Source organism: Drosophila persimilis, unplaced genomic scaffold, assembly GCF_003286085.1.
Source record: "Drosophila persimilis strain 14011-0111.01,24,50 unplaced genomic scaffold, DperRS2 tig00000520-arrow-pilon, whole genome shotgun sequence".
Lineage (NCBI taxonomy): Eukaryota > Metazoa > Arthropoda > Insecta > Diptera > Drosophilidae > Drosophila > Drosophila persimilis.
The window spans coordinates 2,774,951-3,028,260 of NW_020825317.1; the positions used below are offsets into that span (position 1 = coordinate 2,774,951).

General features: G+C 42.4%; 12 protein-coding genes across 14 annotated transcripts; 6 read left to right on the forward strand and 6 right to left on the reverse strand.

The window, feature by feature from the left end:
• Positions 1-23,726: 23,726 nt before the first annotated feature.
• On the reverse strand, positions 23,727-28,196 carry LOC6602584 (obscurin). The gene is made up of 3 exons (XM_002027572.1): positions 28,173-28,196; positions 23,989-24,181; positions 23,727-23,929 (listed from the first exon to the last, which is right to left on the reverse strand). Exons 1-3 carry the CDS (start codon positions 28,194-28,196, stop codon positions 23,727-23,729), a joined length of 420 nt encoding a protein of 139 aa, XP_002027608.1.
• An 890-nt stretch (positions 28,197-29,086) lies between these two features.
• LOC6602583 (protein YIPF1) lies at positions 29,087-30,772 on the reverse strand. Its single transcript, XM_002027571.2, has 4 exons — positions 30,198-30,772; positions 29,916-30,122; positions 29,746-29,838; positions 29,087-29,680 (listed from the first exon to the last, which is right to left on the reverse strand). The coding sequence occupies exons 1-4, from the start codon at positions 30,693-30,695 to the stop codon at positions 29,390-29,392; spliced, it is 1,089 nt and encodes a 362-aa protein (XP_002027607.2). The 5' UTR covers positions 30,696-30,772; the 3' UTR covers positions 29,087-29,389.
• Positions 30,773-31,333: 561 nt separating this feature from the next.
• Positions 31,334-32,758, forward strand: LOC6602581 (breast cancer metastasis-suppressor 1 homolog). The gene is made up of 3 exons (XM_002027569.2): positions 31,334-31,586; positions 31,668-31,912; positions 31,977-32,758. The coding sequence occupies exons 1-3, from the start codon at positions 31,397-31,399 to the stop codon at positions 32,358-32,360; spliced, it is 819 nt and encodes a 272-aa protein (XP_002027605.1). The 5' UTR covers positions 31,334-31,396; the 3' UTR covers positions 32,361-32,758.
• A 108-nt stretch (positions 32,759-32,866) lies between these two features.
• On the reverse strand, positions 32,867-33,536 carry LOC6602570 (probable 39S ribosomal protein L49, mitochondrial). Of its 2 annotated transcripts, none has more exons than XM_002027568.2 (2): positions 33,449-33,536; positions 32,867-33,383 (listed from the first exon to the last, which is right to left on the reverse strand). In XM_002027568.2, exons 1-2 carry the CDS (start codon positions 33,503-33,505, stop codon positions 32,901-32,903), a joined length of 540 nt encoding a protein of 179 aa, XP_002027604.1. In that variant the 5' UTR covers positions 33,506-33,536; the 3' UTR covers positions 32,867-32,900. The 2 variants fall into 2 exon arrangements, with proteins under 2 accessions (XP_002027604.1, XP_026845887.1); XM_026990086.1 differs by having other exon boundaries at positions 33,443-33,534.
• A 721-nt stretch (positions 33,537-34,257) lies between these two features.
• On the forward strand, positions 34,258-36,044 carry LOC6602569. The gene is made up of 2 exons (XM_002027567.2): positions 34,258-34,604; positions 35,009-36,044. The coding sequence occupies exons 1-2, from the start codon at positions 34,451-34,453 to the stop codon at positions 35,878-35,880; spliced, it is 1,026 nt and encodes a 341-aa protein (XP_002027603.2). The 5' UTR covers positions 34,258-34,450; the 3' UTR covers positions 35,881-36,044.
• Positions 36,045-38,745: 2,701 nt separating this feature from the next.
• On the forward strand, positions 38,746-40,113 carry LOC6602568 (FAD synthase). Its single transcript, XM_002027566.2, has 3 exons — positions 38,746-38,763; positions 38,882-39,574; positions 39,643-40,113. Exons 2-3 carry the CDS (start codon positions 38,939-38,941, stop codon positions 39,922-39,924), a joined length of 918 nt encoding a protein of 305 aa, XP_002027602.2. The 5' UTR covers positions 38,746-38,763; positions 38,882-38,938; the 3' UTR covers positions 39,925-40,113.
• A 338-nt stretch (positions 40,114-40,451) lies between these two features.
• On the forward strand, positions 40,452-42,799 carry LOC6602567 (atypical kinase COQ8B, mitochondrial). Its single transcript, XM_002027565.2, has 2 exons — positions 40,452-42,081; positions 42,143-42,799. Exons 1-2 carry the CDS (start codon positions 40,649-40,651, stop codon positions 42,693-42,695), a joined length of 1,986 nt encoding a protein of 661 aa, XP_002027601.1. The 5' UTR covers positions 40,452-40,648; the 3' UTR covers positions 42,696-42,799.
• Positions 42,800-45,181: 2,382 nt separating this feature from the next.
• LOC6602603 (high affinity cGMP-specific 3',5'-cyclic phosphodiesterase 9A) lies at positions 45,182-197,743 on the forward strand. The gene is made up of 10 exons (XM_026990237.1): positions 45,182-45,326; positions 56,788-56,827; positions 145,945-148,673; positions 177,162-177,487; positions 183,893-184,044; positions 184,141-184,248; positions 195,360-195,486; positions 195,560-195,855; positions 195,926-196,295; positions 196,399-197,743. Exons 3-10 carry the CDS (start codon positions 146,714-146,716, stop codon positions 197,734-197,736), a joined length of 4,677 nt encoding a protein of 1,558 aa, XP_026846038.1. The 5' UTR covers positions 45,182-45,326; positions 56,788-56,827; positions 145,945-146,713; the 3' UTR covers positions 197,737-197,743.
• On the reverse strand, positions 66,689-68,167 carry LOC6602601. Its single transcript, XM_002027564.2, has 2 exons — positions 67,574-68,167; positions 66,689-67,514 (listed from the first exon to the last, which is right to left on the reverse strand). Exons 1-2 carry the CDS (start codon positions 68,092-68,094, stop codon positions 66,965-66,967), a joined length of 1,071 nt encoding a protein of 356 aa, XP_002027600.1. The 5' UTR covers positions 68,095-68,167; the 3' UTR covers positions 66,689-66,964.
• On the reverse strand, positions 186,714-188,865 carry LOC6602602 (neprilysin-11). The gene has a single exon (XM_002027560.2). The coding sequence runs from the start codon at positions 188,829-188,831 to the stop codon at positions 186,801-186,803; it is 2,031 nt and encodes a 676-aa protein (XP_002027596.1). The 5' UTR covers positions 188,832-188,865; the 3' UTR covers positions 186,714-186,800.
• Positions 197,744-205,876: 8,133 nt separating the features above from the next.
• On the forward strand, positions 205,877-217,790 carry LOC6602580. Of its 2 annotated transcripts, none has more exons than XM_002027558.2 (5): positions 205,877-206,152; positions 207,256-207,740; positions 215,850-215,998; positions 216,064-216,144; positions 216,206-217,790. In XM_002027558.2, exons 2-5 carry the CDS (start codon positions 207,350-207,352, stop codon positions 216,329-216,331), a joined length of 747 nt encoding a protein of 248 aa, XP_002027594.1. In that variant the 5' UTR covers positions 205,877-206,152; positions 207,256-207,349; the 3' UTR covers positions 216,332-217,790. The 2 variants fall into 2 exon arrangements, with proteins under 2 accessions (XP_002027594.1, XP_026845879.1); XM_026990078.1 differs by having other exon boundaries at positions 205,877-206,137.
• Positions 217,791-221,747: 3,957 nt separating this feature from the next.
• Positions 221,748-227,721, reverse strand: LOC6603207 (polyhomeotic-proximal chromatin protein). Its single transcript, XM_026990145.1, has 6 exons — positions 227,687-227,721; positions 225,991-227,588; positions 225,819-225,910; positions 225,343-225,722; positions 223,438-225,272; positions 221,748-223,369 (listed from the first exon to the last, which is right to left on the reverse strand). Exons 1-6 carry the CDS (start codon positions 227,719-227,721, stop codon positions 222,468-222,470), a joined length of 4,842 nt encoding a protein of 1,613 aa, XP_026845946.1. The 3' UTR covers positions 221,748-222,467.
• Positions 227,722-253,310: the final 25,589 nt, after the last annotated feature.

The following is a 253,310-nucleotide window of genomic DNA, read 5'->3' on the forward strand; positions in this document are numbered from 1 at the left end:
TCAAAACCGAACGAAAGCAACGAACGAGCACGTACGACTGAACCGACTCAAAGGCAGACACACAGCCAGGACTCGAAGGACGGCCGGCCAGCAAGCACAGCCATCAGGAGCAGAACCAAACGTTAAACGACAGAGGGCTGGCGCCTCCTCGTTCATCCTTTACGTAGCGCCCCAAACAGGGCAGTGGCGCAACAGAGACAGGACGACAGAGAGATAGAGAGAGAGAGAAAAAGCAGCCACCACCAGCACTGCACTGCGCCCTGCTATACTGCAGGACCTCCTTTTCGCTCTCTGAACGACCCGGCCGGCAGTACACACCCTTTTTGGGCAATGGAGCGAGCAAGAGAGCGCCTGAGCGACCAAAGCACAGAGAAAAAGTGAGAGAAAGATAGGTGGCTAGAAAAAGAGGAGAATAAGTATGAGGTTTAGGAAGATGAGATTTGGAAGGAGGTCTACGAGAACTTGACTCTTTGAAAATGATGCAGATTCACTTTATTTTGCTACACTTAGGGAGCGCAGAGTCAGCGTAGTTTAGATATATTCATTGAACACAAAGGAGGATCCTGGAAACCGTAAGTTGAAAGTATGTTAGCATCAAAATTTCACTCAGGAGGAAATAATTCATAGCTTGTAGAAACCAATCCTATTGAATAGGATTCAAAGAACAAATGTTATTAGTTCTTAAGTTTTCGAAATTATTTTGGCTATTTTGGCTATTACATATATATTTATATGTATATGTATATAGATTTACATCAAAAATCAAATATTTCAATTTCTGCCAAAATATGCTTAAATCTAATAAAGAGACCGAGAGATATTTGAGATATGAATTGCCAGAAAAGGGGATATGCCGGACACCGGTTGTCTCTCAATTTGCTCGGGTTGGGGTTGAGAGAGAGAGAGAGCGCATCAGCAGGAAAGCTCTCAGCGAGAGCGAGAGCACCTTGCTGGCAAGGAGTAATAATCGAGCATGCACACAATCATAAGCTTGCCCCTCACACAAATACTGAATCTCCCTCACACACATACTATTAAGTTCTCTCTCAAACACATACACACTTATAAGCATTCTCTTTCTATCTCTCAGACACCCACAGCTTCCGTGTTATAAATGATGAAAGTTCTACGCTTCGCTTGACAACACCATGGGATTGAGGAGGACGGGTTCTGGCAAGGCCCTGAGGCGCCGGAAAATGCTGGTGGTGGTGGATGCTTGGGTGTTTGGCATGCTGGGGGATGGATAAGCGTCATGTGCATATCCCTCGAGTGGCAACCGTTTGCTTCATTCCTTTTTTAAGAACTCTCCGTTTCTTGTTTTTTTTTTTTTTTTGTTGCCACTCTGCTTCTTGTGACTCGGTTTCTCTCGATTTCTTTTCGCTCATGTTCTTTCCTACTCGTTTTTTACCATAGGCTCTTTAAGATAATTCCGTTTATCCTTTGACCCAATTCATTTAATTTTGTGTTTCTGTTGTTTATTTATGCTGCTTTTACATTGAGCGCTGCCCTTCTTTCCGTGCTAAAGAGAGAGCTAAACGCTTTCTGAGTAGTGTGAGTGGAAAACGAACGGGGAAAGCGCTTGAGTGGGGAAGTTAGGGCGTGGCTGTGGCTTATCCCTCTTGGATTTCCAGAGCAAACGTTCCCAGCGATCAAACGAAACGAACCCTTGCCGATCGGAACCCTTTGTATTCTTTGTTGTACAAAATTTAGCCATATGTCTTAATTTTCGGGAAACATTTCTTATTTTCAAATACGAGTCCCCCCGTCTTCGGACGGACATGTGTCAAAATGTTTTAAAACTTTGCGACAGGCCCCGAAGCACAACCCAGACTGACGAACCCGTTTTCCAAAAGAGAAAGCTAACCCTTTCTCTGTGCAAAAACAGAAACACAAACACAAACAGAAGCAAAACCAGAACCAATCGATTTGCATTTCTCTTTTTTTTTTGGGCATCAAGTTATGTAACACTTTCCCCCGTGGAAAGAGCGCGGAGGGAGATCTAACCACCATACCAGCTTTCCACCACCAGAGGATCGGACCCAGGAGATGCAGCTGTCGCTGCCGCCTGAGGATGGGGAATCTTAAGCTTCAGTTCGGTTCGATTTATGTAACTGGCGACTTAGTGACATTTTTGCAGCACGTAGAACGTCTGTCAGTGGTTTTCCACATCTAGAATTTCGGTCATCATGCAATGAATTTGTCCGTTTTTTTTTCGCACACACAATGAGGTACAGTGGTGTAGCTCGAGGGGGGTTGTTAGTCCCAGAATGCCAATAAGCCAATAAAACGATTTTCAGCGCGATGGGTGTCTGTTAAACTGTTAAACTGAGAATTTTCCTTAAAATAATGCCTGCATTGGGATAACAGCCATCCTTTTGTTAAATACGCAAGAAGGGCTGTCTTCCAGGGCAAAAATGATTAAACTACCCTTAAAGATAAATCATTCATATTGGTTCAGCTATGAAGAAACTTCAGATTCTTTAGATTGGCTTCGAATAACTTCAGAAACAGATATTTTTCCCACCAATTTCGACAATATATGTAGTTATTTTGTCTTGGCATTTCGGAATTATATATTGCATTTAGATAAGGCAAAACCTTCGAGCATATGAGACTATACCATTTTGATGCTGATTAAGAATACATATACATATGTACTTTATGCATCAATCCTTACATTAACCTCTGCAGATGTTGTCTTAATGTATTTAACTATGCTGCTGCAAATAAAGGGGATGGGCCGCCCCTGGGTAATGCGCCGTTCTGAGGTTCGATAGCCAGACGATTAATTTGCACCCCGATTGTGTTCGTTAAGCGAATTCGCTACAAATGATCAGCATTGTGTTGCATGCCTCCTTGTTAGTTGCCCCTGGGTTCAATGCACCCTGCTCGTACGGCGATTCAGATTCGAATTCAGATTCAGATTGCATCTCCCTCAGATAGAGGTAGAGTTTGATACGATTCCCGGCTCTGGCGCTGGCTGTTGTCTTGGGTTTCCTTGCTTTAGACTCCAACTCCAACCATCGAAAACCCTTGACAACCTCGCCTGCGTCATTAGCGTGCCACATGTGCCGGTGCTTGTGCCAGGTATACGGTGTCCCTAAGAGTTGCCGGTAAATGAGACGTTACCAACAACAAACACACCAGTTTTGGCGTTGGCCTGACCGAGCGACAAAACTCTGCTCTGGCCTGCTCATAATTGGGAAAATGTCCTGCCTCTGGTTAATTAAAGCATCTAACGAACTGAAATAAATGGGTTGTCCCCAACCCAAATGTTGTCGATCCGTACACATTCACCTAAGCCCATGATCAAGTTTTTTCTTATTGAACAAGAGTTCACATTGATGTACATACATATGTATATACGCAGGAATTACAAGATTACATCATTATATGTTAAAGAATCTATTGGGCGTGGAATTTTGTACAAAAATATGTATGTTCTGTCTTAAAGATCATTTGATGATAGTCAAATTCTAAATAGGCAATTCTAATGTTAATGTAAAGAAATCTACACATGCAAATGGGCGATAAATGAATAAGACCCAATTGCATTCTAAGGTATGATAGATAAAATATATATAAGACACAAAATTAAATTTACATATATATATTTCATTTTATTTCAATAGATTGATTTAAAGCTGATGTAACTGATGTAGCAACTGATTCTCTTCCCATCGTTGAGCTTGTTCTTTATATTAAGTCTAGTATTTCATAAAGTGAACTTTCATTCGTAACCCGATCTGTTATGTATACTCGTGCATATATGTACATATGTATGTACGAATACGAACTTGTATATACTCGAAGACAGGTCTAAATATGTGTGCTGTACATAGAGACTCTGTCGGTGGACCGGTGGTGTCACCTGACCAAAAAATTATAAAGGAAAAGCGCAGCAGGACCACCAACCACCACCACCACCAGCACCACCGCCACCCACCATCTCTAATGCCAAATGCAGCTCTCTCTTTTTCACTCACTCACTGTAAGTGTGGGTACGTCTGTGTAGGATGTTGAACTCTGACACAATGCTATATACACGCACGATTCATATATACTAGGGAGAGCGCTGCCATAGCTGCCGGCCGGTGGCCAAGTTGTATACAAGGGTCTCACACCTCGTAGTATCCTCTTCCTAGTACCCCACTACTCAGCTCCATATTCTCCCAAAACTCCAAGCTCTCTCCCTTTCGTTGCTCTCGTTTTCTCTCTGTTTCTCTGTTTTCTTGTGTCTGTATTTGTGGGGCGTTGTTTTGATTTTCATAGATTGCGCAATTTTCGCCCAAAAACCAACACCAGGAAGGAAATGCAAATCGTAAGAGAGCCAGTACTCTCTACTGCGCATGCATATCTAGCTGTGTATGTGTATGTATGTGGTGGGGGGAGAGGGCGGTTAGGAGGTGGTGGCTGGTGGAGAGCTGTGTCCTGCGCACAATGGAAATTGTGAGCGGAAATTGATTTTGCGGCAAAACTCTAAAAGAAAAAAAAATAAGGACGAAAGAAGAACTATCTCGATGATCGAAAGAGGTGATACCCTAGCCCTAAGAGTAAATATCTTAAACTGGTATAGTCTAAAAATCAGAGATATGTAACTTTTCAAACGATTCTTCATTATTTTTGAAGAAGGAACAAGCTAAATTGCCATGGTAATGGTGTCAAATTTATGTTTATGCATCAATAAGTATGTTAAGTCGTCTATTTTGCTCCTTTAGCAATTAAGGTTCGTTTTGTTGTATAAAAATTCATTTACTTTCATATCGTCGAGGAAAATGTTTTCGTATTGCACACGAAGAAATCTTCCGGAATGGGAAAACCAATTTATGTGATTTCAAATGTAAATCGAACGAGGGGGAACGTTGTGAGTTGCTGCGGACACCGCAACTCTACGGTTATACCCGATACTAAGTCAGTATGGCTCTCCTCCGGCAGACGCCGCTAATATTTAACGACACGACAAAGAGTGCGTGCGAGAGAGACAGAAAATCAGTCTGAGCGTGACGTCGGGCGCTGCGTAGCCACTGCAAATTGATTTGTTCCTTTTGGCTATAAAAATGATTTGATCTGATCCAGATTCAGCAATCTAATAGATATGGTCATTATCTATGATTCTGCGTTTTTAGTTTTCTCAAATCTGCAATATTGTGGATGCAACAGATTTTCGTCCTTTGTGGGGGCGGATGGGGGTGGGGCGAAATTCTGAGATATACGTTTTATAGTGACATCTTAAAGGAGTGTGTGTACCAAATTTGGTTACTCTAGCCTTAATAGTCTCTGAGATTTGTGGTTGCCTCAGATTTTCGTCCTTTGCGGGGGCGGAAGGGGGTGTGGCGAAATTTGGACACGAAACGGTCAAGGTCCGATATCACAGGAGTGTGGATACCAAATTTGGTTGCTCTGGCTTTTATAGGTTCTGAGATCCTTGAACTCATATTTTGCAATTGGCAAAACCGACCATGAAACCTGTGTGTTAGAGTGAGACAGAGCGAGAAAGAGTGAAATTGTTTTCGTGATTCTGGCTGTAATAATTATACGATCTGGTTCAGATTTTGCACTCTAGAAGATATAGTCATCTTCTACGATTCTGCGTTTTTAGTTTTCTCGTATCGTCGAAATTGTGGATGCCACAGATTTTCGCCCTTTGTGGGGGCGGAAGTGGGCGGGGCAAAGTTTTGAAATATTTTTGGAGCAGTGACATATCACAGAAGTCTGGATCCAAAACATCGTTGCTCTAGCTCTTATAGTCTTTGAGCATTAGGCGCTGAAGGGGACGGACAGACGGACGGACGGACAGACAGACAGGGCTCAATCGACTCGGCTATTGATGCTGATCAAGAATATATATACTTTATAGGGTCGGAAACGATTCCTTCTGGACGTTACACACATCCACTTTTACCACAAATCTAATATACCCCAATACTCATTTTGAGTATCGGGTATAAAAATTGTTGTGAAAGTGAAAACCGGGCTGTCTAATCAAAATCACAACACCCAGTCTCTGCAGAGTACAAAAAATTTCTTTATGTCCTTTGATATGTTGCCGGGTGGTGTAAACGTGTGCGAGTGCTTGTGTGACCTCTCTAATGTGTATGTGTTTGTGTGTGTGTGCGGGTCGAAAACATAACGACCGTCACACAGTGGGACATCATCCGAAAAGGGGTGGCAAAAGTCAAAGAATACAAAAATATCTAGTAATACAAAACTGGCTAAAAGGGCTGTCGCAAGTATAAACTCCGTATAAAATCATATTTTGATAATTTTTCGTGCGAGGTTGTGGATCTTTAAAATTGTGGATACCGCAGATTTTCGTTCTATGTGGGGCCGGAAGGGAGTGGGGCGTTTTTTGTTTTCTCGTATCTTTAAAATTATGAATGCCAGAGTTTTTTGTCCTTTGTGGGGCCGAAACGGCCGAAATACACTTTTAACAGTGACATATTACAGATGTCTGGATACAAAATTTCCTTGCTCTAGCCCTATAGTCACTGAGCACAAGGCGCTCATAGGGACGCACGGACAGACATGGCTCAATCGACTCGGCTAAATGAAAATATACAAAAATGAAATATACCTTTATACTCGTTTTGAGTATCGGGTATACAAAATCTCGGAAAATTTAAGCTAGATATTTGTGTTTGAGTCAAACTTGACAATTAACTAAAAAATTGTATCCATGTATTAATACATCCATATCTTTCATGCATTAGACGAGTGAGATAACAAAATAAATCGAAAAATAATTATTATTTTCTAGAAAAATGCATTTTTTTTTTAGGTTTTACTTCCAATGTGGATTCTATTACGAACTTCCATACAAAAAAATGTTCTATAAAACGAATATATTTCCAAAACACTGCAATTCGATATTCTGCAAAAAAAGAATTCCATATTAAAAAATTATCCGTAAAACGAGTTTTTCTTATGATTGGCTGTATGGAAATTCAGCTATATATATGTATGTACAGATATACATATATATCGATTGAATATAAAATTATTTTGTATGGCGTTCTTAATTGATCCAAACAAAATTGTTATAGGCACACATGCACCGGAACAAAGTTAAATCTTGACAGCTTATTGTGAAGCTTGTAGACATTAATTTTTCAAATGGAGGTTTTTTCGTGGAGATCTGATTTTGTGCAGAAGTTATTAATTTAGCAAGCTGAAATTGCCGTATGTCCCACTGTGCGACGTTTGCTATTTATACCCGATACTCAAAATGAGTATTGGGGTATATTAGATTTGTGGTAAAAGTGGATGTGTGTAACGTACAGAAGGAATCGTTTCCGACCCAATAAAGTATATATATTCTTGATCAGCATCAATAGCCGAGTTGATTGAGCTATGTCTGTCTGTCCGTCTGTCCGTTTGTCCGTACGTCCGTATGTCTGTCCCTATCAGCGCCTAGTGCTCAAAGACTATAAGAGCTAGAGCAACGATGTTTTATATCCAGACTTCTGTGATATGTAACTGTTACAAGAATATTTCAGAACTTTGCCCCGCCCACTTCCGCCCCCACAAAGGGCGAAAATCTGTGGCATCCAAAATTTCGACGATACGATAAAACAAACGCAGAATCTTAGAAGATGACTATATCTTCTAGAGTGCAAAATCTGAAAAAGATATTATAATTATTATAGCCAGAATCAAGAAAACAATTTCATTCTTTCTCGCTCTGTCTCTCTCTAACACACAGGTTTCATGGTCGGTTTTGCCAATTGCAAAATATGAGTTCAAGGACCTCAGAACCTATAAGAGCCAGAGCAACCAAATTTGGTATCCACACTCCTGTTATATCGGACCTTGACCATTTTCTGTCAAAATTTCGCCACACCCCTTTCCGCCTTCGCAAAAGACGAAAATCTGTTGCATCCACAATATTGCAGATTCGAGAAAACTAAAAACGCACAATCATAGAGAATTACCATATCTATCAGGTTGCTGAATTTTTATAGCCAATAGGAACAAATCTATTTGCATTGGCTACGCAGCGCCCGACGTCACGCTCAGACTGATTTTCTGTCTCTCTCGCACGCACTCTTTGTCGTGCCGTTTAATATTCGCGGCGTCTGCCGGAAGAGAGCCATACTGACTAAGTATCGGGTATAACTGTAGAGTTGCGGTGTCCGCAGCAACTCACAATGTTCCCCCTCGTTTTTTCTTCTTTCTGCTTACTTTTATTTTTTTATGTTTTTTCTCATATTTTCTCATAAATTGCAACAGATAAGTATGTGTGCGTGCGTGTGAGTATCTGTGTCGGGGATTGTGTGGGTCCACATACCATAACAAATGGCATTAGTGAGTATGTTTCCATGTACAATACCTGACATCATGGGAGGATAACACAGGGAACAGGCAATAACAGAAACCAGAAAAATAAAATCAGCAGAAAGTAGGCGAAAAAAATTATTTAATTGTCCACGTAGACATAAACTGGAAAATGAGTAGAGGGGGAAATGAGAGAAAGACACGATATATAGATAGAAGGATTTAGAGGATGCCAAATGACCTGGCATCTATGTAAAAAAGCAAGCGAAATTAAAGCTTAATTTACATAATTGAGACTGATAATGAGTCACCCTGCTTTGCACCCATAGGTGAGTGGGTACAGAATATAATATATATACAGAATCGACACAGAATATACCCTTTGCAAGTACATACCCGTACATACGTATGCATGTGCACCTCAGAATGTTTCCCTATGCCTTTTCTGTCTTTGAGCTACATTTTTAAGTACATTTTTTCCAGTTCAGATATTCTGGTATAGAATATAAGCTTACATATAAGTACCTGGTATACTCATGAGTATAAACAAGTTTTCTGAGGCTATAAATAATCTCTGAACATTATAACATGGCTAAAGTTTCCACCAGCGATCATGATAAGTTGCATCCCTGGTGTTACAGCCCGTAAATTGATGTCTAAACCAATTGTAATCAAATTCTGTAGAGGGGGCGTGTTAAACCAGAGTACTTCGGCCAAAGATTTTCAACTGATTATCAAGTACTTTGACTAGGACCTACAATTTGAATTTAATCGTACCACTGTTTCAAAAAGAATACGATACACTTTCCTCCAGCACCCTCTCAAACCCAAGCAAGTTTTTATATGGGATGAATGATGCTTGGCAACTTTAAAATTGGTTTTCAACTCGAAGCCGGACAGAACGAAAGAAACAAACTTTTCTAATTAATTGTTTAGCACTTCATCTGTTTGGGAAACTCATTTCACTACGGTTCCTACGGATCGTGGTGCAAGCATCAGCGCAAAGCTCTTTTTGTTAAGGTTCTTACCGAGTCTATGGGTTGGTGAGTCGACTGTGATGAAAACTCAGATGAAAGCAGTGATGGATAGATGAACAAATGGCAGAGGATTTGCTCGAAATGGAATTTTATCCCGAGCAATGCAGTTAACTTTTTGTATTTTTTTTACCATTTCGCTGTTTTTCATGCAACACCACAAAGGCAGCGGAAGAACGGGTCCCGACAGTGTACAAAGCGTCTGATGTTCAGTTCCATGGCATACGCCCTTCCATCGACTCGTACCGCCGCTATGTAATCCTACCCCGTTGTTGCAGCCGAATGCTGTCCATTTCAATAATCGTACGGCGGACCCTCTGAAGTGGTGCTTGAATTTTGAATTTTTACATCCATTGAAAAAACTCTTTTGTCGCTATGGCCGTTGCTGTTGTCAGTGTGTATATTTTTGATGTTCCGCGAAGCATCAACATCAGCATTAGCATCAGACCTGGGTTTTGCCCTCTAATTGATGCTCTTCCCAAAAAAAGGCAAGGAATAACCCCTCGCTAATGTATTTCGACCACCTTTCTCTACCAGGCCTATTAAAGTCCTTATAAGATACATACAATGTATATATGCAAATCAATTTTCAGTGTGTGAGAATGACAGAATATAAGCCAGAATATAGGCCATGAGCCTTTCGTAGCCACTGGAAATGGATTTGTTCCTTCTGGCTATAATAATAATTTGATCTGATCCAGATTCACTGGTCTGCTCTTCGCGTATCTTCAAATTTGCGGATTCCACAGTTTTTCGTTCTTTGTGAGGGCGGAAAGGGGCGTGGCAAAATTTTGAAAGAAACTTTATTCAGTGTGATACCACAAGAGTCTGGATACAAAACTTCTTTGCTCTAGCTCTTATAGTCTCTGAAAGCTAGGTGTCAAACAAGACGGACGGAATATATATATACTTTATACTTTTCCCCACAAATCCCCTACTCATTTTGAATATTGGCTGAGCTATTTTTCCAGATTTCAGATGTATTTAATCTTTAAGTAAGCAGTACGAGTAAATGACGCTCGAAAACATTTTTTCCATGGGCACCACTGACACCTCTAGCTCTTATCCTGCCTGCGAAAGAAGTGTTCAAACAGTGCTACGAGTGTGTGGTCATTTGTCTATTCACAGTATCAGTAGCGCATTGGTGGAAGCCTTACTGGCCGAAGCTTTGGTGGATTTGAAATATTTGTTTATGGATTTCCATGTGGTCGCTGTGGAGCGGTTTTTTTACAATTTTTTTTGGTGGTCTGGTGGTTGTTGGACGTACTCTGATGATGCTGCCGCTGCACTTTAGCTAGCCGCGAGGCCGTCGCTGGTCAGCGGTGGTGGTGGTGGTGTATATGGGGATGGTGGTGCTCTTTCGGTGGTGGAAACTCTGCATTCGGATGGCGCGAGCTGAGAGAGCGGGCCAAAGTGCACTTCAATTGCATTAATTAAAGAAAAGCAAAAACGTCTGGCAAATAAACTTTATCCCTTTGCATACTTCTTGGGGTCGGGGATATTTATGATGTACATGTACACACATATATCGTATGTATATTCTTTGCGTGTTGGACAACCGTTTTCGGGCATTTATTTTTCTCTTTAGCTTAAACATCTAACAAGTTACATAACACTGAACTTCAGAGATAATTTGCCTTTTGAATTCAAAAACAATATCTTTTAAAATTAATGATTTTGGATAAACATACGCTACTTTTTCCTGATATACAGTCGTACAGATTTCCTTTCTTATTTCCTGCACTCCAACCTTATGACACTACACTGATTTGAGGAAGCTGTGAGCTCCACCTTAGAATTGTCGAACTCCAATACTGTAATTCTTATTTGATTTCTCCAAGTAGAATTCCTTCCATTCTTCTTTTTCGGAACAATCAATGCTGTCCATATATATTTCCATTCATCTGTACCATACTTTTTTTGCAATTATCCTGGCGCTGTAATAACCATGTGGATAAAAAACGAGGGGGAACGTTGTGAGTTGCTGCGGACACCGCAACTCTACAGTTATACCCGATACTAAGTCAGTATGGCTCTCCTCCGGCAGACGCCGCTAATATTAAACGACACGACAAAGAATGCGTGCGAGAGAGACAGAAAATCAGTCTGAGCGTGACGTCGGGCGCTGCGTAGCCAATGCAAATTGATTTGTTCCTTTTGATTGATGATTCTATGATTCTGCGTTTTTAGTTTTCTTGAATCTGCAATATTGTGGATGCAACAGATTTTCGTCCTTTGTGGGGGCGGATGGGGGTGGGACGAAATTCTGAGATATACGTTTTATAGTGACATCTTAAAGGAGTGTGTGTACCAAATTTGGTTACTCTAGCCTTAATAGTCTCTGAGATTTGTGGTTGCCTCAGATTTTCGTCCTTTGCGGGGGCGGAAGGGGGTGTGGCGAAATTTTGACACAAAACGGTCAAGGTCCGATATCACAGGAGTGTGGATACCAAATTTGGTTGCTCTAGCTCTTATGGGTTCTGAGATCCTTGAACTCATATTTTGCAATTGGCAAAACCGACTATGAAACCTGTGTGTTAGAGTGAGACAGAGCGAGAAAGAATGAAATTGTTTTCGTGATTCTGGCTGTAATAATTATACGATCTGGTTCAGATTTTGCACTCTGTAAGATATAGTCATCTTCTACGATTCTGCGTTTTTAGTTTTCTCGTATCGTCGAAATTGTGGATGCCACAGATTTTGGCCCTTTGTGGGGGCGGAAGTGGGCGGGGCAAAGTTTTGAAATATTTTTGGAGCAGTGACATATCACAGAAGTCTGGGTCCAAAACATCGTTACTCTAGCTCTTATAGTCTTTGAGCATTAGGCGCTGAAGGGGACGGACAGACGGACGGACGGACAGACGGACAGACAGACATGGCTCAATCGACTCGGCTATTGATGCTGATCAAGAATATATGTACTTTATGGGGTCGGAAACGATTCCTTCTGGACGTTACACACATACACTTTTACCACAAATCTAATATACCCCAATACTCATTTTGAGTATCGGGTATAAAAAGGCTTTAGAGATAATCATTCTCTCGGTTTTCCTCGAGAGGATATAACACCTCCTGGTGTATTACATACGTATACTTTGTACATATTTAAGCTGTGTCATTTACTGAGAATGCACTACTCTTTTCCCAGAATTTTCCAGCCAATTTCAATACTTTTTGTGTGGGAAAGTTGGGTGAGGGATTGGGAGCCCGAACGATGAAAAAGCAGCGCATGCGTCATATTGATTTTACCGATGCCGATTGCCGCATCCGGCTCAAAACTTCAAAGGGAAGCCTCCAATTTGCAAAAATGCAATAACCGAGCTAACTTTCTCCCCACCGGCCCCCCGCTTCCCACCCACTATGTCTCTCACCCATTCGCTCACTCTGCTTGAGTGTGTCGCCCCCTCTCTCACGCTCTCTCTCGTGTGTGCCTCTGTGTGGACAGGATATTTTGTTGTAATTTCCTTTAACTTTTTACTGGGCCAAATCGTCTATGAAATTAAATGTGGTCAGTGCGAAGGATATGGCCGATACGGTTCGTGGAACAACAGCAAATCAAATTACACCCCCAGTACCTAGAAGCCAGACCCAACGACCAACCCAAAGCCCAAACGAAGACATATACCCAAACACACAACTTAATTACCGAACAAGTGTATGTGTTTGTTTGCATCAATCCCCATTCAAATGGCATTGAGAATTAGACAATAATTCAGCTAAATATTTTCCATTCAACAGGAAACAAAAGCTTTTAGAGCGCCTGCTTAGTCTATAAGCCAGGATCCCATTCGATCCCATTCTATTTCATTCTATGCAAGTTGCAATTTTATTTGGCTAGGAATATGTATTCAAATCGGGTTGAGGGAAACCACTTGACGAGAAGTAAGCCCTTGAGCAGGAGCTCAGGAAATCGAATCGTCAGAATGGATGGAAAACTTCAGACGGTAAGGGCCAGAAACGGAGGAAAAAGCACAGAGTGAGAGCAAGGGATGGCTAAGGAAGGAATAAATCCATCGTCAAAGTGAAAAAGCCGGAGAATAACTCTTTGTAAAATTAAATTCGTGCTGAAAGCTTTAATTTTATTTGCTCGCATCCGCCCTCAGCTGCCTCTCTTCATGAAATGAGTTTCGAAGCAAAAACTTACTAATAGAATTCCACTTTTCAGCCATAGAAAAGCGAAGCGCGCCCCCGAGTGGGGACTGGGCGTGGCCCTGGAAACGCGTTTTAATTTGCAGAATCCACAAAAGCAAACGGCACGGAAAGCAAAAGATGGAAGCTGAAAGGAAAAACTCGACTCAAGATTTCCCGGCTCCCTTCAGCGGCCAAGTATGAAAACGAGCGCTGAATGGAAATCCCATGGGTATCTGAGACATTGTGTGGGATTTTCCATCAGATAGAGAGAAGGCTGAACGTCAGTTCCCATTACAACTAACTTGTATCTGTGAATCTGTTGCTATGCAGCTGCTTTATATCCAAAGGATACTTTGAAAGCAAGCAAGTTCAGAAAGCAAGCAGCTCGCTTCTCAGATAAGAATTATATGAAGACGTCTCATCAGGCTATAAATTCTTAGACACGTTTCATTTAAATCTTGAATGAATGGCTAAGATCTTAAATCTATGCTTTATGAAATAAAAATATTTAGTATTATACGATTCCGTGGAGGAGTCTGATCTTCCAATCGATATAAGGGAGATGCAAGCAAAAATATTACAGAATGCGAAGAAATAATCTATTTCTTTTATCTGATCTCTGCCGGACATCGAGGTCCAGCCCAGGTGTACCAAAGACTCTCACCGGATCCTCAGGAGCCTACCAAGCTCAAGCTATTGGAACAACTATTGATAATAAAATCCTTTAACGAATTTATAAAATCCCATCATGTTAAATGGCTTAAATAATTAGATATAAGTAGTACATAGATAAGATTCTTTAAAATTCAAACTGTATACTGAACAATTTACAGTTTACAGAACAGTAGAGATCGAGTCGCATATGATGTCATGGCCCAGGTGTACTGTCTGCGTCAGCCGATGAAACGTGCTGGTGATGCCTCTGGACTGGGTGTCCTGGACTGGTGAGTGGTGGCAGCTGATGGGCAGTCAGGTCTTTTCAAGGAGAATACGAAGCATTGTGCCGAAAGTTCTGATTGAAAGTGCTACTCAGAAGAAGAGGTAGAGAGAGAGAGAGAGATATAGATTGTGCAAGAGACAGATACAGAAAGAGACAGCAGAAAGCTGAGACAAGAGGGAGAGTAAGGCTGCATTTTCAATTATACGATTATATAGATTATGTATAGCATATAGACATTGCATGCATGCATGTACCAGTACTTGTCGTACTTACTGCTGGTGATTGCATAATAATCTGGCTCTGGCTCTGTCCCCCACCCTACAGGTCTGTTCAAAAATCTCTCTCTCTCTCTCTATGATTTATCATGTCTGTCTGTTTGTTTTTCTGCCTGTCTCTTTCGCTGGCTGTACGTTTGTCTCTTTCACTGGTTTGTAAGTGTAGTTGGCATCGAGTTCTGAACATGTTTTGCAAATGTTACATTTAAATAATTGATTTTCTGTATTCGGCTGGCTAACATTGGCGGTAATACGCTCCGCTAGAACGTTTATTTTGATATATAGTATATATACAACTGAAATGAGTATAAATTGCATTTCACTTAACATCTCCTCCTTACCCTCTCACTGTCTCTCCCCCACCTCCGTTGCCTGCTTTAGGGCTGTAATCGATATACATATGTATTTGTGGACGTGCAGGGTGGTAGGGCTTACCATACCGTGTTTCATATATAGATTAAATTATTGAATTATACAATTACAATTACAGTTTGAATGATCATTTGTCTTGTTAGGATATATGGTATTGGAAATTTCCATAAGCGAAATAACAATAATAATGGCTATATGATCTGTGAAGCACTCCAACTTATCAATAAAGTACTTCTGAAACCCAAAGGACAGCCATACTAAAATCATATTAAATACGAAAATGTATATACATAGATGTAACACTGAATTCATGACCGCTGAAGCTCCCCCATTTTGTGAGAGATATATTTACTTATATAGAGCCGAGGAATGATCTTTTGAATCAGAAGTTTCCTTTTTCTACCCGATATCGCTAAAAATGTGCGCATAGATCTCAAAGACTATAAGAGCTAAAGCAACCAAATTTGGTTTCCACACACCTGTTAGATTTCACTATTACAAGTGCATTACAAAATTGTAGCCCACCCCCACAAAGGACGAAAATCTGTGGCATCTACAATTTTGAAGATACCAGAAAATTAGGTGCACAATCATAGAGAATGACCGAATCTACCAGATTGCCGAATCTAGATTAAATCGGATCAGTATTTTAACCAAAAGTAGCAAATCAATTTACAGTGATTACGCAGTGCCCGACGACAGGTTCTGACCGATTTTCTGTCTCTCTTGCACTCCCTGTTTGTCGTTCAATGTTAGCGCCGCACAGTGGGACATTCGACCGTTTCAGCTTGCTAAATTAAAACCTTCTGAACGAATCTTGAATTGTGAAAGATATCTTCATGAAACAAACTGCATTTGAATGAAAAATCGTTATGCTACAATGTCCAAAAGCATCACAATAACGTTGTTGCCGGTGCATGTTTTCTTATGTAAAATGCTCAATTGTTATTTTTTTAGGTCGATAAATTATTATTTTGTATTTTATTTTCAACTAAAATTGTTGCTGTTGTCAAAAGATTCTCCCTCTCGCGGATTGGTACATGCAAATTTTAAAATGAACTCTATAAATCTAATTCTTGCATGCAAAACCTGGTCAAAAAGAAAGGTAACGGTACAACCATATATTATTTCATATGGGATTTAAGAACTGTGATAGCCGTTTTTGTGGCAGGTAAATAGGTATAGAAGCTAAACGGCTCCGAAGCGCAGAAAGAGCTATTACCTTATTTTGAAAATTTGATTTTTAAGAGCTCTGGAAAATGTTCTATTAGATGCGTAAATCTTCGACTTTTGCCACCTCTTTTCGTCTAAGTCGCCACTGTGCGCCGTCTGCCGGAGGAGAGCCATACTGCCTCCTCGTTTTAGAATAAATGTGTTGTAATATAAATTGTATAGATCAAAACCTATTGACCTTCCTATTGAAATCATATCAAACAACCCCAGAATACTGTATAAGCTGTTAATATTCAATCACTACGTTCACAGTTTTTGGATGTATTGATTACTTGATAAGCTAAATCTTTTTAATTTCTCAAGACTATCATCGTTTATTTGTGTGTAAGAATGGAAATCATGTTTTCATAAGCTACAAGTATAGACACTAATACACGCAAGGAATCCACTGTTTTCGTTAAATTATTCGCAGCGACTGTTTGTATAACAGCTAGAAATTTGACATGGCTTTACTATCAATTTCCAGGCAATATGGCGCCATTAAATGAGCAATTCTAATTTGTAACAGCCTGTGATTAGATTTTCTTTGATTTGATTATATCATTCCTAGACAATTTGCGAGGGATTCATATTTGGTCGTTCTCACAATGGATATTCTCGATTAATTTGTGCCAATTTAAAAATCGATGAAATTGTTGTGAAATCGTTGCACAGGAGAGCGTAGGAGGAGTGCAAGAGTCCAATTTGCATTTGATTTTGGATGAGTGGGAGTGCGCAGGTTGGCACTGCCGCCATCATGCAGCAGACAATGCAATGGGAAGCGAATCTGAATGGTAGGAGTTATAGGGAGAGTAGATTGCTTGTGGGTGTTGCTCTATGACTGTGTGTGGGTCTGTGCTGGGGCCACAACAATGCAATCAACGAACACAATTAATGCACAAATTGCCAGTCGAAGCGTTCGATTGGAACAATCCGGAACGGGGAAGCGGATAGCAGACAGAAAGACAAACAATAAACAGTTGAAAATTTTAATTGAAAACTCCTGATATTTTCATTATATACATTAATTAATTTTTTTGAAATGGTCGTTTATTGAGTGTTTTAATTGGAAAGAGAAATTCTGATTTTTAAATGGCCCATTATAACACACACAAAAAACAAATTTCTTTAAAATTTTGTTTGGTTGAAATAGTACCTTTTCATATATATTCTACCATAAGCACTTACTTTATATGTCGTTGTCCTTAACTGATATTTCGTAGGTTTTATAAAATATCACTTTACAGCGGATCTCTCGCTCTATCCTTCTCCTTTACTGACTGCTCTTACTCTTTCACGCTTTCTCGGACTGGCTTTGAAAATGGTTTCTGTTTCAGTACAAATTCTTGTAGCCCAACGTCGAGCTTTTTTTATTCATTAAATTGGCAAATATTTTGTTAACCGAATTTCGTGCTCTTTATCATAGTTTAATTTCGAGGGGAGCCTCTGCTCTAAAATATATTTCGTTTCGTCGTTATTCGAGATCGTTGGAAGTCCGTTTTTCTTGTTGTTGTTGTGGTTGTTATACGCTTTTTCTTGTATACATATTTATTTCTTTAAGAAATTCAAGTCTTTTTTATTGGGGTTTTTCCTTCTCTTTTTTGTAAATACGTATAATTTTGAATATTTAAAAAAATTTGCTTTTGTTATTTATATTACATTTACATTTTTTTATTATTGTTGTGGTTGATTTATTTTGGTTTTTTTTTTAATTTTGTTTGTGATTTTGGGAGCATTAGATGCGCACTGCGCCCTTTCGCAAAATCCTTTAAATTCGGTATAAAACCTTGTGGTTCATATTTGCTATATGTAGATTGATTGGCTAGACACTCACTAATGATGAAAATTAACTATATTTCTAGCTAGACGCACTTTTACGCAAAGAAATATGTATGACAAATTTATCTATTTCGAACTATTCATTTAGTTTTTATTTACTATTATTATATATATTTTATTTTTGAATTTTTGTAGTTGAATTGCTTTTCTTTAGCGGAATGTTATCTTTTTCGCAGTCAATAACAAAAACATATGGAACAGTGAAAAAGTCTGATGAAGATCGTATTTAATTTGTATTGTTAATTATTTTAATTTCATTTCCTTTGCAAACTTTTCAATTATTTGTGGCTTAAAGTCGATTGCTATCAGCAGACTTTTGTGTTAAGACACGCGTTCCGAACCGGCTGGAACGAGCTAAAATAGAAATGGGGGAAAGTGCATAAGATATTTCTGATCAGATCGTAAAACACAGTGGAAGAACCATCCCACAGAAAATAAAGGGAAGTATGTCTTAAGGTGGGGTTACTTTAATTAGGTCGATGGGCCACGCCCATTCATAAGTACATAAGTATTTGGGTATATCTCTCTATACCCCCGAAGATCGCTCTCTCACTCACTCGAACACGTGTACAAAAATTTGGAAAAAAAAAATTCTATTGGTCGAAACACAGAGCTCCACAAAGCCGCGGGGAGCTGGAACTACATAGCTCCGCAATCGGTAGGACGTTAAATCTCTGCGGGACTCGATTCCTTAGTGGTTGTGGCTGTGGATGTTGCTGCCTTTCCTTTGCAATTTCTGTGGAATGGCTAGCCGATTCGATTCGATTGGCTGTTCAACTAGTAGTTATAGTTGCCTGTGTACTACGGAAACAAGGAGGAAATCATATAGCGACGCAAATGATAAATTATATGAGTAGAATAATACAAAACGCGCTTAAAAAAGAACCGCGTTTGCTGGATACGCCGAAGACTGCTTGACTCGTACTGAACCCGGAGTGAGAGGACCCGTAGACCGCCGGCTCTGGCCTGCCATCACCATCAATGGCGAGAGCGGCAGCGACAGCAGCAGCAAACTTTCAACCAGAACAGGAACAAAAACGAGTCACAACTAATAGATACCTATTGGAAAAGTATCTTCAAGGAATTCGTTAAAAAATATAGCTTCCCAAGCCAAAGTTGGACCAAGAAATTTGTGAATATGTTTTCCTTATTCTGATGATAACCATAACTATATTATAAAATAATATATAACTATATAAAAATATATAAATATATTATAAAATAAAATAAAATAACTATATAAAATATCATATTGTTAAAACACTCACAAAGAAATTTAAAAAGTTGGCCGTAATCTATAGCCAATCAGAAATGCAGACGGATATTTATTTGTACAGCTCTTCTAATAAAAGCCAAATGTCATTCGAATTGTGGACACGAAACAAATTGTGCATCTCAGATTTGTAGATACTCCATTTGACTTAGAAACCTCAAAAGAAAACCGCCTTTGCTAACACAGCATACACCCCGCGCCCAAATATACAGGGTAGGAAACCCGAGCGACGGCACCTACATGCAGTGGAAAACCCGGTAGGAAGAGGCTTTCGGGACAGCTTTCGGTTCGGTTTGACTCGGCTACAACTCTACACGCGGCAAACTCTCCAACGAGCTCTGTGCCATACGAATGAGAAAATGGTGAATGAGATGCGAGGGGAGGTACAGGTACATACGATACCCGCTGTTCGAAATCATTTGGAAATGCATTTACAGGACTTAATGCTGCGGGGGTGGGCGTGAGAGTGGCAGTGGCAAAGGCAAAGGGAATGTATGCCACGAGCATGTCGCGTTATCCCCATGTAATCTTAGTAGCTTCTGCGGCACCCAACTCTCGAAAAAAGCATCCACAATACGAAAGAGAAACCAAAAGCGATTTGAAATTTGTGCAAATGTTTGCTCAGGGCTTCTGTGCATTCTCATTTGAAATTAATTGGAATGTCTTTGTCTCGACTGCAAAGACGATGCGGGTGCAAAAGTATTTGCATACATATTGAAGGGTACTTTGGTCGGAACATTATCAAATGTTGTATATGTATATATATCTTAGAAATTCCTCTTTTAGCTCATCTCATATTTTGTACTGCTCCCAAAAATCAAATTTTAGAGTAAACTTTTAAATACTAGTAGATTCTATTCATTCTGTTCAGTGCATACAAAATACATACATAGTACATATGTTTTCCATCTACCTATGCATGTACATATGTATGTATGTATGTGTACCTATCTGTCCCATAATTAAAGTGCTTTACTGTTTAAAGCTGTCACTTTCAACGAGTGACCGTTTTACCAATACTCTATTCTTACGAGTAATTTGTGGATTATACAATACTAGAGCTTTCAAATTTTGTACATATACTTGTTTACTTGTACTTGTAACCACCCCCCACCGCTATGGTCCAGAAATCGTTTCTTTTTCGTAAGCTCGGAAATTTAAATTACTTTCTTCAAATTTAATACTTCTTTGGAAAGGGGCTTTTTCTTGTTTTTCCTTTCCCTCTCCTTTAAACAGGCACTTTTTGAATCGTAGGGGACATTGGGTACCACGGATAGGTTTACATATATAAGCAAAAAGTTATCTCACGAAATAACGAAATTTGTCCGAATTTATAGAATAGTTACACGAAACTGCGATTAAGATTATGTGAAAAATATTTAAAAGGGCTTCGCTAAAGATAGTTATGGATGATAATAGCTCACGAGTATTGTTCGCAAAAGCTCTTCTTGCCGAATTCCCATCATTGCTATTGCCGTTGCCATTCTGCTTTGGCATGCTTATATGCAGACCCATACCTTTCAAACCTTGTATATTTGTATATTTTCATCAACAATAATTGTTATTTTAGAAGCCATCCATTAAGCATGGTTGGTCATAAACCGTTCCATCATTTTGTTGCACTTCAGAAGGTTTAATTTAATGAAGGATTCAAAATTACTGATTATTTTTATCAATTTTTTTTTCATTTTTCAAATGGTTGTTATTGATTTTACTGTAAATCCAATGTGGGACAGATTTTTTTTATTGTTGTTGCGCCAAATATCGATGAGATCGGTATGCAAAAACTCTAACTTTCCTGAATACTAAAAAATTTAAAGAAAAGGGGCCAAAACGGGCTAAAGTTATTAATTTCCAATCAATTCCAACATTTGTAGGTACAAACTCACGTAGCTAGTTTTTCTCAGAAGAACTCAGTTCATTAGTTATATTCTACAAAACACAGGGACGCAGTTAAATTTTCTACAAAAATACACGTAATTTGGTCATTACACAACACTTAAATCTTGGGACTACACATAAAATAGCTATATACATTAAATACTACATTCATTCACATATATACATACCATTATATTCATTTTCCATTTTTACCTGAATTTATTTGAGTAAATTTACTCAATCGCCACGTAAAAATGTAAGCAAATAATTTGGCGCCAATTTTTTTCTCACAATCGGCTGATCGATTGTTCAATTTCAAAGGCTCGCAAAAAGCTTTAGGGAAGCTTACTAATTTTTTTTTTTAATTTTTAATATGTGTGATAAATTTACTTTGAGAATTTGTAAGAAAAAACGTAATCCATTCATATAAAAATTTCGACTTTATGCGAAAAAAAACGAATTCTGGACCATAGTGCACTCTGTCGTTTATCGATAATGAGAGCTCCTTGCATCAATCTTCAAGGCAATCAATTTGCAGCACAGATTAAGTAGGATACTCGGATAGGGTGCAAGCATTTAAGCTTGAGTCCTACACATCCATCCATTGCCCTACTTGACCCCTCCTCGATCCGAAGGGAGAGCGAGAGCTCGTGCTGAAAGCTGCCTGGGAGTCAATTGCAATTAGTGAGCTTACTCAACATTCGGGTCAACAGGAGGCGTCGTCAATGGCGCTGCCTCCATTTCATTAATTAAAATAAATAATGCAATTATGTGTACGGTACAGCAACCCAACCCACAGCAACCACTGAACCACTCAAGCATGAACGAACCCAGAGCAACCCACGCCCGAACATAACAGAACCCACGCTATGTCCCTAATCCAATCCCAGTGCCAGTGCCAGAGTCAGTGCCGCCCCCATTCAAATGTTTGCATTATCCAAGCGAAATCCTGAACTGGGTACATAATGCCCCCCTGCAGTACTGTGCTGCATTATATAGGAAGAAATACGAGTAGGATACGAGAGGATACCCTTCTTCGAGGGATGCGAATGCAGTTGCGCAAGGCTCAGTGATGAAAGCTCTGACGCGCCTTTAAAGCTCTCAGCGGCTTAGGGGCGCTGGCTGCTCCATGGAGACTTGGAAGCAGCCTACAGTGTAGCCCTCCGTGTAGAGTTGGCCAGAGTGGGGAAAACGGGTTTCTTTTTCGGTTGCTTGGGCCGCACCATCCGAAATTGTGTCAAGATGGGTGCGGTACATGTACCCCGAAAGCACAGGACACCGAAGCCACCGATAGAGACATCCACATCGACGGCAAATAGACAAACATTAGAAGGCGATGGTTGTTTTCGTTAAAGCCATTTCAGGCTAGAGATGGCAGGGCAGGGGCTGTGGCACGATGGCACTTGCAACATCCAGTCACGTATTCGAGTAGTACTAGTCGTACGCAAAAATGTATGCCAAATTCCCGATTGGAGTCAACATTGGAACCTACGTAATTGAGTGCAGGATTGGGAGGCGGTATGGATGCGCGTGGGCGGGTTGCGTGGCAAGAGCTGCACCGCGGATCCCGCTGGGTTGGATGCGCGTGTGTGGTTACGCATAAGCCTCAAGCTTTGAAATGCACAATGAGTCACGCAGATCAGGCAAATGGGCCGAAAAACCGAAGCCGCCCACGATAAGAGTATTTATATAAAGCTAAACACAGCCGGTGATAGCCATAAATCCATAAAATCAACTCATTTTTATACGCCATACTCAAAAAGTACCCATCTTTTCGATTTTTGCGGAAAACAGATTTGTGTAACGCCCAGAAGGAAACGTTTCCGTCTACATAAAGTATATATATTCTTGATCAGCATCAATAGCCGAGTCGATTGAGCCCTGTCTGTCTGTCCGTCCCTATCAGCGCCTAGTGCTCAAAGACTATAAGAGCTAGAGCAACGACATTTTAAAACCGGACTTCTGTGATATGTCACTGTTACAAGATTGTTTCAAAACTTTGCCCCGCCCACTTCCGCCCCCACAATGAGCGAAAATCTGTGATACGAAGATACGAAAAAACTGAAAATGCAGAATCGTAGAGGATGACTATATCTTTTAGAGTGCAAAGCCTGAAACAGGTCGTATAATTATTATAGCCAGAATCAAGAAAACAATTTCAATAAGAGCTATAATAATAATACGATCCAATTCAGATTCTGCAGTCTAAAAGATATGGTCATTCTCTACGATTCTGCGTTTTTAGTTTTCTCGTAGCAATGACATATCACAGAAGTCTGGATCTAAAACATCGTTGCTCTAGCTATTATAGTCTTTGAGCACAAGGCGCTAATAGGGACGGACAGACGGACGGACGGACAGACAGACAGGGATCAATCGACTCGGCTATTGATGCTGATCAAGAATATATACATACTTCATGGGGTCGGAAACGATTCCTTCTGGACGTCACACACATCCACTTTTACCACAAATCTAATATAACCCAAAACTCATTTTGAGTATTGGTTATAAAAGGAATTGGATCCTGTCAGCTGGTAAACATCACCAGGCTTCAATTCATGGCCATCCTTGAACCATTTGAGCACTGGCGTTGGGAAGCCCACCACTTTACACTCAAAGGAGACAAGACCCTCTTCAGTTAGAACGGCACGAAGGCTCTCCATGAACCGAGGCTTGCGATAGTTTCTGGGAACTGTAAAGGAATTTATCAAAATTAATTTCGTAAAGAATCTCTCGTTAATCTTCACTCACTGTCCATGTTAACTGCACAGGTGGAGATGCCCACACATCCCTCAAAGCTGGTGACCGCACATTTCCATTCCCCGGCATCGCAGGACTCCGATGGCTTAATCTCGATCATGTAGACGCCCAGGCCATCTTCAATCAGTTTATATCGCTCGGCGGTCTCCACACGTCCATCGGTGTTGTACCAACTGGCCACAGACTATATTTTTGTTTAAAATGTTGCAAACAAAATTGTAAAGATTAATCAATTTTCGGTCACTTTCTAGCTAAATCTGTTGAGTGTTAAAAAGAGTGGAAAAATTGTATGATGATCCTACGAAAACATATGTTACCCTTAAAGGCTGGCCGAATATCGAAAGGATTTTTATTTTTATAATACAAATTATGAATAATAATTCATATTTGTGATAAAAATAAAATGTATTGGACATAATGAGGATTAAACAAGTACATAATAACAAGAAAAAAAAAATAGTTGTAAAACAATTCGTTTAAATGAATTGGTAATAAGAGTTTATCCTATTCCAGGATACCTCTGGAAAAAATAGTCTGCCTTTATTTTTTCATACACCTATTTTACTTTTTTCAACTTTCATTTTATTAAACTCATATTATTTGTCATCCCTGCTTCAATTAAAGTAAATTAATAGTTTTCTTCGGCTGGATTATTTTAAAGATAGATAAACTCTGTTTGCTTTCTCAAAAATTTGTTCAAAATACTCAAAGTACTCGTTTCTTTTCGAATGGGAATCAATTGGGTGGCACCAGAGGGAGTCAAGGTCTGTCTTTGACAGGGTCGTGACATCGACCATCAACAGGTGCTTGTTCAGCCGTGGTTGGGCCAATTAGCATATGCATTTCCCCCATGCAGAGTCGCATGACCTGCCAGTATCCAGACCACTCCATCAGCCATCATTCCATTGCGGAGCCCTTATGCAGCTCCTTGTCAGGGCGAAACATCCTCACTAAAGAGGCATTTTAACGCTTCAAATACATTACGAGAACGGTTCGAAAGGGTTAAAAAACACATATGCGAGAACAGGAGGCTCGAAGGGTTGAAAGGGCAGGGTTAGGGCAGTGTAATTGCTTTAAGAGGCAACAAAAAGGAATCACACAAGTGGCTGAACATCGGCTAATTCCATTTCTCCAAAACGAGAGGAAACGAGGGGGAACGTTGTGAGTTGCTGCGGACACCGCAACTCTACAGTTATACCCGATACTAAGTCAGTATGGCTCTCCTCCGGCAGACGCCGCTAATATTAAACGACACGACAAAGAGTGCTTGCGAGAGAGACAGAAAATCAGTCTGAGCGTGACGTCGGGCGCTGCGTAGACAATGCAAATTGATTTGTTCCTTTTGGCTACAAAAATTATCTGATCTGATCCAAATTCAGCAACCTGATAGATATAGTTATTCTCTATGATTCTGCGTTTTTAGTTTTCTCGAATCTGCAATATTGTGGATGCAACAGATTTTCGTCCTTTGTGGGGGCGGATGGGGGTGGGGCGAAATTCTGAGATATACGTTTTATAGTGACATCTTAAAGGAGTGTGTGTACCAAATTTGGTTACTCTAGCCTTAATAGTCTCTGAGATTTGTGGTTGCCTCAGATTTTCGTACTTTGCGGGGGCGGAAGGGGGTGTGGCGAAATTTTGACACAAAACGGTCAAGGTCCGATATCACAGGAGTGTGGATACCAAATTTGGTTGCTCTAGCTCTTATGGGTTCTGAGATCCTTGAACTCATATTTTGCAATTGGCAAAACCGACTATGAAACCTGTGTGTTAGAGTGAGACAGAGCGAGAAAGAGTGAAATTGTTTTCGTGATATTATCTGATGATTATACGATCTGGTTCAGATTTTGCACTCTAGAAGATATAGTCATCTTCTACGATTCTACGTTTTTAGTTTTCTCGTATCGTCGAAATTGTGGATGCCACAGATTTTCGCCCTTTGTGGGGGCGGAAGTGGGCGGGGCAAAGTTTTGAAATATTTTTGGAGCAGTGACATATCACAGAAGTCTGGATCCAAAACATCGTTGCTCTAGCTCTTATAGTCTTTGAGCATTAGGCGCTGAAGGGGACGGACAGACGGACAGACGGACGGACGGACAGACGGACAGACGGACGGACGGACAGACAGACATGGCTCAATCGACTCGGCTATTGATGCTGATCAAGAATATATATACTTTATGGGGTCGGAAACGATTCCTTCTGGTCGTTACACACATACACTTTTACCACAAATCTAATATATCCCAATACTCATTTTGAGTATCGGGTATAAAAAGAAAAGAGAGCCACAGAAGCCACAGTTCCATCGAGGAACTTCCGCTTCCGGTTCCCGGCCCACGCCGCGCAGACTCTCCTCCACTTACTTCAATGTTAATCAGCTGAATGGAAAATCAGTTAATCCATATTCCTCCCTGCAACAAATCGGTTCCGTATGTGGATATATGTACATAGGAGTATATAAAAACAAATACTGGTTGTATCTTCACATTAAGTGATTCATAAGTATTAAAGATAAGCAAATGCAAAGAATCGTCCAATCTGAAAATCCAAACTATTAGCCAGAATCGATGAATTTTTTAATAAAATTAATAGTAATAGATAGCCTTGTTAAACTGCCCCTCGTTTACTATTTATATCGAATTAGACGAAATGGTGCAGAGTAGGCGCTTACACAGCCATACGCTGCTTATTGCTTAATAAGAATAGATTGATGTGCATAATGACGAAGAATTCACCCGAGGTTCACTGATCAATCAATATAATTATGCAAAGCAACAGGAAACAAGATGGATGCTTAATGCTCATTTTTAGTTATTATTTCCAGTCATTTCTTTTGACTTTCCTCACACCGTGAACACCATCGATGTTTTCCTCCCATATATCCAGCAGTGTTTTTTTGTGGTCTCAGGGGTTCACAAAAATGTGTTATCTAAAGACACAATTAGTTTAAATTAAAATTACAGATTCAATTTATTAATTATGATTAACTCTTTTTCACCACTAGGTCGCTGATTATCCTATGTTAACCAAACTACATATGTCTCCGGCAAGACGCATGACACAGCCCTAGTGTAAACAAGATATTAAACTCAAAAATTGATTTCAAAAATATAGAATCATCGAACGCGATCATGCGAAATCATAGTTTATCGATCACTTGACGATTTTTTATCGTGATGTATCCTATATTGAAAAGGGAAAACATTGACAATTTTGAACTTCTGAAAATTGTTCCACATTGAATGAAAATTAAAGCAAATCGGAATTATTCATAATGAATGTTTATTTTAGACTAGACTAGACTTATAGTCATGCTAAGCACTTTATGCATGAATTTATATGTTTTTTTTACTTTTCCAAAGTATTCGAGTATTTTACACATCTGCAACCCCCGAAATTCAGGTGGAAATACATATAATTATTGTCCTGATGCTGATATGATGTATACGCAAACTATGCAGCATGCCCCAAACAAATCCACATACACCTAGAATAACACACACACCCACGGAGATTGAAGTACATACATATGTATGTATATGTTTATACATAAATTTATTTTACATAGAAAACACACGCATATATTCCCACAGCGAGAGGACTGCAGATGTGCAGCTTTTGTAGAGAAAATCAACATAAGCAAAATTTCTCTCTATCGTTCTCTCTCGCTTGCCCACTTTATACCCATCTCATTCGCACTGTTGGTGTGGGTGTGGCTGTGGGAGTGGCTGGGGTACGCATAAAAGACATATATACATATATCTGTATAAAAGAACAAATCTAACGATGCGTTATGGGCATATTTGCATTCGAAATTGAGAAATGTTCTCTCTATAAATGTGCGTGAGTGCAGGGCCCTCTATATATACATATATATAGATATGTAAATACATACATAGATAAATTGTGGTATTGTATATAACAGTCCTATGTATTTATGTACGTGGATCACCAGCCAATCGGAATGTACAGGGTGATCAATCACATCAGAAAGCGGCAAGTGAAAGTGATTAAAAGTGATTGCATCCTTAAGCCAAAAACCGAAAGTTCATCCTTCGTTGATCATCATATCACTTATCAATATACATATAGATATACCAATAAATCTTTCCCAAGATCAAGCTTTTGGTCTCATCCTTCATTGACCATCTCTCATTTGCTGAAATACTTACCAAAATATCACCCTGTGACAGCATGTCTGACGTGGTACGGCCCTATACAAATAATTCTCACATTGCTCGAATAAATAAGCCAAGCGCATGAAATTCGGTAAAAGCATGCTGGAAACAACAACGCAAGAGAGGCACTGAGAATGGGAAAGAAAACAACAGAAAACGAGAAGCCCTCGAGGCATCCAAAATGTTCGTTCAATGTACATAGTACATACAAGGATACATGTACATACATACATATGTATGTCTGTGTGTGTCGACACTACCACCAAAAAACGCATGACTAAAAATTCATTCAGCCAGCCAAGCGTACAACCACCCAACCCAACCAAAACCCACACCCAAAAAACAACAGAAAACCCACCTACAGCCAAAACGAATCATCAGCTTTCACCTTGTCGTCTTCCCCACTCTGGAGGCACTGGCAGTCTCCATATGGATATTGGGATGTCTGGGAGATTTGGGAAGTAGGATGTGAAGAAATTTGCTTAAAGAAATATAAATGCACAAGAACCATATGAAATGAGCGCAGGAATGGGGAGAGTCAACAACCCCGATCCCTCCTATGACTTCCTCAAGCGTTTAAGGACTTATACCAGACAGAGCTACTAATGTTAATATAGTATTCCTATCCATCAGTCATATTTAGTTCTATTATCCCTTAAACTCAGTTAATTTTCTTTGAGAAATGTCTCGATTTAGAGTTGTACAAGGGTCAGATCTAATTCCTCTGTAACAAATGATTCTTATCCTTTCTTATGCCGGATCTTTAAAATAACTTTAATATGGGTAATATTTTCCACGAAATCTAGTTCAACTTTTGAAACGTCAAGATGCTTGCGAATTTGTCGAGCGTGACAAAATTTTTTAATAAACTTCTTCGAATTTTTTTTTCTTGGTATGACACATACACGTACATACTTCTAAATATCTCTAATTTATTATCAATATACAGTCGCCAAATGTTAAAGAAGTCAATACAGAGCCCATAACGAAAGTCTTCAAGACCCAGATGCTGCCTGTCCATCATGGAATGATTATCAAGGATTGGAGAACAACATTTGTACTACATTCTCAATGAATCCTGGAAGCTCACGCCTGAGGGGAGAGAGAGAGAGCAGTCGGGCCTGATCCAGATATTTCAGCTAGTACAACGTCCAATATGGCAGACAACTTAGTTTAAAACAAACGACTTTTTTGATTTCGTGGAATGAATTTTAACGGGTTCGGTTACCCGGCAGTACGGCCTTTGCAGCCTGGGTGACGGCCTTGAGGACAGATGGAGCCGGTGCCGCTGTGGGCACGGGCATGGTCACTGGCGAGTCGGGGGGATTGTAAAAGAAGTACAGCATAAATCCAGCAGCCAACACGATGTGGGCACTGAGGATCCCAATGATGAGAAACAGTGAGAACTGGGAGTTGCGCAGGGCTGGTGTCAGCACGGCAATTAGAACGGTGCCCGACAGCAGGGCTGCGGTGATGACTAGCAGCCACTGGAGCAGGGAGATCTGCAATCAAAAAGAATCAAGAATGAAAAACAATCCTTTCCAGTGGATAAGTGGCAAGCACTTACATTAATCACCCAGAGGATGGAGACGGGTATGTAGATGGCCAAGCTGTAGCCGTAAATGCACATCAGGGATAGCAGGGTGGGCGTGTAGGTGGCCTGCCTCAGGAAGCGCCAGAAAGAAAGAGATGGATGCACACGTATGAATGTGAACTAGAGCGGGATAGAGCACTTACGCTATCCGTTTCAACAGCATCGGCATCATCGATCGGCTTCAGGCTGTACTTGAAGAGGGCCCAGAGTATAACCGGCAAGATGTTGGCATAAAGAAAGATGCACGTGGCCGCGTACGAGACCAGGTGGAAGTTGTAGTGCCAGTGGTACCCATCGCTGGCATGATGCAAGTAGCTAGCTATGTTGCCGCTGATGGCAATCGAGAAGATCTGCGGGTTGAACATATATGGTTTTCATATAGTATGGTCAACTGGCTCGGCTCACATGGCTGCTGCGACACTCACCAGCGTGACTGTTATCCAGAAGGGACCATAGAGGTCGGGATTCTCGCCAATGTTCATGCGTAGATAATTGCCAGCCGCCCGCTTGGGTATCATCGAGTTGGCAATGCGCTCCAATACCATGTAGGTGTCCACGTTGAAGAATTGCTGATAGTACTCGATGGTCAGGAAGGATAGGCGTGCGCCAGAGCCGCCGCCACTACCAGCACCTCCAGATCCATCGATGGGGGCGTTCTGGAGATTGGTGGCTCCACCGCCAGCCATGGCATGTGCGGAAGTGCTCATATCGTAGATAAGATCGGCCAGAGGATCACCGCGCTGACGTTGTGCACTGCTACTGCCGCCAGCTCCAACGAATCCACTACCAATGCCACTACCCCCGCCGCCTGATGCGTGTGTTGGCGAGTTAACATTGATTTGCGCTGGTGTGCCGCTGTTAGTTGCGCTTGTGGCGCTATAGTCGCGAAACTGTAGCAAATCGTCTGCAGTCGGTGTCTCCATATCGCTGGATGCACTACGAAATCGGGGTTTCGGTAAATATTACACGTATTTTCCACTGCGCTGTTGTCCAAAGGCTATCTGTCCCAGGTATCGATAATTTTCGCAAGTTGGCAGTCGACTGTGAGTGTTGGCAGCCCTATCAGCTGCTGGTTATTAGTGATGATAATTTGGCTAGATTCCTATAAGATGTTTTTACAGTTACAGTATATACAGTGCATACATAAAACAAAAACATATTATCTAAAAACTTTATATACATATAACATAAAATAGGAAAATGGCTTGTTCTTTTGCACTTGAATTTATAATTTTTTATTATATAATACTATTTAGTTCAATGATAGATAAATATGTTGATAAATTTTATATTCCATACTCATATAATCAACTACATGTTTTCTTAACTCTAAATCAAAATATATCGTTTCGGGATATTTTCTGCTAGTCACGTAATACTTTTGTCATTTTATCGCAGTAATTGTTGGCATCACTGAGATAGCAATATGATGCTGCACAGTACTGGGGCCATAACTTAACGTTATCCAACACTTTTTTGCTTCTGCACAATAATCGCAGAAGTTTCCATCAGATTTACCGAAATTGTTTACTAATTTTAGTATTTCAGCGGAAAAACAGAAATAGTGCACGCTACGATCGCAAGTTCTGATCGTACTCCCAAAACACTCCAAGCAAACAGGAAAATGCCAGTGAAAAATGGTGATTCCGATGGAGAAGGGGACGTCTCTGGGGCGGAGTCGGAGCGCTCCAACTCCAGCCAGGGCCGTGACTCCTCCGACGAAGAGGAGAACAACGAAATCGACTCCGATGACTCCTCCGAGATGGATTCCAGTGATATTGAGCGCATCCGAGCCGAACACATTGAGGATATGCGTAAGAATCATGTCCCCCAGTAGAGCCCATCCATCCTCTATCATTCCCTGCTAACAAAGCCCTCTCATTCGCTATCCACAGTGAGTCTAGAGCGGCAGTTCAATACGCTTCGTGAGCAATATTACTTTGAACGCATCACCTGGATCGAAAGCCAACTAGCTGAGGTCCGTTCCGGCCGTTCCGAGGAGTTTGTGCATCCCCAGAGAGACCTCGACAAGGTCTACCGAACACGCATCGAGGTTGCCGATGTGCTTCGAAGATTTCGTCTGCAGAATATCGAACACAAGTTCCTGTCCGAGGAGCAGGCATGCGTCCAGCACTTGGAGGTAATTCGATACCATATTTTCCCGCCAAAAATCCTCTATCTAGATCTCTCCTATTCCGATGTAGAGCGAGAAGCACATGGCGGGAGACAACCTGCGAGAAGAACTTCTTGAGCGGATACGCCGCCTGGAAGAGGATCGTCATAATGTGGACATCTCCTGGGCCGACTGGGGCACGGACAAGCGACAGAGCAAGGTGCGGGGGCCAGGGCGCAAGAAGGCCGTCACAGTCACAGGTCCCTATGTGGTCTATATGCTGCGCGAGGAGGACATCATGGAGGACTGGACGATCATCAGGAAAGCGCTCAAGCGCACCTCTACCACCACTTCATCGGGTCCGGTAGCACCCACGTCGGGGACAAGTGTACTAGGGGGTGGTGGACCCACTGTGGGCATGGGTCTCTCTGCTCTCAGTGGCGGTGTCCCGGCAATGGCCGGTGCCAGTGGATAGCGGTGGGGGACTGCTGCTTGCGCCCCCATGCGTACCTGACGGTGGCAGAGGCAGCAGCAGCTGCAACGGCAGAAGCAACAACAGAGCTTCTCCCTATCGACTCCACCATCAACGCCGCCCCTCTCCTCGACCCGCTATCCCGCCTTCTCCCACTGCGGTGATCCATGACGGGAGACGCTAGACTGGAGTCGTGTCGTTCCACGTGCTAAGTCCCCAGTCACAGCACGTGCCCCCCACATCATCTCCTAACTAGCTAGATGTAGTTTAAGGCACAGTTCGCACTCTCAATGTAAATTTCCACTGCAACAAGCCGATCCCTTGATGTAATTTATGCTAAACGTTTAAGCAAATAAATTATCTGCAGTTATTGTGTGTATGGTACTGCAGATTTTCTATAAGTCGCAATGCCTTTCGATTCATAAAGGGTAAAATGTGTAGCACCTACGATCCCATCATTTTCATTTGCATGTGCAACACCTTTAAATATCCATATAAAAAAGCATTGGTTTGTTTCTATAGTATTAAAAAAAAGCAGTTTAATCAGAAGCCCTTGGCCTTGAGGTGCTCACGCAAGATATCCACATAGTCGCCGTGAATGTGTATCTGGCCGCTGAGCTCGTTGACGCGTGAGGCGCAGAGTTTTCCATTGCGCGCCTGCTCCACCACGGAACGAAGATCTTTCTCTAGGGCCCAAATGTCGCCCTGGACGCGACGCACCACCGTGATGCGACGTTGGCCACGGAAACAGGTATGTAAGTATACGGGCACCATGTGATTCTTGGTGCGGGCCACAAAATAACTGCTGTCCGAGCCATCCGACTTCTGTGGCTGCCACCCGGATGGGTAATCCGCCTTAGCCACCGGCCGGGGAACAGTAGGGGGCGGCAGCAGGCGTTCCACAAACTTCCAGGCAGCCGCGTTCTCAATGGGCTCCACCTCGAGGTACTGTTCTAGGCTCTGAACCTCCTTGGACGAGCGAAAGCTGGACAAGAGTGCGGGGTGCGTGTGCATGGAGCGTGTAAGCTGGAGAAGAGGTGGATGGCAATGAATTCTCGGGATTCATCGACATGGTAGGCACTTACCCTCACCTTGCCCAGCTTATGGCAGAGAACACTGCCCAGCAAGAGTTTCGTGGTAGCTGACATGGTTTTTATGCACTTTAAAGCGAAAAATAACAAAATTTTGGTTACATATGCGGTTCCACAGCAGTGTTGGAAGGCGCAGAACTCACTCACTTATCGATACATCGATAGGAGGTGCAACTGGATCGTAAAACAAAAATTCGTTAACATACAAATTGAATTGAATAAACATTTTTCCAGCTAACCGCCAACGCAAACACTAACTTCTACCAGCTTTTTTACGTTTATTAAGACGTTTGAATTGCAAAAAGTAGATGCAATCGGTGCAAGAAATGAGTTCTCATGGATTTTTGGTGCACTGACAACACATATTACTGATTGAGCTGTGATTAGCTCGCCGCACAGTCCGACAGCACATGGCAGCGCATCAATAATGATTAAAATGATCTATCTCTCTTATTTTCTCTGTTTACATAGCATGCAACAAATGCAGCCTGTGACGTCATCACCGAAGCTTTTATCGCTTTTTGTCAACACCAACACCACTGCCCACTTTCCTCGTTACTCACGTTACACACACAACGTTGCAACTGACGCCCGTAGCTGCGTTTGATTTTCGCCACTCTACACAGCCCCTTCCCCACTTCCCCCTCCACACCGCTTATACAATTTTTATTGCATTGCAGCTGTTGGCTCATTGTTGCTTTTGCAAAAACACACAGCATAAAATGTGTGCACTGCAGCTTTTGTTTCCGCCCCCCTCCCCCACAATCAGCTTTTCACGCTCAGTTTTCGTTGCGCTTTCGGTGCGACCAGTTGTCGCCTCGCCTCATACGCTGCTTCTTTGCCCACCATTTTGCCGATTGTCGCGAATATTGCAGATTGCAATTTGGCGCGCGCGAAACTCTGTCCGTTATACTGTGAGTTCCACTGTGTGTGCGTGGTTATGAAGTGATGTGCTTGACCGCGAGAGATAACGGTGTCACGACAGTGCTGTAAAGCTGCAGAATGGCCCGTAAGGACGATCCCGTATTCAATGTGAAATTCGTTCAGCTCGTGGAGAGCCAGTCCTGTCTGTGGAACTACACGCATCCCGGCTACAGCAAGAAGGAGGAGGTGCAGCGCGCTTGGCAGCATGTGGCCAACGAAATCAAGGACACGGGTACTGGCCACCACCACCTGATAATTGCTGATCATTCATTTCAACTATAATCAAATTTCATTTTCATTTTTGCGTTTTTTTTTTGTTGGTTTCAATTGCGTGCTCATTTGCCTCTTGCTGGTGTGTGTCCGTTTGTGTGTGTGCGATGCAAGCTTTTTGCTGCTTCGGTGTGAGTGCGCTGCGATTTCAATGCGGCTTGTGTGTAGGTGTGTCACTGTGTCGCACAGCGTTTGCATGCAATTAGTTGTTGCTTTGCCGCGGGGTCCGCCGACAATTGGGTTTTCAGCAATTGCTGCACAAGTCGCATACCCTACAGCACAACAGCCATCGCTGATCAATAGCCACTGGGAGTGCAAGTAGTAACTGTTCTTTTGTTCATGTTATTTTCTTCCTCTTTCCCGCAGTACGCAACTGCCGCGAGCGCTGGCGCACCATTCGGAGCAGCTTCCTGCGCTCCCTGAAGCTAGCCCGCACTCAGACGGGACGCGGCAAGCGTAAATACTACCTGTCCAAGTACCTTCAATTTTTGATACCTTACACAAAGTCGCGTTCCGGGCACAAGCAGGTGGCAGTGGCGGCAGGCCCGGCCACAGCGGGGATGGTGCTGCGCAAGCCCAGCACATCGACAGCGGCCACCTTTCTGGCCGGAGTGGGTCACCTGCGAATGGTGGGGCAGGTTACGGAGGAGGAGGAAACCAAAGAGAGCGGCGAGAGCGGGGGTGAGGGTGAGGGCCACCTCCCGCTTGATGTTCAGGTTTCGGAGGAGGAGGACAAGCACCATGTCACGCACTCGCCCACATCCTGCTTGCCCCTGCGATTGCAGTCGATCAAGGTGGAGCAGCAGCAGCATCCGCACACCCAGCCACAAACCCAACAACAGAGCGACAAAATTGTGGCCCACCAGTCGTTGGTGACGCTGCCGGCCACAATGGCTGCCGCTTTAAGGCACCACAATATGAACAACTGGACGGAGCTAGCTCACTGGCTCAAGGGCAGTAGTCATCATCACAGCAACGACAACGGGCTGCTGGCCCACCAAAAACTGTCGACGCCACCGCCACAACCCCCCCGGGTGGCCACCCCGGCACCGGCCATGCCTACACCGCCCCCAGCAACAGGACAAGGCCCATCAGCGGCACCAGGACCCGATGCGGACTACTCCTTTTTGATTAGCCTGCACCCCTACCTGAAGGAGATGAGCGGCAAGCAGAATCGGCGCTTTCGCCAGAAGGTTGTCGGCCTCATCGACAATGTCCTGGACAATGTCGACGTATGATGGAGTTGGGACTTGGAGCAACACCAATAGTGCCCATTTGTTATGTGTCTGTGTATAGCTAGCGTGTATTTGCATTGTCTTTTTTTCTGTTGAATGTTATCACGCAGAACGTAAGCAACCATTTGTTATATGTGAAATAAAGCCTGTAATTCATGCATATAAAATTATTTTTGAACACCTCATTTGAATGCGCGGGTACAGATGTGATCACAATGAGAGCTGATAGCGCGAAGCGAGTATCGATGACTATCGATTACCGGAATCATCTTTTAGTTTTTGAAGACTGACCATTTTCTGTTACAATTTAATTTCTTCCTAGTCGAGTCATACTAGGCAACAAAAGTTCAATAACTTTTGTAATTCTGAAAAGCTGATATATGCTGCTAAAAACGCTTTGTAGCTTCAGCTTACCATCTGGAAAATATTAAGCTTTCAAATTATAAATTGATCATTTTTTCCTGTTAATTTTTGCCTAAATTTTGACTTTTAAAACTCAAGAAGAATATAAAGCATTATTTCCAGTGCTTTCATATTTTTATACCCGATACTCAAAATGAGTATAGGGGTAGATTTCTGGTGAAAATGGATGTGTGTAACGTCCAGAAGGAATCGTTTCCGACCCCATAAAGTATATACATATATTCTTGATCAGCATCAATAGCCGAATCGATTGAGCCGTGTCTGTCTGTCCGTCCCTATGAGCGCCTAGTGCTCAGAGACTATAAGAGCTAGAGCAACGACATTTTGTACAAGTTACAATCTGTGGCATCCACAATTTTAAAGATGCGAGAAAACAAAAAACACACACGTTTCATGGGCTTTTTTACATATCGCAAAAAGTGAGCGGCAAAATTTGGTATCCGCACTCATGTCACCCCCTTTCGCCCCCACAAAAGACGAAAATCTGTGGCATCAACAATATTGAAGATACGAGAAAACTAAAAACGCACAATCATAAAGAATGACCATATCTACCAGATTGCCGAATCTGGATCAGACCGCACCATTATTATAGTCAAAAGTAACAAATCAATTTGTAGTGGCTAAGCAGCGCCCGACGACATTTTCCGACACGGTTTCTGTCTCTCCCGCACGCACACATAGTCGCTTAATGTAGCCATACTGACTACATATGTATGTATCGGGTATAAATGTAGAGTTGCGGTGTCCGCAGCAACTCACAACGTTCCCCCTCGTTTTTACATAGGTACATTAATTAGGCTTCGTTAAAGGTATCGTTTGTAAACATTTTTGGATAAACGCCTGAGGCGCAGCCGTTTGACCAAACCGAATAGTGCAGCAATTTACCGTTAAATTTCGTTGCTCGAAATACACCCTTTTTTACAAAATCAAATATTCAAATTGTTCGAAACAAAAAAGAAAGCAAAATAATCCAGAAATAATATAAAATGGAAAGAGCAAAAATTTGCGGTACTAAGTGTAATTAATCTACATATGTGCATACATATGTATGTCGGTATGTATTTGTTTTGCTTATGATTACTATTTTGCATCTATTAAATAAAAAAAAAATACACGCATGTTGAAGTAGACTGCTGAGGTGGAAAATCTCGCTATACACATGTGCCATGATAATACTCAAAATTTTTTCGGGGGTCCCGGAAGCTCTAGTATTTTGTTATTGTTATAGGACGATCACCAGGAAACCAAGCGAGAGAAACTCCAGCATATTGTATGCAGCCAAGGCCAAATCAAATTCCAAACAGAGCTGCTGAAATTTTTATGGGTTTGGTACATGCATTTTTTTATTATAGTCAATAAAATAGCCAATTTACACTAACCATACAATATATAGATGTGACAGTTCAATATACGAATGTAATGAACGGATATATTTATGTACATATGTATGGATGTACATAAGATATTTCATAATATAATTATGTAGAATAATTTTAAGAATTGTTCATGAGAGTATTAAAGGTGCGACACGCATCTAAATTTTTTCTTTGCAGATTCCCATCGAAAAGCGCTAGTTAACAATTTCATATAAGCCCCCTTTTCCGAAATTTTTGAAAAAATTTAGATCAGGAATTCGATGCTGGTCACGAATAAGTATTCGATGTGGCTTGGGACATGGCTCTAAGGGGCATTTCTACACGGTTTCTACATTGGTGCATTGGACAAGAGGGTGAGTTCATGAGTCCATCTTAAAAGATACTGGAAAATACTGGAAAAAAATTATGAAAAGTATAAAAATTGCGTGTGTGAGCTAGACGTGGTGGTACCAAAATGTACCGTCTCATTTTAAAAGTATATCGTAAATATACTGACGAATTCATTTTCTTTTATACATGATCCTCGTTTTTGATATTCCATCGAATATTACTAGCTAGATAGATCTCTCAGCCCTGCCCACATAATTTAATACGACTAATGAATCAACTGGGTTATTATTTTAAGCACTTGCTTATTAGTTATTGAGTTAACTCAACTATCGTTACCTATCGATGTCACGTCAGTATTTCAATTCAGTAAGAGCAATTAGATAGAGGTTGTCCAGCACTGGCAAAAATCAATTCTTTTAATAGAAAATATCGTACATGCTATTTCTCTCTTACAGCTGTCCCTCTGTGGACGTTTAGCTTATTACACTTATTTATTACTCACAACCATTAACAACATCAGCAATGGTTGTAGACGTGTAGACCCGGTCAACAACGGAAGCCTCAGCGAGTTAAATGTGTATGTAACTATTCATACACGCACGTGTATCTACGAGTGAGCGTGCGTGTGTGTGCGCTTGGTCGGTTCCAGGCTGCGAATGTGATGTAATTTGGCTTGAAGATAACGCAAAACAATTGTGATTGGGGTTTGTGTTTTGTGAGACACTTGTCTGATTATTTACACACAATAAATTATGTAAGGCACGACCGCACACTTCGGCACACACACACTTGCAGCACTCGCTCACTGTACCGCGAAGGGTGCGGGGAGAAAGTTGGAGCTGATATGCATAATAATTGATTTCCAATTTCAGATTGTCAGCAGACGGCCACAATCCATACCACCACCGGACAGATCGCTCAGCGAGTGGATGCTACGCCGAACAGCCTGTCTGAGACACCTCAATCGACGAACCGCCGTATACGGAAGCCGTACGGTACAGAGCTCCTTCGTCATGAGTAAATGCTGCTGCACCGCCACCACGACGATCACAACACCCGTTCTGAATTCATCGCCCCCGCGCCACAACAGTGTACTGACCCTAAACGGCGGCAAGAGTATGGCAACCGGCCATACTCCCGCGGCGCCGTCGCCCCACATCGTGGTCACTCCTGAGACTCGCGCGCGGATCGAACAGCGGCAGCAGACGGCCTTTGACTTCTTTGACGAGACCCTGCAGCTGTACGGGGTGGAGGAGCTGATCTTCTGCTTCAACGGCGGCAAGGACTGCACCGTGCTGCTGGATTTGCTGATGCGCTATTGCCGCCAGCAGGGAATTAGCAGTCGCGAAATCCCCATGCTGTACATCAAGTCGGATGACGCTTTTGCGGAGATCGACGAGTTTGTGGCCCGCTGCGTGGAGCACTACAACGTCCAGTTGATTGAGTACGAAGAGTCGTTAAAGGAGGCCCTCACCCACATGTCAGCGGACATGCCGCGTATCAAGGCCGTATTTGTAGGCAGCCGAAACACTGATCCATACTGCGAGCACCTGTCCCCCATGCAGGTTGGTCCCTCTCGTTCCATTCACCTGTTGTTTGCGTTGCTAAAACTCTTGCTCCCTTTCGACTGCAGCCCACGGACAATGGCTGGCCGCCGATGATGCGGCTGAACCCGCTTCTGGAGTGGTCTTACCACGACGTCTGGCACTACATTCATATGAACTGCGTGGCGTACTGCCCGCTGTACAACAAGGGGTACACCTCCATTGGCTACAGGTCCAACACGGTGCCCAATCCGCATTTGAAACGCCTCGACTTGACCAGCCCCTGCAGCGGGGCGGAGGGTGACTATAGACCTGCATGGGAGCTGGCTGATCCCACTCAGGAGCGTGATGGGCGCCTGCAGAGGAAGTAGGTGGTCTGCAGAGGGACAGTACCGTTGAAAGTGCATCAGCGAGTCGGTGGTGTAGAGCATACCTGCATACCTTTTAAATTAGTTAGTCACAAATTGTATATATATATATATATATTGCGTATGGGTGTTTAGACGCATCGGCTTTTGACGATCTACAAATATACATCAAGTTTTTTTTATACCCACTAATTGTAAATGTATGGTGTCAAAAGCTATAGTGTAGTGCTGTAAAGTGTCAGCGAAGGTGCCAACATCTTCATTAATTTCACAATATTTTGAGTCACTTCAATAGGCTCTTCGCGGTCAGAACGCGATCACTTGTTACTACATCAAGCAACAAGCATTTTAATAAATTCTAACATAGTTAAATGTGTATTTAAAAAGAAAACATATATATCGATATATATGCATATCAATGCATATCGGTTCAACGGTGCTGCCAACCTGCGCTAGACCCCAACAGCTGTTTTTCAATCTGATTCCGCGTTCGTTTTTTGAACTTATTTTGGTTCCGCTTTTGTTGTTTATGTAACTTCCAAGATAGAAGAGGCGCAAAAAAACGACCAAACCTTGCTGAAGGCGGGAACCACCAGCAGCAGAAGCAACAAAACCTCAAGCATCGCCCACATATCGCCTCCGCAACCGCATATTCGACGACAGCGACCACAGTGTCGTCATCTGGGGGTAAACCGGAATAGTGATAGTCGAAAAAGTGGGAGCTGGGATGTCGCGGCGCTCCCAAGATCTCATCGGGGTGCTGCGGGGCCTGCAGCTGGTGGCGGAGGCGTGCAGCCGCGAGCACCTGGCGCTGTCGAAGCATCTGTGGAGCAATTCGAGCGTGCGCGAGCTACTGGCAGAGAACGTGAGTCAGACGAGACAGACCGTACGCCAAGTAGGGCAGCAGCCGGCCGACGAGCTCAAGAAAGTGCAACAGGTGCTGCTAGAGACGACCGAACGTAGCTACGTGGTGGTTAAGGGAATCTGCTCGCTGTTGGAAACCAAACTCTCGATGATGCCCCAACTGCCGGGCGTGGCCTCTGGTCGGAGCCAGGAGCGGCGGCCGCCGACAGCTGATCAAACGCCGACGAGCGCACAATCTGATCTCGATGCCGCCAACCTGGACATATCCTCCATCACCCTCGAGGAGTTCGAGGACATCCTCTCCAAGCGCAACAAAAACCGCCAGGTGAGCCTTCGGACGCCCACCACCCAGAGCAAGCAGGTGCCCCTCGCGCAAGTAGCAGGAGTATCGCCGACGGCCGAGGGTGTATTCGCCAGAGACACCCAGTACGTGGACAACGTGCTGCGCTTTGTAGCGAGTCCCTCGCCCGTACCCCCCGAAACAGCATCCCGGACCGGGGGAAGCATTGATGTGCCCGAACTGAGCAAGGTGGCCAAGCAGCGGCGCGTGCCGGCCTCGCGCTTGGGAAGGATGGCCTCTTTTGGTGGTCTCTTTGCCGGCCTGGGCATTGGCACCCTCAACGAGCTGACCAAGGGCGCCCTAGGCATGGGCGGCTCTAAAACGATGCGAGAGGCCTTGCTCAGTCCGGCGAATGCTGAGCGCATCGTAGACACTCTGTGCAAGGTGCGTGGAGCGGCATTAAAGATCGGCCAGATCCTGAGCATCCAGGACTCGAGCGTGGTGTCGCCGCAGCTGGCCAAGGCTTTTGAGCGTGTGCGCCAGGCGGCCGACTACATGCCCGACTGGCAGGTGGAGCGCGTGATGAACACGCAGCTGGGGCCCGGCTGGCGCCAGCGGCTGAGGAGCTTCGAAGACAAACCATTCGCGGCAGCCTCCATCGGACAGGTGCATCGCGCCACGCTGAACGATGGGATGCAGGTGGCCATCAAGATCCAGTACCCGGGCGTTGCGCAGAGTATCGAGAGCGACATCGACAATCTGGTGGGCATGCTTAAGGTGTGGGACGTCTTTCCGCAAGGCTTCTTCATCGACAATGTGGTGCGCGTGGCAAAACGGGAGCTGCAGTGGGAGGTCGACTATGATCGCGAGGCGGAGTATACGGAGAAGTTCCGCCAGATGATCGCCCCCTATCCGGAGTACTATGTGCCCCGGGTAGTGCGCGATCTGACCACATCCAGTGTCCTTACCACCGAACTGATACCCGGCGTGCCCCTCGACAAGTGCTTCGATCTGAGGTGAGTGCCGAGTGCTTCCTTCTGAAGAACATCCCCTCTAATCCTTGCGATTCCTTCGCAGCTATGAGCATCGTGCCCACATTGCTGCCTCCGTGCTGAAGCTGTGCCTGCGCGAGCTCTTCGAAATCGAGTGCATGCAAACGGACCCGAACTGGTCGAACTTCTTGTACGACGCACCCAGTCGGCGGCTGATGCTCATTGATTTTGGATCGACGCGCTTTTACAAGCACGAGTTCATCCGGAACTACCGTCAGGTGATCATCAGTGCCGCACAGAACAACCGCCAGGGCGTCCTCGAGATGTCACGTGAGATGGGCTTCCTCACCGGCTATGAGACGAAACAGATGGAACAGGCCCACGTCGATGCTGTGATGATACTCGGCGAGATCTTTCGCTACGACGGCGACTTTGACTTTGGCAAGCAGAACACCACCGAGCGGCTGGCCGCCCTTGTGCCCACCATGGTTGCCCATCGGCTCTGTCCGCCGCCCGAGGAGATCTACTCCATTCACCGGAAGCTCTCGGGCATCTTCCTCCTCTGCGCCCGCCTCAATGTCCGCATGAACTGTCTACCCTTCTACCGGGAGATCATTCTCGGGAAATTCAAGGACTAAGCGTGGTCACATAAGTTCGGTATTCCGTTTTTGGTTTTCGTTAATTGTTTTATTTCCAGTACTAACTGCTCATAATCCCAATATATAGACTTTGCTTATCTCAATTCGACAAGTGTTTTGTAATTCTTGGGTGCATGTGGATTTCCTATACAAAGAGATTTCTTATCTCTATCTCATCCTGCATCAGCAAAAAACATAACAATAAAAATGTCAAAATTCGAAAGCGATATCTGGTTCAAGTGTGAACCAAAAGAGGTTTGAGTAGCTTCCTTAAATCGCTCTTCAAATCACTGACAGTCAACGGTGACATACATATGTATAAGAGATATTTTTTAAGGAAAGGAAAAATTTTCTTTGCAAAAGTCGAAATTCGTTCTATGATAATATACAAAATTCATCGCAAAGGAATGTAGCATTTTTAAGCCCAATATAACTTTATATATGTACATATGTTTTTTTTTTAAATATCATCCCTATCCCTGTGAATGTTTATGTAAAAGCTATTAAAATCTCAGTTTTTCGAGAATTTGAAATAAACCCATTGTTTTCTCCACTTTAGTGGTTTGGTTGCCATCAAATATTTATTTTTTAATTGATTGCTGTATAGCTTTGGTATTGATACAACAAATAAGAGGAGTTTTCTTCAATTAGTTTTGAAGTATCGATTGCAGCTCGAACGAAATACGATTTGAAGAAAGAAAATTTTAAATTGAAAATCTGTTTTTTATTGAAGAATGATAAAACAGATTGAAAACCGATTTTCTTTGATAAATTCTGTACGTACCTACGAAACTCAAGCGATCTTCAGCCAAAGACAAAGGCCAAACGATTTGAGGTAAAATCTTTATATACTCTTGCAAATCCATCAAATTTATATATAGTTTAATTAAAATATGGTGAAATATAAATGTAATGTATGTACATATATAACACATATTGTCGACATTTAATTCGGATGGGATCTTATATTAATAGTTAATGGAGTCGGATATTAATTTATCAGCTTTTTGAATATTCCATAACAGACGTAATACTTAAAGAATGGGTTTTAAAAATCGAGCAGTACGTGTAGAAACAGGCAGTGTATCGCAGAATAAAGGCCCCCGATCAAAATCGATATGAATATTTACGAGAACACAAACTATCAGCTTATAATATTTTCAAAAATATATATATAGTACTGCAAAGCTACATATGAACATATCAATATACCGATATTCAACATCGGAGCAACGCAAAATTGAGTATTATACTCTCCTATCTCTCTTCTTTGCTTGATCGAGAGAGCGAATCAAGGTATGTGAACTAGGTAAGGTGATGTTCGTATTATGCATTGTAATGTAGCTGGGCATTTGTCCTCGTTGTCCACACCTTTTTTTACTTTTTTTTAAATTTCTAGTCAGCAATATGTAGTTACCGTGTAGTTACCATGTACAACAAATTTATTTTGTGGACATTTTTGTTGACTTTTTTAGTTTAAAGTATATTTTATTAACAATCCTATTGAAGGGAGAACTTAGCCAATCTTATAGAAAATTTATTAATTTGTCGGATAAGCAAAACTAAAATAATTTACTAAAATCAGAGCACAGGTTGATTTAATTTAAAAAACAAAGTAAAAATTCAGGAAAATGAATTCCACAGAATCTACATTCATATTGTTAATTCCGCCAAAAAAATCAAAAAATATACACATACTATGTGTACATATGTACATATGGTATGTATATCAATATTGGATAGATCAATATGTACATATATTAACATCCCCTTAACGTAGGCCGAAGCAGCGATCGGGCGTTCGTTGGTGGGTGTTATGGGTGGTTGGTGGTATTGAAATGTTCAATCTTTCTCGGGCCGCGGACAACGAAACAACAGGTTTCAGCTGTTGGCGGTTGGCGCGCGTTTTTAACCGCATTCAGAATAGTAGTTCCGTTATATCCGTATTGATCCAACAAAATATCATCTAAAAATATATCTATCTACATATATATCGATATATCAGTACATATTAAAAAATCTCTACGGTACAGTAAAAGATTCTAAAAATTTTCGTCGGGTGCATTCGATTTGATTCGAGAATTTATCTATTCCGTATCGTATTCTATATAACAGTATTACACCACAGTGGGGAGCAGCAGCAGCGGTAGTGGTAGAGCAGTAAAAAAAAAAACTTTTGTTTGTTGAATTTAATTGAAATTGCTCCAACTCGGAATTTCTTTGCAAGCACCTGTTGCTACGTGCATTTCTCAAGCGTTTTCTGTGCGTCTTTTGTGCGTTTTGGGTGGATCCTGCGCGGCTTCTGAGCAGGCTAACGAGCGTTTTCTGTGCGTTTATTACTGTGGGGGATTCGCGCGCGGGCAATTCTACATCGACGCGACTGCATCAAGCGGATGTCTGCATCTTTGCTTGGATCTAATGCATTTTTGTTTAATTTTGTTTTTTTTTTATTTTCGTGAGAGTGCAGAGTGCAACAACAAATACCAACCAACAACAAAATAAAGTGAGTGGTTGAGAGTTCATTTTTAATAAAAGTTAATTTAAACAACAAAAGCAGCTACAAGAAAATCAAAGCAGTGGAAGAGGAAAAGCAGAGGATAGTTAGATATCATCTATGATAATTGACGAAAAGTAAGTATGAAACTGAGTTGCATTTTCATGAATAAAGAGAGACAGAGGGACAGAGCGTGTCCTGCGCGTTTGGTGAGCTGTTATTTCTGCGATGCGATATTAAAAATATTCAAAAGGATCATCTGAGCAGTAGCCCCAAAATGACTATTAGTGAGTCATTAAAGGAAAAGAAGAAGTAAAAGAGAGAGAGAGAGAGTATCAGATGTAGAACCTGCAGTGGAATCTGAGGAATTGTTTTTACTTATACTACTATATCAAAGGAAGCAGTAAAATCAGTGGATCAGAATTATCATTAAAATCACATTTTTTTTTACATTTTATTGTTAGAAGAGAATCCGAAGTAGTGGATATCATCTTTCAGGGCCCAGAGTCCTTTTCGGAATATATTCACCTCGAAGGGAAATAGCTGCTTCCACATTATATTGCTGCACAATCTTGCAGAACGTTCTTCCTTCAATTCACAGAACCCATCAGGGTTCAGTTCCCTGTAAGCCTGCGAATATCTTGATATTTATTCAGCTCGAATGATTGTCTTTTTTGTATGTTTTTTCGAAAATCAGCTAAGAAATAAACAGTCATATATGTATGTACGTAGCAGTGGAATAGTTTTTCGCTTTTCAATGAAAGAGTGAGACAATAAATGATCTGCCAACTCTGCAGCACTTATAATCCCAGAAATCACTATACATACATATACATATGTACATATGTAGGTCGGAACACTCAAGAATGGATAACCATATATGAGAGGAAACGATAGGAAAAAATTTCCTTGCTGAGAACTGACTTGTATCTAAAAGATTTTATAAAAACCCGACAAAAAATTTGATTGAAATGAGATGACTATATCGTATACATAGTAGCTGTTATGGGAACAAACCGAATGGTATTTGTTGAAATGTTTTTGTTTTTTGTTCTGCTTTTGATATTCGTTTTTTACGTGTACTATCGGAGCACGTTGGAAAAGTCTTAATAATACTACAACAATATACTGTATGCACGAGTATGCATGAGTATGAATAAAACTGTTCCAAATTCATATGTATAAATCGTACCGATACAGATACAGATACAGATACTTTACATATACATACATACGTTGAGAAATGCCTCAGACGCTGCCACACTGTCGCCGCTGCCAGCTGGTGCCACTGCCTCTCCGTGTCGCCCCGTGCCCCTTCAGTCGCAGTCGCAGTCGCAGTTGAAGAAACCTTTTGATAATCATATCACGGAGTCCTACTGATAATTCGCATTGTATTTGCTCGCTCTCTTTCTCTCTCTCTCGCCGAAACGCTGCTTTATCAGCGCACGCCAAACGCCACACGCTCTCTTCTGTTCCGTCGCGCACTCTCTTTAGACTCTTTGGACAGCTCTTTTTGAACTCAAAAGTGTGCGATCATTGGCTCTTTCTGAACAAAATATGAATAATAATTGTTTATTAAATTAAGCATACAGTGGAACCTCTCATCCGACTGTCTTTCGTTCAGTTTTCCAAAGGTTTTAATTATCTTAAGACCTAGGAGAAAGTACTGTAATCAGTACTATGTGTAACAATTATTCTCTATATGTACACATCCATGTGCTTTAGTATCTCTAAAGAATCCCCATCCACTCCTCTGCACATTCCGTCGATGATGAAGAAAAATGAAATGAAAATTAAACGTTGCTCTAGCTAATCATTCGACTAGGGCATACCCATTCGGCGGGCATTTAAATCTACAGAAAGAAGATGATTTTTCTGCCAATCAAAGACATATAGCCGGAAAACAAAGCCATGGGTTTTGTTTTATTTTGGATCTGTAATCCTGTCGAGAAGCATCTACCCTGTAATCTGTACGAAACAGTGGGTACAAAAATGATTCGAAACTATTGTGTAATTTACATTAACGAGCGGATGTTGTTGGCTTCTACTATATAATGAACCAATTACCCAGTTTGTCTCTTGATTCGATTGCTCTGCAGGCAACGGCAACGGCAACATCAACGGCAATGGCAACGAGTACCAGTAGCACTGTCCACTGTCGCAGAAGCAGTCGCAGATACATCCATCCATCTTTGTATGTAGATACGTTTGTATCTGCTGTTGAACGAGATTTTGCTGTTGTTGTTGCGGCTGCTGCTGCGGCCACTGTGATTGTTGCTCTTCCGATTCCAAATTCCACTTCCAATTCCATTTCATTCATGCTGAAAGACACCCACTTGTATGATTATGAGGCACTGTGGCACTGCACAGATGTGCCTCTCGCCATAAGATACACAAGCACACAGATGCATACATACATATTTGGCCATCATCAAGTGCCACTTCCGCCTCTGCCGGTTGGTCGTTCGGTCACCCACGTGCCAAACGTTTCAAATATTTCACATTTTGTATGCCCCTCTCTGAAAGAGAAATAAAAGATAGATTTCTCAGCCAGAAACTATGCAAATTGTCATCACATTATCACAAAGAGTACTAGTAAGTATTTATCGATAAGGATAAGTAATGATCGAAAAGCATCGCTAAACTAAATTAAAATTGAACAAACTGGATGGCAATCGTTGGCTGGATATCCAAAACATACAGCAAAGGCAAAGAGTGCTCAGAGACTGTATCATTTATGTACAGATCATCAAAAGATGTCATTACTAAACATGAAGAAACCAAGGGCTTTGCTATTATCTGGAAGGCTTTTTCAGCAAAATGGAAAGAGGGATTTGTGTACAGTTCATCATTAAAATCGATCGATAAAGTTTCTATGAATATCCACACATCAATGAAAGGCTCCAGTTCCATCCACAAATCGATTTGCTATGTTTCTAAAAATTGGGCAGGCCCTTAAAAACTTTTCCACTCCGTCCAAACTGCTGACCTATGGGAATAATAATTGGAGCATCGACAAATGAAATGTTCACTTCAGGCGCTCGGCCCAACCCAATTCTTTGTTTATTCTCGTTTTCAAGTCGATTCGGAAATACTACTCGTAAATCCTTCATCGATTATTTGTGGCGTTGATATCTGTAATTTGAGGATCTCTTGGGGACTCATATCACTGTCTTTTGGGTGGTCAATTTTCAATTGAAATCTCGCCCTCTGGCACACTCTTTTTGCAGCGAGGTTGCGAGTTTAGCTTATGATTGAAACAACTATCACAGTAATTTTCTTTTTGTTGAGGCAGTCTTGGTTTTCTTCTGCGTATTCATGGGGCTGCTACCATCTATCCATGCATCAGGCGAGCATCAGGCAGGCAGTCCACTGCGATCTACTTTGTTGTCGATCTTTGTAATTTTTTAATTACGCTTACCAAACGCCTTGGACTTGGCATGTAAATTGTTGATAAATTATGTTTTTAATAGCCACTTGATGCCGTTGTAGCTGTTTGTAGTTGTTGTTGCGGTCGGATAACTGGCGGCAGAGATACGAAAACAAATATATACTATCTATCTGAATGACAAAATGAATACGCGTCGGATACCTCATAAAACGGGAGAACGGGTTGCTTTAAAGTTTTATTGAAATGCTGGACCTTCGCTCTTCGATTGATATTTATAGATGAATAGATTCACAGAATCCTATGTATGGAATACAATCTTAACGTTTTATTAAAGAGTACATGAATAACGGACTTTAAAACCATACAACTCTTTTGGGTTAGAGATTCGTTTGATTCATAAAAAATCATTGATTTATTAATTATTATTGTAGATTCTTTGCTGACATGATAATTGATTGCCTAATTGTTTTTTAGATCGTATGCCTGTGAGTTAATTGTTCTTAAAGATTTGATGTGTGAACTAATAGAATCATATTTAAGTCAGGGACTAATAGGTTCCGATGGATATTCAATGGTGCTTCAATCAATAAAAAGAAGAACAAGTTCTTAAAACTCGAATCAATGGCTACGAAAATGGAATCCCATTCTAGGTTTTTGTACGTCGATGAACCCTGGAACATGAGGCACCTCCCAAAATCCCTTAAACCATTAGAAAGCTCTTCGATAGATAGACAGGGCTTTTCCACCTTGATAATTTGATACCCTTACCCCCACACATTCTTCTACCTTTACCTGTGTATGTACTTTATACATATATATATACATATATACATATTTGCCAATGTGTGCTGATAAATGGTAAATAAAAATGCATGTTCTGTTTGTATTTGCCCGAACAAAGCAAAAGCAAAGGAAAACAAACAAAAGAAAAGGCAATAAGCAACAGCTAAAAACTAAAAACCAACAAAAGAGTACTTTTCTTAAAAATATTACTTAGTAATAAGTACTAATAACGATATATTTTTGTGTTTTATTTTGTGGATCCAACCGATTCGTTGAGTTTTCGCTTTCGTAGATACCTTTCCCTTCAATATTTGTTTTGTTTTGTTTTTTTTGTTTTTTTTTTTTTATTATTTTTTTGTAAATTTCAAAAGCTGTACGCCCATAAAAACAGTGGAAACACTCAAGTTTTTAATCTTTTTTGAAATATTATTCGGAATACTACGAGTACTAGTATGCTTAAAAATTGGCCGGAGATATTTCCTGGATGAAAGAGAAGGAGCTATGGAACCAAAAGATTGCCGATTAAATTATGATATCTTAGAGGGTTGATTGATTTCTGGAAACCAGAAAATGTGTCTCATATTCCTCTTAATTAAATAGAAAAATTTGTTATTTTTCAAACGATCGTTGTTTTGATGTTATGGTTTCCTTATTAGATGCAAATTCAGGTTACCATTTTTAAAACGATCTAAAGAAATGTTTCTAGCTAAAAGACGGCTTTCAAAGCGAACATGAGATGTTCTTAAAGCTTTTATTTTTATTCGATGGGAACAGATTATAATAATCCTTTTTTTAAAAGATTCAGATACAACTTTTGGATAAGCACTCATTGTTCAAGAATATGTATTTCTTTGGTTGCAGCGAAACGATCTTTGAAAATGAAAATCCTCCTAGGAATCCGAATCCGAAAATCGAAAACCTGATTGCTACTCGTACTCTCTCGTACTATAATTGACTGGCATTAACCTGTGTGTGCACAGATGCACATATGTGGCTGGCAGTATGCAGTCCACATACCATGGACTGGTCTGGTCCTCCTCTTCGCTCCAAGGAGAGGGAACGTGAACTTGAGCGCATTGCGATGCGCTCATATATTCGAGCGAAAATGGGAGAAACTCGTTTTTGCATTGCAGAGCTCCGGAGGCTCTCCGGCTCGGACTCTTGCTCGGACTCTGGCTCTCGAAATGGAGACGGAGCTGAAAGGTTTGCGCATTCTTGGTTGGTCCGGCGTCATCGATGATTATGATGATGATGACGCTGCATGGCATAGGCCAGGCTCGTCTCGATGATGATCAAGAAATTGCCTTGGAATAACGCAATGCCTGAAGCTGTTGTGCCGGTTGTGTGTGATGTTGCTGTTTCTGATATCACCTCACACAGTCACAGCCCCAGTCGGTTGTTGTCTCTGGGTTCCGTTCTACAGACGACCTTAAGCGGGGCAGGCGGTAAGCAGGCGGAAGGCAGGGAGACCGAACCGGGCATCGGCCAAGTTGGGGGACTGGAGCAAACCACTTTTTATTTTGTTTTTCAGCAGCTCAATATTGTGGTGTGGAAGTGGACTTGGATGTGGATGTGGACCTGTTGCCGCATAGTTTTCGGTTGCTATACGTACATACATATATTTATTTTCCTTTTGCCCCCACACACACGAGTTTTACAACCGGTTCGTCGGTCTGTTGCTATTTTTGTGTGAGCTCTGCATGCTGCCGCTAAAGTGTCTCTCTGTCTCTCTCTCTCTCTCTTTCTAGTGCAGTAGGAGCAGCAGCAGGCAGCCTTCTCTCCGGTTGAAACACAGTTTATATAAAATGAAAATGAATTAATTTGTACACACAGCCCAAGCACACAGTCTCAAATATTTGTCATGAATTTCTGGAATTCTGGATGGGATGGAAATGGAATTGTCGCAGTGGTTTGTGTGGTGGTGTGCGGCGGCTGTGACTCTTGTGATTACCGCCTTCGGTCGGCCTCCGTATCCGTATCAGTACTACGTAATGAAAAATAACACAGAGACACACACATACAGCAACACAATAAGAATCCAAGAAAACCGTACAATATTGATAAGCCCTCAAAACAGCTACGATTCCAATGTAGTATAATCTAAGAGAGACAGATAGAGCGAGAGAGAGAGCGGGAGCGAAAGAGAGAGAGAGAGAGAGAGAGAGAGAGAGAGAGGGGCAGTGAGAGGGAGGGGGAGTGGGAGAGGACTATGTAGTGGGGAAACTTAAGAGAACTTATGTTCTTGAAATACTAAGCCAGTCAGTCACATTAAGTCCTCCCTGCTTCCATACGAGATCGCTGGATGATCGATGAGGAAAACACTACACAATCACTAAGTCATGATCAAAAGTATCGTTCAATCATGACCTTGGATGAGCATAAGAGTTCACGTGCCTGAAGATCATTGAATAAATGGAGTTCATGAAAAAGTCTGTTACACCATTAAGGAAGACCATCAAGAGGATTACTCCTTCTGGTAATTCTGCTCACTGATCCAGTAATATCCACCGTTTTTGTTTTCCTATCATCAGAATGTTTGATCTTTCAGTAAGAACATCCTATTCGATCGCTCAACCTCAGTTTCAACCATGAGCACATGATCCTTTGCTGTACGTAGGTTCTGGTAAAGCCAAGAATATCGCTGTAATCGCCCTTTTCTAGTTTCCCGTTTTAGTGTGATAAGAGTAACCTAGTGTCCCAAGTAATTATGTAATTTTTGGATAAGCTCATTTATTTATTGGTAGAACAAGCCACGATATCACGGATGAACTTTGGCATCATTCGCTGGACTTTACTCGGAACGCCTTCTGCTGCGTATGCGAATGCGACAAACAAGTCTCGACTCTGGCGAAAGAGCATTCCAAAGAGAGAGAGAGAGAGAGAGAGGAAGAGAATAGTGAAAGTGCAATTTGCACGTGCTGCAAAGTGTGTTATAGAGAGAGTAAGAGAGACAGAGAGAGAAACTATATACATAGAGAGGAATATAAGCACATATTCAGCAAAAGGAACTCCTTGGCCCTATATTGTTTCCCCCGATGGTGGCTCAAACCGTCGGAAAGTGGCCCACACAAGGGAGCTTACGGCCCAGAAAAAAAATAGAGAAAAAAGAGTTATACACATCGTACGAATATTATCAACGTAACGCTTCGATGGACTGTCAAAAGTTCTTTCTAAATTTAGACTTTTGTCCCCTTTCCACCATTCGCGGCTTCTCCCCGGCTCTAACAGAGCCCACCAAATGTCATAGACCTCCCAATGCCCGATAAGAGAGACTAAGAGAAAAAGAGAGCTAACGGAGCAGCTATCGTTTTATCAAACAACAAAAACAGAACTTGGTCTAGTATTTGCGAATCAAATTTGAGCCAGATATCATTTGAGTCTATAATAAATAGATCTGCGTCGTACTCGTACGACCAGTGTGGCAGCAAGTTAACTTCAAGTTATCTCTGCTTAAGTGTCACTTATCTTGGGATATCTCTAGTTTATAATATCAGTATGGATATATATAAATTACGTTTCCAAAGAAGACAATAAAGAAGTTCTGATTATACGATCAACGAATTACCAAGATCTCTACACAAATTGTTTGTAAAGTGATTCAGGGCATCATTTTCACGCCTAAATTTATACACATGTCATTATGTCCGTCGAATAATTTTTCCATTTGATGTTTTTGGTTTCATATATTAAAGAATTACATGTGAAACGAGAACTTCCTCTTAAATGCTGGAGTCGATTTATGTTTCCGTTCATTCTTGGAATGTACTTGGATAGAAAATGCGATTAAGATATACATTTGTATATCACCAATGCATTGGTACCGGTACCCCCACAGGGAATAGCAAATGAGCGTGCAAATATTTGCTAAGTGTCACGAATCATTGGGATTGAGATAGATGGCTCTGTGTGTTGTGCTTTTTTTTTTGTTTTTGTTTTTTGCCTGAGAGCAGCCGACAATGAAAACTGCAGAAAACTAGTAGACTATACGGAAAGGAACTCTACTAGATTTCTGATCGCATTCCAAGGATCTGTCGTTAGTCACTCAATTACAATTTGTAAACTATTTAATCAAGTTCCAGCGAATTATAACTTAATTTGTGAACACTAATGTTTGGCATTTCCATTTTCCACAAGAAGATGGAGATCTCCTACGGCCATGATCGAATATCGGCATCGAATATTTAACTAAAAGCGATTTAACAACCAATTAGCGCTCCATAAATCCATCAGACATAACGATGTTGACGCCAGGCGGAACCCAGTGCAAGCTATGAGATGGATCACGTTATGTCGATCATTAAGAGTGCATGGAGCAACAGGGAACAGGGTGAACAACGGGGTGAAGCATTGTAGATGGGAGGGGGGGGGGGGGGGGGGGGGGGGGGAGAGAGGCGGGGGGCGTCTAACACCTTTACGGCGGCTTAATCATTTCGGGCAATGTTTTGTCAACGAAGAGGAGAAGAGAAGTGAAACAGAAACCGGAATAAATTAAATAAATAAACGTTCCGTCGCTACATGACTGGCATTTTAGCCGAATTCTTGTCTGCTTTTGTTTTTTTTTCCTGCTTTTTTTGTTCAGACGCAGGGGCATAGTCGCGAGTCGCAAGTCGCGTGCCGCATCCCGCAAATGGAAGCGGTGTGTGGAGCAGCGCCGCAGTAGAGCCCGAAGGGTGAGCCGAGGCTTTAAAATGCGCGACTTGATGCCCGCGCCAAGTGCCTTGGCATTAATTTATCAAAAGCAAATGAAATAGAAATCGGAGTACGATTGCTATTGATCAGAAGATAGAAAACAAAACAAATTTGGAATGCATACACCTCTATGTATCAGTTTAGGGGGTTATGTTATTCCCTCATTCTGATGAAGTGAAACCCACTCCTATCTAAAAAGAAACACACACCAACGTTGTGTCCGAGTGGCTCAAAATACGGAGGAGTTCCTTTTATTAAGTAGAACAGTGGTCGAAACCGGCAGAGTGCTGGTTGGGGGGCAACCAGCAACCAATCGCAAAGGTCAATCAAGTACCTAGTCCTCATGGACACCCGCCTGTCCTTCAAAGAGCACCAGGAGTAGGTCCACAGCAAGTCCGCTTCTAAACACTAGATGCCGAAACAGGCAACGAGGAAGCTGCTGACGAGCGTCGTGACATCGCAGATACTCTACGCGGCGCCAGTGTGGGCTAAAGACGCGAAGGTGAAGAGCTACATGCGAAGGGTGAAGTCACCATGCAGATTGTGCGCTATCAGGATCGCGTGCTCGTTCCGAACCATCTCGGACGCCACGCAGGATAGTGTTACGCAAGTAGACACCAAAGCCGAGTTATAGGGACGCCGCCAGAAGGAACAGCAATCACTGATTGCAGACCTGGTGGGACAACTAACCCAAAGGGCGATGGACCCACACCCTCATCCCACGGATAGCATGCTGGGTTGAAAGGAAAAAGGGAATAGATGTCAACGCGCTTGCGAAGCAATGCTTTTCGCCAGTAATGCAGTGCGCGGGTCCCCTAGTCCCAAAAGTACTCCTGTATAGTTTATAGTAGTTCTTAAGTATATCACAGAGATAAATAAATGAATATAAAAAAAAACATACACAAACACAAGTCCAAGTATCACTGTCAGCTCCTGTGCAGGTCATGCCTCTTCCACATTGAATGCTGCCAATAATTTAGTTTTCTCCCCCATTCGAATGCAGCCCAACTTCTGAGAACGACAGCTTTATTAAACAGAATTGGAATAATCCTGTGCAGCTTTTTCCAAACTTTGAAAGGAAAAATACAGCAGATACACAGACCCTAACCAGGGATAACGCAATCTATGGTAACCGTCTCGTTCTCCTACGCTTATCTTAAGTTCTTTTAAACGTACTTTCTATTGCCTAACCTTAGGTAATCTTTTCTAATCTATATTCCCCTTTTTCCTGTCATTCAAAGTTCACTTTTTTCGGCCACATAAAAATACATACATACAATATTAAGGAATGATATGTATCTCTCAGGCAAACTATCTTATCATCGAGTATGCGATTAAACTTGTTTTAATATCAGTTAATTCATTATATGATATAAAAGCCAAGAGTAAAGATCTCAAATCCGTTTCTTTACAGATCTTACATTTCACTCCTGTTTAAGGGGATTCCTTTGTACAGTGCGGCCCAGTGTATATGGCCATGTGTTTACTCGTACACACATAAATTTATGTAGATATAGATACATTACCTGTCTGTACATACGCATAGTATTAGTAGAACCCCAGAGCCACAACAATTAACAATTGAAAATGGAAATACTCGCAGATAAGAAATTTTTAATTACGCCCCGGCATCGATGCCGCACTGCCCCTTATCCCCTCATCGTACGCCCCGTTGCCGTTGCCATTGCCATTGCCATTGCCATTGCCATTGCTTTTGCTGCTGTTGCCTCATTATATTCACCGAACGAATGGCCACAATTCCAAATGGTTTTTTGCATTTTTATTTCCCTCACATCTATTTCTCCTCGTAGAGAGTCTATAGAGTCTATAGAGAACATGTACAGTCCTAAAATTTTAGTATTTACATTCCAATAGATTTGCACCGAGTGTGGAAAATATAAAAAGCTAAAGTTTTCACTTAAATTTTGATACATACTTCATATTTAAAATAAATAGTTTTCGTATTTAAATTAAATATTTGTATACTTAGATTAAAAATATTTCCTTGAAATTTTGTATACTATTTTTATTTTATAGTGTTATATATTTAGATTAAATATGGGTCTTATTAAAACGACTCTTTAACACATTCTTGTTTAAATCAATTTAAAACCCGAATATTTAATTTAAATATGTCGCATCCACAATTTAAAAATACAAAATATTGATATTTGTATTTGTATATAATATTATAATTTATAGATCCATCGGAATGGGATAGCAAGCCGATCAAGGAAACGTCTGCCTTCTCTAAAAACAGTTTTCCCCATTAGATAGGTCGCAATGAAACCTGTGTAATGGGTATCCTCTAGTCGGTAGTAACTACTTTTTTTGTTTCATTCTCATTTGGGGTTTAGTTGCTTTTCTCTGTTTTTGTGTCGTTTTATCTATGGCCGGCTGTGGGGGTACACAGTGCTCAAATGTTGGTCTACTTACTGACTCATACGCATACGAGTAGTCGAATAATCGAAGTATCGTACTACTTACTCGGAATTACACATAGAGGCCCGCACAAGGTTCGCCCACCAACATCCCCCCGAAACCGAACTGGCGCCGGCACCGTCACCGTCACCGACAGCTCCCATATCGATGTGCGATAATAAAGTTGTTAACATATTGTTTACACTCTCGATTTGATTTAACAGTTAATCAAATAGAATTGATTATATTTGAACCCTCTCTTCGTTGTTCTCTCTTCGTAATTGTTGTAATGAGAAAATCCGTTTTTATTTCAGATATTGTGTGGACTTTAATACCCAATATATCGTAAATAAGGTAAGTCCTTTCAAATTTAAATAAAAATCGGATTAGAAGAATGGTTACAAAGAGATCTTAAAGATTAAAAATACAGCTGATACAGTTTTACCAGTTATACCAGAATGGTATATCATATTATATATTTTATCTTTTATCTCGTTTTGTGGGTGGTCTATTCATAATTCCCATTATCTCAACTCACTCTGCACTCATCTCTCACTGTCACAGAGGGCGCGGGACTTATTCAAAACACAAAAAACGTCGGTAAGGCTCTTAAGACAATGCCATTGATCAATGGGCATATCAGGGTGCATTAGCACTCACCACACCAGAGCTCTCAGTCTGTATGTGGTTTCGTGTCAAACAGTTGGACTTAGTTACTTACCATATGGATTAGGCCAGAACTTAATTAATTACTATGTCAGCAGGCGATTATGGGAACAGTTCCAATCTCTGTCTGGGCAAGAGGTAGTATTTTTCTTACAGATTGTCTTCTGATTCATTTAACAAATTCTTTAACTTAAGAAAAACCTTGATGCTGGGACTTACAAAAAAAAGATAAATGTGAAAGCGCGGAGATCCTCTGATAAACAATAAACTTAAACATATTTTACCCAATGGACGCTGTGGGCTTGCTGGATAATGCTGGGTCCATAGCACTGGCACATGACATCCTAGAGCCATTTTGACCGTCCCCAAAAGGCATCATGGCAACCGTGGAAATGGTTAGGAGGCAGGTCCACCCATCAACACAAGTGGAGAGATTTGACTGGTTAGGGCAATGCTGAAAATGCGAATGGATGCATAAATGATCGGCAGAAAGGACGGGAATGAGAGAATGAAGACCACATCTCGTTGGTTTGCAACGACATTCTGAAGCCATTCAAGACCGATTTGGAGAAGCAGAAGATTTTGAATGATTGTTTAACCCTGGCCCGTCTGGTCCATCTGGCCCGTCTACTTGTTGGCTACGAAGCAACGATTCGCCACGCGTGCCGCCCTCAAGGATGCCGCCGGTTAGGTCTTTTCCCTGATATTCAGTCGTTCTCCGAGCCAAAGATATTGCATTACACAATATTTTTTGGCTGCACTTTAATTATAAAATTATCGAAAGATTATCGATAAATCGATTGTTGCACTATCTCGATTTTGATAAAAAAGCTAGTTTGTATGGCCTGCAGTCATTGTTAAATGGGAAACTTGTTGGTTGTCCAACGGGGTAAGGAAAATCCTTTTAATGTTTGTTTCTTTTGCTTTTGCTAGAGGGAAAACTGGGAAAACTCTTGAAACTTTCTTTTTGTTTGGTTTTTAATCATTTGTCATCGCATTGCACTGAAGTTTTGCTATTGTTGTTGTCGTTGTCCTCTGTGCCCTGTCTGTTGCATTGTGGCCATTGTGGTGGGGTTGCGTGTTCATTGACGTCAGACACCTGAAGGGAGGGGCGGGCCGGCAAGCAGGCAAGCTTGTTGCATGTTGCACGCACACACACTCATAGAGAAAAACCCCCCGTATTTTGTGTCCAGCACTCAAGTAAGCAGGTCAGGCCGCAGTTCGCCAAGCGAGCGGTTCTTGCGGTTTAACTCACTTCGAAAGCAACAAACCACCCACCCCCCGAGCAGCAGTAGTACCTCCCACAAACCCACCAGCAACAGCAGCAGCACCACCACCACCCAAACCCATCCAGCAAACCCCCAAAAACTCGGTCAGCCTGCGGTTTCCTTCAAGTTTCCTCTGCGTCACCATAGTCTCTGTTATCGAGAAACGAACGACCTTCCGACCGACCGACCGTTGCATAATGCGCACATTTGTCGTTAGTTGAAAATTGAAATTGATTTTTATGAGAGTTCTGCTCTGCTCCACTCCAGTCTACTCTGCTCTGCTCTGCTCTCCTCGGTTCTACTCAATTCAGGTGATGGCCACAACGAGGAGACATCCATATACGAGGGCTGCCCCTTAAGTAGCTGATATCTTGCCCCTAAACGAAGAATGTGCCGCTTCATTGGTGGCAGACACAACAGAGAATATTGGATACAACACCCTTAGCTACTCAGGATCAGGATCAGGATTTGGCGTATGGTAATTGTTAGATTCATAAATATATTCAGTGTCTACTTCGCAATAACTATTTTAATCAGAAAGGGATTACATCTCTGCAAGGATTCCCATTCGATTCCATTACATCTCTATAAATGGGTCGCAGTAACAAGTATTCCTTAGTAAATATATCGTTTATATCTCTCCCCATATCTTCTCCTTAAAAATCTCGCCTTGTATCTTTTTTTTGGTGGTTGCTCATATTACATCCGAGAATCAAACAATTGGGGATTTCATTTTCGTACCCCTTGCCCCTCGCGCCTCATCATCCACAGAGACCGCGTCTCGCCTCTCCTGCCGCTTATTGATATTAAAAGGGCTGGTCGTCGCGACGACCCACCAGTGTGGTGTGGTGTGGCTTGGTTGCTTCTTGACTTGCTCCACTAATAATTATTGTTATAATTGCAAAGACCGCGCGAGGAAAGGCAAACAAATTTACAAAACTGCCAGCCCCCAAGTCGGTCCATCCATCCATCCATTCGTCTGGCTGGCTGTCCATTCGCCAGCCTACCCCTCCTCCACCCACTGTCCACCCGCAGTGGGAAAGTCTGTCAGTTAGCGCCTCAGTCGACGGCACCAGGAAAAGTCACGTTTTGCATTTTGGTTTCGGTTTTGTTCAGAACCTGAACGGTCGCGTCGCTTCTTCCTCCGCTAAATCTTACTTTCTTGCTTGTCCCTCGATGCGCTGTAAATGACATTTGATGATGAGCCGGGAATATAAGTTGGCAAATATATCAAACACAATGTCCTTATTTCGTTCTTGAGGTGATTCTCGAATAAAGGTGTCGATTTATGGTACGATGAAATAAAACGTCTGAAATAAGAGACGAAACAGAAATCAAACAGTTTATTTGGTTATACATATAGTATTCATAAATATGAATTTCGGATAACCTTATTTTTGTAGGAATATATCGAATGGAATATATCTTATATGCAAGAGCCACTTCCTTCAAACTTCAAATATATCTAGAAAATAAAGAAGGAAGGGAATTAAATACGGATTTTTTCAGATCTCGATTCGAAGTACTCATATTATCTGCACTCAAAGAAAAATGGAATTTTGAAAAGAGACATACCGATATTAAAATTAAATGTTCGGTTTTTAAATAGAAAAAAATACTGAAAGTCAGTTTAATACCATATAATCAGGCAGGCTCCGTTTTTCATTTACTCTTGCGGAAACGTTGCGTTTCGTTTTCGTTTTGAGGTTCTCCAGTTTTCACATTTTTTTGCTGTTTGCACCAAAACGAAAATTTTTGTTGCCCTGGCCAATTTTTTCCGAGCCAAATTTGAGATTGGGTTAAAATAAAATTATTTATAAAGAAAGCAAAAGTTAAATTACCCTGATATATGTAGGTGTCAAGTTTATGTTAATGCACCAATAAGTCATTTATTTTTTTCCTTTTGCACGGAAATGTATTCGTTGTGAAAACGGAAGCCCCAATTTATGTGTATTCAAAAGTAAAGTAAAAGTAAACATTCACTTTAGTGAATGTGAAAAACGGAGCCTGGCTGAATATGTATGTATATTCAATTTGTAGGGAATATAATTAATTGAAATATATCTATTTTAAATATGAGGGCCCATTTCTTTGGGTGTAACTTTGAATTACAGAATTATCATGAATTACTCATATTTTATTTCATTTTTGTTATTTCTCTAACCATCTAGGGTATTCCAATGGTATTTACCAAATACCAAGGGTATTTGTACTTCCTGCTCTTTTCCTCTCTTTTACTTTCTTTATCACTTTGTTTATTTTTGTGAGCTGTTTGGCGCACAAGAAATTTTTTCGTGTTGATTTTGTAAAATACTTGTTATTTTTTTGTGTGTGGGCGGCTGCCACATGAGAGTAGAAGAGTGTTCATCACGGAACAATTGATATTTATGCCATATGATAATAGTGGCCCTTGTAAGAGGCCCTGCCTCTTCTTCTGAAAACATTGCGTATGCACAATTTCTACACCACAGGAGATGATTTTTGATTGCGACATTTGCTGCAAAGGATTGAGGCACCGAGGGGATGTACTCAAAATGTTTTGACTTTTGTGTGCTCCCATCCAACGCAACCTGTGACACTCGAGTGTCCACTTGCACTTGCACGCACTTGCAACCAATAGTCCCATCAGGTTTTCCGTATCCAAAAACTATAATAAGTCAGACGTCAAAGAGCGTTCATTGGAATTTCCCCCTTCCATACACCCATACGAGGCAGCCCTTTGCAAGGGAACGTACGTTCTTTTGAATTTTGAATGTCAGTTCTCACGAAAGCAAACAGGTACTTGCATTCGCATTCTCCTATTCCTGTTCAATATACGGACTAATGAACAGTTCCGGCGAAATTTGGTAAAGGCTTTTCAGCAGAGATATTTATGCATGGGCGTTTACTAGATTTTCTGTTGTCTGCAAACGACAATTTTAAATTTTGTTTGATTTATTTGCTTATTTTACTATTCAATTCGATTACTTATTTTTATTTTTTTTTGACTCTTTGTCTCTCGTGCAATGGAATAGTTTTTTAAATAATGCACCCCGATAAAAGTAAACTGCCTGTTTTTTGCATGCCTGTACCCGGTACTCGTAGCGTTTAGTTATACATATATTAGTTTTGTTTTGTTTTGGATGTGTGTAACACAAAGGGAAGCGTTTCCGACTGTCTAAAGTCCTTTCTGATCAGCATCGATAGCCGAGTGTGTCCGTCCTTTTTTCATCGGCTCCGATACAAATTTAGGCGCTTTCGTGCACTTGCGCATAAAATATATTGTATAGGTTACATAAATCATAAGCTCACATAATTACTGACTGAGTGCCGGCTATAGTACATAGACTAATAGCGAATGGTTTTTTCTTTGAAATTGATAAGACGATTGATTGCAATTTCTTAGAAAAGCCAATATTAACATGGAAAATTTATTGTCAGCCTGCGTAATCAGACTCGAGATTCTATCAAATCTGTAACTTTCCTCTCCTTCTTTAATTTACATTTTATTCACTTTCTACGAGTTTCTGAGCTAGGTATTTTTTGTGTATGAGTGAGTTTATCTATAAGCATTCTACTAAAGAAATATCCATGTTTAAAGGATAATTTCTAATTAGCTCCACAAAAAGGATATCCGAAAGTCCTAATAATATTCCCCTTGAACAGCCCTGCAACCAGTGTCACCTGCCGCTTTGCTTTATCATTCTTTTTGTAGAAAATTACTTACACAGCCCCAAAAAAAAGAATAACAGTGTCTATTGGGAGAAGTTGACAGTCCTCATCCGATGCTGAGGTCAATATCCAATGATGATTCCTTATTAAAATTCTTGTAGCGTATAAAAAAGTTAGGTGGAACTTTTGAGTGAAATGCCATTTAATTTGAAAGGCAATACAAGAATGGTACTAAAACTGCAAAAAGTGTGACTGGAGTTGGGCCAAAACAGTGACTGAGACAAAAGGTGATTACAGGCAATGGCTGTTAAGTAATCTGCGTACACCCACTGTATCCACATCCAACGGAAGGGGGAGTCGCCCTTGCAGACACACACACACACACTTAAATGTATTCGAAACCAATTTTGGGAGTTTATTTGAATGCAGAGTGCAAAATGTTGGCTCACGAAAGCGGCTGCCTGATGAAATATTATGCCAACAACAATGACAGCATTAATTGCCGACACAATTTAGGCCATACCACACACAGATGCACATACACAGATACACTTCCACATGCAGATACATAGATACGGGAGTCTACATATATCTGAACTAATTCAGTCACATTCAAGAAACAGAGCTGTGACGCAATGCTTGATGCTTGTCACAGGACATGCAAAAATGTATTTTAATACATGTCAATGTTTCCAGGAAATGGTGGGTAGGGGGAGGGGCGAAAATATAGTACGAGTATATATTTTCCCTCTGTGTATAAGTGTGTTCTGGTCCATGTTTGTTAATTGAGTTTCTGCCATCAAAGATTGGCTTTGTTGTGGTTCTGACAGTGAATACTTTGAATCCTTTTCCCCCAACCCCCTCAAAAAAAAAAACACCAATTGTTCAAACATACCCTAAAACATTTCTCTCTCCCTCTCTCACACAAATAGTTGAATTCTCTTTGCCCCAAAAGTGCTGCTTTTGTGTGGAATGAAAATGAAAACGAGGGGGAACGTTGTGAGACGCGGCAAAGGCCGCGGCTGTACTTCTATATTCTGTACTCATTCAGTATACATGCATGTGAGCTTATTTATATAAAATATTTTATATGCCGTTTTGTATCACTGTTCGCAATAGGGAAAATGGACTTTTTGCTAAAAAAAAAAATATAAAAATCGGTCGAGCCGGTAAAATTTGAATACATTAGATTTGATCTGTTTCCATTTGTCCTAACATTTTTTATTTACACCTGTCTCTTTATCTCATGAGAGCGCGCAACCTGGATGAGGAAAAGTGTGGAAGGCTTTGCGTGGCCACTAAAATTTGATTTATTCCTTCTGGCTATAATAATGATACGATCTGTTCTAATCGGTTTTCTTGTATCTTTAAAATTGTGGATGCCACAGATTTTCGTTATTTGTGGGGGCGGAAAGCGGCGAGGCGAAATTTTTAAATTTCACAGGAGTCCAGATTCAAAATTTGGTTGATTTAGCTTTTGTAAACTCTGAGATCTAGACACTCAGACAGACAGACAAGGCTTTATGCGTTCGGAAAAGCGTCCTTCTGGGGGTTACATACATCCACTTTCACCACAAATCGAACATGTACTCTTCGATTACCGGACTTCATGAAAACTTGTAGGTGAATCATTTTAATTGTTTCACTGGTATATCCCAGAGTGGGATATAAAAAGTTGCACTTTTTTCAGGTTGTTTTATGCAACACACTGCCCCCTGCCGCACGAGTGTTCGAATGTGTGAATGGAGTTAAGTAGAATGCAATTCCTGTCGTGTGTGTGTGTGCCGATTAATTTTTTAATTTGAAAACTAAATTTAAGCATTTGATGCACAATTTTGTGACTGGGACTGGTTTCTAATGAATCTAGAGAAATCGTGTGGCTTGCTGAAGTCCATGGTTACGACAAGCTGAGAATCTCAATAGATATAATCTTTCTAGGGCAGAGCTGAGGCCAGGTGACACGTGGATTCTGTAGAGCCGATGACAGCACAAAGCATTTTATAATCTGTTTCCGAATGAAGGTATTGGCTCAAAATACAGCCAACTGGTTCTCTTAAAACACTGTGTCTTTAAATTTTGCCATCGTATAGAAATTGCGAAAAAAACGCCATTTAAAATGACTCCTGTAAGAGCAGCTTTTGACATTTCAATTAGATTTTGTCTGATCCTTGCAAACTGTCCAGCAAACTGTTGCCATCTTAACAGCATTCCCTTCTTTTGTTCTTAAACATAGTTTGTTCATAATGAATATTATGTTTTTTCTTTGTTTTCAGTCGGGTTTTGACATGGGTAAACATTCGGCCAAGTCAAACATTTGCTGGAGTTTAATGTTCATTGTGACCCGTGCCCCACATGCCGCGAGAAAACCCTTTTTATTTGAAACGACCCGCCCCGCCACGGCCCCTGGAAGGAAGACACACACAGAAACTGGCCTTGTTTTCCATTTCCTTTTCTTTTTTAAGTTTTTTTTGGCTGGGACTGCCTTTGGCTCACTTTCACTTTATTGCCCTGTGAGCCATATATTGCATCAATCTAAGCCAGTCCAAAGCCCAAGCAGGCACCCATCTACCTTCTACTCGGTGGAAACACTCACACGTAATGCATTTTTAAATTTGCATGGTCCCCACCTTTCCCGTACCTCGAAACCCGTAACCCGGTCGCCTTTAACAATGGCAGCTGTTAGTGTCTAACTAGTTAGTTAGTGCCACATTGAAGATGGTTGCCGCACGCGACTCGCCTGCCAAACCGTGTACTACCGACCGCGCAAATCCACTGGATAGTAGGATACATGCCCACATCCTACATCCTATATTCTCCATTCTCCATCTATAATGAGCAGCATCCTCTTGGCTCTTCTTGTGGGCGACAGCTCTCGGGTTCAAGTCAATGCCAACGGGGAAACTCTTTCGGGAAGCGACATTATGCATATCAAAAAGAGAGACATAGCGCTGAATGCCACAACGATGGGGTGGATGGAGACAGGATGGAGACAGGATGGAGGAACCTTTGCCTTTGTCTGCTTCTTTATGCATCTGCTGTCAGTTGCATCCACTATGTGAATGGTATGTGTTGGGCGAGTTTTTGTTGCACTGCGGGGAAGCTTTAGAAAAGGAATCATGAAGATACTTTTTTCATACATTTGCATTATATTTTATTGGTCATCTAGTTATTTAAGTTAGTTATCCATTTTATTTTTCATTCCCTAGTCGAACGTTCCAATCAGGTACCGTAACTGCAGTTTCCCAGTATCCAGATTTCCAAATTTTTGTTTAAAAAATCAAAAATAACACTTTTTTTTTGGTTTTTTTTAATATAAATTAGATGCACCACTTTTATATTTGTATTATTTCAATAAAAATAAAAATAAGACTTATATTTAATTTTTATTTTAAAAGCTACAAATAAGAGTTATAAAAGTTAAATTAAATATCCCTTTTTGAACCAAGTGGTTTATTACCACACATATTAAAATATTCTTGATTTATGACTCAATACTTTTCGAATATTGAATATTAAGGATCCTACACCACATGGTGTATTTCATTTAACTTTTATTTTTGATTTTAAACTAAAATTTACGAAACAACTCTTATTTGTAGCTTAAAAAAAAATGAAATGATTCTTTTTTTTTACTTTTAGTGAAATAATAAAAAAAGTGTTATTTCTCATTTTTATTGACAAAAAATCATAACAATTTTTTGGAAAATATGTTTTTTCTGTAATCGCTAGATAGTTAAACATATGAATTTTAGTGTATTCCATGTTGCCGTAAAATATTTCCTTTTAACATATTTAACGTTTAATCCCAGCTTTCCTCAGCTTTTCCCTAATTTCCCTACATTTCCCACTTAACTGACCGATCTTTGATTGTTTTTTTTTCAGTGTGGTTTGCCCTCGGGGTGGTTTTGGGATGGTTCTTTTTGGTGCCAGCGATTGCATTTGTTGCAGGCGACGGTTGGAGGTGCGGGGGCAGGGCGGAGCGAAGAGCAACAACATTGCACTTTGACTATAACGCTGTTGCATTTTACTAGGTCAAAAGTAACGTCACCGCGTACCAAAGGTTGTTTCCCTCTCCCTTCCTACCACATCTCTTTCTAGCTTTTCTAGCCATCTCTTTCCGTCGTTTTGTATGTGTTTTGTGTGGTGTCAAACATAAATATGGCGCAAAGGTGAAACTGTTGCTGCCAAGTGCCTTCTCTGGCTACGGTTACTGGCTTCTGGCTTCTGCCTCCAGGCTCCTTGCTAACTGCCAGACATAAATCGGTGTCTTTGTGTGCGTGTGGCGTGCTAAATTTCTTACACGCAAAAAGACAGGGGTGGCAAGTGGCCACCAAATAGCTAACTATTTCTAATTGGAGGTCGTTGTGGGGCTTGTCCTCGCTGCTGCGGCGCTGGCTGTGACTGTATTCTGGTCGCCGCCGCTCTCTCCCATAATCATAGCGTTAAGACTCCAATTTTCAACGGAATACTGAAGGATTTTGGAAAAGGTATTGCGAAAAGGTATAAAAGGTATTGCAATCTGCTAAAGAGACTGATCAGACTCAGACGGAAATATGCTCAGAGCTTTCTTTTAAGCCGGAATTCTCCTACAGCTTTGTAGAGACTTTATATGGTTATAATATAAATAATATATCATATAAATAATTTAAATTTATTTAACAATTTTATAGAATTTTGCAAGCCAAGCTCTGTGGTGTTTAATGGAGTTGTTGTTCTGCTGTATACACTTATAAGACTGACTCTCTTAATGACGCCGAAACACAAAACTAGATTAATTTCATAAAGCTTTCGTAGGGTATATGTACTGTTTAGTATGGTGTAGGTATAGTTTAGGGGATTCTTAATACTACTAGTCAGATACCGAAAAAATTTTTTTTGGGACGATGCGTGTAGCTAGCTATCAACTTTACTTATATTTGGTAGAGTTGATGTATAAGTTGGGCTTGGAGTAGACGCGTATCTCCTCATCTACGATAGCCAGCTCCTTGTCGATTTCTGCCTTGCGGCTGCGCACCCGCATAGTCTGTGAGGTGATGGGCATGTGATTTAGCTCACTGATGAGATCATCATAGCGCTTCTGTGCGCTGTTCAAGTGCCCAACACGATCCTGATTCGCGTGCAGACTAAGACCGGCAAGCTCCTTGGTCGCAGCCTTTTCGCGCTTCTCCTTCTCCAGCTTGAGCTCGCGGCGTTGGGATGTCATGGACGTAGTGCTAGCATTTGATGAAAAACGGCTGCGGCCACTGAGCACAGACTCCTCATCCGAAGCGACTTCAGTTTTCAAATCAATTTGCAACTCATTCATGTTGAAGCGACTGTGCTGTTGTTGTTTGCCATTTGTGCGAGGTGACAGCAGATCCTCGTCTTCGTTTTTATCGTACCGACTGGACTGTTTGTAGTTGTTTTCGTATTTATTGGTCAGCTCACTCAGCATAGGTCCACCATCAAAACTGCATCTAAAAGATAAAAAAAATGGTAAATTGAGAAATGTGTTTCTTCTGCTTTCTCTTCTTACTTTTGCAGGGCTTTTGTAAGAAAGCGTTCATCGGTGATATCCTCTGTCTGTATGCCGATGCTTGTGGAGCTGTGTTGGATGCCGCAAGAATTGCAGCGCTCTGTATAATTGTCCGGCGAATGTACCACATCTTTCTGTGGGTTATAAACCACAGGATTGCGCTTTTCAAAGCCGCCATAGCGTTGACCAGACTCTGGAGCGCCCACACCCAATTGGTAATGCGAGCGAGAGTTGTTGCGGTTGCGTGTCATACTGGTTTCCCGGGTGCTTTGTCTGGATACCGATACTGGAGGGGGTTTTCCTCCTTTCGATTCCCGTACCTCGGGATCCGAGCGACGCATAGGTGTCGGCATCCATGCCGGACGCACCGGCTCCTTCGCTGCTAGTTTTTTACTCGTTGATTTTTCCAGGGTGCTCAAGCTCACCTTATTCTCATTGAGAAAATTGCGGCCCCGAGAAGATCGCGGCACTGATGAAATGCTTTTCATCGTGGGTGTCGGGCGTTTTGATATGTTTGACATTATCCGACGACTGTATAAGTACCACTAAGTACAGTACGGAAATATGTATGGTACTAGGAAAAATGTAATATTTTGTTTGTAGTTAGTCGAGCTGCGTTGTTGAATGCTTTGAGTTTTTCTTGTTTACTGACAACTATCGAAAGCACACTTGTTTTTTAATAACGTAACGTCAGGTAAGTTTTTTGGTGTTTATCTTTCAAATCGTATGTTCAATTGTTGTCATTTTTTGACTAAATATAGTGCTACCTAATACAATATATTCAGGCATCAAAATTAATCTCTTTACTTTACTTTTTCCTTTTATTACTTTATACACTGCCGGTTTTTTAACAAAATAATAAACTTTCTTACCAGCCTACTGGTTCTTTAGTCGGTGTTCGGCAAGTCCGTAAAGTCCCAAGCTATCACTGCCATTCCGAACCCAACAGTAAATAGAAGACCACCAGATACTGCCATCGCAGGTACCAGGCCTGTGGTGCCAAAAACAACTGGTGGGGTCCCACCAATGCGCCATGGTTTTATCTCACGGCTTGCCCGGACCTCACATCTAATGATATAGCTGATTTTATACAGAGAAAAATAAAAGCCATCGCGACCGCTTAAGTGTGGAGAAATTTGACTTCTTTCATGTTAGGGAGATAGCTTAAGACAACCGTCTCCCAAAGTGCCATCCTCATCTTCCCGTCCTCTTGCCACCCGTCCATAAAACCAACTTTTGTAACCTATCAGAGGCTTACGTAGTAAGCTCAGCACTCCTTTTCGGGATAGTGTCGCATTTTCGTCCCACGCTATTGTGTTTACCGAGACTTACCGGACATTCTTAGTTCTAAAGTGTTGTCAGGTCGGCGTGCAGGAGGGGTTCTGATTACAATGCTCTCAAACTCTCAACTTCACGTCGGAGCAGTTCACAGTCCACGTTCAAGAAGAACTGTAGTTCCAGTGTGTAAAACTGATTCTTTCCGCCAATGCTATCTTTATTACTTGCTCCTATATTCCACCTTTTTCTGATAGTTCAATTTACGAGCATCACCTGTCCGCTTTAAAAACTGTTTCTTCCTCGCTATCAGATAAAGATCATATGACAGTTCTTGGGCCTTCTTGGCCTTAACTTGTCATGTACTATTTGGTCTTCGGTAAATGGGTCTCACTCCAAGGCCTTCCGCTCAGTATACCTGAAGAAGCCTAACATCCTACTTTCGAAGTGTCGCTCGATATAGGACTAACTGTATTGCATCGGTCGGGTAGGCTATCTGAACCGCTTCTTTCGTAAAGCAGAGCTTGCGAAGCTTAATAACCTCACTAGGCACACACACTTTTTACAATGTACTTTACCTATTTTATAATTCCTGTGTCCCGCTTTCTTGTCCAATTAGATCTCAGCCTCCTCACCAAAGAGTTATCCAGTCTAAAAGACTTAAAATCAGGACTTGTATAACAAATTTCAAGAAGTTGGTTCTCCTTATTCTCTTTCTCACTAGGTAATAGCTCGGTCAAATTTCTCCCTTTCTAAGCAGTTTTACAGCTTCGTAAACAGTAAGCGTGGAACAGCCGCACACCTATCCTCGGAATACGTGTAGGGGTCATGAGTCGACTTTGTAAGTGTTGGAAGGTGCCTTGCCGATCAGCTGCCTGGACAGCTGACCGCAGGATTGACAATTATCGAAATCAACCGAGGTCAGGGTTGCTTAATTTTGAAAACCTAGAGGGCGTAACCTCCCCATGCAAGAGTGCATGCAAATGTCAAGTGGCCAGAGCAGGTTTCCGGCTTCGATCTTTCCTGTACGACAATCAAGCCGACGAGACGGGTTTTTTTCAAACAGTGAAAAGTTTGCCATCCGCGCCGAATTCCACTAAATAAAGTCGAAAGTGTGTACAGTGCCGGAAGGTCTATAAGTGTAGCCGTTTTCTGCGGGAGCAACCTCTTCTGTTGGCGTTCAAAACCAGAGAACCGCCAGAGGCTGGATTAATCTGTACATCCACGGATATCGCTGCCACTGCGGTAAGATAAATGTCGATCCCCATTCTCCGGACGAATATCTAATAGAGGTAGCTCGTATTTTTGCGCAGCAAAAGATTTCCTGCGGAAATTGCCGACCAGCTCCTCGGGAAGACGCCGCCTTACGCGCCCCAGCCTAGCGCGACCCGTGCTAAGGCGCCGTAAGGCACCCCACGTTTGCGGCACCAAAGAGTGACCAGCAAAGTGGAGTTCTTCGACCCGCCTGGAAATCGCAGGCGTCAGCACACTGGCTCATCGCTTTTCCCGGATCCGCCGAGAGGCTCCGTAGATTCCACGTGCCGCATCAACAAGCGATTCTCGTTGGCCGCTCCCCGTCCCCAACCGGCGCCCATGTCGCCCGGCGAGGAGTGTGTGCTGACAAAACCAGGCGCATTCGAGCCTTGCAACGCTAAACGTTTTTATAAACTTTTAAAGAAAATACAATCTACCGTTCCCGCTTCCATAGAGCCCTGTATTGATAGAGTTTCGTCGACGTATAATCCAGATCTCAGTCCGTGTTTAGAAAAGGCTCATTAAAGCCGGTGTTAAAGAAAATTATAGCCCGAGAGCAGCCCTGCAGAATTAAAATTGATAAATACGCTCTTCGGACACCGGATATCAGTTTCCAAACTATCAGTTCCAAAACAAACAAATGAAGTTCCTAAGATTTAGCTTTAAATATTAGTTGTGCCCGTTCGAATTAAGAATTTATATAAAATATTGAAAATAGATAGAGGAAATTGTGAGAAACCTAAGAAGTACCAAAACAGAAAAAAAAAAACAGAAATTTATTGGTTTTAGGACTAACCACGCATGAGGGAAACCAAGGGTCGCGAAAACACTAATGTAAACGAACGAAAGGATAACGTTCTATTTCAGCAGTCGCCGGAAGATCGATCTTTCGCCGATGTAGAAGCATGACTGCGTGAGTAAAATCCTGCGACTTTCGTTTGATTCTAGTGGGTGCGCCCGATCCTAAGCTCTCAAAAAAAAAAAAGATAATAAGACTCGAATATACGATAAAATCGCTAAGGAATAGCTACAATCTTACACTTTCCTCACTATATCACATATTGCCAGTTGTATACAAGCAACCGAATTAAAAGAAAATAGAAATGAATTTGTGCCAGGAATACCCTGTTAACCATAAGATAAACCTTAATTATTAACTCCACCTCACCTCACTTTATATTCGCCTCAGAATCCTCATATACATATACTCGCTATAAATCACTAGAATTAGAAAAATATGCCATCAAAGATTATATTAGTTTTAACCGTTTCTCGAACAAATATATAATGGAATGGAATAATGGAATAAAGATACGAAAGAATGAACTCTGTGCCGGCGTGTGTGTAACCGCGATCTAGCTAAAGGGGCCATCTGAAACTTCCAGTTTTGAGGAAGATGGTCATAGGTTGGGTGGGCAAAATGAGCTACCACACTGACATCCGTGGGATAGCAACCGATATCTCCTCCTCTTTCTCTCACTCTTCACTCTCTTTCTCCTTTCTCTCTCTCCCTTCTCTCTCGCTCTCTCTCCCTCTCGCTCTCTCTCCCTCTTTCTCTCTCTCTCTCTCATCTTCTCCTCCCTTCTCTACCGCTCTCTTCACTATTCTTTTCGAAGCGTTTTCTTTTATCTTTTTTGTCGTTCTACCGGTAGTTCTAGCACCGTATAGTCGCAGCACGCTCAATTCTTAGGAAAAAAAATCCTTAAAATTATCGCGTGATAGTGTTGCAAAATGGAGACGATCTGCACGCGCAAAACCACCACCCCCAAAGCCGACGAGCTAGAGCCGGAACATTTAAAGCGTGCCCCGCCTTTGCAGATCGCCCCTCCTCTCCGTCTAGCTTAGACGAGCGTTACACGTTACATACGTCGGAAAAAAATGATCAGGCAATAGCCGATCTAAAATCTAAAAGCTACTCTGGCCAGCCGTACCCATACGATTTACCAAGGTCGACCTGCATTTTCAGCCCTCTGCTTCATGATCTTCGAATAGTTAGGCCAGTGTTTTTCTCGGGACCAGAGCGAGTTCCCGGCTCTGTACTCAGGTACTGCTCCGAGGATCTGTGTGGACCCTTGGTTAAACTATTCGCCCGTTCCATTCTTCTTGATTACCGCCGATCTAGAAGAAATCGTTTATAATTCCTCTCCCTAAGAAAGGTAGCAAGTCTGACGCATTCCGCACGTGCAACTTCTCTGCAAATCACTTATATCTTCAGCTCAGTATGGATTTATAGGGCGGCAATCAACTACCACAAATTAATTAGAGTTGGCCCCCTTCATCGTTAACGGCTTTCAAGGAAACTTATATTCGGATGTTATTTACACCGACTTTAGTAAAGCATTTTACTCTGTAAAACTTGACCTTTTAGGGTTTCCGCCCAACCTTCTGAGATGGATTTCTAGCTATCTTTGTTCCAGGTCTCAAAGAGTCCTCTTCAAAAACTCCCTTTCCTCACCAGTGAAGGTGTTTTCGGCAGTACCACAGAGAATTATTAGATCTAGAGTTATAATATAAGCTAAACATTTCTGAACACATTTCTACCATGGTAAATAAGGACATGGGCGTGCTTGATTTTATAAAGAGGTAGTCAAAGGAATTTGATAGCCCTTATATAACAATGACCCTCTTTATCTCGCTAGTCCGTCCGATTTTTTAATATGGCTCTTGTGTATGGTCCCGCAGTAAAAAGTACTTAATTTTGTCCCAAATAGTGCCTCAGTTCTTCGACTGATAGTGTGGTGGATGTGGAATAGTGTAACACCCAGAAGGAACAGTTTCTGTGATATGTATCACACTGAATCAATTTGATTCAAAATTTTGGCACGCCACCACAATTTTGGGTGCACTCTCCTTAATACGCGCTTAATATCCTTCTGCTCTCTCTGACAAACAATCTTCCCCGTGTAGTGTGTGCCCCGTTCGGAGGGGGAGAGATATAACGGCTGTTGTTGCTGTGAGAAGGGAGAGAGTGTTGTAGCGAGATGTAGCGAAATACAAAACACTACACCTTGAGCAAGACATCCAAATTTTTGACAAGCTCCTTTTGATTTAAATTTCTGAGGTCATATATTTTTTTTACTTATTTCTTTTGTTTCTTTAATTTCTCCGTGCTCCATGCTGCTGTTGCTAAAATATCAAGATCAAAACAGTGGAAGCATTTCTATTGATATACATCCAAATGTTGAGGGGCGATTTTTAGAAAAATTCAGCCTAATTTAAATGAAAATACGCGCAGAAGTAACGGTCGCTAGGGGCCGCAGTTAATTTAATTTGAATTATTTAATATAAACGATTAAAATTATTTTAACATAGTATGTACATAAGTAGCACAAGATGGCACGAAAAAAGTTTTGCACCACAATTAACAAGTTAAGTTTTGTCCAATTTCGGAAGGCACCAGATCAATACGCACAAGAAACAAACTAACAAAATTTGAAAAAAACTATTTTTATAGACATTCTAAAAACCCCAGAATTTCTGATCGATGTTTTACATTCACTTTTTCTTTAAATTTACAACATCGATAGCAAACAAACTCAAGAAAAAGTTTCCCGACAATTTAAAATCAACTCGTAGCAAACCTTTCTGGCCTGTATTAAAATCAACTAAATATACCAGCAGCTTTCCTGACCAGGTTATATGATAACGTATCATTCAAAACAGATTTAGATTCCATGACATTTTTGAATTTTTGCCAGAATATCGTCCGTTTGGCCCAATAAGCACTAGTGGAACGAGGGGGAACGTTGTGAGTTGCTGCGGACACCGCAACTCTACGGTTATACCCGATACTAAGTCAGTATGGCTCTCCTCCGGCAGACGCCGCTAATATTTAACGACACGACAAAGAGTGCGTGCGAGAGAGACAGAAAATCAGTCTGAGCGTGACGTCGGGCGCTGCGTAGCCACTGCAAATTGATTTGTTCCTTTTGGCTAAAAAAATGGTCTGATCTGATCCAGATTCAGCAATCTAATAGATATGGTCATTATCTATGATTCTGCGTTTTTAGTTTTCTCAAATCTGCAATATTGTGGATGCAACAGATTTTCGTCCTTTGTGGGGGCGGATGGGGGTGGGGCGAAATTCTGAGATATACGTTTTATAGTGACATCTTAAAGGAGTGTGTGCACCAAATTTGGTTACTCTAGCCTTAATAGTCTCTGAGAATTGTGGTTGCCTCAGATTTTCGTCCTTTGCGGGGGCGGAAGGGGGTGTGGCGAAATTTGGGCAGGAAACGGTCAAGGTCCGATATCACAGGAGTGTGGATACCAAATTTGGTTGCTCTGGCTTTTATAGGTTCTGAGATCCTTGAACTCATATTTTGCAATTGGCAAAACCGACCATGAAACCTGTGTGTTAGAGTGAGACAGAGCGAGAAAGAGTGAAATTGTTTTCGTGATTCTGGCTGTAATAATTATACGATCTGGTTCAGATTTTGCACTCTAGAAGATATAGTCATCTTCTACGATTCTTAGTTTATTATTAGTTTTCTCGTATCGTCGAAATTGTGGATGCCACAGATTTTCGCCCTTTGTGGGGGCGGAAGTGGGCGGGGCAAAGTTTTGAAATATTTTTGGAGCAGTGACATATCACAGAAGTCTGGATCCAAAACATCGTTGCTCTAGCTCTTATAGTCTTTGAGCATTAGGCGCTGAAGGGGACGGACAGACGGACAGACGGACGGACGGACAGACAGACATGGCTCAATCGACTCGGCTATTGATGCTGATCAAGAATATATATACTTTATGGGGTCGGAAACGATTCCTTCTGGACGTTACACACATCCACTTTTACCACAAATCTAATATACCCCAATACTCATTTTGAGTATCGGGTATAAAAATGGAAACAAGTGCTCCTGACAAGAGCTATCAAAGCTGAGGCCACAACGGGATCACTATATTACCGCTTGTTTTATTAAGTACCTTGTGAAATTTATTTTTGAAATTGCAGGCATATTATGAACTATTTTTTAATCGTAAAAAACTTACGAATTGCAAAACCGGAGCATGACTGTATTAAGAGTCTGAAGCAATCATATAATTTCATTCGTGATTTGGTAAAACTAGTATTTGCTAAAAAGAATCCCCAGAAACTTGCAAGAAAATTAGCGAAAATATGCGCCAAACCATTTTCTGAAACTGTTCAACTGAAATCCATATGAAAGACTATTAAGCCTTGAAGCAAAAGCCACATATTCGTACATAGGGCTCGACCTAATTGGCCAATTGGAGTGCAGATACTCGTGTTTCGTACCTTTTGACTACTCAGCTCGAGCCAAAATCTCTTCATTGGCCCGTGCAAAAATGAAGTGCATAATAAGGATGGTGTTCCGCCTACAGGATGTGCAGAATACGCATAATAAGCAATATTGAAGGCTTCTGCTGGTCCATAGATTTTGTGTGGCTGGGGAAAATGGGCAGGAGCAACAAGCTGCCTATTCATTCAGTGCACACGAGCTATGATTTTTTTCCCCAATTGGTATTCTATGGCATTTCAGCAGATTTTGAGGCAGCTGTTGTTCTTTCCCAAAATACCAATGCCTACAATCCACAGGTAGAGGCCAAAACCTGTTGCACGGCTTGTGGTTGCGCTGCCAGGGGCAAGGGCTTATCTCTGATTGCGGCCCCAAGGCCCTATGGAGGTAAATGTTGAAGATGGTTAGCAGTCCCCCGAGGCATTTGCGGTTGGTCATTTGGCATTTGGCATTTGGCATTGACATTGGCATTGAAAATTTACTTAGCCGTCACTCAATTATTGGAACTCTATGTTTTTTGCTGTTGTTGTTGCGGTTGACGCTTTTTTGTATGTTATTTCCGGCACGGCCTCCCCTCCAATTAATTGAATCGAAAATGCACTCATAGGAAATTCAACAATTTTCACCGGCTAACTTAATTAGACCGCCATTAAAGTTGCAGGAGATGCCATAGACAAGCGCCATGGACCAGGACCACGACCAAGGCCATTGTCACGGCATTCGTGTCCATCGATAACGAGTGAAAGTCAAAGGCCAAAAAAAAATATACAGAGAGAGATGTGGCGAGGTAGAGAGGTGTCCCGGATGACGTATGGAGGATGCACTTAGCCTTGCCAATAGCCAGATTTCACTCTTCCCACTGCCAAAAGGTCAAAAGGGAAATGCGAAAAGCAGACTGCAGGATGCCCGCTTATTAAATTTGCCTAATGGAAAAGATACACAGGACACGACACTCTTAGCAATGAAGTTGGAACTAAAGCGAACGAAATAATGTTTGATAAATGTGTAGATTTGTAGCGTATACTCGTCCAATATATCCTGGCATGATTCTGGTGGATCCAGGATAACCCAAGGTCACGCAGCCCAATATTCCCAATATGTCATATATTATAGCTAGTGGTGCTGCAGTAAAGTAAATCACTATAATTGTTTGTTGTGTGCACTGCCCACTGTACCACACTGTAACACATATATGTATGTACATGCATACATACATGTAACATACATATGCTCCCTTACGGCAGCAGCCTATGCAGCGTCTCGCGTCTTCTTCATTTCTTTCTTTCGCCTTCTCTACCGCTCTCTCAATCTGTCGCGCTCTTGTCGAAGCCTCACTTGCATTAGGGTAGGGGCAATTCGGCCGGCTGCCGTTGAATTAAGCCTTGATTCAGCACTCACTTCTCGCACTTGGCATAATTGATCTTTAGCTGACACAGTCTTGAACCGACCACTCGCGTCTTCAATCAACACCATCTTGAATCGGTCTAATCCTCTATCGCTATCAAATCCGCACACCTTTCGCCTAACAATCTTCGCCTTTGAAATAAATTGATCGCAACATACGCTGATGAAGAAGTTCAGTAGCTCAGGTATCAAAGAGCACAAGATTTGAATTCAATCAAAGAATTCCAATTGAAGCCACTTTTTAAATGGGTTTTAATGGAATTTTAATTTGGAAATTGATGTCCAGATATGTAGCAAGTCCTCTTGACTATATACATATGTATATCATATGGTTATGGATCCAGCATCATGGGATTACTCCGATAAAATCACTCGAGATCAATAAGGGCAGAGGTGTTCGCTCTTTGGTCTTATGTGACTAATCTGATTCTGGCTTAAATCTGCCACTGGAATGGTTGATGTTTGTCGTGGCACAACGGGGCGAGGGCACCATGAGAGAGAAAGCTGAGAGACGATGTGTCAGCCATCATTTGTCATATATACGAGTATGTGTGTGCGCTGAAAGGATGGCATGATAAAATGGCCGCTTAGCCACTGTCAACAGCCCAGTACAGTAGCACGCCTCCTGCATGTGTGTTATACGTTTGTATCTGTGTGTTGTACTGACTGACAATTGAAACAGTGACGAGCAGCAAGTCTGTCATGTAAATGTTGGCTTTTTATACCCGATACTCAAAATGAGTATTGGGGTATATTAGATTTGTGGTAAAAGTGGATGTGTGTAACGTCCAGAAGGAATCGTTTCCGACCCCATAAAGTATATATATTCTTGATCAGCATCAATAGCCGAGTCGATTGAGCCATGTCTGTCTGTCCGTCTGTCCGTCCCCTTCAGCGCCTAATGCTCAAAGACTATAAGAGCTAGAGCAACGATGTTTTGGATCCAGACTTCTGTGATATGTCACTGCTACAAAAATATTTCAGAACTTTGCCCCGCCCACTTCCGCCCCCACAAAGGGCGAAAATCTGTGCCATCCACAATTTTAAAGATACGAGAAAACCAAAAACGCAAAATCGTAGAGAATGACCATATCTTTTAGACTGCGGAATCTGAATTGGATCGTATTATTATTATAGCCAGCATCAAGAAAACAATTTCATTTTTTCTCGCCCTGTCTCTCTCTAACACACACGTAGCATAGGCGGCTTTGCTTAGAGTAAAACATTAGCGCCTAGATATCAGAGACTATAAAAGCTAGAGCAACCAAATTTGGTATCCACACTCCTAATATAGCGGACCGAGACGAGTTTGTTTCAAAATTTCGCCACACCCCCTTCCGCCCCCGCAAAGGATGCCAATCTGGGGATATTCACAAATCTCAGAGACTATTAAAGCTAGAATAACCAAATTTGGTATCCGCACTTCTGTTAGATCTCACTATAAAACCTTTATCTCAAAATTTCGCCCCACCCCCTTCCGCCCACACAAAGGACGAAAATCTGTTGCATCCACAATATTGCAGATTCGAGAAAACTAAAAACGCAGAATCATAAATAATGACCATATCTATCAGGTTGCTGAATCTGGATCAGATCAGATCATTTTTATAGCCAAAAGGAACAAATCAATTTGAAGTGGCTATGCAGCGCCCGACGTCACGCTCAGACTGATTTTCTGTCTCTCTCGCACGCACTCTTTGTCGTGTCGGAGGAGAGCCATACTGACTTAGTATCGGGTATAACTGTAGAGTTGCGGTGTCCGCAGCAACTCACAACGTTCCCCCTCGTTTCGGCTTTAAATTGGCATGTTAATAGTAGAGTTGAAGGCAGAGTAGTGCCCAGAGTTCAGGATAGAGTTGAATGTAACTCGAGGGTTCAGAGTTTGTTCAGCGTTGGGTCCAAATTTCTAGCCATCGATGGTACTCCCGATATTCCTGACCTCTTTCCCATATCGATGTCCATCAATTATATGCAAATAAACGATAGAATCCAGATTGTCGCTTTGACATTTGAGCAACAGAAACAGAGACAGAGAAATAGCTATAGAAAGAGAGAGAGAAATAGAGATTGTTATTTTTACATACATATGTACTTTAAACGTTTTGTGTGTTGAATCAACATTCAGTCAATCAATTGACTTGTTAATTGTTTGGCATTGCCATCAATTTCATTTACAAACTTAGATTGTAAATTAATTAGATTGCATCAAACTCTGTGCTTGTGGGTTGCGTGCTGTGGTTGTGTTTGCGTTTGTTTGGTCGCCTCTCAATAATTTAAATGACCTTTGATAAATATTGTATCCCACAACATACATCAAAATGTTCCAATTTTGTATTTATATGTTATTATGTAGTATATTTATATGAAGTATATGTAGTACAATAGTTACAATGGAGCTTAGAAATATCATAGAACTAGAAGTAGTTCTATACAACAGCGTTCCTTTCTAAATATTCTCTCAACGACTAGACACGATCGACTCCAGCTCACAACCGCGCTCAGAACAGGTATCGATATATGGGTTTCGACTGGTGATCAGAAGCTTGGTATATATAACTTGTACAGCTTCTAGTGTGCCCCTTTTGTTGCCCGCCAAATTCAAATCCCATATACACATGCATGCATAGTTGGGTGTCGAAAATGTCCATTTTAGTAGTACTTTGTTTTTGGAAAATACTCATGATAAAGCTAGACGGTGAGATAAATATAGTAGGTTCTCGTTTGGCGATCCCTGGAATTATTTCGAAACTAAAGTCCTGTATTTCCTTCTGGTGAAGATTCCAAATGCCATGGCATAGTCTCCAAAGAATGGAACGATCGACTGTTCTTCCAGGACCTCTTTGAGAACACGGGTCAGCACAAAATTTTCCCCTCCCAACGCAGACATATTAATCGAGCTTTCTGGTCTTTCAACCAATTACTTTCAGAAGGCGTTCGAAAAAGAAAATGTTACCTTCATATGGATGGTGAACTTTCGTTTTAATACAAAAAGACTTGTAGTCAAAATTCTGCAATAGAATATCTCTCATTCTCATTACGAGCCTCATTACGTTCATTGTCGTTAAAAAAGCCTTATAATTTACATTAATTTCTGAATCATCTCCTCTGAAAATGTATGAACATAATTTTATAATATGAAATATTTAATAAAGAAAACTCGTAAGCAAATTAAAATAGTATGAGATCAAAAAGATGAATATCTTCAATTCTGCATAGTTCATTTTGTTTTTATACCCGATACTCAAAATGAGTATATATGTATATGGGTATGGTTATGGGTATATTGGATTTGTGGTGAAAATGGATGTGTGTAACGTCCAAAAGGACGTCTGTCCGTCTGTCTGCCTGCTCGTCCCTATCAGCGCCTAGGGCTCAAAGACTATAAGAGCTAGAGCAACGACATTTTATATCCGGACTTCTATGATATGTCACTGTTACAAGAATATTTCAAAACTACGCCCCGCCCACTTCCGCCCCAACGAAGGGCGAAACGCAGAATCGTAGAGGACGACTATATCTTCTAGAGTGTAAAATCTTAACCAGATCGTACAATTATTATAGCCAGAATCAAGAAAACAATTTTATCCTCTCCCGCTCTGTCTCTCTCTAACATTATATGGTCGGCTTTGCCTATTGCATAATGTGAGTTCAAGGATCACAGAGACTATAAGAGCTAGGGCAACCAAATTTTGGTATCCAAACTCCTGTGATATCGGACCTTGGCCGTTTTTCTTTAAAATCTCGCCACACCCCCTTCAACCCCCGCAAAAGACGAAAATCTGTGGCATGCATAATATTGACGATTTGAGAACACTAGAAACGCACAATCATAGAAAGACCATATTTATCAGATTGCTGAATCTGGAGTAGATCGGATCATTTGTATAGCCAAAAGGAACAGATCAATTTGCAGTGGCTAAGCAGCGTCCGACGACACGCTCGGACTGATTTTGTGTGTCATGTCTGTGTCATGTCGTTTAATATGAGCGGCGTCTGCCGGAGGAGAGCCACACTGACTAAGTTCGGGCATAAATGTAGAGTTGCGGTGTCCGCAGCAACTCACAACGTTCCCCCCGTTTTGAATGGAGTTAAGTATCGATCGCGAACGGACGTTTTTCATAATTCATAATAATTCTTCAACAAACAAATAAATTGGCTTTTTAGAGAGATCTTAAGGAAAAACTTGAATCAAGAATCATCTGTTTTATAGATAAAAATTGTAAAGGAAAACATGACGATAAAAATACCAAAAAATATCGAAAAAGTTAACTTTTGCTTATTTTATTATGTTTTTAGATCAAAGTTATTAAAATTACATTTGGTTAAATTAGTTAGGTTTCATTCAATTTAGAAAATAGTATCGAGACAGAAGTATATGGAAATGGGTTTAAATTATATTTTAGTTATTTGGTCTCTGTGGACTTTTCCACGGAAATGAGAATATACGATGAAGAAAATTAATAAGCTCAATCAATTTTGAGTGACCTCTTTCTAAAGTAATTTAAATTGTCATGCTTTTTCTTGATTTTTTTACATTTTCTTCGTATTCCGTAACGTATATTTCATATTTTGTAATACAGTTTAGGCCCGCTACTCAATACTGGTCGGAGTTTTACTCTCCTTATTTTCCCCATAGTCAGTCGTTCCGTCAACTTGAATTTAATTATTATTTGCAATTATTGACTTTGATTTGATTCGATTTGATTTGATTGATTTATCGCTGGTGCACAGTCACAGTCGTACAGTTACAGCAGGTTACCCTTAGCCGATAAGATACCTCTCGGAGACCGGAGTGTGCCTTAAGTTTTGTATTTTCTTCGCTTTTTCGATTCGATTGCAGTTGGCGATAAGCCGATTCACAATTGACGTGATTGACACACTCCACTCTGTTCGTCTCTGTCGTCGCTTCGGTATCTGTTTTCCTAAATTTTTGTAGTGTGTTTTTTCGCCACTTTTCAGTAATGTCGATGTGTGTGCTGCTACCGTTTCGATAATGGAATTGATGGAGTGCCCGTCCATCCAGACATTTATTGATGACACAACTAAGATACTTGTAGCTACTTGTTCGCAACAATATAATAACTTACCGGAATTTGAATCTGTATCTAAATCTGCCACAGAATCACATTTAAAATGGGTGTTTCCTGCAATTTGAAGTTTAAATTTCGCTAACAAAAGTGAAACTTGAGTTAATTGCTGGCTCATTTAATAACCCCGCTCCCAGCCATTATATCCGTCTATCCGTCTATGCGCCTCCCTTTTTCCCCTTCATAGCATCCATTCTCCACTCATTTGCTTCCTCTGGTACTTCCGTTTTCACTTTATTGACATTTCTAGAGCTAATATTTGGAATGAGACGGCAAGGTGTCGACCGCAAGACACTTGGTCTACTACGTTAGGCCGCTTAGACTCGATTGATACCTATTGACACCTATTAAAGATTCGCAAAGTCAAACCACTTACAATATATATCTGATCTTCTTCTATCTACATTCAAAGATGACAAATACAAATTATCTGGTTTTAGATAACCAAAGAAGTCAAAAATCGAAATGAGGATAATGGAAATGCAACAAATATTTAGCTATCATCATTTGCTACCAAGTGATGAATCTATCACTATGGATCTATCACTAATCTACCACTGGCTATCCTTTAGGCAAGGCATATGACAAAGAACAAAGTGTGGCCTTATTTGAATGTTTTAAGTATTTGCCAAATCCACACGCAGCTTCACTCACGCGGGCACACACACATTTTCTAGGTGTAGGAGCAGATACATACATATATATACATATATCCAGGAGCAGGAACGACCCCACTCAATGGAGATTAAAGGGGTTCTCTTTTACGGTTTCATAATCCGAGCGGAAAACGCTTGAAGTTGTAACTAGACCGCGATATTTCATGGAACCCAGCACCACCAGCACCCCCTGGACCACTGCAGTGCACTGCCCCCTGCATAGTTGTGTGGATACTTCTCCTTTTTTAGGGAGATACAGGATACTACGTTGGAGAAGGGGCTCCATCGGCTTGTCGCCTTCGGCGGAAATGCCATTTGACATTTTTGCCGCTAACTTCTCCCTTTCGCTCACACTCTCCTCTGCTTTGAGTGTGCTGTGTGATGGTGCTGTGATTTGGCATTTTGTCACATTAAATCTTGTTTATGACGCTTAAGAACTTTATTTCCGCTCGATTAAATTACCATAATGGCAGCCTGCGAATGTGCTTCTCTATCTTTCTCCATTCTCCTTTATTTTATTTACATTTTTTTTAAATATTTTTTTTACTTTTGAATTGTTTTCAGTTTTTTTTTTTGTTTTTGGAATGTCACCTCTTCGGTCGGAAAAAAGTACGAATACGAGGTGAAAATAAAGGAGTAAAAGGACTAAGTCGACTAAAGAACGACTCAGATACTCGAATTCTTTTATTGTTTATGCTACAGGGCATTCAAATAACCCTTTAAAAACACCATATATCCAGGGGAAACAAAAATCCATCTAGAAGTTGCATTAACTTCGATTGACTGTAATGAGAATCGATAATCAGATGGGGGCTGTTATCCATTCGACAACTGGTCCTGGTGGTACTCTGGATCCAGACTGGTATTGCTCTATTGGCTGCAAATCATCCATACAGTTTTTATGTGTATTTTTCAGTGGCCTTTTGCTCTACCTGAAAAATGCACATTGAACAATGTCATTTTCTCACCGAAAAATTCACTCACCATGAAATGTTCAATGCATTCAATGTGAAACATATCAAATGTGTTTGATGTCCGTATTCAATCTTGTTACTGTTCCGCCTGCTTCTGTCTATATGTGCCTCTTAGAATGGTGCTTTAGCTCCTGGATGACTCTTGAATGCATCGATTTCTATTCTTATGTCGTTGCTTCCATTCCACCTCAATCATAATCATTGGGAGGAGGCAAAGTATGGTCATGTTTTAATTAAACGAAATTGCTTGTATGCCATTGATGGCTTAATACGGTCCACATGTCCTCACCGCCTATCAATAAGCGCTCTGGCATGTGTGCGACTGATGTATTCACTTAAACGAACAGGAGAACTCGAAGAACGCCGAAGGAGAAGTCCAATTAATTTGGCTAAAATAAGCACAGGACTCAATCAAATTACCAAACTGCAAAAACCATCCGACACGACACTAAACGCACGCAGAGACATACTCAACACTCCAACCGCGTCCATTATAATCGTGCTCCAGTTTTTTTTTCAAAATTTTGTTTTTGAAAACTCAGGAAAATTTGAAAAAGATAATTTCTTGATCTTTTTTTGTTTCTCTATAGGTATATTAATGTATAAATCTATGGATAAACGGCTAAAGTGCAGCCGTTTGACCAAGCCTTCTAATGCCGCATTTAACAGTTTCGATACCTTAAACGTCCTTCGATACAGCCAGATTTAAGATAACTAAGTTATGTGAAAAAACAAGCGCAACCTCTGAAGAAAATATTTAAAAAACAACCAGTTTTTACAGTTTTTTTGTAAAAGCACCATAAAAAAGAAACTATGCGTCATTCAATTATTTTTATGGCCCCAAATCTATTAGACAAAGTCGGTTTGGTTCGATTAATAAATAGTTAAATTTTGTTGCCTAGTGTCATTAAAAACAAAAGGCAAACAAATTTATTATTCAAAGTATCTTTAGTGCAAAAATGATCAGGACCACCTTGAAAGCGTGAAGAACAATGCACTCTGGTTCTGCTCGTACACTGAATGGCAAAATGTATATTTATACCAAAGCCAAAGTTCAAAACGAAATTATCTAATTGGAACACACACACGAAATTGAACTAATGGATATAAAAATGTACCCATAAGAGTGTCACACTAATTTCTATGCGAAATGCAATATCTAGAGATACATTTATGTACGTTCTGACATACAATTGAATTTATTTTCTTGGAAATGCAAAATTGTACTAATTGAGTGAGAAATGTATAAGCTAGTCGAAAATGAGTATCTAAAGACAAAAAGATCCTTACATGTACAGAAAATGCGCTAAGGAAACCTGGAAAGAGATATTTGAATTGTAGTATTTAATTTTGAAAAAATAATGTTGCAAAAGAATCACATATTGCAGAAAATACAATGAATTTCCTATGCCCAAAGGGGCTGAAACATTTTCTCAGATTCTATTTGAACTATTACCGTAAATAAATGTTAGAACAACAGGCGGGATTTCATGTCGCTTTCTTCTGTGATTAGTTTCGATTGCTGGTTTGGAATACTATTTAAAATTATTAACTGTTCTGCTGTTTCTCTTTAGAGGTGTATCAGCGCATACACCAAAACTGTTCTCATCGTCATTAAGCTGTATGCAAAAAAAAAATGCTATGTACTGTAATTTTATAATTCATAATTTATTCAGACAAAGAGGACCGATAAGATGAACTCCCGCCTGATACGGGAGCTCTCTTGTTGTTTGTGTGTACTGGGTGCTCGAGCATTGTTGTAATGCCATAAGAATAAAGCAAAATTACGCTAAATGACACGCTCATTACGGGCCACTGGTACTTGCCCAGGGAGTGGTTGGTCGACGGTGGCTGCTGGTGCCTCGAATTCGGGAAGCAACAAAGCAAAAATCATTGCCTACTTATGAGCGCCTCCATGAAAATGGAAAGAAAGATGGAGCGAGAGGGCGGGGCGTCGCGTCGTGCGCCCATTTATTATTTAAATAAATACATACAAATAAGCGCTTGAAAACGCTTTATAACACTTTTTCGCACACGCACACAGCTGCAGCTACCAGAAGGATGAGTATTTGCATATAAAAATGTTCATTATGCTGTCAAATGAACAATAAATGTCAATGCTTTTTCTCAGATTCCAGTTTCAGCTTTGGTTTCAGCTTCATATTCATCTTCAGAAGCAGCAGCTCTTTGCTTTTGTTAAGCTGGGAGGAAAAAAGCAGAGTAGAGTAGAGCATCAAAAACGAATGTGAAGGAAAATGTTTGCAAAAAGAGAAGAAAGAAAATCTGTCACAAGGCCTTAAACGTTTTATTGGCTTTTCAAAATTGGCTAAAGGCCAAAGGAATATTCGTGTACATGAAGCGTGGAACGGAGCTACGCTTCATCCAGCAAAATTTATATATTACGGAAAATATGCCATGGACGAACTGGACCGGGCGGACGGACAGGACCAACTTTGATTTTGACCAGAAGCTTTTGAAGTTTTTTCTCACCAAACTGCTTTGACTACGGCTCTGGCTCCTAGGTCCTAGCTTCTTATCCCAGTGCTGTAGCCCGTTCTTGATTCAGCTCGTCCACAGTTCTGCTAGAAAAAGTGAAAGTAAAGTGTAATTAGGTTTGTTTTACTTGGCTGTCTGCAAATGAAATGCCTGCCCCACTCTCTTTTGGATAACTCCTAGTAGCAGGACAGGACCAGAGTCGAGCGGATGATGTTGATTATTATTGGGTCAGCTACTAGAACAGCTCTCCTCTCTCTCCCTCTCTCCCTATCCCTATGATTTACAATTCTCCCTCAAATTTAAATCAAACAGTACCAAAAGTGTTGAATAATTAAGTAAAAACAGCGCAGAAAGGAAGTTGTCAAAGGAAAGTACTAAATATCAATTTCACTTTAATAAAAGAGTAAAATAAAGAGTTTATAGAGGTTGAAGTGGGATATATTATTATGTATTATATAATAATATATTATATTATATTATATTATATTATATATTATATTATTATATTATGTAATAATTAGATAACAGAAATATATATATATTCGTAGTATTTAATATGATGTTATTCAATCGAAAGATCATTCAAATTTTAGAAACATCTTGCTCTCGATGCAGATGTAGATATCGTAAGTACATATATGTCTGGGTTTCTTCCCCTTCCCTTAAGACCTACTTTTTCGCTCTAGAGTTTGCTGAAAGTTCTATACCAAAATCAAGCATTCCCTAAGATCCAAAAATCCGTAGTGAATCATCGGTGAATGTCATTTGATTGAACCCCATAAACCAATTGTGTTGAAACAAAGACATAAACAGATATTGACCGGGCGCTCCATGGTCTGTCTGTTTGTCTGGTGACTTGTCGACTGTTATCAGACATAAATAAGCGGCCCAAAGTGTTTAGCACTCATTGCGTAGCCCGATACCATCAAATGGTATTAAGCCCTAAAGGCAATGAAAAAATGCCGCCCAACCAAACCAATTCAAAGGGTGAGGAGGCGACGAAGCCTTGGCTTCCATTCAATTACAAGTATCATTCTGTTCGTCAGTCAGTCTATCCGTCAGTCAGTCCGTTCGTCAGTTAATATTTAGTGAGAGTATAATCTGTTAATAAGTATTTTATATACCAAAATAATTTTATTTGCATGCTGGGGCTCTACCACTGGGAAGCTTAAAATTTTCCGTCGTTAAGCGCCATCAAAGGAAGGGATGAAAGGATGGATGGATGGTGTCGGAGTTCCATGTAATTAACACGGAGACCGAATTTATGGCATGGATTACAATTTTCTTATACTCTTGTACGTATAAATTTGTGTGTGTGTGCCTGTCGTGGGAGATTCTAAGCCCAAACTCTATTACCAGGTGATATAATTTGCATGATTAATATAGAGATTAAACGAAACAAGAAGATTTCTAAGCATCGTCTAATAATCATGAACAAATAATAAAGAAGACGAGTCTAAATTGATTTTGCTGAGATTTTATGGAATTCTCCTTAAAACAAGTCTTGCGGAAACTCCTTAAAGCAAATTATCTTAACCATTCCGATTCCCCTTCCTACACAAAAGGATGGACAGAAGTGCTGCCCAGGGTTGCCATGCGATACAGGACTTGAGCTAATTTATTAACCAGGAATTGGAATTGATGGAATGGCCGCCAGCCCACGACCACAGGACAAAGGACTCTAGACATTCGTGCGGGGCACTGGCACTGTGCTCTGGGCTCTGCTATTTCCGAATGAAAGCTGTTTTATTTTAAAGTTAAGCCTACCCCAAACCAAATGCCGCAGCCACCAGCCAGGATTGTCATCTGCATGATGACCCAAAGTACGGGCTCAGCACTACCTTTCTGAGCGATGGGACTGACTGACTGAGTAACTGACAGACTGAATGAATGACTGACCGAGTGAGTGACTAGCTCAGGGACTGAACTGGATACTTAAGCCAATGGCCAACATTAGCATAAAGCTGGGCTATCATTTCTAAGTGCGTCGGACGAATGCTCGTAAGGCGCTTCCTTCAGTGGATCGCCTCCGTTGTGGTTGTTCCTCTCTAGTGTTTCTCTGGGTTTTCCTTATCTTTCTCATAAGTTTTCCCTATGCTTTTCTATCAGCTGGAAAGAGAACGTGGTGGCGAATCGTCCTCGCCAAATCACAGGTGTGCAACCATGGCCCAGCAACAACGCGTGAAGACATACGAAAACTTTCCCCACACTTTCTTTCAAGCGCAGGCGCTGAGAGAAGGACAGCTTTTGCGTTTTCTCTCTACTAAAGCGAAGTCTTGTGTTATTTTTTCTTGATTTTGTTATCCAGCAGTTCATTTTTTTGTTTGTATGCATGCAATTTCTTTGTGTATAAAGCACAGAAGAGCTTCGGCCAAAGCCGAAGCTTTCTCTCACCATCATCGCTCCTTTGGTGCTTACGTTTAGTGTTCTCGGACCTCGCTCACTGTTATACCCCTGCATTTGTGAGTTTTCAAAACCCTTGGTTCGGTCAGTTGTTGCTTCACTTCAGTTCTGCTCAGTTCATTCCCTTTTGGGGGCTGTTTAGAGCGGTTGGTGTGACAGAGTTCTCTTTCAGAAAAGTGTTTTCGAAGTGGCTCAAAGGACTTGTTGCCTCCTCTGCGTGTGTTGGCATGTGTGTGTAAATTGCGTGCGTTCTTTTTTTTGGTCATTTTATTTAAAGAAAACTCATAGGTATTGGATTTTTAAATCCCGATTTACTTTGTTGTAAAAACAAATGTATATTTAATTTTTGTGAATAAATTTAAATCAAAATATTCTTTTCTAAGAAAAATTCTCAATAATATTCAATATATTTTTTAAATGATGATATTTTCGAATGATGTATTTGTATATATGCAACTTTAACGTGTTGAAAACTGTTATAAAGTGGTTATAACAGTGGCAGTCGTCCTTTAAAGTGCAACTTTATGGCCCAAGCAAAACTGGTGTGCCAATGCCAACACTTTTTTCCATTTTGTGAAAATTTAGTTATTTTCAGTATTTTCAGATACTTCCAATATTTTGAAATGCGAACAGTTTTTGGGAAAACCGTTAAGCTCACGATTCAGAGCTTTTTAGCACAGATTCTCTCAATTAGGACACTCTTGCCAGCCACTCGGCATTTTAGGTTGGGGTGTTCGGGGGCTTTTGGGTGCTTCGGCTAGTGGCTCGGCTACTATTCGGCTCTGGGGCAGCCTTTTTTGGGGTATGACAACTCACTTTAGCTTCTGGACTCGTTCAGTTAAATTTTACCAGCGGATTTGTGCGGATTACAGCAACTATTCACCCACACGCCCATCTATCGCAGAGGGAATCGCTTACGCACACACATTCACACTCGGTCACATGCACCAGCAAACACCCTCACAAGCATAAACACCCCACACAACAAATATATATATATATATATATGTCTATATATATATATATAGAGAGAGAAAGAGAGAGAGTAGGGAAGTGGCATAAATAAATCGAAAGCAAACAAAACAAATCGTCGGCAAAAAAAAGTTCTAAAAATGATGGACATAAATGAATAAGAATCTAATGCGGGTGAAATCCGTGAGACAATAAACCGACTCAAAATATTTGAGTTTGTTAATTTTTTTGAATATTATTTTCTGGTGCAACCACAGTGCGTATGTGTAATATCCGATAGAGATACCAAAGCGAGAACCACAGATAAATCAGTGCCTAAAGAGCCACGCAAATATCATTTCAGTTCCGGCAAAACCAATCGGCATTATCAGGCGCGGCGCCCAAGGAGGGTGAGCTCAAGGACCACAGAAACCAGGCGAAAACCAGGCAAGTGATTGGAGTGTGTGTACTTTATGTAGATCCTGGCTTATTTATATTTCTGAATACGTCTCTATCCATGCGTATGTGTCGCTCAAAAATAGATTTTTTCTTTCATGTTGTATCCTTACAGAATGAATTTCCGATATTTATAAGGTTATATGTATATTCCTGATCGGCATCCACAGACGACTCTCTGTAGTCTGTCTATCTTTTGAATTGTTTACGAAACTATATTCCTATCAGGAAAAGGGCATCATGGCCTCGACCCCCGAATCTATATTCTCATTTCAACATTTTTTTTCAGTTTTTGTTTTTCCTTGCTTTGTGGCCTCCCCCTTTGTTTGGGGGTCAAAGGCAAACAAAAGAAATTAACAAGACAGTGGGGTTGAGGGAAAGGAATGGAGGAAGGGAGGCGCATTTCAGGAGCGAACGAGAACGAGAACCGGTCAAGTGCTGCGGCAGCTTAGCCCTGTGTGCTGTAACTAGTTCTACAAGGAGATCAGGGATATACTGAAGGTTTCAAAAGGAAGGACGAAGGTTACGACAGAGAAACGGGCCAGAAAAATATCTGCCATATTTCCTTGATTTCATACTATTTAATTCGATTATGGAGTGCCTGACTTTTGTTTTGCAGAGTAAAATTTGAGGCTCGGAGAGTCCCAAGAAGCGTAATCTCCGTACATTCATTAATAATAAATCTGAAAAGTAGATTTCCATTTAACATCCCTCGACGCACTTGCTGGCACCCGATCCGACGGTCTTCAAAACTTTTCTATAATATTTTTAATAGATTTTCCATTTTCATTGATGCACTGATGGTGACAGCTCGGACAAATTGAACATTTTTCACGAAAAATTTATTCAATGAGAGAAAATGTCTGCCCTCATCGGCATGCCGGCGCCCCTTGGCAACTGTACTGCATGGGTATGTAGGAAGGAGTGCCATGCATGGAATAAAAGAAAGGCTGTGATTAAGTTCTTCAATCCATGGTGTCCGGGGTACTGCCCCAAGCGAAGGGACTTACATATGTATGAATGAATGTATGTATGTATACCTTGAAGTACGCAACAAGACGTGGTGCTTGGTGTATGTGTGGCACGTGTGTTATTAAAGCTCTCAAATTGTGTATTAAAATACACATCATCATTATACACGTTTTCGCTTACAAGCATACTCTATAATCGTAGGGCATATGAGATGATGTAAATATATGTATGTCTCTATTTGGTACTCTACTTAGGCTCATCTATTGATTTTAATCAGTTGACTTTTACAGGTTAAATAAAGCAAATGATGCTTTTAATTAGTTAATTGTTTTCTAATGTCTGAATATTGGGTATCTCCACTCTAGATTTTTCTACTGTTCTGCTTGCTTTGGTGTCAACGGTGGCGGTGGAGAGAAGCTCTCCGCTTGACCACCAAATAATCAGAGCAGACCCATGTGCACATTTCCTACATCCTCCGAACCCTCTTCCAATCCCCTTCAGGGGTCTCGGAGGTGTTGGGGCCAGCGACAATCCTTTGACAGGCATGTCATTTAATGTGCGCCTAAGTGTAGGCTACACATTTTTAATATGCATTTTAACGCATTTCAAGTTATGATTTTCTCTGCCACTGTAGTGGCACGTCGCCTACACCCTCACACAGGCACAGATACAAACAGGGATCTACTGGAACACACACAAACACTAGTGCATACAAATTTCATTTGTGCAATGAAAACGAGGGGGAACGTTGTGAGTTGCTGCGGACACCGCAACTCTACGGTTATACCCGATACTAAGTCAGTATGGCTCTCCTCCGGCAGACGCCGCTAATATTTAACGACACGACAAAGAGTGCGTGCGAGAGAGACAGAAAATCAGTCTGAGCGTGACGTCGGGCGCTGCATAGCCACTTCAAATTGATTTGTTCCTTTTGGCTAAAAAGTTTGGTCTGATCTGATCCAGATTCAGCAATCTAATAGATATGGTCATTATCTATGATTCTGCGTTTTTAGTTTTCTCAAATCTGCAATATTGTGGATGCAACAGATTTTCGTCCTTTGTGGGGGCGGATGGGGGTGGGGCGAAATTCTGAGATATACGTTTTATAGTGACATCTTAAAGGAGTGTGTGCACCAAATTTGGTTACTCTAGCCTTAATAGTCTCTGAGATTTGTGGTTGCCTCAGATTTTCCTCCTTTGCGGGGGCGGAAGGGGGTGTGGCGAAATTTTGACACAAAACGGTCAAGGTCCGATATCACAGGAGTGTGGATACCAAATTTGGTTGCTCTGGCTTTTATAGGTTCTGAGATCCTTGAACTCATATTTTGCAATTGGCAAAACCGACCATGAAACCTGTGTGTTAGAGTGAGACAGAGCGAGAAAGAGTGAAATTGTTTTCGTGATTCTGGCTGTAATAATTATACGATCTGGTTCAGATTTTGCACTCTAGAAGATATAGTCATCTTCTACGATTCTGCGTTTTTAGTTTTCTCGTATCGTCGAAATTGTGGATGCCACAGATTTTCGCCCTTTGTGGGGGCGGAAGTGGGCGGGGCAAAGTTTTGAAATATTTTTGGAGCAGTGACATATCACAGAAGTCTGGATCCAAAACATCGTTGCTCTAGCTCTTATAGTCTTTGAGCATTAGGCGCTGAAGGGGACGGACAGACGGACAGACAGACAGGGCTCAATCGACTCGGCTATTGATGCTGATCAAGAATATATATACTTTATAGGGTCGGAAACGATTCCTTCTGGACGTTACACACATCCACTTTTACCACAAATCTAATATACCCCAATACTCATTTTGAGTATCGGGTATAATTAAAATGGAAATGCATATGCTCAAGGGGATGCGGGGCGAGCGGCAATGGCCGACTGACTTGAGGGATGTCAGGATGTCTGTGGGGTGTGTGTATGCGAGTGTTTTTGCTACACTCTTATTTAGGCTGCGGTTGGTTTACCGTTTTTCCTTATTTCCATTTGCATATCCGTTAGCTTTTCGTTTGTTTTTTTTTTTAAGGGGAAAGGGGTGGGAAAGGGTTTTTCCTTTCCGGGTCTCCTTTCTCTGTGGTATGCTCAAGTTAGTGGAGAGAAAATGTCGATTTGCGGCGGAACGAACGCCCGGAGCGGCAATCGACCATCGACGAACGACACAATTGCGACGGCCCAGAAATGTCAGAATGCGATTTAAATTGCTGGCAGCTCAATGCCTTTTTGGTGGATAAAACACTTCAGTACATTTTCAATTATCCAAAACAACTAGCCAGTAAATACATCATTGAGATGTGTTTTTTTCAATTTCAATCTCTTCAAATGCTTGTCTCTCCGAATAAGGTGTTTTACAATTTCGAAACATTCAGAACGTTAGGAATTATAAGGATAAGTCGCCTGGCTACTGGTATTGTCGCGTGCTGAGAAAAATATAATCACAAACATCCCTTTTGGAATCGTCTGATTTCTCTGCATTTTTCGCGGTTTTAGTATACAGCTCATATAATCCCTTTATTTGCCCTCTTTCAAATTCCAATTTCAAAATTCGTACAGTTGCTTCTCGCTATCTATTTAAAAAAAAAACAGCGCTAAATACCTGGCACTCTAAAAGAAAGAAATATTGGCATCGGTAACTCATCATGTGTAGACCACAAACTTAAATCATTTCCCTTAAACAAATTCAATTGAGCTTACATAAAATACAATTTTTTCTAATTTTTCTGAAATTTTTCTCATAAATACGTGTCCCTGAGACCGCAAGCTTTCTTTTGAGATTAAAAATTTATCAATCTATAAAATACAATTATTTAATCAAAATCGGTAAGTTGGTTGAAAAGATAAAGCGATTTTACTTTTGAAAATTGTTGAACCTAATCAGTTGAGCGGCACTGTACGTGTGCTTGTGCTGTACATGTACTTTACGAAAATATTCCTTAAAATTGGCCGCTAAAAGTGAGTCCACGGCAAGGAGTCCGCGGAGCGACAGTGCGAAATCCAAGTACTCCTGGTTGTGAATGCAGTGAAATCCATTAAAAGCATTTAATATTGCTGCGCGGAAATCACAGTTCCTCGAGTATATCTAACACTATCGATCTACAGAGAATCATCGCTGCTCTTCTGCTGTAATCCAAAACCGAATCCCCACTAAATGCATTGTTCGCTATTAGCGGAAGCGTGCGCCGAGCCGCGCAGCTCTAAGTGTTGAAGTACTTCTTTTTGGGACGGCCCTAAGCCCTAAATAAGAATTGTTGGAAAGCAGTATGGCTGCCTCCCCGCCAGAGGACGCTAATATTGAACGACAAAAGGTTTGTGACAGAGAGAGAGAGAGAGAGAGAGACAGAAAATCAGTCAGAACGTGTAGGGCGCTGCGAGGCCATAACATCAGATTGCTGAATCTGGATCAGATCAGATAATTTTTATAGCCAAAAGGAACAAATCAATTTGCAGTGGCTACGCAGCGCCCGACGTCACGCTCAGACTGATTTTCTGTCTCTCTCGCACGCACTCTTTGTCGTGTCGTTCAATATTAGCGGCGTCTACCGGAGGAGAGCCATACTGACTAAGTATCGGGTATAAATGTAGAGTTGAGGTGTCCGCAGCAACTCACAACGTTCCCCCTCGTTTGATGATTTTAAGATTTTAGTTTTCTCGTATCTTCAAAATTGTAGATGTCACAGATTTTCGGTTTTTGTGGTCGTAATAGCGGGTGTGGCAAAATTTGGAAAAAAACTTGATTCAGTATAATATCACATGAGTCTCCAGCATTTGTAGTGTCTGATAATTGGGCGTCAAACAGGACGGACAGACAGACAGCTAAATCGATTCGATTATCGATACTGATCAAGAGTATACATATGTACTTTTCGGACATTTTCAGAAATGCCTATGCTCAATTTCTGTGGGATCACCTTTCCGTTATCCAGCTGCTTCACATACTTGTTGGTTATGCAAAGATAGCTTTTGGAACACTTTTAGGTAGGGCTGACGGACTTATTTCACTCGCTTCCAGCTACTGTATCGTCATGTACATCCTGTTTTGGTTCCGGACTTTGAGCCGAAAGGGATGGGCAGATGTACCGACCTGCACAGCATGCATCAACATGGTCCCTTCTGTTACAAGAACGATGGCTTTACTCTTTTGCGATTGGCGCTTGTGTGAAGATTTCGTCGAACTTTGCCACTGGAACGAAGTGCGTGAGTGTTGCAAAACATATTCACATTTCAGTGTGCTGCAACATCAGCAGACCGCCGAAATCAATGCGCTGCTGGAAAGGCGATCTCTATGGCTGATAAAGTGTGAGGTGTCTCCGCCAGGACTATGGCCACGTACTGGTCCACGGAATTTCCCGATCCATTGCCTAGTTATGTGTAGGACCTACAATCCCTCCGCTTGAGACTCGACAGCCGCAGTGCCAGTGCCATTCTGGGTTTTTGGCAGCTGCGGCGATGATTAAACCAAAAGCAGTTAAAAACACTAATCGATGTGGCCAACAAGACAAGAGGTGGAAGAGTAACAGACGTGGTCGCAGTGTCAGCTCAGGAGGAAGGTATAAAAACGCAGTACGTGGCAGGAGATGAAGGAGCAAGAGCTGGCGTCAGCAGTTGCAGCCATAAACAGCCGGATCGCACCGGATGCGCCATGCTCTAGAATCTAAATTGACAATCGAAACGACGCACCGTGGGTCCCCAGCCCAAATCAGGTGGCAAAAGTAAAAGAATTTGATGCTTTGGATAATATGAATATATGCATCTGATAAGCTTTCAATAATCTAATTTTTAACAAAATTTACAATATCGGACTTTTAATTTAGACTCAAAGCTTAAAATTATTTTACTGTACAAAAATGTATTCAACTTTGATTCACACATTGCATATTTAATCAAAGTTCACCTTAGACAATATAGTGTAAAGCATTTAGACAGCGTTGCGCCATTTACTTGTGCAGACTGAAGAACGGAATTTTTTTTCTTTAAATGCAGTTTATTCCATGAAGTTTTATTCGCTCAGAAGTTATTAATTTAGCAAGCTGAAATCGCCGAAGATCCCACTATGCGACGCGTCGTGGCATAGTCGGGGCGCCATCCCCATCACTACCATTGCCACCAACAAGCAGAACAAGCTGTAATTGAATTTCTGTTGACAGATATTAGCGTACAATATCCTGAAACGAAGAAGCGAAGAAAAACGTACCAGAAATAAAAGAAAACCAAGCGAAAAAGCAGCAAGAACTCAAAACAATTGAAAATAGAGGAAAAATTAACGATAACTGCATAAGAATTAATACCGATGAACTTTATACTAATATATTTGTTCCATCTGCAACTTATGGTCAGTCGTGAAACTACGGCTTGGGCAGCACGTATCAGCCCCATCTAACTTAGGCGATATCTGGGGCCGTTGACAATTATAATTTAATCGTATTCCGAAAGATATTATTGAGAATTTGATAGAGAGTATTTCAAACCGGATTAATAAAGTAATATCTAATAAGGGTATATGGAAAAATATGAATACATCCCAGATGTTTTAGTTTGTTATTTTTCACTCTTTGAAAATTTACCTTTTTTTATTGTTGTTATTGCTTAATTGTTGAGAATAATATTAATGATATGGGAAAAAAGTTATATTGCTTTGCTTTATTGTTTAGTTGTTATGGATCATCTCTACGACGTGCTTATTGAATTTTCAATCCATATATTTAAAAAAAATATAAAAAAAAGGACTAAAGAATAGAAATGTAAAGAAAGAAAGAGTGGGCTAGAGCATTTCAAAGTTTAGCTAGTGCGAGTATATGTATGTTATAGGGTTCCAAAAGTAACTTGAAAATGCTGCTTGGTCTAAACCCTAATGCTCTCTGAGTACAAAATTTAAGGATTTAAAGAAATTTTGGAAAATTCAACGAGAATTTCTTTTGGAGATGGTTGTATAATAATTGTAATCACTTTTGGGCGTTGCCGTACTTCTTCCATTTGCTACCAATGCAAAAATGCAATCTGTTGTTGGGATCCACTAAGGATTTCCGTAACATCCACCCTCTCCTCTGGTTTCATTCACTTGACGCATAAAAGCATTCGAACTGCCTCAATGATAGTTCCGGGCCAGAAAATGAGACAAGAGATGAGAGTGTGATTGGGAATGGTGTGGCCTTTTCTTGCCTTTTCCGGCCATTATCATTTACAGAGAGAGGCAAATGCTCTCCACACGGATAAGGATAGGATAGGGATTCGGTCAGGGACAGGAGGCTGACCAAAGGAATTGAGTGACTTGCTCGACATTTAATGTAATGCCAATGGTGGGTGTCACTTTTTGCAGGCACAAAATGGTCGGCTGCGTGGGCTTTTGTGCGTAGCTGTGTATTGGTGGGGAAATAGGTAGCGCTCAATGCGGTCTGGTCGAGATCTATGTGTGGGGAGGTTTTTCTTCATTTTTATACCCGATACTCAAAATGAGTATTGGGGTATATTAGATTTGTGGTAAAAGTGTATGTGTGTAACGTCCAGAAGGAATCGTTTCCGACCCCATAAAGTATATATATTCTTGATCAGCATCAATAGCCGAGTCGATTGAGCCATGTCTGTCTGTCCGTCCGTCCGTCTGTCCGTCTGTCCGTCCGTCCGTCTGTCCGTCTGTCCGTCCCCTTCAGCGCCTAATGCTCAAAGACTATAAAAGCTAGAGCAACGAAGTTTTGGATCCAGACTTCTGTGATATGTCACTGCTCCAAAAATATTTCAAAACTTTGCCCCGCCCACTTCCGCCCCCACAAAGGGCGAAAATCTGTGGCATCCACAATTTCATAGATACGAGAAAACTAAAAACGCAGAATCGTAGAAGATGACTATATCTTCTAGAGTGCAAAATCTGAACCAGATCGTATAATTATTACAGCCAGAATCACGAAAACAATTTCACTCTTTCTCGCTCTGTCTCACTCTAACACACAGGTTTCATGGTCGGTTTTGCCAATTGCAAAATATGAGTTCAGAACCCATAAGAGCTAGAGCAACCAAATTTGGTATCCACACTCCTGTGATATCGGACCTTGACCGTTTTGTGTCAAAATTTCGCCACACCCCCTTCCGCCCCCGCAAAGGACGAAAATCTGAGGCAACCAAAAATCTCAGAGACTATTAAGGCTAGAGTAACCAAATTTGGTACACACACTCCTTTAAGATGTCACTATAAAACGTATATCTCAGAATTTCGCCCCACCCCCATCCGCCCCCACAAAGGACGAAAATCTGTTGCATCCACAATATTGCAGATTCGAGAAAACTAAAAACGCAGAATCATAGAAAATGATTATATCTATCCGGTTGCTGAATTTGGATTAGATCAGATAATTTTTGTAGCCAAAAGGAACAAATCAATTTGCATTGGCTACGCAGCGACCGACGTCACGCTCAGACTGATTTTCTGTCTCTCTCGCACGCATTCTTTGTCGTGTCGTTTAATATTAGCGGCGTCTGCCGGAGGAGAGCCATACTGACTTAGTATCGGGTATAACTGTAGAGTTGCGGTGTCCGCAGCAACTCACAACGTTCCCCCTCGTTTTCTCTCACCTGTCTAAAGTTGCGGCTTGTCAAAGTTTCCAAATTTCCCGGCCACCAGACAAAGACAGCTGCCAATCAAAAGTTTTGCATTTGTTTCTATGTTGCGGCTCACTTCGATACGCCATCCAAGGCATGCGGGATGTCTGAAGGTGGGCATCATCGGAGTGAGGAAAGTAGGACGAGGGACAAGAGCCGAGGGCGTTGAATCGCATTGTCATAAACTTTCATCATTTTGAATGCATATGGCTGTCAAGCGTGCATTTTCTTGCCAGAGATACGATAATAAATGACAGAACCACTAAGCTTAAGGTATCTGAGATATGGAAAGAAGATGATGTGTCCGGGCGGCACACCCGCCGCAGTGTGTATACAAAGTTTCACAGCTGAAATAGTTGCTCTCAAAGGATACTAATGGAAAGAAGCAACTATCCATTGGCTTGATCGGAGTGGAGTGGAGCGGAGTGCTGCTCGAAAATAAATTTAAGAGCGTTAAATGCTTAAATTGCATTTTTAACTAAAGTCAGCCATACAATCGAAATTCGATTCCCCATTAACCATGGAAAAGTGTAGAAAATAAAACCAGGAGAGTATCGATGCGCCGAAAAATAATGAAATCAAATAGTTATGTACAATTCCTTTCCAAACGCGAGGATAGATTTGGCAAGTTTTCCTTTACTTCGCACTTTACATTATCTGTTTGACAAGCTGTTACGACCTGACTATCCTTTGACTGCTCTTTTTACGTGATCTCATACCGTTCATATCTCTGCCACACTCGTACTCGTATATTTAAGATACGCAGATGCATAAACACACATGAGTGGAAGTGGAAGGCAAAGATCCGTAATTAGAGCTTGTTAAATGCATAAAAAAACGAGGGGGAACGTTGTGAGTTGCTGCGGAGACCGCAACTCTACATTTATACCCGATACTAAGTCAGTATGGCTCTCCTCCGGCAGACGCCGCTAATATTAAACGACACGACAAAGAGTGCGTGCAAGAGAGACAGAAAATCAGTTTAAACTTGATTCAACGATTGAAACGATCAAGGTCCGATATCACAGTAGTGTGGATACCAAATTTGGTTGCTCTAGCTTTTATAGTCTCTGAGATCCTTGAACTCATATTTTGCAATAGGCAAAACGGACTATGAAACCTGTTTGTTAGAGAGAGACAGAGCGAGAGAGAATGAAGTTGTTTTCTTGATTCTGGCTATAATAATTATACGATCTAGTTCAGATTTTGCACTCTAGAAGATATAGTCATCTTCTACGATTCTGCGTTTTTGGTTTTCTTGTATCTTTAAAATTGTGGATGCCACAGATTTTCGTCCTTTGTGAGTATCAGGTATAATTATGGGTATGTACGAGGCCACATGCCACATGTGTGGGTGTGTATTTGAGGCGTCATGCTTACATTAATTTGTTGATAAATTACGCCAAAAATGGGAAAAAGGATAAAGTAGGTTAAAAGCCCTCAAAAGAACCCATAAGTTTTCCATAAAAAAAAATGTAAGCCACATCAGTCGCCTAGTGGATACGCTACCTCTCAAGAATTCCCAATGGGTTCCAGAGATGTTTCATGTGTGGCTAAGGATCTCTTGGAAACCCTCCTCACCCTAATGGCATCTCTCGGGGTTGTGTCCGTCTGTCTGTTATATTTTTTGTTTGTTTTTATAATGCACGAAATTAGCAAAATAATAAAAATGGCGCAAAACAAGGTCGCGCATAAATAATGAGAAAACAGCGCAAGTTGTGCGCTTCGCTGGGTCTCCATGTGGTGCTCCACTGCAAGTGCTCGGAAAGAGCGGCTCAGGGTGGCGACTGGAGGTGGTTAACGTACTCGTTGCTGTTTGGGGCCTGTGTGGTTGTGGGTCTGGGGCCAGAGACTTGAGGGTAGATAGATTGTTCAGTCGTATGTATGTCAATTGTAGATTAGGCGCTCCACTCCCTCCTTCTTTTGCTCGGTTTCTGTTTTATTTGTTCGTTTGTTGTCTTTTGTTCTTCATTTTTGAATGTTTGTCTGGGGTTTCGAGGGGGCTATGGCTATGCGCGTTGTGCCTCAATTAACCGTCATTAGACCGTGTTTTTTTCAGCTTCTTAATGAATATTATTCAGATTCGGGAAGATTAGATTTATTATAAATATTTCAATGATTGCCTTAACAAAGCTGACACAGAAATGCAAAATAATTATTTAATTCAGAATCGATGCAGTGCCCATGCCCTGCCTTTCCCAATGCGACTTCTTGCCATTGAAATGTGCCATGGCAAATGGCGTTGCATACTTAATAGCGCCTCCCATTTCCTTCCGCTAAGTGACCAACCCGTTCCATAGAATTGCATTCCATACCGTCTCGTTCTGCTCCGTTTATGGATATACTAAGATATAAAATGTGTCTTAATGCTAATAAAATTGTCATATTTTACGCGGAAAGCTTTTTGCCAGCCACGGAAGAGGAGAGAACAACGAAGAAAAATAGAGAAACACAGAGAGATATAGAAAGAGAAAGAGAAGTAGGAAAGGATAGCTGTAGATATAGAGATGGGTGTAGAGGTCTTTATATTTAAAATGTCATTAGCCGTGGATGGCAGCCATGTTGCCATTTTAGCCATTCTGTAAATAACGCACGGAACGTCATGCAAATGTTGAAACCGCATTTGCATTTGCCGGCTGTCAACGTTGAAGGATCCCAACCCGAACACCGAACCCCAAACCTAAACCTAAAACCTTCAGAGCCCTATAAGACACGACCGTCCCATCTATCTAGCCCAGCACTCGGACTAGTGGGTGTGGCAATGCTTATGCGATGAGACGCAAAGTTTCTCCGAGGTAAAATGCGAAAAATCCAATGTATGACTATGCTTCTCTGCATATGTATCTTTATCTGCAAGTACGAGCACTCGTATCCATCCCGCACAATTCTTCGTCCACTCAGAAAATTTTTCGCATTCCTTCGCTGTGTCTTTGCTGGCTGCATCTGATTTCTTATGCACAGCTGCATCAAGAAGTGCATTAAATTCCCGTACAGCACCACAGTGAGGCACACAGAGACACCCGCTGGCAGAGAGCGCACATATTGGCATAGATTACACCTCCTCTCCCCACCACATGCACATAGGTATGGATGTATGTTTGTAACATATGCATGTACGAGTATTTGGTATGTGCGTCAGCCTAAATTATTAAGCACCTTGGACTCGTACCGTGATATGCATGACAGAGCCGGCGCCCCAAGAAATGGTCAAATCGAAAGCACACATGAGTCATGCTTCGACTTCGACTTTGCTTCTAGCTTTTCATTTGTCCTCAGAACTTTTAATTTCTTGAAATCTCACTCAGTTCTCTACATTTATTGAGAGTTCGGAAGGAGAAAAACATTTCTTTTCATATTTTGTTCTCCACTCACGAAGTTTAAGGACATTCGTGCATTCTTCTTGGATATTACTTTCCCTTTATTTCTACCTTTCCTTGCAAACAATTCCTATTGTTCAACGCTGAATTCTTCTGGCTTTGAGGTTAATTGTATATTGCATTACATTTCTAGAGATTCATTCGGCATAAAAGGAAACACTCCGCTTACGCGCATAATTTGCAAGCAGTTAAGAGGCTTCTAATGGGTTCTCCTGTTCATTCTCATCCGATTTCAGTTTCAGTCTCAGTTTCTATTGGTATAAATATTTGCATATTTCAGACTTAAATTGTCTGTCCAATGCATTGGACCTCCACTTAACCTTCTCGGAATTCTGTGGGAATTATCACCTGCTCCTCCTGCTCCTGCATCCCATTCTAGGACATTCTGGGCAGCTTTGAGGGAGATGTGTATTCTTGTGATTAGTCATCCTCTATGCAGCCTCCTTCTCCGATGGCTTCTCTCTGTTCGATTGCAGTGTACATACATATTTATACATAGACATGTGTATATGTATGTTCGTATATAGTAGAGTATCTTTTTCTATATTTGAGCCATCTCATGATAGTTTCTCCTTTCCCAACAATTAGCACTTGACCCGCAGACAGGGAGACGGACATTGACACACACCCAAATCAATTACACTTGTCTCTGTCCTTTCCCAACCAAAATGATTGGAGGACGTACAGCGTACAAATTTATGTATGCCTTAGCTTGTCTGTAGCTATATCCGTAGCCCGTATCCGTGTCTATGTCCGCCTTCATTTTGTCCAAATAAACAATCAATGTTCATTATTTATTAATGTTTTGTTTGCCTTAGCATTTTACGTTGTTGCTTTTGTTTCCGCTTTATTTCCTGCCCTCCTTTTTTCTTTTTGTTTTCACACTATTAACGTTTGGCCCATATTTGTCCTTCGAGGCGAATGAAGCTCACTCAAAGGCGAAAGGATTGGCACCGAAGCCCAAACACTAAACAGAACCCTTTTGGGAGCTTAGCAACAGTTTACTTTCATACAAATTGGCAACACAATGCCAACATGGCTCGTACTTCCACAGTGCGTAACAGTAATGTTAGTAATGTTAATCAGGTTGATTAGAAAAGTCATAAAGCTCCAATATTTTGAGCACTTTTCTTATTGGATGCCTGAAAATGATTGGTACTGGAATAGAAGTCTCGCTACGCATCGAATCACAAAACGAATCGAGAAAATCCTGCTTTATGCACTTTACCCGTTTTACAGAGCATATCGCATTTAGTGCCCCAACTAAATTGTGCCTTTTATTCAATTTTGCTTTTATTTATGCTTTTGAAACATTCTAATTGTTTTGCGTATTCGCTCCATTACGAATACAAATTGTGTGTGTGCGGTACGGGGTACAAGATCCGAGGTAGCAATTAGAGGACAATTGAATCCACGAACAAAATGCATTTTGAGTGCCCAAAAGTTCGCTACTGAAAGCTTGTAGGAGCCAGACAGATGTGTCGGGTGCGCGTTATACTTTTATAATTGCCACTGCTACGCATCTATACATCTGTGCGAGTATCTGAATCTCATCCGCTCTGCTGTTTGTGCGCCTATCTGAATAGTAATTTAATTAATTTTATAATAGCCATGTCAGTTACAACACGCAATCCAATAAAGCAAAGTCAATACTATTTATTTATTTCTTTCAGCATTTTGTTTAGCCACATTTAATGAATTTTATAGTTGATTCTGGCCAATCCCAAAATGCGGGTGTTTTTCTCGTTAAAATATTCACATGAATATATATTGTTAATGTATCATCTAGGACTATTGATTTATTGCGAAGAAAGAGTTTCATGCTGTGTTTGTCCGTGCAACAAATAAACTTTTGCTCAATAATTCATCGTTGATACGTTTCTTGTTTCCTAGTGCTGTTCCATGATCTATGGCTGCCATGGGAAAAAGAATTAGTTTTGTGCTGCTCTAAGCGCTTCCTAAAAAAAGAACAAGGTTTGCTTTGGAAGAACCTATGACTTGTTCTCTTCTGTCATGGAGAGATTTACGAACTTCGACCCATAATATCAACATGCGAATGAACGAAGATAATTTTTTATGCTCCTATTATGCCCATGATGTTCCTTATAAAACATTTAATGATTGCTGGAGTGGCTTGAGGGGGTGCCAGTTCCAAAGGAGTCCTTCGGCTGTCTCAGCCAGAACTTGGTCACAAATTGTGTTATGTCTTTTTCTATTTCATTATCAAAGTTGGGGTTAATTGCTGGACACTAACTTTTGTTTGCGGGGGCAAGTGGCAGAGTGGTAGTGACGAAAGTTAATCGAACTCCCACCCCAAGCGTTTGCGGTGGAATGATGGATTGATGGGTGACCGCCATAGGCGGGTGCTGGTGGGAAAACTAATTTCGAAACAATAAAATAAGTTTGGACAGTCGCGCACAAGCGATAATCATTAGCTGCGGTACGGGTACAGTACGAACTGCTCCCTTTTTTTCTTTAATTAGCTCTTTCTGATGCAACAAAAATCCGGATGGGATGACGTTGGGCCGCCTTTCCATTCTTTCCATTCTTTCCCTCTTTCCCTCCCATTCTGCTCGCTGCTCGTTTAAGCCGGAATGCAAATTGACTTGTTTCCGTTTCTTCCTCTGCCTCTCTGTCTCTCTGGCTCTGGCTCTGGCTCTAGCTCTTTCCCGTCCTGTCCTGTCCCATCTATTATGTAGATTGCGTAGAACAAAGAATGAGGCACCTTGTACCTTCCTCCGGCCGTCTGTTCATCTGGTTTCGTGGTTTTGATTTTACCTTTTCTACCCTTTCAACAAACCACCCACCCATCGCCCTCTGACAGCTAAGTTTCTCCTTAGGTATACTCCTTGCGCAGGTATTTTGACTTTGCAGAATAGTTTTTAAGGACACTTTTTAGGGATGCGGAGCTCAGCTTCGATCCATCAATCTGCCAAAAATGCATGACTTCTGCTCTAATTTTTCGAACTACTATTATAAGTGTGTTGCTCGATTAAAGGGTATGTTAAAGTCGCAATGGCTACGAGCAGAATTTAAGTTTATTTAGTTTCTTCTTGTTATTTTCCTCCTTCCAGCATTTGGCTTAAGTTTTGCAATTTTGAGCTAATTCCTGCGACGAAGCCGCGTGGGCTTTGTTCCCCCCTCTCCGTGCCCCTGCACCGTGAATTTTTATCGTTTAGTTTGAGCTTTATCCCCTTCCACTCCTCCCTGCGGCACTAGACGGAGTGAAGCTAGATTTATGCATTGCCGTAGTGCTCCTTCCTCTAGCCACAGCCCCTAAAAGGGGGTAAAGTGCAGTCTTAATACATCCACGCACCCAGTCAACGAAATGGAATGGGAAACGAAAGGGAATAATGGAATACCAATGGAAATGAAATGGAATAGACTGAAACGGAAGCGAGAACAGAACGATTGCTTCGATGGAGATTTATGGTCGTTTCACTCTAATTACAATAAAGCATTGGCCTTATGCCTTACCTTGCCGCAACCTGCTGATCCGCAACCGCACAAGGCGTGCTAAGAAATTCAATTTAAATTACTTTTTAATGTGCTCCACACGCACATACACCCACATCCATGCACCCGCACTCACATTGGAGGCATAGATACGACGCACACGCAGACATGGACCTCTGAAAGGGCGTCAAGACGCTAGCCGGGTTAGGGAAATTGCTGGTAAATTGCCTTTAATTGGGGTCATGCACCGACGGGGAATGACCCACCATATGGCCTCCTGGATAGTGCGTTTCGGAAATGTATGCACCTGTTGCTAGCAAGTTTATAAAGGCTGTTTAATTAACTCTTGGCTTTTTGGAGGCAATCTGCTAGTGGCAGTGGCAGAACGGAGGCTATGGAGCTTTATCAATTAATCAATATTAAAGGATTGTTTAAGATCTTACTAGAAATTAGAAAATAAATGGAAATGGAAAGAAATTCAGTAAGGAGCAAGTCTGCTCGTCTGAGCGCCGACAGCCAAAGAGCACATTCTTGCTCTCCTCTGCCTACTGTAACTCCAGCGTCATGGAGCTCGCAGTCATGTCATGGCTGGCCAGCAACAACAAGTACAAGTACAATCGCCACGGTCTTCGTACCAACAGCGCGATATCGACTGCGTTCTCAACATCTGCAGTTCAAGCGCAAAATGCTATTAGAACATCGTATGAAAGTTCCGATGCCAACTCCGGAAATAACAATAGCCGACAGATTTTCGTGTGGGAACATTCATAGAATTTACTAACAAATTGTAACACAAAGTTAGAATAAGGCTTGATTAATTGTTTTTAGGTACTTAAAATTGTAGATGCAATAAGTAAATATAATATCTAAAAAAAAACGAGGGAGAACGTTGTGAGCTGCTGCGGAGACCGCAACTCTACATTTATACCCGATACTAAGTCAGTATGGTCATTCTCTATGATTCTGCGTTTTTAGTTTTCTCGAATCTTCAATATTGTGGATGCAACAGACTTTCGTCTGTGTGGTTGCTCATGTGGCGTGGCGAAACTTTAAGATACACATTATCATCACACAAAATTTGTTTGTTCTAACTCATATGGTCTCTGAGAACTGGGCAAAAAACTGACGGACAGACAGACCGATGATGCCGATCCAGAATACTTTATGGGGTTGGATACGTTTTCATCTGGGTACATCCCCCACAAAACATATATATTCCGTAACAAAGTCTTAAAGTCTCTTAAAGTACCGAGTATGAAAATAATGGAACATGAATGCCAGCCTCTTCCCTGAACTAGCCGAAAACAAATGCTGCAGCGGCTTCTTAATATCTTCCGTTCAGTATTGATAAAAGTTAATATTCTCCGTTCCGGAGTGAAGCAAAACATTTTTCTTGGCTCAAAGTAGCAACCATGTTGATTAGGTTCCATAAAAACTAACTATGATCAACATTAAAACAACGAAGAGAATGATGGGTGAATGTTTTGGGTAATGCCTAGTGAATGCCTCGTTGAATGCTGGCTGAATGCTGGATGGCACAGACAATGTGCGGCAACTAAGCAATGAAAAATGCAATAAGCCAATTATTCGGAAATTAAATGGCCAAGACCTGCTGCCATGCTGTTAATCCTGCGCCTAGATCAATCAGCCAAGGTTCCTACAGGTAAGTCCCTTGAACACCAAAAAAACGGAACGAAACAGCTGCGGCTTCGGCTCCTTGCTCCCTCGTGTAGCCACCATCAGTTGTTCTTGTTGTACAAGTTTTCCAGTACAAGTTTTTTGGTTTGCTGAAAGGTCATGCCGCATTAATTTTAGATGCCATTGCCGCGAGTTTTTAAGTTTTTAGCGACTTTGCACATAAGCCGATAAGTAGAAGAGTGAAAGGACACATAGTTCGACAGAGAAACAAAGAGAAAGAGAGACACAGAGAGAGAGTGGTGTATGTGGTTAAGATGTGGTTAAGATCAAGAAAGGATAATTTTTCTCGTCTAATGCTTTGAAAGGATACAGAAAAGTTTTCAGAACAGAAAATTTGCTAGACCAATGTGTGGCTTCCTCCTGCAGTGCTGTTCCTTTTCTTGCAAGTGGTTTTTCCTTTATATTGCAAATTGCATTGTTACCCCCGCCTAGAAAGGTAAAACGCTGTCAGAGAATCTGCTTATCGACTTATGCGTGGTCGTCTGCCTGGTTTTCCTCTTATTTAAGGCATTCCCTGCTGCTCGTATTCAACAGCTTTTGCACAGTGAAAATGTTCAATGATTTCCCAAAGGCTGCGGCTCTCAAACAGCTCAAAATAAAGATTCATGCGCTAGTTACGAGTTTGCTCAAAGCATCTCCTTGACCCCCACAAAGGTTGTTTTATGTAATTGCAAATAGAGAAAATCGGATTTAAGCACTTTATTCTTGTGTCAAAGCTCCTTTGAGTGTGATATATGGTATCTGTGAGTATCTTTTTGAAATATCCCAGATAGTGTCAAGCAATAAAACATCAAGAGTCTTACCAATCGAACGTAAGAGTATCCTTAGAGCACTGATTTTCACCCGACTCCTCTTTGCTTGCAATCATGGATTGCCTGACGACAATGCCCAGATATAGACAGCGCCAGCCACAGGGCCAGCCGTCTATGTATGAATCCTTAAATGAAGCCTTAAAAGTAATTATAGCCCCGTTTAAGAGCAACCGAACCCACAGTGGAACGCTGTTCGATTGTAAAGTAAAAGTTTTCTGTCTGTTTTTTCCTTAAGAACGCTTAATTCTTCAATCCCCATTCGAAAGAGAGGATTCGCACCTCAGTTTGGTCGTGAAGTGCAATGACCTCAAGCGACTAAAATTATAGAGAACAATATTATGCAGTGGTGGAGGAAGATGGGTTCTGTAACGAAGGAACATTTAAAAGACCTAACGACACCATCATAATGAGTAGCTATGGCAAACACACACAGAGACACATACTGAGTACACATATGCATGTAAGTATGTAGCAGCCATTTTTATTTCTATAACACGCATACACGCGCCCCGTGTGTGTACATATGAACGTCCCTCCAGAATGGTATGGGAATGTGGGGAAGGGGCAAAGCCATACATCATTGTCGTAGTCGTTGTCCTCGTCGTCATCTTCGTTGTTGTGGCATCGCGTGAGGACCTTAAATGCTATAAATTTATTGTGGCCCTACTGAAATAAAGAATGAAATTCGATTACATTTGGCGGGTGCCCCTGCAACAGGTTGGATCTCCTAACCCCTACCCGTTAGTGCCCCCATTCAACTGTCGGGCTGTCTGTCAGAAGCGTTTTCATTTTGATATAATTTTGCTTCATTTGGTAGCATTGCCACAGCTAATGAAAACGTACACGAAACTTACAAAACAATATTTGATTCTCCCATGCTTTACCCTTTCCGGGAGAGGGTTTCGGGCAGAAGTTGGGAAACCCATAAATTCTATATTTATCCATGTCGTTAGATATGAATGCCATGGGAATGATTTTAATCGGGAAAGAATTTGAAGCTCCGTTTTCCTTTGCCATTTTTATTTTGCTAGGGTTGGTATTTTTGCGTCCTTTCTTCATCCTTTGTTCTGGCTCCCCGGCCGCCGTCATAGTCGTCGTCACTGACATCGTCATTCCCCTTGTCATTTGCTGCAATTTAACAGTTGATATTTCTCGTTAACGGTAATGTTCAGCAGCTTGTTGCTAAACATACCCCTTAGCCCTGGCCCTGCTCCTGCTCCTGGCCCTGGCCCTACCCGACTTCACCCCCCGGTCAAGCAATTGCCACTTTGGCCTTAACTTTGAAAAAAGAAAAAACTTTCGTCCACCGCACGCAAGCAAGCTCCGTTGAACTGTGGGCTTTGCTGCTTCCAACCATGCTACCCTCACTATATTCCATCATCTTTTCACTCACTCTCTAAGCCTTTCACCCCTTCCTCCTCTTTTCTGCGACACTTTATTTTAAAAAATTTACTGCTCCGCCGATTACGTACAATCGATTTTTGGTTGATTCATCATAGAGGACAGAGTTTTTACACATGCTTATGTGTCTTGTATGGATCCTTTAAGAATATTTAGAATAAATGAAAGAGAAGTATAAACACAAAATATAGATGCTTATTGACTGAAATCTGTATATTATTCATTCATAAGTGGAATTCAATCAAGCAGGATTCGATTATATTGTTGTGAAGAATGTTAATGGCTAACTGAACCCAATAAGTAATTGCGAGCCTGATCTTAATCATCGTAATCGTCGTACTTTCGATAAATTTGATCCCAAATTCGCTTACTAAGCATGTGGTTTAATCCGTTAAACTTTAAATATGCCAAGAGCCAAGTGCTGTTTAACTTTAATGTACAAAATTTATAGATAGCAATCGCATTAAGCTGTCTCATTGCATTGAAACGGACTGTACTGAGTTCTCTCACTGTCCCTTTCTATGTAACTTTGTTTGGGTGGTAACGCACAGCAAAGCTTATTCCCGATGATTTATTGAGTGCGCTGTCTGCCATTACACTTCACTCCACTTGCATTCACATTCGCATTTGCACTCGCACTCACATTCCTTGGAATGAAGTATACGCCGCGGCGGCGGTGACCAGATCAACAATTGCATATTGTACTTAATATGATGAATACTCGTCCGTTCAACAAAATTGCTGTACATAATGAGAAGGCGAGGGAGAGTTCTCTTAAGTAATGCCTCAAAACGGAGGCATCAGTCAATCAGTCAGTCGGTCAGTCAGTCCGGGATGAAAAACAACAAAACACAAGTGAAGCCAATCAAACAGTCAGCGGTTGTCAATTAAACTTAATTATGTTGTACAGGCAGAGGCTGCAATATGTTGGAGACGTTTGCCGCGACACCAGCAGCAGACTCGACTCTGTCATGTCCAGACCTCAACAAAAGCTGTTGTGCGAACTGAAAGATTTAACAAAACTAATTGAAGGCACAAGCAACACATGAAAATAAACGACGTACAGATACGGGTTTCCTTCTCTTACTCTACTCCTTTGGCTCAGCTTAAACTTAACGAAAATAGCTTCAAATAGCTGCCATTTTGGATGGAAATGAGTCCATGAGCTACCTATCAAAAAGTATCCAAGAACTTCTATTCCATTAAACTTATTCTTCGGATGCATCGGCAGCCCTTCATCTTGCTTTTAGATCATATTATGAAACTATGGAAGATTTAACCTTAAGTATAGAACAATACCTTTCTTTCTAACTTATCGAAGTCGTCACCTTTTGGCACTCCCATGTAAACGCATATTACGCAGTCGATAATAACTCAATATTTATTAATGTTGCGGTAGGCCTGTTACCTCCTCTAATAGTCGCGATTTCGTTTTCCTTGTCAGTTTCCTGCCCCAACAATAAGTTTCTTGGCTAATTGTCCTACTGTTAGTGCTGTGCAAAGTCCTGGGCCACGCAGTCGTCGTCATGCAACATGTGCCGTTGGGGGCAAGGATTGCCCCCCTCCCACACACATTGAGTGTGATGGGTGCTTGCGATTGTGCGAGGGGTAAAACGGATTTGGATCCGCTTCGCGACGAGAGCTTGAATAATAAACGACACACACACATAAACACACACACAAATCTTGGCCTCATATGCCACATATGCATTTTACATGCGTTTGGCCACTAAATAAATAAATTGATTTTATTTTCGGCCTTAATTGAGGCCTATACAGACAATATATTGCATATATAGGTATGTATTTGATTTATTTATTCTACGGAGTCATGCGCCATGGCCCATGCCCCATACCACCTATTCTTCCAGTCTTACTGCCTCGATAATTGCCGTAATTGTATCTATAAATTAATTTACATCAAAACCAGTGCCAGTGCCCAAAACACTACCACATACGATAAATACATATGTATTTGTATCAGTCGATTATCTCGCGTGTTATTGCAACATAGAACAACGCAATTTATTTTGCAATTACTGCATGGCCGAGCTCTATGCACTCTGGCAGGGCAGGATAAACTATACATTTTGATTTAGTATACAATCTGCTAGACAAAAAAAAAAAAAAAAAAATTGACTGTCGAACTGTATTCATTTTATTAGATACAAATCCAACAAATAATTGATTTTAAATTTTTAGCTACAACTTCGGCTTCATAAGCCGAAAAGCCAAAAATATGTGAATGCATTTTGATCAACCAAAAATTATTCTTAGTACTTAGCAGGGGCAGTGTCTTTTTTTTTTGATTTGTTCTTTTATTTTTAGTTTTTTCATGTTCTTCTTGTTTCTTGTTTCTTGTTTCCAACGACTACAAACCATCTTAATGATCTAAAGCATCCTCCATACCGTCATCCTATAAATCGGAAACGCTATTCTCGGATTAATCATTACTGTCACTGTTGATGTCGAGTTCGCTAACGCTGTGCAATGGTTGTTCATTTAGTTCTCCAGCAGGTCCTTCGCGTAACTCCATCTTACCCTGTTTCTCTGGATTCATCCAGCCGTGGAAAGCGGTCCAAAATTTCGATCTTCAAATCGTGGATCATCAGCCGAGCCGTATTTTTTACCGTATACGCGATCAAATAGAATTGCAGCGCTAATCGCGTCACGATGTCGATTCTCAATAAAATTTACCATTTTCCGATTAGTTAGTAATAATCTGTTTTGCATATTTTAAAATTCATTCTACGATTTACTGCCTCTTTACGTGCTTTCGAACTTTATTTGACTCACTAATCACAATATTTTTCCATACGTTTGCTCTGTTTTTCCCTTACAGGTGAGAGTCGTACAATCCTAGAGTCAAAGGAAGGCATTGACTGGGGCACTGAAGCACTGACAGAAGTATGAGTCATTAAGCCATATCCTATCCGTAGGCAGTAGTGACGCGGAGGCGGGGTGTCACCCTAGTTAAGCACCCGAAGTTTATTCTTCAGCCATAACCACACCGAAGCCCATAACCATCATCCCCCATCTCCATTCATCCCTCCCTCACATTCACATCCTCCCCACGGCCGGGGGCAGCTTCAGCTCTCCTTGAATTGGCTGCCATGCTAAAATTGACGTTTATTGTTTCTAGAGTTTTTTTGAGCTACTCCTCGAGCAGTAGAGGAAGACACAACACATCGTCTACGAGTAGGTGGAAAAAGACAGGAAAATCGAAATCAGGAGTAAATCTAAGAAAATAGAAAACGTGCGGGAACGGTTTGGGCCGCAGCTAAGGCCGGGACTATACTTTTATACCCGAAACTTAGTCTGTATTGCTCGTCCTCCTCAGTACACTGCACGATGAAAGTGTGTGAAAGAGAGATAGAGAGAATGAGTAAGCGCATGGAAGGCGTTGCGTAGCCACTGCCCTTTAACTTTTTCATTCTGGCTATCTTCTAGATATGTTAATTTTGTTCAGTTTTCTCGTATCTTTAAAACTGTGGATGCCACAGATTTTCGTCCTTTATTGAGGCAGAAGGGGACGTGACAAAATTTTGAAAGAAACTTTATTCAGTGTGATACCACAAGAGTCTGGATACAAAACTTCGTTGCTCTAGCTCTTATAGAGTCTGAGAAATAGTCCAAGACGGGCAAACGGACGGACGGGCAGACAGACATGGTGTAAAGAGTCTTATTGATAGAAGAAGGTCCGTTGTGTTTGAGTTCTGATAAGTGAATGTTTATTGGAATATTTTTGAGTCTTAGACTAGGGTACAATTGTTCTTATGTTTATCGGAGAGCGAGAGTTCTCCCATGCATCTTATAAAGAGAGTACCACTGCATTAGTATTAGTGCGAGCGGTCTCTGAGTGAGTCTATATTAATGCATGATCAGCATTAAGTGGATTATTGAGAGAGACCCTTAGCCTCAGTATGAGTGCGTTGGGGTTCTGCCTGTGTTTTAGGGAAAAGATTGATCAGCAGTTTGGGCAGCTAGCTGATCCGCGCTCATGTGAATGTGTAACATAAACAATAGTTGTATATGTCACTGCGTTTATATACGCGCTTATATATGAGTTTATATATATAACAGAGTATTACATATGTACATGCATGGGTTCGCTACAATGGCTATATCGACTCGGCTATGGATGCTGATCAAGAATATATATACTTTATGGGGTCGAAAACGCTTCCTTCTGGACGTTACACACATTCACTTTCAGCACAAATCTAATACACCCCTATACTCTATGAAAATCTGGTATAAAAAACCAGGGAAAATAATAAAAAATCAATAACGAAGCGCTTGGCATGTTCAGTGGCAAGAAGAAACTCGCAAGGAACCAAAAGATTCTCAGCCGCAAGGTTTACACTTCTGTAAGCTATCACCACTATCACTATCTTTCCGATTTCCCGTACCGCGAATCAGTAATCAAACATTCTCATTCGATGTCGGAGCTGGCTAAATTTACATAAATCATCCTCATACCACTCATAACACTCTTTATGACAATTAATTATTAAAATATTGCTTTTATTCTTTGACCTCTTTCAATAAATCGGAAAATTGTGAAACGTACTTTATGCCCCACATGCCGCTCTTGTCTGCCGCTCAGTAGCTTCGATGTAGGACCTGTGTACTTGCTGGCAGAACTGGTCTTCAGCGAACATTACGCATACGCAACATACGCATGCAAAATGAAATCGTTGCTTACTTCTTGGGGCCGGCGTTCGCTCTTTAAGAAGCTCTTGGCAAAGCCCAGCACTTTGATTAAGCTTGAGACTTTGCTCGGAGACCAGCACAGACACAGACACACCAACAGAGACACACGTGGATTGTCGAGTCAAAATTATATTTCATTTTTATTCGCCTAACGCGTTTTGGGGCGCCCCATCTCCCAAGGAAACCCTTTACTTGTGCGGCTGACTTGCTTTTTGCTGTTCTCGTTTTATTTTTTATGATTGTCTTAAGGATTTTCGTTTTACATTTGTATGAATTTTTAATATGTCCAGAAATAAAACAACAATGTGGGCTAAGAAGCCAAGAAAGGCATAAATATCAAGCAGCTAAAAGCGAAAACGAATCGGAATCAGAAGTAAACAGAGAACGGAGAAGAAACCAGGAGAAAAAAGAGAATCGCGGCAAATATAAAGATAAAAAGGAATAAAAAGCAAAATAAACCCTAAGGACATTGTAATATTAATTCAAACGGACATGTACAAAAGTCAAAAGAAGATATATGTACATATGCGGTACACATACACATATAACTACGTACATGCCTTATAGAGACGGTTTCTCCCCATGTGTGAGTGTGTGGGGCAACTTGAAACGGTCTTAAGACCTTCGTTTTCTTTTTATGCCTTTTGTGGCTTAAATTCCACTCCACAGCGTCGCAAACCCCCCACACACCCACCCCGACATGACCAGATTTTGTAAGCTGTCCCTAAACCATGGCAAAAATCTGCCGGAAATTTCACAAAGTAATGCCCAAGCACAGATTATTAATGCTGAACTTCCAAGTATTCAAAAATCTAGCTTCCCTTTAAATCTTTGTAAATTTTCCAAATTATTTTTTGCTGCCAACCGCTAAATGAAGGAACACTACCGAATTGCCAGTTTCTGTTCGCTTGTTTAAGAAGGTACAATTCCTTTATCATTAGACAAATAAAATGCATTTTTAATTGCTTGATATACATACATACATACATATGTATGTACGTGCATGTATTTCTTTTTATTTCTCATTCGATCCGAGAACTCGTAGAGTAAGCGAATTTTAATTGCCTCCATACCACAATGTCGCTATGGCATCATTCGGAGTGTGGTAGTCGGAGTGGCAGATCTAGGTAAGCTGACTCCTATGGCTTAAGATGTTATTACGTTTGGTCCTTATTTGCGCCTAATCCGTAGATATTTCTATGGTCTCTTGAGAGAAAAATTTTTGAAATTCTATTCCTTTTACTTTTTACTTACTTTCCACGATATTGCACACACACAGACATATGCGGACACATATGTATACATTAAGGGTGATGTGTATAATAGGAATAACCATATCCCCAGATGCAAAAACTGACCTTACTCAAGAGTCGCACACGCTCACACTGACACAAAGACGGCAGAGAAAGAGCTGGCAAAAGAAGTCTTGGGCCCAAATCAGCAAACATCTCTTTCTGCTGCTTTGTGCCTATCAAATTTAAAGGGGAAAACTTGAAGAGGAAACAGCAGAATAGATCCAAAAACTATATTGCATACCAGTTTTATCAGGTGTTAGCTGAAAAGTTATCTACATCAGTATTTAAGCATTTAATTTTAATCACAAAAATATGTAATCCGATCAGAAAATTAAGGTAAGTCTTGCACTATTAAACACTAATTAGTGCTTTCATTAAATTTATAAAAAACATGTCATATACAAACATACATACACATATGTACATATATACTCAAGAGAAAAAGAAACCATTGCCTAAAGTTCTTAGTCCACATGAATGGCATTTTCTGCATCAAATTATTTGAAATGTGTCATAATATCATTCATGTGGGTGCATTTACAGAATAAACATAATCAAACGCTAATATATAAAAAATGCATTTAATTTAAATTACGGAAATGTGTAATCCGATCATAAAATGAAGTTAAATCATGCATCATCGAATACGGATCCGATTGATGCTCTTATTGAAATTATCACACACAAAAAATCACAAAAATACGGCGAATTTTGTTTTATTAAATTAAGATGTACACAATTATTATAGAAACCACCGCTTACAATTCCTTATTTTTTCTGCTCTCTCCTTCTCCTCCCTCTCCGGGGGGCAATGTGGGAGCGTATTTTCTGCTTCATTTGCTTCGAAATGTCAATAAGTCATATATATTTTCGTGTGGATGCATTTACTAAATAACCATAATTAATACGAGTATCAAAAAATAAATGGCATTTAAATGATGAAAATGAACTTGAAATTGTCAAGTTAATGCATATGAACAAAGGTACACGCATCATCAAACACAACAAAACACAAAAGAGGGCCAAGGCCTTCAAATGTGAAGGGACAGCTCAAGTCGCAACTAGCTGAGTTTGAACATATTGTTCTCCCCGCCATTACTGCGGACTAAGAACCTGATAGCCGCACGCAGCTGTTGTGGCCAAAACGCATTTTTCACAGCCATTTTTGGCTTCTTTTTTGGGTCAGACCTGCACAGCAGCAGGTCCCTGCAATTCCGACCAATTCTGAACTGAGAGTATATCGCCTGCAGCGTTTTTTGCGTTGAGTTTTCGCGCCATTGACATACGCCCATCAGTGGGATTTCAAAGTGGGAAAACACTTCTCTCAGGGTCACCATCAGCCCACAGCCCCCCTGCGGAAAAGCCTTCTGGCTGGACTTCAATATAACTTTTAGTGTTGTGTGGCTAGTTTTTTGGAGTGAATTGGTTTTCCATGTAATCACATTAAGGGCATGGACGCAATTTGCCTGTGGGCGGCCCGTTTAGGCAGTAGTCAGTTAATCAATCAGTCAATCAAGTCACACAGTCAATCAGCCAACCAACCAGCCAGCAAACCAGCAAGCTTGCAAGCAGCCATTCAGTTTCCATGTCTGTTATTACAGGACAACATAAAAACTTTAACGCACACAGAATCACCGAAGTTACATGAAAAATCGTTTACTTTCCCTCCTTATAGAGTGCTGCCCTGACTGTGTGTGTGTGTGTGTGTGTGTGTGCATCAGGATAAATGGTGAATGGCAGAGGCCTACAGTAGTAGTATTTATTTCACTCAACTCCGTCGCTTGTCGAACTGTAAAACAATCAAAAGAACATAATTGACTTGCACAACTTTTGGCGCAGAGAGAGACACAGTCACGCCTATGCCCAAGCCCTTTGTCATTTATATATATAAATAAATGTACATATATACCTAATGGTTTTTTGGTTCGTCCCCCGAGTGATATGTGTGGTATATACATATTTATGTGTGTACATAATGTAAATACAATTTCGGGCGGCATAATTTATATAATACAGATTTAGGATTCTATATAAACATCGTTGACATTCATTCCAATTGGAGGTGGAACAGGACATCTCTTAGCGCTCAGCGGTGTAAAGTTTTGGAGAATACCATAAGCACTGGCACTTGGCAGCGACTGAGAATCCGTGTAGCTTCAAGTGTCCAATAAATCATTTTCTAGTGCAATAAAGCCACCTAACAGCACTTAAATATCAGGACCTTAATCATGAAATTAGGAATGGATAGCATCTGTCTTACAAAAACCTATGTATCCCCGAATAACATTTTGTTCTAGGAAACCAACATCATCCCCAAAAGTGCAGCGATGTCTGTTTCTAGTCTCATTTTCGACTCATTATACCCGATACTCAAAATGAGTATTGGAGTATATTAGATTTGTGGTAAAAGTGGATGTGTGTAACGTCCAGAAGGAATCGTTTCCGACCCCATAAAGTATATATATTCTTGATCAGCATCAATAGCCGAGTCGATTGAGCCATGTCTGTCTGTCCGTCCGTCCGTCTGTCCGTCTGTCCGTCCCCTTCAGCGCCTAATGCTCAAAGACTATAAGAGCTAGAGCAACGATGTTTTGGATCCAGACTTCTGTGATATGTCACTGCTCCAAAAATATTTCAAAACTTTGCCCCGCCCACTTCCGCCCCCACAAAGGGCGAAAATCTGTGGCATCCACAATTTCGACGATACGAGAAAACTAAAAACGCAGAATCGTAGAAGATGACTATATCTTCTAGAGTGCAAAATCTGAACCAGATCGTATAATTATTACAGCCAGAATCACGAAAACAATTTCACTCTTTCTCGCTCTGTCTCACTCTAACACACAGGTTTCATGGTCGGTTTTGCCAATTGCAAAATATGAGTTCAAGGATCTCAGAACCTATAAAAGCCAGAGCAACCAAATTTGGTATCCACACTCCTGTGATATCGGACCTTGACCGTTTCCTGTCCAAATTTCGCCACACCCCCTTCCGCCCCCGCAAAGGACGAAAATCTGAGGCAACCACAATTCTCAGAGACTATTAAGGCTAGAGTAACCAAATTTGGTGCACACACTCCTTTAAGATGTCACTATAAAACGTATATCTCAGAATTTCGCCCCCCCCCCATCCGCCCCCCCAAAGGACGAAAATCTGTTGCATCCACAATATTGCAGATTTGAGAAAACTAAAAACGCAGAATCATAGATAATGACCATATCTATTAGATTGCTGAATCTGGATCAGATCAGACCATTTTTTTAGCCAAAAGGAACAAATCAATTTGCAGTGGCTACGCAGCGCCCGACGTCACGCTCAGACTGATTTTCTGTCTCTCTCGCACGCACTCTTTGTCGTGTCGTTAAATATTAGCGGCGTCTGCCGGAGGAGAGCCATACTGACTTAGTATCGGGTATAACCTTAGAGTTGCGGTGTCCGCAGCAACTCACAACGTTCCCCCTCGTTTTCCTCTATTTTCAATTGTTTTGAGAAGTTGCAGCTTAGTCGCTTTGCTTCGATTTTAAAATATTTGTTCACATTTTTTTCGTCGCCCTTTTGCGACAATCATGCAAACAGAATTTCAATTACAAGTTATTCGGCTATGCTAGTGGTGTTGACGCCCCAACAATGCCACCTCGTTGCGATAGTCAGCTTAAAAAATTCTACAGCATGGCGCGTGCTGCGATCCGTCTTTTTATGACTGCAGCTGGTGGCACCAGCTCTCGATCCTCTTGATTCCGGATGGCACTGGCACTGCGATCGTCGAGTCTCAAGCGGAGGGATGGCAGGTCCTACTCATAACTAGGCAATGGATCGGGAAATTTCGTGGACCAGTACGTGGCCATAGACCTGGGGGAGACACCTCACACTTTATCAGCCATAGAAATCGCCTTTCCAGCAGCGAATTGATTTCGGCAGTCTGCTGATGTTGCAGCATACTGAAATGTGAATATGTTTTGCAACACTCACGCACTTCGTTCCAGTGTGGCAAAGTTCGACGAAATCTTCACACAAGCGCCAATCCCAAAAGAGGAAAGCCATCGTTCTTGTAACAGAAGGGACCATATTGATTGCACTTTCGAACTGTTGTCATATATGAACACTTGCTTCAATATGCCAAAGAATAGACACATTCCTAAAAATACTGAACTGAACTGAACTCACCCTCACCTTCTGCGGCGGAGGATCGCAAACTGAAGATTCCGTTCGCGTATGTCTCGAAGCCCACAGGATTTCTGAAATACTATCAATGTTAATAGATTATAGTTCGCGCTTTTGTCACCAGCACACCTATTCATATATTCCATCTAGTTTCAAAAACCCTCATCTGCATTGCCAGAACATTTCATTTCCATTTTTATAACAGTTATTCAAAGAGTGCTGGGGTATTTTAGATTTTTGGTGATAGTGGATGGGTGGAACACCCAGAAGGCAACTTATCCGAGCCCATTAAATACAAATATCTATTCTTGATCAGCATCAGACTCTTGTGATATCACACTGTTACAATTGTGACGCGCCCCTTTGCTAAAATTCCTAAAATGTATAAAAATCTTCCACCCGATTGGACCGATTTCAATTTTGTTTGGCAAAAAATAAATTCGTCCCTATTGCGAACAGCTATACCATACGATGGAATATGATGGAATATGCAAATTGCTGATGGTCAAAAAAATAATTTTTTGCGCATAGATTTTGAATTAAATATGGTTTAGTTGCCCTGACCATTTATTTTAGAGCCCAGGGCTAACAAAAATATGAATGAAAAAGGTCCGAAATTATGTTAATGCATTTGAAAAATTAGAAGAGTTTTTCTAATCAGTTACCGAAAACTTTGGGTGGCTGTAATTTAAATTATTTATTTGGCGGGGCGAAAAACTTGATACGCTCGATCTATTTCAAGGTTGGCGAACAACTGAAGTTTCTTCACAATTCAATCTCTTACTCTAGCTATCCTACGGTGGCAAAGCGGGGCGAATTCGCCAAGAGCGAGAGAGCGAGCTTTTATTGCGCTCCCGCTTTGCCCTAGCCTAACTTACACTAGACTTCATAATTCATAATTCCATCTATAACTAATAATTGTGGCCATGGATGGAAGGTCACGCAACACCGGCCCCGTTGAACGCCTGCATCGGCTTCAACACATTGGGAGCGGCGCTAATTTGTGTATGGGCCGCCGAAAAACCGCTCCAGTGCTAGTCCTTATTTCGACGACCCTGACCATGCCGTCCTCTCCTGCGTGCGTGGCTATGACCCTCCCTACGAGCCACTCCTGAGGCGGCAGATTGTCCTCGGCCACGATGACGAGGTCTCCTTCCTCGAGGTTCGGTTGCTGCTGGTGCCATTTGCCCCGAATTTGCAGCCCCAGGACATATTCGCGGGACCATCGCTGCCAAAACGCTTGCCTGACTGACGAGACAAGTCGCCATCGCCGCAAGCAACTGAGACTCTCCTGGTCCGGAGTCCGCAGTGCTGGGGGGGCGATGAGCGACCCGCCTGTCAGCAGGTGCCCGGGTGTTAGGGCCTCGCCGTCGCTTGGATCTTGGCTGATGGCTCCCAGCGGCCTCGAGTTCATTATGGCCTCGATGCCGACGAGGACTGTGGCGAGCTCTTCGGCGGTTAGGAGCGCGCTGCCTACCGCCCGTAGGAGTAGGCTCTTGGCAGTTTTTACACCTGCCTCCCATAGCCCTCCCATGTGAGGAGCTCGCGGCGGTATGAACGCAAATTCGCATCCGTTTTTTGACGCAAAGTCGCGAATTGCGTCTCCCTGCTCCTTGAGCCTGATCCGCAGAGCGCTGAGATGGCGGCTCGCTCCGACGAAGTTCGTCCCGTTGTCGCAATGAACGACTTGGGGATATCCTCGGCGCCCGACGAACCTTTGAAAAGCCAACAAAAAACAATCAGTGGTTAGATCGGAAACTATTTCTAGGTGAACCGCCTTGGACGCAAAACAAACAAAAAGCGCAATGTATGACTTGTATGGGGGCCTTCCGCGAATTTTCAATGTCGTGTGCACTGGTCCACAAAAATCAACGCCGCAAATTGAAAATGGGCGGAGAGCACGGAGTCGATCTGCGGGTAAATTCCCCATGAGTTGCGTCAGCAATCGAGGCTTGCATTTAAAACAGCGCATACAGGATCGAACTGTCTGACGGCAGACCTCCTGAGCGTTCACTATCCACACGCTCTGTCGAAGGATGCTCACAAGTGCTCGTGGGCCGACATGAAAATTCGAATGGTGCAGATGACGAATATAGCTTCGCACGAATTGCGAGCGCTTAGTCAAAAGCAGAGGAAACTTGGCATCGTATGATATAGGAGCTTTAGCTAGTCGCCCCCCCACTCGCAACAACGAAAAGTTACACCAAGTCCCTGTGTCTTCATGGATGAATGGGTTCAACCGCTGAAGACTAGGACCAATTGTAGATCCTTTCCTAACCTTTTCGATTTCTCCTTGATACTCGTGATGCTGGACGATTTCGACAATTTTATAAAAGGCTTCATTGTATTCGGTCGGTGAGATAGTTTTTTCGAATTTTAGGCTTGGGTCTTTACATTTTCTTATAAAGCGGAACACATACACGAACACTCTAAGCAGTTTGAGATGTGACGAGAATCCCTCGATGACATCTAACAGCTCCGAACTTCGCACAGCCGCGGTCAGCCCGACCGCAGTCTTCCTCTTTTCCAGCTGAAAATCATCGGAGTGTTCGAAATGAGCGTTCTTGGGCCAGTTTTCTTCTTCCTCTTTCAGAAATGATGGTCCTTCGAACCAAATTGACTGAACGATTTCGTCGACGTCACAACCTCTTGAGACAATATCTGCTGGGTTCTGTTTCGTGGGTACATGCCGCCACGTAGCATCATCTGACCACTCTTGAATCTCAGCCACTCTATTTGAAACGAAAGTCGACAGCGACGATGGATGAGACCGGATCCAATGGAGAGTTACCTCTGAATCCGACCAATAAACGACTCGTTCAATGGGCACGTTTAATAGGGGCTTGATTCTGTGACAGAGATCTGCGAGAAGGTGAGCGGCACATAACTCAAGCCTTGGGAGCGTTTTGGTCTTGAGCGGCGCTACTTTGGATTTCGAAGTCAACAATGATACTTTTAAACCTTCTGCAGTTCTGCTACGTATATAGACGCACGCTCCATACGCTCTCATGGAGGCGTCAGCAAAGGCATGTATTTGAACCGGTGACATCGGATCGGAATACACAAACCGAGATATGGATATGTCTTCCAATTGAGATAGTGTATTTTTCAACTTATTCCACGCTGTTTCCAAATGCAGCGGGATCGACTCATCCCAATCTAGTTTGTTAAGCCAAAGCTCCTGCAATAGGATCTTGCCTTTTATAACGATAGGACTTAATAAACCTAGGGGGTCAAACAACTTTGATGTCACCGATAGTATGTTCCGTTTTGTCGCTCGGAGACCCATAACTGAATTGTCAATTTTGAACTTAAAGGCATCGTCAGTAGGTAACCATGAGATTCCTAACGCCTTTGTCGACTCTGAATCCGAGATTGTTATGGGTTTGGCTGTGCTCTCAGATGCGGTGATCTCGGGTGAGTTTGAAAACCACTTAGTCAACTCAAACCCTGCGGTCTGAAGAACCTGAGACACTTCGGACTTAATTGCCCTTAGCTCCTCTACGCATGCAGCACCAGTCAACAAGTCATCGACGTAAAAGTCGGACCCAATAACGTTAGCAGCTCTAGGGAATGAGAGCTTCGCAGACTCACTCAACCTTTTCAAACACCGGATAGCTAAGAATGGGGCTGGTCCAGTCCCATAGGTTACAGTGTTGAGCTTGTATAATCTCAAGGATTCAGAAGGGTCTCTTCTCCACACTATGAGCTGAAACTGCCGATCCGCTTCGTTCACCATCACTTGGCGATACATCTTTTTAACATCAGCAGTCAGGGCAAACCTGTGCAGACGGAAACGGAGCAGTGTCGAGTATAATTCCTCTTGAATGGTAGGTCCCACCATCAGAATGTCATTTAAGGCCACCTGTGAGGACGTCTTGGACGAAGCATCGAACACGACTCGGAGCTTGGTAGACGTACTTTGGGGCCTCAGAACACACTGATGAGGGATTACGTAGTGTGGAGTAGACGGAATCGTATTGTCAGTAGGAGACATATGACCTAAGGAGAGGTACTCTTCCATGAATTCCAAGTACATTTTCTTCAACTCAGGGTCACGATGCAATCGTCTTTCAAGCGACAAAAACCGCCGTTTCGCAACCTCAAAGGAGTTTCCTAAACAATTTGGATCTGATTTAAACGGGAGCCTTACTTCGAACCGACCTGATGATAGTACCTGAGTCGTCTTACGATAGTGTTCTTCACATAGCTTGTGCTCAGGTGTGGCAATTTTCTTGGTAGATGGCATTTCTTCCAGTGACCAAAACTTTTTCAAGGTCCTATCGATGGATACTAGCAACTCTTCACTGCAACTCAAACTGTTTGTAATTTGAGGAGCAGAACTCCTGGAAACATATTTTCCCGACACAACCCAACCAAGAAGGGTTTTCTGAAGAGTTGGAAAGTCAGGACCTTGTTTAATTTGACCAACAGCTAATAATTCAAAGAACGATTCTGCTCCAATTAACATATCTATTCTTTGTGGCTTGTAGAAATAAGGGTCTGCCAGTGGTAGGTTCTCTGGGATTCGCCAGTCAGTCACATTCACTGACTGGTCAGGGTGATAACCTGAAATTGATTTCAGGATCCAAAAATCAAAGGAGAACTCACTACCATTTATTCGCGACTTCACCACTGTGTGTATTTTATCCTTTACTTGGGAATTAGATTCACCAATTCCAAGCAAGTTAATACAGGACTCCTCTCTACGGATCTGTAAGCGATTAGCGAGGTCCTCGGTAATGAAATTTGTTTGTGATCCAGAGTCGAGCAGAGCTCTGGCCAGAATGTGTTCACCGCTCTTAGTTCGGACGCTTACGATCGACGTAGCCAGAATTACCCTGTCCAACGCTGTCGCATGCAAAACATGTGACGTGGAAGGTTGATTCTGATTTGATGGAGGAGAAGGACTCTCTTGGGGTGGTGGCAACGCGAGACTATTAGCCGACACTGTGTATCGATGCAATAATGTATGATGTGAGCGGCTGCACACTCGACATTTATTGGCTTTGCATTTTACAACAGCGTGGCCTTTTCGCAGACAATTAATGCATAGGGATGCCGACTTAGCAAACTCAAACCTTTGCATCACCGAGAGACGCGAAAATGAAGGGCAATTTGACACTACATGGTCTCCTGAATTGCAGTAGCTACAAGTTTGCTGAGTTCTACTGTTGGTGGAAGTGGAAGAACAAGCAAATGAACTGCGATTATGTTGCTTGCTTGGCATGACTTTGTCTTGCCTTGGCTTGGTCGATTCTTCAGCAGACAGATGCTGGTATCGACGATTCAAGACTTTCTCAAAGTCGGACCAAAGCGGCAACTTCTCATAAGTAAGCTGTTCATCCCACTTTTGTTTCGTCACTGGGTCGACTCTGTTTAAAACGAGATGAATGAGCATTGCATTCGAAATTGTTGTATCATCTCCGATCGACAGTAACGATCCGTAAATCGACGAAACAGTATCGATTAGAGTTCTTAGAGATGATGCAGATTGATGCGACATTCTCGGCAGATTGAACAATGTGGAAATATTATTCGTGAAAATCAAATAATCGTTGTCATACACTCGTTTTAGGCCAGCCATGGCCTTTTCATAATTTGCCTCGGTGACTTGGAACGCCTTTATTGTTCCTAATGCTTCATCAGAGAGGCACGAAATCAAATGATTAAATTTTTCGATCACCGGTATGCTGTTGTCGCTATGGACTAGTCTTTCAAAAAGGCTAATGAAATTTTTGAATTCCGAGTGTTTACCACTAAATTTGGGTAATGCCAATTTCGGAAGTCTAGCATGAGTTGGGGCTGAAGAAGACACTGGCTTCGTCTCGCTTGCTGCATCAAAGGCGGCGATAAGCGACATTATCTTTCCTTTGGTGACAATTATCAGCTCTTCCAACTCGGCTGCATATGCATCATCACCTGTTATATCCTCGATTTGCTCCTGCAAATGGTTAGCCTTTTCAATTGAAGCATTCAAACAATCTAATCTACATTGTAATTCCGGTAATTGCAAAGGAATCGACCCTTGATCTAATCGATCCTCTAAGCGGCGAATGCTTTTTACTCTACTTTTGAGCTTAATCTTTAAGTCTTCAAGAGTGGGTTTACTTTTTTCTGCCATAATGGTTGTGTTTTTATTTATATATTTATTATTAATATTTTTTTTTTTTTTAATTTTAAATTTTTGAACGAGAACGATAATCGAAAACGAATTTTAATTGAATGTCGATGCACGAGGTATCAAGGGAAAGAGTTGTTGCAAGTAACAGCCGAAAACAATATACCCGTTAGATACAGGGTAGCGCGTCACTTGGCAAGTAACAGCCGAAAACAATATACCCGTTGGATGTAGGGTAGCACGTCACTTGGCGCACCGTTAAGCTCAAGAGCGGCAACGAAAATTCTCCCAACAAATACAACGCAAGCAGCAGTGGAGAAGCGAAAGCGAAAACGAAATAATGCACCGGTGCTGCTGCTTGTATGTATGTGTGGATATTTTCTATACGCCGTGGCTTGGGTGAACGAACGAACAAACTTTGTTCTAACGACGAGAAAGGTAGAACAAAATAAAATGGGGGGGGGGGGGGGGGGGGGGGGCGTTGACAGTGATTGCAGTAAACGAAAGATGTATGTATGTATGTACATATGTATAACTGTTGCGTCCAAATAGCGGTTCACATATGTATGTCTGTTTGGGTCGATATGTATGTATGTATTTATGTTTTTAGTTATATTTATGCAATTAATAACAAAATGCATGCAATCAAGCTCTACTATATATGTATCATACGTCTGTGCCTAGAATTGAAGGCGATGTGCAATGTATTCAGCACAAGACACCTCAAAGAAAGATCTGAATGTCTTTAGCTCAGCCTTCAATTTTCTGCACAAATACCTCTGATTCCTCTTTTGGATTTTTGAATCCAACTGCTACTTTCCTGTCTTTTTCGCAGGGCATCCCTCGGCGGTAGCAGAATTGCACAAAAATTATTGTTGGCGCGACCGACGCGATGATATTTTACAAAAATTGATTGCCGATTGCACACACACACGACGCGGGCAACGAATATGTTTGCATATGTATACTGCAATTTCTTGTGTCACTGTCACTTGTTTTTTGTTGCCTATAATTCACTTTACAGTCCACCCGGGGGCGCCATGAAAAATTAGAAGAGTTTTTCTAATCAGTTACCGAAAACTTTGGGTGGCTGTAATTTAAATTATTTATTTGGCGGGGCGAAAAACTTGATACGCTCGATCTATTTCAAGGTTGGCGAACAACTGAAGTTTCTTCACAATTCAATCTCTTACTCTAGCTATCCTACGGTGGCAAAGCGGGGCGAATTCGCCAAGAGCGAGAGAGCGAGCTTTTATTGCGCTCCCGCTTTGCCCTAGCCTAACTTACACTAGACTTCATAATTCATAATTCCATCTATAACTAATAATTGTGGCCATGGATGGAAGGTCACGCAACAGCATTATTATTTCATCCATGAAAAAAATCTTTGCCGTACAATAGTATGCGAAGAAGCAATTTTCTTAGTCGGAAATCACTTCCAAGCTCGAGATATTATTCTCAATCAATGAAACAGTCAATTGAGTTATTTGCTCTACTAATGCCTGCTACAAATGTACGTACAAATGTTGTAAATGTTGACTTGATTCGAGCTGCTTTCGACTACGATTCCACAACCGCCTAAAGAATTCTTCGCTGAGTTTCTCCATGGAAATACAATCCAATCAAAACATTTCCTGGGAAATAGACAAAAATATCGGATGATTTACAACTACTGCATTGACATGTACGTAAAGGTCGAAGCGGAGCGTCTCAATTTCATTCGTTTCAATCAGTCGAAGTTACGAACAGAAGAGAAAATCCAGTTGCGCGATACCATCGCTACTAAAGGAAACATCGGTTGTTTGACCTTCCACCCAGATACTTATGTTGGAAGCCCTCGCTTGTATTGTATAAATTACATTAATCATAAACCTAAACATAAACTGACTGAGTAGAGTAAGTAGAGTAAAAGTAGACCAGCGGCCTTTGTCGCGACTCACAACGTTACCTCTCTATGATCCTCCATCCTCCATCCTGTAAACTTTTAAACTCTTGTAAACTCCTGGGCCTTCCTTCCAAAAAATCTTCTTTAGAGCTTTTGGGTGCCCAAAAAAGAAGTCCTGCAACACTTAAAGCTGGCAGAGAAGGGTTTTCCGGGGCTGATCACAGCGTTGTGGTACGTGCTGTACGGCGCTCACTTCCGCTAATAGTGAACGATGCATTTAGTGGGGATTCGGTTCTGGATAACAGTAGAAGAAGAAGCGATGCTTCTCTGTGGATCGATAGTTGTAGGTATACACGAGGAATTGTGGTTTCCGCGCAGAAATAGTCAGTGGATAGATTTGATTGCAAATCTCAACCGAGAGCACTAAGAGTTGGCTGTCCTGTCGCTCCATGGACTGCTTGCCGTGTGCTCACTCAACGGTCATTCCAATCGTAGAGGATATAAGGGCACTTTAGAGTCTATGGCTTCTTTCTGCTAAAAAGTTTGAGCAAGAGCCCGAGATGCCAGTTTGCATCCATTTACTCGAGTAGATCCCTTTGCCTGCGATTCGAAGGAAGCTCCCATTCATGCTGCTCCAATAGCTGGTGGAGAGTGTGTCCGAGTCCTGCGCAGAAAAATAGGTTGATGGGAAATCCCACAATGGAGCGTCGGAGGAGGAGCGGGGAGTCTGGGAAAATTCAAAGAAAACTTAAATTATTAATTGAATTTGAACCTTCGTTTCAGTTTCAGTTTGTGCTTAAAGTTGGGCATTGAGTTTGTGTGTTCACACTTTGACTTTTCGCCGGACTCACCTTTGGGGCCACCGCTCTGCCGCTTAGGTGCAGCGATCCGGAAGGGAATGGGGCAGGGGCCAAAGTTTTTAATCATCTATGCAAATTTGTTTTTATCTTCCGGTCCGAGCCACTCTGAGCCTCATTGAGCTGCACTTGCCAATTTAATTGGCTTTTCCCATTTTGTGAATTGTGCAAATACATTTGTGGTTGACTGTGTCCAGTCTGTGTGTCCATGTCTGTGTGGCATGTGAGAAGTTATTACCCATTTCAACCTGAAAATGGCAGACATATTGATATTGATATTGATTTTCCTTTGCCATTTTGTTGGGCTCGCTTATCAAATAAAATTTTTTATACATACTCGAACCGTATTTATGTGAGCACTGTGCAGAAATTCTGCATCCAGCATCGTGCACATTGAGAAATGGAACGAAAATTCCATTTATTTGGGTGCCATAAAGCGTATTAATTGGAAATGTCATCCAGAGCTCGTGCGCAGGTTTAATTTTAATGTATTTATTTCCGAGCAAATCAAACGACACTCCTTCATTGGGTATTGTGTTTTCCTCTCGCTTATGATTTTCCTACTGTGATCATCTCATCGTCGTCGTTGGCTATCATCTGGAAGTGTCCGCAATTGAAATTGGATGTGGGGTAAATGTAAATGCCGCCACTCCACTGACGCTGTTTTCTGCTGTCACTTGTTCTTGTCCGGAACATGACCCGACCGACATGGATATGTCGTGCAGTCCAGCGCTTACTTAACCTCACCTCACACGGATGTTAATTGAAATGCACAGAGTTTTGAGCCGACCGGGGACATTGTTCCGTACGCGGCTGCATGAAACTTAACGTGGCTGGATTTGGTCTGGCCACCGTATAGACCAAAGACATTTCATTAGGTCATTAACTGTCATCTGCAGAGCTCTATCTATATATGAACATACCTAGGTCTAATGAGAGGAGCTTTCTCCACGTGCCTTCTAGTGGAGTGATGGAGTGAGTGTGTCCGTTGCGCACTTGCGGCTGCGGCCTCCTATCGACTTATTTCGTATTTTTTGCACAAGTGCATTTTTTATTAATTCCCACTCACTCTGCACTCTCTGACGCACTTCCTGAATGAATCGTTGCCTCTTAACATAAAAAATGTGTGTTCTTTAAACTTTTCCGCTTTTTAGCCGTTACTGCTCATCAATGTTGTACAAAAAGAACCGAAATGCGTCTGCGTAGCGTGGCATTCAACAGCTGGATAAAAAGCTGATAGTGCTGCGAAGTGGCGACATTTGTGCTCTGAGTTTTGTTCAAGACAACATTTTCGTGGGCGTTTTATTGTTGAATGGATCGCGGGTAAAGATATTAATTTGTGAAAGAAAGCTGAAAGTCTATTATAACTTTTTGTGGTCCCTGCATACAGGAATAAGAACGGAAAGAGCGTAATCATTAATAGTGCAAAAACATTGATTTTGTGTTTCGATATCCGCGGTATTTCAGCGATCAGCAGATTATAAGTAATCAGTTTGTTACGTTAGGATTATTATTCTGCGGATCAAGATTTTTCAGGAATATGGATTAGATTACAATACAATACCTAAAAAATATTGAATTTATATATACAAACGGACAATTTGTCACTACTGAGGCCTTATTGTTTTTGACATTCATCTGAGAGGGACCTATCAAGCATAATGGTGAGTGTTTTCTATTTGGTTGAGCTGCCGTGCAACCTCGGACCTTGTCTTCTTGGCTCCAGCTTGCTTGCTTCTCTTTGCTCTTTTCGATCGCACTCTCTGGCAGAAAGTTCCTCCATGCCCAAGCGCATGGCCACGACGACTGAAAGGGCTTTGATAATGTAAGTTTAAAGAAGCCGCGACCAGATTCAAAAATGCAGTAAAGGGAATATATATGGCCCAAGACGACGAGCCATAGAACTACCACTCGCAAAAGCATCTAAATAGAAGAGTTTGAAAACCACTCAAAGTGTAATAGAACCACACGATAAGCTATGTATGTATAATCGTTGGCTATATAATTGATAGGTGTCTGTTTCTTGTGTACACACGTGCTCTTTTCCTTTGAATGTTTGCCTCAGCACTAAAAGCTTCAGAGAGAATTTTCGGACATGCATCATCTCTCAACTAAAAATAGTGTGGTTAAATCCCTTATAATGCTATTCGACCGTCATTTTGTACTCAGCACAAGATTAAAATACCCCAAAATCGTTTTTAAAAATTCATAAACCGCGATTTGGTGGCTGCGCTCGTCTATAATTTTCACTCGGCATCTGTAGCACCAATATCCAAAAAATTGATGATTTAAAAATAAAATTGTAGAACCTTTCACCGGACTTTTTATTCGTTGGGATATAGTGGTATACCTGAAGATAAAGCGAGCCAAAGTTTAAGTTTTATACAATTTGTAATATTTCTTCAACTTTAACATTAAATAAGTACATTTTTTTGAATGGTCCTAATTATAGATATGAACTTAATAACATTAATTCCCAAAGAATGTCTAGGTACGAGTTCTTAAGTAAATCAACCCCATTTCAAAATACATAAAAAAACTTGTTTTGGCATTTGTGGAATTGGAATTGCAATTCATTGCAATGCCGCAATTGCGATGCCGCAGAGACTCTTGGATGTTGCATTCATTGAGACTTATTCCATGGCTTGAAAATGGTTTAAGAGTACTCATTAGCAGCCAAATCCCGATCCCACACGGCATGACATTATGTCCCACGCACTGTACAAACGAGAGGAGAGGCTTTCCCAGAAAGAAAACAAAAATTGTAATACTCGCGTTGTGGCATTTTAATAGGCTTTCCATTTGCTCCATTGTGTGCATATTTTATGAAATCAGATTCCTGTGCTTTGCAAGGCATCTCCCTTTATCATACATATTCTTCTCCCATTTTGTGTTTATAAATAAAGCAAATAAACATTACTTTTGCGTTGGTGCTGGAGAACCATAAAGTTGATTGAGGGCTGATGATTGAAAGCAGTCCAAGTATTCCGTCACGTCATCCTCTCTCTCCAGGCAGGTCAGAGACTTTGAGAGGGACAGGGAAAGTGGCTTTGGTTACGACTACGGCAGCCCTTTATGGGTTGCATTATGCCTAAACAATAATGCAAATTGCCTGAGGCCCTTAGCCCATTCACCCACGAAACCACGCACTCACACAGCAACACCCAAACACCCAAACACCCAAACACCCGAACATCCACAAACCCACACACATAGAAAGGGGCAACACGCAATTTGTGTACATTTGCATCTGTACGTATGAGTGTGTATCTGTTGGCTGGTCTGCTGTAACTATGTTGTAACTGGTAACTGTCAAATTGGCTGACAGAGCACCAGACCAGACCAAAGAAGGGCCAAAGCCGTTTGAACAGGGTTTTGGGTGGTAGACGTGTAGGGGAGGAAGACACATACACGCACACACAAAACAAATAGTTTGCATTTTGTTGACTTGACTTGCTTACTGCCCAAGATGCTGTGCTGTGTGTCGGTGCGTCTATGTGTTTGGGCTTGTTTGCCTGTGTTTGTGACTTTTGATTAGGCCGGTTCTGTTTGCCTGGCGGTCGGGCCGACCTCCGAACAAGCAACGTCCTTGGCAAATATGTTTTAGCCCAATCCGATGGGCTGCTCACTCGTCTACCCCTTGATTTTGCCCATTGTCTGATTTTGAACTGCTCGACAGCTTTTCAGTTTCACAAGTTTGGTTACGTCCGCAAGACCTTGGGTTTAGGTTTACGTACTCATGTGTCTGTTTGTGTGCCCGACAAATATTGTCTTTATTTTCTGGCTGCTCGATTTTATTGCCCAACTGCCTCGATGGTTATTTTTATTCTTTTCCCCATTTCATTTAAGTTTTTTCTTGGCCTTTCTATACCCTGTGCAGAGAAAATCAAGCATTTCTGGCTCTATAAGAATATGTACACTTGATCAGCATCAAAAGCCAAGATGAAGGGAGATAGATATAGATCACCAATGATATCTGTAGAAATTCGACACAATCGGTTCATTATTATTGATTCTTGCTGATTGTCAGAGGATTTGTTCCTTAGTGTCCGAACCGCAGGGTATCGAGAATATCCATGGTATCCTTATAGTCAGAATTCCGATTATTCCATTCTCAACTTATTTCGCCTTCTTTAGTGTCGTTCTCCATGTGGACATTTCATTTGACTCACAGTTATCATCATTTGTTTTGGCCGCTGACACCTCCTCCAGGACGTCCAACACGGGCTGAATGGACAAGACAGGTGTATCGTTGTATGTGTGCGTGCGTGCCTTGATTATTGGTTTTCCTGCTTACCTGTCATCACCAGCTATCTGTCTTTCACGGGCCAGCAGTTCCCTCTCCCCAACATACCATACACTCCTGCTAGAACACCTCCCTCAGGGACCTTTTGATTAATTCTGCTTTTATTTAATTGAAAGTTCGCCAGAGGATTTACCTGAATTAGATATAATTGCACGGAATATGCTGAAAGCCATAGAGAAGTGTCCTAACCAAAGGGATTTTCTGGCATTTGCATCATCCCCCAATAAAAAGAATGCCTGACAATTTTCTTAAACCGTCCCAGAAAGCCACAGAGAAATTTTCCCTAAATCGATGCTGCTGTGTTTCTTTGAAGTTGCATGCATTTCGACTCATTCCGCAGCTGCTAATTGGCTTAGGAGTACTCAGTAGCGATCCCGAGCCCACACGGTATAGAATTATGAGTGAAATTCATCCTATGCAACGAACCACACACATACACACACGAACACAGTCATAAACAAGAGTCCATATATTTTCATATCGGAGTGGGGGCGGACAGGAGCTGGGATGGGGTCTTTGGAGACATAGAAAAACGTATTATATCCGCATTGTTTTTGCTTTTTGGTAAACTTATTTATAGATTGGCCTACAGAGAGGACCCTGCACATGCCATCGAGTTGGGGCCAGCTTAATAACATATTCCCTGACGTCAGGAGGGGCCCCACGCCCCACTCGAACAACCCACTCGAAGAACCCACTCGAAACCCCAATAAGCTGGGCCACTCAGTAATTTGCATATTCAAAGCCACGGATTGCTTCTGTGAGCCGATGTCGTTATCTCCTCCAATTCCTTCACTGAATACAAACAGAACTCGTATACGCACAAAGCCCAAAGCCTTTTCCTCCTATGCATAGGTGAGGAAAATTGTCGCTGAACTGCTGAAAATGGCAGAGAGGGAAGAGGAGGAGGAGTGCAAACAAGCCATCAGCCATGAGCCATGAGCCATGAGAAAGAGGGAAGAACAGTAGCATACTCCTTAGAAGACAGCCACAGAGAGACAGACGGTGGTCGCTGGCTATAGAGGTTGCCTTTGATTTATCACCATAATAATCGCAAAGAATCCTTGTGGGTAACATTATTTACAACTATGTTGTCCCGGGAATGATGAATGATTCCCAACTACGGACAAGGTAACCCAGCGACACGGGCACACGCGCAGAATACATTAGATGGTAACTTTATGCTTAAGATCCGGGAGCTGGTAGCTCGGGAATAATTTTAGATGACGAATAACCAACCGCTTGCATGGCGTGATTTTCTACTCTTCTCTCAGATCATATCTAATCTGAATTCTGCACTTCAATTTATCGCCGTTTGGGTGAACAAACGACAAAGTTCTACTCGTATCGAGACAGAAGCTGAAAATAAAAGTTCTATAAACCTTTGCATGTCCTTAAATGAGAGCTTTGCTATTCACTAACCTTTCTTACTCACATAATCGTTATATTTCGAATAATATACCTGTTTCATGACAATCCCTTGAATTTCTGGACACATACAGAAAACGGTCACCGCCAGCATCATCGTTGTCATCAACATTACATAAGGGAAACGAAACTAAAATTAAAAACACAATAGCGGACGCGCACACGAGCACACACACACACGCATAGGGTTACGCATACGATAGCACAACAGAGACAGGCGACATAAGCGGAAAATCGGAAAATCACTTTCTTAAGTAAGTTCTCGCCGCGTGTTGTCCCGTGTCTTCTATCCCACAACCATGGAACTACTTGCCTAACCCAATCGTCCACCCACCGGCCACTTCTTTAATGTGCTCTCCTCTCCTGTATCTGTTCTCTACGACAACCTTCCTCCAACTCGTCTTTATTCTCATACGCTCTGTTGGCCTGATTTCCCTATCTCTCTCTCTCTCTCTCTGTCATGTCCCTTGGCTTGTTTGCGCTTTGTTTGATTGAACGCTTGTAAGTATGTGACTATATACCGCTCTCTATTGCTGTCTACATCTCTCTCTATCACTGTGCACATGTGTGTGTGTGTTTTTTTTTTCATTTATATATCTTATTTATTTAAAGTTGTTTTGTTTAATCTAAGAATGAAATTATCTAGTAGATAATTAACTAATATTTATTAAAGACAAGGAATCGTTGAGAAATGCGGAAAATTCGGAGGGACGTCTGAGGGACGGCCGCCACGCATTGCCAATTTCTCCCACTTTTAAGTTGCTCACACCTGCGGAGTTCCGCAGGTTCGAACCTGGTTCGAACCAGGTTACTGGGTGTGAGTTGCACACCAGCGGATCGCCATAGTTCCTTCCTAGTAATATCGAAGCGCACGCAGAAAAAAATCATGTGCTTATCGTCTTCTGGGATACTACTACACCACCTGCAGTTTGTCGAGCTTTCATGGCCAGGTACTTTCTCAGGTACTGGCCGCCGTGTCCACTGAGGAGCTGTGTGATGTAGGAGTGTGTGTTTTTTGTTATGGCTACGCCACAGTGAGTGAGAATCAATAAGAGAACTGACCGACTCGTACCAGTCAACGAACTGGACTACCTCTTCGGGGCTTCCCAGCTAAGCTAACCAAGCACAGCTACACAACTCGCAGCTACTTCGCGGGGATGGGTACATGACGTAGTCATGTCTCTGGTCGTGCAACAAACTCTGCTCTTGAACGGTATATCGTTCCGAATCCTCGCTCGCATTCCAACATTCCAAAGTATCCTCGTGTTTAATTCTATGCAGGTACTTCCTGTAACCTCCGGGACCTGTCAGGAATTGGGTGAGGTGATAACTGACCTCTCCGCTTCTCGATGTCTGGAATCATTCTGTGGTTCCACCGTCCATTGCAGGCCATAACCCACCTTGCCTGTCAATTTTCTACCGACGCCTGTCTGTCGAAGCTCGGATGGTCTCTGCCAACGCCGTCGTTCCCATCTATTTACGCGGTTCATATACTTACCTGTGTCATCTCCATCGCTGGGATATGCCCGCGGGAGCATGGGATGCGTCCTCCGACACAGTCATATACTTGAGGAGCGCAGTGCCTATATGGCACTATTCTGAGACTCTTGTAGCCAGGTAAATTTGACAACCACTCCATCGCAGCGTATAGTAGGATCGATTCCACTATTCTTGCCAGGAGCATCCCTAAAAGGGCTGTATCCTCGAGGCTTTTTGGCTAACTTACTCAATATAGGGACGGTAGCTCAATATGTTTCAGCATCGCACCTAGATACCTCATTGACTCCTACCTCCTATTCCACAGAAAACTATGAAGCAGGCAGGTAGAAATAAAGGCATTACGAATGTAGAAGGTCTCCACCGCGTAGTACTGGTTTGTGTCAAATCAGGTTCCCTCGATCGCTCTGAACACGATGTCGGTGACCGCTTCGATGGTGTTGACCTTTGATTTCGCCTTCCGGTATCCATTCTGGTACTCTGATAAGGCTTTCTTCTCCTGGACCATGACTAGCAGTTGGTTATACATGATCCTCTCCAAGAAAGCCGACCGTATCTGGCCAGCATATTGGCCGGTATCCCGACGGTTCCTCAGTTGACCTATTTGCTTTGGGCAGAAGTCGCTGTAATATCCATGGCTCGTAGGCATTTGAACTAGGTATCAACAAAGGCATCTGGTCTGGGGGTTGCTCCAAGCTTTAAGGCCTTATTTGGGACTTGGTCCGGTCCTGGTGCCTTCTTGTCTTCAGTTATCTTAATGGCTTCTGGAGTGGAACATTCCGCATTATTGGTATATTTATTAGTTTACATTATATTTAAATATTTTCAAATTCAGTGACAACAGAGGTTCTCCCCAAAAATATTACCCAGAAATTATTATTCTGGAATCCGGAATTCCAATTTATGAAGATTGACTTCCAACTTCTTTACAGACATCTTCATTTTCTTCAGTTGGTCTGTGTAATGTTTTATGTTTCAGAAACACTGCGCTTAATTTCTCTTGTGAACGGGAAATTAACATCTTCATGTTTAGTCCATAAACTTCTTACAGCAGCGCACTGTTTGATCTGCCTCTTGCAAAGGGGAAAAAACTGCTTAAGATTTAGTTTATGAACTGCTTTTAGAGTCGCTCTACTTGATCTCTTGCTTGTGAAAGCGGAAATAAACTGTTTGGCCGCAAAACTGCTTGTTGGATAGTTTCAAGAAAAAGCGAACCGCACGTTCAGGTTTCAGTCACGCACTGCTTGATCAATTTCGTTGAGGAAAGGAAAATTAACCAAAGCTTCAAGTTTAAACGAATAAAACTGAGGTTTCAGCATTCTGGACACTGTGGGTGACCTCGTTCGGGGTAAAATTGGCTACAGAATTCATATGGCTACGTTTTTAGTATCCCAAATATTATCTTATTGAAAAATAATGAACTTAATTGGAGTTAAATAATAACAATAATTCAACGCTCCCACCTATTTTCGGAATTCAAGATGTATGTATGATATTACTCATCTGTAGGTCCTCTAACATTATCATTCTGCTTACTTTTTTTGGATGGATGATACCCATAGTTGCGTTCCTGCTTGTGCTTATTACACGAATACTTAACAGGCTACAACAAAATAAGTATAGATACAGGTGTAGGTATAGGTACAGATACAGATACAGGAAGACACTCACTGACATGCCACATAATTCATAATTTCTTTGTACACACCACGCTTTTGCGTTGCAGGGCTATTATTTTCTGTTCTTTTTATACCCGATACTCAAAATGAGTATTGGGGTATATTAGATTTGTGGTAAAAGTGTATGTGTGTAACGTCCAGAAGGAATCGTTTCCGACCCCATAAAGTATATATATTCTTGATCAGCATCAATAGCGGAGTCGATTGAGCCATGTCTGTCTGTCCGTCTGTCCGTCCGTCCGTCTGTCCGTCCGTCCGTCTGTCCGTCTGTCCGGCCGTCCGTCTGTCCGTCCCCTTCAGCGCCTAGTGCTCAAAGACTATAAGAGCTAGAGCAACGATGTTTTGGATCCAGACTTCTGTGATATGTCACTGCTACAAGAATATTTCAAAACTTTTCCCCGCCCACTTCCGCCCCCACAAAGGGCGAAAATCTGTGGCATCCATAATTTCGACGATACGAGAAAACTAAAAACGCAGAATCGTAGAAGATAACTATATCTTACAGAGTGCAAAATCTGAACCAGATCGTATAATTATTATAGCCAGAATCACGAAAACAATTTCACTCTTTCTCGCTCTGTCTCACTCTAACACACAGGTTTCATGGTCGGTTTTGCCAATTGCAAAACATGATCTCAGAACCCATAAGAGCTAGAGCAACCAAATTTGGTATCCACACTTTTGTGATATCGGACCTTGACCGTTTTGTGTCAAAATTTCGCCGCACCCCCTTCCGCCCCAGCAAAGGACGAAAATCTGGGGCAACCACAAATCTCAGAGACTATTAAGGCTAGAGTAACCAAATTTGGTATCCGCACTTCTGTTAGTTCTCACTATAAAACGCTTATCTCAAAATTTCGCCTCACCCCCTTCCGCCCACACAAAAAACGAAAATCTGTTGCATCCACAATATGGCAGATTCGAGTAAACTAAAAACGCAGAATCATAGATAATGACCATATCTATCAGGTTGCTGAATCTGGATCAATTCAGATCATTTTTATAGCCAAAAGGAACAAATCAATTTGCACTGGCTACGCAGCGCCCGACGTCACGCTCAGACTGATTTTCTGTCTCTCTCGCACGCACTCTTTGTCGTGTCGTTTAATATTAGCGGCGTCTGCCGGAGGAGAGCCATACTGACTTAGTATCGGGTATAACCGTAGAGTTGCGGTGTCCGCAGCAACTCACAACGTTCCCCCTCGTTTTCTTTTATTTTGGCTTTGTTTAGCTTCCAAAATGCCCGCCCAATTATGAAAATCACCCCAAATTCGTATTGTATGTAATTAATTCCCCGGCTCTAAAAAGTAGTTTTGTATGTGTCTTTATGTGTCTTGCACTAGGATCGCGAAAAGCGAGCTGTTTAGTCCATGCCACCACAGAAAACTCCACCGCACTCAAATGTAACGTGTACGTTATCGCCGTAGAATCGATACAGGAAGAGTCCGAACGAGAGTTGAATTAAGGCTTTCCCTTTCAATTAAGGCTTTCCAGCGATTGCATCAGTTGAAAATTAAGAACGAGCCGAAAGCGAACGCCGGAGGCGATTCCGGCCTCGTAATGGTAACGCCTAAAAAAACCAAACCCCGAGCAAAACATAGATCCCGATAAACCAACCCCCAACCAGAACTCAGACAAACAATCCAAGACCATAAGCCACTTTTTGAGCCCTCACTAACATGTATACCTCTTTTTCTTTCCCTGCCTTTTGGTATTCCTGCCCCTTTCCCCTTACCGACCTGTCAGGTCAAGACGCCTCCCAGCATCAGCAGCAAGATTGACATCGGAGGAGCGGCAGCAGCCGCAGCAGGATTGGAAATAGGACTGCCCTCGGGAAGTCAGCTGCTGACAGTCGCCCAGATCAAGCCCATTATGAAGGTCTCCATCATGAAGGTCATGCTTCAACATTGTTACTACCAGCAGCGATCTTAGCGGAGGAAATAGAATCGGGGGGTATGGGATTGGTAGGGGGGAGTAGGTCCTACAAGCTCAACACTCCCTCGTGGTGTCGAGATGAGGGCGACCCCGTGCCCTATGGTAGCACCTTATTGCTCGTAGGCAACTTTCCTGAGATGGTTGGTCTCTCTCTTGGCATTGCCGCATCACACACCTCCTCCATGAGTTTTGCCAGTTTCTGAGCCAGGCCCTCTGCCGTTTCCCGAACTGGGCTGCAGTTGGCTTTGCGCAGAGACTCCGCGAAAGTTCTCACATCCTGGCGGTCATCCTACCATTTAGGGCCGGTAGTCTTGGCTCGTTGTCTCTTCTGTGCTTTTCCGCAGTCGAAATGGATCGCCTTTTGGTCACTAAACGTAACCTCATCGCGTACTCTCCACGAAACTCCCCTACAGAATGAGGCGCTCATGAAGGTTAGATCGATAATAGATCCACGCCCCGCCTTGAAGTATGCCAGTTTTCTTCCGTCGTTTTGCAAGTATTACATCCAAGGACGCTAATTCCTCAAGCAGACACGTGCCTTTGGCGTTATTTTCCTTACTGTCCCACTCCACGGACCACGTATTAAAAACCCCCTCTACTACCACTATGTTTGCCAGCATCATTTGAAAGCGCTATTGTGTATGTGTGTGTGGGATTCCATAAAATCAAAGAGTCAGACAACGCTTCTACACTACACTAGGCAAAAATTGAACTTTGCAATTTTGAAAAGATGATAGATGCAGCTATAAGTTTTACCTGAACAGTTTGTAGCTTAAGCGTATCGACTGGAAAATATTGGGCTTACAAATTCAAAACTGAACATCTTTTTGTGGTATTTTTTCCCGAAATCTTTTAAAACTCGGAAGAAGTCGAAATAAATTCACTCCTAAAGTTTTTGTTTTATAAGTACATTTATAAGTACATTGCCAATCCTTCAAATGCCGCATTTTGCCATAAAATTCGGTTATTCGTAATACAGCCATTCATATTTCAAACGACATTTGAGACGGAACATAACGGAATCTAACGGCAAAATGCGGCATTCAGAGGCTATCTTGAGAGCATTGCCCTGGTTGATGATCTCGGTTTTATATTAGACGCCAAGTTAAAATTTTCTGAGCTCATTTCTACCATGGTAAATAAGGCCATGGGCTTGCTTGAGTTATTAATAAGGTAGTCAAAGGAACTTTATGACCCCTATTTAACAAAGAGTCTCTATATCTCGTCTCTGGTTCGTCCAATTTTAGAAAATGACTCTTGTGTATGGTGCCCTCAGTATAAAGTACACCACGACCGTATAGGGGTATATTAGATTTGTGGGGAAAGTTGATGTACATATGTAACGTCCAGAAGGAAGCGTTGCCGACCCCATAAAGTATACACATACATATATTCTTGATCAGTATCGTCGATTGAGCCATGTCTTTCTGTCGTTTCCTATGAGCGCCTAGTGCTAAGAGACTATAAGAACTAGAGCAACGATATTTTGTATCCAGACTTCTGTGATATGTCACTGTCACAAGTGTATTTCAAAACTTCACCCCGCCCCTTTCCGCCCCCACAAAGAACGGAAATCTGTGGCATCCACAAGTTCAAAGAGACGAGAAAACCAAAAACGCAAAATTGTAGAGAATGACAATATCTATCAGAATAATGAAAACCTGAATCACATCGGATCATTTTTGTAGCCAAAAGGAACAAATCAATTTGCAGTGGCTACGCAGTGCCCGACGACACGTTCAGACTGATTTGCTGTCTCTCTCGCACATACTTCTTGTGGCTCAATGTACGCGCCGTCTGCCGGGGGAGAGCCATACTGACTACGTATCGAACTCACTCCTCCTCGTTTCTTATAGTATCCGCATGTAACAGGCATCTGCTTGGTGTCACATGGGCCACATTGTGGTGCATTCTTTGCATATCAACGGCCTCTCTCCACCTTTCTCTCTCTTTTTCCGTCTTTTTCTTTCTATTTCTCTCTCTTCTTCTCTCTTTTTCGCTCTTTCTCCCTCTCTCTCTCGACAAACATGATAAGTGTGTTGCGAATGTTTAATTAGGTTTTGGTCCTAGGATCCCATATAAAGAGTGTGCCTTGGCCACGCCAAAAACAGATGGAGAGGAAGAGAGAGGAGAGCAGTCATTGTCCATTATTTAGGGCTGTTAGGCGATTTCCGTGCTCAAATTGAATATTTTCTGAGCTTGGCAGCAGACACTTTGCCTCTATTCCCTTTACGCATACTCTTGCATGTCGTATTTCCTATTTTAAGCAAATGCAACATGCACACACACACATTGAAATACATGCAACACATGCAGCTTAAGGAATTAAGGGGAAATAGAGTCAGACGCAGAGGCAGAGAGTCAGAGTTGGAGCCGGTGTAGGAGCCATTGGCAGAGGGAGAGGCAGAGTGAGAGGCAGAGTGAGAGAAAATAAAACGTTGCCAGCCACACGCCATTTTCATGTTGCATCCTGCCATTACAGCTGCACATACACACTCACTAGCACATATGTACACACAAAGAGTGAGAGAGAGGCAGAGGCAGCAAACGGCTCTGGATTCTCGATTCTTGTTGGTAGCCCCGCATGCAAAACTGCTCGTTTATTCAACAACATAAACATTGTTGTGCACATAAATTTATACAAAGTTCTAGTTTACATACCAGTATATATACCCCTCCCAGGCGGTGACTGGATGGGCAGGTTTCAGGGGGTGTTTGTGGGGCCGGACCCGAAGCAATAGCTATAGCTATAGACGGAGAGGGAGAGGGAGCTGGAGCAGGGATCAGAAAAGGGGCCGAGGCCGGGCAAGCTGGCACAGTTAACGCTTTGAATCGATATTCATATCAACCGCAAAATGTGTGTCGCTGCTGTTGCTTTCCTCTCGTTCCGCCATTTTTATACCCGATACTCAAAAATGGTATAGGGGTATATTAGACTTGTGGTGAAAGTGGATGTGTGTAACACATAGAAGGAAGCGTTTCCGACCCCATTAAATATATATATTCTTGATCAGCATCAATACTCAAGTCGATTTGGCCAGAACTGTCTGTCCGTTCCGATGAGCGTCTAGATCTCAGAGACTATAAAAGCTAGAGACCAGTCTACACACTCGTAGAATGCAAGATATTGTATTCGATAAACTATAAAACATTTCGAGCAAGTGTATCTAACTGGTAAAACGCCAAAACCGATGCTCATGCAGATCCTTCATGTTTCGAATATTTCCCCACACTACGGTTTACAGAATTGATATGACACTCAGAAATTATCTACCCATTTTCAAAACATGTTGCCATGAGCTACTCAGCTACGCCCCAAGTACCGGGGTGTATCAGAGTCGAAATGTTGACCTTTTTTCATCCCTTTTGCTGTTGTGCTGGCGGAAATTAGACTGCACATTTTTATGCATTTAAAGCACCTGCAGGACAGGACACGAACTGGACACAAGTACTCTTAGGACACGGCCAGGGACACGCTGATGGTGTTCCGACAAAGGCCCCTTGGCATTCGCCATATGCTCCCAATTTGTCGGCGGGAGCTGCAATTTGATTCTGTTCGCTTTCGACGGCCTCCAGGCAAAGTTCAACGCCCATGGAAGACTCGTATTGAACGATTTGCATCACTTACCCTTTCTCTCGCTATATCGCCTTTTTCTAGTTTGGTTTTTGGCCCAAACAAGGGTTAGTGTCTGCCTTAATCGATGCATTTTGTGAGAACTGCGAAAGAAGATAATGTGTAATATTCTCTGCTAAAAAATTTAATTTAATGGAGTTTCAAGGCAGTAGAGTGGGATAAATATTAAGAACACTTTTCTCATCTTTGATATAAGAAGTTTTTGTATTCTCGGAAACCTATTATGCACCAGAACTCTGAACTAGAGGAATCCCAAAAATCTACTGCTGCCTTAAGACAATTTAAGCTCCCATTAAAGATACCAATACATATATGAGCTATATGTTCTTTTTGTATGATATTTTAAATTAAATAAATGAATAAAAGTCTTCTCTTAAATATTGTTTCACGACATGCCACAGTCTGCGGGCAGCAGCTCGCAGCCAATCACCCAAACACCCACTTTCCCTGTTTCCCTTTTGTTTCCTGTGGTGGCAAAAGGTCACAAAACTGGCAAAGTGGGTAAATTTGAGAGCTTTGGTGATTTTGGGGGCTAACCCGAAGCTTATTAAAAACATTTCATTTTGGCTTGAGTTCGCGGTAAATAAATAAAATTCAAAGAACAAAAACAGCAGCAAAATGGCCGACAACCGAAAAATTTGTTGCCGCCATTCAACAGTTGGCCAACATTCAGGCTGAGGCTTTCTTGGTATTGCTGTGGGTACGGGGGTAGTGGGTGGTGTGGGTTTGGGATGGTGAGGGTTTTTGGGAACAAGGCCGCGTTTTGCCGCCTTCGTTGTGGTTTCTGTTTGCGTTAGCGTTTTGTCAGCCATGACAGCGGTGGCAATTGCGCCACCTGCGGCTTCATATTGACACTCCTATATGTGCGAGAGTGTGTATGTGTGTATATATCTGTGTTTGACTTGGGTACAGATGTATGAATATATGGGTGTGTGTGGGTCTCTGTCCGTACCCTTGTTTGTTTATGAGCCCATAATCAAATTGCCCCATAATTATATGCAACAAAGTTGAAATCTTTCCGAACTGTTTCGACTTTTTGCCGCAGCACATCTGCTAATGGTGGCTGCACCATCATTGACTCTGTCCCATCTGCTGTACTCCACATCCCACATCTCTCCACCCATTCTCCCATCCAGTCCTGTCCTGAATCGTCCAAATACCAGGAACGCACGCATGGATACGCCACGATAGCTGTTCGCAATGCGCTCGGAATTTTCAAGTGGTAATGGAAATGGGAACTCGACAAGGATTCCCCCTGCAAGCTCTGTGTTTGTATAATCCTTGAATTAGCCTGGAAATGAATGTGCAGCACAGGATAAAACTAACTGATGAAGAATTGAAATCAAAATTAAAAATTTATAAGGACAGGGTAATAGAATAATAAAAAAAAAATAAAAATAAAATAAAATAAAAAATATGTTCAATTGTAGAGATGCTCTAGAATGCGATTTGCTGCTTAATGCGTTATATTCAAAATTCAAGTGAAGCTTGCTTACCCTTTACTTACATGACTTTAAAAATTTGCGAAGTCAGGCAGCCCCCCCCCCACCCCACACACCCCCCCCCCCCCCCACTTACTGACGCTCAGTTCTGGGTAGCTGTTGTGGCCAGTCATCTTGCTCGATGGCTGAAGAAAGCTTCCACCGACCCCTGTAAAGAGGTTCGAAGGAGCTGCTTCCATTGGCACTGACACTGCCACAGCCACAGCCACCGGTATGTTGCAGTCTTTTGTCTCTGTGCACCATTGTGGAAGTTGCACACGAGTTGCGGCCAGGAAAACAAAGGAGACAGATAAACTGATTGACAGATGAACAGAAAGAGGGAGAGAGGTACAGTGCACTTAAACGAGGTCCAGCAGGGTCCAGGAAAATTGTGGGAATACATACACTAGCAGCGTGAGGGCGGGTGTCTAGCACTGTTTGACATTTGCTGTCATTGTCAACATCGTCGACAGTTCTTGCCGCTGCCGCTCCCACTACCGGCTCTGGTGCTTCTGCTTCTGCTTCTGCTGATGACCGCCTGCCACATGCCACAGCTTTGTGCAATTTCCCAACCCTCAGCAGCACCCCACACCCGACACCCCTAGCACCGCCACAAGTCCAACCACCAGTGGGACAACGCCTTTGTCTCTGCGGTCGGCGCACGTCTGCTTATTGGGATTGTAGAGTGTCCAGCGGTTCTGTTTCTGTGTCGGTGTCTGGGTATGCCATATAGTCGTACTCGTACCGTGGTAGATGGTAACCAAGAACCAACAATCACCAGCAAGACCCACGCCCCCCAAAGCCGCTCCCACGCTCACATTTACGGGGACACACATTTACTGCACATTTCAATCGATTGTTACACCACACGGCAGCGGAGGCACAGAGCAACCATTGCGTCAAGAATATCCGTAGACCCACTGTAGATCCGTCGACCCACCATGCAGGAAAAATATTTCATAAAATATTTACATTATGGTTACAGGCTGTATCTGTTTCTGCCTCGGTTAATGTATGTATCCGTATCTGTCACTCGATCTTGGTCTCTATATTTATATATTAATCCATTTTGTTTCTTGTATATCATGTGCATATCTTGTCACTCCTATTTTCTCTACCAGTAACCCATTCCTCCCATTTCCTTTTACTAATTTCATATAATATTAGAGGGTAAACAAATGGGAGTCTTCGGCAGCGAATGAAGCGGAAGAAGAAAAATCATACCCCATGCCCACATACATAATACGTCTGGTTGAGTTCTTAGATCTCACAGACTATAAAATCGAAATAAGGTTTTCAAACTGAACTTTTTTCATTTGCCTTTTAAAGTTCGACCCTAATCGGACCTAACCATTTAAAGATTAGATACGAAATGGCAGAAATTCTAACTTATATTCCACCACCTATGAGGTGCAAAAACTACACGATCTGCATAAATTACAAGGATAACGGTCCAATAAATGTATATGTAATTTTTTTAATGCCATATTTGCCAAAAAAGTGAAAAAAATTTTAATGGAAAGCCGGTTGTATCTTTTTTTATCAAGACCCAATATTTTAGAAAAGCCTTTATTAAAACGAGCGGCAACGTTGTGAGTCGCAGCTAGGGCCACAACTCTAAATTTATACCTGATATTCAATCAGTATGGCCTTCCTCCGCCAGAGGGTGCACACTGCACGAATATAAAGAATATATACACTTTTTGGGTCGGAAACGCTTTCTTCTGAGTGATACACACATTATCTTTCACTTTACTATCTTTAGTGTGTGGGTACTACATAATTATTAGGAATCATATGACTAGCCTTTCCATACCCTCAAAATCTTATAAATAATTCCCATTTACCTCTTTTTCTAGATTTGTTAGCGTCAAACGGAATCGTTGCCAAACGGAAACGGAAGTGAAGCCACACCACAACCCCAACCACGCAAAACGCCCCACCGACCAGTGAGGGAAGACGGTAGACCAGAGGGAAAGGGTGTCATCTGGGAGTCATCTGGAAGGGGAGGAGAAGCATATAACTGGCGAAGCAGACAAACAGTTGAATAATGCAAATTAAAATACAATAAAATGTAAAACACAAGCAACAAGCTGGTGGAAAATAGCAAGAAAAAGCACTAAAGACACGCGAGTGAAGAGGGGAGAGTGAAGAGCGTGGAGAGTGGGTGGTGTTAGAGGTTGAAATGCCCAAAAATGCGTGTGGCGGCAACTTTTCCACTGAATTGATTTGAGCGGCGGAGTTGCGTATACGCGATTTAAGACGGAGACGGCAAGCGAGAATTTACATAATTTTGCTGCCGTAGCATAAAAAACATCAAAAACAAATTGCAAGTAACAAAAGAAACGGCCATAAAATGGCGCCAGCCTTGTAAAAATATAGCAAACGGAAAAGAGCAAAGGAAAATAGAAGGAGAGATATCCTTACTGCCCGCTCAAAATTAATTTATGCAGCGGCAGCAGCAGTAGCAGCAAACACCAAATCAAATACAAATACGGTTAAATATCAGAAAAAATAATAGCAATTAAAGCAGCGGACGGGGCCGCGAGAAGTGGGAGTAAGCGCGAGCGAACCGCGCGCCAAACGCAAGAGTCACAAAAGAAAAGGGTTCGTGAGGGTTGCCTATAAATGTACCAAGACAGCGGCTGCAGCAGCAGTAGCAGTCGACGTGGCAGCACCAGTGCAACAGCAGCAGCTGCAGCAGCACCAGGCGCTGCAACAGCAGGGGCTGCAACAGCAACAGGAACCAGCAGCAGCGACGAGGAAACCCTCGAGACACTCACAATTATAACCACAACCATAACCGAGACCGAGATCACTGCGGCTGCCACCACGGCAACGGCTACAGCGACATCCACAACCACAACTGTTATAGCCACATCGACGGCAACGGCAGCAACAGCCGCAACATCAACAGTTGCAACCAGCGACATCGACGACAGCAGCTTGGCGGAGAGTGAGAGCGAGGAGTGCGAGTACATTGAGATCGATTGCCAGACAGCTCAGGGATCTTCGGGCAACTGCAGCACCAGCAGTGGCAGCGGCAAGGGTAATGCCGTGCTGCAACGTGGCAACCAGCAGCAACTCCAGCATCCACACTCGCACCAGCAACAGTCAGCCACCACGCTAGGCGCCGATGTGCGGCTGCTGCGCAAGATCGGCTATATAGCATCTCGGGTCCGAGGCCTGTCAAAATTCTACGGCGACTTCCACCTGGTCAATCCGTACAGCGCTCGTCGCCAACGCCGCCAGCTGCAGGATATCCTGCTAAAGCACTCGATCTTCGATCCGGGCAAGGAGCGGGAGCGCGCCGTTCTTTTGGCAGCTGCCGCAGTGGCAGTTGGAGCAGCAGTCCAGGCAGCACCGCTTCCAGGTAACAGCAGCAGCAGTAGCATCGAGGCGGCCAGCAGTCACAGTCACAGCCGGAGTCGCAGTCGCAGCAGCGACCTGGAGGAGGAGGAGGAGCCCGAAGAGGAGTCACCCAACGAGGATCCGTTGGAGCAGCCGGACGACACAGAAGCAGCCACCATACCAGCAGGAGCATCAGGAGCAGCAGCCACAGCAACCACAACCACAACAACCACCACGACCACGACTGTACGTCGCAAGTCCTCGAGCAGCTCGACGTTAAGCGGAGCGGCCGCCACCGTTTCCGGTTCCGTGTCCATTTCGGCCTCCGCCTCGCAGTCGTTCGCCTCTACCAGTACTCCGATCAACCTGCTGGAGGAGCTACTTATCCAGTTCTACGAGGACCAGGACCAGCACCGCTGCAAGCTGACCGTCATTCGGCACCAGCGCGTCTGCAACTCCCCGGACACCACCAACAACAACTGCAATAACATTTACAACAATAATAATAACAACAACAACAACAACACCACCACCACCACCGGCCTGGCCCTCACCATGTCCACATCCATGTCGAACATGCCAGTCACCAGCCCGGACAATCAGCAGCAGCAGCAACTGCCCGGCAGCTCTACCAGCCAGGTGCCAGGGGCTGCCACAAGCACCGCCTCCTACTTGCAGCCCACCAGCCTGCCCGACGACAGCGAGAATCCCCGGCGGCGCCGCGCCAGCGATTGCTCAGCGGTACAGGCGGCTCAAGCGGCGTTGTCGAATCAACTGCACTGCATTACGCTGAAGAACAATAACTGCGCCACGGCGACGGGGAAGCTGCCCTTCCACCGCGGCAGCTGCGGCGCAGCCGGGGAGCACCTGCTCGCGGCAAACTCGATCGCCAATCGAGCCACCATCATTCTGAGTAAGTCCTGCAGCAATGTGGACGGCGGTGGCACCGGCATGGGCATGGGCATCGGTGTCGGTGTTGGAGTGGGCGTAGGCGTCACCAACCAAATGCGTTCCAGTGCAACAAACATCGAGTCGAATACCCTGAACGGAGCCCAGGACGCCATGGCCACCATTGCCGCAGCGGCAGCCTCAAACAATGGCAACGGCAACAACGAGTACAGCATCCTTCAACTGAACAACACGATCATTCAATGTCACTTCAACGATGACGATTTCCGCGCCCTGGTCAAGGATCTCAAGCGCAAGGTCGAGTACACTGAGCGCATGAATTGGTTATGTGAGTAGCAAAACAACATTCATTTTCTCTTGAATTCTTAAGTAACAATAGATCTGACATCGTTATGCTTGAAAGTTTTCTGGCAAAATTTCTTGAGAGTCTTCTACAATACATTTTCCCTGATCCTGACAGCTTTGACTCCCGGATTTTGTTTCATTTTAAAACCATCACAACTCTTACTCGTACCTGCTCTTATAGAAAAGCAGCTCGCTAATGGCTTTGCGCAGCGAATCAAATCAAATCGGGTGACACACGAAAGCAATCAAATCAAATGAAATCAAGCCAATCCAATCCATTGGATAGCGAATCTCACTAATCCATTTTAATATCAATTACCTGCAAAGTTCAAAAATAATCAATCGATTGATTTGGCTTAATTCCAATCGAGTGAAACAATCCGGTTCGACTGATGGCAATTTTAACTTAATTTGAGGATAATACGGGTTTCATATGTACGTAAGAATATTAAATTATTTGGTTGGATCGCATCAAAGGAAATGGGGAAAGGCCATCATTCTCATCTCATCTCATCTCATCTGAAGGATAATTGATGGTCCACGGAGCGCCCCAGAGTGCCACGGAGTACCGACGCCGTGGATGTACCCTTTTGTTGCTTTTGCTCTGTGCTTGTTGTTGTGTGTAATCGCCTCAAATGAGGCATGATCAACAGCAATGGGTGCATGAATGGATGATTCGAAAGTAACTACAATGAAATGGAAAAATCATTTCAGAATTCAGTACAAAATGCCACATTTTCTGTTTCTGTTGAACGGTTGCTTGTTGCTCTGTTTCTGAAAGCGGAAAAGCGTGACTGTTGGCACTCCATGGGTGGGAAATATTTTATTCAATTCCGGTATTAATGCACACACAGCTCCCTGGTCTCCCAGTCTAGCCAACATAAATTCTGTAAAAACCAAATGAATATCATATGAAGGCATTCAGAGGACGCACCGAGATTAGAATTTGATTAGTTTTCCCCTCTGACTCTCTTAATTCCTGCACAGGAATATCAGAAGTCAGGATTACGATAAATAAAAGTGAGTATTCGTAAGTAAAATAAATTCGCAAACAAAATGGCAAACGATTCACAGGGATGGAGATACTCAAGAACTACTTCTGACTGTCTTCTGTCTTTCTGTCTGACTGTCCTACAGTCCTGACTGTCCTTCTGACTAGGTTTCTATTTGGACGATAAAGTCTTTAAGGACGTGCCGCAAATATAATAAAAGCAACGAGGACAGCAAGGACCAGGCCACGCATTTTCTCCAGCTCATCGAAAGTTTTTTATTTTTGACTTTCTGGTTCACTCAGCTCTAGTCTTTGGTTGCAGGTCGGGGGTGTCTCGATTGCTTCGACTCTTTTGGCCTTTTACGGCAGTACGCCCTTTATGTGTACCGTGTGTCCTGTCAGGGACAGACAGCTACAAGAGCGATCACAACTTTGTTGAATGGCATTAAAAAGTTGTCTTTATATCGACGCCAGGCGCTCGGATACGTTTCCCTTTTTGACCATCTTTCTTTCCCCTTCTCTCACATTTTTTATTTCTCTCTGTTCGCTTTCGCTACCCCTTTCCTCTTACTTTTTCCTGGTGTCTTGTCCTTGCAGCTCGCTTAGCATACTCTCCTGTGAGCAGGTGCTGCCTCTATGTGACTTTTTTTTGGCATTTTTCCACACTGTCGCATTTCAAGCATTTCAATTAAATTTTTGCTCGCCAACAATGTGTTCCCAGCTATCCAGCATTCGGGATGCCAGTTGCCTGTTGATATCGTTTCATACATTTTTATACCCGATACTAAAAATGAGTATGGGGGTATATTAGATTTGTGGTGCAAGTTGATGTGTATCCGAAAAAAATGACAATCATAGAGAATGACCATATCTACCAGATTGCCGAATCTGGATCAATATTAAAACCAAGAGGAACAAAGCAGCGCTCGACGATTCGTTTTGACTGATTTTCTGTCTGTCTCGTCTGGCGGAGGAGCGCCATACTGACTATGTATCGGGTATAAATTTAGAGTTGCGGTCCCAGGAGCAACTCACAACGTTCCCCCTCGTTCTTACTAGGATTCCTGCAGCTGCACTCCACTCCACTCCACTGAACTCTCCTCTATCATCGTTTCCATCGCTCAACAGATTTCCTCTAATCCTCCGAGCTGATTACGTGCCTCGACTGATTGCTCTTGTGAGTGGTCTTTATCCAGGCCATCATCTGGGTCTGCTAATTTCCGCGTTCCATGTGGCATATTCGATGAATTTGATACAAAATCTCCTGTTGGAAGTTAACGCACGATTAAGCTCTTTTGGGCGCTACCCAACACTTTGCGAGATTAAGGAAGTCGACTGGGCACGAGAAATGGTAGAAATCTTTGAACTATTTCAATGGATTACTAGACATGTTGCAAGATTTTATTTTTGACATTTTTCCTTCGGGTGAAACAACTCTTGATCCGGCTACAACACTATGTATCACTTTTGGAAGGGGCGAAATGTTCCTTGATTTAGATTTTTTGTGGCCATTTTCTTAAGGCTTTCAATTGGACTTAAGCTTGTTGCTTGGGTAACTTTCAGGGTTTTCTTTCTCTCTCGTGCTCGTAAATCAAAAATACCGACTCGAAGTCGGAGACAGTGGAAAGTCGATGAGAGTAAGAGAGGGTTGACGTGGGGAGCGGGCTGCGCGTGTGTCAAAGCCCAGAAAACATAAATTGCCAAACCATTTGAAAAATAGCCACAGAACGCAAAATGGTCATAAATTCAGAAACCTAAATGGCTTTGGCTATACAGTGGAAGAGCAATAGCCACGGCAACAGAAAAGCCACGACGAACAAAAGGGAGCAAACCAGGAATAGAAGGCCACCCAGGCAGCAGGCAAGAGAATAAGGAACATAATAAGCAATAAGAAAACATAATAGAAATGACATATAACAAGAGTCAAAAAATATGTTTGGAAATCTACTCGAGACAGCCGCCAAAAAAAGCCCGACCATATCAGCCGTATCAGAGTCGAAAGACACTTAGGCTCGAGATAAACGATGGAAGGGACGCGAGAAAGATGTGACAAAAGGCAAATGGGAATGGCCATGGGATAGGAATAGCTTGGTAAGTATACAGAGGAAAGATTGGCAGAAGCATGAGAAAGAGCAAGTGCTGGATCCAGCAAAAATCTAATAATAATAAAATACTTTATTGTTCAGTTAACAATTCAATTGTTTCACTTAACAAGAGTTGGCCCAGCCGCAAAAGAGCCAAGAGCGAAAGACAATGTCTGGACAGTGAGTGATGTGTTCTGCGAGTATTTGTTCACAGTATATATATATATCTTGATCAGTATATAGTAGAGGAGGAGAGGTATAAAAAGTAAGCTGCCACAAACGAACATTAAGTGATAAAGTGTTTGGTAAATCAAAACGAACCACAGGCCAAGGAAAAGAGCCCTGTCCCATCCCTGACGCTGTCTCTTCTTCCATGGTTATGAAAGGAGTAGCAGCATCTTCGTGCCGGTTTAAGGGTGTGCAGATAAAATCGAATCCAAGACGGATGATGCGCACTTCTCGACCACTGTAGTGCACTTTTCTGGAAAACAGACATGTTGGCGAAAAGTTCTTAATTTTCATCAGAGAAATAGCTTCATCTCCACATCTCCCTCTTTGTCTCTTTCGAGAGTCCTTTGAGGGAAACAAATATTTATCAACTATTCTCAGTGGATAGAATGTCTCAAGAGTTTGGAATCCGGAAAGAGACAATGAAAGAATTTGAGTATATTTCATTTCACTTCAATTTAAATTTTTCTTCATTTCATTGCTGCATTCCAGCGTTTCAGCGTTTGCTGTATGTGCTCCATGCTGCACTTTGCACGTTGCACGTTGCCCTCTCTTTATGATAATAAGAAGTGGTCTGAATCCTAATTGAAATTTTTGTGCTACAGCAAAACAAATTTTGTGGCGCCCTGAAACTTTTTTCATCCTTTCCTTCTGTTGTTGTTATTTCTTAAGTCATTAATTACAATATTACGCTTGTGGTCGAGCGGGGAGTGGAGTATGTCATGGCATGACAGAGAGAAAAAAAGAGAGGTGTGGCAAGGTATCGGGCGGTGGTGAGACGCACGTTTATTGGCAAATAAAGTGCATGCAAGAAGACAACTTTTTGGGGCAGAGTGGGGTGAAGTGGGGCAGCGGCACACGGATCATGCCATGTCATGTAACTCTAAAAAGAAACAGGGACAAGGAGAAGGAGGTGTCTTAAAGAGAGAGAGAGAGGATTGGTGATGAAAGAGAGGAGAGTGGTAAAGAGTACTGGGAGTGAAGTGGCGATGAGGCGCAGCAGGAGAGGTCGGCTATGGTGGTTGCAGTTAGTGCACTTCGTGTCAAAGTGTGCACACAGCATGTGGCCAAAATGAAGCAAGAGCACCAGCAGCCGCAGGAGCGGGAGCATCAGCATCATGAATCCCGATGAGTTTCTTGTATCTGACAGATACTCGTAGCGCAGCCAACCCGCAACCCACTACCCTTCAAAAATACTCGACAAGGAGGGAATTTTATTAAAACGTTGTCAAGATGAAGATGGAAATAAGCAGCACCGATATAACTAAAATTATATGATATCTACTTTTCGCTCATCCTCCTGCCTCCTGCGAGCCACTCTTCTGGCTATGCAAACGACCTCAAAAGGAGGCTACACTTTTAAGATGAATCCAATGGGATGGTGAGAGTATAGCAGATTTGATGTACTATGAAGTATACCTCATACGCCTGCAGTATGCCCCACTTTTCCTCATGCAAACGACCCCATTAAGAAGCCAACCCCTTTGAGTAGACTTTTAATCAGCTAAACTAAGAGGTGGCATCCTATTCACTTACAGTTGAGCATATTTAAAAATATTTAATGCGATACACATATATTTATTATTTACATTCCAACATACTTGTGTGTGGTAACCGCCCTATTCTATTCTCTATTAAGATATTTAATACGATATTCTGATGTGTAGCTGATAGTATGTATTTCATATTTATCTTTTTGTCCAATTAATGATATTAAAACATATATTTCTTGTGACATATGTATATGTACTTTTAAAAAGTTATTATATCGGCAAGACGCTGCAAACGATATTGTCTGTTCATCTCTGGCACAGAAGCGTAGAAGCGTCTCCTGGCTGAAAAGCAAGTTCTGGCTACACTTGCAACACGGCTATGTTGGCTGACAAGAGTGCCACAGGGAATGGTGAGAACGAGGCGAAACAGTGAGGGAGACGCACTGCGCATCGCTCGCTCTTTAGGCAGCAGACAAGCGAACAACTTGTCTAAACTCGAATGGAAAGCACCGGAACAGGAAGCGAAACCAGACGACCAGAAAAAGCAGCGAACAAGGCGAATAAAAAGCAAAGTTTGTTTTTTCGACAGCCACTGCAAAGTTGTTGCATTATTTGTGTGTGCTGTTAGTTGGGAGGGGGAAGCAGAAGAAGGTATCATTCAACAACTTACACGATTCATTGACTTTCCTAGAACACAGACATGATGTTCCCTCCACTCCTGGAGAACAGCTCCTGACTTGTCTGCTAAGCGCATTAGCTTGCTGCTCTTCTAACCTCTTATTTTTCTATAGCCATTTTCCTCTCTGTCGTTCTATACGTCTGTCTCTCCTTGTTCACCATCACTTTGGTCTGTCTCTCCGCTGTGCGGGAGTGTGAAATGGCAACGCTGACAGATTGACAGACAAGTCGGATGAGATTATTGGAAGTAACAAGCTTGCTAATGCCGCAGCGAGGTGTGGGGGCAATCAAGCAGATGATGACAGCAAATATCATAATCGAAGCAACCACCGAACCCTCTCCTCGTACTCACTCCACTCCCCACTACGACTAGAAAATCCTGACTTTTTAAATGCCATCAATCATTTATCAATTTGTTCTAAGAATTTGTTCAAATCTAATTTAGTTCCAAAATGCAATTGAAAGTCGATTAGATGGCAGTAAGTTATACAAGTCGTTTATCTGATTTTAGGATCACGAAGATTAAAATTCAATAAATTTCAATAAATGCAATTTTACTGAAATTCTATATTTTAGTTACATTTAAATATGAATATCAATTTTAAGGTTAATTTGAAATTTCACTAAAAATAATAAAAGACTACAACTTTTTCTATTATACCATGTCGTATTTAGATCTAAATTATTGACACAAAACGATACTATAAGAAAAACCAATGAATGAACTCCCTGTTTCTCTGTGTTTCTGTACATAATTTTGTACTATGTAAATTTAATGTCCATCCACTTAAAGAAAATATGTAACTGCTTTAGTATTAAGTCAAAATTGTATCGCTGTAAAATGTGAAAAGATGAAGCCGAATCGCGGAGGCGCTGTCAGGAGTGGGCTCTGGGGTCCTGGGATCTGAGGATTGGTCTGCTCCGATTTCTGTTTCCTTGACCTACTTAAAGGCGAGCATGTCAAATAAATACATATGCATACAGAGGCACATATGATCATATACACTCACAAGTGTGATTATGTTTGTGTGTGTTTTGTGTGCCTTGTATAAGCTATCGTTTTAATGAGCAATAAAGTGTTGCATACTTAAGAGGGCAAGCGTGGGAATTTCGGCGGGTGCGTCAAAAAGCAACTAAAGCAGCCACAAGAAACCAGAAAAAGGAAAAAAGGACAGAAAAAACTAGAGCACACATACGCCTACTCACTTACATTGGGAAAATCAAGAGTTCTGCGCTTGAATCTCTAAACTTGCCACAGCAACAAAGTATCCTTTGAGAAAAGAGAATAAGAAAGACACACTTTGGCAGGGAAAAAGGCCAAAAGAGAACGCAGATAAAACTTCAGAGAGAAGTTAGGCAGATAAAGTCAGAAAGACAAGGAGAAAGATACGAGTATGGTTCGAATTTAAGTCGAATCACTTTTAAAAAAATTTCAAACTGGCATTGCTTCGAACGAAAAGCTAAAGAAAAAGAGAGGGAAAGGCATGGGGCAAAGGTTAAGCAGATATCCAGCGAGAGAGTTGAGCAAGGAAGATGAGGACCATAATTTTCAGGTGAGGCAAGAGAGAAAGAATACACATTTCAAGGGAAATGTTGTGGCAATAATTGCCACTGCAAAACACAAGGACACTGCCTAGCAGATGCACAATTATGCCAATTTTCAGATAGAATTTCTCAGAAACATGAACAAGAATCTTGCACCTACACAACCAGGCATTAATGCTCCTGTCTGTTCCTTTGTGTAACAGGAACTTTCGCCTGTTATGCCTGACGATAACTTTAACGCTTTAAATTTGCCTTCTTCGATCCCGACTCCGTACTCGTGTTTGCTCTATCATTTAGCAACTAAATGCCAACCCAAATAAAAACACACGGAAAGGCTAGTTGGTTTTCCCTGACTACGGTCATCACTTTCCATCCAAATGATTAAGCTGGTGTGGATGTGAGATTCTCAGTAGATTGGTATGCCGTTTCATATTTAAAGTGCAATTAAAACTTTTTCACTGTCTCAGAGTCAGGTCACCACAACAGCGAATTAAGTCGAAATGTGTGTTTTAATAACAGTTTGAATAGCGGTTTTGAATTCAGCTTCAGTTTTTCGAGAAGGTTTTTAACTGAAAATTCTTATTTCAGTTGGTAGTTTCAGATTCAACATTTGCTTTAATTACATATTATAGATTTCAAAAATCCTAGGTTTTCCTTTCTTTTGTCTTTTATTCCATTTTCTTTTAATCTTTAAAAAACGAATTATACAGTATGTCTTAGAAAATACTATGTATATTAACGTAAGAAAGTTAATATAGTTTTTCAGCAATCAGGAGGTTTGATAATTTGATAGGATAGAATGTGGTATTACCTGATGAGGGGCCCTACTTTGAGTAATCTTTGAGTACCATCTGCCAGAAATCGATCGGCGTGAGTATACTCGGAGGTGTATTCGAGTCCGAAAATCCTCCCAAAACATCAGTTATTTTTAATATTTTTTGCCATAATATGCGTAAAGTGAGTATTTATTTTATGTATACATGTCTCAACCTCTCCTGCGTACGAGTATCCTTGCCTCTCAACGACAGAGTGCTGTGTCATTGGGATCCTTTTTCCACCTCCACCGCCTCATTTCACCTGCCATATTTCTCATGGCTCATACGCCCACAATTTTATTTATTATCATTTCGCTTTTGTTGTCCCCCATTTTGTTCTTTTGGTTTTTGTTTTATTCATAAACACACACACATCCGCACTCTCGTGAATTATATGATGTCTGATGTATTGTAGTTGTTGCTGTAATTTATATGTGTTGTTTATTTTATACCAATTTAATGCCACTACATGAGCCCCCACACGCCCTCCCCACCTCAGTCCATCTATATGTATTTTATTGTGTGTGTGTGCGTGTGTTTGCACTAAAATATTTTACATGTAGTCACGTTCAGGGAGCACGACACTCTCGATACTCCCGATAAGAGATGGGAATAAAGATGTGCCATATTTTTGGGCAACTTCTCTGGTTAAGTTCTACCATTAGTCGCTTCCAAGCAAATTCCACACGGACTCTAATCAACTTATTCATTTTGAAGTGATAGACTTAAGCATACGAGTATATGTATCTCCAGCGTTTCCCCTATCTTATAAAATATAAACGCTGTCAGCGAAAGACAGACCAAGGAACGTCAGCTGTAATTTAAACAACTTTTCGTTTTTCCAAAGAAATCGCCATCAGATTAATGGTTAAAACTCTATGCTTTGCACCGAGTGGGCTTCACCTCAACAACAGTGACTCTGAATATAATTGTGACCATGCTTTGCCAGCACTGTTTGTGTCTCTTTTTCGTTGTACAATACGGTTTTTTGATAAACTTAAAACATCAACAGGAATTCCAACCCTCAAACATTTTTAGCAACTTGTAACACTGTCCTTGCTCGTGGATGCGGCACTTTGTGGCGCTAAGGATGGATTTACAGCATTTTGCTGGGACACATTTTTATGCCATACATTTTAACTACCATCGCGGCGATGTCTTGGAAACCGAGCAAAACGAATCTCTTTTCTCAGGCGGACGTCTCTTCTTCCCGGGTCACAGGTGAAGTGTGAAATGGGAGTCACACAAAAAACAGTAGCAGAAAAAACGGAATCTAAAACAAATAAAATGAAAGCTAAGCAAAGCAGAAGCAATAAAGAAAAGCCGCAATAAAAGTTGAAATTTTCATCTGGGTTTCCCATTCTCCATCTTCCATCTCCCATCGCTGTCCCGTTGCTGTCCCGTTGTTGCCTAGGCAAATGTTAATAATTAAAAGCACACGGCTTTTCATATGTGCAGGACTTTTTTCGGGACTGCGAGTACCACTACTGTTGTCACAGATGTGGCCTGATGGAAAACGAAAACAATTACTGACAAGAATTCTTACATTGATATCAATCAAAAAGAAAAGGATTATGCGAGGAAAGACGGGGAGCGAGAGCAAATTTGAATATTCCCATACACTTTTGCGGTGAAACTTTTCTGGCAGCTGCCGATTTCCAGTTTTCCCATTTGCCTTTTATCTTTTGTCTTGGCCCAGGCATTCAGATTCGAAGGTGGATCCCCAAGCCTCGAACCCCGAACGCAGATCTCGTTAGACACTTTGAAGATGTCAACGGCAAAAACTGTTTGCGATTTCAGGGGAGCTTTGGTATCGGCCCCGACTCCGTCTCCAGCTTCTGCTGCTGCTTCAGCTTTGGGTGCGGTCCGCCCATCCTCAATCTCAACCTCTTCCCGCGAATGGTTTTGAATTTCAATTTTGCTCGCTCGCAAGGACACCTCCGCCCGTTCACCTGGGCCCCGTTCCGTCTCGCAGCCAATAAAATCGTTTTAGTATATTAATTAAAAGCTCTGGGTAAATACAGCACCTCGGCCGTGGCTGTCGTGCCGCACTTTCATCCGACAACATGAATGGGGCTCGCAGCTGTCGCGGACAGCAAATTGGATGGCGTCCCGCTCGGCTCGAATGGCTCAGCAAATTATTCAAGCCAGATACAGAAGAGATGGAAAAGAGTCGTCTGAGGGAAGCCAAAACGAAAGCAGTTTAAAGAATACACAGAAGTAGCAGAAAAAACAAATAAAAGGAAGATATGGCATAGGGCAAGAAATATATATACAATAGTTCTAGCACATACGAGTATACAAAGGACTAGAAATACAAAACAGAAATCAAAAACAGGACGGTTCAGACAGCAGCTCGGATGAGAAAGAAGGTGTGAGGTAGTTTTGGGTAAACATCGTTCAATTTACTGAATAAGTTTTAACTGCGCAAATTAATTTTCAACGAACGATGACCAAAAAAGAACGATGAACGAAAAAGATCGAATATGATGATCTTATTCAGTTCGTTCACTTCCATGAATAGTTATTTCTTGTTCGTTTGTTCATGAACGACCCAACACAACAAACAGGAAAAAAGGATGACAAACAGATAACAGTCTCGAATAGAGGGACCTATTGTATGTAGTATTCTTGTTGTACTCTGATAGCGGTACTCCACTCCTTATATTTTCCCCGTCCATCATCTATATTAAGAGCTTTTACTGTGATCCTGTACTGTACCATGAATTTGTATATATTTTTAACGCTTTTCACAGTTTTTTTTTTCTACATAATTTCAATAATGTATTCTCGACCGTTTTTGTGGCACTTCAAACGTGATCTATTTAATTAGCTTCCGTCTTAATCCCAGCGCGTGCTTCAATCTTTGATTTCTCAGCTTCAGTGGCCGCAAAAAAAGGGGAGTGTCAACATGAGTCATGACTTTCGTAGGTGGCACGTGCACCCAAAAAGGATAAATCACCCCCACCCAATTCGGTAAAGCCCAAGTACTGAGATGACATTTGCTTGGTTTTATTATTTGTAAAGTTGGTTGATTATGGAGTGGTCTTGCCCCTTTGTACGTCTTCTAATGTTAATCATATCCATATAAACAGGTTCCAGCTCGAGTTTAGGAGTCGCTTTTTCTAAGAGGGGAAGATGCTGGAGCTGCTGAAGGAGTGGAGCCGCTGTCAAGGGCAAGCCAAAGAGCAAACAACCGCCGGGGAAAAAGCGAGAAAAACGATGAAAAATCAAATTTTTTCAGGTATTTACCCCAGCGGCAGTTTCTACATACATACATACAAATACATATATATTTGTGTCTGCCTGTATTGTATTTTTTCCAATTTATGTGCCAGCAACAGAGATGAAAACCCGTGAAAACCCAAGCGTACTCCGCGTGGCTTATGTATTATTTTTTTTTTAATTTACTGCTAGCTTCCCAGAGCCGGGTCTCAGTCCGGGTCTGGGGGTTGGGCCACGCCCCAATCGCCTTCAGGCAAGTCAATACGTTGCCAATTACGATACTCACACGCGCGCACACAAGCACCCTGACTAATACAGAGCCCTACCTCTCTCAGAGGCAGCAGCCATATGCAAATATCTGTAAGTCCATTGGTTGGGAAAAGTGTGATCTAACACATCGATAGCATATGCTCCAATCAATTGAAATCATTGAAAACTCGCGAATATGTCATAAACTTATCGTATTTGCATAATACTTATGATCAAAATAAGTATTATATCAGATTCGTGGTTATGATCCATTCATGCTCAATAGATATGTAAGTTTCCTTTAAAATGCATCACCTACAGCTACATCAGTCATTTGATGGCTAAACTTTAAAGGCAACAGAATGCAGATCTTTGGTTTCATAGCAGCTAGCTTTAATGAATGGAGTCCCATTATTCTCTTAACAATTCCTCCGCCAATTCTGACAGAATATCACGTCAAATTTCGTTCCGTCCTGGCAGAAAGTTGTCCCTATCTATCTTGAGATACTCTATCTTCTGCTTTGTTTTTTTCTTTAACTGCAGACGAATGTTTTACAAATCGTCTGCCTTCCCGTCCTGCGATTTGGGGAAACACCAATAATGCTGCACATGAAAGTCGGGAAGCTGGGGCGGTCTCAATTCATGTGTGTATTGATTGGTGCCGGAAGAACATTGGAAACATTGCGATAAAAATCCATTTAGATGCGCAAATAAGCCAAAATCAACACGAAAATTGACTTTGATGAGATACGGCGAGACGAGACGAGTCAGGACGAGATGATGGCAATGAGGCCTATTCCCCAGGCTCAACCGGCTCAACCGAAGATAGCCAAGACTATACTATCCTCATGCCCATTCCCTATTACATTAGCAGCCCTCCTCATGTGTAAAGGGAAAATGGGCACTAATTTCTTGTGTCACGCTGCGAATTCCATAAATTCCACAACAATGGGATGGTCTGGCCTCGGGGAAAAAATATATTTAATAAAACAATTGATGCCGCGAGATTCCCTGCTTTCGATAAGCGGGAAGTGACACAAGGGGAAGGAAATTTTGACAGCTGTCAAAACTTGGCTGGCGCAACAGCCGCCAGTCCCATCAGTGCGTCCCCCGCACATAATTCATTTATTGACAGTTAGAGCAATTAAATTGGGAATCCCCCTTTCCCCCCCGCACTACCGTCTTCCAGTCTCCCAGAGACTGTAATACGTTTATTTGCAATCAGTTTGATTACCGAAAAAGTCCTCGGAGTGGAAGTGAGCTGGGTTCTCGGGTATCCGGATCCCTGTTCCTGAAAAATCTTAAGAAGAGATGCCAGAGATTTCAAAGTTTCCATCTGGAAAAACAAAAAGCACTGATGAGTAATGAGTACTCCACAAGGAGTTTATATTTTGAACTACGAAAACTTCATTTGTATAAAGCTATTAATCTGCAACAGGGACGCACACGCATATACAGGGCAGTTGGAAAATGTCAACCGCGCATGTGCATGTGTGTTTGCGAGGAAAAAGAAGAGGCAAAAGGACAGGAGCTGGCCGGCAGCCTGTCTGAATGGCTGGCTGGATGTACTCTAAACTCATTTAATCAGCACAAAGCGTTTAATCCCACTAAATGTATAAAACAAACTAAAAGAAAAGAAAAGTGGGTGCACATATCAATCAGTGTTTTCCCGCATATACTACTCGTACTCCTACTTGTATGTATGTTTCTATGTGTGAAGCTCCTGCCACCGTACAGAATTAAATCAGTTTTAATGCACTTCATCATTAACTTGATGGAATCTTCTTGGGGCTGAAAGGCAGAACCCCAGCCTTAGTCCCAGTCCCACTCTCCCAGGCAGTCCATAGCGACCTTCCTGTGTGAGTGTGAGCCGAAAAGTAAATAATGACAGACATATATAATGTATTAGCCTGCGAAAGAGCAATTTACACAAGTCAATTGAATATTTACAAAGCCAAGACAAAGAGGCCAAAAAGGTGAACCGAACCAAAACGAAATAGAAATTCAGAATGATAAATACGAATGAGGCGTAGAAGGTGGCTTCCAATGTCAGGCACAAATATTCTCCTCGAGCAAAGTAACCATGGAACCCATAGAACCAGAGTAGAGAATTTGAGATAGGTCTTCGGAGTCGTATACATAAACCATGGAACAGAAATTAAAAACAACTAGGGGGAACGTTGTGAGTTGCTGCGGACACCGCAACTCTACAGTTATACCCGATACTAAGTCAGTATGGCTCTCCTCCGGCAGACGCCGCGAATATTAAACGACACGACAAAGAGTGCGTGCGAGAGAGACAGAAAATCAGTCTGAGCGTGACGTCGGGCGCTGCGTAGCCAGTGCAAATTGATTTGTTCCTTTTGGCTATACAAATGATCTGAATTGATCCAGATTCAGCAATCTGATAGATATGGTCATTATCTATGATTCTGCGTTTTTAGTTTTCACGAATCTGCAATATTGTGGATGCAACAGATTTTCGTCCTTTGTGGGGGCGGATGGGGGTGGGGCGAAATTCTTAGATATACGTTTTATAGTGACATCTTAAAGGAGTGTGTGTACCAAATTTGGTTACTCTAGCCTTAATAGTCTCTGAGATTTGTGGTTGCCCCAGATTTTCGTCCTTTGCGGGGGCGGAAGGGGGTGTGGCGAAATTTTGACACAAAATGGTCAAGGTCCGATATCACAGGAGTGTGGATACCAAATTTGGTTGCTCTGGCTCTTATAGGTTCTGAGATCCTTGAACTCATATTTTGCAATTGGAAAAACCGACCATGAAACCTGTGTGTTAGAGAGAGACAGAGCGAGAAAGAATGAAATTGTTTTTTTGATTCTGGCTATAATAATTATACGATCTGGACGCACGGACGGACGGACGGACGGACGGACAGACGGACAGACAGACAGGGCTCTATCGACTGGGCTATTGATGCTGATCAGGAATGTATATACTTTATGGGGTCGGAAACGATTCCTTCTGGACGTTACACACATCCACTTTCACCACAAATCTAATATACCCCAATACTCATTTTGAGTATCGGGTATAAAAAGCAGATGGCACATACATATATGACGTATGGAACAATGAAAAGAATGAGAGAATCCAAGTATAAAGACTTGAGTTTTGTAAATGAAAACATATTAAGCCTCTGCTTAATCAATCAAAAAACCGCATGAAAATCTTTGGGAATTGCCTTAACCTTCACCTAGAAGGCCCCCCCATGAGCAGAGCTCACTCTGAGCCCCACTCTCATGATTGTACACTAATTCTGATCAATTTGTTTGCTCTTTTGCTTAACACATATAGAAAATAAATCAGAGCTCATGCATACGTATACTCGCAGTCGCACGAGTGGTATACTCGTTTGTATGTACAGATGCGAACACGGCAAATGGTTGGACAGCTTATGGGCCATGGAATGGTATTATGGCCAAAGACAAGTTTCAATTAGGGGCTCCCGCACACGCACAAGAAGAGAATAATGGAGTGGGGGAGACGGACACGGATACAGAGGAATAGACAGAGGAACCATGAAATTGCCAATCGTTTTTGGCTGTTGATTCGTCTCCTTTTTCCCCACATGCCACTGCCGGTCTATCCCTCTACTATATTTGATTCAGCTATCCCTACTACAGACATTCGTCCATCAATTTGATTCACCAGCCTTACCTGCGTGTGGTATGTGTGTGGCGTAAGACCAAAATGTGTGGATACCCTAGACGTGGGCGGGCATTCTCAAAGCTGAGACAGCTGACCTAATCTCCGGTTAACTTTAAGACCACAATTAGAGGATTAAGTTAGCCTAATCTCAAGTTAACCCAACGAAATTTCTGTTGCGGATAAATGTAGATAAATTAAGCAAGGGATCGTTTCTGGTGAGTCGACGTCAGTCGAAAGGGGCCTGCAGCAAGTATCGCATGCAGCACTCCACGTGTCGTATGCGTAATATGTCGTATGCCTGCCCAAAAGCCCACGGCACGCAAACCAAATCCCCCATCACGCTACGTAAGCCCCAGTACAAATACGAGTATTAATGCAAACGACCGCACAAAAAAGACATGGCAAAAGAGAGCCGGGGACTAAAAATACAAATGCAAATAAATACTAATTCAAATGTGTTGCATAAATAGCCAAGGGTCAACATATTCAACCCCCTTCCAGCCAGAAACCATCACGAGGGCGATGACGATAGCGGCGATGAAAGACCGTTGGGATCATAGGATTGTCGGGAACAGTAACAACCAAGAGACCAGGCAGAGCCAAAACCTACATCAGATATTAATTACACGTCAACGGAGGTCAATTAAAAATTTGTGGCAGATTAAATGGGTGACATGGGGCCAGGTCAGCAAGGGACAACACGGCACAGAACAGAGCATAGGACAGAAATGATATGGCTTTTCATAGTATGAACTAGAGAAAGGGATCTGCTAACCATAAATAATAAGCGCCCAAGAAAGGGTGGCCTAGAAAATAGCATCGATGGGGAGGGCTTGACAGCTGGCAGTTTATTGGTTAATTGAGGACCATTTAAATCCGTATTGGGACCAGAGGAGTTATTTAAATCATTGACCGATCAAAGAACGCACTGACAAAGTGGTTAAAAAATATAGCATATGGGCATTTCCACCGATCCCAAAATTATTAAAAGTCAATAAAAACACATTTCCATATACTTTTGCCCCGATGTTATTTCCTACCAATTGACATATAACTTCATTAACTTCAATCTGAAAATCCATTGAAATAAGATAAAATTAAACTTTTTCGGTATTTTTTGGTATCTTTATATTCATGTTTTCGTTAAATAATTTTCTATTATGAAAAAAGATGATTCTTGATAACATATTTTTCTCAAAGTATCTCTTACAAATTGAACTATCTAAAACTATCTTATTAAATTTTCTCAATATCGGCTAACGGTATATTTTTTACCCTTTACCCAGCCACAAAATGTCTGTCTCGTGCGAAAGTATTTAAATTCAATTAAAAACGAGAGGGAGCTGCTGCTGCGACCGCAACTCTAAATTTATGCCTGATACATAGTCAGTATGGCTCTCCTCCGCCAGACAGTGCTCACATTGAACGACACGACAAAGAGAGAGAGAGACACGCGTGCGAGAGAGACAGCAAATCCGTCAGAACGTGCGCTGCGTAGCCACTGCAAATTTATTTGTTCTAGTTTTAACAATGATCCAGATTCGGCAATCTGGTAGATATGGTCATTCTTTATGATTGTGCGTTCTTAATTTTCTCGCATCTTTTCAAAATTTCTGATGGCACCGATTTTCGTCCTTTGTGGAGGCGGAAGGGAGTAGGGTGAAGTTTTTAAATGCACTTGAAACAGTGACTTATCACGGAAGTCTGGAAACAAAATTTCGTTTCCTTAGCTCTTAAGCTAGGTACACACGATGCAAACAATTTGCAGCAAGTTAATTGCTGCAATCAAATTTGCACGCTTAAACACGAGTGCAAACATTTTGCTGCAAACAAAAAATTTGCAATAACTGTTTGCGGCAATTATTTTTGCTTTTAGTCTGTATACAGAATTTTACGGTTAACTTGGTTGCGTCAGTTGCTTGCTTGTTTGCATGTGCTGTTTGCTTTCAGTCGCAATATTGCAGCAAGCAAAGCAACATGTGGGATCTCGAGAAAACTATAAAAATAATTGATTTGTACGAGAATTATTCTGTTTTATGGGATGTCTCGTCAGCAGACTATAAAAATAAGCATAAAAAGCAAAATGCTTATCGCGAAATTGCTGAAAAATTAGACAAAAGTGATGATGAAAAAAAAACAAAAATTCATCATTTGCGCACTCAATTTTTGCAAGAAGGTCGCAGAGTGAAGCAAAAAAAGAGTGGCCAGGGTACATCGGACAACTATACCAGCAGTGTCTTGTTTAGTTATGTAGTTTTTTACTTTTCTAATAAAAAACTGAAATCACTGACTGACATGCGAAAAAATTGTAAGTTTGTTTCATCCCCATTTTGTAGCTCTTTTAAAAGGTTTTGATGCACTCCTTTTTCATCTCTTTTGGAAATCCACTCTTTCACCCAACACTTTCTTTTTTTTGCAGACTCTAATCTTCTCACTTTTTTACGTTTTATTAAAGTTGCTAATATAGCAATAGCAGCAACTCTCGATTTTTGTGCCGACATAATTAAACACGTCGTTATTCGTTGACTTTCTCAAAGCAACAGAACTTGCAAATGAGTGTCACTTGCAAGCACTGCAAACAAAAAATGAAAACACATGTAGACATTAACGCAATATATTGCACGAAATAGCAATGCAAAAGTTTGCGTGCAAAACAAAAATTTATTGAAGCAAGAAATGTTCATGCAATATTTGCATTGGTGTGAACATTTGTGCAAACTTTTGCTGCAAATTATTTTCAACTTGCTTCAAATTGTTTGCATCGTGTGTTCATAGAGACGGACAGACAGACGGACGGGTGTCGTTTAATGTATCTTTTGTTCAAATCTATGGATCAACGGTTAACGACCAAATCTTCTAATGCCGCATTTTACAGTAAAATTTTTAAAAGCGTCAATGTCGTGTTGAGTAGTGTAATAGAGTTCTATTATCAAGAGCTACTGTATAATTGAAAATTATTCCAAGCTCGGTCTTATTTTGACATTTTGATCACATGCAATGTGTGCGACTATCCCGATCGATATCGAGCCCACATTTATTAAGAGGTAAATGAATCAGCAAAATATCACCATGGCTGTCTGTCCGTCCGTACGTCTTGTTTGACGCCTAGTTCTCAGAGGCTACAAGAGCTACAGCCACGAAATTTTGTATCCAGACTCCTGTAATATCACACTGCACCCAGCCCCCACAAAGAACGAAAATGTGTGGCAGACCAGACTGCTGAGTCTGAATTAGATCAGATCGTTAATATAGAACGGAACCAGACGGAACAAATGAAATTTCAGAGTCTACGCTCCGTGGCCAGGCCGCCTTCTCATTTTCTGTCTCTCTAACACACTCTTTGCTGTGCAAAGTGTATGCACTCTGGCGGAGGATAACCATACTGACGGAGTATAGGGTATAAAAGTAGAGTCGCGGCCGTAGCAGCGACTCACAACGTTTCCTCTCGTTTGCTTCGGAAAACTTCATTTGTGAAACGGTTTTATTGTTTAATACAAAAAAGAAAATGGATTTCAGATTAAGCAAGAGAATGTTAAGCGCAGGTAAAAGACAAACATTCGTTTAACATTTTTCAGTGTAAAAACAGGCGGGAACGTTATGAACCGCAGCCAGGCCCGAGACTCTATGTTTATACCCGATAGTCAGTCAGTCTACTCTCCGTCAAAGGGCACACACTGCACCAGGAAGAGTGTGTGAGAGACAATGAATGAATAAGCGCCTGGAAAACGTTGTGTAGCCACTGCAAATTGATTTGTTCTTTCTGGCTATAATAATAATCAGATCCGATCCAGATTCGTTGAATGGCAGTATGAACTCCGCAGTATGTTTTGAGGGACTTCAGAGATACGTTAGTGCACGAAACTTTCTGATTTTAGTCCACTGTTCAAGCACTCGGTTTTTAGTTATTCGGGGTGATCCGAATCTGACTGAAGGAAGAGTTCGAAATGATCGAAAGCATTCAAGAGGCATGAGAATAGCAGTGATTTTGTGAATACTTTGTAGTGGAGCCCAGCACCATGAAAAAGCAGGGCAGCACCTCATTCTTTCACTGTGCCTAATTCTTTTTGTTAATTATTTCCTGTTCACCGTTTCCCGTGAGCAGAAAGACATAGGTGGGTGGACTCATCATTAATCTGCAACGTCCTAATCTTGTGTTTACCTTCTGGTCGGATTGTCGACGTGTCGCATTGTGGCCCAAATTTGTCATTTGTTATTTGTTTAACATGCATATTGAATTGTGGAGTTCCTCCCGGTCCTTATCTCCGGAGAGGAGGGGACGAGGGCCCCTATGAAAATGAGTCTTGAAAAACACGTACAGACATACACTCACTCCTCGGCCCTCATTCTCCATCTCCTCCAGCGACAGCGCCAGCGAGAGAGATATAGCAAAGAGAACATGGTGTTAAATAATTAATTACAATCCATTAATTAATTAGACAACGCAACGGGGGTCATTAGGCTAAGCAGCAGCACGAAAGGGGCCAAAGGACAATGTGACCCCAGGAAAGGAAAGCAGCAACCATGACAGAACCCGCAAAAAAAACACTTGATACGACAGCTTGTACACATAATGCGACCATAATCAACATCAGCGAGTTGTTTTCCCCGTTTTCTTTTTTTTGGCCTTCCTCTGTTTTTTTTGTTGGGTGAAATTCTTTTCCCTTCTTTGGGCACAATAAGGAGTGTAGTTGTTAGGACTCCTACTCATATTTTATTGCATATTGTTAGGCGTAAAATTATGCCCCATACAGTTGCATAATTTATGACATTGTTCTCAAGTCAGAGGGCTGTCCCAGCAGTCCTCATGCCCCAGACTGAGCATTGATTTATAGGAGAGCTCGTGGACTTCCATTGTCCCAGCCCCAGACCCTCCAATTCTAAGTTGAATGTATGGCAAACATTTGGGATTCAACAGAAAGTAAACTACCTTCCCATACTATTCGATGATACGAATCTCAGGGGAAGTACTACTAGCCCTCTTGTTGAGAGGAAACTAGGGGTGTATCCATGACGTAAAGACTAAGAATGATATTTGATCTATTCGGGGCGTATCTAAATGTGGTGCAAGCCCACCAAATTGATCGAAAATTATATTCATACTTAGTTGTCAGTACCAGTTTGAAATGCTCAACTTAATATAACCGTTCATTCCATAATTCTAATATCTCATTATCATTAAAAAAATTGAGTTTGGATTATTTGTTCAATCCCAATTCGACAATTTCTTCATGCATGATTTAGTCGTAAGAGAGCGAGAGTTCCCTCTCTGATGCTTTACTTCCGCATTGCAAATTGAACATTTATAAATTTCACCGATAATCCAAGCGAATTTCCTCCCTTACCCTATTTGCGTATTTTCGTCGATTCATTTTCGTTTCGATTTGGCATTCAAGACGGAAAACTGTATAATTTTGGACACTTTCGAATACGTCCTACAAACCTTGCGGCCTCATCTGTCAGCTGACTCGGTTGTGAGACAAAAGTATATTTCAAATACGGGAGGAAGACTGCCTGATCCCGCACCCTACACTCTGGCAGCTCGTGGTTAATGTTAATGCCATAAAATTCCATTTAATTTCCCTCAGCAATTCTCACAAACAAATGTGAGACAAGGCAACCCAAAGAAATGGCATGGACAACTTTTGTGCCCAACAAAACAAAAGAGGAGGAAAAGTATAAACTTTGCTAAAGCCTGAAGCAACGGCAGTAGAAAAGTAAAAACAATTGAATTATTGGCTATGAGAATGTGCGTCACTTGACCAAACTGCATGCAACATATCCTTTGGGGCACATAGAATATGGCAGATGGTAGTGTGATCCAAGCAGCAGAGGAGCAAATTTGTCCAGGCTGATAAATGGCCATGCAGGGGTGGACTCAAGCTCAGTAGAATGGAGTGTAATGGCGATGGTGATGGGCTGGGTGCCACAATGCGTATGCGCAATGTGAGAAGGGGTGCAGGTGCACTACCCACCCCTCTTTGTATTTCGATTGTAATGGCAACATTTAGCAGCAAACTTTATGGCTAGAATCGCTCGACTTATCTCGCAATATAACACAAAATATTGAGTTAATTTATCATGGGCCGGAAAAGCCCATGTATAGCGACATGTTGCCAGCAAATTGGCAACCGAAACTGCATATCCGCCCTTACCCCTCCCCCTATTTCCCACACATGGCACTTGGCAGGCCACACGATTACTTTGATTGCTAATCAACTGAACAATTGTGGTATCCTTGAGCTGTGGTTTGCCACCGAAAGGTGGTCCTGCGGTCCTGGGCTCCTGGAGTTGCCGCAACTGTCGCAAGCATCAGTTTTTGTCGTTTTTCATATGCAATATTCCAATCAATCATCGATTTGCTGCCTCCCTCCTGCCTTTCCGAAAGCAAAGGAATTGCAACCGCAACATAATTGACAGACAATTTTTTGCATCTGCGACGACTGTCGTCGCGTTTGAGAAATCCGAACGGAAGAAATGCTACATAAAGAAAATCGAATGACATTTTCAAATGTATTCGCCACCCGATGCATCAGAGTTGCACTGAAAGACTGTCGCTCTTCCTGAAAAAATTGGTAGGGACGGGGGCGGTGGCGGTGGAACGACGAAGTTGGGGGATAAGTCTTTGGCAGAACTCATCGATCAACCTGTCATCTGTGGGGAGATGGGGCGGAAGCTCACCGGATATCGAAAAATTGTAATTCAATTCAACATTGAGTGCAAGCATAAAACTGAATAAAATTCTGATGGAAGCAGAAAAATTAAAGGACTGGTCGCTTATCCTTTAAAAGTATCGAAATTTACAATAAAAACCTGATGAGGATCGACATTCTTTAAATAATTGTTGTAAAATAATCTTCCCACAAGTCAGTTATAGAAGAGTTTAGATTTGGCAAAAACCCGAAATTTAATTGAATTGACTCAAGTATCGAATTGAGAATGGACATATTAAGTCAATAAATAAACTCCTCGGATGATAGCATCTGCTGATGTCGTAGCATTTTAACGCACTGTATGGCCACAAGCCATAATTACAATTAACTGATTGGTTTGCCATACAAATCGCCAATCACTTTCACTGTCTCTCTCCCTGCCTATCCTTGCTACCTTCGGCTAGCTGCCATTCGATTCGCTTATTCCTTCTTATTCTCCCGTTGCAGGTGCTTTTCCATTCATCAGGCAGAATCGCCTAGTCTCAGCCTCATTGTAAATCAATCTGTTGGTAAATAATGAATCCACCTTTCATTTTAACACCCCACCAGCACCCATCCACCCCCCATATTGTCTTTATCCAATAATATTCCTCTCTCTCTCCTTGCGCGTGCAAATAGAGAATAACTATAGTACACATGTACACATATGTACATATATAACATATCTGAAACGCGACAGTGGCTTAATTAAAAATTGTAAGTGGCAGTAAATTAATTATAACCACGGCCCGCAAAGTGTTTGGCGTGCAGCTGCCGACAACGGCATATGTGGGTGGGTGCAAAGAGCGTGGGTGTGTGTAGGTGGCATGGGCTCACTACGACAACCACTACTCTGTGTCTGTATGTCTGTGTGTGTGTGTGTGTGTGTGTATGGGTCGTCGGGTAGGTGAACTTCAAAGGGAAGCGTTTTAATCAAATTTCGAAGAGTGGTACCGTTTGCCGTTTGTGGCAAATTGTGATGTGGGTGAGACCTGTAAATATAGAGGGCCCGGGAGCCCCGCAACAGGATCTCCCAGGCAAGTGAGACTCTCATTACAATTAAATCTTTGCAGCACTTCCCTGATGAGATAGTAGCCGGCCACCACCAATCAGGACGAAGGTAGTCCCAGGCACGAAGTTGTCCCCCCAGACTGAATGGCCAGGATGGACCCACAAATTGGATATACAGCCTCCGGAACAAGGGAAAATGAAGAATTGTTACTGTCGTGGCAAGTCCTTTGAAAGAAATTTCCTCTTCTACTATTTTGCAAAGATCCAGACCCTCATGCAAAATTATCCGAAAATTGACCCTGCTCACCAATCAGTTCTGAAGTGGTTTATGCCCATTTTTCAAATGGGATGTGCAGATGTGCAGGTGGATGTGGTCCTATAGAAATGCAATTAATTGCAGTGTTTCCAAAGAACCTTTTTAATGGTCTTTCCTTGATGATTGATGAATCTCAATAGCATTGCAGATAGATAATTGAAGTCGTCTTGAGATGACGATACTCCACATCACACTTATAATTTTATAAACATTTTTCTATATATATGGCTCTAGTTCCAGCGAATGCCAGTGATGCCATAAAATCTACAGGCTAAGTGGCAACGCCCAAAAATTAAGTTGGCAGTACCAAAATGCATTTTTTCGGTGGGAATTCCAATTATTTTGGAGATTAAGCAGGTGATGGTACTAGTTATCACTTTTTATACCCGATACTCAAAGTGAGTATAGGGTTATATAAGATTAGAAGGAATATAGTAGTATATACACTCCCCGACACTTGAATACGACATACTAAAATGTACACTTTAGGCACCAATATTTCCGGCACAAGCCATAGAAAACGGTGAATTTGAATTTTCCTCAAATCTCTATTCAATTTAGCATAAATTAAAAAAAAAACGAGGGGGAACGTTGTGAGTTGCTGCGGACACCGCAACTCTACGGTTATACCCGATACTAAGTCAGTATGGCTCTCCTCCGGCAGACGCCGCTAATATTTAACGACACGACAAAGAGTGCGTGCGAGAGAGACAGAAAATCAGTCTGAGCGTGACGTCACGCGCTGCGTAGCCACTGCAAATTGATTTGTTTCCTTTCGCTATAAAAATGATCTGATCTGATCCAGATTCAGCAATCTGATAGATATGGTCGGTATCTATGATACTGCGTTTTTAGTTTTCTCGAATCTGCAATATTGTGGATGCAACAGATTTTCGTCCTTTGTGGGGGCGGACGGGGGTGGGGCGAAATTTTAAGATATACGTTTTATAGTGAGATCTAACAGAAGTGCGGATACCAAATTTGGTTACTCTAGCTTTAATAGTCTCTGAGATTTGTGAATATCCCCAGATTTGCATTCTTTGCGGGGGCGGAAGGGGGTGTGGCGAAATTTTGAAACAAACTCGTCTCGGTCCGATATATTAGGAGTGTGGATACCAAATTTGGTTGCTCTAGCTTTTATAGTCTCTGAGATCTAGGCGCTAATGTTTTACTCTAAGCAAAGCCGCCTATGCTACGTGTGTGTTAGAGAGAGACAGGGCGAGAAAAAATGAAATTGTTTTCTTGATGCTGGCTATAATAATAATACGATCCAATTCAGATTCCGCAGTGTATAAGATATGGTCATTCTCTACGATTCTGCGTTTTTGGTTTTATCTTATCTTTAAAATTGTGGATGCCACAGATTTTCGCCCTTTGTGGGGGCGGAAGTGGGCGGGGCAAAGTTTTGAAATATTTTTGTAGCAGTGACATATCACAGAAGTCTGGATCCAAAACATCGTTGCTCTGGCTCTTATAGTCTTTGAGCATTAGGCGCTGAAGGGGACGGACAGACGGACAGACGGACAGACGGACGGACGGACAGACGGACAGACGGACGGACGGACAGACAGACATGGCTCAATCGACTCGGCTATTGATGCTGATCAAGAATATATATACTTTATGGGGTCGGAAACGATTCCTTCAGGACGTTACACACATCCATTTTCACCACAAATCTAATATACCCCAATACTCATTTTGAGTATCGGGTATAATAATAGCAATATTCATCAAAGTAGATTGAGAAAAAAAATTTCATTGACATAACTCAAATTTCCGCTCCCAAAAAATGCGACACTTGAATACGACATTCACATTGAAAAATTTTTTATTTTGGATGTGGTCGCGACCGGACATTGAATAAATTCTCAAAAATCAATTAGGGTGTCCTTATTACGAGAAAAAAATGTGGGTTATGGTAAGTCCTTTTCAAAGGACGAAAGCTCCACAATAAAAGCCTCGAAGGAAGTAGGTCCATCAATAATGAAAATAAGTGATGAAATTGGTAAAACTAGGTGTGTTCTGAGTGATTTCATAAAGAACGGGTCAAATTATGGCAAAAACATAAAAAACCGAACCAAAATTGCTACTTCCGAGACCTCCATAAGATCTCATCTGCGAGCCGCATCTTAAAAACACGACTAAAACTCGATTTAAAAATCGAAAACTGTACTTTTAGCTAGTGCTAAAATAATAAAACACGTTTTTTCGAAGACTCCACACCATAAGGGACTGTAATTAATAAAAAACCTCAGCCAACGGACGAAAACTTAGAATACTCCCGTACTTTTGCATATTCATATGGCGTGGAGTAGAGACTGTCGCCATATAGCATTTTCAAAGGGACAACAATTTTAGTTTGAAGGGTCATAAGATTTTATTTTTTATATTTATAAGGACTCAAGGAAGTAAAGGAAGTGAGGAGTAAAGAAGAATTACAATTGGATAGTTTTCACAGCAGTGTGAGCGCTATTATTCTGTGGTGAGCAAGATCCTAAAACGGCGTGGACCAGTTGATTTTTCATTAAGTCGAGTTTATCAAATATGCAACAAAGTTGAGGGGTTTTTTATTAATTACAGTCCCTTATGGTGTGGAGTCTTCGAAAAAACGTGTTTTATTATTTTAGCACTAGCTAAAAGTACAGTTTTCGATTTTTAAATCGAGTTTTAGTCGTGTTTTTAAGATGCGGCTCGCAGATGAGATCTTATGGAGGTCTCGGAAGTAGCAATTTTGGTTCGGTTTTTTATGTTTTTGCCATAATTTGACCCGTTCTTTATGAAATCACTCAGAACACACCTAGTTTTACCAATTTCATCACTTATTTTCATTATTGATGGACCTACTTCCTTCGAGGCTTTTATTGTGGAGCTTTCGTCCTTTGAAAAGGACTTACCATAACCCACATTTTTTTCTCGTAATAAGGACACCCTAATTGATTTTTGAGAATTTATTCAATGTCCGGTCGCGACCACATCCAAAATAAAAAATTTTTCAATGTGAATGTCGTATTCAAGTGTCGCATTTTTTGGGAGCGGAAATTTGAGTTATGTCAATGAAATTTTTTTTCTCAATCTACTTTGATGAATATTGCTATTATTTTTTTTTTAATTTATGCTAAATTGAATAGAGATTTGAGGAAAATTCAAATTCACCGTTTTCTATAGCTTGTGCCGGAAATATTGGTGCCTAAAGTGTACATTTTAGTATGTCGTATTCAAGTGTCGGGGAGTGTATATTCTTGATCAGCATCAATAGCCGAGTCGGTAGAGCCATGTCTATCCGTCTGTCCGTCCGTCCGTCCGTCCGTCCGTCCGTCCGTCCGTCCGTCCCTATGAGCGCCTATTGCTCAAAGACTATAAGAGCTAGAGCAACCAAATTTGGTATCCACACTCCTGTGATATCGCAACTGCACAAGAATATTTCCACATTTCGGCCTACCCCCATCCGCCCCTGCAAAAAAACGGAAATCTGTGGCAACGACAATTTTGAAGATACGAGAAAACCAACAATGAATACAAAAGGAATCGTAGAGAATGACTATATCTAACAGACTGCCGAATCTGGATCAGATTGGACTATTATTATAGCCAGAACAAACAAATGAAATTACAGTGTCTTCGTAGCGTACTTATTTTCTATCTCTGTCTTACACACAACGCTGCACAACGTTTCACTCTTTTTATACCCGATACTCAAAGTGAGTATTGGGGTATATTAGATTTGTGGTAAAAGTGGATGTGTGTAACGTCCAGAAGGACGCGTTTCCGACCCCATAAAGTATATATATAAAGTATATATATTCTTGATCTGCATCAATAGCCCAGTGGATTGAGTCCTGTCTGTCTGTCCGTCTGTCCGTCCGTCCGTCTGTACGTCCCTATCAACGCCTAGTGCTCAAAGACTATAAGAGCTAGAGCAACGACATTTTATATCCGGACTTCTGTGATATGTCACTGTTGCAAGTATATTTCAAAACTTTGCCCCGCCCACTTCCACCCCCACAAAGGGCGAAAATCTGTGGCATCCACAATTTCATAGATACGAGAAAACAGAAAGAGAATCGTTGAGGATGACTATATGTTTTAAAGTGTAAAATCTAAACCAGATCGTATAATTATTATAGCCAGAATCAAAAAAACAATTTCATTCTTTCTCGCTCTGTCTCTCTCTAACACACTGGTTTCATGGTCGGTTTTGCGAATTGCAAAATATGAGTTCAAGGATCTCAGAACCTATAACAACCAGAGCAACCAAATTTGGTATCCACACTCCTGTGATATTGGACCTTGACAGTTTTCTGTCAAAATTTCGCCACACCCCTTTCCGCCTTCGCAAAAGACGAAAATCTGTTGCATCCACAATATTGCAGATTCGAGAAAACTAAAAACGCACAATCATAGAGAATTACCATATCTATCAGGTTGCTGAATTTTTATAGCCAATAGGAACAAATATATTTGCAGTGGCTACGCAGCGCCCGACGTCACGCTCAGACTGATTTTCTGTCTCTCTCGCACGCACTCTTTGTCGTGTCTTTTAATATTAGCGGCGTCTGCCGGAGAATAGTCATACTGACTAAGTATCGGGTATAAATGTAGAGTTGCGGTCTCCGCAGCAACTCACAACGTTCCCCCTCGTTGGTTTTGGGTTTGCGTTGGGCAACTCTATTAGCCTTGAGGCTGAAGGCTGCGTTTATTTCCTCCTAGTAAACACACAAAATCAGAAAATATTTTGATTCATTTGCCTGCTAAAATTTGATGCAAAAGATTTAGGTTCAGTTGGAACACACCTGTCGCCCAAAAGGTGTTTGGGATGGGGATTAAGGACTGGGGGCTGGGGTTTGGCAACTTCCGTTCGTTAAAGCTGTGAATCATTTCATACAGGTTCCAGCTCCACGTTCAGGTACAGGGCCGAGGTGTGGTGTCTGGGTTAATTTTTACCCATTGAAGCGTGTCACCGATTGAAAATTTAATTTCCCGCCTATGGCACTGGCATAAAAAAACAAAGCAGGATGGCAGCTCTGTCCGTGTGCCTGTGCGATTGGAAGTGGCAATGGAAATGGAAATGCCAGAGAGAGGAAGGAAGTTGGAGAGGAAGATGTGCTACCGGCTTAGAGTCGGCCAATGTATTTCCGTTATATTCCAGTGGTGCAAGTGGATTTTGATTTGGTTGTGGTGCTCCTCCTCCCTCGTTTCTCCTCAGTCTCTCTCTCTGTATCAGTATTTTCAATAATCCGAATTGCCATGGCCACCAGTCAGACGGAGAGACTTTCCAGCTGTATTTCCTGTTTCAGTTTGCCGATTAATTTATTGCTTGAACAACTGAGCAACGATGACAAGACGGGCTCGAGCGCTCGACAGATTTCCGCTCAAGCGCAGCTGTAGAACAAATATTGGTATCCAAATTTTTGCCTCAATTTGTGCTCCTCCCAATAACCCCACTCTCTCTATTTCTATCTGCCTATCCCCCTGTGAAGGTCTCTCCAAACGGCCATTGGGACCGCCACATCGTAAAAGCAGTCTACCAAAGCATCAGGAGGTGAAGCGTCGTTTCCTGGAAATTTGTGATACCAATTTCTCGGACGAAGTGAAGGCCGCCCTGCGCCTGCCCGCCTTCGATTCGTACGAGTGGGGCGACGCCGATGTCATCCACCTGATGCAGACCATGTTCATCGAGCTGGGATTCATTGAGAAGTTCAGCATTCCTGCGGAGACGCTTCGCGAGTGGCTCTACGAGGTCTACAAGCACTATAATGAGGTTCCATTCCACAATTTTCGCCATTGCTTCTGCGTTGCCCAAATGGTGAGTATTTTTCTATACGTATTAAGGTATTAAATATATGCTTTTACTAGGCTTGCGCTTATTAGTATGGGCGTACAAAATGTGTCGGAATCAAAGGTCTCAAGGTCCAAAAAATGTTCCTTTTGTTATAAAACAATAAAATATAAAGTTTCAACCCGATTCGACAACGTTTAGAGGTGCCGACTTGAGGTCAACGTTCAAAAGTACGATATTTGGCCAATGGTTCCTATGGCAGACTAAAATCGGATAAAAAAAAACGGATCGTTTGTTTTCAATACGCGCTTTGTGCAACCAACGAGAGTGAAAAAAACGAGGGGGATCGTTGTGAGAAACTGATACGGCCACTACTCCACATTTCTACCAGATACTCAGTCAGTATGGCTCCTTTCCGCAAGACGACGCACACCTTGTACTACGAAGAGTGCGTGAAAGAGAGAGAGAGAATGAGTAAGGGCGTGGCGGGGCTTACCTAGCCACTGCAAACAGATTTTTTCCTTCTTGCTATAATAATAATCCGATCAGATCCAGATTCAGCAGTCCAGAAGATATGGTCATTGTCTACGATTCCATAGAGTCTTTGGTTTTCTCGTCCTTTGTGAGTACGGCCGAAATTTCGAAATACATTTGTGATAGTGCGATATCATAGGAGGTTATTAAAATTAGTTACTCTAGTTACTCTAGGCGCTCATCTGGAGCGACAGGCAGAGCAGCCATTCTGGGCGAAAGGGGGCTGGGTGAAAATTTGAAATACATTTGTAACAGTGAGAAAATACGTGTTATTTTGAGTAAGCGCGTCTGCTTTATTCTTCTCTGTCCTTTCGGTGAACAGACAGCATAGAAAAAATTGGTTAAGAATATTTTGCTGGCTAAATATTTCAGTATTGTTTAAAAATTAAATACATACAATCCATGTCGGATGAAGTTCTTCGAGTATTACCAGCTTTTGCTTTTGTTGGCTAGAAGTTGCTGACTTTTGCTTTAATGGATTTCACATCCGAGTGGCCTCGTGAGACATCCTTGTTGCCAGGCTAAAAGTGATTCAAATCGCATTATATTAATAGTATTCATACAGCACAGCACAGCACATGTGTATACATATACACAACTATTCACATCGGAGGAAGCTTATAATGAATGAATGTGAATGTGGGGAAGTGTGTGCTCCTCAAGCGGATGAGCAGGAGGCCAGGGGAGATTGCAATCGATATAATGTGGGAATTTACATGTAGCCATATATACTCGCACTCGTATTTCCATATCATAACGTACTACTCGTACTACAACTAAACCATCCACACACAGATATGTACAATACTCACGCCCCGTTGTATGCAATGCAAAAATAAACGAAAGCGCCAAAGGGCAATCCTTACATGCACACAAAGATACAGATACAGATACAGCTACAGCTACACCAATAGCTACAGATACAAACTAGTATGTGTACACATGTTGAAGCAAGGCCTATTTTTAGCTGCCAAGATACCACCCAAGATACGAGAGAGATACAAAGAAGAGGACCCAGAAATTCGCCTCACTTTAAATAGCAACACTTTAGGCGATGGGTAGGAGACGGTCTGTGGAAAATGGTCATTCACCCAACACTGCGCAAAATAAAATAGAAAGAAAGAATCCCGACTGACGTAGCCTTCCCCTAAACCCTAAACCAGCACCAGTCCTACTCTGGCAGCACTTAGACCGGCGACCCACTTGGCTGCTCAAGGGCTAACGAAACATTGTTTAACCTACATTTTTGGCAAATGAAACACGGCATAAGCTATTCGCCGGGGACATCGAATCAAAAACATGTTTTGACCTCTAAAAACTGATACAAACCATCATGTTATCATGGTTTTTCGCATGCAAAGTACGTTTAAATGAAAAAAATAATACTTCAAATCATCTCTTTCCATCTTTATTCTTTAAAAGATTTTGTGTTGTAGGGTGTCTACCAGTCCGTGCTCACTTGATGAGCTGTGGTATTTCCTTTAGTTTCTCGTACTGTATAAAATATTATTTCCTTGCTTTCTCTTCCTTCTTCACTTTAATATTCGGCTCTAACTTGGACACAAGCTAAAGCTAAGGCCGAAATGATTTAAAATAATTTCCCTGTTCATTTCATAGGTGCAATTGCAATTGCAATTTCACTTAGTCGTGGCTTCACTGTTCGGACACGTTCCCCTTAACTTTCTGAGAAGCTCTAAAACAAAGAAATACTCGTATAAAAAAAAACCACCACGCACACAAAATGGAAACTTTAATAAATTATTTTCCTGGCAACAAAAGCAAACGGGTCAGGGATAGAGTGGCATAGGGTAGGATAGGGAATGGGAATGGGAGCCAAGGACGGACGAGCCACTGAAAGAGTCAAATGTGGGGTGTTCTGCTACAATGGCAAAATGAAAGTTGAAATTAGCAATGTGCCCCAGAGAGAAAAAGAGAGAGGGAGAGAGTGGTTGAGCAGAAGAGAAAGAGACGACAGAGTCAGATAGTCAGCGCATTAAGTATACGCACGGTTGCCCACACAGGCAGAACATTGCAACAACAACAACAACAGCAGCAGCAGCATCCAAATGACAATTGCATTATGATTCTCGTTGTTGTTTCTGCCGGTGCTGCTACTGGGAAATATGTTGACCGTAAACCGCATTATGTGCTAGACAAAACATGGCAATTCCACACAGCCCACAAACAGAAATACACACACGAACATCCAACAGAAATACAGAGAGAGATGGAGAGAATGAGAGAAAGAGGGAGCCGCCAACATAGTTTTCACGGCCATTTTGTTGTCACCGCCATTGTCAGCGTAAGCGTCATCAGTGTCCACGTCATTGCTGTACAATATTTGTCTGGCTACCCTGCATCACCGCACAAAAATCAGGGCAAAAATCTTTTAAGAGTGTGCAGCCCTAAAGAACCAAGACGGGCTTGAGAGCCTAGGTTTGAGGTGAAATCGAGGCAAACAGGGAAACACTATTGAAAGTACCTGTGCATCCCACACACTGAAGAGGTTCGATTAAAACTATGGAAAACCCCAATATATAGTATGTGTAAGCTGCAGTACTCCTCAGAATGATTCCCTGTTACCTCCAAACCAAATATCACAAGTAAAACACTATGGAAAGATAGAGATAAGATAGATCGAAAGCATTAGTTACCATACAAATTTTAATATTAAGTTCTGTAATTCTATAAGAAGTAATTCTCTATTGAGGACACACATTACATTGGGAAATTGTTATCCAAGCCTTCAGTTCTAATTGGTCCACTTACATACTACATATAACTTATGGTAATTCATGTGTACATATGGCTGCTTCCCGAATAGTTCCGATTGACTTAATCGGCAAGTAATTTCTTACGATGACGCAACAAAATAAAACGAGGGGAAACGTTGTGAGGCACTGCAAAAGTCGCGGCTCTACTGTTTTATCCGGTCCTCAGTCTGTGTATATGTATGTGAGCTTCATATTTATGTAACTTATACAATGTATTTTATAAGTAATTATACGTAAGCGTGGGAATTGGTGTATCAGCCGATGCATCGCATTTTTCTCTCTCTTTTCGTAAAAGAGACCAATTGATTTGTAAGTTTTTGCGGGGTAGGGAATTCATTTCACTTAGCTTTGCTAGAACTTTTCATGAGAGATGGGAGCAAAATAGAAAGAAAGAGAGGAATCACGACCGCTAGATTTATTCTAATTTTAATTGCTACCCTCCGTTTATCCTCATCGTACATAATGACCTATTGGACCTGTTATTATAAAAATATGTTATCTGATTTAATTTTTTGCTGATGTTTTGTATTCCGCTGCATCTGTCTCTTGCTCTCTCTCTCTCTCCATCTGACTTCTCACTCAAAACACAGCCGTTAAATCTCGTTCCCCTCCGCCAGGGCCCGCACAGTGCACAACAAAAGGTACATATGTGCGAGAGGGAAATGGGTCAGCGCGGGCACTAACTATAAAGACTGTTACAGTGCTGCCAACTTTTCAACAGGAAAAATTCTGTTTTTAGCTTGAAAAAAAAAGCTGAACATTTTTTTAAAGAAAAAACAGCGTAAATAATTAGTTTAACAATTTTTTATTAAAGTGATATTTAATATGTTTTTTACAGTATTTCCATTAATTCATTGGGGATTCATCACACATGTGATGGGTTGCAGTCGAGTTCGGCTCGCGCCGCGTCATGATCTGAGCGTGACGCCATAGTCAATTCATAGAGAGTCTGAGTCTGAGTTTTTGACACAAATTTTCGGCTTTTGCTGGAGCGGTAAGGGGCGTGGCAAAATGTTCAAGAGAAATTGATTCACTGCACTGCTGATTGCTCTAGCTTTTATGGTCTCTGACAACTAGGGATCAAGCAAGACGGACGGAATGTAACAATATCAGGCAGGCTCCGGCCTTAAGTTGCTTTCGCGGATTACGTTTTCAGCCAAAACGTTTATTTTTCGTTTTAAAAACGAAGAAATCGAAGAGAAATGTGAAAGCGGGAATACCAAATTATTTGAACTCAAAAGTAAATCGGTAAACTTTTGTGAAAGTGAAAACCGAAGCTTGGCTGCAAATTTAATATATTATATTATATTATTTATGTCTGAAATACTTGATATGGTATCCATTTTATCAGTGTTTGTGAAAAAATTAAAGTCAACTATTAAGCAGATTTGTTTTGCAATATGGTTTCATAAATCGATTGTAAGACACTTGTATTTTGATATCCACCTGGTTCTCTCAATTTTGTATCGTTTCACTTACCACTTTACCTTTTCCGTCGTTCTGTTGCCACCATCAACAGAGTTGGTGCAAATATCCGCCGTCCGTGTATATTACTACTATTGAATGTGCTTCCCTTAGCATAGGCAGTGGGTCATTTCTATGTATCTATTTGTGGGTGTGTATACATATTCTGTATTGTGTGTGTGAGAAGTCAGAAAAGCAAGAGCTCGCACAGGACATGACAGTCAAGCTGTTAGCGGCTTCTTTTTTGTTTTTTGCAAAAACAGTCGAACAAAAATGAAGCATTAAGGCCAACAACACGCAGACAACCGTAAATTTAAATTATTGAACAGACCCCCTCTGGAGGCCCCACCTCCTGCCCCCCACAGTCACTACCCCTGGAACTGGGGGCGTGACCAAACACTTTGACTAATTTCCATTGGCTGCACTTTTCATCCAACGCTGCCGTTGATTTCCTTGGAGTATTTTTGTCCGCTGCAAACTTTCCCAACGAGCAGAAAATGCATCGTTCACCGGGGGGAATTTGGGAGGTTGTTGAGTGGGTTGCTGTTCAATGGTCGTTGCGTGGGTGGTGCGTAGTGTAGCAGTGTGTGGCTGACGGAGTCGTTGGCTCGATGGGCTCCTTGTCTGTTTGTCTGTTTGTTGACAATGAATTTAGATAAACTTACGAAATTCGAAGCGCAAACAGCATTTGCATTTGCATAAATTTCTAGCACCCCTATAGAACAACCGCCTCCCGTCCCGTACCACACCATCACCCATAGCCAACCATAGCCAACCATAGCCACCCACATGCCCACCCCATCCTCCGCCATAGTCCACTTCGCACTTAATGCCAAAGTAAACGCAGCGGAGGCAAAAGTTGTGCAACAACTTTTACGACCAAACCCCCAAGTAACCCACCCACCGCCTCTTCTTGCTTTTCGCTTGCCCCACACCCTTTGATGCAGTGCAAGTTTGGGGCGCAGCAAAGCGCAAAGCAAACTTTACGCTGCTTTTGTATTTCGAAAAAGCTTCAATTGAACGCTGTTGAAATTCCTTGAGGGTCTCGCAGCAAAGTCATCTTCATTTGCAGCAAACGATTTTGCTGCCACTGGGTATTCCACACAGATCACCACACTGCCGCCTGCCTGCATGGCCTGCCTGCCTGTCCCTTGCCTACTGGCTGGTGCTGGTGCTGGTGCTGGTGCATGGGGCAGATGCTGGATGGCGGATGGGTCCTTCCACTGGTAATTGCAAAGGTTTCGCACCAGACAAATTAAGTTCGCTGCGTGGACGAAGGGCACACGGGGATGATGACAAAAGCAAGGTGACGCGCAACAACACCAGACGATAGAATACGATATAGGAGAGTGCTCCAGGGCCAGGGACACGGACACGGACACGGAAACGGATAGCGGCAGAGGGCCGGGGCAGAGAGACGGGGAAGGAGCAGCTTAAAGTTGCACCTGCCTGATGGCAAGGTTTAAATGGTAATCTGCCAGCGTTAATTGCTAGCTTAACGATAAATGGAGAGATAAATATGGGGTACACCATGTGGACAATACAGATATCATGGGTGGACACATAGTGGCTACTTGATGGATAGACATGAAGATAGAAATGTTAATATATTTTAGCTCTATTTGTTTGCAAATAATAATAAACATCTACTCGATTGCAGATGTACGCAATTACTCGCCAAGCGAACCTGTTGAGCCGCCTTGGCGACCTCGAGTGTCTAATCCTGCTGGTGTCCTGCATCTGCCACGACCTCGATCATCCAGGCTACAACAACATATACCAGATCAATGCCCGCACCGAGCTGGCACTCAGGTGAGTGAATGGCAATCTGTTGCATAGGTCATGTGGGATCCTAACTAACCTTAGCCTTAACTAATGTATGCTGCCATCAATATCAATCCCATCCAGATATAACGACATCTCACCGCTTGAGAACCATCACTGTTCGATAGCATTCCGTTTGCTGGAGCATCCCGAGTGCAACATATTCAAGAACTTTAGCCGCGACACCTTCAAGTGAGTTTCCCTCGTTGATTTAAGATTTAAGCTATATGTTCTCTGGATTTAGGGCTACTCATCCAAGGGGGTTGCTGTGTCCGCAGCCCGCGACGGTGTCGGACTTCGGGTGTGGATGTCGGCCGCCAGTGTCTGGTGTCCGAGTTGGGGAGCAATTAATTGCCAACTTGGCTGCGGCCACTTTATGCACGGCACGTACCAAATGGCATTGCATTAAACGCTTGCCCCATTGCCGTGGTAATTAACAGTTACCTGCACAGCTGCACTGTGCAACACCTATGCATCCCTGCGCCACGCCCCACCATCCCATGCCCCAGGCCACCCTACTTGACCCAACCACTCCCACTGTCTTTGCCACTGTCTGCAATTCATGGTAAGGCACGACTATGAAATGTATCGATTTGGTAATTAAAAAAAAAAATAAGTAGCGGATGTCCTTGTTGTGGTGCTGTTGCGCTTTAGGGGGGAGGAGGTCATTCTTCTCGCTGCACGATGCAGTGTCTGCAAATGAAGATTATGTTGTAATTGGCCCGGACAGGACATAATCCGGGCGCTTAGCTTGCCTATAACTTCATTTTGGCCCTTCAATGAGGTAGAGAGGTTGGGTAAGGTGCGGGTTCGCCGTTCGGCGAGGACCACTAAATGCCATCGAGAATGCAATACAGTCGAACAATAGAAAGGTAGGAAAGTCTGCACGGAACGAAATCAGATGGAATTCAATGGTGAGCATTGCGATAATTCATAAAAGAGTTAAGCTGCATTAAGTCGAACACAATCGGACACACTTAATTGGCGATGGCATCGCTATCACCAGCGATATGGCAAAAAAGGAAATTCTACTACGCATATAATGAAATTATTGCACGGATGCACGACAAAAACAAAATGTATATGGGAAAGATTTCCGGTTCATTAGTGAATGCTACAATAACAATACTAGTACAATAAATCGGCAACATTCGAATGAAATTTCTTTCTGGTGTATCCAATTTTACACGACTTCTTGTGAATGCACTCTAATAAATACATATGCTGGAAAAAATGGATGATAAATCAAAAGTAATGTAAAATCAAATGTAGCATCATTCGAGTCGGAAACCATTCAATCCCAATCGATATTGAATTCCATAAAAAAATTTGAACAAATATTTAATTGAATACAAAAAATCTACTTTAGGTAAATCACAATTTATCGATTGACCAATGAACATTCTGAGGTTTAAGTAAAGAGAGTCATGCAAAGAGTTTACTTTCCGCAGAATAACCCTTAATATAGTAAGACTAAGCGATGGCTTAGCGAAAAAATTTTCCGCGCACTCCCTCTCATTCCTGACCTTGCGCTGCTATAAAAAGTTTTAATCCCCCAGGGTATCCAATGCCTTAGGACCCGCTGTATCCTTTAGTAGCGTGGTTTTTTTCCGCGGTTTTTCCCATATTTTCATTTATTTGCATTTTTTTTTTTTTTGCATTCATCGCATGCATTTTATATTGAAAAATATTCCACGAACACAAATTAAGTGGATTAGCCGGGAAATGCTTTATTTTCCTACTCCTTCTTCAGCCTGCGACGACTTTGACTGGTGAAGAGAGGTGCTATAAAGTGGGGCAAAGCGGTCGTGGCAGTGGCAGCCCGCTGCCACATCATCATCATCAGGATGAGGAGCATCATCAAGCCACAGCGCAATCAGCAAGGAAAGGATAGATGCCCTTGGAAACAGCCTTGCTCTTCTTCACACCACTCTTTGAAAAATTCTATCCCTGCTGTACTCTCTATCTATCTACTCCTCGAATCCTTGGAGGCGTTTTGCTGTCAAGTTTGCGTGCATAAACTATTGCATACTTTAGGGATTTTCTGATGGCAAAACTCGTCGGAGAACACATCGTATACATACACACATACTATATAACGAATATACATAGTATGAACGAGTATATATATATAAAGTAAGATGGCAGATGCTGTCGCTGTTGCTTTTGTCAAACATTTTGCAATTGTCAGTCAGTTCTCATTATTAAGCGATTATTAGGCATTAGGAGACATGAGTGTACTTTGGAGACTTCCTACCACTTGTGACCGAAATTTGTTGAATATTTTTGTCACTGTCATGGAAAGAGGGAGTTGTATAGAGCACCAGAATCTGCTTTTCGCCCGCTAATCACCTTGAATAGAAAAGCATTACCTGATTAGAAGTGAGAATTTGACAATTTTCGTTGGACAATCACCTCCAAAATCTATCTTGTCCTTATCTCCTGTCATTCTACACTTATTTTCTCCCCACAATTCATGGGTTCCTAAGGAGTATATTTAGAGAAAAGTGGGGTGTTCCTGAATGGATGCAGGAAAGAAAGCCTAGAAAGCCGTCAACGATTAACGTTTATAGATCCAAACCAAAGAGGGCATTGCAAAGTACAGTTACCGATGACTTTACAATAGCCGTCGTCGCAGGAGTGTGATCATAGCCATATTCTAGTGGAAGCGGTACACATTTATTGATGCACAAGAACGAGGGAATAATTGGTTGAAAAGTCTCCGATAATACCCTTCGATAGCCTCACCAAATGCGACACTTGTCCGAGGGACTCATCTGACTGGCGGCCTTACACTGGAAGATCTCCAGAAACTCGGGAAAGTTTCCCAGCACGTTGTTGACCCGCTCCGAATGCGCCGCATGCTGCCCGGTACCAGCATTGCTGCTGTCGCCCCCAGAGGACGGTGCATTGCCACACCAGTTCTGAGCAAAGGCCACAAAAAAGGTCTTCAGTCCCCTGGGATCGGTTACACCTCGGTACGCGCGATGGTGGCGGTACGCCTCAAAGGCCAGGCGTAACCCCTCGGTGTCCGCAATGTTCTCGTTGATGGTGAGGGTGGCGTTGCTGTAGCGGGCACCCAGATAGCAGCCGGCACGCAGACCGAACCTTATGATAGCCCGTGGTGGCCATTGGCCGTTGGCCAGCTGTCCGGTGGCGTCGTAGTTTATTCCGTCGTAGTCGAAGGCGTGCACCATCTCGTGGCCCAGGATGGAGCCCATTCCGCCGGCCTGCCGGGACGCCTGGTCAATCGTATTGGAGCAGCGCTGCAGCAGTGGGCTGGTGAGCAGTCCTAATGGCAGCTCAATGGCGTTCTGCTTCAAGCGATAGTAGGCGTTGACTGACAGCGGGTCCAGGCCGAAGCCTTCCACGGGCGGAGAGTCACCGCAGATCTGATCCTGGCAGTCGACTACCTGCCGGAACTCGGCCATGGCCCGACTCTGGGACAACTGTAGTAGGTTCTCGTCGTAGCTGCTGCTCAGCGGCCGTGATACGGGCTTCTCCTCCGGGACTATCTGGGGCAGGACCAGCCGCATGTCCCGCAGCTTCTGTATGGCCAGTGTCTGGGTGCTCCGGTCCGCCTCGAACACGTCCGTTTCGTTCAGCTGGCGTTCGAACTGTAGCTGGAGGCGGACGAAAAGACGCTGGACACGCAGGACCAGGGCTTCGTAGGCCACAGGGTCGTCGCCCAGCGAGAGACGGATCTGCAACTGTGACAACTGGCGGGGCAGCAGCTGACTGAGCTGCTCCAAGCAGTGACGTTGCCGCACGTTGAGCTTCTCGTCGTCGTGCAGGTACAGCTCGAAATGCGCGGGCAGCTGGAGGAGCAGCCAGGTGGAGAGCACCAGCGGATCCGCGCTGTCTGTCCGCCCCAGCAGTCTCTGTAAGCGGCTCAGGTACTCCAGGTCGGCCACCACCAGCAACTTCTCAGTGGCGCCTGACGACAGTCCCTGAAGGAGGAGATCGAAGTAACGCCGAATCTGCAGCTGGGGCAGCTGCTGGTCCAGTTGGCTGAGGGACTGGGGTTCGCGCAGCACCAGCGTTTGCTCCACATCCGCGGGCAGCAGATCCCGCAGATCCCGTTCGAACTTCACCAACCGCTCGGCCAGGGCGGACGCACGTCGTACCCGCAGCCCCAGCTCCAGCAGGAGGCTTTTGAGGTAGCGCTGGTAGAGGAACTCACTCATTGAGTTGCCGCCGAGCAGCTCGAAGCCGGGAGGAAGCAAGTAGAAGATGCTCTGGTCCGCCGCTTGCCAGTTGGGTTGCACCAGGAGGCGCCACAGGCCCTGGGCCCCGAAGCGACGCAGCCCCGCGTTGGCTGCCACCCAGTCGAAGGCGGCGTCGTTGGCAGAGGCAAAGGCCGAGGAAGTGTTGAGCAGCGGCCAGTATGCCCTCCGTTCCAAAGCCTCTGTGTAGATCCGCAGGCTCTGCAGGCCGGACATGCAGCTCCCATAGAACGTCGCCAGATGATTTGACTCCGCTTTCAGAGAAAGCCCGTCGAAGTGTTGCACCAGCCGCTGCTTATGCAGGGCCGCCCACTGGGAGCGCCTGTCGTGCGCGCCAAAGCCCCGTTGCGTGCTGTTGGCGTACCAGTTGCCACACGCGTGCTGGTGAAAGTTCTCACAGGACGCCTCTCCAGTGTCCATATCATTTACCATCAGCCGTTGGCAGTCCTGCTCCCCGTCCCAACCCGACTCCGATCCCTCGCCGAAGTGCCAGTGACCCAGCAGGAGCAACAGTCCCAGACACGACAAGGTGATCCGCGGCAGCTTCATCTTCGCTTGCGTTTAGCTTCAGAGGCTTATGTGTACTGCTGCTCCCTTGCCGGGGCAAGTGCGTCGCGGACCGTCGGCGATAAGCCGCAGCTGATAACCGTGCCGTGCCCTGACATTCGCTTCTGGGCAATGCCATTGCGGCGAGGGCTACCCGAGGAGTTGCAGTGGGGAGGGAAAATCTATTTTTATACCCGATAGAGTATAGGTTTATATTCGATTTTTGGTGAAAGTGGATGTTTGTAACACCCCCTTCCGCCCCCACAACGGACGAAAATCTGTGGCATCCACAATTATAAAGAAATATCACAAATATCATAATTTTAATACAGCATCTGTTCTTCATTCAGTATTCTAAAAAATTATTTTTCAACATTATTTTTAATATATTTATTAATATCGATTAAGATTCATCCTTGAGACACCATTATGATCTGTGTATCCGATCAGTAACCCTTCATACCTTTTACCAAATACATACATACATACTTCAATGGGTTGAGGAATTTAGCGATGAGACCAGATACACAGATGCTGCCCTCTCACTCTCTCGCACACGCAAATCTCAGTGCGATAAGGTTTTTAGGTGGAAAGTCAAGTTTACATTCACTTAGCTTTGGGATGAAAGAAAGACGAAAACGAGGGGGAGATGAAAACGTGGTGAGAGAGTTGTTCTTTGCAAAGCAGAAATTAAAGCATTTCCCATTTCCTAATCGATATGAGAAAAAAAAAATTTTCACCATTTATAAATTCAATAAAGGGCTTTAATTTCCTTATAATGGATAGAAAAATAAGCATAATCTATCTATACCCTCAAAAATTGTTATACCGGATACTCAAAGAGTATAGAGGTACATATATTAGATTTTTGGTAAAAGTGGATTTGTGTAACACCCAGAAGGAAGTATATATAGTGTATATATTCCGACCCCATACAGTATATAGTACATACTATATATATATATTCTTAACCAGCATCAATAGTCCAGTCGATATAGCTATATCTGTCTGTCAGTCCGTCTTGTCTGACGGTTCTCAGAGACTACAAGAGCTATAGCAACCAAATTTTGTGTGTTAACTCCTTTGATATCACACTGGATCAATTTCTGTTTTTTTTAATTTTTCCACGCCCGCCAAACGAAAATCATAGAAAATTACCGTGTCTACCAGATTGCCGATTAACTTAGATCAGATCAATATTATAGCCCGGACCACAATTGAGATTGCAGTGGCTACGCAACGTCTTCCACGCGCTTACTCCTTTTCTCTCTCACATGTACGCCTTCTGTCGGAAGAAAGCGAGAAAGCAACACACATACCGTACTCAGACTGTGCTTATGCATACCGAGCACATACCGACTCACAACGTTCCCGCTCGTTTTTTATCGGAATTTGTTATACCCGATACTCAAAATGAGTATTGGGGTATATTAGATTTGTGGTGAAAATGGATGTGTGTAACGTCCAGAAGTAATCGTTTCCGACCCCATAAAGTATATATATTCTTGATCAGCATCAATAGCCGAGTCGATTGAGCCCTGTCTGTCTGTCCGTCCGTCTGTCCGTCCCCTTCAGCGCCTAGTGCTCAACGACTATAAGAGCTAGAGCAACGATGTTTTGGATCCAGACTTCTGTGATATGTCACTGCTACAAAAATATTTCAAAACTTCGCCCCGCCCACTTTCGCCCCCACAAAGGACGAAAATCTGTGGCATCCACATTTTTAAAGAAACGAGAAAACAGAAAACGCAGAATCGTAGAGGAGGACCGTATCTTCTAGAGTAGTATCTTCTTCTGAACCAGATCGTATAATTATTATAGCCAGAATCAAGAAAACAATTTCGTTCTTTCTCGCTCTGTCTCTCTCTAACACACAGGTTTCATGGTCGGTTTTGCCAATTGCAAAATATGAGTTCAATGATCTCAAAACCTATAAGAGCCAGAGCAACCAAATTTGGTATCCACACTCCTGTGATATCGGACCTTGACCGTTTTGTGTAAAAATTTCGCCACACCCCCTTCCGCCCCCGCAAAGCACGAAAATCTGGGGCATCCAAAAATCTCAGAAACTATTAAGGCTAGAGTAACCAAATTTGGTATCCACACTTCTGTTAGACCTCACTGTGAAACGTATATCTCAAAATTTCGCCCCACCCTCTTCCGCCCCCACAAAAGACGAAAATCAGTTGCATCCACAATATTGAGGATACGAGAAAACTAAAAACGCAGAATCATAGATAATGACCATATCTATCTGAATGCTGAATCTGGATCAGATCGGATAATTTTTTTTTAGCCAAAAGGAACAAATCAATTTGCACTGGCTACGCAGCGCCCGGCGTCACGCTCAGACTGATTTTCTGTCTCTCTCGCACGCACTCTTTGTCGTGTCGTTTAATATTAGCGCCGTCTGCCGAAGGAGAGCCATACTGACTTAGTATCGGGTATAAATGTAGAGTTGCGGTGTCCGCAGCAACTCACAACGTTGTCCCTGGTTTTTTTTAATTTTCCATACAAAATGTAAACACAATCAAGTATGCTTTGATCTATACGTGTGTGAGCTACGAGATTTGTGACTGTGACAGGTTTGCAACTTGATCATTTTCTGTGTGTGTTACAGTGAACAGCGCCAGTAAAACGCAAGGTGGCTCATTGGAGACATCGAACAAATAAAGCTACAACCATGCGAAACAGTAGACAATAGACAAAGTTCTTAACAAGAGAGATATGCGTGCGCTATCCTTACTTATGTTACTTATCGTTGAGTACCCAATCTCGAAAGTTAAGTTCTGGTTACATGAAAACCACAACAACAAGAAAAATTCAATCAAAATTCCGCCGACAAACAGGTGCTTTAGGGGGGGAGGTGAGCCATTGTGGTGTTGCAAGCAAAGAGTAAACTTAGAACCATCTGCTATGCTCCAAACCAAGAATCAAGGCGAGCGAATGCCAGATGCGAGAGAGTGGAGATGGGGGATACTCGTAAGTTTCGAGTTGAGCTTTGGCTGGCGCTCGACGCTCGGCGCCCGACGCTTTTCATGCAATTATTTAGTCATAATTAGCGCATAATAGTTGCCGTTTTTTGGGCAACGCCAACTTTTGCTCATTTCTCATTTTCCCCTTCACAAAATTCATCATCAGCGTTAGGAGGAGGCAAGAGCAAAAGCCACAGCAGGAGCAGAATACTACATACCAAAGAAGGCTAATCACTGCACTAGATTCTTTAAAAATATAAAAAGACAACTAAGCAGAACCACAGCTTAAGGTACCCCTTCAGCTATAAGTTACCATAATGAGAGATTGGCAATTGCAGAAAAACACAATGGTTACAGAGACGCAAAATTCGTACAATCCATGGAAATTTGTGGGCAACCCAAGGATGATTTTGGGTTTTTTGTTTGTCTCTACCAGATATGCTATTACCTAAACTACACCTGTACCACACCCAATAGTATGAATCTGTGCTCCATGCATATGACTAAACCATCTCTATTCAAGTAGCTGTCATCATAATCGCTGACATGATGGGCTACCATTGTATGCTAGTCCATATATTTGCTTTGTTATCCATTAAAACCCAAATTGAACTGCAGATACGGCGCACAAAGCGCCTAATTCCTCCCCCATTTCGTCGTGGGTGCACCAGATATTAATTAATTGAATGCCTTTACTAGGCGCCTCACTGCCGGTCGTGTAGTGCATGCCAGGAATATGCCAAATCCAGATGAAGATGATAATGATGGTGACGATGTCTGACATGGTTTGGATGTGGGTGTGGGTGGATGGGATACGTGTGCAGTGAGGAAAATGGTATTGGAGAACCGAAACGCATTTATTTGCGATTCGATATTTTCTTTATATAGACATTCGGAGACTCCATATAGTACCTCTTCATTTTGTTGCAACTCCGTTAAAATTATTTCTTCTAAGCAAAATTCTGCTTTTTTACATCTCTCTATAATTATTATACTGTATTCCATGGATTCAGCTTTTCCCGACTTTCTCCTCTGTTCTTAATATCTGTTATAAATTTCCATTGTTTCCATATTTTTATACCCGATACTCAAAATGAGTATTGGGGTATATTAGATTTGTGGTAAAAGTGTATGTGTGTAACGTCCAGAAGGAATCGTTTCCGACCCCATAAAGTATATATATTCTTGATCAGCATCAATAGCCGAGTCGATTGAGCCATGTCTGTCTGTCCGTCTGTCCGTCTGTCCGTCCGTCCGTCTGTCCGTCTGTCCGTCCCCTTCAGCGCCTAATGCTCAAAGACTATAAGAGCTAGAGCAACGATGTTTTGGATCCAGACTTCTGTGATATGTCACTGCTACAAAAATATTTCAAAACTTTGCCCCGCCCACTTCCGCCCCCACAAAGGGCGAAAATCTGTGGCATCCACAATTTTAAAGATACGAGAAAACCAAAAACGCAGAATCGTAGAGAATGACGATATCTTTTAGACTGCGGAATCTGAATTGGATCGTATTATTATTATAGCCAGCATCAAGAAAACAATTTCATTTTTTCTCGCCCTGTCTCTCTCTAACACACACGTAGCATAGGCGGCTTTGCTTAGAGTAAAACATTAGCGCCTAGATCTCAGAGACTATAAAAGCTAGAGCAACCAAATTTGGTATCCACACTCCTAATATATCGGACCGAGACGAGTTTGTTTCAAAATTTCGTCACACCCCCTTCCGCCCCCGCAAAGGATGCAGATCTGGGGATATTCATAAATCTCAGAGACTATTAAGGCTAGAGTAACCAAATTTGGTATCCGCACTCCTGTTAGATCTCACTATAAAACGTATATCTCAAAATTTCGCCCCACCCCCTTCCGCCCACACAAAGGACGAAAATCTGTTGCATCCACAATATTGCAAAATCGAGTAAACTAAAAACGCAGAATCATAGACAATGACCATATCTATCCGGTTGCCGAATCTGGATCAGATCGGATCATTTTTGTAGCCAAAAGCAAGAAATCAATTTTTAGTGGCTACGCAGCGCCCGACGTCACGCTCAGACTGATTTTCTGTCTCTCTCGCACGCACTCTTTGTCGTGTCGTTTAATATTAGCGGCGTCTGCCGGAGGAGAGCCATACTGACTTAGTATCGGGTATAACTGTAGAGTTGCGGTGTCCGCAGCAACTCACAACGTTCCCCCTCGTTTAATCCTTAGATCCTACATAAAGACCATTATTCGTTCTGCTACCACTAATTTTTTTGGTTTAACCGCATTTTCCAATCATATTTTCACCGAGCCTCGTCAAAATATCAGACATTGTTTCGTTATTAATGGGAGCGAAATTTTCCGCTACATTTTTGGCGAAATTCTATCAACAAAATGTTTAACTAAGCCGATTGATGCCCCAACCCACCATATCAAACCCCTTTCAACCCGCAGTCTCCTTCATATCCTTCATTGGCCAAAAAAGAGAGAGAGGGAGAGAGGGAAAATAATAAAATAAAATAAATATTTACCGCTGTGATAGACGCTCTATTTGCACTTTAAATGCAGAAGCTGCCAGGCTTACCTAGAATTTGAGACGGAGATGGAGTTGAAGTTGTTCCGGAAGGAGGTGTAGAGGGTGCAGTGGGGCAGAAGGGAGGGTAGCTAAAGTCTGCACCGTCAATGCAGCTTGACACGAAAAATTCAATTTTTACTTTGAAATTGGCTTGGATCTTTGTTTACCCTGGGAAACACATAAAGGGAGACGTATACCAACAATAAGTAGACTCGAGTACTTATAACTATTTTTGATCAGAATCAACGGTTGTTATAGAAATGGTCGATCAAAAAGACAGGTTTCTTCCAATTTATCTCTAACTTCTATATCACATAGCATGCTATAGGAACGATGATTCAAGGGTATTTAAACCTTCCACCCCGAATCAGGACATTACTTGCATTGCTCTTTCCATTTGACTTTGCCTCCAGGTCCTGGTTTTGATCCTGGGCTGTGCCTCAACTTCAAATAAAATGAAATGCAATTTGATATTTTACGCGCTGCATTTGTCCGTCACCACCATCTCCACCTTTACATCTTACCAACACTGCGCCATTTTGATTGGCCTTTTCTTTTCAAAAACACTTCATTGCCTTTTCCTCCGGTAAACACTTTTATTGGCCACACGAGAGCTATGTCAATGGAAAACTCAATCTGCACTTCAGTTGGGTTGAATGAGTAGGGGAAGAACAGGGAAGCACCAAGCACTGCAACGCAATTTGGATGTGTAACGAATGAACGGTTGGCAGCGCAGACTTTGGTGTTTTTCTCGTTTCAAAACTTAAGAAAAATGGAATCCCAGGAAGTCACTGCATAATGTAGGTGTCTGCTCCTAGTGCTGCAGAACCAAATGGAAGAGAAATGATTTGGAAGGTGTAAAAGGTCACAGGAAGGACAGATTATAAAAGGAATAGAGCGCTATTTAAAAGGTGTTCTCCATAGATTATCTCTTCTTCTGAATAGGTTTTTCGCAAAAATAGTTTTACAGTAATGTTTTCTTCTTTGTTTCCATCTCCAGCACCATACGTGAGGGCATAATTCGCTGCATCCTGGCCACCGACATGGCCCGTCACAATGAGATCCTCACACAATTTATGGAGATAACGCCCATCTTCGACTACAGCAATCGGGCCCACATCAATCTAGTAAGCATCGATATCCACTCCACTTCTCCACAGTTCTATTCGGTCTAATCCTTTCAAATCTGTCCTGAATTAGCTCTGCATGATTCTCATCAAGGTGGCGGATATTTCGAATGAGGCCCGACCCATGGACGTGGCCGAGCCGTGGCTGGATCGCCTGTTGCAGGAGTTCTTTGCCCAGAGCGCCGCCGAAAAGTCGGAAGGATTGCCGGTAACGCCATTCATGGATCCGGATAAGGTAAGCAAGCCAGGATCTCAGGTGCGCTTCATCGGTCTCGTTCTGCTGCCCCTCTTCGAAGCTCTCGGCGAGCTGGTGCCGGAGCTCACGGAGCTCATCATCATACCAGTGCGCATTGCCCTGGAGTATTACAGGTGAGGTGGCTCCGGCTCGCCCTCCGAAATGGATAATCAACTAACTCCCAAGCTGTGTTCCGATCCGTAGACGCCTAAACGATGCCCAAACCAAGACGCGGAAGTCCGTTGCCGACAGTAACACTTCGGACAGCAACAGTGGCACTATGGACTCCAATGCAGCCATGGTGAGCACACCGGGAGCGTCAGGCGACAAGATGATCATCGACAAAGGCCACGGCAGCACCCAGGGCGGAGGCGCCGGCGGTACCACTGGCAGCATCTCCCCCCAAATGCCACGCTCTGGATCCGGTATTAGTGTGAAATCGCGCCGTAGCATCCCCTCGCAGAAGTCCGCCTCACGCACCTCCGTTGATGAGCCCGGGGGCATGGCAGCTGAGCTGCACGATCTGCCCGAGGGAAGCGAAAGCGGCGACTCGGAGACGGCCACCGAGGTGGATGTAAGTCGTAAATCTCTCCCATTTAAATCTGTACTAACTTGTAGATTCCTTTACCCGATTACTATTCCCCGAATGACTCTTCGTTGCTCTTTTTATTTCTCAGGTTGCCGAGAAGACCTCCAAGTTCAAAGTAGACACGGAGGGCAGCAGCAACCGGAGCAAATCGTCGCACTCGAACTCGCGCAAGTCGTCGCGCGAGAAGCGCCCATCGATGATCGGGGAGCTGTGCAGTAGCGGCGGGGGCCAGCGCATACGCAACTCCTACGGCAACATCCACGGCTATCACACCAATCGCTGTCACTTCGGCAACAATAGGGCCGTGAGTCTCGACCAGTACAGCAGTGGCCACAGCCGGCGTCTGTCCGACGGTCTGCCCCAGGTGATCTCCGACAGCAACGTATTCTACGGACGCCACCACCAACGCAGCGGCCCCGAGTCAGCTGGAGCTACAGCCACACAGCGTGGCCAAGAGGACACCAATGCCAACACGAGTGCCGGAGCCGGAGCCAGAGCTGGGAGCAATATCCAGCTGAATGAACTGCTGGCCCGCACTGAAGCGGACTCAGATGCGGATGGCGAGATCAGTGCCGCAGAGATTCTGGCGTCGGCAGCAGCAACATCGTCACCGGCAAGTGTCCCCCTGTTGGCAGATGTCGCGGCAAGCGCCTCCTCCAATGGCAACGTGTCGCCCAGTGGACAGCAGCTGGAGCAGATCGGGTTGGCCAGCAACGGCGGTAGCAGCAGTCGGGCCACGCCCAGTGCCAGCCAGGCCGGAGTCACCGCAGTGTCGAGTGTTGTCGCCATGGCCGGCGGAGCGCTTGGCGGAGCCGGTGGCAGCTCCGGTAACTCCGGCTCCGGCTCCGGTTCGTGGAAGTCGCGGCTGCGCCAGTTCTCGGACTACTTCAGCTTCAGCTTTGACAAGGGCAACAAGCGCTTTGGCAGCACCCGCAGCAGTCCCTGCCATGGTCGGGCCAACAACAATGGAACCGGACCCGCACTTAGTACCGGCGACAGCAACATCGCTTTGGATGCGGCCAGAGGAGGAGGTTCAGGACTAGAAGCTGGTTCTGGGTCTGGAACGAGTGGCGGTAAGCCGCCGTCCATATGCTGTACCATTTCGAATAGCCAGCAAGCGACATCGGGCGGAGCTGGAGCTGTAGGTGGCGGAACGATGCACCGTCATCGGGCCTACAGCCTGGATGTGCCCTGCAGCCGCGACCAGGGAATAACACGCCACTCGTCCAACGACAGCAGCCGCCAGTCGTCTCGCCACGACGACAGCAACAACATGCTGCACAGTGCAGGCGGTGGAGCCGGCGAGGTCCCCGGTATACGCATCGCATCCGTGGACGGGGTCGTGGTCATTCCACCCAGCCTCAACGTTGAACTGGAGCTTGGACTGGCCAGTGCCTCCTCTTCGGAGGTAGTGCCAAAGATTTGACAACAGGGGAGCACCTACGACTCCAGCACCGAAAAGACAGCCACCGATATCTCGCTGTCCCACCCGGTGCCCATCCTGGCCCTGCTCCCGCCGGAGGACATCGATGACGATGAGGATGCGGAAGATCCGGAGCACCAGCTGCAGCCGGACGCCGCCAGCAACTGCGAGGTCTCCGCCATATCCATTACGGTATGGTCAGCCATCGGGCAGCGGCTCAACGCCCTCGTGTGCCATTGCTGCGAGCGCAAGTTGCCGGAGCCCGAGAATGTCTAAATGACTTGCCCCCCAGAGGCACCCCCGCCCGTGACAGCAGCTGTTGGAAGGTTTGGCAGTCGACTGTTGTTTTAATCGATTTTTCCTCTCCTTGTTTTTTGTTTACCACTTAAGTATTTTTTATTTATGTACACCCACACATACATACACCCACACAAATATATACTGCATATATATACCACATTCAATCGATAACTGATCCACATCAACCCTAAATATGATTGGCATCTAGAGACTTCTTCTACCTTTTGGTTACCCGAAGATCTAATTATAGATCTACAGAATAGTTTATTCACAAATGTCCGCTCAGACCGGCCGATAAATATAATAATTGTAAGAAACAAAAAATACCTCTTTTTAGAGAATTTGTGAAGACGCAACTTTTTATGGATATACATATGTATCTCTCGATTATATGTTCCAGGGCCAGTTCGGCGAATTCGAAACATTCAAAAACCTGAGGCAGTCCCGACCATTGATCGGCCCAAGTGCAATCAAAAAGTAATATTATTTCGGAAAAAGTGACGGAAAAGTGTGTGGCCATTTCATAAGAGTATAGCGCCTAATCAGAAAATAGCATACCTTTGTCGACAGCTTTGAATTCCAACAGCCGATCGCAAGCAAAATCGAAAAATAAAATTAATATAATGACATCCATCATACGAAAAATATGGAGAACCAAAAGGAAAACCAACTCCCAGATACCCTCAAGGCCACTTTTTCAAATTAGTTTCATCAGCTTTTTCTCGTTAAAATTTCAAAGTAATTGAATCCGAGAATTTCGCGTTACATATTGTCTTCAGCTTGTTCTTCTACTATAGGCTCTGAGCCGGCCAATTCCTGAGCATTTTCCCATTTTACCAGAAGCCCGAAACAGTCGTGAGCCGAGATGTTAGGCCCTGTGAAGAGTCGAACGCCATGCCCTCCAAGTGGCTACCGAGCCGCACTGATTGCCAGACATCAGTGTGGGTCCCAGACCCAGACCCAGTCCCAGTCCCAGTTGCAGTTCCAATCTCGTTTTCATGCGAAATTCACGAATAATTACGCAAAACAAATTTTCTGCCATTGCGAATGCAGTGGGGCTTGGCCTTTCATTCGGAGTTGCAATCTGGCCAGCTATAGTCCTTGGTCCCAGGACCGACGTCTGCCTAATTCCATTTGTCAGTTGCGCGGTTCGATGTTGCTTTTTCCTCCCCTATTTCTGGTTGCTTTTTTGTTTTTGCATCCCCCCAGCCCCAGCCGAGTCCCAGCCGAGTCCCAATCCTATTCCCACTCCTGCAGTCCCTAGAAAGTCATCAAGTTTTTGGCAGGATGGCCGCAGGAGCGACTTTCATGGTGATACAATTGGGTTTTTACAGCTGCCGAAGCTGGAGCCGATTCTCATGCTGGCTCTGATGCAGTCCGGTGTTTATGTTGTTGTTGCTGATGACAGCACTCAATTAGTGGGTGGATAGTGAATTGCAGTTACTACATAGAAGAAGCAATGTGTGATTACATTGACATTTTCACGATTTTGATTATTCACGAAATTCGGTTGCAATTTTCAGCTGCTACTTTGTCGGGGGCTGGGGTCGGGTGCTGAGTCCATGGCGAACCCCCAACCCTCAATATCAATTTGCGAATCGAGTTTCGAATCTCCTCGGAACGAATGAAACAAACTCTATCCACATATCCAGCGAATGGGGCATAGGAGACCAGGACCTGTCATTATTGTCTATGTAAATTTCTGTATGTAATTATGTTAAGTATAGCTCTGCACATACACACACCAGAACACACTAACTCGCATTCACAGGAGGGCTCTGTATGTGCGAGCTGATGAAATGTGCTGCCTACTTTTCAGGGAAAACTTTGAGCGGCAATGCCGATACTTTGATTCAATTATAAACTAGACAGCATCGAGTTTCGAATAATCAAATTATGGAATTCTAGATGGAATACAATATATTGTACGAGTAGATGGAAGATGGAACTTAGAAGTTAGGATTAGCCGAGCTGGCCCTTGGTGCACATTTAAACCGTAAAAAATGTATTTATTTTTTTTGGTCAAACTTAAGCTAATGAGCATTCAATTGGCGACGGACCTGAAGAAGACTTAGGTCGAAGCTACAGTTAAGCTTAAGTTACAGCTAAAACCAAAGTCAATAGGTGTTTACTTGATGTACATTTAAGTGTCTAGCAAATCGCAACCTTATCGAGCAGAACAAATTAACTTATTGTGCATTGTAATTGCAGCCTCTGTGTAATTTTTCCCTTTACAAAAAATGTGTGTTGAATTTGATGTTAATACTGATATTGATGTTGATGTTGATGTTGACTCTGGTGTCTTAAGTGCATGTGAATATTTGTTGCAGAGCATAAGTCATTGAATAGTATACAGTACGTATGGTATAGCCGCACAGGATTGGTGCGAACAGTGGGTGGAACTCGCGAGCTCCGATCGCTATGCGGGTCTGCTATACGCGTAGTTAGACTTTTGAGGACGGATGTCTAGTCGTTAGATTAACGAACGTATTGATGTAGGTACATACATTTATCTGTACCAAGATCAACCAAGAGAATTTCGATTCCTACATGTACTCGTGTTTTGATGTGTATGGCTGTACCTAAAGCAAATTAAAGTCTAGCAACCAACTCGTACTCCAAATTACATAGCTAACACATCAAATTGATTTGTTGCCTTATACTATTGTACTACTGATTCTACTACCACTATACGACCACTGCTGCGTTGCAGCTGTGTTGGTGAGCTTTCGAAGCCTCGGCCGTACGCACCGCCGCCGGACCTGATTGAGTGCGCGTGTGCGTTTGAGTCGTTGCTCTCCGAGTCGCAGCATTTTATACTTATATTTACTCGTATGGATGCATATTGTTTATGGCCCCAACTTCCCTACTTCCCTTGTTTTGAATGAAAAAGATAAAGACTAAAACTTGAATTTAAACGAAAACCAACAAATGCAAAACAAACAACTTTCCAAAAAAACCAAAACAAATAAAATGTAAAAAAAATAAAAAAAATATATTTATCTTAAAGATACCACAACTACAAATCATACAAAAAGAAACTCTAGGTGTTTTACAAATGTATAAAAAAAAATCAAAAGATAACAAACCCAAAGGAATAACCAAATGTAAGCCATTTTAAGTATAATTAAACTAGTTTATACATAACTCTAAAAGAAACAAAAACCCAAACATATTTGCAGACCAAGCAAGATCTTGGCAAGAAACAAAGCGAGAGAAGGTCCTGATTCGGCTGGCCGAACCAAAATATACCCCTGCAATGAATTATATTTCACATGAGTATTAGGGGATATTTTGTAGCCGTATGTTACTGATGGGCTTTTGGGCATATCCGTCAGATCAGATGACCACGACAACGTTTCTTTTGTGAAAGCTTCTTTCCCAATCGATCATTTCTAGAATAGCTATAGAATATTACCGGCGGAGTCCAATGAAAAGACCGCAACAAGATCTACACAGGACACCCTTTGCAGGGGTATTTCACATCATTTTCGGTGTTCAAGAATACTCGTATATTAAGTGTACTTTCTGGCAGTCAATTAAACGCTTTCCCTCTTCCGAAAGTTGGTAGCGAGCGATGGGGCCCACAACTTATGGATCTGATCTGATCCGTGTATCCGGGCCGGTATAATAAGTTCCAAAGGCAAATGTTTGTGTGTACCTATGACATATTTGAATACTTAGACAAGGATATGAGCAATTTGGACCAACTTGACTAAACTCACCCCTACGCCACTAAGCAAAAACAGAAGCAGATACAGAACTCTTTACTCGTGCATATGTATGCATGTGTAGATGTAACAGACACACACACGAACACAGACAAACGGACACACCCAGACATAATCTTTGTAACAGTAGGAGTAGCACTACATATCGCCTTAACTGCAAGCGCGTAGGTCTCTACAAAAATGACCTGTCGTCAAAACGAGCAGAGAGCAACACAAACTAACTTATCAAAGAGCAGAAAACAAGAAAACCAAGAAGAGAGGTGGCATCTATAATACCAAACAGTAAAACAGAAAGACAAGAAAATAATGAAATAATGAAATAGGGAGCTATATAACAAAAAATGCAGCAATGTTCCCATTTTGACTTTCGTTTCCGTTCTGCGATCTCACATTCATATGCATTTTTTTGTTAGTGCTATTATTTTCTAACATAAACATATCGTCTGTCAACTGAACCATACAATATATACATATAATATACATGTACATATATGTATATGGCTCCAATTTTAACATTTGAACGAATCAAATCCGCTGAGTAAAATATATACAATTTCCAATCTAAAATTTAAGATTTTCATCTATTTCCGAATGTGCGATTTGGCGAAGCAAAATTCGGCTGATTCGGGAGAAAGTGAAAATTGGAACTCGCCCTTTGTCCATACCAGAGATGCAGAGAGGTAGACGGGGATGATGATGGGTGCAAAGTGTATATTAGGCATTATTATGGATCTACAACGTAGAGCGTTCAAATACACCTTGGATCGACCTACATAAATACATCTTACCCTTTATAATTTCGTACGTAACTTACAATGCAGATAAAGAGCATACAAACAACTAAAAATTCAAGAGAAAAATTGCAAAACGGTTTCCAACAATAAAACATTTTTAAACACACACACACACTCTCAAATTTTCTGAGTGCGTGGCTTTATAGGAGCTTAAATTTGTCCAAATGCACCTTGGGCATCCCCATCCCCATCCTCAAGCAAAGACAAACTCAAGGACACAGCCGAGTAGCTTCTCAACAAATGTGCAAAGAGAGAATTATAAAGATAGGGGAATAGAGAGACGCTTCAAAGAGCCCCCTTAAAAAAGTGCTTCTCGCAGGAGAAGAGAATTTATAGAGAATCACCTTATCCGCTGAGCTGTCCCCTGTGTCAGCGTCAACCACCGATAATGGACCACACAAACGCATGATCCACACCCGACGATACCCCCCAAATGTATCCCTGACATAGCGCTCTCCTCCAGACTCGATAAAAAATGTTTCATACGATTCCACTACTAAAACTAAAACATTAACTTTAACTAAACCTACTAATATGTGTAATAGTGACCCTCCTGACAAAGCCTTTACTTCAAAACACACACAACAAAATACAAAGACTAACGTTTTAATATACAAACCCAAAAATAAAGCTAAACAAACAAAAAATAAAGTAAAACTTTAAATTAAATTTTAAGCAAGACAAAATAAACCAAACAAAATTCAGCAACAGCACTCTTCGGCAGGCCGAAGCTTAGATGCTCTCTCAACGACCGCATATGTACAAATGTACACAAACTCACACTCACACAGCCGTAAATAGAAAGCTACATGTATTATATATATATATGCCTGATCCACTTGCTCTTCAGTGTACTAGAAACGGTTTTTTCTCCTCATTCTGAAAGAGAATCCAACACAGAAAACACGAGGCCTGGGATACCCTTGCGAAATGTATGATATATGTACGGATGAGGTGATACGATATCCAAAATCGAAGACTATTGATGATCAACGACCAATTGGCGATACAATTTCTGCTTGGGTGTCCGTTCCTTGTAATATCGTATACGGCTTTTGCAGGGGTATTACAACGCCATATACACTTTCAAGTTTTATGTCAATGAATCTGATCGATATATACATACAATATATATACTATATACATATACCGAATAGAACTATATATACATATATACAAATAGCTATAAATTTTAAGAAAACGCAAACCAATTCAGAGTGCAAGCACTCCTCCCAGACAAACCGTGCAGAATCCGTGCAAATCGAGAGGAAACTTCTTGCAACTCTGGTAATTCTGGTAACTCTCTGGTAACACATAAACAGTGGGGCATAGATCCATGGATCACCTAAAAGAATTCTGAAAAAGATACTTAAACATTTTACCCGACTCTATTGTGTTGTTTAAGCTACAAAAAAAGTATATATTTAAAGGCAGAACAAAGAATAAGTGTAAATTAATTAAATATGCATGCATGCAACGGCAACCTGGCCACCCTGTAACGTGTGCACTTGGCAACACAGCAATCAGCAATGCCCCTCCACTCCCCAAAGCCCCCAAAACCCCAAGAACTATATATATTATATTGATATTTTTCTGATCGAAAGAAAATAATTCTGAGAAGACACCAAAGAGTAAAGAAAACCAGAGTAAATTCTATGTATACAATGAAAAAATCCAAGCAAGATGGAATAAATAGTTACATACACATACCTATACCTATACATATACATATACATATACATATACATATACATATACATATATATATATACATATATACATAAATACATACATGGATGTATTATAAAACTCTTGGCACACTGGAATCGCGGGGGAACGGAACCCCCCTGAAACTCAAATCAAATCACACACCCCACATCCATGCCCAAAATAAGCGATAGGGAAGACACAGGAAAACTAAAATACATTCTATGAAACTTTTCCCAAAATGCATTTAAGTGGCACACAAATATTTAAATGAGATCAATGAAAGCAACTTGTATTTAACACTTAAGCTATGTCCAACTCAGATAATGGCGCTCACACACAGATACCGACAGAATTACAGAGAAACGGACAGCCGGTACACACAGCATACGAATACGAACGAACCTATGAGACAAACATATACATACATTACCGAGGACAGAAACACTCTCCCTCTCACACACACAAGTATTTTTGTGTAAACGTTTAGAAACAGAAAATATGAAACTAATGAATGAATATGAAATACATTAAATAAAATAATTTCCAAACTACTCATTAAAAAAAACAACAAATTTTGAAGTTTACAATATAGAATGCAAAAAGAAAAAATAGTAGGAAGGAAAGAACGGAAGCAGCTCAAAGTAAAAAAAAAACAGTCTGTTTACGCGGAAATAGATAAACATACATTTCCTGGGTGGATTTGGCTGGTGATTCAACCACATTTTGAAAATCGCTAGATTACATAAAACTTTTTTTTTTATATTTACAGCGAGGTTGGAGTTGAAACTGTTAGCCTAGCTTATTTAAAAATAGCACTCGTTACTAAGACCTTCGGCTATGGTATTATTATATTATATTATTAATATAATTATTATGAGTTGAGATATGTATATTCCATGGGTTTTAGATTAGATTAATTGGTATAAATTTGTTTCTTTTAAATAGTTTATGATTTGGGCAATTTCAGTTTTTGATGGGTTAGAAAGAAGTGCCAGGGGCTTAGTGTTAGAGAAGATTTTGGAACGTATGTCTCTGAGTTGGGAGGATGGGCAGTCTTTAAGTAAATGTTCTATAGTTATTGGGACGTTGTTCTGGCAATTCGTACAAGTATTTGTTTTAGTAGGGTCTAGGTAATGTTGGTGAGATATTCTTGTATGTCCTAGTCTTAGTCTAATTATTTTTAATTAAACTTACAAATTCCAAATAACACAGCAAAGAATCTTTAAGTGGAAAAAAACAACAAGGTAGAAACTGAAGCATAATTTTGGGTATTTGGAAATGGTTTTTCTAGGCCATGCTTCAACAGGATGTAGTTAGGGACTATTCCCCATTACCCTTTGTAGCACAGTAGCACTAAAGCTTAAAGCTTCCAAAGCCGCAAAAGGTGCAAATTACTGATAGGAGAACGCTTTTAAAGCTGTGGAGCTTTCGAATATAGCTTAATTCGCGCGGAAACCCTAGAGTAGAAATAGACACTGGTCCAAGAAGCTTTGCCGAGCTTCAACACAACATGTTGCATGGGGTTTCGGTTGGAATGCGGCAGGCAGGAACCCCATCAGTCAGGCGGAAGCCTCAGCGACATCGCCAGCAGCAGTTTCAGTTGACTCTTCCACACGCAACGGGCCAGTCGGAGGCGACGCTTGACGACGCGGACCCAGCTCGGACGCCGACTCAGACTCAGATACGGCTCTGCTTCTGCTCTACGCTCAACGCTTCACTCTACACTCAATCTGCTTCCCCCCATCCAGTCACTCAGTGTCGTCTATCTGTCGGTTCGTTGTGTGTTTGCCAAGTTTACACTTTCCGACAAAAGCGAATGGCAAAAGCAATCAGCAAACACCAAGACAGAGTCCCATAGGCCCAGTCAAGGTGTGTTAATATAAGGTGAGGCGAGGCATTTACGATCCTCGAATCACGTATATGCCACTATAATTAGAGACCTCTCTGGGAATGCTGCACCTTTTAGAAACACACTTTTTTACCGACCGCGTGTTGTTGCTGCTGCTGATGTCGCCGCGTTAAAGTCTATACCACCCACCACCCACGGATGTTCTAACGGCAGAGTGCTTTATTGCTGTGTGTGTGTGTGTGAGATGGGAAATTTGTGTTTTGTTTTGTTTTACCATTTCTCTCTCACTCATCAATCTCTCTGCATTTCTCTCTTCCTTTTTTTTATTGTTTTTTTTTGTGCTTGCGTGCAAAATTTTTGTTGGTCTCAAAAGTTAAAAAAAATTTTACGTGAAATGTAAGTAAAATAAAAATCAAAGAGAACCTTGAAATGTCCCAAAAAGAAAGCAATCAAAAAATAACCGAAAAAGAGAGAATAGCAGTAAAAGGAAACGTTAGGGAAAATCAATGCGCGTTTGCGTGAGATTGTGTGTGCGTCTCGTCCTGTGTGTGTGTGTGTGTGTGTGTGTGTTTGTGTGTAAGTGTGTAAGTGTGTGAAAATCCATAAAGCGTGCTGCGGCGTAAAGTGAAACTCGAACTTGTCGGCAGGCTGCCACTGTCGCCCCGCACCACACGCCACCACTTCCTTGAGGCTTGCGGAAAATGCCATTGTGTGCAACATTTCTCTTTTTTGGCAACGGCAATTCCTGCAAAAGCCTCCTCTCAGCAGCAGCAGCAGCATCGTCATCAGAGAAGGAAGCATGAGAGAAGCCAACGGTAAACAAGGAACCCGTTAAACAGCTGATACCCTTTCAGACTGCAGGCCAGAGCGAGACAAACACACGCATCCACTCACACACATACACTGTAAAAACAACGACAGAGAAGAGGTGCCTGCCAAAAACTATCTGTCGACACGAGAAGCCAGGTTGCATAGTGGAACAAATGTGCATGAGGCTGAGCAAACAATAAAGAAGAAAATAAAGGGGGAATTAAATTCGATTAGTTACATAGTTTATAAATATAATTGATAGGGGAAACACTTGGTGTCTGAACCGCTCTAATTCTTTTCCAATAATCATCATCTATCACACACACAGTTACACACAAGTGGTGCAAAAAGCAGTGGCTTGAGCCTGAAAGCATTGTGCAGCTCCCACACGCCGCCGCCAAGTTCAAAATCAACGCCTGACAATGACAGCTGCATCGACGTGGCTGTGCCCACTAGGCCAAGCAGAGACTGAAGCAGAGACCGAGCCATCTGCAGCACCAGCATCATCTGTACTGGCAGCAGAAGCGACTCCAATCAAAACAACAAGAGCAACAAGGATAGCTCCAACTATTACAAAAGCGGCAACAAGAGAGAAAAGCAGCAGAACAATCAATGGGCTCGACACGACAAGGCGAAGTCGTCAACGAGGCTGCACCCAATGGACGGTGGTGGGAGCGGGTATAGGCGTCAGCCTATGCCTGGGAGAGAGGACGATGCCAACGGTGACGTCGCTGTGGCTGCTGCCATCGAATGCGACATCTTGGCTGCTGTTAGCCCTCCTCTGCCTGCTCGGCTGCCTCTGCCCCTTCACAGGTAATTAGTGAGCCCGCCACTCGTTTTTGCCCCATATATTTCATATACCCTATGCATGTGGTATTCCGATTTTGACCAAATATTTTCCACGATATAAGGGAACCTCTCCCAACCAGCCTTCAACTTAATTTTATCGAGACGGGATGACATCAGAGAAAAAGTTTTTCTGAAGATACCATATGAACGAGAGTATAGAAAGATTCGTGGCCCTTAAAACGGAAAGCATTTCTTAGTTATTGCCCACGAAACTAGAAGATTTTAAAGTGGATGTGTGTAAAGCCCAGAAGAAAGCATTTCCGACCCCATGATGTATATATATTCTTAATCAGCATGTTTAGCCTATGTCTGTCCAACCGTGTCGTTTGACGCCTAGTTTTCAAAGACTATTAGAGATAGAGTATACAAATTTTTGTATTCAAAATCCTATAATATCAGACTGAATCAAGTTTTTTTCAAAATTTTGCCACGCTGCTTTTCCCCTCCACGAAGGACGAAAATGAGGCATAAAAAATTTTGAATATACGAGTAAATTGACCTTATCTACCAGAATGCTGAATCAGGATCAGATCGGATTATAATTATGGCCACTCGCAGTGTGCAGCGAGGTTTATCGGCTGCAGTGGGTGTCGGAATAAAAAGAAGCGACAGATGTCAACAACAAAATTGTAATTGTAAATTGAATATATCAAAATCTGCCAAGCGATTCGATCGATTTTTATAGAAAATTTGTTGTCAGAAAATGAATTTGTCCCTTTTACAAATAGCGAAATAGCGAAAACATAAATAATAAGCTCACATACATATATACTGAATAAGAACCGGGTATAAAGTAGAGCCGCGACCTTTGCCGCCGCTCACAACGTTACCGCTCGGTTTTCTATCTTTCCCACACTCTCGGGTGGTTCGTGAGGGGGGTGGGAATAATGGGCATCGAGAAAAAAACTCAATTTGCAAACATTTCTTTTCCCATAGCGTATACGCACACACTCAACTGTGTGTTTGTTCTTGAACGTGTGCGTGCGTGTGTGCACATTGATTGGCGTTCATTTGCATGCCCCTATTCTCTTGCCACTTTTTCCTGTCACAACCTTTATCGAACCAACCAACCAATTGCATGAGGGAGCGGGGGCAACAACATTTTTTGATCAAGCTGATTATCCCCAGAATTACTTTCACGTCACCCACGCTTTAGACCCTTACGTTCGAAGGCGCACACTATGTAAAGATTTTGTCAGGAATTCTGTACCCACCCTCGGAGAGATATTTTCCCCACTTTTTTCTCCCACTGCCTGTCCAACATTTGGCAGCCTGTCGGTGACTGTTTTTTTGCTACTTGCTACTTGGATAGTGGTCAACTCTACATCAAAAAGAAAAGTAGGTTAGGGGGCAGGTAGCAGTGAGTCGGCAATAAAATTATGACAGTAAATCCAATTTTGCCAAGGTGAACGACGCTGGAACTGAGATGCCATCTTTGTGTAAATATACCTTTATTTGGAGACGCCGTTTTCGTTTTCATTTTGATTTCTGACGATCGACATGAAGATCGTTCACTTAAAACACTGATCGGCACAACCCAAGCTTGTAGGCATAGGAAAGTGATTGATTCAAGAAGCTTTTGTCTGGAAAGTATTTTCCAGTGCGCACTGTAGCCAAGTACTCAATCAAAATTGATGATCCTGTTTTCGTTTTTATGTGCCAGCCGGTGCCGAGTCAGGGCAATTGAGCGAATGAGAAAACAATTACAGCGGGCTGCCTGACGAGTGTTAAAGGGCTAAGGTAAAATCTGGCGGAGTGAGGTTTGGGGTAAGTTGTGTGTTTGAGCTTGGTTGTTAGATATTGGATATTGTATACAGCCTTGACTTTGCACATGCAATGCAGTGCACCCCACATCTGACCTTTCTCAAACCCTTCCTCGTAAAGGACTTTCCGTGCTTTAATATCCCAAAATCAGAACATTTGTAATATCGCAACAGAAACCCACACCAAAGTAGCAGTTATACCAGTGCACAGCTGTGGCGAAGGCAGTTCCCTTGTCTGCCTGAGGCACTTTGTAGCCCGCTTACAGGCGCCTTGAGCTAATTAATTTCACTCTAAGTTCGTGGGTTGTCAGCGCTAAGCGCAGGCTTATATAAAGTGGCCCCAGGTCTTGTGTCCCTGTCCAGCGATCGATCGATTGGGTTTCATCTAATTACTCGTACAATGGTTCCGGGTCTGGGTGGGCTCTTTTCGTGCTGGGTGGGGATGGTGGTGCGCAATCAATCGACCGTTGAGTGCTGATAGGCTTCAGTCGAGTGTGTCCCTGAATAGGGGTGATTATACTCAACGATGCAATCGGATGGTCAATCAAATCATTAAGTGTCTAATCCCTGGCCTGCACCAGGGCCACAATCTGTGATGCTAAACATGTTGCTTAGAACCCCTTGCGACACGTGCGCGCAGCCAGTGACAATGTGGAAAGGCTAGACAGAGATGGAGACAAAGACTGTCACAGTGTCCGTGCTAATTACATTGCACCACCATCACATGACACTCATAATGGTTTTATAATCTTTGGTTCCGTTAACAGCTTTCCAAAGCCATGGCCACAACAAACGTCGACAGCACTTCCTTCTTTTTTCGCTTTTGCTTCTCCAAAGATTTTTTTAGCCTCTTAAAAAAAACGAAAATAAAAAACACTCACTTAGGCTCACACAAACAGAAAAAATGTCTTGTTAGTGTGGGACAGCGAACCGTGGTTCGTTTTATCAAAAATCTTGGCGAAAATTAAAAATTCCAGGCATAAAAATGTTAATGGGAATGGGAAAAAAACTGCGCATTATTTCGATATAAAGATTTATATGTGGGTAGGGTAGGGTATAGGTTGAAGAGCTTGAAGGGCCTTTTTGGGCGCAAAAAGAGGATCTTTAGAGTCGAAAGAACAGGCAATCATAGAGTCGAATACTCGGTACCACCACAGAGGACGAAAATGCTAATTCTATTGAAGAAAACTAATAAAAACGGTTCTACTTTTATTCCCGGTAATCAGTCAGAATATATTCGAGCTTATGGTTATATGTAATATATACATACAGTGTATTTTTTTTGGTATCGCTGTTCGCATCGATTTGATGCCGATCGAGAATATATATATGTACTTTATGGGATCGGAAACGATTCCATCTGGGTGTTACACACGCCCACTTCCATCACAAATCGAATATACCCCTATAATCTTTGTGTATCGTGTATTAAAAGGAGGAAAAATACCTTAATAATAAAAATGTTGGTGGAGCATATTCAATGATAGATTTGAGTATACGCCTACATTTTCCAATTTCCCAAGTATAAAAACTAAACTAGGTTATGTTTGGTTAATCCGGACGGTCCTCAGTGCGGACACTCATAGGCAAATTTTACCCTTAGTTTTTCGGATGGGGGGGTATGAGCCGTCGCAAGGGTTTTAAGAAGCTTGAAAGTCTTCGATAATTTAGGTATTTTTGACAAAGTCAAAATCCCTTGGCGTTTTTTGTAGGCATCTTCCAGTGATGCCAGCACTGGGGGTCCCAGGTATCTTCGCTTTGCCCGTGAGAGAGCCATGCAGTTGCAGATAAGATGCTCAAGGCATCCAGCTGCCTTTCTTCGTGATGCCAAGTTTGACTGCGGGCGCCGCAGAAAGTCTGTGACCTGTATTCGCAGTATTCCCTTCCCTATTCTGAGTTCCATTGCGATCCTTGAACATGAATTTCGTACAGCAGATATTGGTACTCTACCTGCTTTCGGTCTGTATACCGGCTTGTTTCTCTAAATCGCTTTGTAGCGTTCTAAGGAAGACAGTCACTTTCTCAGTTCTTCCGTTCGCTCAACGCCCTTCTTAGCCAGAAGTGGTTGAGAACCCAATAGATCCACACTGACTTTGTCGTGCTTAGGGTATATAATGCTTCCCTAAAACTGAACTAAAAATAAAATAAAAAGAAAATAAAAAGACGTTTTAAAAACACCTCTATCATTAGAAATATAACAATTTTGAGTACTATTCAGTAAATATGTCAAATCAATATCTATATTCAAAGTATTGCAATACATTTGGAGAGGACTGTGCCACTGTGCAGCGCTCACTTGTGCGGTGTGTCCGGAACCACAAAAGCAGGCAACCACAGTGAGGGAAGGAGAAAAACCTGATGGCTGCACTCACTCAACGATGCCGCCATGACCCTGCCACTTGCCCAAAGTTCCCCACCTGAATCCCCCACCCCACCGCCACCACCACCACTTCGTGTGCCACAACTGCCACCCTTCGCCTGGCCACAATTGTCAGCATTTATGGACGGTTCCGAGGAAAGAAACAAGGCTGCAACCAGCAATGGCATTTGATTTAATTTTGTTGTTGCTGTTGTTGCCAGCATTGAAGTGGCTGCAACTTGACTGCTGAAAATCGAAAATGAAATTGAAAATTCTTGAAGAATACTTCTCAGACAGTTCGGAAAAGTTGCCAGTTGAAAACGCCGGGCCGGTTGGCATTGAATTTGGCAGTTAAAAAGGGAAAACTGATTCTTAAGAGGAAACTCTTCAAAGTTCTTGACAAACATTTTTCCTGCAAATCGAAAAGAATTTGAAGAGTATTGAACTTAAAATTTAAACCTATCTAAAAAGTTTTTAACTTTATTGGAAAGCGAGTACAACTTGGAATTGAATCGTCATCGATATCGTATTAGTGTTTCCAATCAATCACCATATATCCACCCTACAATTAAATGCAACTCTACAATTGATGACAGAATGAACATATGTAAATTGTTCCATGCCCGCTTTAAAATGTACACCGAAGTCAGTTAGTTGGCGACGCGATGCGATTTTTATATACATTATATACATATATAAATTCAAACACTAATCAAATCACTTTGCTATTGACACGTTAACATCCAGCGAGAGGAAAATGCAGCTTTAATTGGATCGATTTCGACTCCATGTGGGGAAAGCGAAATTAATGCATATGAATAATTTCATCTGGGCTTGGGGCAAAAATGGATTTTAAGCGAAAAAGCGAAAAATAGAACGAAGCACGCTTCCATTTTGGACGCATTTCGGATGAATCCCTATCCGACCCTCCGCTTTGGCCCCCACCAAAAACTGCTACTCGAGCAGGATGTTGGGGAGCACGATGCAGGGGTGCAGGAGGTGTCAGTGCTGCTTGTAAATGTCACAACAAAAGCTATTTATAAGTAAGCCGCGTCCCTGGCAGCGTAACACCACCACATACCCAGTTCAAGACCACACTGAAACCAAAAGGGAAATCTGAATCTCTGAAATCAGGAATATACATATGTATATGTACATATTAGTACATGCATACTCGTACATATATGCATATATGTACATAAGTAGTAAAGTTCAAGATCTTACTTAAAGTTTATGAAAAATATGAGATACAGTGTAATACGGGGTTTCCGATTGAGAGCCGCTCTCCATCAATAGTTATATTCATGGATAATGTAGTTAAAGGTATTTGAAACCTGATTTAATGACAAATACCTTACATTTAAGATGGTTGCAGTCTGAGCTTTTGAAAGTTTCCGTTCCAGCAATTGTTTTACGGAAATGAGTTTTAATGACAAAAAACCTATCGTGGCACTTATGACCCTTGCCTTTCGCACAGTGTAGCTGCGAGCAGTGCTTGGTCCGAGTGGTGCTTGGGTCAGGTGATGGAAGTGAAAAAGCCTAGCATTAAAAAGTAATAAACATAATTGTGAAATAATGCTGCCTGCCGCAGCTTAAGCTTCAACTTCGGCTCTGCTGCTTTTCTCTTCCTCTGCCTCTGGCTCTGGCTCTGGCTCTGCCTCTGCTTTTGCTTCTGTTTCTGCCCTGCTATGAAATGCAGTTTCCCTGAGCACAAAACAAGCACGAAGGTTAGAAGGGGGCGTGGCGTACTAAACTTTGACACGGGACACAGCTAAATTGTTTGGGCGACAGCTGGCGCACACAAAAGTCGAGTGCGCTGGGCCTTTAATTATTAAGGCAGCTCTTACACGAAACCAAAATTCCAAGCGATGCTTTTACTGTCGGTACATTTTTGGTGTTGTGTGAATCACACTGTTTGCATTGAGGTGAGTTTTGTAGTCACAGAACACGATAACACTTGGCTTTCGGCAACATCTGGCAATCATACGAAAACTTACCAAGAAATACATGAGATTGCTCCAATTTCACCAATAGAACCCATATTTTATTGATTTTGTTTCGTTTCGTTAAATCGATTCCATACAAGCTCCAAATATATACGCACGATTCTGTTGTTTTCAGCTTCAGTGATCTAGGAGAGGTGGTGGGTATGGGTGTAGGACGGGACAAGCACGTGCACGTGCACGTGCGAAAGCTGGCCGCAATGGCAAAACGTGAGAAGGACCAAACCAGCAGCAGAGGGGGCATGCAGTTGCAGCTGCAACGAGGCGCAGGGCAAACAAATAAAGTGAACAAGCCACTGCAGCATCCGCCCAAATGTCATCTCGGCCTAGCACTCCTCGTGAGCTTCATCCGCCTCCTTTACCACTTTGGCACAAAAGCGAAAAAACGCAGAGAAAAGTAGAAAAGCAGGAAAAGCGAAGGAGAAATAGTGAAAGGAAAAAGTTTACTGCAGTTTGGCGCTGACTCGCACGCGACCCATGCAAGTACGCCGTACGCCCATTTCCCCGAATCTCCGAGTCCTCGTATCCGGTTCTTTGCCCAAATGTGTGTGTGTGTGTGTGTGTGTGTGTGTGTGTGTGTTTATGATTGTGTTCGAGCCCCAACATCAGATCCAACCCCAACCGTTCCATGTTGCAGAGCTTTTAAAGCTTCATTCAAAAGTTTCCTGCATCGAACCAAACAACCAGAGCAACACACACACACACGCACATACTCGGTCCCCTGGGTGTGCCCCTTGACCCATTCATCACCCATCGCCATCACCAGCCTGAAACCCATTCCCATTCCCATCTGCTCGTACATCTCCATACCCAACCCCTTGTAGATCTACTGGTTGTCTGGCTCACTCATCGTGTGTTGTCCGTCCAGCTGTGTTTTTGGCCGACTGTCACTCTGTCAGTCTGGTTGCTCCTAGTCCTATGCATGTCCATGCCCATTCCCATGCCCTCGTCTGCTTTTCGACCAGTTCAAGTGTCCGACTGGCATTAGACTTACGTGTCCTTATACGGGTACATAGGGGTATACGAGGCCACTTGCTTACTTATGTACGGCTACATATGTATGTATACTTGCATAAATAATTCACAAAGTTTAAAGGTCTCGACTATTGGACTGAAAACCCATCGACTTGTGTTGGGACTTGGAACGGGGATTTATATTCCCTTTTCAATTCTTCGATAATAACCTTCTTTGAATTAAAATATTACAAACCCTTAAAGATACTATCTTTTTTATTTATCATAAATGCATTTATCATAAAATGTAAGTGTTGGGGACATCAAAAAACTTTAAAAGAAATGATTGATGAAATTTTATTTACACCTAGAAGATTGCAGTAAATTTTAGGTCCCTCAAGAGGGGATTAATATAGGTGTTTCGATTCCTTATATTCAAAGCCAAGTAATAATAAATTTAAATGGTACAAAAACCGAGGAAAATGCACCTGGCAATAAAATGATGACCAAAAGCCCAATGAAGTTCTTAGAGAGAAAAGATTCAAATTTGTGAACTGATTCAAAGGGTAACTACACAAAAGTAATTCATTCATTTAACCCAAGCAGAGGCGAAATCATTACTTTAGTCTGTCCATATGTCGCCTTAAGTTATAGAACCGCGAGTTGAGATGGAATAGAATACTAGTATGTTTAGCATCAAATCAAGCTTAAAACTGCGCAAAACACGTATTATCTGGCTGGCGGATCGGACGACTCACGTTGAACCCTGATGGCGCTGAACCGAAAGCCACTTAAATTGATAGTCACTGAACTGGGGGATCAGCCATCAGCCGGGGGCCAAACTAAAGCCGGATTAAAGTGGAGCACTGGCAAATCATTCACCGATCCCAAATTGAATAATCTCATCTACTATCACTAGGCACTCAATTTAATTCTATATTTATTCTATATAATTATATATACTTATGTATACCTATGTATGTGTATCCCATAGATGCTTTGGAGGAGGACTGTGTTGACTTTCAGGGCAATAAGGTCAACCACGGTATGCTGTACGTGCCCGGGCCCGGTGTGTGCAGCCTGTGCGTCTGCTATCACTCCGAACCACTCTGGTGCAAGGCCATCTACTGTGATCCGCCCTACGTAAATTCCCCCTATATCTGTGCCCCCTATACTCTCTGATCGTCTGTTCTGTTCTTTCTGTGTAGTTTTGCAAAAACTTTCGAGTTGGTGAACGTTGCTGTGAATTCGAGTGCCTTGATCCCCCCGGCGAGGATAAGCTGTATCAGGTGGATACCATAACCTTCATTTTATTACAAATTTGTTTTTTAACACTCGATCGATTTACAGGAGCGCATGCGGAAACGGGCTGAGATATTGGCTGGCAACAGCACCGCCACGAACGTGAGGCTGGCCCCGTTGGCCATGTCCTCTATAATGCTCGGATTCCTCGGCAACAGCTTGCTCAACTTATAACTTGAAGAAAAACAGCCAGCGGGCAGCAGCAGCAGATAGAGATTCTGAGTTTTAGATAAATCAATTTTTAAAAGAACTCCCAAGAATGAACTTGAAGTTCAGATTCCCTCATTTTCGTTGCTCCTAAAAAACCTCGTAGAGCTCTCAGACAACTTATTACAATGTAATAGACAAAACCAAACAAGTTATAGAGATAAACATACACATATACTATATACATATATATATATATATATTTATATATATGTATATAGGTGTATCCTTATAGATGCACAGAAGTGCCGTCGAGACGTAGGTTTTCAAATTATATCCCCCAGACTTATATAGGTACAATAATAATCATTTTCGGATGCACACCGAGAACCTAACCAAAACCCAACCCTCTTTCATCTCTCCTCGCCCAAAAGCAATTGCAGTGTGATCCAAATCGATAGGTAGAGGCCAGAGCAGAGCAGATTTCTAGCATATAACATAGACATTTACTTATTTACACATTGAAAGGAAGGAAGTAACACAAAGAAACCAGAACAAACTCATCAAGCGAACGAATAAGACAACCTCTAGCACGTAAGATCCGAATAGTAAGCGAATATATATACCGAGGGATATGGACATGGATATCTATCTATAGTACATATGTATATCGTAAGCATATTGTACATACACATGAGGATATAGCTCTGTGTATCGGAAACGTTGTTGATTAGTGTTTAGCCAACTAAATGGAAAAGGAATCATTGGAAGGGAAGAACCATTTGTTCTTTTTTTTATATCATATTGTACTCCTTACATACAGCCATACACATCCCCCCACCCCCCACTTTTGCGCTTAGAAAACGTATTTTTTTCATCTGGAAATTACAATACTTAGATGTAAAAGAGATTTAGTGGGTAATCCTAATATCTTATTGGAATTTGGTAATGGAATGTTGAAAGTCCACATCTCTAGATGATTTTTCCTACAAAAACTGTAGTTAATTACACATATCTTGGCAACATTTTTTCCAAATATATTAAACAAATCAAAGAGACACCAACCAACATCAACATGAAACACGTCAGAGTGAATGAATCATTATCTTGCATTGGTGCTAATTTTATCGTAGGCTAAAGACACATAGACATACAGACGAGACATAGACCGCAGCACATCACAGCACGTACGTCACACTCAATCACAAATTGAATCAAATTCTATATAAACTTATATCAATTAGCTAATAGGAAGGGAATTAATAGGTAGTAGTACGAATCCTTGCGTTGTTTATAAGTAAAATTGCCCAAGGTAAAGAGCTGTTGAGCGTCCAATAGTAAATCGATAAAAACTATGTATGTATGTATGTATCTATGTATATTTTGTGTTCTCCCATTAATTGGTTTTCTTATTGTTCTAATAAATCAAGTGCATAATCAGAGAAGGCAAAGCTTAATAGATAAGTACTATAGGGAGACAGACCCCCCCCCCCCCCCCCCCCCCCCCCCCCACCCCCCCTTTCAGATCGAATCCGTATCGAATAGATTTCGTTTCACTCAAACAAATTTGGGCTAAAGACTTTCCAAGCCCACACCGTCTCTTTCACTTATATATATATAGTGGCTATTCGTACACCTAGGTAATACTTTCTGTACACATAGCTTGTGTTTAAATTTTGAGATATAGCAGGACCAGCAAACAAAACCTTTAATCACCAGCAGAAAAATCTCGAATCGAAGCGGTAATCATAAAATATGTAACCTATTAAAAATCGGGGGAGATACTTACACGTATCTCGTATTATCAAAACCTTTCAGTTAGTGGAAGGCCTACCCGAACGGGATGTAATCGTAGAAGAGCAACAATGGGAAAAACATTAAGAGGAGTACGGCTGTGACATTTTGTTTGCTTCCAAATGCATAAACACAACTGTAAATAAAAATAAATATATGTACTTATGATCGTGAATGTATAGACGATATGTGAAGGTATGAAGGTATGATAAAACTACAGTGGAAATAGAAACGAAAATGGAAGAGAATAATTAACTAATCAACTTAATGTACAACTCAATAATGCCACAACATCTGACCAATTATGCAAGCGTATATGATATACTGATATATACACCACAACACATTTACATATATACATATAAAAAACTGATCCATACCAGATTTGTATATATATATATATATATATAAAATAACTATATATTTATCCGTAATTAAAATTTGTAATTTTTCTTAGAAAATACTTGAATTGATATATATATATATATAAAATAACTATATATATATATATATATATATATCAATTCAAGTATTTTCTAAGAAAAATTACAAATTTTAATTACGGATAAACCAGAATGAGAACAAGAACGAGAACGGAAAGGACAAGGCGAGCGAATATGAAAGGCGCTTAACAAATTTTAACATAGACTCCAATAAAAAAATGCAAATTGGCTTTAATTAACAATAAAACAATTAACAAACTAATAAATAACTAACGAATCACACCAATATCTAATGAGAATATCTAGATGACATACATATTTGATTACTATTATAATGTTTTTTTTTCACTTTACATAGCAGTGTGTTGTGAAACAACGGCAAGGAAGAAAGGAAGTCAGAAATCAGTTTAAGTCCATGCCATCCCAAGGAAATGTATTTTTTTTACAAATAAAGATAAATACAGGATAGCAGGATATACATTCAGATGTGATCTATTTGGTGCGAAAAGTTGTACCCCGCTAGTAATTGAGAAGTTCTGTCTGTTTTTCCCTCTGAATACCTAGATCTCTTCAAGTCGGAGAGTGAGAATTAAAGACTTTCTTTGGACGCCAGTATTTCAGAAATTTTCTTTTAGGATTAGATATCCAGCTCCTCGAGGCAAACGCCAGGGCTATTCATTATTATTCAGATATATTAATATAGAACAGGAAATACTTTCAATCTCGTAATCCTTACCAAGAAAAACCAAAAACCAAAATCGAATCGATAACAAAACAACTACCAAGCTTGAAAAAAAACTTTTAAAGTAATCTAAATCAAAGTTCTAACAGAAGATTATAAAGCAAAATCTTTAAAATAATAATAACAATCACCAAAAGATTATGGATAATTTAGCAGAGCAGGTGGAAAATCCAGAATCATGTATGCATACAAATATTCATAAATATTTCCAAAATACAAGAAAAATTTTAACAATAAACAAATATTTTCACAATAGCTTAAACAATCTTAGTGTTTTACTATTATTTGGATGTGGCCGGTGTTACGCTTGCCGTCTGGATTTACATAGGTAATATTGTTCGGCGACAAATGAATACAAGGTTTTATTCTATTGCAGGAAAATGTTGTATTTTTTATTCACTGTCTATCTTACGAGCGAATTAGAATGGTTGGGAAACTAAATGAAATGTTTAGGGGCTTGTGGCTTGAGGCTACTCCATCTCAATCTTGAGAACTGGTGCGATCATCATCGAGAATCATATTGAGAATTTCTGTAAAAATTAGACGTCTCAACCTATTGTACTACTTTTTCAAAGCAATTAGATAATCTTGGGAAATAAATTAAGTATTCTCATCAAATGTGTCTGCACAAAACTTCATCATACTAGCTACGAATTAATTTACATACATATGTACATAAATTCCAATAGGTTGACTTTACTTGATATTTTGTCTCAATGGAAAAAATTCAATCATTATAGATTTAACGCAAATACTAAAACATTTTAATCAAAACATGCGCTTTGAAAGTTTTTTACATTTAATGTAAACACTAAAATAATTCTACATTGAACACTTGAACAAAATGTTCAGTAAACGTATCCTACTATTGGTTCTTAGTCGATTGTCGCTAAAAGATCATTCGTCGGTTCTTCTCCTTGATCTAAATTGGTGCTTTTTGCTTTGTGTGCTAAGCTTCGAAAACATTTGACATTTTTTTTTTTTGATGCTGCTAAAATTTGCAATTTTCCTTCCTTCCATTCATCCTATATAGGTATTATCCTCTATCCATCATTGTACAGCCAATTGGCTTGGCTAAGTGCTATCAGCCATGATCCGGTTATCATAAATCGTAAAAATGGCGAATTGGCTGTCAAATCGCAAAAGAGCATCCTCCGCTTTTCGTAAATCGTAAGATTCTTAACTTTTACGAGCGATTACGATTTCAAAAATGAATTGCACATAGCACATATGTATGTATATACAAAATGATATGAACTGGAAAAAATAGAGTCATATTTCCTGATGTTTTAAGGTTATATTTATGTCGTATATATTTATTTTCGTATACGTATTGTCGGTACAGCAGTTGATGCAGCCGAAAATTTGAAATAAATTGGTTTAAATTGTAAAGAAAATGAATGAAGTCGCTACCCTTTAAGATCTACCGCCTAACATAGTTACATAAGAATTGTAAGTTCCCGTTGACATATTCATGTATATATGTATGTACTATCGATATCAATAGTTGGCATTACAGGTTACAGATCTCGCACAGTGGCACGTCAGCCGAAAAGAGGTGGTAAACACTAAAAAAATAGATATTTGTATATTTAAGGAAAATATAAAAAAACAAGAAGGACGGACAGACAGACAGACTGTATCGACTCGGCTATTGATACTGATCAACAATATACATATGTACATATATACTTTATGGGGTCGGAAACACTTCCTTCTGAGCGTTACACACATCCACTTTCCCCACAAATCGAATACACACCTATACTCATTTTTAGTATTGGGTATAAAAAGAACAGCGAAGAGGTTTGAATATCCTTCTCATGCTGCCTATGTTCCAAATAAGTGAACAGCTCTCCTTTTCGACTTGACTTACATTTGATGCAATACAAATGTTGGATGATCTCCTCCTTGTTTTGTTGATTAGCGTCTGTTGGTCTGTTGGTTGAACGTGGCTTGGATTGCGATGGTTTGCCTTCAACAGCCTTCAGCCTATGGCAACAGTTTTGACTAGTCCCGTCTATATAGTTCCCCAAGCGGCAATATGGTGAAAATACGTCCAGAGAAAAACAGCAGTTACTGTCGGCACCCGACCCTAATCTCATTTCTATCCATATTCAAAGAATGAACTCGTATCCCTAACCCAAACCCTGGCCGATCTGTTGTATCTGTGGGAAGCTGAATGTGGGTTTTTCTTGTCTTTTTGCTCTTTTTCCTCCTTTAAGATATCTCTACTTTTCACAGGCCCTTGCTAAGCGCTTTCCCCCACCTCCCTTCCAATAAAACTCGCACAGAACGCCAGACATATATTTGACACACTTTCCAGTGATATTTTATATTTTTTTTAGCAGATAGCAAAAAAAATTGTTTAGGAATTGTTGTAAAAAAAAAAGAATACTTACGCATTATAATAAATATATAAATATATAATATATTCATTCATTTGCGTGTGTACTGGAACCTTTGTTAAATTTTTTAAACACTAGTACTAAAAGCTGTACAGAAATTGGATGAGTTTTGAAGAGTGGAAATACTTATGCACCAAGCGAGTCAATTATTTGAAATTTAAGCATTTAAACATATTTAATGTCCAACTCAGTTTTGCAAAAAAGATGCCTTAATTGCTAGCTTAATTCTATGTTTAAATAGTTACATCCTATGCATATCCGCATGCAATTAATTTTAGTTCAGGTGATCGATCGCCTATGCTGTGTCGGTGTTGAATGATTAACAATTTTCAAATAAATAAACGTAAGTCTAGAAGTTTAATCTGCGGATAACTAACTATGTACTCTTGATATATAATAGTACGATTTGAAGTCAATATAGCCTAATATTTAGATCTCTGGAAATCTGTACAAATGATAAGAGACGTTGCTGTCCTGGTTCGAAGTCTATGCTCTATAATATACAGGGGTCGACAGCCCTGCAGAATTTTTTTGCTGATATTGGCGGAGGAAATTGTTGGACCGTGTGTTTGGCTGCTGCTCCACCTTCTCCTCCACTGCTACATCCACCGGTGATCGTATCGTATCCCAGTTCACTGTAACAAATCCCTCTAATGCCACGATCCGTACGTCAGCCGGAGATGGAGAAGCGAAAATGGTGGCGGGGATGTCGAGTAGGAGGGCATGGGAATCCCCTCGTCATCGGCATAGGCTGGAGCATCAGGCCGATGCTGATATTATTGAGCTCCTCCCGCTGCCGTCGCCTCCTTGACTTCGCCAGAGCCCGGCGCTGGCACCACCTCCTTCATGGACTCCACCTTGGCCACAATCTTGAGGGCGGGACCCAGCTTCATCCCCATGGCATTCACCAGGTGATTCTCCTTTAGCAGCAGCAGCGCCTGACCGTCGATCTCCTGCTGGACAAAGTCATCCACATAGTCTTGGCAGCCGGGCAGGTTCCGTATGAAGTCAGCGACCTCCTCCACGCTCCAGTTGCAAATGGGCGAACGCTCGCCTGCGGTCGAGGAGGATGTTGGTGTTGGTACAGGTGGCTGGGGCGCCACTGCTGCCGCAGGTGGGGTGGGAGCTGGAGACGGAGCCGCAGGTAGGGCCACAGGAGTGGGGACTGCGAGTGCGACTGCAACTAAGGGAGGAACTGGAACGGGGGTGGCTGCCATGACCGGCAGGACAGGAAGAGATACCAGTGGCACCTCCGTGGTGGTCGACATCGGAATCGGATCGGGCTGCAGCGCCTGCAAGGCGTCCGTCTGCATCTGCATCTTCTCCTCGGCCATAGCCTCGTCCAGTTTGTCCACCAGAGCCATGGCATCCACTCCCACAATTCCTCCCATTTCCATATCCATTCCCATTCCATTGTTCTCTCCCAGTCCGCCTCCAGCTGCAGCTGCAGCTCCAATGCCTGCAACGCAAGTCTTCGCCTGCCTAGCGCATCCTGGGGAGCAGAAGCGCTTCCGTTTGAGCTTCGCCTTGTGCTCCAGCTTGCCACACTGCTCGCAGGCCACCATGTCCGTGGGTAGACCCGCTGCATTAGCAGCTGCTGTTTGGGTTTTGGTTGTGGTTGGCGTTGCAGTGGCTATTCCGCACAGCTTCGCGTCCTCCTGCATGGCAGTCTTTTTCTCTGTGGGAAGAAGAGCAGAAAAGGGATTAGTATCAGAAACAAAGGAGGGAGGGAGGGAAGAGACTCACTTGGCGGCTCGTCGCTGGTGTCCTTGTCTGCGTAGCGCTGCCTCGTTACAGGAAAGGGCTCGTTGGCCTCTTGGATGATGAATCCGTCGATGACATGAGTGAGCACATTAGGCTTAATCATGGCTTTCGGCAGATCTTTCCCCGCCGCGTTGCTGTTCCCATTGCTGATGCTCGTTGTGGTTGTAGGTGTAGTCGTGCTGCTGCTGGTGCTCGTGGTGGTGGTAGTGGTCGCAGTGGTACTCGCTGCCCTGGCCAGGGTGGCTATCCCAATCCCGTTCCCTACTATCGTCGTTGTCGGCGTTGAAGGTGCGCTGGTGGTGCTGGTGGCTGTGCTCGCTCCGCCCTTGCCCTCATCCTTCCCACTGTGCGTGGGGGTGGAGGAGCTAGTGGTGCTGCAGCTACTCGTGGGCAGCACCACATTGCTCTGCCTTGTAGTGGGCGTGCTGATGGTGGGCCTCGTAGGCGTGGTGGGGGTCGTGCTGTTGCTGTGAGACGCCTCCGGGGCCTCTCCATTTACCCTCGAGTCACTGGTTGAGCTACTGGCCTCCGCGGAGGCACTGGCGCTTCCAACGGACCTGGGGGTGGTGTTGACGGAGGATGCGTGGTGATCCTGGCCACCGGCACTGTTGTTTAGAGGGGACCCAATGGGCACCAGGGTGGCGGAGGGGGTGGGCATCTTCAGCGTCGCCTCCTTGGTGGGTGTCGCCGGATGACTGGCTCCACTGGCAGCGCTGAACGCGACCAGTGTTGCAGGAGATGGTGTCACTGCACTGCTGGTGACAGGCCCAACCGTGGCGTTCATCATGGACGTCATAGCCATGATGGGGTTCGTGGCGGGTGAGGACGATGCAGCCGCCAGAGCGGGTGGTCCCTGCTGCTGCTGTTGCTGTGTGGCTACTGCAATGCTGGCGGAGATTAACTGATGTTGCTGCTGCTGCTGCTGCAGCTGGGCTTGGTGGAGGCTGGCTGACATTGTGCTGCTGGTGACCAGGGGACCCGTTGTGTGGTTTGTTATAGTCACCACGCTGCTGGTGGGCAGGGAGGAGCTGCTGCTGGTCGACTTGGCCGTCTGGAAGATAGCGCCGGAGGTGGAGGCGGAGAGAGCGGCCTGGAGGGCACTCGAGGTGGCTATTCCTGCGGGCGTCGTGGTCGAGGACACCGAGAAGGGGACGCTGCTCAGCTGCAATTGTCCTGGCTGCTGCTGCTGCTGCTGCTGCTGCTGCTGTTGCTGTTGCTGTGGCTGCTGCTGTTGACCCGCCCCAGCCGCCTGCTGTACCACAATTTGTTGGATTATGTTCTGCTGCTGCTCCCGCTGTTGTTGCTGCTGTTGCTGTTGCTGCTGGGCCTGTGCCTGTGCCTGAGCTTGAACCTGAGCTTGCACTTGGGCCTGCGCCTGCTGCTGGAGCTGCTGCTGCAGCAGTTGGTTGTGGAGCTGCTGCTGCTGCTGTTGGTGGGAGGTGATGAAGGTGTTTGGCGCCACCTGCAGTATCTGCTGCGCCAATGCCTGCTGCTGCTGCTGCTGTTGCTGAGCCTGAACCTGAGCTTGGGCCTGAGCCTGTGCCACCTGTTGCCGCTGATCCTGCTGCTGCTGTTGTTGTTGCTGCTGCTGGGCGACTTGTTGCTGTTGCTGCTGCTGTTGGGCTGCTGCCTGCTGTTGGATCTGGATGGCGGCTATCTGCTGTTGGAACATTTGCTGCTGTAGGAACTGCTGCTTGTGCATAAGCTGCAGCTGCTGTTGCTGTTGTTGCTGCTTGTCCACTCCGGCCGCTGTTGCTGCATGCAGGGTCTGACCATTTTGCAGGGTTATGGGCGTGCCCGTGCTCATGACGACCATCCTGAAAAGGCAAAAATAGCAAAGGGAATAATATGGTTGACTCTAAGGCCGACTGCGTCTATGTCACTCACTTATTTCCCGCTGTGGTGACCACCTGGTGGAGGTTCGCCTGCTGTTGGTGCTGCTGGTGCTGCTGCTGGATGGCAGCCATGTGTTGCCCCACTGACTTGCTCTGCACCGCACCAACCGCCACCACCTGCCCGTTCTCCGTCTTGAGGGCCGGCAACGCCGGACGGACAGGCTGCTGCTTGTTGCGCATCTTGGCCTTGAGCAGGTTCTGGTTTTGCGCCGTCTGCGTGGACACGGAGCTAGCCGGGCGCACCTGGGTTCCGTTGTGGGGCATAATCGGCGCTCCAGGCCGCTGAAGGGCCGTCAGCTGCTGCTGCTGCTGCTGCAATTGAGCTGTGGCTACCGCTAGCTGTTGCTGTTGTTGCTGCTGCTGCTGCGCCTGGCAATTGGCCGCCGCCTGCTGCTGCTGCTGTTGTTGTTGTTGCTGCTGCTGTTGCTGTTGCTGCTGTTGTTGTTGCTGCTGTTGTTGCTGCTGTTGTTGCTGCTGTTGCTGCTGTTGCTTGGTGGCCAGAGCTTCCAGTTGGGTGCGAGGCTTGGTCGGTGTCTGGGTTACATTGCACTGGATGATCTCTGTGGAAAGAGGAGGAAGAAGATCGGAATAAGCTCTGGATCACGGATAGCAGATTGCATTAGCGGATGCGGCCACTTACGGTTCTGCTGCGTCTGGAGTGTCTGCGTGGTTGGCTGCTGCTGGATAAACATGCCCTGAGTGCCGTCCGGCGGGCCCCGCAGTATAATGGAGTTCGAGCCGAAGGGCGGCAGGCTGTTCTGCCAGAACCAGGAACCCAGCATCTGCTGCCCCTGGCCCGCGCCAGTCCCGCCCAGCGGATTCAGCAGCTGCCCGCCCACGCCCACACCCACTCCTACGCCGGGCAATGTCGACTGCGAGACCTGGACACACTGTTGGGTGGTGGTCTGTTGTTGCTGTTGCTGCTGCGCCTGTGCCCCGCCAGCTCCTGCCGAGGCTGCCTGCACCGTGTTGGTGGTGGTCGTCACCTTCTGGACCACCTTCTGTGCCTGCATCTTGCCCTGGGCATCAGCTCCCACTCCCACACCCGCCTTGGCCATGGCCACCGCCTGCTGAGCCGCTGTCAGCTGCTGCTGCTGCTGAGCGTTGAGCTGTTGCTGTTGCTGCTGCTGCTGCTGCTGCTGCTGTTGCTGGGCGACCATCGACTGAAGAATGCTCTGCTGCTGCTGCGGCGAGTGGGAGATGACGTTGACGGGTGAGATGAGCAACGTCTGCGGGGACTGGCTGGAGGGGATGGCGTAGGTGCCCCCTGCGAACCCGCCCTGCCCCCCGATCATCTGCTTGGCGTTCTGTGTGGTAGTGGTGATCATCTGGGGGGTGTTACCCTGGAACGGCTTCCCGGCGGTGATCACTTGTATGGGCTGCTGGCCAATGCCCGCGGAGTGCAGCAGGTTGCCGGAGATCATCATTGGCGGGTAGATAAACCCCGTCGAAGGCTGCATCAGCTGCACCGTCCGACCCTGTGACCAGTCACCAGTCACTCCGCCGGAGGCTGCCGCCAGCTGCATCGGCGACATCGTACTAATGGCCGTCGAGTGCTGTTGCTGTCCCTGCTGGTTCGCCGGACTGGGTGCGCCTCCGCCCTGGCTCCCTGCCCCACCACCCGCAGAACCGTTTCCTCCGGCTGCATCGGCTGCCGCCGCCGTCAGCTGCTGGAGCTGTTGGAGCTGCAACTGGCTTGCCTGGCTGGCGTCCAGCAAACCCGTCGCATGCTTCAGTTCCGTGGTGGTGGTGCCCGCCGTGTGCGTGGGGAACTCCTGCTTCACCTGGATGGCATACGGATTGCTGGCGTAGAATTGCTGCAGCTGCTCCGGTGAGATCTGCAGGGGCACCGATGTGGCGGACGCCACCTGTTGGGCGGGGCTCTGTGACTTCTCCATGATATGGGTGCTGCCGCTGTGTCCCGCTGAGTGCTGTGGGGTGCTGTTAGGAGTGCGGGTCCGACGTGTAGTGTGGGGTGTCCCGGCTCCTCCTCCTTCTCCGTTTTCGTTTCCGTTTCCCTTCCTCTTTTTTGTGATTGGGGCTGTCTGCTGCTGCTGGGACAAGTCCTGGGAATCGTCAAAGCTGATGCCCGCCTTCTGGGCAAGAGTTTCCAGGCACTGAAGCGGTCGCTGGTTCTCCTTTGGGATCTGCGGCTTCTCGCTGATGTTCGATGTGTCCTTGAGGGGTAGCGTAGTGGCTCCTCTTGGCTGTGAGGAAGATGCTGATTGCGTGTCCGCTCTGAGGAAGGAAACGAGCACACAAAGTTAGTAAACAAAAAAAAATTAAAAACACATACACTCAGATAGACACAAACACACAGAGATACAGATACACACTTTGAACGGGTACGACGGCGCGGGGCATGCTTCATCTTGGGGTATAATCTCTTTTTTTCCCCCAAAAAAGCTCACAAAATACAATGTGAAATGCAAACAGGTTGGCAGCCCCAACAGCAGTGGTTGCAGAGAGAGCGGGAGAGCAGAAAACCGCAATGCACGCGGGGCGGCAGTGCGAATGAATGAAACGGAATGAAGTCAGTGCCAATTGTGTCAGACAAGGAGAGACTGACAAATGCATTTCAACGAAAACGAAAACAGAGCCAAAGCAAACCAAAGAATAAAAAAAAATGGTAAGACCAACGCAATTACGGAGATCATTCACACACACATATGCATATGTACACCGGTAGGGAAGGAGTTTCGTTTGATTAACCCTTGAACGACCATGGCTTGATGCCCGGTTGGGCTTCCAACTATTTTGACCTATTTAAATGCACTTTCCACCCACAGAAACACAATTGCAGTCATCCGATACCAGTGTGCGGCCACAAGAGGTCACTAGGCGGCACACATACGCACACACACACAACACCCCACCCAGAGGGATACCTTCTATTTATAGGTAGGAGTCGCCTGCATCTCGCTCTTATGAAAATTGGCAACATGCTGCACTTTTGCGCCAGGCAAACAGATTTAGAGGGATCGAGGCAAAGCGAGAAAGAGAGAGAAAGCATGTATCTAGGAGTGGGTGTAGAGTATTAAACAGAGAAAGATAGCCTGAAAGATAGAAAGAGATCTGGTATTGCAATTACATTCTACATTTCCGACCGGTAAACAGTCAAAAAAAATTTGGCAATGCAGCTGTGGCCTTCGAATAATTCAAAATCGAATCACTAAAATGATTCGGGATATGGATTTGGATTGCATTCAATGTTTGATTTGGAGGCGGGGTTCTCTGAATACAACCTTTCCCATTGCCAAAATGTTGACAGTTTCTGCTTCCGACCCCAGTTGCGGTGCTGGCTCCAACCCCCGATCCTAAGTCTGGCCAATTTTTTCGGAGAAAGAGATGTTCCCTTTCCACCACTATTTCCCCTCTAGTCGGGCGCATGAAAACAAAGAAACAAAAAAAAAAGAATAGCATAAGGGTTTGGGTTGAGGGTTGCCCTTGGCATTCGGGGTGGGTGGGTGTTTGCGGGCCTAGCAGGGTAGATTCTCTTTCCCAGGGTTGCTGCCGCTGTTGGAGATGGAGTCGAATCGAATCGCACGCGGAATCATCGGACTCGGGGGCGAGACGCTCTGCCAGACACAGCATCTTCAACGGCGGCAGACTGCGGCATGTGGCATGGGGCAAACGGCAAACTTCCAGCTCAAAGACTGGTTTTTGTTAGTCCATGTGAGTGTGTGAGTAGCGTTCTTGTGTAGATTTGTGTGTCTGCCACAGCTCTAACAACAATTCAGTTGCCAGTAGGGGAACTGCCAGTGACATTGGCAAGGGGAATAATAACAATGCGGGGGAAAAATAACAGAAACAGAGCATGCGCGTCAGAGAAGACTGCGTCGTCTCGTACACGATGCACTCTAAAGTGTTACTTCTGCTCCTTCTCACAGTTTTCCCCCTTTTTTTTGTCAAGTGTATTCAATATGTTAGGGGTCCAGTGGCAACGGGCCAGAGTTAGGGGCACCTGTGCACGCGATCTTACATAAAAAATATATCGGCGACAACCCTAGACGCCGCTCAGCATTAATGAGATTGTTGTTTTTATTCCACGGCTACACTCTCACAATACACTTTCCCGCTGTCTGTATACGTCGGCAGCGACGCGTCGCCTGCACACACATTTGTTTCGCGACATCATGGGTTTTCTTTTGTTTTGTCGCCTTAGCATTCACTTCTTCTTAGCCACACACTAGTTCTGCGTTGCATTATAAAAAATTTAAAAAAGTATCGTTATTATAAATGGAACGGCATACAGCAACAGCGTACTCGTATTCCCGTGATTGCGCGCGGAGTCGAGGCACAGACCGAATACCGAATACCGAACTCTGCCAAGTGGATTTTAGGACTGAGACGCGCGCAGACGATAGCGGGAACACACGGTAGCAGCAGCAGCAGCAGCGGCAGTGACAGCGGCAGCGCTGCGAAACAAAATGAAGTGCGCATGTGTTGGTGTTGGTGTGGTTGAATGCGGGGCCGGCGGCGCGACGCGGGCAGCTGGGGCATGCGAAACCAGTTTTCTCTCACACCCATGCAACACAGCGATAACTTTTCTCTATACTGAAAATCGCGGGTGCGAGTGGAATGGCAGTACAAGCAACGCAATCGAGCCCCAAGTGTGACTGCGATGGCCTGTGCTCGCTATCGCATGGTTTGGGGTTGGAAAGAAACAAACGACGAACGTCACCACACAGATACACACTGTCGCAGGAAAACGAGGCTACAGCTGGCGTACATGTGTGCTGGTTATATATGTGTGCGCGCTCTCAACCACCCCGACGAATTCTCATCATCTTCTACAACCGAATCCAGTTTTCTGTGTCTGTACACTCGAATGTCTACCCTGTCGACTGCCTCCGATTGTTGCTTGTTTGCTGGCTTGCCTGCTATACTTCATCTTCTTTTTTCATTTCGCATTTGTCACCACCACCACCACCATCGGGACTGTGGCCCAACGGCCTACCTGGCTTCCCCTGCTCTGCCGCGACCCTCCGCTTCACATTCCCATTCCACACCTTCGGTCGTTCCATTCGGCTTTAGCTTTATTTTATTATTAGCTCTGCTTGTCGATCACAGCCGGAGAGACGGGGCGAGGTAGCGTATGCGCAGCAAAGCCCAAAGTGAAATGTTTTTTTGCTTGCTCCCTCGAACGCACAGTGGCGTGCGTTCGACTATTATTGGATTGCATTTTTTTGTTCTGCTGTGAACATCACACGCCGCAGAGGCCGTCAACGTGTGCACGGTGAGGCAATTACAGAAAAAATCGGTCACCAAATAATCACCAAATATATGTCTAATAATCGTTAAGTATTTGGTATATCAAATAACATGTATGTAATTAATAATTATTATATGTACAACTAGGGGGCAAGATATCGGGACCCACCATGTATATATATTTTAATATTTTAAATCACCCGATCTGAATCTGAATACAGTCATCTGTTTTACTCCGTGCCAACAAGTCGTGTCCCACTGTGCCTGTCTCTGGCATTCCATTTTTCATTTTGTAACCTCTTTGTGTGCCATGTGCGTTTGTATGTGTGCTTTTCTGTGGGCTCTTGTCGTTCCCCCTCTGCCAACCAGCGCCGCATTGCTACACAGGCGTTCATCGTTTTCCGTCGATGATTGCCGATGTCGCTGTTTTTGCTTTTGCCTTTGTTGCTGTTCGGCCAGCGCTGCTAGTGACGCGTTTTCTGATGTTGATGAGACCCCTGCGCTTTTTCCGATTCTCAGCCGCCGCCATATTATTTTTACGCTTGCTAGGTTCTGCTGCCGTCCCCCCACTCACCCCAACCCTCCCCCACCCAACAACCGCACACACTCTGCTTGTATTTGCATTAATGCTCTCTCGCTCTCAGCATTGCTAAGAGACAATCGTGTGTGTGTTTGTGGATTTTTCCTTTTGGCTCCACTTGAAGTTTTTTTTGGTTTTTTCCTTTTTTTTTTATTTATTAGTCGTGTCTCTTCTTTGCTTATTCTTCTTTCACCCTGGAGTTTAACTGTATAAAAAGCAGACCCGGCCCGAGCATGCGCTCCAGGTCTCTTCCCATTCCTCTTATTTTCGCTTAAATTAATTGCCATACACTCGTTGGGACACAATTGTTGTTGGGTTTTGTTATTGGGGGGTCGGAAGTATGAGCGAGCGAGCGAACGATTGTGCGCTGCGTCTTAAACATGTGTGCGGTCATGGATATTTAAGTAAGTGTGTGTGCGTCCGCTCTTTGCATTTCGTAAAATGAAAAATTTATAATGAGCGTAAATTGCTTTGCGCGTGCTTTACTCACCCTTATACTTCCTTCTCGCTCTTACTCCCTGTCTTATAGCATTTCTGTCTATGTCCCAGTAATACGCGTGCCTGTCGTGTTCCTACACCATTTTCCAAATAAAAAACCTTCAAATGAGTGCATAAAAGTCCTGCAGTCGACGCCTGACTACGACGGCGACGGCGACTGTGGTGCAGTTCAGCAATTTTATAGCTCTGAGGCGTGGCCTGGCATTTACAATAGATCGGTGATCAGATCACCCCCAAGGACTGAATAACCTGAAGTTCTACGCCATCCAAAACAATTTTATATGCAACCATCCCACCCCCGTGTACAGCCCACATCCTAGCCACTCTCGATTGACCCTTCGTTCTCGCTTGTGTAGCACACATACAGGAAGTTCTTCAGTTGGCTCGCAGCGGTGGATGAAGGTGGCAATGGTCCAGTGCGCCGCTGTGGGCGGACTTGAGATCGGACATGCGGTAAAGGTGGAAAGCACTATACAACCATTTCCATAATCAATTAACAATGTACCGGCCTTGGCTACCGTTTGCTACACTCATTTCGAGTTTTTCTGATTTTTAACATTAGGATTTAGTAAGTAAAGGATTAAATTCAATTACTTCTCTCACAAAACCTTCAACGTATTACTCCAATTTATCTATGTATGTACATATGTGCATATATGCATACATATATTCGGAATCGAAGGTTACATACTACACATATGCAATTGAAGAAATCCAGGATGAATTAAGCCTTATACCATAGGTCGGCACTCATATATTTACCATATATTGCCAACCACTGTGCCGTGTACGTCAGCGTTAGCACCACAACACTTTCCTATGCACTGTGAATAGGACGCTGCCGACCTCTGTCATTGCACGGACTGTACCCAAGTGAAATGGGACTTGGACTGTACCCAAGTGAAATGGGACTTGGACTGGAGCTTGGAATCGCGAGAAGGGGGAGTTATTAAGAGCCTAGCCAAAAATTAACTGAAAAGGGGGCTGAACTCTGACACTTGTTGTTCCGGTAGACCCCTATGCACAGTACATATACCCTTTTTCCACCATTTTAGAGGCTGATAGGCCCACCAAACATTCAAAAATTACCCTTAAAATGCAAGCTTTCTGAAGATATTTAAATGGGATGATGGGCACCCCTAATGCTCATTAAAGGTGATGGCCTCGGCTCAGTTTTCGCTAGGGATAAGGTCCAGACTGCGCCTATTGGGAAAGTAGCATTATGCTGGGGCTTTACACCCTTTACTGGTCGGGCTTACGGATATTTTTCCAGTCGAATCTAGAAATTTAACTGTGTTGCATATCGAATTTCCAATCAAATTGAATTTATTTGCCCAAGCAATATAGTTTTATTCCTTGGTACCATCTCAAGTCGCACCTTGAAAAACAATCGGTCTGGCTAACAGATCCCACAAAGTATTCGTTCAGCAGGACTAGTCAATATGAGTGCTCTTGAATGCTCTTTCCACCAAGACTTGTGTAGCTGGCACGCAATGCAAAATGTTCGCCAGTTGAATTTTTTTTCTTCCAATATTTTATTTCCATTTATCCATTTATTTCGGTGCCAATTTCTGCTCGGGATTGTCATCGTCATCCGAATCTTCACCTCTACAATTGACATCAATCGACTTAAGATAATCGTTAAAAAAGTTTAAGAGATCAGACGCTTTGAGTCGAATTCTCTTCCTTATCTCTCTTGCTCTACTGTACTACTACTCATTAAAACCCTAAGAACAACCTCATTTGTTGTAAGTACTTCTTCCCGAATTTCTAGGTATTTGGCAAGTTCTTAACTATGATTATTTTTCACGGCTTGAATTGGTAACTTAAATAATAAAGTATAATTTATAATTGTTTATGCATTTTGTTAAAATACCTAAATGTTAGAGTTCGCCATGTTTTTAAAACATTTCGTGCGCTGTTGACTATTACTTTTCGTCCTTTGTCTTCCAAAAAGCTTTTAACTGCTAGCTATATGGAATGAGACGCACATTTGATAGATGCGATCGACTTGATGTTTACTGCATCTAGTTACTACTGCATTCATGTTCAGGCCGTTAAAATTTTGCTCGGTTATATTTTGAAATGCACTGAAACTAAGAGACTAAATGGCACCTTTTTCGACGGTTTTTACTTCGCTTGATGAAAAAGCGAATGCAAATGTCTTCTTTTCTTGAATTTGGCTACCACCAACTTCATCTTTTGTAGCTTTATATGCTTCGGCATGACTTTCGCGCAAGTGCCTTTTGCAAGTTAGTATAATAGGAGTCCTGCAAGACCGTCGAGAATCTCAAGCTCTTCACCAAAAGCCTCTTCGAGGAGTACCATCAGCGTGCCAAAAAGATAAAAGAGATCAAGAGCAAGAGTTCCGGTTTAAACCTCAAGAACTCAATAGAGGTTTATGAAGAGTCGAAGCAGCTCAGCCGTGCTAAATAATCTGAATGTGCACAAATTGAAAAATCCCCACAAGGTCAAGCAGGCCGTGGATGACTGGAATGGGCAATTCATCGCGATGGAGAATAAAGTGCGGACCATCGGGACGAACTGGAACCTCCAACTAGACCACAAATAATGAATCGACAACGAGATGTTGCACGCGCCATTGTAGATCCCAAATACTATTCTAAAATACGAGTAAACCATCAGCCATTGAATCCTAGCTAAAATAACATTAAAACGAAGGGGAATGTTGTGAGTCGCTGCTATGGCCGCAACTCTACATTTATACCCGATACTCAGTCAGTATGGCTCCCCTCCGCCAGATGGCGCACACTGCACGATAAGCGTGTGTGTGAAAGAGAAGAAATGAGTAATCGCGTGGAAGCCATGGTAGTTTTTATTTAATCTTTCTGGCTATAATAATATTAATAGTTTTGGATGCCGCAGATTTTCGTCCTTTGTGGGGGCGGGGCGAAATTTTGAAATTCACTTCTAATAGTGTAATTTGATCGGAGTCTGAATACAAATGCTCTAGCCATATCTAGTATCTGAAATCTAGGCGCTCATCGGATAGGACGGACAGACAGACATGGCTAAATCGATTCGGCTATTGACAGAATCAAAATTAAATTAATAAATTAAATTGAATATATTTTTTTTAACCAAGTGGTGTATTACCATATATATCAAAATATTCTTATCTATATTTCAATACCTTTCATATGATATATCTATCGCATGTCGCAGGACGAATATTAAGGATCGTGGTGTAGATCGTGGTTCAAAAAAATATATTCAATTTATCTTTGTTTTTTGATTTTTATATCCGATACTTAAAATGAGTATAGGTGTGAAGTTAATGTGGATGTGTGTAACGTCCAGAAGGAAGCGTTTCCAACCCCATAAAGTATATATATTCTTGATCAGCATCAATAGCCGAGTCGATTGAGCCATGTCTGTCTGTCCGTCTGTCCGTTCTTATGAGTGTCCGTCCTCCTAGTGTACAGGGACTATAAGAGCAAGAGCAACGACATTTTAAATACAGACTTCTGTGATATGTCAATGTTACACGTATATTTCAAAACTTCGCCCCGCCCACTTCCGCCCCCACGAAGGGCATCTGTGGCATCCACAATTTCAAAGATACGAGAAAACCAAAAACGCAGAATCTTAGACATTGATTATATCTTGTACACTGCAGAATCTGAACCAGATCGTATAATTATTATAACCAGAATGATGAAAACAATATCATTCTTTCTCGCTCTGTTTCTCTCTAACACACAGGTTTCATGGTCGGTTTTGCCTATTGCAAAAAGTGAGCGCCTACATCTCAGGGACTATAACAGCTAGAGAAACCAAATTTAGCATTCACACTCCTGTGAAATTGAACCTGCACAAGTTTATTTCAAAATTTCGCCCCACCTCTTCCGACCCCGCAAAGGACGAAAGTCTGGGGCATCCACAAATCTCAGAGACTATTAATTAAGGCTAGAGCAACCAAATTTGGTATCCACACTCTGGTTAGATCTCTCTATAACACGTGTATTTCATAATTTCGCCCCACTCCCTTCCGCCCCAACAAAGGACGAAAATCTGTGGCATCCACAATATTGAAGATACGAGAAAATTAAAAACGCACAATCATAGAATGACCATATCTACCAGATTGACGAATCATGATTGGATCGGATTATTATTATAGCCAAAAGTAAGAAAAAACGAATTGTGACTGATTTTCTGTCTCTCTCGCACGCACTCTATGTCGTACAATGTAAGCGCCGTCTCCCGAAGGAGAGCCATACCGACTAAGTATCACAACGTTCCCCTTTCGTTTTTTATAAGTTGAGAAGAAATATACAATATTAAGTCTAGAGACCTTCTAGACCTTCGACTCTGTGATGTGGTTATATGTTGTCTGATATTTTACAATGTTTAAGGTAATTTTAAATTCTATTGATGTTTTGAATTTTTGCTAATATTAAGCTATCGGTGCGGGCGTGTCTTTAAATAGTCGAGCTCTGATATCTTTGTAGCTCTGACAGTCTGTGAGAATGTGTTGTGTTGACAGTTGTGATGACAGCTCCACATCTGCAGATTGGAGCTGCGGATTCTTTGAATATGTGTTCATGCGTCATATTTGTGTGCCCTATGCGGAGTCGAAAGTATACTGACCACTTGGCCTTGGATATGTTTGGAGGTATCTTTACGCCTGCGCAGCTGAGACTAAAGTCCCGGTTCCGGTGGCTAAAGGGCCAGTCTTCCATTTTGAGTGCGAGTAGATGTTCATGAATTTTTCGCTTCAGGGCTGCGTCGTCCAGCGGTGCGATCGTAACTAGTGGTACCTATAGTGCATATCGGGCTGTCCGGTCAGCGTTTTCATTTCCGGTGATTCCCATGTGACTGGGAGTCCAGAAAATAACTATTTTTCCGCGACTTTTGATGAGGAGGTTTTAAATTTGAGCGATGGTTTCGTTTCCAGCGTTTAGGTTTTTTACAGCTTCGATTGTAGACGAACTGTCCGTACAGACAACATGCCGAATTCCACATTCTGTTAATATTTCGCAGGACACTATGGTATTGTTGCAGTCCGCGGCCGCTAGGGCTGCCCTGCGTCTGTAAAAAGTTTTCGTAAGTTTAAAACTCTTGTAGACAGCTTGACTTGTATTCCATTTTTTGAGTTCGTGTAAAGGTGTGTTGGTATACGATCTGTGGAGTACGGGTACCAGTACGGGTAGCAGCTGACCTTAGGTAAAGGTGGAACGTTGACGGAGTTTATTTTCTTGGCGAATTCTATGACTCTTCGGATTGTAGACATAGCTCCATATGACCTTTGGGTTTAATGGCATTGATTTAATGATTGTGAAGAAGCCCGTTAGGCGTGTGTTGGAGTTTTGGGATCAGTTTGTGGATGGCTTCTGCTAGGCGTGGAACAGACGGGAGTCCGGTTTCGGCCAAGATTAATTTTGGTAGGCGATGTAGGAACGCGTTGAGGCAGTGGCGAACTACTGCGTGGTAAGGGTGCTGAATTTTTTTTAGTTTTGTTGTGGCGGTCCACCAGTAGATGGGGAGCCCAAAGTGCAGTTTTGTTAATATCAGAGCCGAAGTAATATTTATGAGAGCGTTTGTGTGTATGTGGGAAATTTTGGATGAAATGAACTTAATTATGTTCAGCCTATTATTTATGTTTTTTTTTTTAGATTTTGAAATGGGTTTTAAAGCCTAATTTTTGTCAAATGTAATGTCGTAATGTAATATTTTCGACAGAAATGATTGAATTTTGAGCGGGTCTTTTAGTTGTACATATATATATTATGGCGTCGTCTGCATAAATTGAAAGATTAATGTGTTTATAAGAAAGTATTGTGGTGTTGAGTTTTCGGAATGAAATTTTCAATAAAATTACTGATAGTGGGGAGCACTGGGGTATGCCATTGTATAGTTTGAAAAAATTGGAGTAGGTTTTGTTTACTCGAGCCCGGAATAGGCACTGGGTCATGAAGGCTTTCGCGACATATGTTAAAAGACCTTTGGACCCATCCCCGAAAGCTCACGTTGCTCAAGGACTGCATGTGTTCCCACGCGGTCAAAAGCTTTCTCGAAGTCAGTATAGTAACATGGTTCCTGTTTAACAGAGCATAGATTGTGAAGCACATAAGTCGAGTAGCGATAATTTTTTCAAAAGTCTTGCTTACACTTGATATTAAAGATCCTCTACGATTCTGTGTTTTTGGTTTTATCGTATCTTTAAAAACGTGGATGCCACAGATTTTCGTCCTTTGTGGGGGCGGAAGTGGGCAGGGCGAAGTTTTGAAATATTTTTGTAGCAGTGACATATCACAGAAGTCTGGATCCAAAACATCGTTGCTCTAGCTCTTATAGTCTTTGAGCACTAGGCGCTGAAGGGGACGGACAGACGGACGGACAGACGGACGGACGGACGGACGGACGGACGGACGGACGGACGGACAGGCGGACAGACAGACAGGGCTCAATCGACTCGGCTTTTGATGCTGATCAAGAATATATATACTTTATGGGGTCGGAAACGATTACTTCTGGACGTTACACACATCCACTTTTACCACAAATCTAATATACCCCAATACTCATTTTGAGTATCGGGTATAAAAAATAGATACGTCGCGCAAATATTTTTTTTCTCGAGTTGTCAACGTAAACTCCTCTCAAAAAAATATATTTTTAATGTATAAATCGCCTTAGACATCCAGCGAGAATGGTGCATTGATCCAAGGAGTCGGAAACTGGCATCTGCGTGTGCAATATTGAATAAATACACTGCACGTGTAATTTGCTCATTAGTATGAGAAGATGAATGCAAACTATTTATTGTTGGCTTAAATGGTAACCAATCGGGCTGAAATTTTAAGGGCTTGATTATATTTTAATGTTCTAAATCACAAAAAAAAATCTATTCGATCAGAGCAATATATAGTATAGCTGGCATAGGACCATTGGCCAAATATCGTATTTTTGAACTTTGACTTCAAGTCGCCACCTCTAAACGTTGTCGAATCGGGCTGAAACTTTATATTTTATTGTTTTATAGCAAAAGGAACAATTTTAGACCTTGAGACCTTTGAAAATTAAACTTTTATAAATAAGCGCAACCTTAATGTACATACATATATGTATGTATATATACAACTTTTTTACCGTTCAGTATAATGTAGAAAACTCCTTCTTTCCGTTAACTCTTAATGTAGCTGGGCCCTTTGGTGGGTCTCATTTCCCAACCCCTGTATGGGTAGAGTGCACATTGGGACAGATTGCCGAAATTCTGGCATAAATTGAAAAATGTCATGAAACAAAGTCTATTTTGAATGATGCGTTATCCTAATGCTTATGCATAACCCTCACTCTGACTAGAAAAACTGCATTTATATATTTGATTTTAATGCCGTGCTGAGAGGCTTGCCGCCCTTTAAGTCAGATGTTCGATCTGTTACGTGAAAAAAGCGGAAAAATTTTCTTGAGTTTTTAGCTTGTAAATGTTGTACATTTAAAGAAAATGTGAATTTAAAAAATGGATCACAAAGGCCGGTCAGTTTTTGTGCGTATTGATTTGGGATTTCCAAAATTTGAGAAAATTTAGCCAACTTGCCATCTTGTGCCACTCACTAACTATGTTAAATTAGTGTAAAAAGTGTATCTTAACTAATGTACACATATTAAATAGCCTATTCAGCCTTTTAGGTTGAATTTTTCTAAAAAAAAAACGCTGCTTAATATTTGGATGTATATCAATAGAAATGCTTCCCTTTTTGTGAGCTTGATATTTTAGCAGCTGCAAACATATATTTATCTTAAGCGTGGAGAAATAAGTAAAAGATCATGAACTCAGAAGTTTAAATCGCAAGGAGCTTGCCAAAATGCTGTAGAAATATGAAATATTAAAGGAGTTGAATTTTGAATGGCTATTGTCTTAAATAAGCCTTAATAGAAGAAATATATAAATACTCACGTCAATAATACTGCATTAATCAGCAAAAAACTAGTAAAGTAACATATTAAGCGTGCAGTAGGGGGGAAATTTATATCAGTTCTTATATCTTATATATGGTTTATTTTTGGGGGGTCCATATTGGTACCTTGTACCTCTTGGTAAAGAGGATGAGGCCCGTCTTGTCCGCGTTGATACTGAGTGCTACTTCATCTGCCATTCCATTAAGGAGCTGAGAGTCGATGAACATACACTCGTAATAAGTAGGTATGCTTATGTCATCTGCATAAGCCGATATTTTGCGGCCTTCCTTTAAAATCTCTGGATTAGGTAGTCGTCCACCAGATTCCACAGGAGGGCCGACAGGACTCCACCCTGATGTGTGCCCCTTTTACTATGGAAGCAGTGCCCCAGTCCGATTGCACCCGTATACAACTTAGGAGGTTCATTATATAAAGTTTAATTGCTGGGTGTATGTTGCTCGCTTCTAAGCGGTTTGTTATTGCTTTCGGAGTCACGTTGTTAAATGCTCCGGAAATATCAACAAATACTCCTAGTGCATATTAGTAGCTAGTAACGAGTGCAGTACCGTCTCCTCCGATTTTCCTTTTGTATCCTTTTGTATATTGGTTAGCTGACATCGATCCCCCTACCTCATTCCTGATGTGTACATGCAGCTTTCCCAGTGTTTTTAGTAGAAAGGAGGTAAGGCTTATCGGTCTCTAACCCTTGGGACTCACATGCCTGCACTTTCGTGCCATTGGGAGGAACACAACTCTCGAGGTCCTCCATTTGATAGGGATATGGCCCGTTCTTGGACATGCTGAGTATAGTGCGGAAAGCCATTGCGTAATCACCTCTTTGGTCACCTGCATTATTCCTAGGAATGTTCCGTTCAGTCCAGGTGCTTTTATGCCCGCAAAGAAGTCTCTAGCCCAGTTGATTCTCTAAGAGGTTAACAGATCTGTTGGGGGGTATTGTTTCTTGGTTGCTAGGTCCTGATGCTCTTTGCCATCAGTGACCTCGGTGCATCCAGGAAAATGCACCTCCATTAGTGCTGTTAGAGCTTCTTCACTGTCCTCTGTCCACTGTCCGTCATCTATCTTTAGTTGACTCTGTATGGTGGGCTGCTTTGAAAGCAGAGTCCGGAGTCTTGGGGTTTCAGGTACTTTCTCGACGTTGGAGCAGAAGATCCTCCATGAGTTTCGTTGTGCCTCACGTATTTGCCTTTTATAACTCTTAAGTAGGATTTTTTGTTCCTCATTGACGATCTCGTCGTTCGCTTGTTTGTCGATCTTAAAGAATTCCTTCAGGTTGTTCCTTTGGAGAGAAAGATCCCGGTTCCACCAGAGTGGCTCGGACTTCTTCTTTGTGCTAGAAGGTTTTCACGATGCGTGGTAGGCATCCAGTAACTCCTTGGATAGGGTCTCTTGATACTTCTCTATTTCCTCCGCAGATTTCACTAAGCCCGGATTCCCGAGCTTCGAAGTGATTGTCTTTTTATGATTGTCTAGCTTCCACTGTGCCGCAGTCATCTTCGCTTTCTTGTCGCTGCGATCGATCAGTTCCAAAATCAGACTTCTTTTGTACACTGTATTCATGTTGTCTGTTGCTTGCACCTTGGGTCCACGCAGCCGCTTTCTCGCGGGAGTGACTTTAACAGTAGTCTCAGTCGCGCGTTGCCTTTTGCTGGCCAGGATCTCCTCCACCTTGTTGGCGAATCCTCCATTCGACGTTCGCATCTGAAGCATCTGAGCATAATACGGACGGCCCTCCTCTACCCGTTACTCAGCCCGTGCTGGCTTTGATTTCTCCTCCTGGGAGATATCCGCCTTTCCTTGGAGCCGGCTTTGTATCTTGAGGACCGCCTTCTATTGGGCTTTAGCCTTCATCCCCTCTCTTGAACGTAAGAGGCGTAACCGCTGGCAACACGCAGAGAAGATTGCTCCTGCCCGTGCCCGCCGTTGGTAGCAGTCACGGGTTGACATCCCAACCCGTGTTTGACCGTCTCTCCGCTCCATATTTGGCCCGAAGGGTCATACGTAGTTGATGTTTTTTCAGGGGAACCACGCCATAGCGTTTTATGCCTGCCCGCCAAGCACCTCTAGTTCCCTCAACTTTAGATCGGGAGCCAGGCACTGCATTGTCTCGGACAGAGCAAGCGAGAGTGCATTACCCTTGTCCAGGATAAGGCAGTGTCCATTGCCCAGCCGGCACGCTCGTGGAGGATTCAGGTAGAGGTTTTTCGCCAGCAAAATATTGAAAATATTTAATTTCATGTAATATGAATATTTAAGATAAACAGTCTTTCCCTTTATTTGAAAATATTAATATATGTACATATGAATTATGTTTACTGTTCGGGCGGTGCCCGATTATAAATTCAAATAACCTTGTCAGGGCTATTACATATTCAGGCAGGCTTCGTTTTTCATTTACTTTTGCGGATTACGTTTTCAGCCAAAACGTTTCGTTTTAAGGTTCTCCAGTTTTCACATATTTTTGCTGTTTGCAACAAACGAAAATTGTTGTTGCCCTGGCCAATATTAAAATAAAATTATTTAGAAAGAAGGCTAAATTTAAATTACCCTGATATTGGGGTCAAGTTTATAATAATGCATCAATAAGTCACTTATTTTTTCCCTTTGCAATTAAGGGTCGCTTCGTTTATGAATGTGAAAAACGGAGCCTGGCTGAATAACTCATTTTGTGTAGCATTTGTGACATTTCGTGCTGAGATTCTACTCGTATTATCTATATCTTATTAAAGCTAAAGCATCGAAAAGCTCGCTGCCCAGCTCCACCGTCGCTGTTCGGTTACTTCATGACATAGTCGACCGCTTTTGCCTCCAAGCTAGAACTTTGGCACGAAATTGGCTCGCTTGCCGCGACCAAGATTACAACTGCAACTCTCAATTAATATTATCAAAGGATCTGGCATCTTCGGCCACCCTCCACCCACATATGTCAAAAACATAATTCGTGAAATTATTGAACTACGTCATATAAAGAATTATATGTGCATACAATTGTTTCAAAATTAGAAAAGAATCACCAATCGATTCAAGAGCGCATGTATTTAAATGGGCCCAATATCGCTTCATTTCCATTGTCTATTAAGTTCAATGGGATTGAGGTCCGCACTTAACGCTGGCTAGTTCAATAAAGGTATTTTTCTTCCTGTAACAAATATTTATGTTACCCGTACACCGTATAATGACGCACAGTCCTCCTAAAAAGTTCTGTCACCGCCATACAACTTGCCACCAAACTCTATTAGCTCTGTGTTTATCATATCAACATATATTTCCTTATTTGTTCAGGTTGTGATGAAGCATATCTTTAATCAGTAGCTAAATGATGCGCACATTACCACATTTCTACCGGCAAAACCTCGCTTAACACAGGATCCCTGATCCTGGCACTTTTGTATCTCTCAGATATTGCTTGTAACGATCTGGGCCATCTAAACCTATTTAATCACTAAAGATGATATAATGCCATTAATGTCCATTTTTGTTATTTGTTATGCTATTTGTTTTCGTGCTAATTGAAGACCCATATGATCCCCTATTTTCATATTCATGGAATCAACCACAAGACGTTGTATCTGGCTTTTGCATAGGATATCGACGTTAGTCATCCGAGCCTTCATAAAGCTATACCATTTTACTTGGAGTTTTAAAACAATTTGAATTGCAATTGCTATTTCAGTTCAGTTAAGAATATTTGCAACTTGTGTGATTTTAACACCGACTTCATGCATTCCTTGTCCATGATCAGACATACTAGTTCCAAATGGTATTTAACCTAAAAAATTTTAAATAATTTAAAACTTATGCACACTTTTACACAATTACCCACTGACATCTAACATCACTGACTAAAAAAGAATGGAACAACAGAATAGGACACACGAATTAGTTACATATAAATGTTTAGTATGACTACAACTTTCAAGTTAAGTTTATTTTTACATTTAATCAAAATTTATACCTTTTTTCATTTTTAATGCGTAACATTGCGCCCAAAAAAAAAAACAAAAAGAACAACAACAACAATATTGTAATGTCAGTTTTTGTATATTAATCATTTTAAAAACATATGATGCACATGTAATTCTTTGCAAGACGTATTATATTAAACGAAAAAACTGGTTGTCTCAGTAAATACTAAACTACAAATTTAATATTAAATATGGACCCTACCACAAATAGTTTTGAATACATTTATGTTGGAATCAAAGTGAATTTGCCATCAGGCAGAGGTCAGCATGAGATAACGGCTGTTGTTCGTTTGAGAAGAGGGAGAGTGCAGGGGAAAGACGATTCGACGCACCGGGGCCCTCGAGCTTAGAGGGCCCGCAAACGCAGGTGTGCCGGACTCTGACCAACAAACCTTTCGACACTATTTTCGCAACGGTGTAAGATTAGAATAATTTTTTTGGAAATAGCATCAAACTTTGGGATTTTCCATCAAAATTCACTGGCAGAACCACTTAAGAAACACTCTATTAAGCTTTTCAGAATGCAAGTATTTGACATACATATGTCCTTTATGACAAAAAAAAAGCCACCTTTCGATGGATACATGTCATAGTTATTTTAATTAAATTTGTATAATAAAAATGTAAACAATTTTTGTATTCTAGTTTATTTTTATTTACAATTAGTATGCTAAAAATTAGAAACATGACGTTTATAACGATTGTTGGTAACGAGTATTGGTAATATAAGTTCATCGTATTCAAGGACACCTATTGCAAAAATAGCCGTATTTTTTAACACATAACTATTTTTGTGCCCTCTGGATATAATAATAATGGATGCTATAATACGATTTATCAGACCTACCAGTTACAGTCACATCTGCAAAAGATGAAAGAACTTTTAGAAAATTAAAAATTATAAAAAACTTTTTAGGAAACAAGGCCAAGAATGTCGGCGTTTTTTTTATCGCCAATAGCAATTAAGTAAGGCAGCATTATCTTTAGAATTAAACGAAGTCACTGATACGTTTAAGAAAAATAAGGCAAGGAAGGCAAGATAAACTTTATCATACAGTTTTTTTGCATACATACAACATACAAAAACCTTTCGATTGACTTAATTTTATTACTTAATACCAATGATTTTAATCATGCAATCGTACCTATGTACATATATATCATAATACAATTACAAAAAGACAGAGAGAGTATAAGTTAATTAATACATAAGCTCACACATCAACATAATGACTGAATACCGGGTATGAAAGTAGAGCCGCGGCCCTTGCCGCATCTCACAACGTTCCGGTCGGTTTTTATGCATTTTTCATTGCTCTTCTCCCATGGCATCGGAATACGCCCATTCGTCGCACAAAATGCCGACGGAACGTGGAAACCAAAAAATGGGTGCGCTGTCCGTGGACCTCGGGGTTGGGAGTGTCGTTTTATTTCTCCGCGCCAGACAGGGATAGCCTTAGGGACAGACAGCACTATCCTGTACATGAAATGACTCTCTCTTTCTGTCGCATGTTTGGTCTTGTGCACAATGCTTGTTTGTTGTAGGCGTGGCCTGTCCGTGTGGTGAGTTTTCCAAAGAAACAGGTGAGTATAACAGATATAAGCTATATTAAATCCGTATACAATCAGATTTTGATCAAATAAAAATGATTTGTGCACAATGATGACAATAAATATTTATAGGATTATCTGAAACGCTGTTCTACCTTTCAATTCGTATAGTGGTTCCACACTTAAGACTGTGTATAGAAAATTAAAAGATCTCAACAAGCTCACTAAAGAGTACCAATGGGATTGGATTATACAATGTCGAATAAAGAAAGAAAATACACTCTAATCAGATATTCAGGCAGGCTCCGGTTTTCACTTACTTTTGCGGCTTACTTTTTCAGCCAAAATGTTTCGTTTTTAGGTTTCTTGGACTGCGTCAGCTATTCAGTTGAAGTTCCCAAAAGAGCCCCCGGAAATGCCATGCGCAAGGCCAAACGGCATGATTATTCCCGATACTCAAAATGAGTATTGGGGTATATTAGATTTGTGGTGAAAGTGGATGTGTGTAACGTCCAGAAGGAATCGTTTCCGACCCCATAAAGTATATATATTCTTGATCAGCATCAATAGCCGAGTCGATTGAGCCCTGTCTGTCTGTCTGTCTGTCCGTCTGTCCGTCCGTCCGTCTGTCCGTCCCCTTCAGCGCCTAGTGCTGAAAGACTATAAGAGCTAGAGCAACGATGTTTTGGATCCAGACCTCTGTGATATGTCACTGCTACAAAAATATTTCAAAACTTCGCACCGCCCACTTCCGCCCCCACAAAGGACGAAAATCTGTGGCATCCACAATTTTAAAGATATGAGAAAACCAAAAACGCAGAATCGTAGAGAATGACCATATCTTTTAGACTGCAGAATCTGAATTGGATCGTATTATTATTATAGTCAGCATCAAGAAAACAGTTTCATTTTTTCTCGCCCTGTCTCTCTCTAACACACACGTAGCATAGGCGGCTTTGCATAGAGTAAAACATTAGCGCCTAGATCTCAGAGACTATAAAAGCTAGAGCAACCAAATTTGGTATCCACACTCCTAATATATCGGACCGAGACGAGTTTGTTTCAAAATTTCGCCACACCCCCTTCCGCCCCCGCAAAAGATGCAAATCTGGGGATATTCACAGATCTCAGAGACTATTAAGGCTAGAGTAACCAAATTAGTATCCGCACTCCTGTCAGATCTCACTATAAAACGTATATCTCAATACGAGGATATTGAGGATACGAGAAAACTAAAAACACAGAATCATAGATAATGATCATATCTATCAGATTGCTGAATCTGGATCAGATCAGATCATTTTTATAGCCAAAAGGAACAAATCAATTTGCACTGGCTACGCAGCGCCCGACGTCACGCTCAGACTGATTTTCTGTCTCTCTCGCACGCACTCTTTGTAGTGTCGTTTAATATTAGCGGCGTCTGCCGGAGGAGAGCCATACTGACTAAGTATCGGGTATAACCGTAGAGTTGCGGTGTCCGCAGCAACTCACAACGTTCCCCCTCGTTTTTATGCTAAAATCATTGCTTATAAAATTCATGATTTTTTCTGCTAAAATTATGTCTTTTATTCTTATTACTTGGCCGTCAGGCCTCGGTGGCTTCAGGGGCATAAACGGGGCGGCTTGTCACAACTGTAAACTCGGAACAGGGCACAGGTGTTTCCGATTCATGGCTTGCCCTGAATCCGAGGCGGCTGGGCTTCACGGATACAGGGGGTCACGAGCGAATCGGCAACCGCCGTAAATATACACACCGGTGGAAGTGCGACTATACTCTCCCCGTGAGAGCGGCTGAAAACAGGTCCTGGTACAGAAAACTCTCAGTGAAATTATCCCAATCCAATCTGACCCTGTCATATGTATAGGAATGCATGGCCGAGGGGGTGCTCGGTTGCTTATATGCGGACTCTGGATACCTGCCGACCACCAGTTTAAATACGGCTTCCCGGGCTGACTAACCCCTTCCCACCTAATCGTGGGACCAACAATGCCGAACTCAAGCTTAAATATATAAAAAACACCGCAAAGGAGCTCGGTACTTTTCTTAAAGTGCCGGAGGGAAAAGACCATTCCTCTACAACCGCATCTGCGAAAGTCGTTCCACCGTCTCGAGGCAGCAAGCGCTGTGAGGAGAACTCCGAAAAGCCAATCGGGGCAATCCCCGGTTACCGGGGTGGGTGCCATACAGAGCGATATCGCGGCTGGCAGACCCCTTGGGCCGGGGACCCGTTCAAAACCCCGCCAGGTGGCGTTTCAGCCTCGAAAGATAGGTCCAAGTTCTAGGAGAAGAGACGTGCGGCCTTCATCCTGGGCAACGATGATCCGGTGCTCCTGGCGTCTGCCATAGGCATCGAATCGCGGCGATGGACCACAGCGACGGTCCTGCCCGACTACCAGCCAGCCAAAGCTGGCAAGTGTGCAGCCAAGGCCCCAAGCAAGCGGCAACGCTCGCCGGCAGACACCACCACGCAAGTCCTAAGTCGGCCAAGAGGACGAAAACCCTAAGCAATCGCTCGTTTGCCGAGGTGGCGAGACGAAAAACCCTCATTGGAGTCCTAGACAGGGGCTCCAAAGATGGGCAGATTCCTCGAAAACGAGTTTCCTTCAGGAGTTGGGTGGCACCAAGGGAGAGTGAAAGCCATCGTCTGCCAAGACGTCTGGAGACCCCGGAGACCCCGAGCATAGAGATCAAGGCTGCGGTGTGGGATGTAGCATCAGTGGTGTCGGATGACATCCTGGATGGCTATGTGTCCGACGAGAGCGACCTTGCTACGGGTCTCAAGCTCATCAGGGTCGGGGAGGAGTTGGACTCTTCGGAAAGCGACCACGATAAAACACTTTTGGAGGTAAAACAGAATGTCGCTGATAATCCTGCAGATAAACCTCCACCATTGTAAGGCAGAATGCGCTGCGCTCTTGCTCCACCTAGCTAAAGGTGGACATAGGAATGAGGACATAGTCCACATTAAGGAGCCCTGGATCCTCGAAAACAGGGTCTCTGGTCTGAGAACATCATATCCTGAAGAGTCCTGGAAGAGCACTCCTTCTCGGACCACAGGTACGTGGAAACTGTATTCTCTTTTTCACTACCGAGACCACCACCACAATTCCGAAACCTCAGGCGGACAAACTGGACTCGGTACTCAGACCACCTTTGTCGAGTTCTCCCTGAGACTCCAGATTTCCCTGAAGAGGAGATTTCCAGGGAGGCCACGACTCATCTCGTTCAAATATTTACCGACGCCTTCAGTGAGGAGCTCGATAAATCGATAAACACTGGACAAAAAGCCAAAAAAGCAAATGGTGCTTTTCACTAGGAAGTACAAAGTTTTGGCAGTAACTCCTCCAAAACTCTGTGGGGAAGCGCTAGCCGTTAGCAAGTACTCGACAGAAAGCTCGACTGGAAACTGAGCATAATGGATAGAGCAAAGAAGGCCACAGTGGCCCTCTATACATGCAGGAAAGCAATCGGACTGAAATGAGGAATGTCCCTGTATATATTTCGGTGGCGATACACCGCCATCATGTGTAAAGTGCCCTGTAGCTTTGGGGAAATTCACTCGGGGAATAGGATAGCTTCTCGGCAGACCAAAATTCAGGTACATCTGTGCGTCCTAACAGCACTGGGGGTGGAGGAAAAAGAAAAATTAACGCGCCACCTATAGGTCAAGGATCGTATCTGAGGAAAACATCAGTCCTACTAACCGTTGTCCACTACAACAATAATAATAATAAAAATTTTTATATTTGGCGCCCAACGTGGGGCCACAACGTAGATGTACTAACGTACATTATACGAGTGTGGCTCACTTTTCATTACTGATGGCCAACTAATTTCCTTTCATATTTCACGATCAACCTTTCAGACCAAAGAAATCAGTGATGGTGCACTGCTTAGTGTCACCAAAGCAGAGTGGCTGAACTTATTCCTTAATTTCCTTCTTATTTCATTCCCTAATCAAGCATTGGACTCTAGGGGAAGGCCTCTAAGTGACTTCTACCTGACCATGACGGATGTGGGTTTGAATGATCTAACTATTTTCAATGAGTTTTGGCAGCTATGTGAAATGATACGGAAAACAGCGGAATTGGCTCTAAGGAGTTAACCGGTGGCCACATCTATCGTAGTTAAGCTCGAACTCATTCTTCTAACTGATTGTGTAGGATTCGCCCACGGAAGTCCGATATCAAACGCATAGGAAATGCAGGCTAGTCGATTAAATTTGGTACGCCTGACCACGGGTGATGGACAAATGAGTGAGTCTTGTAAAAGCTAGTACTGATGTGCTTGGGAGGTCAAAATGAGGATGGCATGGATAACAGGAGGAGTGACTTTAGAAGTTGCCACTGTCCACTGTTCTTATGAGACAGAATGCCCAAGTATTTCAGTTTGTGTGTGTGTTTTTTCTCTTTGCTTGCAAGTGCATGAGAGTGACAGTATGGATCAAAATTAGGCCGCCGCAGGGAGCTAAAATATCGGAAATCAGTAAATTTTATGAGCTATCTTATCGAAAAAAAATATATTTTTTATTATTAATTATCAAATTTAAAACTATATCCTTACATCTTACATCTTTATTATAAAACGAGGGGGAACGTTGTGAGTTGCTGCGGACACCGCAACTCTACGGTTATACCCGATACTAAGTCAGTATGGCTCTCCTCCGGCAGACGCCGCTAATATTTAACGACACGACAAAGAGTCCGTGCGAGAGAGACAGAAAATCAGTCTGAGCGTGACGTCGGGCGCTGCGTAGCCACTGCAAATTGATTTGTTCCTTTTGGCTATAAAAATGATCTGATCTGATCCAGATTCAGCAATCTAATAGATATGGTCATTATCTATGATTCTGCGTTTTTAGTTTTCTCAAATCTGCAATATTGTGGATGCAACAGATTTTCGTCCTTTGTGGGGGCGGATGGGGGTGGGGCGAAATTCTGAGATATACGTTTTATAGTGACATCTTAAAGGAGTGTGTGCACCAAATTTGGTTACTCTAGACTTAATAGTCTCTGAGATTTGTGGTTGCCTCAGATTTTCGTCCTTTGCGGGGGCGGAAGGGGGTGTGGCGAAATTTGGACAGGAAACGGTCAAGGTCCGATATCACAGGAATGTGGATACCAAATTTGGTTGCTCTGGCTTTTATAGGTTCTGAGATCCTTGAACTCATATTTTGCAATTGGCAAAACCGACCATGAAACCTGTGTGTTAGAGTGAGACAGAGCGAGAAAGAGTGAAATTGTTTTCGTGATTCTGGCTGTAATAATTATACGATCTGGTTCAGATTTTGCACTCTAGGAGATATAGTCATCTTCTACGATTCTGCGTTTTTAGTTTTCTCGTATCGTCGAAATTGTGGATGCCACAGATTTTCGCCCTTTGTGGGGGCGGAAGTGGGCGGGGCAAAGTTTTGAAATATTTTTGGAGCAGTGACATATCACAGAAGTCTGGATCCAAAACATCGTTGCTCTAGCTCTTATAGTCTTTGAGCATTAGGCGCTGAAGGGGACGGACAGACGGACAGACAGACAGGGCTCAATCGACTCGGCTATTGATGCTGATCAAGAATATATATACTTTATAGGGTCGGAAACGATTCCTTCTGGACGTTACACACATCCACTTTTACCACAAATCTAATATACCCCAATACTCATTTTGAGTATCGGGTATAATTGCTACTATCTACTACATTAGCCCAACATTGAGAATCGCGACGTCGGTTGTTTATCAACATGGGGTTAGATAGATCAGACGATGAATCGGAGGCTGCGCCTCCAAAGTGCACTTTATGTTTGAAGGAACTAGCTGAAGCGGATAAATATGTGACAAAGTGCAACCATGAGTTTCACAAGTCCTGTATAAAGACCCATTTTATGGCAATAAACACTTGCCCAACTTGTCAAACTCAGTGCATCGCCACAAAGTCTTTTCAACCCGTTCAGTTACCTTCAAGAACGCGTTCGGGGCAGGGAACCTCAGAAGATGGGAATGCGAGGGCACAACTCAAAGATCAACCTTCAACAAGCTCGAGCAGCATGACCGCACAGATAAACGCAGCGGTTATGAAAATGCAAAACGAACTATTGTCACAGTTGACAGAGAAGATGGCAAACCTAATAACCACAAGCCTCGAATCTCACGTGGGTGCACCACAGCGACCACTGACCCCCCATCTGACTGACAACGCGTCTCTGGATCACCTCTTAGGGCTCTCCGGACCAAATGAGGATATGGGATCCCCGCAACCACGGCGATCAATAGCTAGGTCCATTAGCACAGACTTGGCTCAAAGGCCAGATAAAGTTGGTCACATTATGAATAATTGGAAACTTCGGTTCAATGGAGCTTCTGATGGTCTAAATGTGGACAGCTTTATTTATCGAGTGGAGGCCCTGACCCATCAAACCCTTGACGGGAATTTCGCCCTGTTATGCGGAAACGCAAACACCTTGTTTGAAGGCAAAGCTTCCGACTTTTACTGGCGGTACCACAAGACCGTTGGTGTGGTGCGATGGAAGGACCTTTGCATGGCTATGATATTAGACAAATGATAAGAGACAGGAAACAAAAAGAAAAGGAGTCGTTTGAGGTATTTATTGAATCTATCCAGAAGCTGACTGACCGACTAGATCAGCCGTTATCGGACAAGACCTTAATAGAAATTGTTAGACGAAATCTACGGCCGGAGATCCAGCACGAAATTTTGAATATTACGATAAATTCGATCGAAACCTTGAGGGACATCTGCAGAAAAAGAGAATGTTTCTTGGAAGAGGTGCAACGTACGCACGGATATCAAAAGCTAGGACCTTTCAAAAAGCAAGTTGCGGAGCTCGTAGAGGAAGCGATCAGTGACGAGGCAACTGAATTTTCAGAGGGGGAAGCTAATGAGGAAATAGGGGCAATGGCGTTAGTATGCTGGAACTGTAGGAAAGAGGGACATAGATACCAGGACTGTGCAGCGAAGCGGAAGATATTTTGCTACGGTTGTGGTATCCCAAATACTTATAAACCGTCCTGCCAAAGGTGTCAAAAAAACGGGAAGGGGAACCCATCAGACACTCGTCAGCTGACAGGTGTTCCACACCGAAAACCGACGAAGCAGGATTAGAAGCAGAGAATCGTACTGATGGACAGGGAAAGATGCCCGAGTTGGCTCAAGTAGCGGAACCTTTGTACTGGCATAGAAGAATAGATAGTTTTAGAAACTTAGTTTTACCTATTAGGTCGCAGAAAATAAGAAGTGTCTCGAGAAGCACGAAGCGTCTTAAGGCATTTTGGGAAGCTTCAAAAGTCATAAACTCCATTAGGAAGAAAAATGGGGACCAACGTCCGTACGCAAAGGTTAGAGTGTTTGAGGAATCTAGAGTGGGTTTGTTAGACACGGGTGCGGGGATGAGTTGTGTGGGAGGGCAACTAGCCAAGGATTTGATATGTAGCGGAAGACCTTTCAAGAAGATAATGTCAAGCGCAAGTACAACAGATGGAAAAAGGCAACAGATAGTAGGCAAATTAAGGACTAACATGGAATTTAAGGGAGAATCCAAGGAGATAGAACTATTTATCATTCCCTCTCTAAGTCAAGACTTATACTTGGGGATAGATTTTTGGAAAATCTTCAACCTATTACCATTGCCGTTACAGATAGCAGGAATAAAGGCATCTCAGAATAAACACATCTTGTCACCTGCCCAAGAATTCGCTTTAAAAACAATAGTGGATCAGTTTCCTTCCTTTGCTGTTTCTGGTCTCGGTAAGACATCAATTCTGAGCCACGTGATAGATACGGGAAACGCTAAGCCCATCAAACAACGGCATTTTTCAGTTTCACCTGCCATAGAGAAGCTGATCTACGCGGAAGTAGACAGGATGATCAAGCTTGGGGTAATTGAGGAGTCGGAAAGCGCATGGGCCTCGCCTGTTGTCTTAGTCCAAAAACCAGGGAAAGTGAGACTTTGCTTGGACAGTAGAAAGGTGAATGCAGTAACTGAGAAAGATGCCTATCCGCTTCCCCACATTGATGGCATTCTAAGCAGACTGCCAAGAGCAAATTTTATATCAAGCCTGGACTTAAAAGTCTGGCAAATTCCGCTAGATGTAGGCTCAAGACCCAAGACGGCGTTCACTATACCAGGTAGACCCTTGTATCAATATAAGGTTATGCCATTCGGGCTGTGTAATGCGTCTCAAACGATGTCCAG

What these genes read in the sequence shown, in the direction of transcription:
- LOC6602583 (XM_002027571.2), bottom strand. Translation starts at nt 30,695, where the DNA reads ATGGAGACACCGACTGCAGACGATTTGCTACAGTTTCGCGACTATAGC. An exon ending in TCTGGATAACAGTCACGCTG is followed by an intron (nt 30,123 to 30,197) that starts GTGAGTGTCGCA and finishes TTCAACCCGCAG; the next exon opens with ATCTTCTCGATTGCCATCAG. An exon ending in CCATCCTCTGGGTGATTAAT is followed by an intron (nt 29,681 to 29,745) that starts GTAAGTGCTTGC and finishes TTTTGATTGCAG; the next exon opens with ATCTCCCTGCTCCAGTGGCT.
- LOC6602570 (XM_026990086.1), bottom strand. Translation starts at nt 33,505, where the DNA reads ATGTCAGCTACCACGAAACTCTTGCTGGGCAGTGTTCTCTGCCATAAG. An exon ending in ATAAGCTGGGCAAGGTGAGG is followed by an intron (nt 33,384 to 33,442) that starts GTAAGTGCCTAC and finishes CCTCTTCTCCAG; the next exon opens with CTTACACGCTCCATGCACAC.
- LOC6603207 (XM_026990145.1), bottom strand. Translation starts at nt 227,721, where the DNA reads ATGAAGCATGCCCCGCGCCGTCGTACCCGTTCAAA. An exon ending in ACTCCAGACGCAGCAGAACC is followed by an intron (nt 225,911 to 225,990) that starts GTAAGTGGCCGC and finishes CTCTTTCCACAG; the next exon opens with AGATCATCCAGTGCAATGTA. An exon ending in AACAGCAGCAACAGCAGCAA is followed by an intron (nt 225,723 to 225,818) that starts CAACAGCAGCAA and finishes GCGGCCAATTGC; the next exon opens with CAGGCGCAGCAGCAGCAGCA.
- LOC6602584 (XM_002027572.1), bottom strand. Translation starts at nt 28,196, where the DNA reads ATGCTGTCACAGGGTGATATTTTG. An exon ending in TGTCACAGGGTGATATTTTG is followed by an intron (nt 24,182 to 28,172) that starts GTAAGTATTTCA and finishes ACAAAAATATAG; the next exon opens with TCTGTGGCCAGTTGGTACAA. An exon ending in CTGTGCAGTTAACATGGACA is followed by an intron (nt 23,930 to 23,988) that starts GTGAGTGAAGAT and finishes ATTCCTTTACAG; the next exon opens with TTCCCAGAAACTATCGCAAG.
- LOC6602569 (XM_002027567.2), top strand. Translation starts at nt 34,451, where the DNA reads ATGGCCCGTAAGGACGATCCCGTATTCAATGTGAAATTCGTTCAGCTC. An exon ending in CAACGAAATCAAGGACACGG is followed by an intron (nt 34,605 to 35,008) that starts GTACTGGCCACC and finishes TCTTTCCCGCAG; the next exon opens with TACGCAACTGCCGCGAGCGC.
- LOC6602568 (XM_002027566.2), top strand. Translation starts at nt 38,939, where the DNA reads ATGCTACGCCGAACAGCCTGTCTGAGACACCTCAATCGACGAACCGCC. An exon ending in AGCACCTGTCCCCCATGCAG is followed by an intron (nt 39,575 to 39,642) that starts GTTGGTCCCTCT and finishes TTTCGACTGCAG; the next exon opens with CCCACGGACAATGGCTGGCC.
- LOC6602602 (XM_002027560.2), bottom strand. Translation starts at nt 188,831, where the DNA reads ATGAAGCTGCCGCGGATCACCTTGTCGTGTCTGGGACTGTTGCTCCTG.
- LOC6602567 (XM_002027565.2), top strand. Translation starts at nt 40,649, where the DNA reads ATGTCGCGGCGCTCCCAAGATCTCATCGGGGTGCTGCGGGGCCTGCAG. An exon ending in GACAAGTGCTTCGATCTGAG is followed by an intron (nt 42,082 to 42,142) that starts GTGAGTGCCGAG and finishes ATTCCTTCGCAG; the next exon opens with CTATGAGCATCGTGCCCACA.
- LOC6602603 (XM_026990237.1), top strand. Translation starts at nt 146,714, where the DNA reads ATGTACCAAGACAGCGGCTGCAGCAGCAGTAGCAGTCGACGTGGCAGC. An exon ending in TGAGCGCATGAATTGGTTAT is followed by an intron (nt 148,674 to 177,161) that starts GTGAGTAGCAAA and finishes CCCCCTGTGAAG; the next exon opens with GTCTCTCCAAACGGCCATTG. An exon ending in ATCGGGCCCACATCAATCTA is followed by an intron (nt 195,487 to 195,559) that starts GTAAGCATCGAT and finishes GTCCTGAATTAG; the next exon opens with CTCTGCATGATTCTCATCAA.
- LOC6602580 (XM_002027558.2), top strand. Translation starts at nt 207,350, where the DNA reads ATGACAGCTGCATCGACGTGGCTGTGCCCACTAGGCCAAGCAGAGACT. An exon ending in CTGCCTCTGCCCCTTCACAG is followed by an intron (nt 207,741 to 215,849) that starts GTAATTAGTGAG and finishes TGTATCCCATAG; the next exon opens with ATGCTTTGGAGGAGGACTGT. An exon ending in TCTACTGTGATCCGCCCTAC is followed by an intron (nt 215,999 to 216,063) that starts GTAAATTCCCCC and finishes CTTTCTGTGTAG; the next exon opens with TTTTGCAAAAACTTTCGAGT.
- LOC6602601 (XM_002027564.2), bottom strand. Translation starts at nt 68,094, where the DNA reads ATGTCAAACATATCAAAACGCCCGACACCCACGATGAAAAGCATTTCA. An exon ending in CTTACAAAAGCCCTGCAAAA is followed by an intron (nt 67,515 to 67,573) that starts GTAAGAAGAGAA and finishes TTTATCTTTTAG; the next exon opens with ATGCAGTTTTGATGGTGGAC.
- LOC6602581 (XM_002027569.2), top strand. Translation starts at nt 31,397, where the DNA reads ATGCCAGTGAAAAATGGTGATTCCGATGGAGAAGGGGACGTCTCTGGG. An exon ending in CGAACACATTGAGGATATGC is followed by an intron (nt 31,587 to 31,667) that starts GTAAGAATCATG and finishes CGCTATCCACAG; the next exon opens with TGAGTCTAGAGCGGCAGTTC. An exon ending in CATGCGTCCAGCACTTGGAG is followed by an intron (nt 31,913 to 31,976) that starts GTAATTCGATAC and finishes ATTCCGATGTAG; the next exon opens with AGCGAGAAGCACATGGCGGG.